At 38.3% G+C, this 288,358-nt stretch overlaps 2 protein-coding genes across 3 annotated transcripts in view; one reads left to right on the forward strand and one right to left on the reverse strand.

Moving 5' to 3' along the window:
* The window catches only part of gpc5a (glypican 5a), a 107,260-nt gene extending 46,940 nt beyond the window's left edge, over positions 1–60,320 (forward strand). The window contains exons 7-9 of the mRNA XM_053476643.1: positions 1,954–2,074; positions 19,910–20,072; positions 59,770–60,320. Of these exons, the coding sequence (XP_053332618.1) occupies positions 1,954–2,074; positions 19,910–20,072; positions 59,770–59,906 (421 nt within the window). The 3' untranslated portion in view covers positions 59,907–60,320. The remainder of the gene's footprint in view (positions 1–1,953; positions 2,075–19,909; positions 20,073–59,769) is intronic.
* Positions 60,321–82,753: 22,433 nt separating this feature from the next.
* Positions 82,754–235,535, reverse strand: gpc6a (glypican 6a). 2 transcript variants are annotated; one of them, XM_053477046.1, is made up of 10 exons: positions 235,088–235,535; positions 204,047–204,205; positions 151,718–152,109; positions 130,887–131,052; positions 109,215–109,345; positions 108,831–108,968; positions 108,645–108,674; positions 90,625–90,755; positions 85,596–85,771; positions 82,754–84,623 (listed from the first exon to the last, which is right to left on the reverse strand). In XM_053477046.1, exons 1-10 carry the CDS (start codon positions 235,308–235,310, stop codon positions 84,295–84,297), a joined length of 1,875 nt encoding a protein of 624 aa, XP_053333021.1. In that variant the 5' UTR covers positions 235,311–235,535; the 3' UTR covers positions 82,754–84,294. The 2 variants fall into 2 exon arrangements, with proteins under 2 accessions (XP_053333021.1, XP_053333022.1); XM_053477047.1 differs by lacking the exon at positions 108,645–108,674 and having other exon boundaries at positions 82,755–84,623.
* Positions 235,536–288,358: the final 52,823 nt, after the last annotated feature.

Raw genomic sequence — 288,358 nt, forward strand, 5'->3', positions numbered from 1 at the left:
ACAGCTGCAGTGTTAGCAGAGGCAAAGCAGCATGCATGGGAGGAGCTAGGAGAAGCCTAGCTCCTCTCACACATGAATCTTGAAACCCATCCGGCACCTCAGGAGGGGGAAAACGGGGAACCGTCCACATTGTGTACAGCAGGGATGGGACACTGCTGACCACAACTGAGAAGGTAAGCAGGTGGTGTAAAGAGCACTTTGAGGAACTCCTGAACCTGATTAATCCACCCTCTACTGCAGTGGCAGAGTTGAAGAATGACACGGGGTTGATGTTGATATCTCTGGGAGAGGTCACTGATGTAGACAGACAGCTTGATGGTGGCAAAGCCCAGGAATTGACAAGATAAAGGCTCTGGGTGTTGAGGGGCTGTCCTGGTTGACACGCCTCTTCAACATTTACTGTGGAAGTCAGGAACAGTGCCTAAGGAGTGATAGACTGAGGTGGTGGTTCCCCTCTTCAAAAAGGGGGAGTAGAGGGTGTGTGCCAACTATAGTGGAAAAGTATACTTCAAGGTGCTGAGAAGGAGGGTTGACCGATTGGCCGATTAATTGAAGAGGAACAATGTGGATTCTGTTCTTGGGGTCCCAAGAGCTTGGGAAAATGCTTATCAAGTCTACATGTGTTTTGTGGATTGGTAGAAGATGTATGATCAGGTTTCTGTGGGAGGTACTGCGGGAGTATGGGGTAAGAAGATCACTTTTCAGGACCATTCAATTCCTTTATGTCCAGCAATCCTAGTGATTTTCGCAGCCAGCGGTAGAGTGCATCCAGTTTGGTGATGATGTTGACCTGATGTCATCATCAGTCTCTGATCTGCAGCTCTCCCTGGATTGGCAGGGATGAGGAGCAGTACCTAGAAATCTGTGGCCATAGTTCTCAGCAGGAAACCAATGGATTGTCTACTCCAGGTAGGGAGCGAGTCTTTGCCCCAAGTAAAGGAGTTCAAGTATCTCTGGGAGTTATTTACTAGTGATGGGATATTGGAGGACGAGTTTGACCGAACAGTCAAAGCAGCAGGGGTGGTATTGCATTATTGTGACAAAAAAGTTGAACCAACCGCAATCTACCGATCGACCTTTGTTCCTACCCTCACCTATGATCATGAGTGTTAGGCCATGGCCGAAAGGACAAAATCGCAAATAGAAGAAGCCACCTTAGTAAGGTGTTATTGATGTGTCCAGCTGGGAGGGTCCATGGAGCAAACCAAGGTGGAGAGTTTATATCTCCAGACTGGCTTACTGGATCCCCCAGTAAAAGTTAGCTGAGGTGGCAGGGGAAAGGGACGTTTGGGGTTCCCTGCTGGAACTGCTAGCCCCACAACCCCATTTTTGGATAAGCGGTTGAAAATGGATAAATGGATGCATAAAATTAGCGGTTGCAACATGAAGACATTGTTTGCTGTTTATAATCACATCATGAGACAGAAATTGGAATTTTTAGTAATAGCAGTATAAAGACATAAACTGTGATTCACAATTATGTGATAAAGTTGAACCAGCTGAGTAAAACATATATTATGATTTATATTTACAATATGAACATTGTGACAGAACTGTAAATTTATGTTAGAGATTATGTAGAGATTTCTAATGTCAAATATTTTTGATTTGCGATTTGACAAAATAAAAGTACAATTGTAAATTATTATTTAAATCTCAGTGGAAAAGAAGATTTTTGTGATTTTTTTATGTAACAAAAATGTCAATTTTTGTTTTGTAATTGCAATAATAACTTTGTAACAATATAAATTATTAGGTCCTAAGATAAAAACAATTGGCTATAAAGCTATACATTACTGTATATAAAAATTCCTAGCTGTAATATGATAAGTATACAATGTCAAACATTAGTTTAATAATTTGTTTGTGTCATTCTATTAAATTATTTTGTTATATATCAGTATATACTGTATAATTCAGCATTGAGTGACTGAAATGTCACTATTCCTACAGTTATACAAAGCGAGTTGTGGGCAGTGGGATACGAGCCCAGGCACAAAACCCAGAAGTTCGGGTAAAGGAGGCTGATCCTGTCATCAACCAGGTGATCGACAAGCTGAAGCACATCAACCAGGTACAAACCAATCAAGTTATCAGGAACTCAACTGAGCGAATCTTATTGTACAAGAGTGATCAATCAGATATGAAATTGATGAATTGGGTAATCAATTAAGGTGATAAATAAAGCAGAATGAATCAATTAGCCAGAAGGCTGTATGAATGAATCAGTTAGGTATAATCTAGTCAGGTGGTCAATGTAAGCGAATCCATTATTTGGATTACTTTGCCAATTCTATCTTGAGAGGTTCCAAGTAATTCAAAGAGGTAACGAACCAACTGAGGGATCAGTCCAGAGAAGTGAATCAATACTGTGCAACATGATCAAATGCTGAGAGAAATCAAGTGATTAAATTGGGCCAGGGGTAGTTCAGTGGTTAAGGCATTGGACTACGGTTCGGAAGATCCCAGGTTCAAACCCCACAACCACCAAGTTGCCACTGTTGGGCCCTTGAGCAAGGCCCTTAACCCTCAACTGCTCAGATGTGTAATAAGATAAAAATGTAAGTCGCTCTGGATAAGAGCGTCTGCCAAATGTCTAAATGTAAATGTAAATTGGGTAAGACCTGAAAATTTTGAGAAGGCATGGTGGTCAGTCTCTATGGTGGCTTAGTGGTTAGCACTCTCGCCTTGCTCCTCCAGGATCCGGGTTTGATTCCTGCCTTGGGTCTTTGTGTTTGGAGTTGGCATGTTCTCCTCCTACTTGGTGGGGTTCTTTCCAGTGCTCCGGGTTCCTCCTACAGTAGGCTAATTGGCTGTAGTATGTGAATGAGCATGTAAGTGTGTCTATGCATGTGTGCACCCTGCGATGGATTGGTACCCTATCCAGGGTTTATCCTGCCTCATTTCCATTAAGCAATCACGTGAATAAGGTATGAAGTGAAAAGTGAGTGACTCAGTTGAATGAATCAAAGCAAAGAAGTGAGTCAGATATGAACTGATCAGAATTCCTGAGAGAACGGGATATCTGTCGGATCACTATACAGTAGTTGATTGAATCACATATAGAAACAAATGAATCAATCATATACTAGCTAATATTACTTTGTATTACTAATTACTATCACTTCATAACATCACTAAGTATTATGTATCATACGTAGTCTAAGCCACAAAAATAACTAGCTAGCTGAATGGTGTATAAAATGATTTAAATGAAACTAGCTGGGCCAGAAGCGCCGTCCTGGACTTTTAACGATTTTTCTGGTTAGAAATTAGCATATGTAATTTGTCTTTAGAGCAGAACAGCCAGCGAGGATGTGTGTGATCGATGAATACATATTTACTAGTCCATCTTTAGTGTTTGTGTTCAGCTTCTGGCTAAATCAATGCTGTTTTAGCCCCATTGTCTCATTGTGGTGTTTGTGCTGATGCGGTTGTGCATAGTGCGCTTAGCCAGAGGATGTGTTGATGCTAATGCTGATTCGGGGGATCATTACGGTCGATTTTAGTTTCTCTCTCTCTCTCTCTCTCTCCCCCCCCCTCTCTCTCTCTCTCTCACACACACACAAACTGTATTTTAGATTAGACTAGGCTTTTATTTTATCCAGGGCAGACTATTTTAGCCTTTGTTCCTTAAGGTCATTTTTGCTGCCAGCCCTTGGTTATTTACTTTCTAACCTGGCAAGTGACTTGATTTTTGGGATCTGACGACATAATCTGGGAGCTAACTCGATATTCTAGAAGCGAACCCTGTGATCTCTCTCTCTCTGGGAGTTAACGCCACATTCTAGGGCCTAACTCATTAACTTTGAAGGTCATTGGGAAATATTAGAGGTGACTCTGCTCATTTTCTACTCTGAGAGGCAAATCTGTAATCTGGGAGTTAACTTCATAAAATAGGAGATGGCAATTCCTAAGGAACAATTTGAAAACATGGGTACTAACTCCATAGTCTGTGACTTAACTCTGTAACCTAGGAGAACTAAATCCTTAACTTTGGATGTTGTCTGATTATCTGGGAACTCATTTTGTATAATGCGAAAATTGATTTTTAGCCGTGCGTTATTAATCTGTGATTAATCTATCTAGATAACTTGTTCTTAAACTATTGTACGTCATAATTTGAGGACTTTAAACTACGTTGCAATTTTTGCAACCTAGGATGCCAGCTCTGTAATTGTTATACCAGTTCCATAATCTGTAAAATAATGCCATATTATGGAAATTTATTTCTGAGGAAATTAAATAATCTGGTTGGTAATGTGCTAATCTGTGGAACCTATGAATTAACTTGTGTGGTTTAACTCTAGGAGGTAATTTCGCTAATCAAGGAGCTACCTCTGTAAAATATAAATGACTTTTATAATCAGTGGCATAAAACATTAATTTGGTGGATGATTTGCTAATCTGGGAGCTAACGGTCACCCATAAATTACTTTTATAATTTGGGCGGCTATTATTAATCTAGGAGGTTCTTGATAATCTGGGAGTTAACTCTGTAATCCATAAATTATGTTTATAATCTGGGAGGTTTTATGCTAATCTGGCAACCCTGTAACCTATGATTTAACTTTATTGGAGGAGGAGGGGTTCAAGTCTGGGAGCTAATTTGGTAATGTGGGAACTAACTCAATACCATTATAATCTAGAGGAGTAAATATTCAATCCAGGAGTCAGATTTCTAATTTGGAATCTTCGGTTTTGATTTCGGGGCTAACTGTGATTTGGGGGTGTAGGGGTAGTGGGGACCTTCCTAATGCTGCAGATATATTACAATATCTAAATATTACATATAAGTGTGTGGTTGATGACGTCATCCTCAGGGTGAAGACACCGAGCTCAGGTGAACTTAGTGGTGCATGCTTCATTTAAGTCACTCATTAGCATAAAGTGTTGTTAATCTGAACCTGGATCGTTCTCTCACTCTCTCTCACATACAATATCAGTGTGCCTGAGATAGCCCTGACCCTCGAGAGAACTTGAAAGATTAATATAATTTACACGTCTGTCCTATATACCAACCTTCTTGTCTACTCCTTAGTGAACACTTCAGAGTGCTGGTATTTGATTTGGGACACAGCTTTTTGGATTTGTTTGTGGACATGAAAGAAAATCAGGATTTCTCCAGTGAGACTGTGTGCTTTTTCTTACTGTGAATTATTTACTGTTCTTTGGCATAGGGACGTCTCGCTTTTTAAATCAGTTATACGTTTATTTTCTGAATCAGCGATGCGTTTCCTGTCTGAGGTCAACAGCGGTAACGTCAGAGAGTGTGTGTGTGTGTGTTTTCATGGTCATCCTTTAGAAGTGCCCTATGCCTACCCCATACTGGATAATTAGCAGGGTCATTTGCAAAGTGACCTCACTGACCTCCGGGAAGTGCTGAGGTCATGGAAGAGCATTCAGTTAGTTCTCAAAAAACAAAAACAAGGAAGAATATTTATTGAATATTTTAGTGGTGTCAGGGGCAAGATTTAAAAGAAAGCCAAAGCGAGACAGAGAGACAGATAAAAAAGGAATAGATGGATAGATTGGTAGCAAACAGGAGAAAGACAAAAGCAGTCTAAGTGTGTAAACGTGTGTGTGCATGAGAGAGAGTATGTCAGTATGACCTTTAACTCAGGACACCAAACACATGGTGTGTGTGTGTGTGTAAATAAGGAGGTGATGGCTCTGCCACGCCCGTCAGTGTCTCAAAGCTTTCCGTTAAACCTAGGTGACACACAACCTTATTCAAAGGTCAGCCTCATCCCATTTATCATATCCTGCACTCCCCTAGTGCCCTAGCTCCTTTACATGCAGTAGGCTGCTCACTCCAGGGAGGTCAATAATTTAGTGCATGGATAATACTTCAGGATATAAAGGCTATACTGTACAGTCAGTAAATTTTGCACTCAGAAGTAAACAGGCAGTGAAGGGGAGGAGCCAGTGAAGATTAGTTTGGCAGGACATATGCTGGATCGTGATGGATTTGGATTCTTAATACCCTGCATGTATAGTAATAAACTAGATAGATAGATAAAAATGCTTTGTTTTTGTTATCTCCCTCTGTTTATCTTTCTTTATTCTTTTCTTTCCATTTTTAATCTAATGGATTTCTTTATTATTTTGTGTTTGTTTTTTATTTTTCTGATTATTTTGTTTTATTCTTTGTTTTTCTTTTTCTTCTAATTATATTTATTGTTTTCTTCTGTCTCCACTCCATTAATTTCTCCATTTTAATGCTTTCTTTTTCATGCTTTGAGCCGCTGATTTTCTTTCTTTCCAATTTCTTTCTTTTCCATGCTTCTTAATAATTTATTCTTTCTTTTTTTCCCTTTCTCCCTCTAGCCCTGCCCCATTGTTTTCCCAATTTTAATGATTTTTTTGATTCTCTGATGCACTTTTTCATTCTTTTTTAGATTTATTTTGTTTCATATCTTTCTTTCTTAACTTTATTCTTATTTTTTTTATAAATTTTTTCAATTTTCATTCCTTTTTCTTTCTTTTTTTTATATATTCTTAATTTATTTTCTTTATTTTGTCTGCTTCTGTCTCATTAATTTCCTAATTTTATTTTTTTTTGTGTTAAGGTGCTTTTTATCTCTGATTAATTTCTCCCATTCTTTTCTCTTTTTTTCATGTTTGCATTTTTGATTGATTTTATTGTTATCCATTTTTTCTTTCTTTCTCTATTCTGCCTCTATTTCATCATTTTTCTGCTTTCTTACTTTTGTTGGTCTCTGAGGCACTTTTTTCAAATTTTCTATCTATTTTCTGCTTTTGCTTTTTAGTTGATTTATTTATATTTTTCTTTTCTTTTATTTCTGATTCATATCTTATTTGTTTTTTTCTCTTTTTATTCTTTCCCTTTGTTTTGCCTCTGCCTCTAACTTTTTACATGTTTTTCTTTGAGACACTGTTTTTCTTTTTACCAATTTCTAATTGATTTCTCAATTTTTTATTGTTTACTTTATTATCTTTACTTAATTTCTTTCTTTTTTTTATTCTTTTTTTTATACTTTATCATTTATTTCCTAACTTTAGTTCAGATACCCATATACTCCCTTCCATTCTAGGTTCTTTCTTTTATCCTTCTTTCATTTGCTCTTGGGGGTGTACAACCCCTCCAGTTTATCAGCAGTAAATTCATCTGTCTCTACGTTTTGCATTTACTTTGGACCAAATTTTACTTTTTACATTTTTTGAATGATTGCATCAGCAGCAGAAAATCATCTGTAAAATGAAAGCAGTGTGTGTAAAGACTTGGATCTTCCTGACTGAACGATATTCAGCCCAAACCTGCTGCGTTGTTGTGTTACAGCGGGTGAATATTTACTCCGAGTGCTGCTCTTCAGTTCCTGCTTAGAGCTGATGGACTGTTTGTTTCCTATCACCAGTTTGCCAACACAGGTTTACACACAAACAGACACAAAAAACACACACATGCAGAGACAGCTCTCGTTAACAGTCAGCAGTTTGTTTTCAGGTCTTTGATGTTAATTAAACACTATTGTTTTTATTTAACTTCTGTTTAATTTATATGATAAACAAGTGTCAAAATGAACTGTACATAAACAGAACACTTAAACAATGTTCAACAAAATGTTTAGTTAAGAATCCTTTCTTTTTTAAGATCCTCAGCAACTGATTGGTTCATTTTAGTTGAGAATCCGCCCACTTAATCACCTAGCAGTCAATAGAATATTCAGAATGTCATAAATACAAGCTGTCAGAGGGATCTATCGTTGGCTGAACCGAAATCGGGACATGGTCTCCTCTAAAGTAGTAGCACTAAATAATTTACTTTCGGATTTGGGACAGAGCCTAAAAACGTCGTAGTCATAAAGAATGAGTTAGGATGAGCCACAAAAGGCCAACTTTCCTCTAGGAACACTAACTAGTTACAAACTATATGGGATGAAGCTTTAAATAGATGGATTGAGTATTATGGGATGAAGTTTTAAAATGGCCTAATTTCTAGTAAAACTTTAAGTAGCCATAACCTCTACTTAGGGATTGCTTTAAATAATACAATATTTTAGTAAGAACACTAACAAGCCATGATCTCTAGCTTTTGGGATGAAGAGGTACAGTGGTTGACTTTGGAATACAGATAGAAGAGTGCCTATGGATAAAACTGTGAAAATTCGGGACCAACATTCTAGTATGAACACAAATTAGGGGAATAGGAGTGTTTTAAGTGTTTATGGAGTCTTGTATTTGTGACAGAGCCTTATTATATCACAGGTTTAATAAGTACGTAAACTAATGAACTCTTTTTTGAGACAGAGCCATTTCAAAATCACATTCAAGTTTTATTTGTCACATACACAACCATACGCAGTATGTTATGCAATAAAATGCTTATACAACTGTCTGTGCCCTAAAATAGATAGATAGAATAAAAAGATTTCACTACACTAAAAGAAAAAACTAGAAAAATAATTAAAAATAAAGATTTTCTAAAAAAATAAAAATAATAATATAAATAAATAAATAAATAAATGCATACAAAAATGAATCAAATTAGAAAAAAAATATTGGGATGGAATACAATGCACAAAGTTTAATTGTAAACTGAGAAGTGTAAAAAAAAAATATATAGATATATATAGAAGGGTAAAGATATGGCCTGTGGGTATGACAGCAGCAGTTTGAGTGAAACATACTGAAGTATGAAATGAAATGGTTTGAGAGGAAGCCTTTGATGTCAGAACAGAAATTGTACTTGTGATAGGGTTCTAGCCTGAATTAACTACATGAGCAGTACGTCGTAATGTTTGGTATAGTGCTTTAATCAATGTTATTTTATCAAACCATTATTTAGGTGAAAATAAATATATTATTCTAGAAAGTAGAATTCATTCCAATTTGGTACAGAGCCATAAAATGCTCAACATTTAAGTGTTAAGACGGAGCCTTAAACCGTTCCTGCTAGCTAGCAATCAATTCCAGCATTAGGCTAATAAACATGAAAGAACAGGTTTATTTATGTAATTGGAAAAGTTGAGAGGGGAAAGAAGGAAAAACAAAACCCCAGAAAATTCACTTGACACACATTAGCTACTTTTCTCAGGATTTATGTTCACAAAAACACACACACACACACACACACAGATTTGGATTTAGCGCTTCCACCGGATGAGGCATTAGCTGACCTAGCCAGCGCTAATCATTTCTCTGACAAATTTAGCAAAAATAACTGACATTAATTTGATAAATGAGGCTGTCAGGGTAGAGCAGCATCTGCCTGAGCGTACGCTAACAAACACACACAAACACACACACACACACACGCTTGTAACACAGTGTAATGAACATTTTATTTTTAACTGTTGATGAATTGGGGCAGTAAACTTGAACGCTGAGCTAAATAACCATCCAGATACACAACCATGCTCTCCTGACATTTTCAAATCCATGTTGACGCTTTACCCAGAATATTTCACACACACACACACACACACACACACACACACACACACGCACGCACAAAAAATGCATGCTAATATTTTCATTAGTGATCTTATTAACATGTGGTTGTACACGTCAAAAAAAAAAAAAGAAAATTAGATGGTTTGAGACTGTTCACTGATCCTTCCAGAGGTATTTCTAGATAATATTCAGAATGTTGTAGACAAGATAAGTATGATACGTTTGTCGAAATGTCTGTTAACCAGTGACGGAAGACACTGGGATGTGACCTGGAGCTGTATTCTAGTACACTTAGTAGTAATAGACTCTATTATTTCTGACAGAACTTTACATTGGGTTCATTGATTAGTCAAGTCAAACATTCTTGTAGCAACGCTATGTAGTTATGAGTTATAGCATTTGGAACAAGGTCTTAAACTAGATTTAAACCAGTTAACTGGGACGTGGCCATATAAAAGGCTAGAACATCATGACATCATGCAAGAACAGGGTTAACTCGGGAGCATTTGGGTAAAAACTCGAATCGAAGTGAACTAGCGATTGTGACGGAGCCATTTTTTCCCCCTGAATGTCTATATAAAATAAAGCGCACTTGGTAGTGCACTCAGCAGTGGTGTGTTAATTAGTGGACGCTTCGTTAAGCTTCAGGCTAAATGAGGCGCATGTTAATGAGGCTTATCAGCATCACACAGCTGCTCTTCTAAAGCCATTTATATCAATCTGTTTTTAATGGCTAATTGCTGACCGTGTGTGTGTGTGTTTATTGTCTTTTTCATTTTTTTATTTTACTCCCTGGTGTTACTTCTTTCCATCTAATCAGGAAGTTGCGCTTGGGATGGGACCGAACGGGATCGATCATTTTGGCAAATATTTTCCTCACATTTTCCTCATATCCAAGTGTTTTTTTTTTTTTTTTTAAACTCTATAAACAGTACTGAACACCAGCAGGAACTATTGGATCTCAGTACCTTATGAGAGCACTCGAGAATTCCTGTCAGTTTTTGATGTTAGCAAACCACTAAGTCAGATTTAGACCTTGATTTAATACGTTAAAATAGTGAAAACTGAGCTCCCTGCTTTGAGGTATGAAGTCTGCGACCTCACCTTTGACCTCCCTGACCTCCTACCAGAAGCTCCTCAGCACAGTTTAACTTTAGTCTAGAACTCAATGTCAGATCAGTAAAGAATTTGCGATTGATCTCTGAGGAGTCTCACTATATCCTTTTAAATCTAGAAGCAGGAAGCCCTGCACTAAACCTGTTAAACTCCATCCCTTTGTAGTGTGCACTGTTCAGATCCCACGACCCATCCCACCCCCCGCCCAACCGCCACCACCGCAGGGCATCTCTTCAGATTTACAGAACCTGAACAGAGCTCTTTAAAATCCCCTGTGACTCTTCATCTCCTCATGCTACAGGAACAGTGGCTCGTGTGGACTCCACGGGTCGCTGCCTTCAAGTTCATCAGCGACTCCATAGTGATGGAATGTTTAAGCTAACCCACAGGCTAGAGTTGTAGTAATTAAAAACAACAATTAAAACATGCCAAACAACAAACTAGCACTATCGTAAACAGGCTAAACAGAAACCTAGCTTTGCGACATAGTAAATAGCAACCTAAAAGTTAAATAAACGTTAAAAAGACTAAACACAAAATAGCATTATAGGAAACAGGATAAACTGCAAACTAGCGATATTGTAAACAGGGTAAACAGATAGCTAGCATAGTAAAAATCTTACTAAATAGCAACCTAACATTAACTTACAAGATATCTGAAGAGGAGACAAGCACTATAACTAAAGAAGAAAAAAAAGCAAACTAGTGTTACAGTAAACAAGTTTAACAGAAAACTAGCATTAAAATAGCATAACAGCAAACTTGTACTTATATACGCTACATAGCAAGCTAACATTATAGTAAACAGGTTTAATAATAATCTCAATAGCAATCTATACAACAAACTAGCTTCATAATAAACTGCCATAAAAGCAAGCTTTTATGATGTTCGCTATAATTTATAGTAAACAGGTTAGTCAACAAACTAGCAGTATAATAAACAATCTAATTAGCAATCTATACAGCAAACTAACTTTATAATAAACATTTATAAGAGCAAGCGTGCATTATAATAAGTGAGCTAAATTGTCAAATTAGCATTATAGTAAACAAGATAATTTTACTATAACAGGCTAAAGACCAAACTAGCATTAAAGTAAACAGTATTCTATAAAATATTTTTATTAAGGTTCTCTATGGGTCTGTTGCAAAGCATATGGTCCGGAATCTCCATAAAAGCATGTGTTCAGGTTCATGTGTCTCTTTTTCCCCCTAGTTAATGGGGTTATTGATCATTCTGACACACTGGGATTTCTCTAACACACACGCACACAAAGAAAACGCCGTCTGAACCTGAACGCATTTAGATTACTTCATTCCAGCCTAGACACACACAAATACAGAGAGAGAGAGAGGGAAAGAGAGTCGTCCATCAGAATATAGCGCCTTCACAAACTCCTCTGTGATAACATTTGGTATCTTATGAAATATTTTGAACACACGCTTGCTCTCCGTCCTACCCGGCTAGCATCTGTACCATTATTCATTGTTTAATAATGACGCAGAAACTAATGTGTAAACACTCAGACACACACACACACACACACACACACACACTTGCGCAAATACATGATCTTTGATCCCAATGCTGCATTCAATACATAAGGCATTTTCCAACATGTAAGGCGTTTACTGTTTGAGATTGCTGTTGCTAGGTAGCTTGACAATATGGCCGCCTAAAACATTTAACTCTCTATTGACTTGAAACGGAAGGGTCAAACATATGTTCCCAAGGTTCCATGACCTTATGATTACTTTAGATTCCCTCTCTGAAAAGGAGCATAGAGGTGAAGGAACATAAAATTCAGGGGGGGGGAAATTATATAGACAACGTAAAGTCAGAATAACAGTGAAAACAGGACAGGATTATCTGTAAAACTAAACATTTACCTTAGATGTGATATAAGAACAAAAATTCTCTCTCCATGACTGAAATGACATTGTACAGTATGTGCATTTGACCTCTGACTTAATCTCCTATAATAGCATAGATTAAATAGGTTGCGCTCTGACTTTTTGTAAACATGGCAAACTCACAACTAATATAGCATAAGACGTTTTTTTGCTTGTAGCTGCAAGAAAAAAAAAGTTTAAATAAATAAATAAATCGCTTAAACGATATCTCGCAATCAAGAATCCAGAGCTTGCTAATAACTTAGTATAACAACTTAGTTGGTAACTAACGCACACCTCAAAACTGCCCCTGTTTATCTCAAATTTTACCAAACCCAACCCTGTACACAGAATCACCTAGCCACAGTAAAAAAGTATGACAAGATGGCATAAATTGCTAGGATATTCGGGTAGAAACGCTAATATAAAGATAGCATACAGGATAGCTGAGCATTCGAGGCTAGCAACATGAGCGGTGACCTAATGATGGAATTGAACGCTTCAGTAGTTAGACCTGAGCTATGACATGCGACGTGATGGTGAAAATGAGACAGAATTACCTGGAGTGAATAGGGTTACCTCCCTTTATTAGCTCGTTGTGCTAATAAAGCACTTTTTCATTAGTTTAGTTCATCCATCTACTTTGTGAAGTGCATGTAATCATAGCACTGTGGTAAACCGGTTCAAAATAAAGCTGTAACAATATCAGTGTGTTTGTGATTGGGAGGGGGTGTTTTGTTTTTTTTCCTTCTCCTGTGACTTGAGATGAACTTCAAGCCGAGTAATGAACAGATCGCTGCACCTGCATTATCATTATGAGCTTAATGAAGCTGTGGTTTATACACAGCACCGGCGCTAATAACACTGTCAAGCCTTACAATAAATCTGTTTTTTCCGCCACCGCAAAGCAGTCAGGCACCGATAGATAACGCTCTGTTCATCCGCTCCGTGGCTCTGCTCACGCTCTGCTTGTGATAGTCAGGTGTGTGGAATGTTGCTAGCGTGAGTTGTTAAAGGCGAGCTCTGGCCTGACAATACATCAGGGTTTGAGCGATCGGAGCGATTCCTCTCAACAAGTCAACTTGAAACTACATTCTAGCACTTTCCACTTTCCTGAGTATTAAGGAGTATAGCACCCCAGGTTGACATAGCCTTCCCCTTGGTGCCCCGCGTGTCGTTTAAAACGTGACCCGATCAGCAGCAGAGCTCCAAAATGGCACGATTGTTTCCCTCTAAACACACAACCCATGAAAAATACAAGAAGATGTGAGCTGAGTGTAGAGACGTAATGCTAGCCTGCTCGGCTCCAAGCTCAGACAGGTACAAGGAGAAACAAACAGACAACCCCAATTAAAAGCAAACAAACAATCAGACAGTGAATTGAATCGCTAGATAGTGGCTAATTGTGAATGAATAAAATAAAAAGAGTGTTTTATAGCTACTGCAGGCTAAAACCTTGAGCCCAAACACTAACGCTAATGACGTTGATGTGCATATAGTGTCCATTTTCCGCAAAACATCAAATGTTCCAGCTCTCGGAGTTTGTATATTAGCATTTAGCTTATGCTGCATTCTTTACACCGCTGTTTGAAATGGGAAACAGCGCTAATAAAAACTGCTAATGGAACGACACGGTTGGTTTAGCGCGTGTGTGTGTTTCAATGGCATTAGAAACAGCTTGGAGTTGCAGGGTCACAGGACCGCTCTCCCAGAACGTCATGTTCATGATCTCAGTCTAAAACTCTGAGCAAACACAAATTCCAAACTGCTAATGTAATGTAAGTGAGGAACATTACAGAGCGCTAGTGTTAATGATACAGCACTCAGCAGAAAAAAAAAAAAAAACTCATTCAGTCCCTCAGTGTTAGCATGAAGCACAAAGGCAGTGTGGGGCCGTTATCACTCCGCGCTCTTCACTCTGGAAATAAACGACAGCGCGAGCGAGGGATAATCAGCGCTATCACTCTTTAGCATCGCCATGCCGTGTTAGCACCAGAAAGGAAAAGAAGTCAGATTTCCAGGAGCAGCAGAGAAAAAAGGCTTTGAGAAAGCGAGACAGGGCTTTTGTTTAATCCCTGATCGATGGCTTCACGCTGTCGCCCTTTAATCTCTGATTCTCGTTCCTCAATTATCTTGCAGTCGCTCTTTCTTTTTTTCTTTCCTACAAGCTGATAACGTTCAACAATGGTGCTCTCAAGAAGTCTTGTGGAGCAGAGAGTTAGCAGTCGTGTGTTGAGGTTATTTATAAAATTGTAATGTCAAAGCTAGACATTTCAGCTATCCTTCTTATTTACGCTATGCCTCGTTTGCTAATTAAACAAATATTAAATTCAGCTATCACAAGGTTATGCTTTCTTTAGACAGGCATATACAGTATACTGTACATACACTCAACAAAAATATAAACGCAACACCTTTGTTTCTGCTCCGATTTTTCATGAGATGGACTTAAAGATCTAAAATTCATTCCAGATACACAATATTACCATTTCTCTCAAACATTGTTCACAAATCAGTCTAAATGTGTGATAGTGAGCACTTCTGCTTTGCTGAGATAATCCATCCCACCTCACAGGTGTGCCACATCAAGATGCTGATCTGACATCATGAGTAGTGCACAGGTGTACCTTATACTGCCCACAATAAAAGGCCACCCTGGAATGTGCAGTTTTGTCTCACAGCAAAATGCCACAGATGCCACAAGCATTGAGGGAGCGTGCAATTGGCATGCTGACAGCAGGAATGTCAACCAGATCTGTTGCTCGTGCATTGAATGTTAATTTCTCCACCATAAGCCGTCTCCAAAGGCGTTTCAGAGAATATGGCAGTACATCCAACCGGCCTCACAACCGCAGACCACTTGTAACCACACCAGCCCAGGACCTCCACATCCAGCAGGTTCACCTCCAAGATCGTCTGAGACCAGCCACTCAGACAGCTGTTGAAACGGTTGGTTTGCATAACCAAACAATTTCTGCACAAACTGGCGAATGCTCACATTCGATGGCGTCTGGCATGTTGGAGAGATGTTCTCTTCAAGGATGAATCTCGGTTTACATTGTTCAGGGCAGATGGCAGACAGCGTGTGTGGCGTCGTGTGGGTGAGCGCTTTGCTGATGTCAATGTTGTGGATCGAGTGGCCCATGGTGGTGGTGGGGTTATGGTATGGGCAGGCATCTGTTATGGACGAAGAACACAGGTACATTTCATTGATGGCATTTTGAATGCACAGAGATACCGTGATGAGATCCTGAGGCCCATTGTTTTGCCATACATCCATGAACATCACCTCATGTTTCAGCAAGATAATGCACGGCCCCATGTTGCAAGGATCTGTACACAGTTCTTGGAAGCTGAAAATGTCCCAGTTCTTGCATGGGCAGCATACTCACCGGACATGTCACCCATTGAGCATGTTTGGGATGTGCTTGACCGGCGTATACGACAGCGTGTACCAGTTCCCACTAATATCCAACAACTTCGCACAGCCATTGAAGAGGAGTGGACCAACATTCCACAGGCCACAATTGACAATCTGATAAACTCTATGTGAAGAAGATGTGTTGCACTGCATGAGGCGAATGGTGGTCACACCAGATACTGACCGGTTCTGAGTCCCCAGACCCCCTATAAAGCAAAAAACTGCACATTCCAGGGTGGCCTTTTATTGTGGGCAGTATAAGGTACACCTGTGCACTACTCATGATGTCAGATCAGCATCTTGATGTGGCACACCTGTGAGGTGGGATGGATTATCTCAGCAAAGCAGAAGTGCTCACTATCACACATTTAGACTGATTTGTGAACAATGTTTGAGAGAAATGGTAATATTGTGTATCTGGAATGAATTTTAGATCTTTAAGTCCATCTCATGAAAAATCGGAGCAGAAGCAAAGGTGTTGCGTTTATATTTTTGTTGTGTGTATATTGTAGCTTCTCAATAAATCATGTTTTTTTGTTTTCTGCTAATTAGCCAGTTAGCTAGCAGACCGTTATTTGAGTAATAAAATAGTTTGTTTTGTATCACCCCTGCAATTTACATAGTTTTTAACAGGTTATTTATTAACAGAAGTTATTTTCCTATAAACTTTTAATTATCAAATTGTAATTATTACCTTTTTTAATTATTACCTGCATTACCTGTATTTTATACCTTGCCACAGAAGTTTGATGTACTTCTCTTGTCAACATTTAGTTTGTTTATACACTAGCTGCTTTAGCTTTTTTTTTTTTTAGCACAAATTATAGTTTATTGTGTCTAGGTTTTAAAATACAAAGGAAGCAGCGAGAGGGGACGTTGTGACTTTATGAAACATGGAGCATATCGAAATCAGTCATCCGCCTGTGAAGTGCGATAAATAAAAGCGATGATTGTACTTTGTTATTCTCTTGGATTTTTACAGCTTTGAGCTTCGAGTACGCAGTGAGTTCAGTTGACTAGATCATTATATTCACTCCCCTTTTATTCCATTCATCTCAGAGTAAAGAGTGGTTCGCGCGCAGTTAATTTGAAATATCCTTTGCAAGGGCCGTAAAGCGTTCAGACCATTTGAAGCATATAGTTTTGTTTAATATTTAATGTCGTATTTAATTAAATTTTTTATTATTATTATTTTTTAAGTTTATGCTGCTCATTTTACAGCTGATCTACACACTTAAACAGTCTTGGCAGCTTGCTTGTTTGCAGTTCTTGCTAATAGCTACGAGCTAACATAGCATCTGCTGGCAGTCAGCTGAGATGAAAAGTGCGATATCGGTTTCAACAGACGAATTTATCACAGACATTTGGATGTTACATGTTAGCATTTACTTCAGAAGTAATCCTTCCATTTTCAGAATGTTAGCCCTCTGGCGCCCCTACTGGCCTGGAACCCCAAGCATTTGTCTGCCTTGCCTGTTGACTAACAGTGCCTTTCAAATTATGTCTTTTTTTTTCTTCTGCTTTTTCTTTTGCATTTGACTTATTGACCAGATACATTATTCTATGCAGTCCGACCAATGTGTTAGCCAAATACGCAAAAGTAATAATTTAAAATATACCTTTGTAATGCTAATTATGACTCAAGAAACTCATGTTTCTCTAAAAGAAGCACCACAGCGGGGATGTTTATGCTAAATTCAATTGATTATATATATTGTGTATCCACTGGAGGGCACTGATTATAATTGTTCTTTTCTTATGTGCAAAGGGTATTTCAATTATTGAAAATTAAAAGTTGACCTTTTCAATAAAAGTATATGAATATTTCTAATTATTAAGTAGGGCAACTGTGACCTCAGGATGTAGCGTGTGTACCTGCCTGAACCGCCTGAAGACGATGAGGCAACGACACTATGACGAGTCACTGATACTGATTGTGATTCGGAGGATGAAGCTAAAATAAATACGCCATTCAGAGGATGAAGTGATGGCCAGAGCAATAAGAAAGAGAGAAGATGGGTCGTTCGTCCAGCAGAGCAGATAAATCCCTGCGTCCCTCCAGGCCTCAGCCGTGCTCAAACACAAACCAATCTGTTTTAAAGTGTGTGTGTGTGTGCGCGCGTGTGCAGGTGTGATTGAGAATAACGTAGGGCGCTCGAGGCCGGAGAGGGATGCTTCATCATGGCCTTTTTCTCATTTTTCTCTTCCGTTCCCCCGGGCGATGAACACTTCAGCTTTATTGTGAAGGACGTGTACAAAGAGAGGGAAATAAACGGATTTGGGATGGAGCCGTAGCCTGAAAGTAACTAGTAGTACTCCCTTTCATACAGTCATGATGGCCAGATCGATTTCTAGATAACAAATTATATATATTTAGCTATTATCTTCCAAATTATTAGATTAGATTGGATTGGATTAGATTAGATTAGATTCAACTTTGTCACTGCATTTTTACAGTGCAGAATAATTTGCATATATAAATCGTATATAGAGAGTATATGGAGAGGTAGATTAGTTACAATGGGTACAAATGAGCAAATGATTACAGGTGGTACAGTAGGAACCACCTACTAGGGTGCAATAGGAAGGTATTATATACAGAGGAATAGTTATGTACAGAGTGCAATGATTTTGGTGTAGCCAGTGTAAAGATATTGTATATGTAACTGTAAACAGAAAGGGGTATATACACTGGGTGCAATGAAAAAGGATATAAGGCAAGATAAGAATCATGTGCATATGAATATACATACAGAGAAGGGTTATGTACATTAACTGCGATGGTTGTGGATGAGGAAACATATTGTACACCGTGGTTATGATATTACAGTACAGAGGGTTATATACATTTGTGCAACTTATTAGTGCAGTGAGGTATGAGGTAGGTCATTTTTATATAATATGTGCAGCAGTTATGAATGGTGCAGTTCTGAGTGTTTAGTTTAGTCCAGTAGTGGACATATTTCTAAAAAACTAAACATCTCGTCCTAACGACTATCGACCAGTGTCACTAACGTCAGTCATCAAGAAGTGCTATGAGCGACTAGTCAAAACACATATTTGCTCCACCCTCCCTGACACCCTAGACCCCCTACTGTACAGTTCGCATACAGACCAAAGAGGGCTACAGACGCACGCAGACTTTTCTCTCTGTTGCCATCTGCCACTAAGAGACTTAAGGACAGTTTCTATCACCAGGCTATTAGGATTCTTAATTCAAATGGATGGCTGAATGGTTTAATAATTACATGACATACCACGTTCCTGGGAACTAAAAACCTTGTTTAAAGGTATAGCTCTAAGGAAGCTTAGATGTTAAAAAATTCTATTTAACAACTTTGCAATAAAAACTTAATGTAAAATCATGTGAAGGTTTAATGTACAGTATGTGACCATGTGCAATAACACACACACACACACACGCATTTATGCATATACAGTTGTCTGGCTCTTCTTGTCCTAAGCATTTCATTGTACTGTTATCCCCGTGTTGACATGCATATGACAAATAAACGGAACTTGAACTTGATAGAATGTATTTTTTGTCCAGTACATTATTTTACAGTTTTATTAGTTAGCTAGATGTTCGCTCTTTTAACCAAACATCATTGTACTAGCTATCTTTCAGCAATCATTTAATGAATTTGACATTATTGTTGAACCATGTGATCCCTCTCAAAATGATCTCATTGCAAGCAAATTATTTTTGTGAGTTTTTATTTATTTATTTATTTATTTATTTATTTATTTTCTCCTGTCCGTCATGCCTCAGATAATCCATCAGCTCTGCTAACACTGAACCTGTGCAGGAACTAATTAATGCTCCACCTGTCTGCTGTATAAACACAGCCTTTGGTGTCTCACCCAGTGTCCTGCTCTTCATTTACAGCTAATTAATGCTGCATTAAAACTAACCAAAGCTAGTCGTTGCATTGGACAAAACATTCCATTTTCAATATTAGCCAAGTTGGCAAAAAAATAAATAAAATTACTTTAATTTATTACACACAAAACAAGCCAGGTGTGATGATTTGGAAAATGAGATTGCCTTTTGTATTCCAGCTCCTACAGGGACATCTTATCCCAAATGTGGACACTGTGGACGAGCCTGAGATGGGCAGCGGGGACAAGGACATGGTGTTTAGTGGAGAATGTGATGATGAAGATGGCTGCTGGGGGTCTGGTGATGGAGCTGGCGAAACCCACACCATTAAATCACCCGGATGTAAGTACTAACATCATCTAAAAATGCGGAAGTTCAGGACAAGTTATTGTTCCTAATATAATGGTTTAATCATCTCACACACAGGCATCTAAGTATCCCATTAACTAACAGTTATTATTAGTTATGATGACTGTTTACCTCCTCTCCAAACCATCCAAACTCATTCAGTTTGGCTTGTGTCAATTTCCAGCCATTCCTACCCCCCACCCCCCTTCACCCACACCCACCCGGTTTGTCTGCACAGAATAATAGGGTAAATATGAATAACTGTGATTAGCATTCAATCAATTTCAAACATTTACAGAGCTGGAATGCTGCCATAATGCAACAGGCCCTTGGGTTCCTTTTCTAGGATAAACTTTTCCATTAGTATTAAAATTCAGATGCCTTAAGAGAGAGAGTGAGAGGGAGAAAGAGATGAAAGGGAATTGAAGTTGTCTATTTCCCCCACTCCATTATGGGACTGATGGTGCAGGGATTTGGAAAGACGAGTTTATTAAAGGGTCTGTCAGTGCAAGCACTGCACGCAAGTTCTCTGCTGATAATTGGTGTAAAATTAACCAGTGCACCATAGAACTGAGCAAGTGGTCTAGTGATGAATAGACAGATGCATGGATTGATGGGCTGATAGATGTACTAGACTGGATGGACACACAAACCAATGCATAGGTTAATGGATTAATGTTTAGTTCATATGAGGGGTGTTTTGATGGACAGAGTGATGATTGGATGGTTGGCTGGCTAGGTGGATAGACACATTATTGGAATGATGGTTGGATAGATGGTTTTACTAATGCATGGATGAATGTTTTTTTTATAGGTGATGAATGATGATAAACGGGTGACTGGATGAATTTATAGATGGCTCTCTGGGTAGATAATTGGGCAGAAGCATGCAGGGATTGCTGAATGGGTGATTGGATGGGTTTTTAGATAGATGGATGGATGAATGGATGGATGGAAGAGTAAATTGATGCATTTTTAGGCTAGATGGCTAGATGGATCATTAATATATGAATAAATGGGCGAATTGGTGAATGGATGGATTTATTGGTGGCCAGTTGAATTGATTTATTGTCAGATGGAAGCACTGATGAAGGAAAGGATATATTGGTGGATAGAGGGATAGGTAAATGAATGGATTGACAGGTGATTGGTAAATTTATTAGTGGATGTAAAATTGGATTATTGTATGAAGGAATTTATGTATTTAGAGGTGGCTGCACTGATGGATGGGTACATGACTGGATTTATGGTTGGCTAGGTGAATGGATAAATGGATGGGTTGTTAAATGCATGCATGGATGGATGGGTTTATGGATGGATGGATGGATGGATGGATGGATGGATGGATGGATGGATGAGCAGATAGATTTATAGGTGGTTGGCTGGATGGATAAATTGGTAGTTGGGTTGAAGAATGGATTAATAGGTGGTTAGCTGGATCTATAAATACTTGTATGTGGATGGACGGCTGAAAGAATAAATACTGTAGATGGATAAATGGCCAAGTCAATGGATGGTTGGTTTTCTGGATTCCGGATGTCACACACCATAACACTATTCTCATATTCCCTAAATATCACAGCAGTGCTGCTATGAAATATGATCACTGAAACAAATCGACTCAAATTCCTCCAGTGGATATAAAAATGCATTTTATTCCAGGTGTTTTTTTTCCTCTAACAGATGAATAAATGTCATGTAAAGTAATGGTGATTATTTATAGATAAAATGACCCGTTTGGTCTTAGCCTCCCCTGTTTTCTGACCCAAGTGACTCAAAATCAATCTCTCCAGCTGCTCTTTTCATCTGGCTTTCATTTATCTCTTGGACACACGTTTTTGATTAATCGCCTTCCCTTCTTCTGATGTCAAGGGTCACCGAAAGGCAACATCATTGTGTTCCACTTACATTCTTCGCACCTTCTTTTGTTCCGCTTTTTTTCATCATCAGACCTTGCCGTGCCCCCTCACTTATACTGTATCAAGCGCATCAGTTCCTCTTGCTCCATGTAGTTTATATAAATTTAGTGCTAATAAATTAGATTTGTGACTTTGCAAGAAACTGAAATCAGGTTTTCTACCAGCTTGTGTCCCACTGAGTCTTGCTAAGCTTAGGCTTAAACCTATATCTTAAACCTTAAATCACTTAAGTGGACTCAAGACCATTTGAAAAGAACTTGGCTTTTAATTAGGAAGCTAACAGTTGATAAGCTAGCAAATTGAAATAATCGACAGCTACATTTCTAGTCCTACGCTTATTTTACGGCTTAAAGGGGCAGATTGTTGCAAAGGTTAAAATTCTGAAAAAAAAAAAAAATTAAATCCTGATTTGCATGTTATCCGTAATCAGGATTTTGGATTTATATTAAGTATGCAGATTCTGAACGCATTAGGCGTATTTACATAAATAAATGTCACTTTTTGAAAAGCTCCCGATGCAACATGTGCTTTTAAGGATATCCTATTGACACCCCTGCCAAAGATTTATTCAAAAGGAAAACACAACATCCTCATAAACAGCAGTTTACTCCGGAGTGATTTAATCAGGAGAATAAACGCTGAATGTTCCCTTTTATTAAACAGCAAAAAGACACCATTTGTATCTTAATCGTTGAGGGCAATGAAGACGGACACGCTTTAATGTGCTTAATATCCGTCGCAGCCCTCCGGCTTTTGTGCGCATTAATTACAGTACACTCCAGGACAAGCTCACGCCCTGTTTATTTATTTATTCTTTCAATTATTTATGCGAGCGACCCAGAGGCCTTGTCGTCAGATCCGCACGAGCAGAGCATAAATATTTTGAATCGGATTTGCATGCCGGTATCTCGTGCATAATTTTAACATGTCTGCATTCAAACGAAGGCGATGACCTTTAATTGACCTCATTCCATTAATACCGCTCATTTTTGCATTTCTTATCTCCAGAAATGAACGCCTTCCCCCAAGTGCCTTGTTTGTTTGAACAGAATAATCTGCTAAATATGATTAGCTTTGATTAGCGGTAATGTGATTTACACTCGCATTCGGTTTCTAAATGAAATAATTATATAAAAATAAATAAAAAAAAAACAGAAGAAAGAAATCCCTGCTAATCCTTTTATTGCATGGGGTTTGTCATTGAAATGTAACCCCAGTTTATGCCTAAAAAGGATGCTAATTTCAGATGAATGAAAGTGCGAGAATTTAAATCAAAGCTACAACTTTAACTTTGTTCCACATGGGGAAAAAAAAAACAAAAAACAAATGGAAAAACTGGATACGTGTTGGCTAAGTGCTTAAATAAGCTATCAAGGGCTAAACTGGATTGCACGAGCAAGTTTTGGGTGTATGGTGAATCCAGGAGTGTATGATGGAGCTAAAGGGCGCCGGCGGGTCGTTGGCAGAAACGTGAGCTATCGATCATAGGAAACAGAGGAGGGTTCTTTAGCAGCGTTAGCGCTAATTAAAAGCCCGTGTCAGGAGATGATGATGATATAATATGACTCTTCAGTTCATCAGCAGAAGGTGTGTAATGACGGCCGAAGGTGATCTCTCTCTCACACGCACCTGATTAGCCGTAATGATCTGCAGGATTGGTATGGATCCCGCTAATGGAGCTGGGAGACTGTCGAAGGGTTTCGATCGGTCCTGTCCTGAGACGACACTTTAACACTTTATTGATCTCCTCTTCATTTTATATGACACATTTCTGACCGCTCTCCCCCTTATTTCCGGTGGATAAATGGTACCTTCCATTACACATTCACTTTCCTTACACCAAGGCACATGGATACATTTAGGCACGGTCTAAAGCTTGTGATTTTTAAGTATTATCTATATCTCTCCACTGTGACTCTATTAACACATGTCCCAATAAGCTTTCACCATAAACCTTAAAGGGGGAATTTAAAAATGCCTCACTTTCCATTCTTTCGCTCTTTTCACTGGTAAATTTGACATGTCCATAGGAGATGGAGACAGTTCTGTTTCAACTACGATATGGACATTTCTTAAAGCCCTTTAGAAAACTGCCAGCTAAAAGACATCAGTTGCAGCTAAGACATCAGAAAACTGTTTACCTTTGATTAATAATAGTTAACTCTCAATACGTCTTCTCACAGTGGAGAGAAGACATCTTGGAAAGTGGCACAGTAGGTGAGTGTCACAGTTAAGAGAAGACTTCCAGGAAATATTGAAAAAATACCATAAGTTAAATTCAATTCAATTTTATTTATATAGAGCTTTTAACAATGGTCATTGTCTCAAAGCAGCTTCACAAAAAAGAAAGAAATTATAATAATAATAATAAATTGTGTGTGTGTGAGAAAAATGTGTCTAGATAATAATTAGATGAATGAATGATGAATGAAAGGTCTCTGATGAGCAAGCCAAGGGTGACGGCGACGGTAGCAAGGAAAAACTCCCTGAGATGGCAATAGGAAGAAACCTTGAGAGGAACCAGACTCAACAGGGAACCCATCCTCATCTGGGTGATAACAGATAGAGATGATATAACATCATGTGTGTTATGCAGCTAAAAGTTCAATATAACAGAATTTTTTAAAATAAACACGAAGTCCAGTTCAACATAGGGATGAGTCAGTAGGTGCAGAGGGCAGGGGGGGTCTGGATCACTGGGAGCACAGGAGCAGGATGTGTAGCTTCAACCATAATAAGGCAGAATCCAGCTGGAGCTGGTCCTTCTCTGGATGCCTTAGGATCCTCGCAGGCTTGGCCTTTGTCTACTGAAGCTGGTACAATCTCAAGATGCCTCGGGATGGGTAAAAAAAGTACAGAACAGATGGAGAGAATTAGCGTAGTTGCCATTCAGGATAGATGTACTAGAGTATGAAGTTATGGGATGAGTTATGCGTATGCCAGATTAAAGAGATGCGTCTTGAGTCTACTTTTAAACTGGGAAACCAGTGTCTGAGCCCCGAACACTGTCTGGAAGGCTGTTCCAAAGCTTTGGAGCTAAATATAAAAAAGCCCTACCCCCTTTTGTAGATTTTGAAATTCTGGGAATTACAAGAAGTCCAGAGTTTTGTGATCTTAAGGAGCGTGGTGGATTATAGCGTATCAGAAGACTGGTTAGGTATGTGGGAGCTAAACCATTTAAAGCCTTGTATGTACAGTAAGTAATACTATTTTGTAATTCATTCTAAACTGAGCTGAACACTTTCTATGCTCGCTTCGGCGCTGCAGCTAAAGACGCTAGCGATGCTAATGGTAACGGCTGCAGGCAGGAAGTCACTGCCAGCACCGGAAACGCGTTCATCATCACCGAGCATGACGTGAGGAGAGCCTTCAAGAGAGTGAACACCAGGAAAGCAGCAGGACCAGACGGCATCTCAGGCCGTATCCTCAGAGCCTGCGCAGACCAGCTAGCACCTGTGTTCACAGAGATATTCAACATCTCTTTATCTCAGTCGGTGATCCCCACATGCTTCAAAGAGTCCATCATTGTTCCTGTCCCAAAGAAACCACATCCTGCTTCTCTCAATGACTATCGCCCTGTAGCCCTCACTTCAGTAGTGATGAAGTGCTTTGAACGCCTGGTCAGAGACTTCATCATCTCTTCACTACCAGACACACTGGACTCACTACAGTTTGCATACCGCCAGAACTGTTCCACAGACGATGCAATCTCTCATCTCCTCCACACATCACTTACTCACCTGGACACTCGGAGGGGGAATTATGTTAAAATGCTCTTCATCGACTACAGCTCTGCATTTAATACCATAATTCCCTCCACACTCACCACCAAGCTGGAGCACCTGGGACTCAGCTCACCCATGTGTCAGTGGATCACTAATTTTCTGACTGGCAGACCACAGGCAGTAAGGATGGGCGGACATGTCTCAGCCTCCCTCACTCTCAGCACTGGAGCCCCCAGGGTTGTGTTCTGAGCCCCCTGCTGTACTCTCTGTACACCTATGACTGCGTGGCCACTACCAACTCCACCGCCATCATCAAGTTTGCTGACGACACTGTCGTGGTGGGCCTGATCACCAATAATGATGAGTCGGCCTACCTAGAGGAGATTGGAAATCTGGAGAACTGGTGCCAGAGAAACAATCTCCTCCTGAACATCAGCAAGACAAAGGAGCTGATAGTGGACTTTAGTACAAAGCAGGAGAGGAACTACCAGACCCCCATCATCAATGAGAACCCAGTGGAAAGAGTGGACAGCTTCCGATACCTCGGTGTTCACATCACGCAGGACCTGTCATGGTCCTGTCACATCAACACTGTGGTAAAAAAGGCCCGGCAGCGTCTGTACCACCTCAGACGCTTGAGAGACTTTAGACTGCCCTCCAAGGTGCTCAGGAATTTCTACTCCTGTACCATAGAGAGCATCCTGACGGGAAACATTACGACCTGGTTTGGAAACAGCACCATGCAGGACAGACGAGCTCTACAGAGGGTGGTGCGATCAGCTGAGCGCATCATCCGCATTGAGCTCCCTGACCTGCACTTGATTTACAGCAAGCGGTGCTGGACCAAGGCCAGGAAGATTGTGAAGGACCTCAGCCATCCCAAAAATGGACTGTTTTCTCTTTCGCGGTCTGGGAAGCGATTCCGCTCCCTGAAGGCCAACACAGAGAGACTGAGGAGGAGCTTCGTCCCGCAAGCGATACGGTCTCTCAATCACATCACACCACACAGGAGTAATATCTTTTAAACATTGACACTGACTGGACAATCATGGACACATTCATGCAATACATATTTACATATCTGAAGCCATTGCACATGTCACTTTATACAATACATGTTTACCTGCCATTGCACATGACACTTTGCCACTCTGACACTTTAAGACATTTCAATGCCACTTTAAAACATTTAAAAAATTTTTTATATATATTCCCCCCCCATATTCCTATATTCTATTTTTGTGATATTTTTACATGCCCTTATTTGTACAGTTGTTAATTTTACTAGTTACATTTATTTTCCTTTGTATTTTATTTCTTTATTAATATTTATTCCTTATATATAGTTTTTTATTTTCTTTTTAAGGTCACCGGCGGTCGTATAAGCATTTCACTGCATATCGTACTGTGTATGACTGTGTATGTGACAAATAAAATTTGAATTTGAATTTGAACTGAACAGGTAGCCAGTGCAGGGATGATAGTATTGGGGTTATATGATCATATTTTCTGGATCTGGTGAGAACCCTGGCGGCTGCATTTTGGACTAACTGTAGCTTGTTTATTGAGGATGCAGGACAACCACCTAGTAATGCATTACAATAGTCCAGTCTGGAGGTCATGAATGCATGAACTAGCTTTTCTGCATCAGATACGGATAGGATACTCCTAAGTTTGGCGATATTTCTAAGATGTAAAAAGGCTGTTTTTGTGATATTGGAAATATGATTTTCAAAGGACAAGTTACTGTCTAATATTACGCCCAGGTCTTTTACTGTTGAGATAGTAGTAACAGTACATCCTTCTAAACGCAGGCTGAATTGTGAAGGCTAAGTACTGCAAACCTTGTTGCACCCAACTAACTCGTACAGTATATTTTAAGTGCATCACCCATATATATATATATATATATATATATATATATATATATATTATACATTATCCCATATTTATCCGTAGGTCTTGTTCTATAGAATTTAACCAGGTCTTGTACTGCGGTGAACAAGGGACTTTCCCCTTACAACTAATTCGAAAAAAATAAAATAAAAATAAAAACAGTTTAATAAAAACAGGATACACAAAATTGCTTAACTTAAGTAAACATTTATTAAATAAATAAACATATGTATATTTTATTCAAGGTATTTATTCTACATTTTATTCTACATTGCTCTGTCTAGACCTGATGAACTGAAGTAACCCCAAATCATAACACTGACTCCAGAAGCTTGAACTGTGGCCACTCTGCATGATGGGTACATTGCTTTATGCACTTCAATTCTTACCCTTACCCACCCATAACTCTCAAATGGGGTCAGTTTGGACTCATCAGAACACATGACCTTTTTGCATTGCTCCAATCTTTATGCTCCCTGGCAAACTGATGCCTTTTTGTGTTCTAATGAGTCTCAATAACAACTCTTCTGGAGACACAGCTGTTTAGTCCTAATTCTGTAAGTTCTCATCACATTGTGTGTGTATGGAAATGTTCTTAGTTTTACTATTAAACATAGCTCTGGTTTTTACTGTTTATTCGTTTTACCATGGAACAAGTTCTGCACTATCCTTTCAGGTTTTCATAATGTATTGAAAGGTTCTTAATACGGTTCCAGTCATTTTAAATCTCCTTAGCTGTTTTCTTTGCTTAATGCAGCCCAATATGTTAACCTTCCTGAATTGGTGAATGTTTTTTGGCCAGGCAGTATACGCTGTTAAAAATAATAAATAAATAAATAAATAAATGGTTAGTTAAAAAAATCGCACAACTTTTACCCAACTTTTTGAGGAATTTGCTGTCCAAACTATATATTTTACACTGCTCTTTAGTTTACACATGTAACCAGTTTAAAATCTTGTGATTCAAATATTTAAATCAGCTTAAATTCGTGTAAGCTCAATTAATTATATTTCTCTTTTCATCTGATCAAAAAAGTAAGTTGTCTCCCATTGTAGCTCATTGACGTTATTGGTTCAAATGATTGTTTTGCTATAAAAACTGGTTAGCCTAACAATACCCCAACAATTAAAGCACACAAACATAACTTAGAAAAACTTTATTCTTCTGAAACTAGTCAAAGTTAAAACAGTAATCTGAATAAAACTGGAGAATACAGGTTCTATTTTGTTTAAAGGTCAATAAAATCACTCCTTAAACTGCTGCATAGTCACTCAGGCCCTTAAGGGCTACAGCACCCTCCAACACCCCAGCAACTTCCAACAGCTTGTTCATGCTCCGTCCAGTAGGTCCAAAAGACCATCCGTCACCCGTCTGACCCGATCCTCCACAGCAGACCTCTGGTTCATGAGAACAAGAGAAGACTTGTAAACATAAAGATAAATACAGTTCACATAATATCTAGTTATGATAAAAAATGAAAGATGTGAACAAGCCTTTATCTACCAGAATGTGTAAAAGAAGTGTGTTTCTGGAATTCTTATGATGGCTTAAAGCTACGTATGTACTGTACAGTACTTAAACCTGTGTGTGCCGGGGGGGAGCAGGAATCTGTTGCTGAGCAAAAGTCAAGGCAAATGGGGGGGGGAGAGATAGATAAGGGTATGAAAGTTTAGCTCGCTGATTTCTGTAGAGTGTGGTTACATGAGGCCTAATGTTAGCTAATCTCACCTCAGTAATGCCAGGGTGCCTCAGTATAACAATAGGCAGAAACACACCAGCCTGACAAATATCTAACAGGTCCCTTCAATAACCTTCCAGGAAACAGAAAGGAGAAATCCAACAGCTAGATTAACTTTTTACTGTCTATGGTTTTGCTTGGCGGTTGGCATCCAGCAAAAGATGCATTATTACCACCTACCGTATTGGAGTGTGGAACTGAAGATGCACAGTTGATCAGCTTAATATGCCCAGGCGTCAGCCATTAAAATGGCAAAAAAAAAGCCTGATTAATCAGTCGACCTCAAGTCAATACAATAGTAAATAAAATTAGCCTGGATATGAAAGACCTGTATAAGCTTGTGAAAGCATCCATGTTTGCCAAATATGAAATTAATCTCTTTGGCTGAAAAGGCAGTGGAGGTCTCTCTCAATTTTGTTAAGTAAAAAACAATGGCAATCCTTTTAGATAGGATCTCAATGGAGGAGGTGCCTATCAGCAGTGTTGGATATCTTTGGAAAGACTGCTGAGAATTTATGTATCAGGTGTCTAGGCACTTTTGGTTTCCCAGCAAACCTGTTTAATCCAGGCAGAATCTGATTATAGGTCAGATTATAGGATTATGTTTCAGAGAAAAATCCCTAATCCACTAACTGCCTGGAAGGGAGAGAACAAAATGCCTAGAAAGTGACCTGGATGAAACATAAATACCAAGAAAGGAGACCCCAACCCGCCAGGAACTGCCATCCTGGTTGTCTGAACTTTCTAGAACAAATTCATAAGGACATCTTCAAAAAAACTCCAAATAGGATGGAAATAAACAAAGCGAAATGGTGATAACTATTGTAATGCAGTAGCATCAGGGATAGACATAGAAACTAGAGGAAGTAAAGGAAGTTAAAAACATCATTGTCCCAGAGGTAAAAGAAGCACTTGGGATCACGACCATCATGTTCAAAGGCTGATGAGATTTCAGGAATGAGATCATTGACCTTATTCTGTAAAAAGCAATCTAAGGAACAACAAAAACTTCTCCATCCACTTGAACTCCCCGGAGATCCTTTAGTAGAAGGACTATATAAGGGAAGGAGAATAATCAATTATTTGTCACATGTACTTTACAGCACAGTGAAACTATTGTTCACATATCTCCATTAGGGACCTGGGGTCAGAGCGCAGGGGGATGCAGTCCACAGCCCCCCTGGAGCTCAACAGTGGCAACTTGGCCATGCTACTGTAGGGCTCGAACCCCCGACCTTCTGATCAGTAACCCAGTAACCCACAGCCCTAACCGACTGAGCCAGCACTGTCCTTAAGGAGAAACGTATAACGACCACATGACCTACCAGGAAAAAAGGAGGCACTAAGTATATGTCATAGAAGAAGCAGAGAGGATCAATAAAGTGTTTTCTGAGGACAGGAACAATCGAACCATTCAGCAAAGTTTCAGCTGGATTCGTGAACAGTTCTGCAGATCGTTAGACCGTCTGCCTGTGCAAGAGATCACCTTTGCCCGTCATTACACACTTATTGCTGATGAACTAAATAATCATATTGCATTGTTTTAGTAAGAGAAATAGTGTACGGTATCCCAGCAGGTCTCTGATGGAAGGACGGAAAGATTTGAGGATGAAGTTCCTGAAGTGAATTTGGTCACCCCACCAAGCAACCCTTTTTTTTCTTTTCTTTTTTTTGTTTGTTTTCAAAACATAACTGCAATATTATCTTCCTTTCCAGCCATGAGTGTCTGCAGGAGGGAGAAAATGATTTTTTGCAGACATTTCCCTGTAGAGAGAGATGTTTGAACCATTCTTTTTGAAATGTCTTTGGTTATTTTCTTTTTTTTTTTTCACTTAAGATGAGACTAGCTAATCTTTCCACTAGGAAAGTAAAACATGTAGGAAATCTTGTTATTTCCTGTATACATGTACATAAGTGTGTACTTAGGCATGAAACTTAACATACTAGACACCCATTGTTAGCCATCGGATTTATTTTTAATTAATGATGATGCAAATAATTCATTGTGTAACCGCACCAGTGGAGATACTCTTGTTTCCTTAGTTAAGTAAATTTTTGCTAGTACTGTATTTCTCAGGGCTCAACATTAGGTCATTTTCTGCCCCGATCACCCCCCCCCCCCCCATCTTAAAAAAAAAAAAAAGCACACTTTTTCTCCCTATACCTGCTCACTGAGTGCTGGCCTACAAGTAACCAGATGGCTCATTTGGCTAATAAAGAATGAAAAGGCCAAGCACACATCATGCTGAAGAGGAATTTTAAGGAAGGACCCAGTGACAGAAATACCTTTCAGACCCACGCCTGAGTCTGGAAATAGTCTATATTTTCATGAAAAGTAGACCTTAATATGCATACTTCTGTTTACATGGTCTGTTAAGGCAAGGGTGTGTGTGTGTGTGTGTGTTTTGCATTTGTCTAAAACTGGCCTTTCCATATAATGAAGACAAAAATGCATACAGTTCTTAATTTGAGATTTCCCAGGATTGTAAATCATACAAATAGGAGGGACATGCACAAGGCTTTACAGGTACGTAGGGCAAGTACAGTATATACAAACATATATATACAGTGTGTACATCTCTATATATCTATCTATATATAGTTCTGTGTAAAAGTCTTAGGCACCATATAATATGCTGTACCAATTTTGTTATATATGTTTATCTGATCGGTAACCCGATCAGTGTGTGTGTGTCTCCATAATTATTAATTATTTATTGGAAACTTTGTCACACTCGCTCCTTTCTATTTTTATGCAAATCCCAGGAGCGTACATTAGATTTTTTGTTTCCATCTGAAAACTGGTCTGTCTTGTACTATATATATTTATTTTTTTACAGCCATGCATATATTCTTCTGTAATGTTATTTATTAATTAATTTTAAGTTATATATGAAAATACTGAATGATTTTGTGCATAATTATGCAGATATAATAAATATATATAACAAAATTGGTCCAGCATATAATATGGTGCCTAAGACTTTTGCACAGTACTGTATATATATATATATATACGTATACGTATTTATATATATATATATTTTTTTTGACTTGTAAAATGAGCAAGTCTTGATTTACGAGTACCTAGTATCATGTATCACGCACACGCTTCCTGTTTTGATGCAGAGCATCACGTGATCACAACTGAGCTAATGTTTTTTCTCTCTCTTGCGCTGTGGAATTGTGGGTAATCGTCTCCCCTGCTGGGTCTTAGTGCTCGTCTCTGTGTACTATTTACTATAACACTGTGACCACGTGTGTGCGCGTAAAACATATTTATTTTGTGTTTGTAAGCGCGTGTGTACTGTTTTTTTTTTTATAACACACGTGTGTGTGTCCATGAAAAGCAAAAGAAAGTCTCTTTAAAGAGGTTAAAGATCCATTTTCTCCCTCTCATTTGTTGTGTGTGTGTGTGTGCGCAGGCATAATTTGACACCGTGCACCTTCACACACACTCTCGCCTTTACACCCCCTCACGCTCTCTTGGCTACACACACACACTCTCTCTCTCTGCTCTACACAATAACACTTCTCTGTCGCAATTCTTTTCACAGGTAATGTGCAGGTTCATTTGTTTGTTTGTTTTACTTTACAGCAGTGATTCCGTTAGCATACGCTCACGCGATTGTCATTTGCGATGTTCCAAAACAGTCTTTGCATTAATGTGTGTGTGTGCGCGCACGTGTGTTTATACAAAATTAAAATGGGATAGGAGAAGGGGGAGGCTGATTCCTTCTCTTACTTTACACACACACACACACACACGCACACACACGCACACACACACACACAGTGCATAAATGGAAACACTTATCTGTCAGGATTTATATTTACTTTTTTAAAACGTGATTTGAAACTTGAAGAAAAATTGTTGATAGTGTTTTTTGTAAATAACTAATCATGCAAAACTTGTACAAATTCTTCATGTGGTTTAATTCCACTGTATAGTATACGTTTTCACTAATTTCAAAACCTTTTTTTTTTTTTTTTTGGTCCTCAAATGGACAGAAGCTGATTAATATACAGACTTCATACTTAATAACTTTCAGCCTCCTTGTGACTGAAAGTCTTGCTTTGCTAATTAGGGCTGAAAAGGCCATGCACACTTTCATTCTGAAGGGCACTTTTAGAGCCAAATTCGGTGACAGTTACACCTTGAGAGGCGCGAGGAAAAACAGTCTCTCTCATTACAAAGGTGAGAGCGAACAGTCAACACCTTTGTCGTCTGTCCTCAGGATCTCTTAATGAACTTATGAACTCCACAGCTCTCTCCACACCATCTTCTGCCTCTCCACTTATAGCAGTGCACTTTAACTGACATGAATGTCCGTCCATCTGGAAATTTGCAAGACCTTATGAATGTACAGTATCTACAAGTGCAGTGGTGCAAAAAAAAACTTTAACTTTAAACACTAAGATGTAACTGACTTTCATGTGGACTGTCCTAGGAAATGAAGACTAAGACTTACTTCTGCTTCACAGGATAAGTTCATTAGGCGATCAACCTCAGAAATTAACAAATGGCCGGTTAACAAATGAGACCTCAGATTCAAGCCTACATGGGTTCTTTAAAGACTCAACAAGCCAGGGGTAGCTCAGTGGTTAAGGCATTGGACTATGGTTCGGAAGATCTCAGGTTCAAACCCCACAACCACCAAGTTCCCACTGTTGGGCCCTTGAGCAAGGCCCTTAACCCTCAACTGCTCAGATGTGTAATAAGATAAAAATGTAAGTCGCTCTGGATAAGAGTGTCTGCCAAATGCCTAAATGTTAATGTCAACAATGTAGAAAAGGACCAACCAGTGAATTGAGGAGGGGTGAAACTTCAATTAAAATATTGCTTTAACTGTTCCAGCTATTTATCTCTTTTTCTATTTTCACAAGCTCAAAAGTAATTAGACAATGCTCTTAAACGCAGCATAATGACCAGCTGTCCAGTTCATTATTACTTCATGAACTATTAAGGACATACAAGGTCTAGAGTTGATTCCAAGTGTTGAATTTGCACTCAATGCCTGCGCATGGGAACTCTAAATATGTCATCCAAATAGGTCTTAATGCAAATAAAAAGAGGCCATCATTAGGTTGAGAAAAAAAAAAAACTAAAAGTAAATTTAGGAGTGGCCTAATCAACATTCTCAAAGAGAAAAAATTAGCCACATTAATGAGCTCAACAACACCAAAAGGCATAGAGGACCGCAAAGACGAGCAAGGTGGACGATCTAGAAATTATTTTCTTGGTGAAGAAAAAACATAAAAAAACCTTGGCAACATCTGGAACCCTTTGGAAAAGGTAGGATTTTTGGATCAAAGTCTACAATCAAGACATGCATTCTTTAATGTAGATACATGTGGTACTGGTAAAACAGGCAGATGAAAGCAAAATTAACTTGAACCAGACTGATGGGAAGAGAAAAGAGAAGGAGAAGAAGGACTCATGTTCCAAAGCACATCACATCATCTGTCAAACATAGTGGAGTGAGTGTTTTGGCTTCCTATGAAACCGGGTCACTGGTGTTTATTGATGATGTGACTGCTGACAGAAGGATGAATTCTGAAGTATATAGAGCACTACTCTCTGCTCAGAGAGTCACATGCTGCTAAACTTGATAGGACCGATAGCACTAAAGAGTATAGACAGATAATGGGTCGAAAATAATAACTTGGCAATAAGCAACCCCGAGAACTTCTTAAGGTAAAGAGATGTAATGTTTATAAAGAGCCGAGTCAGTCACCTGACCTCAAGCCAGTTGAGCTGCTTTTCACAAAAAGACTCAGACGCAAGCAGCAACTAAAGCTGGCTGCAGTAAAAATTGGCAAACAGTCTCAGGAGGGGAAGCTCAGCGTTTCATAAAGTCCATGGTTTCCAGACTAAAAGCATTTTTTTTTACTGTTGAAAGGAAGCATTGTTTGAGAGGTGAAATTTATTTCCCGTACACCCAGAACAAAAGTGCGTGAAGAAGCTAAAATCCTGCACATTTTAATGGGTGTTTAAATGTGCTATGTGTCTGATTTGGGACACAGCCGCCCCTTGCATTAGTGTCTGTGTATGTGCTTGGATGTGAAAATGCCGTTAGCTGAAGTGTGTATGTGAGGACGCGCTGTGGCGGCGTCTCTGTGTGGGTGAAATCGAGTCGGAGTGTAACTTTAGAGCTTTGTCGTTGAGGGATCAATCATTCCCTCTGCTGAAGAGCCATGGGTATTTTCCTGAGAATTGATTTGAAATGGGTCCAAAGGTTTAAGTGAAGGATGGGCAGTGCTCTCTCTCTCTCTCTCTCTCTCTCTCTCGCTCACGATCTCTGAGCGCTCTCTCTTCTCCTTACCCAAGTTTGTCCTTGAATGTGCTGTGACTCAATAGCAGAACCCAAGTGATGTTCATTCGCTGTGGCTTCCCCTTATAAGGAAAATGTGACTTTATTCTCACCAAGTGCCCTCAGTGCTGAAATAGCAGGTGGGGGAGAGGGAGCAAGAACACTGCACTAACAAATTTAAATTAAAACAAATTAACACCCATTCTCCGCACAATCACCAGTCTGCATGCCCAGTGTGCTTATAGCCACAGCTATAAAAAGGATGGATATTCTGGAAGTGGAATCAGCAGAAGAGCTCCAGCCAAACAGTCCATGGCTGTATTCCAAATTCCTATAGTAGGTTGTGTTGGTACACAAATTTTGTACAATTTGTGTGTGGTATATGGTGTTTAAGCAGGGGCACATTTGCATGGGAAAGACATTTATGTTATAGATTGGTATTAATGTGTTGTGAGTGTGTTTTTAAATGGGACAGATGGGTGTGTCTAACAGGTAGGACAGATGGGTGTGCTTAAGACGGTAGGCAGGTAGGTCTTTGGTTGGACAGATGGGTGTGTCTTTAATTGGAAAGATTGATATGTTTTAGATGGGTGTGTCTTTTATGGGGACAGATGGGTGTATCTTTGACAACAGATGAGTATGTCTGAGTAGGTTATTTGGTTGTGTTTTTAAGTGGGAATTATGGGTGTGGTTTGTGTGGGATGGATAGGTGTGCATTTGTCGGGACAGGTGGCTATGTCTTTAGACAGGACAGTTGGACGTGTCTTTGGTTGGACATAGATGGGATAGATGGGTGCATCTTTGATTAGGATGTGTATGTCTGAGTAGGACAGATAAGTATGAGTGACAGATGGGTGACAGATCTTTATATCTTTGTGTCTTTAAATGAGGCAGATGGGTGTTTCTTTTAATAGGACTGATGGGTGTGTCTTTGGATGGGACAGATGATTTTGTCTCTGCTTGGGACAGATGAGTGTCTTTGAATGGAACAGGGATACATGGGAAAAATGTGTGTCTTTAAATGGGACAGACAGTTGTTTCCAACATAGATGTTTCCAACTACACACCCTTCTTTCTTTATAGGACATAAAAAAACGCTTCATCACTTTACTGTTGACACGTCCCAAACCATACACCCTATTCTCATTATGTAGGCCATTTTTAATGCCACACTGCATTGAGTATTCATCATTTAGACACCAACCTGCTGCACGAGTGCTCTTTATTCACAGCACAGCTGTCAAACTCGCAACCCCCCCACCACACACACACACATTGGATGGTAAAACACACTCCTGTGTCACTGTGCAGTCATGTTCCAATAGGTCGAGACATGTGAGCTCACCAGATTTGTCACCCTTTTTGTCACTAAAGTATCATCAGTCCCTTCTGAAACAATTTCTAAATCATCTGCATTTTTTTGGCCCTTCTGATCCAGACTTTTATAGAAGTCTGCTAAACCCTGCAGGGAGGGAGGGAGTGAGGGAGCAGTGATAAGGAGGAGAGATAAAAGAGGAAATGAACAGATTGCTTTGATAGCAGCATCTTGCATGGTGAAACTATACTGTGCTCTCAGTGATGTAATGAGTCATTATAAACATATTTTCACCTTCTGCTCAGCTGTGTACATTAGTCTTAGCATGCTAATTGAGCAAAAATTATAAATAGCAGAATTTCTCAGGTTGTCTGGGGCATTCCCGATACTCACAGCTAAAGCTCACGCTGTGTTCTAAAGGCTCACTATCCCTTAATCTATGTTTGATACAATAAGGTATCAAAAAGATATTTAAAAAATGAGAATGAATTAGACTATAGGACAAGGAATGTGGTATAATAAGAAGTTGAATTGAAAGATAAAACCTAACCTATGACAGAATCAGGATAAAAAAAAAATAGACCTATAAGAAAAACTAAATTGACATAGAATCATGTAAGAACCTCTATTATACAGTAAAACTGCTAAAATCAGAAATGGAACGAGATCCAGAATTTAATCTAATCTATAAAAGTATAAAAAAAAAATCAAATCAAAATCAAGACAAAGTTCAATGCCAAAATAATATCAACAGTTAAGAATCTAGAAGGGAATCTACAACCTAGACCACAATTACCAGAATTAGAAGCAGATCCTGGAAAAGAACTAGATGCAAACTAGAACCTAAACCAGAAAGCAATTAGAAACACAAATGGAACAAGGTCCAAAAATCAATCAAATCTATAACAAGAACTACAAGGGTTATCAGAAATTATTGGCATCCTGCATGCATAATCTATTTCCATTATTTAAAAAAAAAAAAAAAAAAAAGACATACATAGTTTTCACTGTAATCTCCTTGCCTTTCAATACAATTTGTCCATCCATCAACAAGCTTTCATATTACCTCATTAAAATGTTTTAGGCTGTGCTATGAGCCATAAATGCACCACTGTCTTCACTTCCTCATCAGAAGTGAATATTCATCCTTGTAGGGCTGTTTCCAGTGGACGGACCAGGTAAAAGTATAATAGATTTAGATTAAGCGAGATCAGAACTATAGGGAGGATGCTTTAACACTTTAAAACAATGTTATCGTAGAGTGTCGACTGTGTGGGCGCTGTTGATTGACCTTTTTCCTGATAATGTTCCAATACTGGCCCGAATTTTCCAGTATCGATCCCAGTATCAATTTTCCGGATGATGGTTGACTTCTGAACTTTCTGGTTGGAGATTGTGGATGATTCTTTTCCATACTTCATGCAAAATTTCCAATAAATGACAGCACCAGGTATACCCACAGACTCCAAAAAATGAATCACTGCACACTGCTCTTCTTTTGTGCAAATCACAAGTGTGGCCTCTATTTTTGCTCGCTCCACAGTTACAAATGAACTGATATAACACATTGACACCTGCCCATCAGTGACTGGGGAGACAGTAAACGGAAAGCGCAAATTAGATAGTACGGCCAACTGATGTTTTAATATACTGTAACCAGAGTAGGGGTGATTTTTGATTCACTCTCAATTAAGCAAAAGCTTACCTATAACAAGAAGAAACAGAGACAACCAAGGATTAAGAATTAAACCTAGAGCAAGAATCTGAACAGCCAGAACGACAGAACAAAATCTAGAAACAGAATCAAATCTTGATTCGAAGCAAAAGAATCACAACAAGGATGAAATTAAAACGCAGAATACCACACTACTTAGTACTACAGCAAGAACAGGGAATAAGGATCCATACTAGAACAGTCAGAACCAGAATCATGTCAAAAACCATAAGATCCAAACTTGATGCAAAAACAAAACTAAAAAAAACAAAAGAACAGTTAGTATAATTAGAACCAAACTAGAATCAAAACTTAAACAAGCTTCACAAAAAAGGCCACAAAAATTTTTTTTTGCCAACTTCATCTGGACGTGACGCCAGCTCCCTGTCTGTTCATCTGCACTGTTTCCATGGAGACGCTATATCGACGCAGTAAAACGTGGATGCATATTCCCTCGACGGCACCCACACACTCTCCTCGTTCACTGGCTTTGACTCGTCAGAACTGTATGGAACAAAGCCAGACATTTACAGGGTTCTAATAAGGCATAACACGGCGTCTCTCTTACTAAAACGTTCACGTTCCTGTGGATGAGAATGTGTTCAACTCTAAAGCCATGCTATAGCTCCCACTCTGATCGAGGTCAAATAAGTAAATTTATCTGTGATAGAAAGGGGATTCTGGATCCAGATGTGCGTTTATGCTAATACTGAATTCAGTCAGGAATTTAAACACACACAGGAACACAGTGAACCAGTGAAAGATTAAATCTGAACTATAACTGCTAGTAAAAGATTCTGGAACTGGAATCAAAACATGAAAAGAACAAAAGTTTCTAAACCCAAAACAAGAATTGGTAATAAAATAATAATCATAATTGGATATGAAATAGGATCAAGAGAATTTATAACTACTGTGCATAGTAATTTAGACCCTTGAACAGTGGTTACGACATCAGATTCCTGATTGGAACGCCACCATTTCAAACCCGAGGACTACCACCATTTGGCCCTTGAGCTAGGCCCTCAACCTTTATCTGTTCAGATGTACAGTATAATGAGAGAATTTTAAGTCACAGGAGAATGGTGTCTGTCCAATGCTATAAACAGTGGTAAAAGCAAAACCGCAATCAATGATAAATAATAAGAACCAGAACAAAAACTAGAACCTGATCCAGTATCAAAGTAAAATTATAATTTAAGCAATCAAAGTTTGACATTAGAAAAAAAAAAACTGAGAACAGAATCAGAACTAGTAAATCAGAAGAACTAGAATCAGAATCACATCTAGGACAAGAACCAAGAAACATGACCCAAAGTCAGAACTTAAGTTGAGGGAGTATCAGGTGAAACAAGAAGAACCAGAATAAGAACCTGAAATCCAGGAGCCAGTATATAACACACATAACAAGAACCAAGTACAAATTTGCTTAATAAATAAAAGTGTAATAATAACCAAACCAAATCTTGAACTTCACTTAGAACCAGAAGAAGACCTAGAAACAGAATCAGAATTAAATGGGCTCAAGAACAAGACCAAACCCATACATACCTAGAAATATAACGGATAATAGAACTAGAACCTGGAATAGAATCAGGATAAGAGCATAAAGAACCCAGAAACCCAAAAAGAAAACCAGAACCACAAAAAGATCTAGAAACCTAATTAGGTATAGTGCTAGAATCTGGAACTAAAACAAGAAGCACAATCAAAACATAAAGATGAAATGGAATCAATAACAGGAAAATACATCAGAGCAAGAACCAGAATTACAAGCATGAGAAGATAAATTACTAATGTAGAACCATAATTATAACCAGACAAATGACCAGATCCAATAAAATTTCTATGAAAAAAGAATCAATAAAAATAAGGAAACAGGGCAGAATGTCAGAACTTGAGCAACAACCAAACACAGGATCAATTCCTCAAGAAGAACCAGATAGAGAACTATTGTTTTCAGTTCTCTCTATTTTCTCCTCCATTTTTCGTTTCCTCCATTAAAGGCCTGTCAGAAGCTGCAGGTCCAGTGTGTGCTGCAGTGTGCCCTCTAGCTGTCAATCATCCTCCCCCAGGAGCATAGTCCCGCCCCTTTAATCATCACCTACACTGTTTAAATCTGCCCTCGTCTGTAAGGGAACGTCAAGAATGGTTCCATAGCAGCTTTGACATGGAGGAGCAGTGTTAAGTCAGCAAACCCACAGCTTTGGTGTGCTGTTGTGTACAAGTCTTCCCCTGCCTTGACGTTTTTCACATTTTTGTAATGTTGTTATTTTTTTTGTTGGTCGCTATAAATCTTTATTAAAATATAAAAACAAGAAACAAAACCATAATTAGGAAAAGATCTGAAAACAAAAAAAACTAGAAAGAAAAACATATACTTCTATCGTCTATTGCACTCGACGTGAGATCTATACCTTGAACCCCTGAACTACTCCAAAAATACCTGGAATCAGAAACTAGAACAATTACCAGAATCCAGGTCTTAAACACAAAAAGAACCAGAAGCAAAACCCGAAAGCAGAACTGGAAAGGAAATTAGACCAAGAACACAGCTTAAAGGATTAAAACAGAAGAAGTGGAAATAAACTACAGAATGACCCAGATTCAGAGTAAAAGATAACCAAAAGCTGCATACAGACTAGAGTAGAAGGAAACTACAAACATACAAATCATAACCAGATGCTAATTTATAATGAGACCAAAAGAAGAATGAGAACTAAAACTCCATAAGCTCAAGAAGAACCCAAGCTTGAACATCATCCATAAACACAAATATAAATCCTTAAAGGGATTGGAACAAAACCAAAACTACTTAATAAACTAAAATTAACCAAAGTAAAGAATATGCAAGGGAACAAAATCTAGAATGAAAACCCAAATCAGAGCAAGAAAAAAAGAAGTAGAACTGTAATCAAAGCCATATTTTTAATAAGATCAAGATGTAGCAAAACACAATCTAGGACCATGTTGAGTACAGTGGAACCTCAGATTGCGAGTAACGCGGTTAGCAAGCGTTCCGCAGAACAAGCAAAGATTAATACATTTTGACTTGAAAAATGTGCAAGTCTTGGTTTACGAGTACCGAATATCATGTATCACGCCACGCATTTGCTTCTCATTTTGACGCCGAGCGTCACGTGATCACAACTGAGCCAATGTTTTTTCTCTCTCGCTGCAGAACTGTGGGTAATCGTCTTCCCTGCTGGGTCTTAGTGCGCGACTCTCACTGGTATAATAAACATCCGTGCACGTGTGTACTGTTTACTATAACACTGTGACCAAGTGTGCGCGTAAAACATATTTTATTTTTTGTTTGTAAGAGTGTGTACGTATGTGTATGTACTGTTTATTATAACACACGTGTGTGCGCGTGTAAAGCCAAAAAAGTCTCATTAAAGAGGTTAAAGATCCATTTCCCCCCTTTCTGTTTCAGCCTGTCGTGTGTGTGTGTACGCGCGTAGTTTGACACCGTGCCCCTTCACACACACACTTTCACTTTTATACCCCAGGCCCCTCTGCTTCACACACACACACACACACACACACACAGACACACACACACTTTCTCTCTGCTCTGCACAGAAACACTGGTCTGTCGTGATTCTTTTTAAAGGTAAAGTGCAGGTTCATTTGATTTATTTTTACTTTACAGCAGTGATTCCGTGAGTATGGAATCACGCACACGTTATTACGTTATTAGCGACGTTCCTTGCTAATTTTTCAGACAAAACACATTTCCGTTAATGTGTGCGTGTGTTTGTGTGAAATTCAAATAAAAGAGGAGAAAATTTACTGTGTAAGATGAGAGGGGAGTGATGGGAGGGGCTGATTCGTCCTCTCCTTTTACTTTAGATTCACACACGTGCACACCGCCTGCGCGCATAAACAGAAACACTTATCTGTCGGGATTTATTTTGACTTTTTTAAAAAATAAAGTGCAGATTGTTTTATTTTAACTTCACATTTTGAATTAATTATTTTTATGTATTTTTTTTGGGGGGGGGGGGAGCAAATAATTTTTTTTAACAAATAATTTGACTCTCCATTATTTCTTATAAGGAAATTGATTTTACGAGTGTTTTGGAATACGAGCCCACATCTGGAATGAATTATGCTCGTAATCCAAGGTTCCACTAGAAACCAGACCCGGAAAAAGTTTGAGAATATTCCAATCTTCAACAAACTCCATAAGGTAAATTTAAAATTATGTCAAAAATAGGGACTAAAAAGAAATAGATTTCTTAGAAATAAGAATCTGACCTACCAGTGTGACCAGAATGGAAAAAAAAAAGGTTTGAAAGTTAAAACTAGAACACTAACCAAGGACTAGGACAAGAATAGGTAATAGAACTAGTTCAGAACCACAAGAAGAACCAGAAGAACTAAGAATAGGTTAAGAATTAGTGAAAGAAGTAGAGCTTGAATGAGAATAAGGAAAGCCAAGATGGCACTGTGCTAATTAATGCTAGAGTAACAACGTGATGTATGGGTTAATTTATACTAGGGTTGTGTGTGTGTGTGTGTGTTAATTAACAGTAGCAATAGGTAGATACTGTAATTACATGTGCATTTTTAAAAGCATCCAGTGCTGATTCAACTGCACAGGCTGAAAATCCTTTTTTTTTTTTTCCCCTCTTCTAACGTAGGACCCTACCTCTGTAATAAATATGATGTACCACATCCAGTAACTAAGGCAACCGTTTTGTCACACTACAGTATACAGTATAACACAGTACAGCAGTTTGGGACGTGGCCGCGACATTATCTTGTCATAATACACACCCGAATTAATTTTGTGTTTCCTGTGTTGGTGTTATTACTTTTTCCCTCCATTTTTGCTCCATCGGAGTGTGTGACGGGAGCAAGCGTTTACACTGATCCGATTCATCACACATTCCACATCCATCACAGCCTGTCCTCTGATGTTAATTGCCAGTGCTAATTATCTGGCCGCACGCTATTAAGCATCGGATCTGTGGTTCTGCGGGTACGGGGGAATAAATGGCCGTCCATTAGCATCTCGCTTCCTTTCACGGATTAGCTCGCTATTGATTTTAGACAGGCCTTTTTTTCCCCTCTCTCTCCTTCATACCTCCATTCTTCTATTGATCCGTTTCTAATGTGCGGTCACAGTGTGACCATTCGTTATTGGTGATTTCGAGCTCACATCCATTGTGCTGTCAGCGGCAGCCATGTTTACTGGAAAAGATGAAGTTAGTAAAAATGGAGTGTGTGCATGAAAGCACACACCCATATATTTGGGGAGACAATTCTTCATTCAATTTGTTTGTTTACCTCATATCACACAGTGATAGTACCTTACTAGTGAACTAGCTATGATATAGCTATATAGCTATTTAGGTTGCACTTTATAGGCTTGTACTATTTTATTCTAACTGCTTACGTTAACTTATTGTCATTATGTCTATAACCCTTTGTTTTGGCTCATGTCCAATTTTCCAGTAAAAACATGAGTTGAATTCTATATAATTTATCTTTTGACTTAAAATTATAATATGCATTTATTGAACATGTTTAGCAAAGTGCAATAAAGGGTATATACCTAGCCATTTACGTGTAGCTACATTGATCATTTTAGCTATATGTGCTACCTTTTATCTATCTATCTATCTATCTATCTATCTATCTATCTATCTATCTATCCATCCATCCATCCATCCATCCATCCATTCATCTATCCACCCACCCATCTATCTATCTATCTATCTATCTATCTATCCATCCATCTATCCACCCATCCATCCATCCATCCATCCATCCACCCACCCATCCATCCATCCATCCATCCATCCACCCATCTATCCATCCTTCCATCCATCCATCCATCTATCTATCTATCTGGTCCCTTTTACCTGCTTAAATATTTTAGCATTTTGCAATAATTTCAACAATAATATTTTTAAACCCTCATTTCAAGCAGACGTGATTGCGTTTAACTACAGAGCTAGCATCCTAATTGTCCCTTCATTGATAAGTACTAACACTAACTTAATGTTGATATTTTAGTGCACACAACTTTTGCTTCATATTTTAAAGACTAATTTTGTAGAGTTAGCTTTAAATACGTCCTAGCTTTTTACTTCTTTTGCTAACCGAATAATGCTACGTTGTATGTACTGTACTTTAATATGGTTCTTTTAAATACCCCCACCGTTTTGGCTATTGTTCAGCTTTCATTTGAAATGTATGCTTAATTCTGTGTTATTTATCATTTGACTTATTATTATTTGCATTCTTTTAATGTGGTGGGTGTAATTACCTCATGAATGAGCAAATGTTCTTGGCACCAGCGGTCCTGAGCTAGTCCATGCCATATTATTCATTCTAAGATTTTTAAGGTTATTTTTCCCCTCCAAAAACAATAACAATTGCTTGACTGTAGAGGCTTTTCTTTTAAAAATGTGACTTTAAGTTTATCTAATTTACTTCATTAACAACCTCATTTTTTACCACAAGCTAGTTTTAAAAAACTTATGCTTGTGTGACAGTGCGTGACATTCATGATATTTTTTTTTCAGCTATTACTCTCACTCTGAATAGCATAGTTCGGTGTAAAGTAATCTCTTCGGTTCAGTCATAGCGATAGATACCTCCCCGCGTGAGGCGCTTCGTCCTTCACAACACTGCCACATGTTTATTTATCAGCTAACACACGCTGTGTCCATATGTTCAGCTAATTAAATCACAGTGCTCTGATCTCCTCAACGAGAATGCGTTAATTACTGAAACTGCCCCCGTCTGTATTTTTTCATCCGTCCTATTCGTTTATTTACCTTGCTTTTCCTGCCTTTCATTACTTTACTGTTGATTTTCACCTGATCACTTTCAGCTAATTAGCTAATCAGTGATAATGTATACATATAGGTATGTGCCACCATGCCCTGTTTTACAAAACATATCTGACTTAACAAGAAGTCTTTGCCATGGATTGCATTTGGTTTGCTAACAGATGGGTATAATATGTTGCTATCTAACATTAGATAATCTATAAAAATAGATTTTGACTTGGTTGACTAAAATGATCTTCCATTTAATTTAAGATTAAAGGCTCTCAACTAGCTTTATTCAGTTCATTTTATTTATTTTTCCAAGTACTAGGCTTTCTTTAATTCTAGTTATGATCTTAGTTGAATTTTTATATTTACCTTTTAGGGTCATATATTAAATTGTATATACAGTCAAACTTTTGGACACACCTTTTAACTCCATGGTCTTTGTTGATTTTCTAATTTTACTTTTTACCTTTTTACACAATTCTGAAGGCATCCAAAGTATGCAATAATCCACTTTGAACAGTTAATATTGAGATCTGTTTGCTACTTATGCTCCACAAAGCCTTCATAACGGCTGTGATCTGTGCTGCTGTTAATTGATTTCTGTAGCTGGTAACTCTGCAGCAGAAGTAACTTTTGGTCTTCCTTTTCTAGGATGGTCTTCATGAGAACAAGTTTCCTCATGGTGCTTGATGGCTTTTGCAAATGAACTTTACAATAATGTTCCTGCAAGAACTATTCCAGAACGGACTAATATACAGTAGTCATACAGGAAATTATTTTAAATTTCAAGTAATTCCCGCTAAAGGTGGATCTATAAACTATTGTCACTAGGGATGCACCGAAATAAAAATCTTGGCCGAAGCCGAACAATAATGAAATGCTTGGCCGAAGGCCGAATACCGAACGCGGTGTTTCGCTTTTTTTTTTCATTTATTTCGCCAATTTATATTAATTATTTATTAAATAGTAAAAATTTGCTTTTTACTATTTTGTGTTGCTTTTCAGAAAAATAAATCAAATAACAAAAATACAATTTTAATATATTTATTTAACACAAAATTTTTTTTTTTTTAACATTTCAGCAGATATTATACAAACAAAGCACAATATAACTTAAAATAAATAAATTAGTAAAATAAAAAAATATTTTTATTTGGCCATCTTTGAAGCCCCCCTTCTTGAATAGCCTATGTTAGGGCTATAACTGACTGTTGAAATAATGTAACTCTGTATGTCTACAACAAATGTGCATTAAATAGTGCAAAAAATGTGGATTCGCTGCTGCTGTTGCCGTAGCTGCCGCCGTGTCTTTCTCATACTTTGCATGATGTTCGGGGTGTCTTGTTTTTAAGTGATAAATTAAACTTAAAGTGCTGTACGTTTTTGCAGATGCACCCCCTCTGGACAATTCAGCAGAACAGTGTCTGCAAACGGCCGTTTTTGCCTCTTTCTCTGACACTTTAAAGGGCTTCCACACTGCTGACATGTTTGCTGCATAAAGCGCGCGCCTCTCACTCTGCGCGGGTTACTATTTGATCGCGCCATCAAAAACGTCATTGTTCTGCAAAATTTATTCGGCCTTTTTACTTATTCGGTCGAACACCGAAAGTGCTTTTTTGCCTATTTTCGGACGAATAATTTCGGTTGCCAAACAGTTAGTGCATCCCTAATTGTCACACATAAACTATCATTGTGTGCTTGGTATTGCCCGCAAGATTTATATTTTGGCTTCATTTTTTGTTTAAATTAATTATGAGATAAAGAAAATAGTTGTATGTATTATTTTTCTGAAGATGTATTTTCCTAATCCCTAAACCCGCTATGAGCAGATCATTTTAGTATGTTTTTGCACAAAAAAATTATAACATTAAAGGAGGGGACACTAACTTTTAAAAAATAACCATATAAAGAACAGTAAAAAAAAAAACATTGAATAAGTAGGTGTGTTTATAAACAGCTTTTTACACTCTTGCTATTCATTCAGTCAGCCTCATGAGAACATTATCTGGAATAATTTTCAAAAATCTTGAAGGAGTTCCCAGAGGTGTTGAGTACTTGTTGGCTCTGGTCCAACTCATCCCAAACCATCTCAACTGGATTAAGATCAGGTGATTAGCACTCCATTACTCTCCTTTCTTGACAAATATCACTTACATAACCTAGAGGTGTGTTTGGGGTCATTGACCTGTTGGAAAACAGGATCGGATAGCATGTTGCTGCAAAATGCTGTGGTTGCCATGCTGGTTAAGAGTGCCTTCAATTTTGACTAAGTCTCTAACAGTGTCACCCACAAAGCACAGTGGGAGCCACACGTTCGGGAACCGTCTGTACATCCTTTCTATGTCTAACTTAGATATGCCGGTTTAAACCAAATTTGGACTCATCAGACCAAAGGACAGTTTCCCACTGATCTAATGTCCATTCCTTATGTTTCTTTGCCCAAGCAAGTCTCTTATGCTTGTAGTTCTTCTGAACTAATGGCAATTTGCTCCAGTTGACCATGAAGGCCTCTCACATTCTCATCTGAACAGTGGATGTTAACATACTGTATATCTTCTGCATGAACTGTGAGAAGCATTTATGACTGTCTTTTCTTTTACTTAACCGAGTGATTTCTTGCCACAATATGGATTCATACAGTAGTTGTAGTCGCAGTAATTGGGGTTTTTGTCTTTGTCCTCACTTTTCCTCTGCAAGGGCAATTGACCTAAAGTGTAAAGCACATTAAGAAGTGATCGGCAATAAATGTCACAGTTGAACTGTCAACCATTCCAGTTGACTGCTTTGTGAATCTGGTGGGAGAATGCCATGAGTTTGCCATGCTGTCATCCAACCCTTTGAGGGGTAGCTCAGTGGTTAAGGCATTGGACTACGGTTCGGAAGATCCCAGGTTTAAACCCCACAACCACCAAGTTGCCACTGTTGGGCCCTTGAGCAAGGCCCTTAACCCTCATTGCTCAGATGTATAATGCGATAAAAATGTAAGTCGCTCTGGATAAGAGCATCTGCCAAATGCCCAAATGTAAATGTAAATGTAATAAAGGCTGACCCATGTAGATTTGACCCATGTAGACCATTCACAATGTCTCGCTGTTTTGGTTTCAGAACAGGACCTGCTCAATATTAAAGGGTGGTTATTATGTTATGACTAAATGGGAAGAAAAATCCCGGTTTTGACTTTAAACTTCTGTAGGATGTTCAAGTCAAACCAGGACTTTTGGGTTCCCGATAACATATATTATATTCCTTATTGTTACCCTTCAGCATTTTGCTTTTCGTAGCATTATTTACCTTTATACCACCAGATTATTTTTGTCTAGATTTTGGTTCATTCTCTCTTTTCCAATCTTTTTCATTTATTCATCAAGCATTTCACCTTGAAGGTCAGCGTTTGGCCATCTCGCAGGCTACGCTCCGTCACTCTCCTCCTCCTCGGCACCCTTTACAGGGAAAGGAGCCTGAGGCTCTGTATTTGGGCAGCAGCCAGACTCTCTTGTCTTTCTCACGCTGAAAATGTCAGATGATGGAGAACGGCAGCCTCGCTCCAAATATTTTAATAACTCTGTTTAGATCCCATCGTGGCTGGCGACACGTATAAATTACAGCTTGCAAAAAAGGAGAAAAGAAGCCTGGGAACACTACACAGACACACACACAGCTCACTGAAGGCTGTGTTGCTTGTTTTTCTGAAATGGTCTGATAAATCTGACAAGGCCATAGTGATTCATCACGGACACGCCAGTGTGTTTCCTTTAGCAGCCTCATTGTTTGGGTGAATATTGATTTTTATGGCCGCGTCCATAACGGATGGATGAGATTGTCAGAGCGCTAACTAGCAGCAGTTAGGATTCATTAGACAACTTGTAGAGAAAATGCGCATCGCTTGGATATGTGCCTTTGGTTCTCAGTTGACTAATAGAATTGTGTGTTTTATTGTCTTAGTGATGCACACTTTTGTTTCTTTTGTAATGTTAATTCACTTGAAAAACTATGGGATGCCTTCATGTGATATTAAATCCATAAATATGACAATATTAATTATTAAAAGTATCATCCTATTAAAGTTAACAGAAAATGACAGAGGACACAGCGAGTTGATCAGCGAAATATGAGCTTATCTCTGAGAGAATTTATTTATGGTTAACTAATTAATTATGAATAAACTTGGTGGTGAGCTGGAAAAACCTCAAAAACAGCCCTGATCTTACACTGGGGGCCAAAAATATTAAGACATATATGATATTCAGCTTATGAAGCCATGGCCTGGGTCATCTCCAGAAATAAACCGGGTGGAAAACTGTTGGATAGTGGTGAAGAAGGCAGAAGAGCGGTTAAGAAACCGATCTTTGATGCCTTTGCGATCTTTGTGAAGCAATTAAGCAGGCATGGACTGATCGAGTGACACCAGAGTACCACAGACATCTTTTTGATTATTTGGCCAGCCAGATCCAGTTGGATTTGAAGTATAAATTACTTCATATTAAATACTTATTGTAAAAAATTATTTTGTGATTATACTGTATCCACCCTAACAGGGTTACTGACCTCCACCTCCATCCATGCACTGCTCTGTATAACCCTCATTTTTCTTCTTGTTGTTCTACTTCTTCTTTTTGAACTTGTAGCTTTTCAGCTGAAATATTTCTGAGTAAACATTGAAACTTTTCCACCCAAACATGATGATGCAATATTGGACAATTTCATTTGACAGATTATGATGTCATGATGTCCGTTCCAGCAGCCGGCCAGTCAGCAGCTTCGCGTCAAACCTGTACAGTCATTATTACAATTCTAACACAGCCTCTTTTTTTTTTTTTTTTTTTAATTGTCTGTGTGTGTTTCACGCTTCACATATATAGAACCCTGGAGAGTTCTTGAGTTATCCCTCTCACAAATCCCCCCCCCCTCCTTTTTTTGGTGGACACACATCAGGTGCTGAAACATTAACACAGACACCACTTTAACCAAATGTGTTTAAATATTTAACTTGTAAATATTTAAGAAAAACTGGACATGCTCACACAGACAAAACTTAAAAGTATTTAAAGATAAACACAGGATGACATCTGGCCTTCCTTTGCTTTCACACACTCTAGTTTCTTTCATATTAAATGAAGGGTGTGAGTAGTCCACCCCACACACACACACACACACACACACACACACACTTTAATTAAATATCAGAGAGACTCATTTCACGGCACATTCTCACTGCTGCTGAGTGTGTCCACACACACACACACACACACACACACACCTAGGCAGCTGCTCTGTGTGTGTGTGTGTGTGTGTGTGTGTCGCACCATAAACTGAATTCAATGTGTTCTGCTACATTGTCCTAACCAGGTCTTTAATCTCTGCACCAGCTACCTTTTATCAAAATGAAGGGGACAAAGCATCATTAAAGGAGCTGCATAGTGAAAGTGGCCTTGTCTTGTGTTTTGGCTTTAAGGCAGTAGGAAAAAATGTAGTTATGATGAGAAATTCTTCATTATTTACACACAATGACATTCTTTATCTGCATCATACTAGATACAGATACAGATTTGAGGCAATGTCCCTAACTTCATGACATTATTTAGGCTTGTGAGAATCACTTGTTTTATGTTCTGTCTTGAGTAATGAGTCTCCAGTTCTAGAATCCTGGTCAAATGTGGAGTCCTGAGCTTTGCATCCTTGGTCAAGATCCATTTTTTTTTTAGGTTTAGCTCTAGAATCAAGTGTGCCAAGCTATACAGTAGCTTGTATCAAGTCCAAGACCTCTGGTTATATAGTCCTTGTCAGTTCCGTGTTATCTACTTCTAATTCTCTAGTCTCCTAACCCTTATCTAGAGTTCCTAGCTCTAGACTCCTACAGTATACTAAACATGGAATCTAAAGAGACATTGTCAAACCAGGATTTGCATGCTCTAGGGGCAGATTTTATTTCAGAAACCTACACATGAATTTCTAGAGGTCCTAGGCTTAATCAATTTCAACCAAGAGTCTCTGGCTTTGTTAGTATTGAGTCTTGAGTCTCAAGTCCTAGTCCTAGTCCAGAGTTCCCAGGTGTACATTCTTAGTCTGGTGTTTTTTGCTCGAATTACTAAAACAATCCTTGTTGATTTCTGTGTTTTTAAGTCTTATTTGTTTTCAGCTCAAGTATTCAAGTCATATCTAGAGTCCCTAAAACCAAGTTAAGTTTAGGATACCTAGCTCTAGATTTACTAGAGTCCCTACGTCTAGTTTCTGAGGCCTTAGGTGATAGATATGTCTATATTAACTCCGAAGCCTCTAAATCTGTATAATTCAAAGGACTTGGGTCCCACACTATGTCATCATTCAGGAATGTTGCACTTTAATGCGCGGAGATGCTATTCTTATTCAAGATGAACCAAGAGCCACTCACCCTAGTGTCTGATTTGAATCTGGAATCTGGAGTTCTAATGTCCTGGTCCAGAGTTCCCAGCTTTAAAGTTTAGTCCAAATCTGAAAACTGGTTACTTTAGTGTTCTTGTTGAGTCCTGAGTTTCTTGTTGGATCTTAGTTGTACTCAGGAGTCTCGTCTCGAACTAGGTAACATCTTCATTGGTTAAAGCCTACAGGCCATCGTTAAAATAAGCCTGAGGTAAAAAGTCAGGAAGTGCGTGTGTGCGTGCCCACACACACCTGAATATAATACAGGGCAACACCTTAAAGCGGATGGTTCATAATAATAATAATAATAATAAGTCACGATAAAAATACATCGATATAGGATGCTAGAGGGTGTGTGAGTGTGTATGAGAGCACTGTGTGCCTCTGTATGACTCTATTTTTATTACAGTTCATGTTACACCATGCCACCCTGTTATCAGGCTGTAGATGCGTCATGTTCTCGCTAGAGCTGGGTGTGTAATTTCAAAGCGCAACTCTATAATTTGTTCTAATGATTATTTACGATTTGCAATGTAATCACGCCCAACTCGTGCATAATATTACTCTGATTTAATTGCCCCTCAGTGGGAAATTCCTGCTTTTTCTTTTTCCGTTCTGCACTTCATTATTTTGGGGTGGAAATGAAACGAGCTGCTGTTTTGTGCGCTAATTTGAATATTAATCGCCTATATTCCCGCCGCGTTGCTTCTAAATCAGGGGATTGAGAATATCGGCACGTTGTCGGACGAATCTTAAACAAGAGTGCCCGCCAAACCAAAAGTCGCCAATAAAAAATGCTAATGAGAGGTTAATGCTGAAAAGGAACACAAGAACCTTGATTCATTATGCAAATGTGATTTAAGGTGACATGCTTATGAGCACAGGCAGCACTCCCCTTTAGAGATTACCTCTTTTTTATGCAGCATTTAGCATAAAACATAGTTGTTAGCTAGCACTATAGGTGTATTTAATCGTAGCTAACTTCAATCTTTCATTTAATGATCTCGCATAGTACTCTCTACTAACACCTACAGTATGTCAAGCTGTTCAGCTAAAGGGTGAATGGAGATATTGTATTTTAGCAACCTAACTAACAGAATTACAAATCATAGTCTGCTAGTGGAATCATTAGCTATAAGTATTTAGCTAGAGATAATATCTTAATGCTTTAAAATAGGATGGGTGTAACTATAACGGGGTCTGGCGTATGGACAGAACACAAGGGAAGCTGGTGTCACAAGTCTTTAACAGTTCTTTAATAAAAAACCTTATTTAAATCAGCAAAGTATGCAGTTCTTTGTGAACACGCTACGTGCAACAAAAGCTCAGGCTTTATTTGTCGTCTTGGTGAATATCGCAGATCCGTGGGTCTTTCCTCAGCAGGTGCGGTTTCATCAGAGGCACACAGGGTTGTGCCGGACAGGTAAGACCACCGTCGCTGAGCAGGTACCGCGCTGGGGAGCCGGCTAGCTGGCTAGCTGTACTACTTATAGTATACACATATGCACACAATACTTGTTAGCTAGCTAATTTTCATATTAAGGGATTGTACAGTTACATTCCAATATTAGCTATAATACAGCTAGCATGGAAGCAGGTATAAACATAGCTAGCATGGCTGCCATTTTGTCCAACAATTTGGCAACAAGAAGCATCTTCGTACTGATCTTTTCCGCTTCACCTAATATCTAACGATACTTGAATTTAGGAATGTGAATGCTGTCCTGCAACCAGTGCTGGCAGCCATGCTAATTTCATTGCATATTTCTGTTTTTGTGACCAAAAGTACAGAAATTGGTTGTTTAAAAATAACAGATTGCATATTTGAAAATTGAACTAAATAACTGAGTACTTAAATTGCGGACCTGATATGTTATGTTACTCATTACATCAAAAGTTAATCCAAGTACTTACACAACAAAATAAAACAAGTTTTATTTTATTTTATTTGAAATGCTGAAATCAGTTAAATAGCTTGCTAACATAAGCACCTATTTTAATTAAAAAAAATATTTACATACCCAGAGATTTCACTGATTGGTGGAGTTTAACCAAAGGCCCTGCCCCTTTCTCATGTGCCAAATTAGCGTGATAAACAAACAGCCATGATTGAATTGTGTCAAAACACAGGCACATCGTCTCTTCCCCACTTGTCTGTTATTTTAGCCGTGTGTTGTTGATGTGATACTCAGCGTGTAATCACACCTCTCTCCACGCCATTCGTCTTTAATTGTTTTTCCTTTTGTGGGCATGATTCAGACAGCTGCGTTTCAATCCCAAACTGCCTCGAGATCAATTCTGCGGAGCGGAATAAATATCCCACACTCGCTTTGGTCGCAGCGTGCTTTCAAATCTGGCTGTCAGAAGCTCCAAGGTGAGGGCGAGGGATCAATAGTGCTAAATGGAACACACACACGCACCTTTCTGTTTTCAGCATCATGATGAACAGACTCATCGATGTTACCATGAAGTGAACTCGCTAAAAAAAATGAACTAGCATTCTAGTGAACTGCACAAACTAGTACTAGAAGTAATATTCTAACAGAAAAACTAGGGTTGGTCAATATGCTAGCATACAAATTCCAGTTGCATTATAGTTATTACGTTAAAAAAGTATACAGCATTACAGTTCATATGATAACACAAGGTAGCATTATAGTTACTAAGCTAAAAAAAAGAAAACTAGCATTGTGGTTCATATTCTAACACACAAAATAGCCCTAGAGTTAGTATGCTAACACACAAGATAGCATTATAGTTAACATAATAACACAAACCTTAGAGCACTAGACTTAAAATGATATAGCACATAAGCTAGTATTATAGTTCATGATACCACAAACTAGCATTAAAATTAATATGCTAACATAGTGTTATACTACTATAATGTAGTAAAACACTATAATAGTGTTTTTTATAATGCTGAAAATACTAGCATTATGTGCTAAAAAACTAGCATTATAGCTCGTATGATAACACAAACTTGCATTATAGTTATTAAGCTAAAATATCTAGCATTACAGTTCATATGATAACACAACCTAGCATTGTAATTTTTATTCTAACACTCAAATTAGCTTCAGAGTTAATATGCTAACAAATGAAGTAATGTTATAATAAATTTGCTAACACAAACTATCACCAGCTATTATGCTAATACAAACTAGCATTATAGTTCATATGATAGCTTCTATGATAACACAAACTAGCATTATTGTAATTGAGCTAAAAAAAAAAAAACTAGCATTGTAATTATTATGCCAACAATCAAACTGGCATTAGAGTTAAAATGGTAACAAATTAACAAATTTTATGATAAACTTGCTAACACAAACTAACCTCATATTTACTGTAATATGCTAACACAAATGCTAACATACAAACTAGCATTAAAGTTAACATTCCACCACTGAAGCTAGCATTATTTAAGGGCTGTTCAAGTAAATCTGGAACTTGTCATGAAATTACTCTTGAATGAAGGTGTAAAACTGCTTGCTGTTTACAGAAGACTTTAAGCTAAGTATGTGTAGCCTATTCAGGTTGCAGGCTATGGGCTCGCTCCTGCTCACTAAAGCTTTTCACCCAGAACACCAACCATGACCCAAGTACTGATGGACATTTTTTGCAGTAGGTAGTGAAATGCAAAGGAGAAGCAGTAGAACGGCATGATGGCGTCTTTGTGAATATCAACCCCAACAGAGCAACAAATGACACAAAAATGATGATATCAACTCTAAGGGAAAGAAAAGTAGATGCAGAAAATCAACACCTTAACAGCGACTGGACTGAGAAATATGTGTTTCTGAGAAAAAAGCAAATATCTTCTCTAGGCACTGAGTTTAACACCTTCACAAAGGAATATAACCTGCAGAAGCAATTCAAAACAATGCATCCCAAATTTGATGCAATTTATCGCCTGGGTTCAGATAAAATGTGTACCATGCTGCTGTGATATTTGAATTGTAAGCAAACTAAAAGTGCTGAAAATGTAGTGGTATGTTGTGTCAAGTGTACATACCTAATGAGAATAGCAGCTTAGGGAAATGGCCGGCTCCCAAGCACTTAGCCTATAAGCGCCCAGACCCATTTCTCCTTTAAAAGACATTATAGGAAACAACAAAGACCTAATAAAGCACATAGAACACATTTTAAACGTCATCGCATGATTATTTTTCATGACAATTTTATGGTTAAACGCTCAATGTAATATACACTATATAGTGGAACCTTGGATTACGAGCATAGTTCATTTCAGAAGTGGGCTCGTATTTCAAAACACTCGTAAATCACATTCAATTTTCCTCATAAAAAATGATAAAAACTTAAATTTTTCGTTCCACAGCCCCAAAAAATAAATACATAAAAATAATTAATACAAAATATTAGGTAAAAAAAAACTATTTAACCTGCACTTTAACTTTAAAAAAAGGAAAAATAAATCCCAACAGCTGAAGTGTTTCTGTTTATGTGCGCAGGCACTGGTGTGTGTATATGTGTGTGTATATGTGTGTATGTGCATGAATCTAAAGTAAATGAAGAGGATGAATTAGCCGCACCGATCTCCACTTCTTATATTACACAGTAAACTCTTTTTCCTCTCTTATTTGAATTTTACACACACACACACACACACACACACACTTTAACAAAAAGACGGTTTTGTCGGAAAATTAGCAAGGAACATCGCTAATGACACTCGCGTACTAATGGAATCACTGCTGTAAATACAAACAAACAACAGAACCTGCACTTCACCTTTGCGAAGAATCGCGACAGAGCAGTGTTTCTGTGTAGAGCAGAGATTGTGTGTGTGTGTGTGTGTGTGTGTGAAGCCAAAAGGGGCGGGGGTGTATAAAGGCGAGTGTGTGTGTTAACAGGCACATTAAGCGTATGCACACACATAACGACAGGCTGAAACAAAGCGGAAGAAAATGGATCTTTAACCTCTCTTATGAGACTTACACAGTACAGTACACGCACGCTGTACACACACACTTACAAACACAAAATAAAATATTTTTCATGCGCACACACGTGGTCACAGTGTTATAGTAAATAGTACACGTGTGCACGGATGTTGATTATACTGTACCAGTAAGAGACACGCACTAAGACTCAGCAGAGGAGACGATTAACCACAATTCCGCAGTGCAAGAAAGAGAAAAAAAACATTGACTTAGTTGTGATCACGTGACGCTTGGCGTCAAAACAAGAAATGCATGTCTGATACATGACTCTTGCTACTCATAAAACCAAGACTTGCTCGTTTTTCAAGTCAAAATTTATTAAAAATCTACTTGTCTTTCGGAACACTTACAAACCGTGTTACTCACAATCCGAGGTCCTATTGTATTGCCAAAAGTATTCACTCATCTCTTTTCACATGCATGCAACAAACAGTTCAATTCTTAATCCATAGGGTTTTATTATGATGTTGGCCCACCCTTTGCAGCTACAGTATAACAGCTTAAACTCTTCTGGGAAGGTTTTCCACAAGGTTTAGGAGTGTGTTTACAGGAACTTTTGACCAGAAGCGCATTTGTGAGGTCAGACACTGATGTTGGACGAAAAGGCCTGGCTCACAGTCTCCGCTTTAATTCATTTCAAATACGCTAATTAAGTATTTGAAAATTAATTTCTATCTAATTTTGTTCAGGCCAGTCAAGTTCTTCCACAACAAACTCGCTCATTCATGTCTTTATGGACCTTGCTTTGTGCACTGGTGCGCAGTCGTTTTGGAACAGGAAGGGGCCGTCCCCAAACTGCTCCCACAAAGTTGGGAGCATGATATTGTCCAAAATGTCTTGGTATGCTGAAGCATTATGAGTTTCTTTTACTGGAATTAAGGGGCTGAGCCCAACTCCTAAAAAAACAACCGCACATCATAATCCCTGCTTTGCATTGCACTTGGTGATATAAGTGGGAGGGAATTATTTTGTATAAAATAAGTTAATTCTACTATCTTCCTCTACCTCATAGATCTGCCATTAACATTTTAATGAGTTTTAAAAGGTGCTAACACTCTTTTGGTAATTTAGTGTATGTCACAGAAATATTTTCTTCATTTGTTTCATATTAATTTGTTCAGAACAGGTTAAATATGAAATATGAGATGAAATTAGATTAGTTATTAAATCATTAAAACTGTTGAGTAGAATGAAATTTATTTCAGTAACGAAAAACAATCCTCTGAAAATTAACTAGTACCATCACATATATTGAACTACCTAGGCACACCTCCATTTTTGGAAATTAGGCCATGACTGTACCAGGATGTTCATAAGATGTCACTTAGAACCTTTATGAGTTAAAGTTAAGGATAAAGCTATGAATGTTTCAAGAACATTCATAGGGTTTATTACACCATAGCTTCTCATGGGCTACCTTACCTTAAAAAAGTGGCCCCCTGAACAATATAGTGGAATAGACCTCCATTTACATTTAGGCATTTGGCAGACACTCTTATCCAGAGCGACTTACATTTTTATCTCATTACACATCTGAGCAGTTGAGGGTTAAGGGTCTTGCTCAAGGGCCCAACAGTGGCAACTTGGTGGTTGTGGGGTTTGAACCTGGGATCTTCCGAACCGTAGTCCAATGCCTTAACCACTGAGCTACCCCTGGCCCTCCAGTACAGCAAAGAGTCTCTTAGCCTCAGCAAAACATTTGAATGGTGCAAGAAGTCTGTACGTCCATGAATGACTCAGAGCTTCCCGTGAACATTCAGTGAGTGGAACCCTCGATACTGTAAAATCAAAAACAACTTGTCGCCAACTTGTAAAAGAGATTTAGCTTTCTGTGGGAACTGAACACAATCATTCAACACCACTTGCATATTACAGGAACTCGGGTGGAAATTCCTGCCACATTCCCCATACAGTCCTGACCTCGCTCAATGCCATTCCTACATGGGAGTCCGATCATGGCTCCGACATACTGGGAGAGCTTTCTATCTTAATGGTGTCCAAGCATTGTGTAGTGAAACACTGGGATGAGAGCATTAGCGTAGCAGGGGATTATATAGAGAAATAGAGGGAGTTTTTACTTTCAAAACTGAGTTCTGGTATTGTGTATAATTTAAAGTCCCATTTTGACATAAATGCACATTGTAAATAGGTAGTTAAACTCTTATTAATAAGAGTAATCTTATATTATAAAAAATAGAATAATCAGAATGGCAGATGTTTAAGCATAAGGCAGCACTCATTCCAATGTAAAGCTCATCATACCAGTGTCAAATGCTGTGATATTCTCCCAAGGCAGGCTTTTTTTTCAGTAAATTCCAAACCATGAACAGGAACACAAAATAAATCCAAACATCCCGTAGAGGCTGCAATAAATCACCTCAGCCTCTCCATGTCCTAGGAATGTACAGAATCCTCTTGAAGAATAAGAGCATCAAAAAAACATTTAAAATATTTAATACTTTAATGTTTGTTGGCTAAAATAATCCGACATTTGGCAACTGAGATGGGAAACTATGCAGCGGATATTAAGACAGAGGCGCAGTCCCAAATAAACACACCGGCCAGTTATGAATTCCTGCCATATCTTAAATGCTAGAGTTCATCAGTTCGAGTCAGTGTTGTTCTCTGTATGTGGCCTGTTTATTGGCGCCATCCCTAATTCATACCTATGAAGTTCATACAAAGGCTGCATCCCAAATCACAGACTTCAGGATTACAGTGCTGGAGGTTACTAGAATGTTTTAAGGCTTAAATGTGTCCGAAATGACAGATTTCATGAATAGCTAAAGTTATCAGTTGTTAGGCTGTGTCTCAAATCAAGTTTTTTTTCCCTAGAAGCTTTTCCTTTTTAAAGTGTGTTCTTAATATGTACTTATGTCTTATTACAACTCTCTTTTTTTTTCCAGTGAGTAATGAAAACCCACAGCATGGCTCACACACACAAGTTGCTGGACACACAACTCAGGCTTCGGGCTGCAGGATCACACACGGCGCTGTGTTCCTTCTCAGTGCAGTGCACACACTGCTCATGGTATGGACGTAACACCTGAACACACTCCGGCCCCTGAACGTGGATGTAGTAAAGACTTTTGTTCTTCTCTCTTCTTATATTATATATTTCCTCTAACCCATGGCACATTTTCAAGCCAACTCTAACACTTGCTCCGTGCCGATAACTCCTTTGCATTAGGGGCCCTCTGGAGTCAACGAGGGTGGAAAGTAAAGAACCCTGAGATGTTCCTGACATTCCCTTTCAGCCGAGGGCAGATTTAAACGGTGCAGGTGATGATTAAGGGGGCGGGGCTATGCTCCTGAGGGAGGATGATTGACAGGTGGAGGGCACACGGCTGACCCACAGCTTCTGACAGGGATTTAAAAGGAGAATGGAGGAAAGAAAACACAGGGAGTGTTCTGGAACACAGATTTTAACTGATTTCATCTGCTGTTTTTAAATATATTATTATTAATTATTTCTTAAATTAATATTTACAAGAATGAGACTAAACAGTGTAAAGAGTTAATATTTTTACACATCACCTGTATTTACAGAGAAATAGACAAACGGGCAGGGGGGTACTAATAATAATAATATTATTATTATTAATAATAATAATAATAATAATAATAATAATAATAATTATTATTATTATTATTATGCAAACATCAATCAGGTAAGATTTAATGTGAAATAGTGAACAAACGAAATTCAACTAAATAAAACAAAAATTGGGAGAAGGAAAATTTTAATAAATATTTAAATAAGTAATATTTTATTAAATAGTCTAATAAATATTTAAAAGTTATAATTAAGTCTTAATAGCAATTTCAGTGTTTTTTGTTGTTGTATAATGTAATCAAAAAAATTATTTTATTATATAGAAATAAATTCTGAAAAATTTTAGCATGGTACAATATACAAAACAGTAATAACATCATCTATAGTTAACAGGAAATTAAGGAAATTTCATGTAATTTGTTTTAGTTTACGGCACCGAAACCGATCTGTCTTCAAAACTAAGACTAACTTTTGCCGAGGACCCACGTTTGCACTACTTGCTATAGATGATGCTGTTAAAATTTTGCTACAGTTACAATACATGTTTTTCCTTTGTAATGATTTTAACACATACAACCTTGACTTAAACATTGTGAAGGCATGTTAATACATTTACTCCAATGACCAAATGAATCATGTAAATCACCCAGTGCTACAAAAACAAGTCTTTTTTTTTAAGAGTATAAAAAGTTAGAGCAACTCAATTCAGCAATTTTATAACACTCTTCCTTACATAAAACTGTCAGATTGTGAGCACATGACCTGAGCACATGACCTGAGCACAGCCCCCTTCAAGTCTTTGCACCATATCAGTTTTTGATCAAATTTCCATTTGGGCTCTGACTGGGCCTATTTCAAAACATTCATCTCTTCCCACTAAAGTTGCTTCTTCATGGTTTGGGTCTGTGCTTTGGCTTGTTGTCGTGCTGGCAGGTGAAATATTTCTGCACCTTCAGTTGTCTAATAGAGGCCTCCAGGTTATGTGCCTCGAACAGATTGGTATTTGGGGCGATCCGGTGTTCTTGGAGATCCTGAACTCAGTAAGGTCACTCTGGTTTTGGAAATGTATTGAATGCTGAATATATACAGTACAGTGTGTGTGTATATATATATAAAATGGGCAATTCATTGAGCGAAGTAATGGATCTCTACAAGAATATAATACAACTCTAGATGTTAATTTTGTTATAAAGCTTTTAAAAGTCATATTTAAAGTTATCATACAAACTAACCTTATTACTATACAATACATACATTTATATTTATACCTTTATATATTTCTTTTTTTATATAGTCAACATTTTATTCCATAATTCTAGTGTCACATTTGGAATGTGGAATTGTGCAATATTATCAATTTCTTTTTGTTGTTGTTGATTTTTGGTACTATGTACCCAAACTGTATAACATAACATGTACATTATTTTATTTTATTTGAATAGGCTGTAAGCTTGACTTTATTTTTCCCAAAGCACATTTACAAACTAAATTCAATCTCTGTTGAATATTTATTTCGGGTTTTATAATGAAAGGCATTAAACTGATATGTTGACCTCATTTTGTGTATGTCTGTGTGTGTCTCTCTCTCTCTCTCTGTGTGTGTGTGTGTGTGTGTGTGTGTGTGTGTGTGTGTCTCCTCCTGTACCACGCTGATAACGATTCTGTGTAATAACACAAATCATTAATCCCATGAGCAATAGCCTTAAATTAGCCAGTTAGCCACATAAGCCTATTACCATGAAACGTTTCTTTCTTTCTTTTTGCCACCCACACAGAATTTCAAAATACATCCTAAGTCAATTAAATGTGTAAAACAATGTTTTTTTTTGTCCCAGAAGTTTGATATCTGTGTCAGTCAGTAATGAACACTGGGGAAAATTGTGCTAATTAAAAACGTGTAAGGGTTGCCAAGTACAAAAACAACAATAATAATAATAATAATAATAATAATAATAATAATAATAATAATAAATAATAATAATAATAATAATAATAATAATAATAAATGTATAAGTCCAAAATGATGTGCCTTAAATAAGCCAGTTATCTAATAAATGCCAGGCTTTAATGCATTTCGCAATAAGTCTCTAAAAAGAGCAAACCGCTGTCTTTAAGAAGTGTAGAAAATTTGAGAAACAAATGCTGTTCATTTAAAAAAAAAAAAGTACATGCATCACTTAAACAAAGCTTCCATTTTAAAATGCCTTTGTTTGTATGTATACTATTATTCTATTAATGGTGACAATATGAATCAATTAAACTCATAATGAATTGCCGTAAGCCTATTTGCTCTATATGCAGCATTGTTTACCCAGAATACGTTTCTCTCAGCATGTATAATGGAAGCCTGAACAGATTAAGTGAGTCCATTAAACCTGAAAAATGCTGTCTTGTTCTCAGAAATGTAATTTCTACTAGTAAGTAGCAAACGCTGGGAAAATAATGCTAATTGAACGCTTATTAGAACTGTACAAGGATCGCTAACAATGCTAACGAAGCCCTGGGAGAGGGGGAGAAAAAGGGTTCCTTCTGAAAGAGAAAGATAGCAGAAATCAGTCAAACTTGAGGATTTTTTTTATTCAGTTAGTTAGTATTCAGTTTTTTATTCTGTACAAACCAATTAGCATGTGAGTTTTACCCATAATGCTTTTCTAAATCCATTAACACCGTACAAGATACAGTATTCATTAAATGTATGAAGCAAAAGTATTTTTAATTATATTTTATTTATTTATTTTTTTTAGTCTTTATCTCAAACATTCTTTAGCTTTAGCTGGGAGAAGTTCTGCTAATTAGACGTGCATGGGGATGGTAATCCGATCAGTCATCAGAAATGGGTAGTGACAGAAAGAAAAGATTCATAGGTAAGTGCATTTATTTTTTTTATTTTTATAAAAATCAAAACATGAACTCCATTTGGATTAATAGAGTTTATTAAATTATATTTTACCTTATAAATATAATAATTTTAAGTGTAGAACATTACTAATGATTCTAACAAACCTAAAAACAAAGCCAAAAACATTTCTCTATCTTTATTTCATTAGTTAGCTAACATGGTAACTAAGGCTACGTTTACACTGTCGGGTAAATGTGACCCAATTCCGATTTTTTGCTAATACAGTATGTGACACATATCCGATATGTTCTATGTCCGTGTAAACAGGAAAAAAACGCATGCATGCCGATATTTCGAGATCGGTTTCAGGCCTCCTTCATATGTGGAAATAAATCAGATATGTGCTAATGTGATTGTCGTGTAAACAGACAGATCGGATTTCCTGAGTCATTGTGTTCTGTACGTCATTAAAACTGCGACTTTTCCGCGGTTTAATGACGTAATGTTATTCTCTGGTGGAAGCGCGTGTGGAATTATAACATCGCAGGTGACATGGAAAAGAAAAAGCATAAAACTTTGCATATATCGCAGTGCGTTAAGCATACTTCACCTTCGTCTATCTTGGCTAGTGTTTAGCGCAAGAACCTCCCTTTAAGTAGTGTAAACAGACGGTCAAAAAAATCAGATATAGGCAACAAATCAGAATTGGGCATCGAGACCTGCAGTGTAAACGTAGCCCAACTGGCTGTGTGATAAAGCACTGTTATTTTTAGTAGCTCGCATGATTGTGACCTGATTTAGGATACAAAAACTGACATTGAGCCTTAATAAAAATCAGCTTAACATTTAATGTTTTCATTTGGAAAGTGTACGGCGATCTTGTAGAAATCATTTTTACAAGTCTGTTAAATGCTCCTTTTATCATTAGTGATCACCAACATTGCTAACAAATATAAAACATGTACTACACATTTTTTCAGCTTGCTAGCCAGCTAGCTCGTTTAGAAACACAAGAAACAACTAACTGGCTAATTAAACTGCCGACTTGCTAAGTAGCTGGAATGATAATGAATCTAATTTAAATCAGAAAAACAGCTTTATCAGGCAAGTCTTTTAGTTCAGACACACAGCGGATATGTGTAGAAAGCTAAAGTGTTTCTGTGATTTAAAAAAACAAACAATTTAATAAAAAACATTAAAGCTGTTGCTTCACACTTTTAATTAATCTATTTTGTCTTGTAGGGTAATAATGGAGAAATGCATTATGGGTAAAAAAAAACTGACACGCTAATTGGTTTGTTTCTGTAAATGACACATAATTTGAATTGTTTCCAGCTAATAGTTAGTAAAAGATACGTGTTAAACACCTAATATAGAGATTACCTGTTTTTGTTTGCTTCATAGCACCCCCAGTCATCCTCTATTGACAGTCTGAATGAAATCAGATGTTTATTGAAGTAACGGCACTTGATGGCAAGTGTCGGGTGGACCCTCCTTAACTTGGTAGAGAACATTCTCTGATAGAGTCAATGGAGATCTTACATTTGAGGTGCTGTTTATTCATTTTGAAGTCCATGGTACTGTTTTACCCACCAGATACTGTATTGCAAGCTCAGCATCCTGGAAGAGTTTCAAGACTTTGACACGATTTGGTGCCATACAGCGATTTGTATGCAGAGAGAAAGCGCCTTTAGGATAGCATACATCAGTAGGGCCAGGGGGGTAACTAACTAGCAGACTCACCCCGATGTACTGTCTGTATACCATTTAATATTTTATAACCCGCTCAGTGCAGAAGGGTGAGCTAGCACACTCCTGAAGTGTACATTACTAGGCCTCAAGCAGCTTTAAAAGTATAAAAGGTTTTGATAAAGATAAAGTGAAGCAATGAAGCAACTAGAAATTTAGGAACAGATTCAAAACGAATATCTTAAAATGTATGCATTTAACAGATTGTATTAATATAAAAAAAATAATAAAAAATAATAAAAAACAAGGTCACCCGTATTTGGAACACAACCCTTTTGAGCCCCTCCTATGTCGCTGCCATGTTTTTTCTTTTGAAATTCATTAGCGCTGGAACCCATTTAGCGTTGGGACCCTAGTGGGAACGGGGAAAATTGAAAACTCAGATTTAATTTTGCTCCTTTTACTTCCTGGGGAGTTACTTCCCTCTCAGCTATTAGTGCTGAGCCAAAGTTCAATCACAATTAGGCTGTGATGAAGGTTGCTAACAAAAGACTAGTGTGCACTTTAGTAGTGACCTTATTACACTTGAATGTGGGTGTCTTCCATTCACTCTCGCTCACTTCGTTAAATTTAAATAAATTGAGTTTAATGAAAGTGTGGTAATGAGAAGGAATAATCTCCTCTATAGTTTTTTCTTCTTCTTCATTGTCTTTCGGCTGTTCCCTTTCAGGGGTCGCCACAGTGAATCATCTGCCTCCATCTAACCCTATCCTTTGTATCCTCTTCTTTCACACCAACTAACTTCATGTCCTCTCTCACTGCATCCATAAATCTCCTCTTTGGTCTTCCTCTAGACCTCCTGCCTGGCAGTTCCAACCTCAGCATCCTTCTACCGATATATTCACCATCTCTCCTCTGAACATGTCCAAACCACCTCAATCTGTCCTCTCTGACTTTATCTCCAAAACATCTAACATGCCCCTTGATAAACTCATTCTTGATCCTATCCATCTTTGTCACTCCCAAAGAAAATCTCAACATCTTCATCTCTGCTACCTCCAACTCTGCCTCCTGTCTTTTCTTTAGTGCCACTGTCTCTAAGCCGTAAAGCATTGCTGGTCTCACCACCGTCCTGTACACCTTTCCTTTCATTCTCGCTAATACTCTTTTATTGCACAACACACTTGACACTTTTCTCCAACCATTCCAACCTGCCTGTACCTGCCTCTTCACCTCCTTTGAACACTCTCCGTTGCTCTGGACCGTTGACACTAAGTACCTAAAGTCCTGCACCTTCTTTACCTCTGCTTCCTGTAGCCTTACCGTTCCTCTTGGGTCTCTCTCATTTACACACATATATTCCGTCTTGCTGCAGCTAACCTTAATTTCTCTGCTTTCCAGAGCATACCTCCACCTCTCCAAATTTTCCTCCAACTGTTCCCTGCTCTCGCAACAAAGCACAATGTCATCTGCAAACATTATAGTCCATGGGGACTCCTGTCTTTCCTTATCTGTCATCCTGTCCATCACCAGAGCAAAAAAAAAAGGGCTTAGAGCCGATCCTTGATGCAGACCCACCTCCACCTTGAACTGTTCTGTCACACCTACAGCACATCTCACCACTGTCTTACAGCTCTCATACATGTCCTGCACCACTTTAACATACTTCTCTGCAACTCCAGACTTCCTCATACAACACCACAGCTCCTCTCTTGGCACCCTGCCGTACGCTTTCTCTAAATCTACCAAGACACAATGCAACTCTTTATTACCTTCTCTGTACTTCTCCACCAACATCCTCAAAGCAAATACTGCATCTGATATACTGCATCTAATGTACTCTTTCTAGGCATAAAACCATATTGCTGCTCACAAATGCTCACCTCTGCCCTTGACCTAGCTTCCACTACTCTTTCCCACAGCATCATTGTATGGCTCATTAGCTTTATACCTTTGTAATTGCCACAGCTTTGCACATTTCCCTTGTTCTTAAAAATCATCACCAATACACTTCTCCACCATTCTTCTGGAATCCTCTCACTCTCCAAGATCTTGTTAAACAAACTAGTCAGAAACTCTACTGCCACCTCTCTTAAGCACTTCCATACAGTACCTCCACAGGTATGTTATCAGGACCAACAGCCTTTCCACTCTTCATCCTCTTCAACGCCCTTCTCACCTCACTTTTACCAATATTTGCTACTTCCTGTTTCACAACAGTCATCTCTTCTACTCGTTGTTCTCTTTTGTTTTCCTCATTCATTAACTCCTTAAAGTACTCCTTCCATCTTCCATCACCCTCATGGCATCTGTCAGTACATTTCCATCTCTATCTTTAATCACTCTAACCTGCTGCACATCCTTCCTATTTCTATTTCTCTGCCTTGCCAACCTGTACAGATTCACCTCTCCCTCCTTACTGTCCAGCCTAGCATACAAGTCCTCATACTGTATGCTCTTTGTTTGGCCTTTTCCACCTCTACCTTCACCTTACTCTGCATCTCCCTGTACTCCTGTCTACTCTCTTCAGTCCTCTCAGTGTCCCACTTCTTCTTAGCTAGCTTCTTTCCCTGGATACACTCCTGGACTTTCTCATTCCATCACCAAGTCTTCTTGTCCACTTTTCCCTTTCCTGATGATACACCAAGTACCCTCCTACCTGTCTCCCTGATCATATTGGCTCTAGTTGTCCAGTCAACTGAAAGCACCTCCTGACCACCCATAGCCTGTCTCAACTCCTCCCTAAAGACTACACAACATTTTTCCTTTCTCAGCTTCCACCACTTTGTCCTTTGCTCTGCCTTTGTCCTCTTCACCTTCCTCACCACCAGAGTTATTTTACACACCACCATTCTGTGTTGTCTGGCTACACTCTCCCCCCACCAATACTTTGCAGTCACTAATCTCTTTCAGATTACAACGTCGACACAAGATGTAGTCGACCTGGGTGCTTCTGCCTCCACTCTTATATGTCACCCTATGTTCCTGCCTCTTCTGGAAGAAAGTATTTACTACTGCCATTTCCATCCTCTTTGCAAAGTCCACCACCATCTGTCCTTCTACATTCCTGTCCTGAAGACCAAACCTGCCCATCACATTTTCATCACCTCTGTTCCCTTCCCAAACATGACCATTGAAGTCTGCACCAATCACCACTCTCTCACCTCTGAGAATATTTTGCAACACTTCATCTAACTCACTCCAAAATTGCTCCTTCTCTTCTAACTCACATCCTACCTGTGGGGCATAACCACTAACAACATTGAACATTATTCCTTCAATTTCCAGCTTCAGACTTCATCACCCTATCTGATACTCTCTTCACCTCTAGAACATTCCTTACAAACTCCTCTTTCAGAATAACTCCTACTCCATTTCTTTTCCTATCCCCACCGTGGTAAAACAATTTAAACCCTGATCCTAAGCTTCTAGCCTTGCTACCTTTCCACCTGGACACACAGTATATCCACCTTCTTTCTCTGCATCATATCAACCAACTCTCTTCCCTTTCCTGTCATGGTCCCAACATTCAAAGTCCCTACTATCACTCCTAAACTCTTGCCTTTCCTCTTCTCTCTCTGCTTTCGAACATGCCTTTCTCCTCTCCTTTGACCAACAGTAGCCCAATTTTCACCGGCACCCTGTAGGTCAACAACACCAGTGTCGTTGTTAACCCGGGCCGCGACCGATCCGGTATGGGAATTATATTTGCTATTCGCATTATTGATTTGGCAAATGTTTTACTGCGTATGCCCTTCCTGACACAACCCTCTGCATTTATCCAGACTTGGGACTGGCACAAGAAGACACTGGATTGCGCCCCCCGTGGTTGCATTTCCTCTATAGTGTATATATATGTATATATATATATTAGAGGAAATGACTCAGATTAACAATAATGTTGCACACACTTGTGACACTGGTCCAGCTTTCTGTGAAACATATTACTGTGGTCATTATTTACCCCTCAAACAAAAAAAATAAAATAAAATTAAATTAAACAACCTTAACAGCTAGAATGCTTATGATAAGAGTAATGGGGAGAGAAAAAGATGAATGAACAAATACGTAGAAATAGAGCATAAAGGATAAGGTTAAACAGACAGAAAGGAGGATCAATTAAAATTAGCAAATAAAAAGGAAGGAAATAGAAGGACAAAGGTTTGGAAAAAACTTTTTAGGAAAATAAATGGAAGGAGAAGGGAAATAAGGAAGCAAGGAAATGATTGAAAAAAGTTCTTTTACTGACTTTACTTTTCATGTTCTTTCCATTCCTCATTTTGTTTTCCACCTGCTTTAACTTATTTTTTCCTCTCTCTCCCCCTCATTGTCTTCCTTCCTTGCCAAATGTCTTCGTTGTGTTATTTTCTTCTCTGTAAAAGAGAGAAATAAAAAAGTGAAAAAAAAAATGAAAAAAGGTAGTTAGGGCAAGAACTGAAAATGCAAATGAGAGAAAGAAAAACAAGAAGAAATAAAGAATGAAAGAAAAGAAGACATAATGAAAGTGAAAAAGGAAAAGCAGAAGAAAAAAATGATGACAAAAAAGAATTTAATTAAATTCAGTTTTGTTTACAGTAGGTATAGAAAAGAATCACCCTATTTTTGTATTAGGGTAAGCATTTAGCCTGTTGAGATATCTCTCCCCTACCTTTGCACACATAGACATTGCAATATTTGCTTACATCTTTGCTTCATCTTTGTAAAACTGCTCAGGTTCAGTTAAATTTGATGGTGAACGTTTGTGTTTCAGCCTGGGCTCTGACTAGGCCGTGCAGTGACCAATCTTCAAAGTGGGTTTTTTTTTATCCAACCACAAGCCACGATTGAGAAGAATATGTGATATTGTTGTCTCGTGCACACAATGACCACTCCTTGTCATAAATTCCTGCAACTGCTTCAGAGTTGCTGTAGGCCTCTTGGTAACCTCTCTGACTAGTTTCCTCATGGCTCTTTCATCCAGTTTGGAGCAATATCCTGATCCAGGGAAGGTCAGTGTTATGGCAAATACATTCCACTTCTTAATAATAGACTTCACTGCGCTCTTAGGCAGCGATAAAGCCTATTCTTTTATTGTATTTATCTCCTGACTTGTGCCTGTGCACAACTTTATCTCAGGGATGTTTTGACCATGCCTTTCCATTCATAGGTGATTGTTTGCTCCAGTTGCACTACCATGCTTACCTAATCACAATGACCACAGCTGATTACAAGGCTTCGTGTCCCATTGATAAGGTTCACCTGATTAAATTTATGAGTAATTTTTAGGAAGGGTGTGATCCTTTCCCAAATCAGTGATTATGTTTTTTTTGTCTATTTTTATTTCTGACATGGTGGTGTCATATTTTTCATTTACAGTAGATTTTAAAAGCCGTTCTGAGTAAATACAGCCAGATAAAACAAAGAGTGTCTGTCTTTATTTCAGGCTGCAAAGCAAAAATTGATTATTGTAAATTTATATTATATATATATATATATATATATATATATATATATATATATATATTATTGCAATTGACCATTATATATATACCATTTATCACTATATATATATATATATATATATATATATATATATATATATATATATATATATATATTTGAACTTCTTTTTTGTATATATATATATATATATATATATATATATATATATATATATATATATATATATATATATATATTCATATATATATATATATATATATATTTGAAAAGGAGTTCAAAACCTGTGAGGAAATATGTATAAATTATAATTATCAGTTTGTCCATGATGAGCAAGCCGAGGGTGATGATAATAAGTAAAAACTCTATGAGATGATAATCGGAAGAAACCTGGAGAGGAACCAGACTCAACAGGGAACCCATCCTCATTTGGGTGATATCAGATAGCAGGGATTGATTTGCAGTCATACTGTGTGTTAGACGGCTGGAAGTTCAATATAACAGAAGAGGTGCTTAAGTTAATATGGAGTCCACTTTTGTTATCGGAGGCTCAGAAACAAAACTGTTTAAAGGAAATTTTAAGTCCCGAACTATTGAGTGACTGCAGTCACAAATCATAAGATCATTATCTCTTCGAGAACACGCAGGGCATCCATGCAATGACGTCTCCAACAAGATGCGGGGCAGCAGGGTAAGTCAGACAGGTTCGAAAGGTAAAGTCTGGATCACTGGGAGCTCAGGAGCACCATGTGCAGCTTGGCAGAGAGTGAGAAAGAGAACAGTTAGGTACAGTATGCTAACAGTCACATGTATAAGGTGAATGTTTATTTAGTGCACAGTGCAAGCAGGAATAACTATAACAGCATAACTAAAAGGGTGAGCCAGATGGAAACACAGACATGAGGGGGAACTGGGATGTAAAGCAACCAATCAACAAACCTGAGTGATCAATTAGAGTGGGGAAGACAGGATCCAAACATACTATATATATATATGGGTCATTGACGGATAAGACTTTTTTTTTTAAAAAAGCCTTAAAAAAGTCATCTGGGGCGACCGTAATATATCTCAGAATTCACATTTTTATGTATCATTAAGACTAGTTGAACTCATATCAGTAGGTAGATAAACTGATGAAGAAAGATAAACTTTAGTGCCCTTTCATTTTATGAAAACCATTATTTTATTATATGTATAAAATATACAAATAATTATACTTAAACAATTAACTCTATGTATATAATTGATGTATAGAATATGAAAACTACAAATATAGGACCTATATCTATAATTTAAAACATTTAGCAGTGGTCGCCCCACATGATACTCGGTCGCCCCATATGATGTTTTCAAGTTTACTCAAGTATAACAGGCTAACAGTTAGCCTCAGAAACCAAACTAGCTTCTTCTAGTGACAAAGCACTATCAAATTTATCATCGAAATATAGATTTGTGGAAAAAAATTATAATTCACAGTTTTGGGGTGGTCGCCCCACATGATGACCAAAAGTGACTACGACATCACAGCCTTTAAAGAACAGCTTTTTCTTACTCTATGAGAGAGACTGATTTACTATACAGTTGTTTCCAGGGCGTCTTTACTTGTGTCTGGCGGATGCAGTATCCCATCCTTGAGATGTTTTTCAAAATTAAGATCTCAAAATTGTGGTTTGTTGATGGTCGCCCCGGATGAAATGGATAGAATCAACATAATTCGGACAACATTCGTTTGTATATCATGATAGAAATATATGAGCAAATGCTTTATAGTTTTGTCAATGGATGTAAAACATGTTTAAAATTATGCCAACTAGGAAAAGAGATATATTTAAGTTGATTTAAAGTGTTTTTAAACCAGTTGTCCTAACTAAAGTCAAGGCCGGACGGTCGCCCCATATGGTGTTTTTGCACTTCAGATAGCAGAAAAATGATGAAAAACCTAAAAATTTGGAGAAGTTAGAGGGGTTTAGTAGGTAAAGAAGGTATAACAAGTAGATGAAAAATTTTTTTTTTACTTTTTAGTTTTTTCTGCAAAATAACCCATATATAACCCCATATATATATATATATATATATATATATATATATATATATATATATAATCCTGTGAATATTATATTTATAATTATTGACTAAATAAATAGTGTAGACTTAAACACCAAGACTGTGTCAGAGTCCTGAAAGAAGGAAAGAAGATAAAATGAAAGCAAGTATAAAAAAGTAGAATAAAGAGGAAAAGAAAGTCAACAAGAGAAAGGAAAAGTGAAATGAATGAATGGAGCAAGAAAAAAATCCGATATAGTTTTTAAAACCCTAAGCAGAAGCAATTAAGTTCATTGTTGAAGCAGGAAAGGTTGTAAAACTGAACAAGAAAGAAGGTTAAAAAGTGGAACGAATTAACAAATGAAGACAGGTGGTTGAAGACGGGAAGCAAACCAAAATAGAGGTAAAAAAAAAAAAAAAAACATTACTGTCCACTTTGTTAGGTCCATTTATGCAGTTATCTACTGTAGGCAGCCAATCAGGTAATACAGTGTTACGCATGAGATCATACAGATACAGGTCAATTGCTTAATGTTCACAACAGACATCAGAAAAAAATGTGACTGAGGAAAATGTGATTGCTGTGACTTTAAGAGTGGCATGGTAAGTAAGTATGAACGAATTGATGGTTGGAAGCGAGAAAAAAAAATGAAAGAAAAAGAAAGACAGATTGAAAGTCGATTTTTTTTAAACAATGAGTAATCATTTTCCATTTCAGTTCTATACAGAGCACAGTGAGAGCTCTCCCTTGAATTTTGCACATTACCGTTAACCATCCATAATATCTCTGCACACACTCTCTCATTTATCACACACACTTATATGCAATCATACAGACTGAAGCCCACACGGTTTCACTATGCCATATTAGTGTTCAGTCTCACTCACGACTCTAAGCACGGACGTCTTCAGGGAAGCAATGGCAGTCACCGTGACAAACCAGTTTTCTACTAGCTGATATAGATGTTTATGTCAGCGGTTTTGTCCCCGTGGATGAAGAAATGTCAAAATGTCAAGTCGATTTAAAAATATCAGCTTTATTAGAGTAAAAGGACAAACCGCAGTGAAAACCAATTAAAGTAGACAAATTTAATCAGCTCTTATAGTAAAAAAGAAGTGCTAATATTATGTTCCTGGGATAATTAATAAAGTCTTATACCCATGGAAAAAATCTTAAAATATTTTACTATTGTTGTCCCTTAAAACTTCATGTGCTCTATTGGAAAAGAAAATTGTGAGAATTTGTATGTAAGAAATGACAACCAAACTGGAACTTGGTATCTGCCTAATTATTATTGTTATTTATTGTTTTTGAGAAGATTTTCAGTGTTGTTCTTTCTTTTTTTTTTTACTGTTTTTCTTTTTTTAATTAGTTTCCCAGTGTTTTTTCTTTATTTTCTAAAATGTTTTCCCAGCGTTGTCCTATTTTTAAAAAATGTTTTCTACTGTTTTCCTATAAAAAAAAAAAAATGTTGTTCTACAATCCTCTCAAGTCTGCCATCCCAGTGGCTTGAGCATCTTTTCTCCTACATTTCATTAACATGCTTGGATACAACACTCTGTGAACAGCCAACGTCTTTAGCAATGACCTTTTGTGTCTTACCCTTCATGTTCAGAGTGTCAATGATCATCTTCTGGACAACTGTCAAACCAGCAGTCTTTCCCGTGATTGTGTAGCCTACTAAACCAGACTGAGAGACCATTTAAAGGCTCAGGAAACCTTCGTAGCTGTTTTTGATATAATTAGCTGATTAGAGTGGGACACAAATTTTCAGTGTTGAACTTCTTCACAATATTCTAATTTTGTGAGATACTGAATAAACGCATACAAATCACTTGATGAGAGTAGGTCTTGGTATTAGGCAAATACAGCCTCAGATGAATAACAACATACCTTTTTTTTACCATTATTTATCTAACAAAAATGAAAAAAAAAAACATGCATGCAATACTAAATCCCCCCTTACAGCTTACTTACCCTTACAGAGGGAAAGTTGCAGCCAAGTGTTGCTAATCATCATCACCCTTGATTAATTGATTATCGATACGTGTGCAGACGTCTACAAAAGCAGATTTTTTTGGCAGTTTTCTGGTTTACAGCGTTGAGGTGTGTGTTAACACAATGCCAAGAGGGAAAGTCATAAGCAATGGTCTTGGGGAAACAATTATTGCCAAGCACATTCACCGCAAGTCCAGACCAAGCAAATCTTAGCGAAATACAAATAAAACCTATGCGCTACTTAGACTCCAAGGGCCTCACTAGGCATGTTAAATGCTAACATCTATGCCATCACAATTAGAAGAAAACTGAATGAGTATGGTTTGTTTGGAAGGCTTGTCAGGAGAAAGTCTCTTCTGTTTAAAAAGATCATGGAAGCATGTCTTAGGTTTGTTAAAATGCATCTGAACAAACCACAATGATTGTGCAGCAACGTCCTTTCGAAAGATGAGGCCAAAGTGAAATTGTTTGGACTTAATGATGATACCCAAACAGCCTTTTGGCAGAAACACCTTAAACCCACTGTACGTATCACTGCTGGGTGATGATTTGGGCTCAGTATACAGCTACAGGACCTGGGCTCCTTGCAGTCAAGAAGTCAACCATGAACTCCTCTGGATACCAGAGTATTCTAGAGGCAAATGTAAGGCCATGTGTCCAGTAGCTAAAGTTTGGTCAAAATTAGGTCATGCAACAGGACAATGATTTGAAACACACCAGTAAATCTACATCAGAATGGCTAAAAAAAAAAAAAAAAAGATTTAAGGTTTTGGAATGTCTAAAGTCCAGACCTCAATTTAACTGAAATACTGTGGCGGGACAAGAAAGCTGTGCATGAGTGAATTCCGAAAAACCTCAATGAACTGAAGCGATGTTGTGAAGAAGAATGCACCACAATGCGACAGACTGATGAAGTCTTAGAGGAAATGATTACTTCAAATCGTTGCTGCTAAAAGTGGATCTACAAGCTACTGTACTGAATCATTGGGGTACCAAGTTCTACCCACATTTTTTTTTCCTTTTTTGGTTATATTTTTTTGTGAAATAACTAATGGCACAGTGAAAAAAAACAAAAGAACATTATACATTGTTGTTTGTACTGTATGTCTGTGAAGATCCATCCAGGTGAGGGTATCTGGAAGCTGAGTCATATCCACTGGACTTTTCTTCTTGTTCAGTAGATACAGTACATTTCATTACTCATCCAAGTTGTTTCTCCAGGCTAAGGTAACTTTTGCTAACTGACCTTAGAATGAAGAATCTACTCGGATGAGTAATGAAGCGTATCTAGTTGACACGACAAGTTCCAGATTGTTGTTTGTATTGTTGGCTGCGTTGTGTTGACCCAGATGATATTTTATTTAGAACTATATGAGGGGGCACTAACTTTTACACATTACTGTATTCCATTTTAGATTTTATATATCCAATATATATTTAAATTTGTGTCAATATAATTCAGTATCATTCTCATATTGATAGGCTGTTTTTTTAGTTTCGTTTTTTTAACTACACTCTGCAGTGATTTCCCCAAGTGATGGTTGTGTTTTCTCGGGTTTTTTTCCTCCGTTCTTTTTAATGCTTTAGAATTGTTTTCTCAGTGATTTTCTACAGTGTCTTCTTTGGATTTCCTAAGTCTTATGCATCTTTCCCACCATTTTTTTTTTACCACTTCCCCCGTCATCATAGTGCTTGCCAAGTTCCAGTGCTTTTCTCAGTATACATTCCATTGCTTCCAGATACGTTTTCCCACTGGTTTCTCTATCCATCTTTTGTGTAACCCAGAATCTGCACATTCGTTGCTCCTAGTTTAACAAAAAACTGTGGTTTGTGGGAAAAAAAAAGCCTCATTAAAATCACTTCTACATTTGCAGTCGTGCACAAAGCTGATAATAAAGTCTAGTCTGCATCTGCATCTTTGTGTTAAACCCGAACATATCATTAGAGTAATACAACTGTGAACAATAAACACTAACACTGTGTTCTGTTCGGGACAGCTGGGAAATCCAGAGTGAAAACTCGTCTCATTTTTATTGTCTCATTGTCACAGCAGAGATGCCCACAGAGACGCTTTCTCTCAGTTTTCACTGTGTGTGTGTGTGTGCTGGGAATAGAGTCACAAAAGCACACACACACACACACAGATGTCTGTAAAACAGCACAAAAAGTTGAGAGAAAAGAGCTGGTGTGTAAACAGCCGCGAAGTGAAGAGGTGGAGAAAGAAATAGAAAGTGGACAATATATTGTTATTTAATTTCGATTTCAATTTTATTCATGTAGCTGCTACTGATATCTTGTGAGTGCGTATCTTTCTCAATCATTTCCCGTTATATATTCCGATGCTGTTTTAATTTATTTCTAGCAGTTTCCTGTTTTGAGTATTTTAAATGTTTTCTTTCTCATTTACTTTCAATATCCGCTTCATTATCAGGTCGTTGCCCATTTTCCCCACTTTCTTCTTCTCTGCACTTTTTAGGAAGGACGAATTAATAACCATTTCTACATAAGCTTATTCACCTGATCCACATTAGTTAAGGTGAGTCATAGGAAAGGCAATTGCTGGTCTCTAAGGTACCCAGCTAAGCCTATCTACAGCAGTAAGGTTAATCATAGGTGCAGAGCGCTTTGAGATGAAGAAGCAGGAATGGAGAGCAATCAGACTCAATCAGGCAAATCCACAGGTAAGAGAAGCCGTATCCACTGCAGCATCGCGGCAGAAAGAGAAAGAGATCAGGCTAGGTCAGGCTGCGACAGCAGAACTTAAAGAGATGCAGAACGTACAGCGAGAATAAGGGAAGATACAAACACTATAAGGTAAATTCAACCTTAGCAAATCCGAGTGAACATAATGATTTTCCAGTGTTTGCATGTTTCTCAGTGGAACCATGTTTCCTTGAAATTTTCATGTGGATTTTTAAAGCTTTCCCCAAGAGGCAGCGAATGAATAAAATAGGGGTACTCTAGATTCAGAATTTTAAATTAACCAGAACAACCAACGAGGCATTACAGTATCTCCAACCTACATTCAACAAAAACATGACCAGCTTTTTCTGCATTATGTAATCTAATTTTATTACTCTTATTTTCGTAGCATTGTTTTTTTTAAGATGGAAAAAAAAGACTATTCAAGTAATTTTATCTACTGTACAAGTACTTCAAATGATAGACTTAAAGCACTTTAACTACTCGATAGGATGTAACTGAAATGCCATCCAGAGTTAACGCATAATCAGAAAGCTTCCTTTTAGCTCAGGGGAGTCTCAAGTCTTTGTAGAAGTCTTTTCTGTCTTGCTGGGATAATGTAGGATGAAGATACTCTACAGCCATTGTTTAATGTCCTTTACAAATTACTCGACTTTTTAAGCGGGTGTCTTTTTTTTCCTTTTTTTTTTTTTTTTTTTTTTAAACATATAATCATGTGTCATCAGCATAGCAGTGGAAAAATGGCTGAACAATTTGATTACAAATTGTACCCTGAGTTAATATATACAGGGAAACTGATAACGGTCGGCTAAATGGGACCTGAGCCGCCTGGAGAAAGCCATTCCCTTAACTCCAACAACATTTTATACTCTATCTTAAAGATATAGTAGACTTCAATTCAGGCTGCTAATTAGCTGAAGAAATCAAGTGTGCTGGGCACTTTTGATGCACGAAAATATCCAGGGCAAGGGTGTCTTCATGATCATTTAAAAGATACTGGGATCTATAGTACCAGAAGCTGCACTGAGATCATGCAACACAAGCAAATGTTAGGAGATAAAACCATGGTCAGATGCCAGGTTATGCCAGGTTATACTACTTTAACCAGCATTGTCGAAGTAAACTTTAAAATTGATTGCATGCACATTTTTAAGAGACTATGGGGTGGGCGCTGGAGGGGTTGATATATTGATCTGTACCTGGACAATTCTCAGAGCTCAAGACTGACGAGGTAACACTGATGTAATGTAAACATAATGATTTTTCTCCTTTGATATGGATTTAATTTTAATATTTATATATCTGTTTTATATTTAAAAGTTCTAGGGTTCATGCATTTGTTGCTATATCACTACATTGTGCAGTATACAAATACAGAAAGCCGAAAAATTCATGTCATAACCTTTTTAGTTCTTTCCAATCTTACACCATGTAACACACATTATTGATGTTGCTAGTCAGGAAAGTTAAACACTGCTGCTGCCTCATGATTCATGTGATAATGATTAATAACTATGCACAGATTTAGTAAGTGTTTAATGTGAGACTATTTATAACTGTTAAGCTTACTGTGCAGAATTCGATAGAGCACCTTCATGAGCTCCGTTACTGAATTGCTGTAAACAATCAATACGACATCTAAGCACAAAGCACAGCACTTTAAAATGCCATTAAAACGAGTCCGAAATCCAACAGAACACTATTTGAGATATATTTAAACCAAAGCATTTGTGATCGGTGAAATTCCAGAATGATAAAAGAAAAGAAAAAAGAATTCTGAGAACAGTTCTGGAATCAGGTTCTATTTGATTGAAGTGGTTCTGTGATTATAGACCTGTTCCCAGAACTGTCTGCAAATTCAATTTCTAGGACTAAAGTTCCGTCCAGTCTGTTATTTTACTTTCATCTTGATTTCATGCTCGAAAAACCACTCGTACAGACATTTTATTAATACAAATATTGTTTATTCTTTTTTTTTATCTCATCTTTTCATTACTGGTCTGTATACAAGAGAGTGTAACAAAACCCAAATATGCAATCTTTTTTTTATTATTATTATTTTAATTTGTATAGTTTTTTTCTTTTCATTAAAAAAGGTTGTAAGGCATGTCTGCTCTTCACGTCGACTAAAATCTTCCAGAATCCTTTTTTAACACACTTCAACCCGATGTACAGTAAATGCAGATCAAGTCATATACAGCCATAACCATTATTAATGACTAAATCAAAACCAAAGTGGATTGTGGGAAAAAAAAGCAATGAATAATTCATATCATGATAATTAGGCATTTTTTTCTTCCCTTTCTGCATCAGCAAAAATGAATTGAAACAAAGCTGTAAAAATACACAGAAACACGTACTGTAAGTGTGTGTATGTGTCGGAGATTTAGGGAAGATAGTTGAAATGAGTTAATGTCATCACTGGGTATGTAGTATTGCGGTTTGTAACACCGCTATAAGAAAGCTTTTTAATACTTGTGCATTATTACAAATATAGCGCAGTGCTTTGGAAAACAGCCATGGAGGAAGTCGAACACGCACACAACCATGACCTGTGTCTCAAACCAATTACTGCTCTACTACACGGCTTGCTGGTTATATTGGTTGTAAGTGTAGTGGTTTGGGACATGGCCACAAGCAGTGAGCAGGAAAGCTCAGGATTCTATAACTACACTGAGAATTGGGACAGGGCCATGAAGAGTCTAGAGCCACATTAATTATTGTCCAACAATAACATTCTGGAGAGCTTCAGTCATCCCAGACTCACACCAAGGATGTCTAGAACCTGACTTGAGAGTGAAACCGACCGAACCAACAGACTCTAGAAGCACAAGAAACGATTGGAGAACTGCAGAGATGATTCTAGACTCACACATTTCACTCTGGAATCGCTCTGACAATAATCAAATTCCACAATTTTCTAGAAGCGCATCCAGAATTCCAGGTTTTAGAATTGTATTGGAAGCAATCTGCTCTTTCAGCATCATGGAGATCTTAGAAGCACAGCAACTGTTTTATGGTTCACAACCAACAAAAATGTGGTGGAGAACGCACATAGAGGATTCAAGGAATTTCAATGAGCATTCTACAATCACACATTGGACTATAGAAGGAACTGTGCTGACAACACTAGGGATATTCTAGACCCATACTAAAATCTTCAGAAATTATAAGGATTTCAAAACCTCCACAGGTTCTAGAGTCAGGATTAGAAGTAAGCCCCTCCCACGGGATCCCTGCGGATCCCTGATCCACGACAAGCAAGGATTCTAGAACACACAGATGATTTAAAGACACCTTAGACCCAACCTTAGTAATAATCTCTTTCCGGATGATTTTTGCTCGCTAACACGAAGGAATCCAGAACCACAAAATAAGAGAAAAAAAAAGAAATGATGGGAGCGTTGGAACCACAACGAACATCTGAATACTGAAACGGGGATTCTAGAACCCACGTAAAAGATTTAATAAACTGCAGTGAGGATTCTAGAGCCCTCGAATTGCACTATAATGTGTTCTGATGAGTCTAGAATCAGAGAGGAGGATGTATTACTAATGAAAATCGGATGATTTCAGTACCCCGGAAAGGACTTTGTCACAGGTTTTAAGACTTGCATTGAGGACGAATATGCTTTTAAAGCTGAGCACCGGTTCTAGAACACACACCTGGGTAAGAAATTGACAGGATTTTAAGGAATACACAGGCACAAATGAGATAAAAAAACATTCTAGAAGTGTGTAACCTAATAAAGTTCAGCAACTGGCCTGATAAAATTAGAGTCTGGAGAATCACAGAGGCTTCAAGGACTACACTAAAACCAGGTCGCATGCTTAAAGCATTCTGATGGCTCTGGAACGACAGTGAGGGAAACAACTGATCTCTCTCGTCACACTGGTGATTCTGATGGATTCCATAATGACTGCAGTAAGGAGTCTAGAATAACTGCGAGGCTTCTCGGTTTTCAGCATGTGAGCAGAATAACACAAAAAAAATGTCCAATTCATTTCAGCTGAAGAGTTCAATTTAAAGATCCTTTTTTTTTAAAAAAAAGGTCAATTTTTGAGTCTGGATGTTAAAAATGAGCATTCCGACCATTTATACCAGCGCTGCTAGATTAATCAGCGAGAAATGATGCTGAAAATTAGGAGGACTATAAGGTCTGTGATGAAATGCATGTATATGATAATATTTGCGTATGCAACGAATGCAGCATAGGTTTTATATTTCTTTCTTTCTTTCTTTTTTTTTTTTTAAAGAATGTGATTAAGTTGCAGTTGTGGAGAAGTGTGTGTGTGTGTGTGTGTGTGTGTGTGTGAGGGTTTTGCTGTAAGGTCAAATTTTGTGCAAACACAAACTTTTCTTTTTTTGTGGACTCAACGTAGGAAAAGTGCTGAGAACACACACTCAAACACAAACACACACACACACACACACACACACTGACCAGTGGCAATCTGAGTCCCGAATGGAAAGTGCCAGAAGGCCACATGCACACAAGGGAATACACACACACACGCGCGCACGCACACACACACACACACAGATCTCAGACACACAGAGTCGAAAATGAGGTGACCTAGTAAAGTGTGTGATTGACTTTCTCCTTGACTTTCTCATAGTGACATTTCATTTATTTCAAAAAAAGAAGAGTAAATTAAAAAAGTCAAGCGGTGTCGACGAATAAAAAGAAAGAAAATGTTTATTAAAGGTCTTTTAAATCTCTTTCAAAACAGCTTGTGTCAGTATTCACAGCTGAGAAATGTGTTTGCCCTTTCGTCAGAGTCTTAGTTTCTTAAATATTTTTGGCATTTTCCCAATCTGATGTTGCATTATGCGGCAGTTTACAGGTTTCTTAGGGTCATTTTTTGGCCGTATAACCCACGTGCTTGTTTTGTAGCAGATTACTTTAACTGATTTGACTATTAGTTTTTTCCCTTTTTTTTTTTTTTGTATTTTACCATCTTTTTGTATAATGTCTGTCTGTTTATTTGGGTCTTGCTTCCATCATTCTATCTCGGTTCTATCATTTCTGCATGTTTAATTATACTTTCCTTTGTATTACAAGTAGATAATAGACTTTTTGTTACAGTGTTTGTTAGGTACAATTTTTTTTTTTTTTTACTTGCCAATGTGTTACATTTCTTGTTCTGTTTTAACAATAATTTGCCACTTTGTCTATTTTTAAACTGAACATTCCTGTTTATATGTTTCTGTATTTGTATTGCAGTTTAAGCATTTTTTAGGTCTTCTTTGTATTTTTTTTTTATCTTTTTGCAGTTTGTCTCTGACCAATTGGAATTATTAATAACAGCATGTTAAACATTTTGTTTTATTATTTGTCTTATTTTTAAAAAATGACATTTATGCTAATTTTCTTATTTGTTTGTGTTTTTATTTGGTATTTTTTGCAACTTTCTGTTGTTGTTTTTTAATTTGTTAGTTGAGTGAAGTCTAATTTGTCTTAATGGTACTTTGGCAAGGAGTTTTTTAACAGTTGTTAATCATATATATATATATAAAATAATAATAATATATATATATATATATATGAGAAAACATTTAAAAGAAAACATTTATTACAATAAAAAACAACTGAAAAGGACAGTTCATTTTTGTTTTGTGATCAAATCAAACATTTGAAGATATATTTTTTTACCTATTTTTTTTTTTATTTTTTTATTAAACACAGGTAGTTTGACCCAGAAATTTTTACTTGTCTGTGCTAAACTTCCCCACCCTGAAAGCCTAGTGCATCTGATTATCCCAGCTTTCAGACTGTTAAAAGTGTGTTTTCTCAAATGGTTAAAAGTAGGAATAATAATAATAATAATAATAATAATAATAATAATAATAATAATAATAATAAACGCCAGCTCCTGCAACCTCTGTCTGAAAAAAAGTAAGTGCTAAATATGCTTTTTTTAAACACAAAATTAGAAAATAGAAAAATTAGCTGGTATGTATGTATGTATTATTATTATTATTATTATTATTATTATTATTATTATTATGTTTTTTTAACAACGAATTCTGCAAAGAAAAATAAGTTTTCTTTTAGTTTTTATTTTTGGTTTTGTAATAAAAAAACAAATAAACAAATGATGCATGGATTTTTGCCTGTTTTATAGATTACAGATGTATTATTTTTTAACAGTATCTTGTTAATGATACAGTGTGTCTAATATTAGTAGGTTGGTAGGTTTTCAATTTGTTGATATATTATTTGTTGGGATTTTTTTATTGTTAGGGTTGTTTTATAGTTCTCTATCTATGCATAATGTTTTATATAGTAGCACTTTTAGATCATTTTTACACCATAATTTTGCATTTTTCTGTTTTACAATAGTATTTAATTTCAAGCAGTTTCTCACTGATTATTTATTCAGTTATGTACAGGTATTTATTTTCTACCAGCACTGTCCTTTTTTTTTGTGAGTACTGTTATGTTGCACCAATTTGCCATTGTTCAGCTGAGACTGATAGAAGAAATTAGACAGATGTCTAATCTTATACCAATTACTGAATACTGACATTAGCTGTCAAGATTTTGTTGAATGTTTGAGTGTTAAAATGTTAAAATGAGATGTTGTTCATGTAACCTGATAAAATAAAAAATAATAATAATCCCCAAATACTCATTTAAAACATTAATGGACTGGAAGAAGCTCAACTATTTTAATGCTTAACAAAAAAAAAAAAAAAAGTGACAGATGTGAGATATGATGTCATGCATTCACAGTGGCACAGAAGCGAATATGAGTTATACTTTTTATTCATTTATTTACTTTTTAAAATCTTTTTATCGTTCCTCTTGCTCACGCCTCTGCTCCTTTGTGGACGGTTCGGGAAGAGACGACTCCGCATCTTAAATAGATCTCGTCCTTTTCTGAGGTTCTCATCTTGCGCAGTGGATATAAAAAACACAAACAAAAATAGATTCTTCTTCATTTATATATAGATATATTTTTATCCTGGTACTTCACTGAAAGGATCTGAGGAACGTGCTGCAGCATTCCTCTGTCTTTTTTTTTTTGTCTTTTTTTTGTGAAGGAACGAGAGAAAAAGGTGTTCGAGGATGAAGCTGCTCTTTGGAAACAAGCAGGATGCAGAAAATTTTGCTCTCTCTCTTTCTCGCCCTCTCTCTTTATCTGCCCTTTGGGTGTCAATCCTCATGCTTTCCATCGTGAAGCCCCATGAGGGTGGGGCTAACCTTGTGGGAGGAGCTAAGCTGCCTCTCAGCTGTCCATGCCCCTTCCAGCCCATATCTCCACCAGAAGTAAAGCAGCGTGAGCGTCATTAAAGCGATAGGTGAGGCGATAAGGGGCGGTGCCTTGTCAGAAGGAGGTCTGAGAGGTGTGGCTTTATCGGATGCAGGTCGCAGAGGCGTGGCCTGGTCTTGGCGCCCCGCCCCCACCGCTGGCGCTTCCGTGGACGTGAACTCGAACTCTGTGGTGTAGCCGCTTCCGCTGCCCGAACCACTCACCTCATCACCTAAAAATAAATAAATAAATAAATACAATCAGACCTGGGTTTAAGGAGAACGGAGAGTAAAACACAAATTCACATTAAAAAAAAAAGGTGTGAAATTTAGTGTAAGATTTTGGCAGGTCATTTATTTATTTTTAGAGAGAGGTTGAGAGAGAGAATAAACCCGAGTTCAGACTCAGGAAGTCCCCAGTGACAGGCCACTTCATCTTTTGTCCGGTTCACAGAACTGCTGATTAAAGTGCAGGGGTATTTTATGCCTTTCCTTCTCTGCCCACACAAGTACAGAGAAAGAACACGTTCTGGGTCTTTAGATCGGCTCAAGATCAGAGGACTTTCTACCCAGAATCCCCCACTGACATTGCAATTAAGCTCACGTCGAAGTAGCAAAATTGCCTTTGCAAGTCTAAATTAGCGCTCGGACCGAATGCGAATAAAAATGTGCCTGGTGAAAATGTCAGCTCATTTGAATGTGAAAGGACAAGAGATACAAAGAACATTCCGGGCAACTTCAAAGCAAGTCCATCAAACTAGAGGGTAGGAAAACCTTCTTACTCACAGCAAATGTTGTCTCCCTGCTGTTTTATTCAATTAATTTCAGCTAACAGTCCCTGTGAAATTACATCATTCATCATCTAATTTTTTGCTCCATGGGAACGTGTGTTTAATTCCTTGAATTAAATCAGACCTCCAAATCGTGCATGTTAAATTCTGAGCGTTATACTGTACCAGGCTAACACAAAAAGCCATTTTTAGTACTTTCATTATGAAGCCTAAATGTCTGAGAAGTTAAAGCTAAATCAGCAGTCTAGACTTACAATCTGTGCAAAACATGCTAATGCAGGAACTAAAAGTGCTAACTCTACTACTCTAATGAATATAGTATAATGAATGTGCTAGCCGTGGTACCAGCGTTATATCAAACTATATAACTAGCATGTGTTTGTGATGCAGAGGGGAAAAAGCGGGGCAAATTACTGGAGTCCACGAAGGAGAAGTCGTTTCCGTTGTAGGCGCTGCGGAGTTTGTTGGTCATCACTCTCAGCGCCATGATCTGCTGCCGGATGAAGGTGTCTGGGCGAGTGATGTCAATCTCCACCTCTGGATTACTCAGCTGATTGGTCAAGCCATCCTTCACAACCTCTGGGAAATACCTGCATGTGACAGGAAACAATATTATCTAGCATTTAAACACCATTTTATTAACCCTTAATTAATAGGAAACCCTAAGTAAATACATAGACATGGAAAATGCTCCTCCTTAACTCCTAAGCAGCACGAAAATAACTCCACATGATAGGGGACAATGTTAATTAACTCCTAAATACTGAGGTAACTAACTGTATTTAACCCTTAACCACCAACAGAATAGCTACAGATGCAAGGAATCTATGCTTAACCCCTTTAGGTTAGGAATTGAACCAGTTTTGGACTATGATCCAGAAGGTCTCAGGTTCAAATCCCAGCAACACCAAGTTGCCACTTTTGGTCCCTTGAGCCCTTGAGCAAGGCCATTAGCCTTCAGATATATGAGGAGATAAATGTAAGTCGTGCTGGATAAGGATGTGTGCCAAATGCCATAAATGGAAATTTTATTTAACCTTCAACCCCTTTCCACAGCATCTTTAAATAACCCCTAAAAACCATGGCAACAACTCCACTAAGCCCCTAAACCCATAACCTTCATAAAAAGATTTGACACCTCAATCCAAAACCCACAGAATGAATCTTTAGCCTGTAAACAAGGTAGATGCAATTTTATATATTTTCCCCTACGTTCCCTTAACCCCTAAACAGTTGGTCGATAACCACTTCATCTCTTTAGTGCTGTTTTTTTCAGATTTGAGAAGTATCCAGAGAAGGTAAATAAATAGTCCTTAGCAGCTTTGCTAGCTAATTCCGGTTACACCAAAGGCTATCTTAGTCTGTAAACTGGTAATGCGGTGGTTTAAGATGGAACCACAGGAAGCAGTCTGCGGTTATTGTAACCGGAGAAGTGATTAAGTGTTGTAGTAAACAAAAAAAGGAAAGCCAAAAGATAGTACATGACCACTTATTAACATTTCTATAGACTTGGGTCCCAATCCACAAACCGAAATACCAAATTAAGCTGTGGCAGGAGACCAATTTGAGATTTTACAGAGTTTTAGCCACATGCCGTAGCAAGTCGTCATATTATAGCAATCAGCTGCTTTGAGCTTCTTAATGGAGGCTGCCCAATGCACATCTCTTCATCACTCTTCTTTAGAATGTGTAAAATAGCCTCTAGTCTTTAAGCACACACAGGCGTGTTGACATGTCTGTACACTGCCATTTGGCACTGCGTTCGATCCTGTTGTGAAAGGGAGCGACAGATGAAACAGTTTGATTTCTATTTGCTCCATCTGGTGATGAGAGAACAAATGGAGAGATGCCAAGATGGCTGACTGATGGAAAGAGATGGATCACAGGAATACAGGCTGGCAGTGTGATGGAGAGACAGAAGGAGAGAAGGAAAACATAGAAAGGGAAAGGGAACAAGAGGGAGCTGAAAATTAAATTGCGCGAGGTGTTCAAGTCAAACCAGGACTTGACTCTTAGCCGCGGTAAAACATCTGAATTGTGCAAACATTTTAAAGAGCACTGTACGTCCTTGAAAGACTATCCTGGCTAAGGTACTGTAGCTCGGAGTCCTTCCTGTGGACATTTAAGAAGTGGAATGCCTGATGTTTGACAATTGACCCATAGCTTGTCGCCAGCTTGTGGAAGAAATGCATCTGTCTGTGAGAACTGTACACATAATCATTCACCAACACCACTTGCACATTACAGGAATTCGTCTGGGAGTTATTGCCAGATACCCCAGACAGTCCTGACCTCACTCCAAGCCATTTGCACATGTTTAGCCTTTAAAGGAGTTCTTGGGAGGCCAGGGTTTCAAACATGAATCAGACAGGTAGTTTGATTATGGTTCCGGTATACTGAGAAAACTTTCTACCTTAGATAGGATGGATGGATGGATGGATGGATGGATAGATAGATGGATAGATAGATACTTTATTGATCCCCCTAAAAATTCCATTGCATACCTCGATGGTATGTAAACGCTAGTAAAACACTGGAATAAGTGCACTAGTGTAGCAGGGGATTTTATAGAGAAACTAGACGATACCCGTGGCTCCACCCGCATGCATGCTGATCCTAATGCCTGCGTGCGACCATGACCTTGAATGCAGTATGTGGTCAATTTGCTGCCACTCCTCACAATAATCCAAATACTGTTTACTCTCATAACCGTCTTCTGTTATCAAAATCCAGGTTTGACTTAAACACTCCTCGTAAAAACAATTAAAAGCCTAAGCAGAACTTAGTTTGCACTACTTTTGCAATATTGTTCTTAATAGCAATGCCGATAAAATTTTATGGAATCTGAATTGAATTCAATAAAGATAATAAATTTTAACAAAAAAAAAAAAAAAAAAACACTCTAAAACAGCTGTTTTTTTCTATTTCTTTATTATAGTCATAAAACCACAGGATTGTTTGCAATAACACTATCAATAAAGCTTTTGAGAATTGAACTGAGACGGGAGACAATTAAACTCATTATTTCATAGCATTAGAGCGCAAGTTGTTTATCAGTACTGTACACACTCACTATTATGTCAGCAAAGCTATCTAGAGTGTGAGAAAGACAACTGAGAGAGAGAGAGAGAGAGAGAGAGAGAGAGAGAGAGAGAGAATTCGATCCAGTTCATTACAAACAGTTGATTGTCCTTAAATTTCTCTTCTTCTTTTTTTTTGTTGTAAGTATTATTGTTTAAAAAAAGTCATTGAATTGAAAAGGGATTGAAAGTGTTTTACTTTAAACCCTTCTATATTTTCTGGAATTGAACTGAGAGAGATAAAAACAGACATTTCAGGTCAAACACTTGATCATATTTATTTTCTTCTCTATACGTCAGGAATATAGTTTTGGATACTTGTGCCAATAAAGTTATCAGGCATTGGATTGAAAGAGATAAAGAGCTGAAGAGATAAAGAAAGTCGTAGAGACAGTATCAAGGACAAAGACAGGTGATTTGGTGAAATATATATCTGGGGAACAGTTTAAGACCAGGCTTGACGGCTGCAGGGCTAGTTTGGCTAGTAAGCAATGCTAAGTCTAACTGTGATGTAAAGGTAGCTACACTCCTTTTAACCTTTTAACGTAATTTAACAACACATCTGTGCTAAATGTTGGTGTTTCAGACAGTTCTGTCTCATTTATAACATAACTGTGTCAGCAATTTAAGTAAGAACTGATTTGTGTTTAATGAAAAGTTATGCTACGTTCAGGCATGTAATTATTTAAAGATTCCACATGAATTGTCTACTCTTTAGGCATGCCCGGGTCTTAATAGTTTCTTATTACAATATAACACAAGAAGCTGAGCTAGCGGTTAATGCTAAATGCTAAGTCTTGTGTTGCCAAGTCTTTTTAATTTAGCAACACATCTGAGGTACATAGTGTTCTTTTGGCGATATTATCTTGTGTACTTGGTCTGTGCCCTCATGCCCATGGTACGACCGCCTGACAGCCATTGTATATCCAGCAATACAGAATGACCTCGAGTGTGCTGTTGCTTTTATACAACAGTTTTACTTTTAAATTTAGTCCTGTCCAATTCTTTTTTCCCCGATTTTCTCCCCAATCTAGTCGTGGCCAATTACTCCCCGTCACTAGGGGGCTCCCACACACATCAAGGCTACTACAACCACTCAGTCGGGAGGACGAAAGCTATCCCGTGTTTCCTCCGAACCACGTGACGCGAGCCGACCGCATCTTTTCAAACTGCTCGCTCACGCACCGTTAGGGGTGGAGTAACACACTCGGAGGAAAGCGCTAGCCGCTCCTTCCGTGTGCGCGAGCTCACAGACGCCCCTGATTAGCTGTAGAGCCGTGATTAATGTGGGAGCACAAGAACCTCTCATCCCTCCCCCCTGAGAGAGCTCGGCCAATCAGCTCTCTCTGTGCCTCCGGCTGTGAGAGGAAAACAGCATCACCCGGGGTTCAAACCAGCGATCTCCGGATGATAGGGCGAGCGCTTTACCACTGCGCGCACATTAATGCAATGTATTATCAACAAATTACGTTTTTTTTTTTTAGTTTATTTAAACAGTCATTTTGCTTCCCCTGTAAATCTCCTAAGTTTCTCGTTATATTTCCCCGTATTCCGCTTTAGAACATTAAATTCCGGATTCCATAGTTAAAATCCCACATAGCGTTAAATGGGAAGCTAGTACACTTTGTAGGATGTACAATCCATTGTCACACACCACATAGTGCCCTTGATCAGGGGGTTAGAGAGTGATTATGTGTTAGGAACTAGTTAGCTTTGTAGTCATGAATCAAAGGATACAGATAGTTCAGATGCGATTCAAAATGACTTAGAAGCATATATTAATTAATTATTAATTAATTATTATTTTAAAAGGTTTTCTATGATGCCTCAACAGTTCTAACAATAACAACTATGTTCCAGGTATTTTTTTTCCAAACTGTTATACTGCTGAACTAAATAAAGAGACACCATCTTTTACACTTACTATTTAGCAAGTGGGGTTAGCTGCTACTTTAAAATGTATGGTTTGTCTGGTTGCTATTTGGTCCTATTTACTGCTTTACTGAGGTGGTTTGGGATGCAGCCCAAAACTGACAGTAAACACGGTTCACATTCAGAACACGATTCACTTCTCAGACGTTCTGAAGGGACCAAGGTGACCCAAATCTCGTTCCAATAAAAAAAAAACAGAAAAAAAACAAAACAAAAAACAACAACAACAACAACAAAAAAAAAACTCTACACCCAAGACCCTGTCAGATCCATCACACAGACAAGAAAAAGGACCTTTTCACGCTTTTTCTTCTAGTCCAGGTTTACACACAGTCCATATTTTAAATTAGAAAAACCCTCCACAATGTGTTTGCGTGTGTGGGTGTGTGTGTGAGAGAGAGAGAGAGAGAGAGATTCTAAATGTTTCTTGCCTTCCTTTGGTGTGACTGTTCCAGCACTGGTCGCTGTTTGGTTCTATCAGGTTCTCTTTCGAACAGATCACATCAGGCAGTGATGTCCAGAACCTCTTCGCCTGCTTCAATTTCTCCTTGATGTCAATGACCTACAGACAGAGGCACAGACCGACAGACAGAAAGAGAGTTAGACAGTCAGACAGACGGATCCTTATCATGATGAGACACATTTTTAAGAAGCGTATGCATGCAAATTCCTGTCTAGGGCTACACTAGCACTCTAATGTTCCCATCTTCAGTGACGGTTATGTTTCATTCATGAACAAGTCTTTCATTTTAAATGAGTCATTAATGTGAATGAATCAGTTTCAGTACAGCTCCCTAGAATAAGTCTGACTTTAGCACCTTAATATACAAATCATCTATACTGTAGGCACACACACATACACACATACACACAGACACACAAGTAAAACTCTCTGATAGCCCAGAGATTCGTTACATACTGTATATTCCAGTATCTCAGAATATTGGAATATTTCCTAAAATTTCCCCAAAAAAACATAACAAAACAAAAATTTAGGGGGAAAAAAGGTTTGTGCACTCAATACAAACTATTGGTCAGGGATGTTTTTAGAGCAAACTATTGAATTAGTGTGGCATGGCATGGAGAAGATCAGACTGTAACACTGCTGAGTTGTTGGTTGCTTTAATATCAGACTTCAGCTCATCTGTATTGTTTGGTTTGGTGTTTTTTTCTCTTCCTATTGAAAAAAAACTATAGATTCTCTAGGATTGCAGCTGTGTGTTGACTCTTGATGACCTGACTCCAAATTCACGTCACTCCTTGTGAGGTTCTCCCAGGTTTATAAATTGGCTTTGCTTGACAACCTTCTTAAGGCTGCAGTCATCCCTGTTGCTTGTGCTACCCCTAAAACATGTTTCCCTTCCAGTCACCTTTTCATGAATATGCTTCAATACAGCACTCTGTGACCAGCCAGGCCCTTTAGCGTTGACCTTCTCTGGTCGACACTCATGGTTTGGATGGAGCGTGTCAATGATCATCTTCTGGATAGCTGTCAAGTTAGTGGTATTCCCCATACTGTACTGAACTGGACTGAGAGATAAATGGTATTAATACTGTATGAACAATAATTTACTCAAACTTGAAAAGAAATAATCTAATATTTTGCATACTGATTTGTTTTTTTTATCATTTGTATTAGCTACTAGCTGTAATCATTGAAATTAAAACAAAGCAAAAAAGACTTGAAATAATTTTAGTTTCTTCATTTAGACTAATAACAACCAGCAGGGATGTTTATCCCCCCCTGATCCACAATGCCAAAGCAACACACTTTTAACACCCCTCAAAGATGGAAAAGATCATGTGGTCTGATGAGTCCAGTTAGCAATGGGCGCGTCAGGGTAAGGAGTGAAGCGTACACAGGTGTTATGATCTGGGGTTGCTTTAGTTGCTCAGGTTTAGGCTCACAACGTTACTGTATGTGGCAATAAAATGAAGTCAGTCGACAACCAGAATGTATGGAATGACCAGGTTATCACAACTTCTTTCCTGAAGGTATAGCCATAATTTCATTTCATTTCAATTTATTTTATTTGTACAGCTCTTTTAACAATGGTCATTGTCACAAAGCAGCTTTACAGAATCAAAAGAAAATTATGGAAATGTGTATGAAATGGGAAAAAATTGGTACTGTATGAATCAAAGATTTTAGGATTAAAATTATAAAAGTGTGGTTCTGGGAGCATGAGAAATCATTTTCAGACATGAATTCGCCACTACACTGTGCACCATCATTAAAGCTAAAGGCGCTCAAAGAAATCTTGGAGTGTGAGAACTTTTCTTTTGGCTAGCAATGTAGATTACAGTGTTTAATGCTAAGGAATATAAACCAACTTTTTAGATTATAAATTTAGATTATATATTCAAAGCCAACTTTACTCTACTGAACCCCTGCTCATTTATGCACTTATCCAATGAGCCAATCAACAGACAGCAGCAGGATACAGGTGAAGAGCTTCAGCTGATGTTCATATCACATATCAGCCATGGTGGCTGGTGCTAGATGGACTGGTTTGTGTATATCAGAAACTGCTGATGCCTTGGGGGTTTCACATGGGTCTCTAGAGTAATTGTAGGCTATATTTTATTTTAAACTGCTGACTCTATTCATTAAATAATAATGTTTGAATTTTCCTTTGCCCGACGGTTTACTTTAATTAATTGTTATTGTTGTGGTATGCAGAAAAATGCAACTATACTGTACAGTAGTTTCAACAGCAGGTTGGCCGCAGCAGTAATAGTGGACCAAGAAAGGAAAGTTTGTATATCATATTAACTGAAAAAGAGCTTGCAATGTCACTGAAAATTATGGTGGGTCGTTTTGTACGGCAAAACTTGTAAGTTTCACAGCTACACTCCATTACTATATATTGTATATAATATGCTGCATTCAGTGAATCAGTAAATCCTTAACTAATGACTAAGATTTCACTCACTTGGATTTAAATCATTTAGTCATGACCTTGTTGATTTAGGGTTGATTTAGTGGATAAATGTTCATCCAATCTTTCTGTCGTCAATGCGATCAGTTCCTTTGGCACTCAGTAGGTCAGGATTAGAATCAGTCCATCTTTCTATCATGACTAAGAATCATTCTTTTTACCCTCAGCAAGACGATGTTTGAATCACTGAATAATTCTGTCATGACCAAACGATTTGCTGCTTTGTCCTTTTAGCGGGTCACGGGGACAATCAGTTAATCTTTTGATCATGACTGTGATTTGTTCCTTTCTCAAGAGGTGGGACGGCGTTTGGAGCAGTGGATGAAAAATTTGTCCTTCATGAGTTTAGTGGAACTTTCAATCATGAAGGAAATCCATTCAGGTGGTCGGGGTTTGACTCAGCAAAACTTTTAGTTATGATCCATTCAGTGGGGTCAGTGACTTTTGAACTCATGACTAAGATTCAATCACATGCAATCAATGGTCATTTTTTTTTTTTTTTTTGCTAATTAAAGCTAGGTAAATCCTTGTGCTAAGACTTTATAGTAAGTTTGAAATGACCATTTAAAGCTTAAATATGATATTAAAACTTGCTAGTGCACTTTATGTACAGTGACTAAAATTCCTACTTCTATGTGTGTATATATAATGTAATTTATTTATAACCATTTATTTATTTATATATTTATTTATTTATTGCAATGCTACATTTTAATATGCAGTTCTCAAATTCCCACTTTTCTACACTGTTCTTTTATAAATAAAATACATTGGAACCTCGGATTGCGAGTAATTTGGTCTGCGAACATTTTAACTTAATAAACGAACAAGGTCTTGATATACGAGTAGTATGCACGCACTTTGTCTGCCGAGAATCACGTGATGACAACTGAGCCAATAATTCTTCTATCTTGCATGATTGTAGGTACTGTAAGCGTCTCCCATGCTCAGTCGCAGTGCACGTGTGTCACCCCATATAGTCAACATCCGTGCATTGTGACCACGTGTGTGCACGCACGGAAAGCACAAGCAAGTGTCATTAAAGAGGTTCCTTGTTAAAGTGTCTTTCTTCTGACAGAGCAGTGTTTCTATGAGTGTGTATGTTCCTTAACAAGAAACCTCTCTAATGACATTGTGTGCATGCAAATCAGTGCTTTCTGACAGAGGAAAAAAAAAAACGCCAACAGTGTCACCAGTAAAGAACCCCCCACCAATACGCCTCCTTCTCCATGCTTTACTGTGGGAACCACACATTCAGTAACCACACATTTACCCTCTCTACATATTTTTCTAAAAAATACATGGTAATTAGAACCAAATTTGAACAGTTTTTACTGATCTAATGTCCATTCCCAGTGCTTTACTTCTGCTTGTTGTTCTTCCAAATTACTGGTTTCTTTGCCACAATTTAAGCATAAAGGTCTGACTCATGCAGGTTCCTCCAAACAGTGGATGTTAAATCTTATTATGTCTGTTGCTTGAACCCCCCAATAATAATGTGGTCTCCAATCTGAGGTGCTGTAAATGTGCGGTTTTTGAGGCTGATCATTTACTAAACTTATCCTCTGCAGCACAGGTAGCTCTTGGTCTTTTTATCCTGTGTGCAGTCCTCATAAGAGCCAGTTTTATCATAACTTTGGGTATACATGCAAAGTGTAATTCAAAGATTGAGATTTTTTTAGATTTTTTAATGTAATGAACTGTCTTTTCTTTTTACTTAATAGAGTGTTTCTTGCCATAATATGGATTTGAACAGTAGTTGTAGTAGCAGTAATAGGGCTATAGACTCTGTACTTGCCCTTCCTCTGCACAAGACATCTGATGGTATAAAGCACATTAAGGAAGAATGGAATGTTACAGATTACTGCTGGACAAGAAAGACCTGTAAACTGAAAACCATTCCAGGTGACTACCTCGAGACTGTCTGTCTGTCTGTCTGTCTGTCTGTCTGTCTGTCTGTCTGTCTGTCTATCTATCTATCTATCTATCTATCTATCTATCTATCTATCTATGTAATACAGACAGGGGAGCCACTAGGTGCTGCTACTCATCTGAGAGAGAGAGAGATGGGATGAGCGTCAGTGTGAATAAATAAGCACACTCATGTTTCGGACACATATTAAAATACAGACTTTAAATTAGAAGGACACTAAGTGGGAGGGTCATCCGACACACACACACACACACACACAAGGATAAATTACATCAGTGCTGTGTGTGTGCGTGCGTGCGTGTGTGTGTGTGTGTGTGTGTGTGTGTGTGTGTATTCCCTGGGGCTCCAAACCCACTGGCCACATTTAAAAAAAAATCTCCACAACACACAGACACGCAGACACACACACACCTCACATTTGTCCATGTTCTTAATATTCCTCATGCGACTTCTTTATAAATCTGTAACCATAAACAAATCTAAATCCTGAATATACACACTTATAAATAAGACCAAATGAGTACCCTACCTTATTAATGATTTGGGAATCTCAAGCTCTTTCATAAAAAAAGTTCCTAAACTTCCATAGATTCCCATTTTATAAAATACTGGTTTTCATTTTAATACATAAACACTGCAGGGTTATTTTTTTCCAGTTTTATGCACTGTGTCAGTTAACTACTGTTAAATTCTTGCCTTGAAATGTTCCTCTTCATGATCAAAGAAGTTCTACTGACATTTAGTATATAACCATATCACTCTTCTTTAACGTCTGTATTGATGTGCTACATGTTGCCATGGAAACGGAGAGGGATGTGAGGATAAATGGCTCAATAGTGTAATTACTGTAATTCAGAATGCACTATAAACCATAAAGTAGCATTAAAGCAGTGCTTTAGCATCAGGCATCTTCGGTGGTTTGTTTGTGTGTTTGTGTTACATACTCCATGTTGTAACTGTACTTCAAAGCTACATTTTATTCGGTTCCACTTTTGATGAATTTTTTTCTCTTTAACGACACACAGCTGAGTGTGGAAGTCAAAGGTCTTCAGACAACCTGGAGATCGGGTGCTTTATTATCCGCAGAACTGGTAATCCGGTTCACTCCCACTGTCATAGATTAGACAGGAGTGTATCTGGCTAATTGTGGATTTACACAGCGTGATACCGCAGTGTGTGTGTTTAGCGCTGCGGGAAACATTTCACACTCCACCGCTGCACACGTTGAAATATTGCCTAAAAATACTAAATTTTTTGACGACTCATATCTGAACACCGGCTGTGTTCCCAATACTTGAATATTATGAAATTTTTCTTGATTAAAAAAAAGCGATTAAGCTGTTATCTTGTTATCTTATATGACACCAATTAGGCCCTGCGATTACACTCATGAAATAAGCTAATTGGGTCTAACACTGCTATGAAGCTAATAAGTGTCTAAGTTAATATTAAAGTGTTTAAGCTAGACGTGACCTAATAAAGTCCAGCACTCATAAATAAGCGCATCAGATGAAATCATGGTAATGAAGAATTACGCTAATATAATTAAAAATAATTGTGATCTAATATATCTTGAGTTGTGATTAATATAATACATTAAGTAAGGAATATTCAAACATATATTTAAAAAAAAGTTCATATAATTTGTGCAATAAACCCTTTAACTAATATTACAGTAATAATCAACTAATATCTAACTATTAAAGTCTAATCTATGTTTATTTTATAAATGAGGGAGGCTAATATTAGTCTACCCAAAAGTTTCCATCCACAAAAAAAAAAATATTTCTTTTCTTTTATTTATTTATAAGTTTTTTTTTTTTTTTTTTTTTTTAGAAAAATATACTGAAATTATTCTCATGGCTGGATGGGGAAGCTGTCGCATTCAAAAGTGTAGTTTCACGACAAAAATGGATTAAGACTAATTTATGATGAGTGGGAGAGATGAATCTGTGTGTTTACACAGAAATGCTAATCATGTACAGGAGGTTTTGTACAAAAAAGTATTTTTGTTAAAAAAGTGTTTCATTTCCCCAAACTTAATCTGCATGTGTTTAACTAATACAAACTCAATTGAGTAATTACTGTATATACACAGCCATTATATTATAACCTCTGACCAGTGAAGTGGATAACACTGATTATCTCATTACAGCGCCACCTGTCATTGAGGTGTAATGTATAAGGCATCAAGTAAACAGTTTTTTCCTCAAAGTTAATGTGTTGGAAGCAGGAAAAATGGGATGTGAGTGACGTTGACAAGGGCCAAATTGTGATTGTTAGATGTTTGGGTCAGAGCTACTTCAAAACTGCAGATATTGTGAGATGTTCCTTGAATGCAGAGGTTAGTACCTACTAAAAGTGGTCCAAGGAAAGGGAACAAGGGAACCATTAACAGGGTCATGGGTGGCCATTGCTCATGGATGTTCAAGTGACAGAAGAACCATTATAGCACAAATTGCTAACAAAGCTGATGCCGTTTCTGACAAAAAAGTGTCAGAACAAACTTTTTGTTGCATATGGGGCTGCGTAGCTGCTAACTGATCCCATGGAACAATGTCCACCACCGGAAATGCCTATAATGGGCATGTGAATATCACAACCAAACCATGGAGCAATGGAAGAAAGAGGCAATATGGACAATAGGAATAAGGCAAGCTAGTGGAGGCAGTGTGATGCTCTGATGAATTTTCTGCCGGGAAACCTTGGGTCCCGGCATTCATGTAGATGTTACTTCGATATGTACCACTTACCTGACTATGTCACAGACCAAAGAAACACCCTTTCATGGAAATGGTATTCCCTGATGGCATTGATCTCTTAAAAATTGCTCAAGAATGGAATGGAATGGAACATGACAAAGAGGCTAAGGTGTTAAACCCCAATCTGACCAAGCATCTGTGGGATGTGATGGACAAATAATTTCGATCCATTGAAGCCACACCGCTGCTAAAGTCTTGGTGTCAGATACCACAGCACACCTTCAGAAGCCTAGTAGTGTCTCGATGGTTCAGAGCTGTGTTTTTAAGCACAAAGGGACCTACAAGATTTTGGACCAACAAGGCAGGGGGTTATAATGTTATAGCTGATCGGTGTATACAGCTCAAAGGAAAAAAAGCTAAGTCCCAGTGGGAAGTACAGATGCTCTGCTGCTCTCTGTTCATTTTTTATTTACGTCATTATTAATATTTCATTCAGGCATTAATATAAATCCCTTTGTGTGAGGTTGCGGTGAAGGCTTCAGTAAAACACGGCATGTGAAGACATGTTTTTGGGGTTAAATTTAGTGATTATTCTTTAAACAGTGTAAAATATTAAAGACGTGACCACCCACTGAGCAGGAACTGGCGATGAGTTACCGACCATTAGCCGCCTCTCATAACTGTCAGGGTAAAACGGCGTCTCGGCTGCACCGTGATAAATAAAAAAAGATTTACAACGTTGCTACCTTTGAAATCGTAGCCAGGACATTTACGGAGCAGCAACAGCGTGTCCTGGAATAGGGTCATGACTTAGCACATCGCTAACTGGCCCGTCACGCCTGCCTGACATTTTTCTCCAAGTCTCACATTGCACTGTTCCACCATCTATTTTCACGCGACGACACCCATGAACCGGGTGACACTTGTCTCTTCACCTCCGGTCATGAAACTCAAAGCGACCAATGCCTGTAATGTCGTTCCCTCTTTATCCGTCTGTCTCTGAGGGCTCTCGCATCCAGATAAGGGCGTTAACCATGCAATCTTTGGCTCAGGGACTTTCCCTGCATTAATAAGTAAGTAAGGAAAGAAGAGGGCAATCTAACTAACTAATTAATTAACTAAATAAAATAAAGAAGAAAAAAAAGCAAGGACAAATGAAACAGAAAACACGTAAAGGGAGGATTAAATAAAAGTTAAGTTGGGAATGACAAACAAAAAAATCAAAGGAAAGTAAAAAAGAAAATCAATAATGTAATAAATACATGAATTAAAGGTAAAAAAAATAAAGAAAAAAGAAAAGAAACTATCTTAATGAAATATGTATAGGATGTGGGAATGAGTGTTTGGAAAAAAGAAAAAAAATATGAAATAGAAATAGAAGAAAAAGATGAATATAAAAATTTAAACTTGGATAGAATGGGAGTTAAAGGAGAAGAAAAAGATCCATAGATGAAAAACGTTTGATGAATAGTAGTGATGAAAGAGAGAGAGAAAGAGGAAGAGAGAGAGAAAATGGGATAAAAAAGGGAAAAAAAGGGTTACAATGGAGATCTGCAAAGGTAAAGGATGATTAAAGATTAAATAAATAAAAAAAAACAAGAAAGAGAATAGAAATAAATGGTGGTGAAACTGAAAATAAACATGAAGAGAGAAAGTTGAAAGAAATAATTACAAGAAGATGAAGAAAAAAAATGAAAATGACAAACAAAGAATTTAAGAGAAGGAATTAATGGAAGAGAAAAAAGAAATAGAATGTAAAAAGATAGGCTATATAAAAAAAAACAAAAAAAACAAACCAAAACAAAGAAACCTAGAATTGAACAGCAGGGGGTTTAAAAAGAAGACACAAAGAAAACACTGAGACAGTGTGGGTTTATAAAGTGGACATGGATATGTTTGCTCACATTGGTAGCATTAGCATTGTTAGCAATATGCACCTATCTACAATTATGGATATTGAGCTAAATATATCTTAACAAAAACAGATGTTTATAGAAAATATAAAAGAGCTGCGACAATAAAAATTAGACGGAATTATCCATAATATCAACATTTACCTCAGTCGTGTGGTTAAATTGCTGAAAAAAAAAAACAGGCAAAAAAAAAAACCTTAATTACGCTTAGCATCAAGTGCTAAGAGAATACCAGGACCAGAATACTCAATATCAGAGATAATATGTGGTAAGTTTTTACCACATAATAAAGCTGTGCAGTATTTTCTTCCTAACTATTTATTTATTTATTTGTTTGTTTTTGAATGCAGCAAGAAAAAAATGCTAGCAACTGTGTGGTTAGCAGTGTTAGCTTTGCAGGAGGGAGTTTAACTTTCAGCTTTGAAGGCAGCAAGTGATTTATTATTTATGAGGAACAGAACGATCTTGCACTGAAGGGTCAGAAACTTACTAGAGCACACAGACAAACACACACACAATCACTTCCTGTGGTTAGACACCTACATAACATAGTGTGCTTCTGCTCACACACACCTACACACCTACACACACACACACACACACACACACAATATGGCGGCATTTAAAGCAATCAGTGTGGAGTCACCTAACTCTTATACATATATTAGCTATTTAATATTCATATTTGTCCCAATTTATATTTTGTAAAAGTCACACACATTATTCCCTAAAGCTGCTGTTGTGTTTTTGATTAGAACACAGCATTCCTCCTCTTTTGGCACCCTGTGAAGCTAACTGGTTAACTGATTTAAACGTGAGAGATCAGATTTTTGTCTTATTACAGTGTTAATATTAATAATTAGGCAGATACGCATGGAGATACGCATGCGCGTACACACACACACACACACACACACACACACACTGCTCATTTATTAAACACAAGAGAACAAATTGAATTAAATAATTTACCTACAAAAAGTACAAATAAAGAGGCAAAAATGTGCTCAAGTAAAAGTAAAAGTAGCCCACTAATGTTGCTTGAAAAAAAATACTATAAAACTAAAGTATAAGTTTTAAACTTGTCACCCTGATGCAACAGCAATACTATATGTATATTGTTTTAAATACAAAATAAATAAAGATTGCACCATGTACTGTATATATATATATATATATGTGTGTGTGTGTGTGTGTGTGTGTTATAGTTTTATATATATTCTCAAAGAAAAAGAAACTTATTGCATGGGTTACCGTCCTTTGCCACTAGTCCATGGTTGGTCAATTATTTTCTTCTATTTGAGCTACATGCATGCACTCTGTTCTAGTTGCCTGTTGGTAAAAAATACATACACACACATTATGTCCCTTTTTACTTCCATTAAAAACAATAAATGTGTTTTTTTAAGATAATGAAAAATGTTATGATATAACGGTGTGCCATGCAAAAATGAGTAGAAAGTACTGCTATTTGCCATAAGATTTAGTGGAGTAAAAGTCAAAAGAAAACAAAATCACAAATATTTCTACTCAAATAAAAAAGGACCAATGAAATGTAATTCGTTACTTTGAACCACTAATGAGAAAAAAATAGGGAGCGATTAGCGGGGAGCAAGCACTCTTCACAAATATCGTGACAACTAAATTTAGGTAGAAAAATTAAAAAGCCATGTTTATAAAGTAACCCAGTTAGTTTTTAAATATCCACTCACATGTGCATATACCAGATCGATGCTAGATTGCACATTAATGTGAGATTTTCTGAACAATACTGATTTTACATCAAACTTCTTAACTTTCAGACCCATGGAAAGAACCTGGTATTAAACGTGACTTTCAAATTTAGTGTAAACCTATGCCACCAGTTCTAATATAATCTCTGCCTGACCACAAGGTTGGATAAGCGTGCGGTTGCCATTTTGATTACAAATCATACTAGAATATTGATAGATATTGAGGTGCAGACTCTGATGAGTAATTTAATGCCAGCTGAGTGAAGATACTGCATTTCAACTACAATTATGCAAATTGTATTCAATTTGATTGGGCAGCTAAATGGTGCAAAAGGCATATTTTTATAGTGTCGGCCAAAGGGCTTTTCATTTCTTGTATTGTGCATGATGTTGTTTTGAGCAGAAACATGAACAGTGCCTTTTGCGGTAAATTTGTTAGAATTGAGATACAGAATTAAACATCTCAACCAAACCACAGAAACCCCAACTTATCTAAAGCTTTATTTGTGTTTGTAAAATTATCTGAAATCATCTAGCCTACTAGCTGGTTACTATGCTAGCTCAATAACTAGTGGGTTTAAGTAGTTAGTTAGTAAATTAATGACCATACTATATGCCACTGATTGAAAATACATATCTTTCGTATCTGTTGTGTACAAAACAAAATTTGTTTAAAATATACTTTCTGTACCATCCACCATGGTGGAAACATGCACAGACTATAGCAATGCCATCTAGACACGTATCTAGTGAAGAGTGATGCTGCTAACTCAAATCCTTGTAACGCTAATCTAATCTATGGAACGACTACTGGAGCAAACAATCAGATAAACATTAGCATTAGCCTTCAACCAAGTTTTTACTCACATATCATTAGTCGGAAAAATGTGAGAGCGCAGAGATTTCAGAGACATATACCTCACACTGTAAACAGATTTATCTACTTGTTTTTCCGTTGGCATTTTCCTGTCTGCCATCGTTAAAGCCTCGTTAGCCTTCACTGCTAATGTAAATGAGAGCGTTGGATTTAATGGTGTCTCATATAAGCATATAAAGCCATTTACAAATGAACATTAGCATCAGCTAACAGCTAATGGTGGCTTTACCCACATCAGCAAGGACAATAACCACCACAAGAATCAAATGAAACTCTCTAGGCACCCTCAGAAACAAGTTTCCTTTCCTGTTAATGGCTATTGCTCCATGAGAAATGCAAGATTTCACACCTAATTAGTGTTCCTACTAAAATGTGTGCCATTTTGAAGGGTCCGTGACACATTGCGGTTTGTGGGTAGTCAGTGTTTCTACCAAAACCTTAGGACATTTCAAGGCTCCATCCTAAATGCATAAGTTGTCAATGATCTTTTGTGCAACATGCATAGGTGGTGGCGTTTTTTTTTTTTTTTTTTTCTAGTCGTTTAGTATTATTTAATTCTTCAGTGTCTTTTTCGGCTCTCCTTTAATCATTTTCATCCCTGTCTCTTTTAATATTTACTTTCATCCTGAACTTCAGTTCTGCCTGTCCTCCTGTAAAATTCATTGTTTCTCTGTTGTATTCAAGAAATGATTTTTTTTTTTTACTGCAGTCCCTCACTCTTTTTGTTTAGCCCGAAGTAAAAACACAAAAATGAAAGCGCTGAATCCACAGACAAAGACTTATGTGGCAGGTAATAAACCTTGTTTAGTGGGACACATTTGTGGGCAAGAGACCGGCAGCGTGTTAACAGTAAACACTCAGCGATCATTCCAGCTGTAATTATAATTATACAGCATGACTCCACTCGGATAAAAACCACTGACCCAAACACTCAGGCTGTGTGCTCACTGCACTCTGCTTTATAAACCCAGAGTGCTGTTTAACTCCCAAAATAATGAGAGAGCTTTACAAAGTGCACTCAGAGCTACAGGGTTTCAGGAAGTGATCTTTGCACACAGCTAAATGAATCAGCACTCAGACTTGTTATATCTTAAATTTGAAATTGTTGTTGTTGTTGTTGTTTGTCTTTAAATTTGGTCTGTTGGTTTCTTCCTGCTTTTATGGTTTGGTTTATTAAACAGCTATGCTCTTTCTGTTGGTACCCCTAATCAGGTGTGTACAGTCACATTTGGGAGGAAAGATGATTTGGTTTTGGATGAGAGAGCTGCTTTTGTTGAAGGCCAAACTGTAGTTAAGGAAGGGTCAAATCAAGAAATAGATCATGGTTTTGGTGAAAGAAACTTAATCATTTGGGTGGAAGAATGATAAATTTGGGATAAAAAGTCTTAAGTTGGCAAAATAAACCTTATTTTAAATAGAAGATACCTTGGATTGGCCAGATAAGAACCCTACAGTTTGGGGGAAGAAGCATGGTGTTGGGTGTGGAGGAATTCTCCATAAAGCAGAAAGTTATTACGGTCAGGTGGAACACATTTTGTTTTAGGTGAGAGAAGCCTATGACTGGCTAGAAAAGTTTTTAGTTTAGGTCAATGGTTTTCATCACCAGTCCTAGGGGACCACCTGGCCTGCATATTTTAGTGTTTTCTCAAGTCCCAGAAGATTAACATTAATTAACATATTTTCCTTAATTGAAGTGGGTCTAATAGAAAAGGGAAAACTGGGCATGACAGGTGGTCATCTAGGAGGAGGGGAGAACCACGGGATTTGATGAAATAGAATTCTATTTTAGACAAATAATGCTAGGAAAAAATAAACTTGGATTAGACTTTGCATTAAATGTTTTAAAAGTAGAAGAAGCCTCAGTTTGATAAAATAATTCTTGGCTTGAGGTTAATAAACCTTGGGTATGATGGATAAGTAGTAAAAGAAGCTTCAAGTCAATAATACAGCACGGTTAATTTCAACAGAAAAGGCTCAGGTTTTGGTAACCGAAATGTCGACTTGGCCACAGAGGTCTTAGTTTGGCAGACTTGCCTTGGTTTGGGTGACAATTGCAAAAATGACACCTTGATTTAAATGAATAGTTATTTGGTGATGGTTGAAGCTTAAGTTGGGAGAGCAGAAGGTCTATTTTGGCAGATGAAGCCTTTTTTTGGGTAAAAGAAATGTTTTTTTTTTTTATTTGATAGAAGACATCTATGCCCTTATTGTATATGGGAAATATCTTGATTTTGGTGAAGGAAACCCTTTAGAAGTCCTGCAGATATAATATTTGGGTAAAAAGAAGAGGTTGTAGATGGAGCTTTGAGGTAAAGAGAACCTCAGTTGTGGTGGAAATGTTTTGGGAGAAGATCCAAAAGCGAAAGAAGATCATTTTCAATGGTCAGAACCTTGGTTTTTGGCAGAGGCAACCACTGGGTGACTGGAAGTTTGGTGGAAGATGTCATTATTTGTGTAGAAAAACCCTTGTTTAAGCAGGAGAAACTTTAACTATGGTCAACGGAGCAGTGGGTTAAGCCTTTGGCAGAGCAATTCTTAGACTGTGTTGAACAAGTTTATGTTTGAATAGAAGAAGCTTGGGTTTAGGTTGAAGCACCGTCTGGTTGGTTGAAATCACCGTCAATTTGGAGAAATAAAACCTTATGTTTGGGTGAGCAAATTCTGATTTGGGCAATAAAGGTGTTAGCGGTGATGTTTGATTAAGACAAATCTGTATGTACTTTAATCGAATGTGTCTTGTCAAAAAAGTCAAATTTTTTAAAACTTTTTCAATGTTAGATAAGTCTAGTGTTGTTTTCAACAATATACACTACATAAGCAATTCATAATTGTGCAAGCAAGAGTTTTTTTTGTTTGTTTTTGACCCAGCCTGGGGCTTCATATTATCAGTCAGCAGACATTCCTGCTTCTGTGTTTTGGGTGCTAGACACTTCTGAGTCGTTAGGGCAAATCGACAAGGGCCCGTCGAAAACGGTATTGAAATGCAGACATGGTCCCAAATCGACCCCCCTGTTCCTTACGTAGTAAAATAACCATTTTGTGCAGCGTCCCTGTGTAGAAATCACTCTAGGGCACTGGAGGGTTGGTCTCGCAGGATTTGGAACACCTCCATTCAGACTCGGGTCATGCACGGCATGATGAATTGGGTCTGCACTAAAGGCCCGTGAGGACACGCCTGACAAGCCCAGTCCTGGAAGAATCAATAAAACTCTAATGCCGCAGCAGAACGGGTGGAGAATACACACACACGCACACGCACACACTCATCTGTCTTTTTTCTCTTTGCTCTCCTCTGTAGGATTACGTGCTGCACTGCTGCAAACACTGTTGGAGTTTGAGCTGTGCGTGATCCGGGATAAAAACACAATCCGATCTGAAATGAGCTCTCGTCTCAAAGCAGCTGGGATTAAAGAATATTCATAAAAAAAAAATAAATAAATAAAAAAGATTTAGAATTGGAGGTAGAGGAAAAGATTAGAGTGGCCGGGTCAGGGTTTGATATCCCTTGGAAAAAAAAAAAAAAGACCAAGGGCAACATATTGCAAGACAATCCCTGTATGTAGAAGCAGACTCTTCTCGCTTTAATCAGTGAAGAACTCTGAAACTAGAGTTTAAAAAAAAACTAAATGTATACCGTGTCATTACATATGATTACATATAATAATTATAATAATTAAAAATAATCTACACAAGATTAAACTAATCTTATGATGTTTTCTTTAATTAGTTTTACTAATGTAACTAACAAGTATAAAAGCTATATAGCCTCTGGTGTAGTGCTGTGTGTACCTACAGGCTAGAATTTTCCCAGATTTAATTTAATTTGTATGCGTTTTTTAATTTCCCTGATTTAAATGTTTATTTTATAATGTTGGAGGTTTGTTTTTTTTATAAACAATTTTAAGTTTAGTCTTTAATTCCTTTTTTTTAAGTTCTAAAATTTATTAAATCTAATTGTTTTTTCATCTATTTTTTTAATCTAATTTCTGTAGTTTAGTGTTAATTTATTCATTTATGTATTTATTTTTCTGTTTACTTTGGAGATGTTACACAAAGCATTTTACCCTTTGCTGGACAAAATAAAATAATTTACAGTACACCCACGTCTCCAAGCCCCTCTACACCGCTGATTACTGTTATATCACGAGGTGAGCTAACACGCAGAACTCTGTGTTTCTTGGAGAGGTGAGTGCATTAGGCTGTTTCTCTGACATGACTAGGTAGTACCTGAGAATCCCTGTTATTTATCCCTGTGTAGTGTGTACTGTAGGGCACAAGGAAGTAGACTTTTCGTGGAATATGCTTTGGAGAAACTGGCCTACAGACAGCAGGCTGATCATGTTTAGATGATCTACTCCAGGCATACTGCAGGGCTAGTTTATTTATTTAAGGCATGTTTGATTTTTTTTGGTGTTAATAAAATTAACAACAGGTGAACTAACAAACAGGAATGGCTTTACAGGTTAAGGCCACTAGATTTTTTTATTATTATTATTTGGCTAGGGTCAGTGTCACTACCAGTAGCATTAGGCGATACCTGGACAGTACAGAGGTTGCACAGTCCAACTCCTCCAGGATGGCACATCAATATGTGCCATTGCCTTGCTGTGTCTCCCAGCACAGTCTTAGCACAAGCGTATGGAAACATTCCAGGACATAGCCAAGTACTCTGGACTGCACTGTAAAAGGTGCTCAATTGGAGCTCGATTGACATTTGCCAGAGAATACCAGCATAACGCAGGTTCCCCATTAGCAGCCTGCGCTGTTCGCAAATGAGGCCAGGTTCACCCTGAGCACATGTCATGGGTCTGCCTGTAACATGATTCAGCATGACTGGTTTTGTGGTGGATCAGTGATGGTCTAGACCATCAACCTGACTGACACTAGGTATAGGGATGAAATCCTTGGATCCATTGTTAGATCCTATGCTGGTGCAGAGGGTCCTGGGTTCCTCCAGGTGCACGACAATGCCCGGCCTCATGTGGTGAGATGGTATGCAGCCAGTTACTAGAAGGAATTGATACCATTGGCTTGCCTGACCTAACTCCACCAGAACACCTCTGGGACATTATGTTTCAGTCCATCCATCGCCGCTAGTTCGCACCTCAGACTGTCCAGGAGCTCAGTGATGCCATGGTCCAGATCTGGGAGGAGAAACCTCTGGGTACCATACACTGTCTCATTAAGAACATGCCACAGTGTTGTTAGACATGCATTCCAGTGTGTGGGAATCATACAAACTACTGGTACGACTGTACAATTTTGAGCTGCAATGAAATTTCAACAGAATGGATTAACCTGCCGCATCATTTTTAATGATTTTCAAGGTGTCCTTGAATTCAGCCCTCTGTAGGTTGGTATTTTTTATTTCCATCAAATGATGTGGCATCCTTTCATTCCTAACACATTACCCAGTTCATGTCAGTATAGATATCCAGCAAGATTATCTTACCACTGAGATCTGATGTGTGTTTTAAAGTGTTCATTTATTTTTTTATCATTTTTTATAAGAATATAAATCTATCTCTGGGAAGGGAAGAATAAAGGAAGGAAGGACTTAACTGCAGATTGCAGTATGAAAGAGGTAAATAATTAAGAAAGAAGGCAAGAATAAAGGAAAAATAAAAACACAAGGGACAAAACAGTTATTAAGGAAAAATTATGTAAAGTTAAAATTTTAATACTACAAGAGCTTGCCACATCAATTCATGACTATTAAGCAATAATGTACCCAGTTCTCACCTAAAGTGTGGGTAAGGAAGGAAAAAGACAAAATGGAAAAAGATAAAAAAGAAGCCAAAAAAGTTCAAAGAGAAAGCAAAAGAGGAAGAAAAAATACAAATAAAAAAAGAAAGGAAAAAAAGAAAGGAAACAATGGAAGAAATAAGAAAGAGTAAAAGGAAGTGGAAAAAAAAGATGAACAAAAAAAAAGTAAAAGAAAAAAGGAAGGCAGGAGGACAAACAATAAAAATGAAGAAAGAAAATAGAAGAGATAGAAAAAAACAGAAAAGGAGTTAAAAAAGGCAAAAAGGCAAAGTAAAAGACAAAAAGAATTAGAGAAAGAAAAAGAAAATGAAAGTAAAGAAAAAAAATCTAAGAAAGCAAAATAAAAGAAGGAAGAGAAAGTAAAAGAGAAAAAAGGTAAGGAAAGTATGTAGGAATAAGAAAAGAAAAGAAAAGAAAAGAAAAGAAAAGAAAAGGAGAAACAGATACAGTAGGTGAAACTAAAAGCCATAAATACAGGAAACTCAACCTTACAACATAAAGTGGTTTATGTGTGTGACTATCATACGGCTTTGTGTGTGTGTGTGTGTGTGTGTGTGTAAAGGAGTAGGTGGATAGTCAGCTTACGCTGTCCTGCATTGTTCTCCAGACGCTCCTCTGGGAAGCAGCAGTGGAAGAAATAACACATAAAGTGAGACATTTCCTGACAGACAGTAGAGACATAGACAGACGGACACTCGTACATACACACAGAGGAAACGGCAGACAGAAAGACAGACAGTCAGACAGACAGACAGACAGACAGAGACTCACCAGTTTGTCAAGGCCGCTGCTCTCTGACGGAGGAATTTCTTCTGGGTTGTAAGGTTTAAACCGAGCATTAAACACCTCACGGGTGCTCCGACCTGATCCGGATCGAACTGGTTTGAGATGACCACAACCCTGAAACACCTTCACACAACCACAGCAACAACGAGACAAAATATGATGTTTATCAAGGTTGCAAAAAACTTTTAAAAGTCTTTAAATATGTGTGATACAGTGTGTGTCCTGGGTTGTGGGTTATTAGGGAATAACTGGCGTAATAGTGTGGTGGTTTGGGACACAGCAGATGGACAGACTTGCTACACAATCAATATTATTGCTATAAGAAGTCATAGAAAGTCTGAATGTGTGTGAGTGTGTGAGTGTGTGAACCTTCTCAGAGACTTGGATGCTGTTTTCCTGCATGGTCATGATGGCCTCAGAGATCTTCAAGTCGATCGGCTCTATCACGGCCTCGATGTTAAACGGCCCCTTCAATCTGTCAGCTACCAGGAGCATGGAATCTGCACACACACACACACACACACACACTAAATTAGACTTGCATTTACTAAATGAGGTCGACCGCACAGCAAGGATCTAAAAGAGATAAGGAGAGAAAGAGAAATGAGGCAAAACTAGAGAAAGAGACAGTAAGGGCAGCGTGGATCAAATAGTTACTGATCAAAAAAGTCAGAGGTTCAAGCCCCAGCACTGCCAGGTTGCTACTGTTGAGCCCTTAACCCTGTCTGCTCCACGGGGCGCTGTTTCCTGGCTGACCCCGAGCTCTGACCCCAACTTTCTAACTGCAAAAAATGTAATCTAAATCTAAATAATTGAAAGAAAAGTCAAAAAATGAAAAAGTTGTGAAAGCATGGAAGGGAAAAGAGTAAAAAGGATAGGGTGCAAAAAAAAAAAAAGAAAGTTCTGACTGAAGAAATGTGAGGGAGGAAGGAAGGGTACAAAAAGACATGTGGGAAAATTTCGAAAGTAAGTGCCAAAAAGAAAGATAGAAAGTAGAAAGAGATATAGCTGGAACTTGTAGAAAACGGAAAAGAAAAAAGAAAGTAATAAAAGAAAAGTCCAGGCTTTGTGCTTTGTACCGAGAGCAGGGAACTGGTGGAAGAAAATTTGGAGAGGTGGAGGTATGCTCTGGAAAGCAGAAGAATGAAGGTTAGCTGCAATAAGACGGAATACATGTGTGTGAATGAGAGGAACCCAAGAGAAACGGTGAGGATACAGGGAGCAGAGGTAAAGAAGGTGCAGGACTTTAAGTACTTAGGGTCAACGGTCCAGAGCAACGGAGAGTGTTCAAAGGAGGTGAAGAGGCGGGTACAGGCAGGTTGGAATGGGTGGAGAAAAGTGTCAGGTGTGTTGTGCGATGAAAGAGTATCAGCGAGAATGAAAGGAAAGGTGTACAGGACAGTGGTGAGACCAGCGATGCTCTACGGCTTAGAGACAGTGGCGCTGAAGAAAAGACAGGAGGCAGAGTTGGAGGTAGCAGAGCTGAAGATGTTGAGGTTCTCTTTGGGAGTGACAAGGATGGATAGGATTAAGAATGAGTTTATCAGAGGGACAACCCACGTTAGATGTTTTGGAGATAAAGTCAGAGAGGCCAGATTGAGGTGGTTTGGACATGTTCAGAGGAGAGATGGTGAATATATCGCTAGAAGGATGCTGAGGTTGGAACTGCCAGGCAGGAGGTCTAGAGGAAGACCAAAGAGGAGATTTATGGATGCAGTGAGAGAGGACATGAAGTTAGTTGGTGTGAGAGAAGAGGATGCAGAAGATAGGGTTAGATGGAGGCAGATGATTCGCTGTGGCGACCCCTGAAAGGGAACAGCCGAAAGACAAAGAAGAAGAAGAAAAGTCAAAAACAGAGAGTAGAAAAAAGAGATAAAATGTATGAAAAAAAAGAAAAGAAATACATGTTGCTGTTTTTCCATTTGTTATACTGTATCCGAAACTGGATGTTAAAGTTATTGAAGCATAAGTTAGTACACCCTTGACACTCTGATGACTTCCTGTCCAACATGATCAACATCGCGCTCGAGATCGTCTACAAGCCCCGCCCACTCTGTGGCTTAGTCTGTGTCATACAGTAACCTGTTAGTAAGACATCAAAGTGTGTGTGTGTGTGTGTGTGTGTGTGTGTGTGTGTGTGTGTGTCCTCCATACTGGCTGTCTCTGCAGTCGATTGTGTGCATGGACGCCGTGCCGCTCTCACACTTCAGTCGTTAAATCTCTGTTATTAATTTGCACTCGTAGGGAACCTATTACCAGGGCCGGAGTGAGACTATCGATCCAAGTGCACTCTGGATGAACGAGGGCGGCATGAAAGTGTTTGATCTTTTCATTTAGGCCCACTCCTGCACGATGGAGCCGCCTGCAGGTGTCTTGCTCTTTCATTACAGTCGAGAGAGAGAGAAAGGGAGAGAGAGAGAGAGAGAGACAGAGAAAGGGAGAGAGCGAGCAAAGTGAGCGAGAGAGCGGAAGATTTAAGACTTGATTGTCAATTAGGGCTTTGAAAGAGGAAGTGAAAGAGCGAGTGCTGTTGAAAAAATAAAAAGGACGGACGGCTGCAAGGCTTCAGGCGCAAAATGGAAAAATGAAATAACAGCAAACGCAATTAACGTTGAGAGGTCAGAGAGACTCGGGAGATTTAATAACGGAGAAAAACACATTAGGCTCAATAGCGACGTGTCTCCATCTTCAGAGATAAAAAATGTATATATGTAGAACAAACAGCGAACTTCATCAAATCTGCCCCAGGACATGCACTACATCTCCTATTTTTTATTACAATTATAACTCTAGCTCGCCTGAGGTTTTATCAGGTACGCTAACAGAAACGTATTTGTTATTACAGCGTATCATTTAGCATGTGGGTTTCCAGTAGAAATTCTGAATTATTGGCACCCTTAGTAAAACTGATAAGAAAAGGTTATGAAATCGATCTTGTTCATACATGTTAGTATGTGTGAAACATCGACCTTTTAAAGAAAGCAAAACTAAAAGTTTACTTGTATGTATTTTCTCATTAAAGTCAAGTTGATTTATGATAAATCAATAAAAATCGACTGGAACAGTGTTGATGTTAAGATGCATTTACAAAGAACTAAATGCAGGGTGCCAATAATTCTCACTTATTATGAATTCTAAGGTTTTTAAAAAATATTCCTCAAAAAAAAAAACAATGATCAGTAAAACATTAATTTTCTCAACATTATTTTTTCCCTTTTTTGCTTAACTTATTTCTGAGGGTGCCATTAATTCTGGAGCTGCAGTTTTCTGACATTAGCTAGCCGGCTCCACCCAATTTCCCACATCTTAAATGTCTATTGATTGAAAAACCCTTCACTAAACTCTATTTTTGTTTTTTTCCTGATCCAGATCTTCAGACTCCGCCCCTTTATCAACATTTTTTCAAAGAACCAAAAAGGTGGCAAGATCCCACCTACTCGTAAGGCTCCTCCCATCTTCAAAAACACATCATGTTATTCATTCTCCTTGCATAAAGCCGAGCCACACCCATTTTTCCCAAGAACCCTTTTCATTTCCTGTCTTCCTATTTACATTGAAATATTTTCGAGGTGTTTTGGACTACGGGGTCGTCTTTAGGGTTGTGGGTTATAAGTGTTAGGGTTCTCTGACCACCCACCCCAACCCCTCCGTCCTTTAAACTAAATGGATCATTCGTGCTTAATTGCCTTTAGATGGGATTAAGTGTTGCTCTGTAATACACCTGTGTCCGCTCCAGGGTAAATTCCTCTTCTACCCTGCACCCCGTGTTAATGGATTGTCTCTGGTTGCAAATAAAGAGGTAACTGAGGATACATGAATTAATGTTTTTTTTTCTTTCTTCTTCTTTTCCAGAAGCTCTAAGCTCAGAGCTGTCTCGAAAAAGAAGACAAACAGGGCTTTTTTTTTTTTTTTTTTTGTAAATTCTGTGCGGCGGTGCGGAGCGAGCGAATCGCTGACATGCCGCAGGGGGAGAAACCAGGACAGGACAGGATTTATTCATTTTATTCTCAGAATTTGAAACTCGTCAAAGGTTCAGCTTTCACCTTAAACTATTTGCGCTGGAAAGTTTCCTCCTGCTGAGATCTGATCCGAGTTGCAGAGCGAGTATGAGACTTTGCCTTGAAGTGCCGTTTGATATTAGTTCCACTGTGATATTAGTTCCAGTGCACGTCTATATTTACTCACCTCGGGGTTAAGGTATACACTTTTTCAGTTTTCCTTATCTTATAAAAGGAAGAAAATGAACTGAACTAATTAGTAGGGTGGACGGAATCAGCATTCTTAGTCGGTGTGTTGAAACAAATCAGTGCTGTGGGTGGAGCAAGCAGTAACCAGGAAGTAAAGTGGGTGGGGCTTAGTAATTATTATTAAAAGTGGTGTGCGTAACAAGGAGTGGCTGGGATGGGTGAAGTATAATCCATTAAAACTTAATTTATTTCAATTTAAAGTCATAAGTATTGGGAGTGAAGGGGGACTGTTGGGTGTGGTGGGCGGAGTCAGACGTAATTAGCAGATATGGCAATCGCTAGGTTTTATGGGTGGAGATGCGTGCGTCTCTGTAGATCAACGAAGCAACAACCAAAACAATCTCATTTAGTGCTTGGCTCTGTTCCATTCCAAAGTGTGCTCCCTACTCCCTACTCCCTGTGCAGGGAGGATCGGTTAAGCAGACTTCCCATAACAAAATTCCACCATTGGAAACCCCCTGCAACATCTCCAGCACAGAAGTCACTTCCAGGGTGTGTCACCTTGGTAACAAAAACACCTCGCATACCATAAATAATTTAAAACAAATTATTAACAAAAACTGACCATTATAAAACATACACTATTAAATATGCACAACTCATAAATAAATGATTTGATTATTTCACAAGATGTTTGGAGAAATTATTAATATTGTGCACTTTTACTATATAAAGTGTATATATATATATTTCCCTTTTTTATATAAATGCCTTTTCGACCTTTTTTTCTTTCACGCTGCAGTGAGGAGCAGTGACTTATGGGAATTTTGTATGTCCACTTCAGGTGAAGTGAAGACCCATTGTTCACTTGTTCACTTTGAATTGAGCAGGTACTCCATAATGGGATTTGCTCTGTAATAAATAAAAGCTACGTAACTAGGCAAATACAGAAATTCTGATGATGTCATAAAGAGCCTTGACCAATCAGCAACTTTGCTTTATTACACACTTGGATTGCTTTGCTAAGAAACGTTTCTTCATCTTATCCCCAGTCATGCTGTACTTTTCTTTTTTCTTTTTTTAAAAAAAAACAATATTCCTATTTTCCTCCATTCTGTCATTCTTTCTTTGTCTTCTTTTGTATTTTGTTCTGTCTTTTCCCCCCTCATTGTTCCTTTCCATCATGACTTCCAACTCATTTAATCTCTTAAAGGCTTCAAGCACGTTTTTGCTGCTTCACTCGCTATGGTATGGAAGTGAAACCACTAGTTTAATCTGAAACAGACCACACTCTAAATAAGATGATGTAATTTTGACTATTTTCGAGATGCATGAGGTAAAAGTGGCAATGCATGAGGAAGCGGCGTATCCTGCAAGGCTTAGTGTTTAAAATGCCACAGTTGGGTGGTACAGCGAGTGTAACCACGGGCATGAAGCTTGAATGTTTCCTCTGAGTAAACATTCCATTTATATTTATTTCCCCAAAGCAAAAGCAACAGCTGTCACATAGCTAAGAAAGAGATCAGGGACATGTTACAAATGTGTAGCATTTGTTGCCTCCTGCTACAAACTGCAACAATGTGTACGACACAAAAGCAAGGATTATCACCTTAACACCTTTGTACTCACACGTACACAGGGTTTAAGGGATGTGATTATTTAACGAGGAAATAGAGAGATGTTGAATGCTGGAAAGCAGGAAGTGAGCACCAGTGTGAGAGTGAGACAAAGAGAGTGAGACAGTGTGAGAGTAAGACACGGAGGGAGGATGATAAAGAACGATGGATGGTGTGATAGTGTGAATGAAACACTTTATCTGTCTCTGCATCTCTGTCGGGGTTTGTACCTGTCAAATCCATCAATGCCGTCGCACGCTCCATCACTCCGCAGAGAGAGAAAGACAGAAGGAGAGAGACAGACGGCTCTCGGATAACAAGGAAGTGAAAGGTAGCAAAGACATGGGAACGAAGGATAGAGAGATGTGTAGAGATGTGTAGAGATGTGTAGAGTCCTACAATCATAGAGGGGTGGGATGATGAGCTGTGATGTCCCAGATTTGTTTCACCGAATAAAAATGCAAATAAACACATAAAGAATAAAAATGACATTTATTTATGTTACTTTTATATTGATTTGCATGTATAAAGTAAAAATAAAAATGTAAGAAAAAATAAATGTAAAGACAATAAAGAAATAGGAATTAAATGAATACTTTCAAAATTATTTATTTATTCAATTCAAAGTGGAAAAAAAAAGTTTTTATTTCAAAATAACAAGGAAAAAATGAAATAGATAAAAGAAAAATAAACTGCTAAGTAAATAAATATATGAATGAAAAAAAGAAAGAAAGTGAGAAAGAAAGAAAAGCAAAGTAATAAATAAAAATAAAACATGAATGGAGAATGAGAGAATAAGTGGGTAAGGAAAAAAGAAAAATCGTATTAAAAAATAAAACTGAAAGCATGAGGTGAAAAAAGTCAAATTTGTTAATTTGTCAAAGAACGAAATGAAAGAAAAAAATGAAAAAAAAGAAATTAAAGAAAAGAAAGATCAAATGAATAATATGGGTAAACAAAATACAAAAGGAAATAAATATATTAAAAGCAGCGGTGCATGTGGTAAAATAGAATATTACAGTGAATAATACGTTTGTATTTAAAGAAAAAAAGATTAAATAAAGACAGAAAATAAAAATAATTAAATGGAGAAAGAAACAAGGGGAAAAATAAGTATGCATAGAAGACAAAATACAGGATGGCAAATGAAAGATGGTAGAGAGATAACAGAAAAAGTGTAAGTAAATAAGAAAGAAAGAAGGAAAGAAAGAAAAAGAGGAAAAAAGAAAAAGAGGAAGAAAGAAAGAAAGAAAGAAAGAAAGAAAGAAAAACAGAAAGAAAGGTTAAGGAATAATACAATGGGAGAAAAATAAAAGACAAAGGCGAATGCATGAGAAAAGTTATACTTAAATATAGAAAAAAAAAACGAAGAAAAACAAAATAGGGAAAAAAATGAAACAGAAAATAATAGAAGGAAGACAAAAACAATGCAAGGGACAAAAAAAAAAAGAAAAGGCAAGAGAGGTATGTATAAATGGAAAAAGAAAGGATGATAAAGAAAGAAAGAAAGAAAGAAAGAAAGTGTAGAGGAGGAAAAACAGAAATATAATAGAGGAAAAACATAATGTGGCAATGAAAGCGATAAAATGTGTGTGTGTGTGTGTGTGTGTGTGTGTGAGTGCAGTTCGCTGAGAGATTCCCGCCCAACTTTACACAGATGTGGTTATACAGCTCGTGCTCCACCTGCTCCGTCCCCGGTTTCTGCGCTTGTGTTTGTGTGTATTTTTACCCGCTTCTTCACAAGGACAGGAAATATCAGGGAGCTCGCGGTGGGCTCACAGTCGCCTCGGGTTTCTGCTCCACATCAAAACCGCGCGATTAAAAAGAAATGAGTCACTAAAATCAATGCGGATCACTTACACTGCGGTGACAACAGGCTCGCTAACGGCAACGCGAGCTGAAAACTTAATTAGCCATGAAGATAAGCAGAACACAAAGAGAGAGAAAACGAGAAAGCCTGACCTGTACATATGCCCAGTGTTCAATCGTTAAAGAAATGCTCAAGTTTCAACATTTTATATAAATTTAATGTGAAAGCGCAAACTACACATTTAATGAACTTTTAGTTTAAAGGTAGCTTCTTCGCCTCAGTGCTAGTTTGTGCAGTGTAGAGTTACATCCCAGTTTAGCAGGCTAGTTTATGCTATAGACTGAGCAACATGATGCTACTTAGTGTTTAATTTAGTTTAACATAATGCTAGCTTGTGTGTTCGGGCTGTTTACTGTAAAGTCTGGTCTGTTAGCATAATTACTATAATGCGAGTCTGTAAGGGTGTAATAATGTGCATCTTGCTTAATATCATATAACCCACTATCCTTCCTAAGAAGAAAAAAAAATCTGGATATGTTCAAGGCTACTCTGTATGCTAGTTAGCAATCCTGACTAATTTTTATATCTTTCTTTTAATTATTCATGAGTAAACACGCTATTAAGCTACATTTTAGTTTTAAGCCACTTCAGTTAGGTTTAAAAATTCTTCTTCATCTTCAGTTTTTCACAAGCCAAGATGCTTGCATATTAGTGCATTAACTGTTTAGCATATAAGCTAAAGAAAAGCTGAAATAGCTATCAAAAGCCTCAAGCGTGTTAGTTTGTATTCTGTTTACTATACAGCTAATTTTCTTTAACAATATGTTCATTTTAGGATTGTTGATATAAAGCTAGTTCATGTTTTTGCATGTTTACTGTTAGTTCATGTTTTAGCAATTTTAATATAATGCTAGTATATGTTTTAGCATGTTTACTGTTAGTTCATGTTTTAGCATGTTCAAGGTAAAGCTAATTTATGTTTACTGTAAACTAGTTCATGTTTTAGCATTTCTGATATAAAGCCAGTCTATATTTTAGTATGTTTACTATAAAGCTAGCTGGTTTTAACCTGCTGCTAGTAACCTGAAGCGGTTTGTGTTTTAGCATGTTTCATATAAAGCTAGCTTGTATTTTAAACTGTTTACCATAAAGCTAGTTCACACTTGACATATTTGCTATAGTTTGCAGTTTAACTTTATTTACATTATCATGTAAAATTATTATTGATTTAGCAAGAAAAAGGTCAGGGAATTGTGCTTAGTGTGCTGTGATGAATATCAAGAGCTAGAAACCCTAGGACATGCCCACAGCTTTTTTTTATTTTTTTTCCTTTTTTTTTCTCATGTCAAAGCTAGGATAGGATTTAGGTGACAGCTCTCGAGGTGATGTTGAGGATTTTTAAAGTTCATGCCTCCTTCGTAAGTACGAGTCCCTGTCTTAAATCTATCACAATATTTTCACAGTAAAATGTCTCCAGTAAGTCTTCTGTTTCTGGTGTTTGATATTTAAGACAATGTCCAGCTGCCTGATGTCTCGGCCGCTCTGCTGACCCCCGGCACTCTGGGGCACGCTTCCAGTCTGAGCTCTCATCTTAAATTTTTTAAGCACTCAATCTGCCAGTTTGGGATCTGTGACTTTATAGCAAAAGCTTTTCATTTTACTGAAATGGAAAGTCTTGACACGGCCAACTCGCTTAAAATGTTCTTTACTTTTTGGAAAAAAAAAAAATAGACTTAAATAGTGAAGGTCACAGACTCACTCAAGAGATTTTCTCGGAGGACTAGGGGGATGGAGATTGCATGAAACTTTCGATTTGTTAGAATTTCCCACAGATATTTTTTTTTTACTCTTAACTGAGCACGTAAACTCACATTGTATCAGATCAGCGGCCATGCAAACTGTTCAACTGAAGTCTATAATCAGATTGATTATAATAATAATTGAACATTTCCTGAATAAGCTTACCATCTGAAAAAAATGCGTACAGTTCATTTTTTGGAACTTTACTTTATTGCAAGCAAGAGCAGGCAATGGGACAAGCAGCTTAATACACACTTGCTATAAAGAGCAACACTATAAGTGAGCTCTGCTGTTTCTCTAAACTGAAAAGCACACGCAGGGCCGTCCCGTGGCACGGGCGACATAAGCGGTCGCCTAGGGTGCCAGACACCACGGGGGTGCCACATGAGTGGTTGTTGTTGTCCCGCTGAGGAGAACTTTTTTAAAAATAGTACTACTGCACTCCTGCTATGTTATATAGATTTAAAACAGCTTGTCTCTATGACTTTTTAATATTTACATCCCGAGACATCTAACTTTATTTATCAGCTTTGCCAGTGTTTCGGATACGCTGACACCCTGAGTATGTGAACAGTTCACCTCGGTTCTGAATCACGGTTAATAACAGTGTTGTGCAGCTTAAATTTAGTGGCAATCTGGGACATTCCTTTCTTTCTTCCTTTCTTACTTTATCAAAAAATGTATTCAAATTTAATTTCTTTCATTCTTGTCAGTGAAAGTATTTTTTTCTTTCTTTTTTCCCCCACTATCAGGGTTGCAGGGGCCCTAGAGTCGATCCCAGGAGGCTAAGGGCACAAGGTGGGGTACACCCTGGATAGAGTGCCAATCGATCACCGGGCACACACTTACACTTATTTACACACTACAGGCAATTTGGGAACACCAGTTAGCCTAATTTGCATGTCTTTGGATTGTGGGAGGAAACCAGAGTACCCGGAGGAAACCCACCAAGCACGGGGAGAACATGCAAACTGCGTGCAAACAGAGATGGGAATCGAGCCTGGCCGAGAATCGAACCCCGACCCTGGAGGTGCAAGGCGACAGTGCTAACCACTACACCACCTAGTCACTGTTTAATCTATTTTTTTCCCTCATCTTTAATATTTTGGGTATGACTTTGGTTAAAACCCACCAACGACATTGTAGCAACTGTACTGTATGTCAAAATAAAATTCTAGTATAAATTCTGGTCCACTTCCAAACACAACTGTGGAACTGATTCAAAATCTGTTATGTGTTATGAGCTATAAATAATATGTAAATTAAATAAAACCCCATTAAAATACATTACTACTGACAGTAATAAATTCGGCGGTGACACTGTTATGTAATTTGGGCTTGTTACCAGACCAAGAGTTTGATTCCTCCAGCAGAGTGTAACTGCTCCCATGTGTCTTTCACACCACTTCGTTCTTCTAGTGTGTTTGATTTCAGTATTCACACAGAGTTCTCTGGATTTTTACTCTGTGGACCAAAAAAAAAAAAAAAAAGAGAAATGACTTTTCTCAGTGTATCTTTAGTCTGATTTCGGTGTGTGAGTGAAAGAGGACATCCATGTCTCCTTGAGTGTGTCTCCTTGTCCTCTCCTTTCAGGGCCAGAAAAAGAAAGTGATGCGGCGCAGTAATGATGTCACAGAGCTGTTCATCATCCCAATGTAACACACACACACACACACAGAAAATCTCATTATCGCCACAACAGATCAGTACACAGCGTCTGATATCGATCTCCATATCAGTGAGACGAGTGTGTAAACCGTCCTGTGGGGTTTTAATTACTTTGCGGTCCGATGGCATGGACTGATGATGTCACACCATTTTTTTTGTTTTATTGTAGTCTTAAAAGCACACGAGGTTTACGGTGCAAGTCGAGTCCGCTGCATTAACCCGCTATAATGAGAGGATATTTTCGCACTGCTTTAGTCATCTAGGAGATGTTTAAATGGGGATTAGCCAAGGTTTCGTACGGTTCAGTGTTTAAACTACACTTCTGTAGCTCTGCCTCCAAGAACTATGGTGGTCAAAAGGTTGTATATTCCTTCTTTACTTTCTTTCTCCAGTCTTTCTTTTCACTTTCAATATTTTCACATATTATTTATTTATTTTATTTGTTTTCTGTCTTTTCTTTTTCCAATTTTTCCTTTTTTTCAGTTTTTCCTCTTTGTCTTATTTGTCTTTGTACCAACTTTATATCAGTTCTTTTCTTGTATACTTTCTTATGTTTTCTGTTTAAATTTTAATTGTCGTTTTTTTGCTCCTTGTTGTTCTTTTTCCTCTTCTTCTTCTTCTTCTTCTTTTCTTCCTCTTATTCTTAGATGAGTTTGCCATTTAATGCCTATAATTTTTTTCTATCTGTCTTTCTTTTTTTCTAAATTTACCCAATTTTTTTTTACCTACCCAATTTACCTAAATTGTATAGTCTCTAAAATGTCTTTTCACAATTGATCAATCAATCAATCTTTTTACATCCATGGACACTATGGACAATTCCACGCACACCTTCCTTCATATCTACACTACATGTTTACGTTTACATCCTGGACCAGTGCACAAAGACACTTTAATAACCTTTGCACAAAGACACTTTGTTCTATGCATATTTGCACACCATCTTTCTTACAAAATATCAAAATTTCTCAATTTCTGAGAATGCTCTTGTACAGTACAGTATATTTCAATTTGTACAGTATATTTCTATTTTTCATGTACATCATATTTCTATTTTTTATTTTTAGTTCTATTTTTCCTAGTTTAATTTAATTTTTTCTATTTATTTTTTCTATCTTATTTCTTTTATTCATATTTATTTCTATTATAAGCTTTAATTCTCTTTTAGGGTCACTGGCAGTCGTATATGCATTTCACTACATTTCGTACTATGTATGACTGTGTATGTGACAAATAAAATTTGAATTTAAAATGTCCATAATTAGTTTAAAAAGTGTCTGGAAATTGTCTGGAAAGTGTTTGTAAAGTTTCTGGAAAGTGTCTATAAGGGGTCTATAAACTATAAATTGTCTGGAAAGCGTCTGAAAAGATTTTATAATGTGTCTAGAAAGTGTTTGTAAAGTTTCTGGAAAGTGACTATAAGTGGACTATTAACTTTCCAGACACTTTTTAGACACTTTATATACAATTTATAAACACTTAATATACACTTTATATAAAGTGTCTGTAATATGTCTATAAATTTTTTATAAAGTATATATGAAGTTCCTATAAAATGGCTATAAATTGTCTGCGAAGTGTATGGAAAGGTAGTTGTTAAATTATTTATAAAGTTGCTGGAATGTGTTTGGGAAGTGTATATAAAGTGTCTATTAAATGTCTTTAGTGTCTTAAAAAATGATTGGAATTGTGTGTATAAAGTATTTATCAGAAAAACACAAAACCACAAAGAAGCATACCGGGTCAGAGATCAGACTTGTAAAAAGCATTTTCTGTAATGCTTTGGTTCTTTTTTCAAACAGTTTTGAAAAAAAAGTTAGTTTGTCGAAACAGCGCGATCATAGTTCCACCGTTTCAAGGTTGTCTGCCAAAACTTGCATTAACTTTTAAAAACATAGTGTCAGACGTGTCAGTAATGCAGCAATGGCATCAAGATGAAAACATCTTTTGTGTCATTAGTCAATTTTCCATTGACACCGAATGTTTCCTAAACCAGAATGTTGTTTATTTGCTCTGTAGCTAACTGAGCGCTATTGTATATTAAATTTTGTCAGATGATTTGATATGATTTCAAATGTACAGGGTTTTTTGCACCTACATTTCCCAGTAAGTCATTTTAGTTCAGTACAGTACGGTAAACACAAGACTTACACATCACAAAACTGTCCAAAAAAAAATCCATTGCACTGTAACACAGTAACACTATCGCACTATCGCTGCATCCCCCGTCCACCACATCCTGTCGCTCCCGTCCATCTGACCCGAGGTTTTCGCCAGAGTTACACCTGATATTTTCTCTTGCATCCTGCGAGCATCCTATGCAGTGCTCGGCTGTGATGTCATCGCACGCAGCATCCTAAGCAGTTACAGAATTATGCCATAAAAAGGGTAGAATATTCTAGAACTGTTTAACGTATTCATTAGCTTACTGACATTGCGTACTAAATGTGTATATGCCAAGCAATTTGAGCAGATATATAAGGGAAAGTGTGTGATGTGAGGTGTGTTTTTCGTAGCGAGAGCTGATGTTGTGTGTCACCTACACAGAGCGTAGGCTGGTCATTAGAGCCGCTCCATCATTACAACCTGATTACGCATTTATTTTAAGGGACGGAGGTTGTGCAAGTGTGTGTGAGTGAACGCTGCAACCCTTACAGCATAGCTATTATTCCTTTTATTTCCCCTGATTACTCTTCCTTCTCTCTCTCTCTCTCTCTCTCTCTCTCTCTCTCTCTCACACACACACACACACACACACCTTTTTCTCGTTCTGATTCTTCTTCATCCTCACCAGAATATATATTTTTTGTTTTTTCAAATTTCCTTTACAAGTGTTCACCCTCAAATGCGTAATAGTTTCTCTTTCTTTCTTTCTTTCTTTCTTCTACCAACATTATTTATTTCTGTCTTTTAATGTTAATTTTGTCACCTTTTTTCAATCTTAGTCCCTGTTAGTTGTCATCATATTTAGTTAACCTTATCCTATTTTTGTATAGTCTAGTTTTAGTCAGAGGAACCCTTGATTATTTTAGTCTAGTACAGTATTAGTCAATGAAAATGTAACATTTTAGCAATTATAAAGATTAATATTAATTAAACTTTTTATTTTTATTTTTTCAAAAATAATTATCTTAACATTTAAAATGTATCTTTTCATCTGATGTTTTCAGCTAATTATATTTCTTTTTAACCATTACAACAACTGCTGCATGTCCAATACTGTTTTTTTTTTCTTTCTTTTTACTGCAAAATAGTATGGGGACAATATACTGTAGTGTTTTAAAGATTTTTTTTTATCAGTTCTTTTTTTGAACAATAAAACTGAAATACGGTACACACTGACTTGCAAGTACTTGTTCAACCGATGCTAAGATGTACAGCAAAATAAGATGATTCTAAACTATGATTAATTATTTATTTATTTATTTTTTTATTTTTTTATTTCATATAACAATTTAAATGAAATGTTAAAATATAAACAAAAAATATGAATTTACCCACTTGGACTGTTGTAAGGCTATCTATGGGTCAATCATTTGCTTGATGGGTTTAGTGACGATTTAGCTCTAAAATAAAATACACTTTATATAAATCACAGATAACAGAACAAAATTACCACAAAGAAGCTGTAGACCTACCTTGAGATGTTTATGGTATACCTTGATGTGTCTCTTTAGGTTTGTGGTATTTCTCCCAGCAATTGTGTGCCCCCACTGTTTCCCATGCAATATTATTACTTTTTTGTAAAAAAATAATCAATATTAGCTTTTTACTTTGGTTCAATATGGAACAATGGGCCCAAATATCTAATAATACAGTGAAACCTTGGATTATGAGCATAATTCGTTTCGGAAGCGGGCTCGTATTCCAAAACCCTCGTAAACCAAATCGAATTTTCCCATAAGAATTAGTATAAACTCTAATTATTCGTTCCACAACCCAATTAAATAAATACATAAAAATATTAAAAAACACAAAATATATAAAATACATAAGTGTTTCTCTTTGTGTGCGAGAAGGGGGAGAGAGCTCCCCTCTCCCCCTTCTCGTCTTACACAGTGACTTTTCCTCCATTCTTTTCACACACATGCGCGCATGCAGCGGAAACACTGGTTTATCAGATAAAAATAAACAAGAAATCTCTCTAATGACACTCGATTGAGCGAGACACTAACTGTAATTACTGCTGTAAAGTAAAAATAAAACAAATTAACCTGCACTTTACCTTTAAAAAGAATCGTGACAGAGCAGTGTTTCTGTGTAGAGCAGAGAGAAAGAGTATGTCTGTGTCTGTGTCTGAAAAGGTGAAAGTAGGAGGGGTCTGTGTGTGTGTGTGTGTGTGGCACGGTGTCCAATGACGCGTGCACACGCACAGACACGAAGAGCAGCCTTAAGCAGAGAAAGAAAATGGATTTTTAACCTCTCTAATTAGACTTACTTTTGCTTTACACACACAGATACGCACACGCATGTGTTTACAGTGTTATAGTAAACAGTACACGCGTGCACGGATGTTGATTATACCAGTGAGAGACGAGCACTAAGACCCAGCAGGGGAGACGATTACCCACAATTCCGCAGCTCAAAAAAGAGAAAAAACGTTGGCTCAGCTGTGATCATGTGACGCTCGGCTTCAATACGAGAAGATCATGTGTGATACATGATATTCGGTTCTGGTAAACCTTGGACTTGTTCGTTTTCCAAGTCAAAAATTATTAAAAATCTTTGCTCGTCTTGCGGAACACTCGCAATCCAAGGTTGTACTGTACTGCTGTGATGACGAGGAGTTAAAGATGACTGAGCTTGTAACATCCCATCACTGCACACGCAAACTACTCCTGATATGCCGCACGCATATCAGACGCACCCAAGACCTTGGTCCTTATTAAATTAATTCTTTCTGCTTAAAAAAAAAAAAAGATTTATAATTTTTTTGTTTTTTTCCTTCTTGCTTTGGCTTGTGTTTTTGTTTTGTCTGACTTGTTACAGTAATTTACTGCTCGATGAACAGTGCCCCTTTACCCAGCACAAACTATTTCACTTTTACGCTTAACATTCAGAAGCTATAATAAAAGCTTTCCTGGTTACCATGACGACTAGCCTGCGGCTTTGTCCCAAACCACTGCACTACCACAGCAAATAGTTAAGTTAAAATAGAACACCATGCACAGGTGTAATTACCACAAGCGTGTGACATACTTTCAACATGCTATTTAGCACAGAGGTATGGAGGATTGGGACGAAGCCCACAGAGAGGGACGTTCATGTTTAGCCTGAGGCCGCTCACTTTAAAACATGGATGCAGAAATTAGTAGGTCTGTTAATTTAGCGTTGGTCGCATGGGGACGCCTGTCCTTTTAGTTTTAGCCTGGAGATAAAGAAGCCGTCCCACTGCACACAGCGCCCTCTTGAGACTGCGCACTCTCTGTGCAGCCTCATCCGGTTGGCAGAAGTTGATGCGCTGATGATGTCTCTTCGCAGTTTATTATTAGACACTGAATGTCAGACAGGTGACCTCTGTTTTAAGATCGGGATGTAACAGGAAATACCGCTTCATTCCATCCCCATCCTAAATGGATAGATCATTCTCTCTCTCTTTGATTATTAGTCACTTCACATTTCAGTGTGTGTGTGTGTGTGTGTGTCCTGAGAGTGACTAGTCCTCTCCCACAAACTCCGTCTCATTGCTGCTGTTCCGAATGTTGTACAGAAGAGCAACTGAAGAATAGATGTTTTGTCATTTACGCTTCTCAGTTTCCTGATGGCTCGGTTTTAATGGAGTAGGAGTAATTTCCGCCAAGACGCTTTCAGAACGAGCAGCTTTCCGTTTTCTGCTACAGAAATCAATGATCATTTCCGCCGGATTAGACCTACACGCATGTTTTGTCATCTCTTGTTTTGTCAAAAGATAACAAGACATGGGCACTCTTTTCACGGACTCTGTCCCAAACCACATACTAACGTCAACTACAGAAAAACAAAACTACTGAACGACAGTTAAAGTTTAATTTTAATAAGAGGATTAACAAAATCACTTTTTACAGAAGCGCTGGGATTTCAACTGTACATTATAAGATAAAAAAGTTTCATACTTTTTTACATTGTTTTAAAGTACTGACTTTTTTAAAAGCTTAGTTCTGACTTATATATAAGCACTGAGGTTTTTACAGTAAATCATAAAAGTTCTGACTTTTTACTTTTAGACAATAAAAGTGTTGACTTTACTTTGATCATTAGCTACTGATTTTCTACTTGTGGAAAAGTACTGACCCTTTACTCTTATATAATTAGATCTAAAAACGAATCAATATTTAGTGGTTTACTTAAAGGCAATTAAAATGCCATGTATTTATTTATTTTTTAACTAGTGATGTACTTGTAAAAAAAAAAAAGTGCTGACTTTGTAGACAAAGTAATGTTTTTTTTTTTTTACTTGTAGACAATTACATTTTACTTTTTTTTTTATAACACCGGGGTTTTAAATGTACGTAATAAAATACTAACTTTACATACTTTTTAAACTGTCAGCCCCTCCTACGTTAAATACTGACTTTATATTTGCAGATAGTTATAATTTTATAATTGTAGAACAATAAGTACTGATTCATTAAAATAAAAAATAAAAAATGCTGACTCTTTACTTAGATCATTAAATAACATTGGAAAAAAAAAAAACTATAATAATAGCCTATAATAGTTAGAAAAATTAAAGAACTGATCTTTTACTCTTAATTAGATCTAAAAACATTTCAATATTTGATGGTTTACTTAAAGACGATTACAGGCTTATTTCCAACTACCGACATATTTACTTCTGAAAATGTGCTGACATTTAGTTTTAGACAATTACTGTTTGTTTATTTTTTTTTTTAACTTGTAGCCAATAAAAGTTCTGGCCATTTGCTGACAGAAAACCTTTTTTTTTTCTTTTTTTTACTTGCAGGCAATTAAAGTTCTGGCCTTTTATTTGCAGATAATTAACGTATTGGCGGTTTACTTGCAGACAATAAATGTGCTGACTTTTTACTTGTAGAAATTAAAATCATGGCTTTTCCTTTGTAGATATTTAAAGTTCCGACTTTTCCCTTGTACACAATAAAAAGCTGACTTTTTTATTTGTATGTAACAAAGCAATTGAATTTCTACTTGTGTAACATGATGGTGCTAAATTTTTATTTAGAGCAAAAATTAAAGGACTTACTTTATCTTGTAAATCACTAAAGTATTGCTGGTTTGCTTGTAGATAATAAATGTACTGCATTTTCACTTGTAGATGATACAAAATATTTACTTTTTACTTATAGACAAATAAAGTCATGAGTTTTTAACTTGCTAACAATAGACAGGTTTTTTTTATTATTATTATTACGCCATGCCAACAATACGGGCAATTCTTAAAAATCTTGTACCATCCAATATACCCTAAGGCCCACATTCCACTGAGCCAAATTTGCTACCGACCTCTTTTAATGTCTTTCCGGATTTATAATCGTCTCTAAAGTCGTTCCGGTCAGTACCAGTTCGGTTAAATCATGACGTCACATCGAGCTGTTAATGATTTAAATAAATTCATAATGACATGAAAACGACCCCACAGCACATTTTGACAAGAGCAACATAGACGCATTATCGACATAATAACGTTTCAAAAGCTGACCTTAAGGAATTTAACGATGTTCCCGGAGCCCTAAATAATTGATAATGAAACTGTTCTATCACTACTGACATAAAGCGAAATTAGAACGACGCTACTGACTATTACAAACTATTGTGTTAACAATATGGTCATGACCTCATATGGACAATAACAGGTGCCGACCGACAGACAGAGACCTACAGTATATCCCACCTGCACACTCTAACATACACAGGTACTGTATACTGTAGCCGGAGCGGGTCGGCAGGAGGCTCCGCCTCTTTGTGCGCTTCAGGTAAATAAAAATAAATAATATTTGCGTAATCTCGTTGTAATTCACACACTTCCTTAATAGTTTGATCCACAGTGTCACTTTATGTTTGACTGCACAGTCAAATGTATGTATATATTTTTTATCTGTTTATTTGTTAGAATTTTTTTTTACTTGATTCTGAGCTTCAGCAGAACGAGTGTCATCATACATTACACATAATGTGTGTTCTTTTTTTATTGTGTTTTATCCCTTGAATTTTATCGTGAATATAAATAGTGATGCACTGTTTTGTGTGTGATTAAACTCAATGCAGATGATGTAGTAATTTTCTCTGTCCTCTTAAAATAAAACTAAACCTGAGCCATGCAGGGTGCTAATTCCAAGCTTTTCTGAAAAGTTCGCAGCTACAGTATGCCACACATATATATCTTAGGAATAAAAATTATAAAACTTAACTTTGGTAATTTTCTCATTATTTTTATCAACAATTATTAGGAGAATTTTTGGCTGCTGAACAGGTGAGGAGGTGATAAAATCCGATAAGGACTCCATAAATGTGCTTAAAAATCAATAATGACTCGATAACACTTTATAAATCAATACCAAGGCATTAGCGAGGCGTTAATGTTGGGAGGGGGCAGCCAAAATTTTTAAATTTTAATTTTCTTTTCTTCTCGACAATAACGATGACATCAGAATTCATAAAGAGCCCGAAAAAGCCTGTAAACCCTTCTGTACCGAGCTCCCCGGTGGTTGTAACGAATTTGCAATCAGCTTAGTGGAACGGGGGTACAACATTGAGGTGGTTCGTAATGTGGCTACACTGTTATACCAAACACAGCCACAAGGTGACGCTTCCTTTTTTCGTTGCCAAATCGAATAGAAACATGAGCTGACGTCCTCATTCACGTCTTATATGTGAAGCGTGAAAACGTCACATCACTTTGTGTATTAAAAAAAAGAGATGTTTTATTATAATATGTGCTGTCTTGTAGGAGGGAAGTGTAGCGACGTGCAGCCCGTCAGCATGCCAAAATTAAAGCCAGTCAGGTGTCTTAAAAATAAGTCACTCTAATGAATTATAAACAGCAAACATATTTTGTTCTTGCTTGACTTATATTATACATAAGTTTAATTGTTATTAGAATGTTGTTAAATGCTGTCAGTCACGGTCATTTATTATTAGTGCTGCTGAAAATACACTTATTGAATAAAGAGCTGGACTCTGTAGTACACTCATAGAACAGTACGCACTGGCCCTTAGTACAGTTACAGTGAAACAAACCTCCCATGTGGTTCTGAAAATCAATAGAATGCACAAATTGGCATATTTTCAACAACAGTCACGCGACAGACAAGGTGCTGCTGAAATAACAAAGAGCTCGGCCTCGCCAAATCAGCACCGGAAATTACCAACCAGAAGTCTTGTGTCGTGGGAAAAATAAATATACAAAGATTTTAGAGTGCGTGCAGAAAGCCTTAATCATCCTCTTTACAGAAAATACAGTATTTTACCTGTATAAAACTAAAGCGCTGATTTTATTTATTTATTTATTTATTTATTTATTTATTTATTTATTTTAAATGATGTACTTTTGAAACCTTTAGCTCGTTAAAGTATATAATTAAGGCACAGACTTGTTAGCGGAAAATAAATGTACTGACATTTTACTTGTAGACAACGGAGTGCTGATTATTAAATAAGTAATCATTAAAGTACTGACTTTTTAGTTGTAGATTATCAGTCTAATGATTTCCACCTGTAGAAGACGAATGCGCTGACCTTTTACTCGTAGATCATTGTTGTACTAGTGATGTACTCGTCTGCGATTTATAGCGCCGCATCTTTATTTTTTGATCATAAACTTATTGTGGAACTGATTTTTCCGTTAATGAAATGAATTAAAGTGCCTTAATAATTAGAAACTAAAAAGACTTAATAATTGAAGATAATTAAATTGATGAATTTTTCCTTGTAGACAATTAAAGTGTTCACTTTTTTTATTTTTAATTAGATATAAACGGTAGATATATTTTAGAGCACTAACTTCTTGCTAGTTTTACTTTTGAGAGTCCAGAGGAAACAAGGGGGTAAGCTTAGAGGAAATGTCGGACATGAACGCTAAGATGCTTAGATAAAACGCTGTAATTCTCTTGTGTCCAATGAGCAGCTGAGAGTCTCCACTTTGGCTAAAGTCTGTGTGCTAACCAAACAGACAGAGAGGCTGCTGTTCCATTAGGCCGCTCCCTAAATCAGCCCTCCACCCCCCTACACACACACACACACACACACACACACACACACATAGATATGCACACATACACAAGTGAAAAGGTTGAAATCAGAGCATGACCCGATCAATAAGGCCTTATCAACAGATCCTAAAGCTGAATGTCACGATTGGCTTTTAGGAATGACATAACAACACCACACATGCACACACACACACACACACACACACATACGCATAAATATTCAAAAGACAAACGGATTCTCAGCGGTGGCAGCGTGACCAAGCAGCGTCAGGGTCGATGGCTTTTTGTGAACGAGACACACACTGATTGAAAATCAATAGTGAGGAAAATGAAAAATCTGCTGAAATGTCACGGGACAAAGGAGATGAAAAAAAACTGATACGTATACGAGAAAAGTGTTAACGCCTCAGTGTTTTAGCACGACATGACACATGAGACAGTATTACTCATGTATTACTGTAAATGCTGATTTGTGGTTATCCTGGCTTGTAATCTGTTTTTTTTTTTCTTTATTAAACAGTCATGGCGACATCAAGCAAGATAACGAATGAACGCGGGATTAGCTAGCTACTGTAGGGAAGCTGAATACGTTACCCTACTCTGTAGCAACATGACATTAATGTAGATAAACTTCACTGTATCTGCACCAGCTACAGTAAATAGTTAGAATTATTAATATGGATAGGATATTTAGGATTAAAATTGATTTTTATTTTAATTTAGGCAAAAACTAAATAGTTTGCTATAAGTGAGAGAGAGAGAGAGAGAGAGAGAGAGAGAAGGCGTGACAGTACCGATGAAGACGTTCCACTCTGGGTCCAGGTCAGCGTGATTAGCGAGGCAGCCCTTCATAACGTTCTGACAATAACTACTGCACGGCTTCAGGTCCACAAACCCACCGCAGTAGGGACAATAGAGCATCCGCGTCAGAGCCTTACTGCAGCCCGGAGAGACGTTCACCTGGAGACAGGAAGTAGAAAAGACACGGAATAAGACATACAGATGAGATTAGACCGTCAGACTTCTGATTGGGTGGATTTCAGTCTCTTAACATGGACAAGTAAGGGCCAGAATGAAAACAAACACCCATAATTTCAGCGGGGTGTGTGGAGGTTTGGATTAGTTATATTTATTTAATGACATAAAATACAATACAATCAGAGGGATCACCCACAAGCACACACAAACATGGAGCCACACCCACCTGTTATGAAGACTATTAGGTTTACAGTTTGTCCCACAGAATAACAAGTCTGAGACACGTCTATCTGCCAGATTCTAAGAAACCCCGCCTTTTATATTTGAAGACATGTCCTTCTTTTACAGACTAAGACACAACCACCTGTTACATTCTTCTTCTCCTTTTTTTTTCTGAATGATGCATTGGACAAATGAAACAAAAAGAAAAAAGACAGAAAGAAAGAAAGAAAAAAAGAAAGGAAGGAAAGGAGATACCCCCTAAAGAAAAAAAGAAAAGAAAGACAAAGAAAAAAGAAAGAAAGAGAGAGAGAGAAAAAGTAACAATTATGAGATAAAGAAAGGAAGGAAGACACCCGCTAAAGTAAAAAGGAAAGAAAGAAAGAAAGAAAGATGGTTGAATGATGCATTGGTGAAATGAAAGTTACAATCTTCTTCTTTTTCTTTTTTTTTGCTGGTTTGAATCCAGTAAATTACATTACTGCCAACTCTAGGTCTCACTCTCCCTCATCCTCCCGGACTTCTAAAGCCGATCTGGTCTTGTTCTGTGTCTCAAACTCTTCGTCTACTTTCCCCGACACTTCCACACACTCTTTCTTCTCGACATGTTTCCTCCCAGCACCACTCTGTGCCTTTAGTTGGAGTTCTGTAAGTGTGTAAGCATCACCACCACCTATAGAGCTCTTTCTCTTTCTCTCCTCAGCTTCCCTTCTTAGAGCCACTGTATGTCACGACCACCTGTTCATTCTAAGACACACCTATCTGTTAGAATCTAAGACACGCCCACCTGTTATAATCTAAGACACGCTCATCAGTTACATTTTAAGACATGTCCATCTGTTACATTCTAAAACGCACCAATCATTTACAATCTAAGATGTGCCCACCTGTTACACTCTAAGATATGCCAATCTCTTGCATTATAAGACACGCCCACCTGTTACAATCTAAGACACACCCACCTGTTTTAGACTAAGCCATGACCACCCTAATTTTTAGAGCTACAATCTAAGACACGCCCACCTGTTACATTCTAATACACACCCGTTTGTTACATTCTAAGACACGCCCACATGTTACATTCTAATACACACCCGTTTGTTACATTCTAAGACACGCCCACATGTTACATTCTAATACACACCCGTTTGTTACATTCTAAGACACGCCCACATGTTACATTCTAAGACACGCCCATTTCAAATTCAAATTCAAATTTTATTTGTCACATACACAAACATACACAGTACGAAATGTAGTGAAATGCATTTGTTACATTCTAAGACACGCCCACATGTTACATTCTAAGACATGCCTATTTGTTACATTCTAAGACACGCCCATCTGTTACAATCTAAGACACGCCCATTTGTTACATTCTAAGACACGCCCACCTGTTACAATCTAAGACACGCCCACCTGTTACATTCTAAGACACGCCCACCTGTTACATTCTAAGACACGCCCACCTGTTACATTCTAAGACACGCCCACCTGTTACATTCTAAGACATGACCACTTGTTCCAATCTAAGACACGCCCACCTGTTACATTCTAAGACACGCCCACCTGTTACAATCTAAGACACGCCCATTTGTCACATTCTAAGACACGCCCACCTGCTACAATCTAAGACATGACCACCTGTTCCAATCTAAGACACGCCCACCTGTTGCATTGCAAGACACGCCCATGTGTCCTACACTAAGTGGGCTCTGTTTCAGACTCTACAGCTGCGTGTATTTCATTTCTTCATTAATTTTGGTTTAGTGTGTTAGCACAGCCTCCTCCAGAGCTCACTCTAATTTCCAGCTACACATTGTGTGTGTGTGTGTGTGTGTGTGTGTGTGTGTGTGTGTGTGTATGTGTGTGTAAGGGTGTGCGTGTGTGTGTTTGTCCTTCCTGTCATCGTTGCTCGTTCTCTCGTTTACCCGCCACACGCCGTGCTACACGTGTTAGCCTTCGCTGTGTAATTGAAAGTACAAGAAGCGGAGCGTGTTAGCTGGAGCACACCTCGGTGCACAAAGATAAACACGTTCTGTCCCCGGCTGTCTGATCTCTCATCACATCAACATCCACATCCACCCATCTCTCTCTCTCTCTCTCTCTCTCTCTCTGTCTGTCTGTCTGTCTCTCTGTCTCTATTTTGCTCTTGTCTCGTTTTAGAGCTTCAGATGTATTTTATAGCTAACTATGTCTTGCTCCACTTTCAGTCATCACTCCCTTTTTCTTTCTCTTCCTTTTTCCTTTGTCTCTGTCTTACTAGAGGTGAAAGAAATGCTGACATTTCAGGCTTTATTACATCCTTTAAAACCCTGATGTGACACAGTTGAGAAGTAATCGTATTCTATGTACAATATCTTTATTCTAGTTTATAGTGTGAAGAGTTCACTTGTTTATTTGTAGCCCTTTGGCTGTTGGACATCAATGGACATAAAAGAAAAAATAAATAAATAAAAGATGTTCATTGTTTTAAGTCTTTAAAAAAAGAGAGGAAGAAGGGAACAAGGAATTGAGAGGCACACAAAAGAACATGGGTTGAAGGTAAAAATGGAGTGAGGAAGAAAAAAAAAGAAAGATGAAGAAGTGGAGGGAGGAAAAAACAAAGAAAGAAAGAAAGAAAGAAAGAAAGAAAAAGAAACAATTATTAGATAAAGAAAGGAAGGAAGACACCCGCTAAAGAAAAAAGGAAAGAAAGAAAGAAAGAAAGAAACATAGTTGAATGATGCATTGGTCAAATGAAACAAAAAGAAAAAAGAAAGAAAGAAAGAAAGAAAGAAAGAAAGAAAAAAGGAAAGGAAGGATGGGAAATACCCCCCAAAGAAGAAAAGAAAGACAGAAAGAAAAAAAGAAAGAAGGAAAGAAAGAAAAAGAAAAAAAGAAAGAAAGAAAGAAAGAAAATATGTATGGCATTACTAGAATTATATGTGATTACATGACTATATATATATATATGTGAAAGATGCATTACTATCCTCTCAGAACTCCTTTAAGAATTGCTCATTAGCTAGCTTTCTAACAAATCTTTGGAAATAATTGCATAGACTCTGTGATCCCCGCCAACGTAATAACAGCCCACACGCAGAATAAACTACATACCTAATACAAATCTGCATCTTTTAATGTAAAAATCCCACAAACATAAGATTACATTTGTAGGAAGTTATTACAATTTTGAAAGCTGAAGATTTTCACCTTCCCACAGATGTAACAAATCTCTGAAATTCAATAGCTGTTTATTATGTTTGTGGAATTATTACATTAAAAGCTGCACACCTGTATTAGGTTAGTGGTGTTTTTTTTTGTTTTTTTTTTGGTGTGTGTGTTTATCTGGCGCTCAATTGAATACACTTATTAAGTGTTAAAAAAAATAAATAAGAACATGACCCAGCTATCCAGCATCAGATAGGATAAGTTATTGTCTTTTTTACGTAAAAGGTGTATAACAGTACTAATAAGTACACTGTAAAATAAAAAAGACTAATTCTACACATTTTTTATATAATTGTTGAAACTAATTATTGTTGTTTTACCATTATTGCTCTTTAATGTTAATAAAGTAATGTTTATTTAAATTACAGAAGTTACATTGTCACTCATTAGAAAAGCAAGGAGAAAACTGTAAATAATACTTATCTCTAAAGATACAGTATGTTTTTATATCGTTTGACTGGAACATGACAATATTTAATCATATTTAGACACCAAAGATATTATTATTTACAAAACATTAGTTTTTATTTGACATGACACACAATTAATTAGTGAAAACAGTAAATGTTATGTTTTATGCTTAACATAGAATAAAAGCTTAACTCTTAAAAAATGTATTAAGTGGTAAAGTTTGTTTTGCATCTATTTCTCCATAGCTTATATGGCTAATAACGTGTACACCACACTTTAATATCATTTACAGTTTTTTTTTTATGAATTGTGCATTGTTAATTTGCCTTACAATGTGCTGTTCTTAATTAACTGCTATTTTAAGTAATTTAAAAAATTTATAGAAAATACTGAATTGTGCTGCAATAAGTGTTTAAATAAAACTTAAAACATCATTAATGCTTATCATTATTATTTTTTTAATTTTCATTCATTTAAATGTAATGATTGGTAACATGTTCCTCTATTAATTGTACAAATTCAATTTAACATTTTACAAATTTATAGCTTCATATGAATGTTATACTTTTTTATATAAGATTCCCATGAATCTTATATAAAATTATTTATATTTTTGTTATACTTCACAGACAAAAAGATGTACTGTACCAGTGGAGAGTAGCAGTGACCTGTGGCATGTCCAGTAACTGCTCATGGGGCGGACCTTAGGAATGCAGTGTGAATACCGAGAGATGATTATCTATCCTCCAGTAAAAGGCAATGCATTATTATCACAGCAGAGACACAAGTATCGTCAAGTGTGTCATTCATACTGTTTTATCTTTCCAGTACAGACACTGACACTCCTGATAAGAGAACGCTTATCAAGAGTACTTTAAATAAGAGTTTGTTGTAAGACATGTTATAAATGACTTTGATGTGGAGCTTACAGAGGTAATTGATATTTTTTAAACAATAGCCATGTAGCGAAACTATTTACCTGTGACAACCTTACTGCAATGTCTGTAGTACTAGGATGTTACCCTTAATTAATTATTTCCCCCTTAATTTTCAGTATGAATTATCATAAATTAACCATAATTTACATATTATTATTATTATTATTATTATTATTTAGGTAAATTTCTGTATATTTCCGTCACTGGACCTTGGTGCATATTTTTCTTGTTAAATGGCAGCAAATTAAAATCTATTCTTAACTGTAAAATAAAAGTTAAATATTGTAGTTGTGGCAAATTCAATAATTTTTTCTTTTTATGTTTATTTTCCCAACACTAATATTTTCCATAATGTTTCTGGTCCCGTGCTGCCAGATTTTGACCATTTATTACAATGTATGTGAGCTAACTATCAAGCAAAGCATGTTAGGTTATTAGCCTTGCTTGCTGACTTTACTGATATGATAGCTGCATTGCTCCTGAAGAGAAAGCAATGGGTTAGCCTGAGTCTTCACATTTATATTCCCCATAATTATCTCAAAAAAGTGTGTATGTGTGTGTGTGTGTGTGTGTGTGTGTGTGCACTTTGCATATTTCTAATGATTCACTGAACTGAAATGGCCAGCTTTACCTCCAATTGATTTCCATCTTATCGATTTAACTAAACAAATAGGGCTATGACGAAGTGGTGTACAAAACTGACCAATTAGACTAGGTCCCCATCCCCCAACACACACACACACACACACACACATGCAGAAGCTGGTTCTTGCTAAGTGTAATTACAACAACATTTAATTTATATATATATGTAAATTGTAAATATATGTAAATTTTGACGTTCCAGAAAATATTTGCTGAAAAAAAGCGCTAACAAAGATACATGATAGCCTGTGGCTTGCTAGCAAATTAGCTTGCTATTAAGCATGTTTTCAGTCTTTATTTGTGCTTTATTTTATTTTGTTTCATTTTTCTTTATTTTTATGCCACACTGCACTGTTAAGTACTTTCTTACAATTATACCTAGCTTAGCTAGCTTGAGGAAGAATCCCACTACTGGGAGTGTAAGATTGCCCTAGCATGCTAGTTGTTATTATTATTATTGTTATTATTTTTTTTATTACTCTTTCTCAATTTTGGTTTTAGTAAATAATTTTGTTACTCATTAGGGTGTTCAAACAAATTTACTCTTGTTACAAAACTGTCCGCACTCAGAATGGATTATATTAGCACTAGCTGTTGCTAGTAAGATGTTGCTAATGTTGCTAACTGATTAAACTGATTAAGAGCAATAAACAAAAACAAAAATCACTAATCTTTGTGATTGTGGATATTTACACACAGAACTCCCCTCAGAAATCCTGTCAGATTTGTTAGTTAGTTTGGCTAACAAATTCGGTACGTGTTTAGCAGTAGTGTGGCGCAGAGAGATGTACCTCAGCGTTAAACAGATGGACTTAAATCCTCAGACGGCGTGACAGACTCTGAATCCAACCAGGCACAGTAATCCATAATCACACACACATACACACGCACACTTATTTGTGAGATTTGGTGCTGTTTGGCTGTGATATGATCAGCATAAACCCTGCTGTGAATCAGGATGAACTTCATTCATTCTCTCCTGTTTAATATTCATGTGTAATTTATATTATTCAATGTGTGTGTGTGTGTGTGTGTGTGTTGTAGTGTAGAGTTTCTGAGATTAACAGCTCAATCCAAATGTGTGAATGTCATGGTGCATGAATGTAGGTCATGGAATTAGACCATGGAAGAAAGATGTCTTAAATAATATCTTAGTCACTACATAGTGCCAATATGGCAAATAGGATATGTCTTTTGGAACATGTCCACCTTGGACTGATGATGGTTATTATGTGACTGTGTAGTGAATAAGGTGTGGTAGTTTGGGACTTATCCACAGAGGACTGGTGATTTTTAGGGGGTTTGGAACAAATCCATAGTGGACTGATGATAGTGTTTGTGTGGTCTGGGACACACCTACAGTGGACCGACAATGGTGTTTATGTGGTTTGGAACACATCCACAGTAGCCTGACGTGATGTTTTTGGTTGTTTGGGACACATGTACTGCGGACTGACAATCGTGTTCATGCAGTTTAGGCCGCATCCACAGTTGCCTGATTATGGTGTTTATGTGCTTTGGGACACATCCACAGTTTATGGTGTTTATGTGGTTTGGGACACATCCACAGTTTATGGTGTTTATGTGGTTTGGGACACATCCACAGTTTATGGTGTTTATGTGGTTTGGCACACATTCACAGTAGGCTGGTGATGTCATTTGTGTGGTTTGGGACACATCCACCATGGACTGGTGATAGTATGTGTGGTTTGGGACACATCCACCATGGACTGGTGATAGTATGTGTGGTTTGGGACACATCCACCATGGACTGGTGATAGTATGTGTGGTTTGGGACACATCCACCATGGACAGGTGATAGTATGTGTGGTTTGGGACACATGCACCATAGACTGGTGATAGTATGTGTGGTTTGGGACACATCCACCATGGACTGGTGATAGTATGTGTGGTTTGGGACACATCCACCATGGACAGGTAAAAGTATGTGTGGTTTGGGACACATCCACCATAGACTGATGATAGTATGTGTGGTTTGGGACACATCCACCATGGACTGGTGATAGTATGTGTGGTGTGGGACACATCCACCATGGACTAGTGATAGTATGTGTGGTTTGGGACACATCCACCATGGACTAGTGATAGTATGTGTGGTTTGGGACACACGTACAGTGAACTGACAATGTTGATCATGCAATTTTGGCCACATCCATGGATGTTTGATAATGATGTTTACATGGTGTTTGACACATCCAAAAAGGACTGATGGTTTTTTTTTTTTTTTGGTGGTTTGGGACTGTCAATGGTGTTTGTGTGGTTTGGGACACATCCGCAGTGGACTGGTAGGGCTATATGCTTTTATAAATTGTTAGCTATATCACAGTAGACTTTGTTGCAAAGAAGAAGAAGCACATTTAGGCACCAAATGAGCGAGTACTTTTAGGGAATAGGGAATAAATGACATTTAAGACATTGTGATGGTTTGTGCTTCCAGTCTGCTATCCCACAATTCCCCTTTGAGGGGAAAAATGAGAACACCCCCTTCAACACACACACACACACACACACACACACACACGCAGACTCCAAATCCCAGCTAAAGACATTTCTAGCCTTGGGCCAGTGCTTTAGTATTACACAGACAAGTCTTTAAAATTGAGTCCCCAGAAGAAGGAAGTGAAAACATGTTAACGCTAATGCTTAATGTCTTTAGGCATCAGAGAGAAAGTGTTAAACTCCCTGATCCCCTCGTCGGTCAGACATATTGCGGCTGAGCATCATCCCATTTTTTCATCTGCATCCAAATTCAAGCCAGGAGTCAAACAGCCTTCAACTTAGCAGTGTGTTAGCGTGCTTAGCCTCAACACTGCTGGCACTGCTAAAGGAGAGAGTCACCGGTCCATCTGTCAGCCCGAGGCGCAGTTACACATCTCAACCTAAAGCTGAATGTCACACAACTACACGCGAAACATTACAAAATGTTGTTGAGTCACAAACATTGAACCGGTCGCAGCTCTATCACTTGCTCCCTCAGCACATACAAGATAATGAAAAAAAAAAAAAAAGATAGGAAGAAAAAGAACTAAAGGAAAAAAGGAAGGATCTTAGAGGAAATTAAAAGCAATACAATTTGAAAATAGAAAATTAAAATGAAATTAAATGATTAAAGGAAAAAATAATGCAGAGAATCTATATATAAGATAGAAAGAATGAAAAAAGAAAGAAAGAATGGAAGGAAGAAAGAAAAGGAAAAAATTAAGGAAAGAATGGAGTGAAATGAAAAGCATGGTTTGATGTTAAAACTTGAAAGAGACGGAATTTAATATGGACACACTGATATTTTTTAAACAGTTTGTGTAGAATTAAGCTGCAGAATCAAACTGGTGTGTGTGTTTGTGTGTGTGTGTGTGTGTTCCTGTGTTCATGCTTGCTTAATGATTTATTTGCAGATTCTATGCGCGTTAATCTACCTGTTAGCAGCACTAGCCTCGCGGTGCTGAACTGATCGGCGGTTTTTGGCATCAGTGTTTTCAGCCAAACTGTTCCTTTCAATGCTCAGACTCATGGCTCTGTCCAGACACACTCCATCATCCTTTTTTCTACAAATGTGTGTGTGTGTGTGTGTGGGTGTGTGTGTGTTTTATCAGCAGAGCGAATGTGTGCTGAATACAGAGCAGCATGAGGAAATGCTGTGTGTGTTTAAAGAGGCGTGTGTGTGTGTGTGTGTGTGTGTGTGTGTAATGGAGGAGCGGCGATGAGCAGGCCGCCGCTTTTCCATTCAGACCTGCAGTCTCTCTTTTCATCAGCCGCCTCAGAATGAAGTGCTAATTCAGTTTATCTCTCTCTCTCTCTCTTTCTCTCTCTCTCTCCTCTTTTTCTCCCTCTCTTTCTCTCCCTTCCACGCACAGAGCACAAAAAAGACATTCAAGCTGGGGCGTGTCTCATTCTTAGGTCAGAGAATCATAGTGTCCTTTAAAGACTTGAATCAATTCCAATAATTAACATCATCGTTAAAGTGAATCTTATTGGCTGAGAGCAGAAACGTCTAACCAGCCTTTTGCTTACCAATGTTGGTTAATTAAACTCTAATTATGGTTATTAATTTAGCTTTGCCAAACCCAGTACTCTGATTACAAATCTTTCTATCTGAAATAATTCTTCAGGCAGAATTTATTACTGCTCTTTGATTATTAATTTTGTTTGTGCGTGCTAAGACTGGAATCCGGATGCTCAAATTGGATTTCATTTTCTTTTAATTTATGCAAACTACTTTATTCTTTTCCAAATTCATTATGTTTGTTTATATTATAATCATCTTAGAACTGTCAGAAAATTGACCAAAAAAGAAGAAAAAAAGTCTAGAAAGAAAAATAAACAGAAAGTCAACAGGGAAATATTAAATACATACATAATATTGAATTATAATAAAATAAATAATTGCAATATTATTAAACAAAGTGATACCATTTAAATAAATTTTAATAAATAAATTGTAATTGATATATAATGATAACTGTTATTATTATTATTATTAATAATAATAATAATAATAATAATAATAATACAAATTAATAATGAACTATTTAGTATTTTATAATAATAATTATGACCAAATAATATATTTTTATACAATTTATATTTTTATATAATTATTTCTTGTATTTTATTTATTAATGTGAGTAATTAATTTAAGGATGTTACATGACTATCAATTATAAAAGAAACTAAAACATTCATAAACATATATATATATAAACATGACTCTTTTTTTATAATCTAATTTAGACCAGAGTTATTACTTCTCTTTTTTTTTTAGATCATGTTTTGTTTTTTATCTGGGGGAAAGGGGATCGTGATGTACTGTTCGAGGTAATCTGTGCAAGCGACCTAGATTTTATTCTGTGATACAGACAGACAAACAAGAGCGAGAGAGAGGGTGAAAGAGAAAGAAAGGAAAAAACAGAGAGAGAGTAAGAGAGAGAGAGAGAGAGATCATTTTGTTTACAGGAACTTGTTTTCCTGCTCTGTGAGAATTTGGTTTGGCAGGTCGGAGGTGTAAATGGCATCTCCGCGGCTCATTAATGTGCATCTTGAGCTGCATCTGTCTCTGCTGTGTGCACAGACTATTTCACATTTAGTGCCGAGGCCTGTTTTATCTGAGAACGATTAGTGTGTGTGTGTGTGCCAACGCTACGCTAGCGTGTTTCCTGGCACTTGATGCCATGTGATCCAGTGTCGCACGGGTCAAACACCGATAGATGAGACGGCACGCAGCAGCGTGTCTCATCCCTGCGACCCACCCAGTGTCATATTATCACCAGGGAAGGGGGAAGGGGGAAGGGGGCTGGCTGTGTTCCCGAAAATCAAAGCCAATGCAACAAATCGCATGTCAGAATGCTACACCATGCACATACGTACATTAGTTTTTTAGCTTAAAGGCTAATTGTAGATGTCTTCAGCTACATAACAAACTGAAAAAACTAAAAAACAGTACTGGACAGGGTGTAATATTTGGCATATTTTGCTAAACATTTTAGTAAGCTGTTTAGTTAAAACAATACTTTATAGTCTATGTACATAAACACCAATCCAGGAACGCTCTATAGCTTACATAAAGGGCCTGTCCCAAAACACTTACACTATACATTATACACGCCAATAAAATACCATACTCAGTCCAATGTGGACATGTCCCAAACCACACACTGTCGAATCAATAAATACTACACCTCATGTGTTTATTCATGCATTTTCAGCATAATCACAATATGTTGCACTGGTTTGGAGAAACATTAATGTGTTCTAGCTGGTGACAGGTTAGGAAATGTTCTAGTGTGCTTAGACTTTTGGACCCTTGATGCCTAATCAATGATTTTCACAGGAGAGGATGTGGGACTTCTGAATGTGTGTATGAGAGAGAGAGAGAGAGAGAGAGAGATTTGAGTAGGTAGCTCTTCTATGCCTGTAGGCCTCCTAAAGCACTGACACTCACTGAAGATGTCCCCCATAAAATAATATCACACTAATGCTGTTCTTGCTCCAGACTAAATTATTTCTGCTGAAGGACATCTGGAGATTTTTTTTTTTTTCCTGAGCAGCATAAACGATGTGATATATTTTAACTGTAATAATTGTCCAGCTCCTGTAAACTGAACTTGCCTTGATCTTTAATGCAAGCAGCTTTCAGTTGTAATGCATAATAATCCTCCCTGAGGGGTTTACTGCTGAATCTAGGAAGTTCTTGTCCAATATTCTGTCCTTCTTCAGGATACCTTTCTTGTTTGGGAATACCATCCTTGTCCCAGATACATTTCTGTCTATATTCAAGGATACATTCCTTGTCAAACATAGTACCCTTCTTTGGGATATCATCCGTTTTATACATGATATCTTTCTTACAATTCATGTATACTGTAGGATACTACTCTTGTCAAAGTATCATCCTACACTCTTTGACGAGGATACCATCCTTTGGCATGATATGTTCTTCATCTCATCATTCATTTCCTGGATACATCCTTGTCCTGGATATCATCCTTACCCAAAATACCATGCTTCTCTATCAGTCAAGGTAGTAAGCAACAAAAGAGCTCCACAAGGCATAGTACTCTTTTCCTTTCTGTTTACATTGAACACCTTAGAATTTTATGTTTAAAGTTTAGCACTTGGCATCTACAAAAATTTTCTGATGACTTTGGTCTAGTGGAGCATGGTACAGTAGGAAGACCTGTGACCTGCTTCACTCAGTGATCTCCACAGACCCCTGGGCAGAATGTCAAAGTGGTGGAATTCTGCAGGTACCTTGTAGTCAATTTAAAACAATAGACTAGTTTAGAAACTCTAAGTCAAGGTCTAGGATGGGTCACACTGGAAACAGATTTTCAGGACACAGTGCTTGTTTAACTTCACTTTCAGCTCTGGATATTTCATGATCTGCTAGAGGCTGTTATGGCAACCAAGAGGGGAACCTTGTCTGGAATAGCCCTTGTCCAGAATACCTTCTTTACTCAAGATAATATCCTTGACCAGAATGCCAGTGTACTGTATTTGTCCCAATACCTTCCTTAGTCAATGGCATTGTTATTGAAGAAGGGTCCTAGTCTATGATCCTAATATTTTTCTAAACATGGTACTTGTCCTTATTCAAAACATGGTACTTGTCCTTGTTCAAGACATTGTCCTTGTCCAGAATACTTTCCTTATTCAAGGTACTATGCTTTCGCACTACAGTATGCCGACCTATTTGTTCCACTTACCATCCTTGCTGCTATATTTATTCGAGATACCATCTTCACCTGCAATACTATATCTGTACAGAAAACCAGTATTGCTGTCTTAGATAACTGGTGTACCAATTTAATAGCATACAGTATGTTTACCTAAACAGCATACTGCATATCTTAACTTGCTTCGCTGTCAGTTTGATGGTACTGGTTGAGTAACTCATTGCTTTACTTCCAAAGGGAGCCCTTATGTATTTCTTTCCTTTTGGCTCTTTCTTTTAGTTACGCTGTCAGAGTTAGTCCTGCCGGAGTCCCTGGTTGCACTCTGCACTATATATACAGTGCATTATCTGAGTATAAGCATACCTAACTGTTCTCTCTAGTTCTATTCTCATCCTGTCTGTCTGTCTGTCTGTCTGTCTGTCTGTCTGTCTCTCTCTGTCGAGCTACACATCCTGAGCTGCTAGTGATCCAGACCCCCTCTGTCCTCTGGACCTGTCTGACTCCTTGTGCCGGACTTTTGGTTGGAGATCCCATCTCATGGAGGCCCACTGGGGAACTGTTCCACTTAAACATGAAGGCGGTCCTGGCTTCATCTGATTAAAAAAGATGCTTTCTAATGCTTGTGACTGCAGTTGCTCAATAGTTCAGAACTAAAATTCCTCCAAACTGTTTTGTAAATGAGCCCCCAATAACCAAAGTGGACTCCATATTAACTTGGACCCATCCTGTTATACAGTACATTATGAGTGCAGATCAATCCCTGCTATCCGTTTCACCCAAATGAGGATGGTTTACCTGTTGAGTCTGGTTCCTCCCCAGGTTTCTTTCTATTGCCATCTCAGGGACTTTTTCCAGGGACTACAGTATCTAATCATTTTGATTGATACATATTTCTTTAAACATTTAAAACTAATTTCCCTATTTTTTATTTATTTTTTATTCTGTAAAGCTGGTTCGCGAGAATGGCCATTGTTAAAAGCGCTGTACTGTATAAATAAAACTGAATTGAATGTTACGTAAGACGTCTGAAAAAAATAGCTTTACAGGTAGCAGGAATTGAGGTCTGAGATAACGAAAAAAGAAAGAGTTTATTTCCACTCTTTATGCCTGAACAGCTAAACAAACAACATTTAATCCCTGTAAATCGCCACATTACTGTTCAGTAGACTAAAGCTTTTAAGTGCACTACAGCGTCATGAAGCATAAATCCTCCAAACTGCCTCTTAATCCACCACACAGAGTCTTCAGTCTCAGCGTGTCTGATTTAAAAGCAGGAGCCGGGGATTAATCCCACTGTAATTCCTCCGCTAAAACCACATCAGTCTCATACTGTCATATACGACATTTATTTACCCTAATTTATTTGCAAATACTTTAAACTCAGGATAAGACAAAGAAGGAAGGAAAGAAAGAAAGATACTTTAATTGTTCTCATTTTGTCATGTGATGAACAACATCTCCGCATTCTGTTGCTCTGGCACACATCATGTTTAGCACCACTGATTTCTCGAACTCACGGATCTATTCACTGCAGGACGCTTTACTAATGCTGTAAACATAGCAAAACTGAGCACGAATTTGTAATCTCTTTTGTATGTGTTTGCTTCTGATTAGGATGGAGTATTCTAATGACACACACATCAGTTCTCATGCTGGGTTTATCCTCTGGTGTGCAAACTCTAACACCGCACACTCTCAGAATGGCAGGGCGCAAGCGTGTGATTGATAGACACGGCGATGGTCTCGCACTCCAATTACGGCCAATCTCATCTGTCAAAATCTCCTGCTGCGGCCATATTTCCTCGCCGCGCTTATTTCCCAATGCTTTGTAACAGCTTTGTGTGTGTGAGTGTATGTATGTGTGAGTGCGCATGTTTGTGCGAGTGCGTATGTGTGTGCGTTAAAATGATGTAGTGAAAAGTTCAACTAGGCAGAAAAAAAAGATGAAATCCAATTTTTTTTATACCATCAGTATAAGGTAATAATTATATTCCTTTCTATCTAAGCTTGTATTGATAATTAGATTCTATCTCTCTAAATCCCCCCCAGTCTAACCACACCCCTCCTCTAATCACACCCCTCCTTTAACTACACCCCCCCTTTAACTACACCCCTCCTCTATCCACACCCCTCCTCTATCCACACCCCTCCTCTATTCACACCCCTCCTTTAACTACACCCCCCCTTTAACTACACCCCTCCTCTATTCACACCTCTCCTCTATACACACCCCTCCTCTATACACACCCCTCCTCTATACACACCCCTCCTTTTACTACACCTGTCCTCTATACACCCCCCCTCTTTTACTACACCTGTCCTCTATACACCCCCCCCCCTTTTACTACACCTGTCCTCTATACACCCCCCCCCTTTTACTACACCTGTCCTCTATACACCCCCTCCCTTTTACTACACCTGTCCTCTATACACCCTCCCCCTTTACTACACCAGTCCTCTATCCACACCCCCTCCTTTAACTACACCTATCTCCAATTAACACTCCTCCTCTATCCACACCCCTCCTCTATCCACACCCCTACTTTAACTACACCCCCCCCTTTAACTACACCCCTCCTCTATCCGCACCCCTCCTTTATTTCACACCCCCGCTTTAACTACACCCCCCCCCCCCTTAACTACATCTATCCTCTATCCACGCCACCCTTTATCCACACCCCTACTTTAACTACACCAGTCCTCTATCCACACCCCTCCTTTATTACACACCCCTCCTTTAACTACACCTATCTCCAGTTAACACTCCTCCTCTATCCACACCCCCACTTTAACTACACCCCCCCCTTAAACTACTCCTGTCCTCTATCCACCCCCCCCCCCTTTATCCACACCCCTACTTTAACTACACCTGTCCTCTATCCACACCCCTCCTTTATTTCACACCCGTCCTTTAACTACACCTATCCCCAATTAACACTCCTCCTCTATCCCCCCCCCCCCTTTAACCACACCCCTCCTTTAACTACACCTGTCCTCTATCCACCCCCCCCCCTTTATCCACACCCCTCCTTTAACTACACCTGTCCTCTATCCACGCATCTTCTCTAACTACACCTGTCCCGGTTACTCTAAGCCCAGCCCTTTCTCTTCCTACACCTGACCCTTCTTTTCTCTCTTACTGCGTGTTACTCTAACCCCACACCTTATTATCGTGGCACATATTACTCTAACCACACCCCTTAGTCTTAATGCCCATAACACTAACACCCCTTTTTTTTTTTACTGTCCCTGTGACTCTAACCCCAACTCTTATTTTTCATTGCACCTTTTACTCCAAATTTTCTCTTACTGCCCTTTACTATACCTTCACCCCTTTCTCTCACGACTGTATGTGTTACTTTTACCCCACCTCGTTCTCCTAATGTTCATTTCGCAAACCCCACACCTTTCCCCTACTGCCCCTGTTACACCAACCCCACGCATTATTACAGTATAAGGCCATCTGCTACTCTAACCCAACTCCTTAATCCAGTTTTGAAATGCAATGTTACAGTTTGTAAAACTATTCCAAGCATTAATACAATTAATAATTATAAAACAACGTCCACAGTAATTTCGTATGATTTCTGTCTTTTATGTGTTTATACTGATCTCAGTGAGTTTGAGAAATAAATACCGCACCCCATGATCATTCCATAAGACCCACATATACTGCATGTCCTATAATTCCTTGCCTGTTTCTCACATTAATGACATCCCAGGCTGATTGATGGGCTTTCTTTCAGCTTCTGTTTCAGCTGAAGAATCACCGGCGTAGTAAAAAGGTGAAATGATAAATGATGTGCATATGGGGTGTGACAGCTCATTACAACGTGAGGCTTGCATGTACTTTAATAAACTTTAATAATAAAAAACCCATTAATGAAAATCCACTTGAATAAAATGCAGCGGACTGCTGCGACCATGAAGCTTGTATTGTTAGTCATTTTTTTTTATTAAACAGTCATGTAGGTGTTTATATTTGGCACTGATGCTAAATTTAGGTGCTTCGACCCGATCAGATATGGATTGTCCTGCACTGAATAAAGAAATGTCTGCACCATACTGTATATTCACATGGCCTTCATTTTTTTTTTCTTTTCGACTTTCAAATTCCCACTACACTAAAATATTTACATCCCCAGGACTCAATGTTCCCACACACATACTGTATGTTCCAAGGGTGGCTCTTATATTCCCAAAGCCCTACGTTTTCAAAGTCTCCACTACCAGGTGAGTATTACACTACCAGGGCCTGATGCCACACTGGACAATATTCCTATGGTCCAAGTGTCCTAAATAGCCATCTTTCCAATATCTTAAACTTCATGGACCATATATTCTCATGGTTCTATAGTTTAACACTCTGCCTTTTTCGTCCTTTGTCTTCTGGTCCCCAGGTCTTACAGTATGTCTCCTGGTGCCCAGAACTCTATACTCCCAAGGCTGTATTTCTCAGAGCCCTGTGTTCCCACAGCACTAATGTTCAATTCTTATTCTTATTCCCAGAACTCACGCTGCATGTTCCTAGGGCTTTAAATTCCCAAAGAACCATTGTTCTCAGGGCTCTTAATTCTAACGTCGCTATGTTTCTCAAGGTATTGCTCTGTTCTCCCAGAATACAATTTTTTTTATAATCCTAGATCCATATAATTCAACCCTGAATTACTCTCAAGAAGAGCGGTCTCACCTATCAAGTGACAGCTACCAGCCAGGGAGGTCGTAGGCTATCATGAGCATCCTTCAAGACCCATGAAGCCGACCGACCACATGGCTCTGACCTTCTGAATTGCTCTTCATGCAATAAAAGAGGGCGGCGGAACACGCTCGGAGAAAATCGCTATCCGCCTTTTCCTGCTTCAGTGGGCTCGAAGTGGCGCTGTGAGTGATACGGGAAAGTAAGTACCGTGTCTCATGCCTTCCCCTTGGGAGCACGGCATGGTTTTGCTCTCGGTCACATCAGGGCATGATCGGGATTCGATCTCAAAATCTGTTGTTCAGGACTTCAGGGAACCTGTTCTTAAGGATCTACTTGTGTTCTTTATCTTCCATTCAGAGGGTCCTGTTTCCCCAGGGGCCAGAAATTCCCACAACGCTGTAGTCTCAAGGCTCTATGCTCCATACGCCTCATGTTCCTGGGGATTTATACCCCCAACATTCTACGTTGTTTAGGCTTCACCTTCTGAGAGTAACATTTACGTTTTTGAACACAGCGCTCTGAGAACACAGAACTCATTTCGGTGTTTGCCTTACGTGAGTGTTGGTTCATTGTAGACATCCTGTGATATATATTTTTTTCTATTCTGAATAATACCATGCTGCAGTGAGTCAGCTTCACTGCCTCATCCCAGAATTTAGTATTACACAGACAGAGGCATTGCTGGGATTTGTGATTGTCTTCTGGACTCTTGCACAGGACCCTAAACAGTAAACATGAAGATTTATAATGCTATATCTGTAGCTATATCTATAACTGTGTGTGTGTGTGTGTGTGTGTGTGTGTGTGTGCGAGCGAATGATTGAACTGCAGAGTTTAAATATTGCATAGACATTATTAAGCACTTTATCAGGCGGGCAGACTACCTCGTACACACACACACACAAACATTCAAAACACACTTTGGAAAGGACATGAAAGCAATTACTTCTCTCTCTCTTTCTCTCTCTCTATCCTTCTCTCTATCCTTCTCTCTCTCTTTCTCAGCAGTGTTCCAATAAACGCCGCTCCTCAAGGACACTTCTCTTAATGGACATTATCCTCGCTTTCCAAAGAGACAGATAAAAGACGCCTGCCATTACTGTCGCCATTACAGGCGCTGTGCCGCGATTGGCTCATCCAGCAATGGGATGTGCGCGGTCTCTTTCGCTCTGCTACCGTTACTTTCAAATTCCTGTTCACGACATCGGCGCCGCGTCTTAATAAGAGCGTTAATCACTTCCTGACTTCTTCTTCTTCTTCTTCTTTTTTTTAATGACTTTTCCATCTTTTTTCATCTTTTTCTATCTTTTTCCAAAAGAGCACCAGCCAATCACACACACACACACACACAGCCATGAAACACACACTCGCGGTCAGACCCTCCTGGGTCATGTCCCAAACTACCATTAATGTACTACATAGGATGTCGAAATAGCTCCGAACCACAGATAATAGTCACAGCACGTAAGTGGCAATTCGGGACACAGCCACAGGCAGTGTCCAGTTGCCATGGTAACTTTGGCTTACCTAGATCACGAAGACCCCCTTGCTAAATTGTACGCACGGAAAGTGGAGCTACAGTCTCAAGTACAGCTCGGTGAGGGTTTTGGGGGACGGGGACTATGTGACACATGTTTTCTGACATTCCACAGGGTGGGTGAAAATTTACTAGGCGATATTTAATGGCTTGTAAAACTTGTAATATCGCTGGAGTCATGAAGAAAACGGTCTCTAAATAGACGATAGTAAATAGTTTCATATTTAGACCAGCATTTTCCAGGAAATTTTCTGGGACGACGCTGACCTCCAAGAAGTCCAGATCTCACTCCATGCGATTTTTCTTTTTCTCTGTGGGGTTACGCAAAGGAAACAACGCCGTGCACACTGGAGGACTTGGAGGCCCAGATTAAGGAGGTTCTCAGCAATGTCACAATGTTGACTTCCTTTAAAAGAACTGACATTTTAATATTTGCTTTATGTAATAAAGTACATGCACAGTACATTTGTATTAAAAATATGAACTTTATCATCAATTTTTGTTGGTTGGTCAGCTGCTCCTGGCAAGGGGTCACCACTTCGGGTTATCCGATCTGCACACATGCTTGGCACAGGTTTTATGCCGAATGCCCTTCCTGACGTAAGCCTCCTATTTTATCCAGGCTTGGGACCAGCACTGCATCCAGTGGCTGGGAATCGAACCCGGGCCTTCTGCATGGCAGACGAGAAACCCCCCACTGTGCCACCAGTGCCTTATACCTGTATGTCTGATACCTGAGCAATAAACTCAGGCCTACAGCATGCTTACAGTAAATCATACCCTCACTCATGTGCTTATTTAAAAGAGCCACTCAAAAAGCCTCTGGCTTATTACCGCTTCCAGACTTTATTGCCTAATTACTTTTCACCCACCACGTACAGCATATTGTTGATAATATTGTTATTAATAATTAATCAATTGATGATTAGTGCATTCCAAACATCTAAAACACATTATTAAAATAGTGCATGGTGTGGGACACATCACTATGTACTCATTGTATTGTCGTACCATCTGCAGACTGTATTACAGTAAATGGTACCATCTGGATCTGATATTTAATAAACTAGTATGTGATTTCATCCACCGCATATAGTCTGCATATCCATTTTAATAAATATTCAGTCATTAACGGAGCCCCCAAACCACTAATACCGCACTGAATATCCCACCTGAATAGGTCATCATGGGCTACGGTGCCGTTTAATGGTTTGGAACGCAGCTCATGCGGAGATGAAAGCGGCACTCCTTAAAAGGCACAGGCTGTGTCTCAAATCATTATTAGTGCAGGTAATGATATATTAAACTATTACACAAGTAGTGTCATAAACAGAGTCGAACACACCCTTCGTACAGTGTGTATAGTGTGTGTGTGTGTGTGTGTGTGCCTGTTTCCTCTAATGGTGTGATTTATCGCGTATGTGTGTGCTTTGTGATAAAGTAGAGCTCTGATCCATCCCCCCTGCCTCTGCACTAATAAACACCACACTAAAGGTCAGCCTGATAAACAGCAACCTGATGAAATCCCCCTGTGCCCTATTCCCTACTCCCTTCTCCATTGAGAAGACAGGAAGTTCAGATCAACCTGAAAACATCCCTCGATCTCACACACAAGGTTCTCTAGGGAAAAGTGTCGTGTAAAACACACCCGATTCCGAAGGTAAGATATCCGCTACCTTTTTGTTTCTCTCCCTGTCTTCCTGTCTGAATCGCTATCTGTCTGTCCATCTGTCCGATCAGCTAGCTAAGATTTTCAGCCAGCAATAAGCAGATGCTGCAATAAACTCTGCCTCACCTTGGCCACACGATTGGCCACCTCCCGTCCCACCATGAGTCCCTGGACGAAGGTCCGTGCGGCAGCGAGGGCGCGTGTGATCTGGACCTTGAGTTTGCGCGGGTTGTCTCCAAATGGCTTCAATTGGTCCGTGTACTTGCTCACACATTCTAGATACTCGTCTGTGAACGTGAACTGAGAGTTCAGTAGTTGGAACATCTTCTCCAGTAGCCTGGCCCAGAAGTCGCCCAGCATCTCCTCCAGGTTTACGTTTCCTCCTGTGTAGTAGCGCCGTAGCTCTGAGAACAGGTCCTCAAAGATCTCAGAGTTTTGCATGAACAGGTTTCCGTAGGTACGGATGAACATGTGGTTCAGAGATTTCTCTGAGTTTTCCAGCAGTTTGAGGAAGAACTCTAGAAGACAAAGAGGAAACTGAATGAATCACATGGAGAAAAAAAAAATAAGTATAACATCACATAACTGAAACATAATGCTGAGGGAATTTAATCAGCAAATTAACTCATGAATAAATGGGAGAAATCAAAATCTGAAAATGAAACAATTAAACAGTATCATGGATTTTAGGTAGAACACTCAATGGAACAAAACTCAATCGTCTCAAGCCTTGGGAACCGAGCGAACGAGAAAAAAAGAAAATTTAGCAAAACTAAACTCAAGTAATCAAATTCACGAAACTAAATTTAAAGGATCAAATTCAGGTAACTAAACTTAAGAAATAAAACTTTCGAAATTAAATACAAGGAATCAAACTTAGCAAAGAATATTCTCAAGAAATCCAACTTCAATACATAAATACTGATAACTAAACTCAAGGAATTCAATTTAGGAAATCGACCTCAGAAACCTAACCTCAACAAATAAAAGCGCACAAAATTACCTCTTGGAATAGAATTTAAACTAAAGTTTAGGAATTACATTTAAATTTAAATTTAAAGAATTCAACCTAAAAAACTAAACAAATCAAATGTAGATACTCAAAAGTCAACCTCAAGGAATCAAAATCACAAAACTTTAATAAAGGATTCAATAACATTAGGGACAAAACGTATCATCTTTATACAGTATATATATATATATATATATATCTTAGACCTGCACAAGGCTGGAATGGGCTACAAGACCATCAGCTAGAAGCTTGGTGAGAAGGAGACCAAGAACTGCTGGAGCGATTATTTACAAACGGAAGTAATACAAAGTAACCATTAATGGCCCTACAGTATATGATATACAGTATGATATATGATAAAGATTTCACCTCATGGACTAAGAATAATCATGAGAAAAATGAGGGACCAGCCCAGGACTACACGAGAGGAGCTTGTGGATGATCTCAAGGCAGTTGGGAGCACAGTCACCAAACAAACCATTGGTAACACAATAAACCTACATGGATTGAAATCCTTCAGCACAGCAAGGCTTCCCCTCCTTGAGAAGACACATGTACAGACCCGTCTGAGGTTTGCCAATGTACAGAGAAAGATTGTGATAAACTGCTGTGGTCAGATGAGACCAAAATGGAGCTCTTTGTCATCAACTCGACTTGCTGTTTTCGGGGGAAGAAAAATGCTGACTATGACACTAAGAACATCACAGTCCCTACAGTCAAGCACGGAGGTGGAAACATTATGCTTTGGGGCTGTTTCTCTGCTAAAGGTACAGATTGACTTTGCGGCACTGAGGGGTCGATGAATGAGGCCATGTGTTGTAAAACTTTGGATGAAAACCTCCTGAAGATGGGTTGTGGTTGGGTCTTCCAGCATGAAAATGACCCCAAACATACTGCCAAGGCAACTAAGGAGTGGCTCAAGAATAAGCACATTGAGGTCATGGAGTGGTCTAGCCAGTCTTCAGACCTTAATCTAATAGAAAATTCACGGAGAAAGCTGTAACTTCGAGTTGCCAAGCAACAGGCAAGAAACCTTTACCATAAACCTATAATAATAATTATAAACTAGGTGATCGAATACTTATTTTACCTATATATATATATATATATATATATATATATATGAAAAGAAGGAACTAAAAGAATCAACTTAAGGAATTAGGAATTGAACTCAAAATCAGTGGTACTGTAGCTCAGAGGGCTAAGGCACTGGAAGGTTGGTGGTTTGAGCCCCAGCTCCATCAGTTTTTCATCGCAAGTGCCTTAAGCCTATGGCTTTGACCCCAATTATACTAGGGTATTCAAAGAAAGAATTTTACTGTGCAGTACTATTTATGTAATAAACAACAGCTTAAAACTAACTTAAAATTCTTATCAAATGCAGAAAAACAAAATTTAAGGAATCCAAATTAAGATCTTATTGTCAGAAAAATTTATCTTAAAAAATCAACATTCATGTATTTCAGAAAACTGACTTCAAGGAATAAATCCTAAAAAGCAAAAAAAGCAAAACCACGGTTAAAGGTAACTGAGTACATTTACCTTCATACTGTACTTACTGTAAGTACATTTTTCATGTATCTATACTTTACTTACCGTGGATCCTCGTTTCACGAAACATTTGTCTAAAATTAGTGTCTGTTCACAAACTCCTCCTCGGGACACGACCCATCCCAAGCTGCAGCTATTAAGTGAACAAAGGCATGAGTGCATCTCAGTTTTGCTCAGTTTGCAGTAGGATGAAATCATTTTGTGCAAAGTGGAGTGACGTCCAAGCCTTCGCCAAGAAGCATCATACAAACAGAAGTTAAATATACTGTAGCTTAGAGGGATGTACAGTAGAACGGATTAATCCGATTTGCATGTATTGCTATGGAAAAAAATGAATTAATGTACAACCTAATCTGGTTACAACCAGAACGTAGGGATGAAATGACAGGTGAACCGAGGTTTACATTGTAGTTGCATCAGAGAATATTTTTTACTTTGTTTTACTATGTCTGCATCTGTTAACTATATCTGTACTGATACATTCCTTACTGATAACTACAGTAGTACATACAATACTATTTGAAGCAGGAATTTTGTCCTCTGATGATTGCTTTACGCAATTGTTTGACTTGCCTTTTCTTCAAGACATCCCTAATAATACAACAAGTGGTTGATATCAGGTTAGGGTTAGGGTTTACCTACCAAAGTAGGTTTGAAGGTACTTTTGTTGTTTTTCTTCAGTGGAGAACTTCTACTTGAGTTATATTCACCCTAAGGAAACTCTACTTTTACTCAAGTACGGTACTCAAGTATACTTTGCCAATCTCTGTTTAGAAGATTAGCAAATTTGGCCTGAAGGCAATCCCAGGCACAAGGCAGGGGACACCCCGAATGTAGGCACAAATATACACCATCTCCAACAGTACAGTATGAGCACTCTGAGAACAGCCTACAGGGCATGTCTTTAGAATGCAAAAGGAAAACTGGAGTACCCGGAGAAAAACCCACAAAGCAGGGGGAAAATATGCAAACTCAGTGCACACAGACTACAGGCGAGATTCGATCCAGAGAACCAAGCTACACCAGGTCTACATCAAGTACAGAAGTTTTACTGCAGTACTCATACAGACTGTAAAACACACTGAGTTTCATGTGTGTATGTGTATGTGTGTGTGTGTGTGTGTGTGTGTGTGTGTGTGTGTGAGAGATGCCACAAAGTACAGCATAGTACGTTAATTAAAACCGTTATTAATGAGTCGGTGCTCCAAGATACAAAGAGACAACTCTACCCTGATTACTGATCCTGTTTGTCAAATTATAATTTTATTACATCTTCATTCATATTCATATCCTTTCATCCATTTATGAAAGAAAATATAACAAACAGGAAGTGCAGTACAAATAAAGGGATTAATTATCAGAAGCTGCTGTATGTGTCAGTGAATGCTCTCATTACACACAATGAAGACACAATTTCCCCTTCAGCTAATTACACACACACACACACACACACACACAAAGAGAGAGAGAGAGAGAGAGTTCCTTAAACACCCCACGGAGCATACTATTCTATTTCTATCTCATTACATGTATGCTAGTGTGTGTGACAGCAGGACAAGGTGAAGCATCTCCGCCTTAATTTCGTCTTTCACACCAATCGCTTGTCTTCACCCCTGGCATTCCATGTTGAATGTGCTAGAAACACATGCATACCCAAGTGGCAGCTCATCAGATCATGACTTGTTGCCCCCCCCCCAAATCCACAACAATGTGAGAACAGAGGAAACTAAACAAAAAAACACAGCACTACTAATGCATTAACTCTACAGTGTATGTATAATTAAACCTGGACAATCAAATTTACAAAACCAAACTCTCACTCACTCATAGTCTATACTGCTTTATTGTGTACAAGGTCATGGGGGGCCGGTAGTCTATCACAGGAGAATTAGGGCAGGTTACACCCCGGACGGATCGGGGTGCCAATCCATCTCAGGGCACACAACTTTTTCTCACACTCACATGCGCATTTACACAATACAGGACATTTGTGAATGCCAATTAACCTAATGTGCATGTCTTTGGATCTGTGGGAGGAAACTGGAGTACCTGGAGGAAACCCACCAAGTATGGGAAGAACATGCAAACTCCATGCACACAACCCGGGGCGGTAATCTCTACGCTACCATGCTACATCGAAACCAAACTCATATATTGAAGTTCTGGAAACTTAACATATGGAATCTGACTAAGAGAGACATATTCTAAGAATCAAATTTAAAGATTCAAATCCAGGGAATCACTCTTCAACCCTCATTGCTACTTATTGATACCAGTCAGGGTCCAAGTGGATCCGCGGGCGATCCCAAAACACTGGGCATGAGTAGGGAATAGGAGGAAATTCTAGAAATCAACTAAGGAGATTCAAATTCTTACCCAGCCTCTGACAATTCAGGAATCAAACTAGGACACAGGAAAATCAAGTCTCAGAAATTGTGAAATCAAAGGCAAAGAAAGAAAGCGAATCGATTTCAGGAAACTCAAAGAATCAAGCTTGCAGAATCAATCCCAGTGATTATATCTCTGAAAAACCATCCTTAAAGTCATTTCTACACACACACACACACAGTGTGAAGGACAAATATCACAATCTGTATTAAGGGAGATAAAAATACACAACTGTGCACACACACACACACACACACACACACACACTAGTGTGAGTAAATAACAAATAATTTGCATATGCATTATTAATATACCGAATCACAGTGAGTTGATGTAAATGTGAAATGGTGTCGTGTCAGCAATATGGAGCTTAATAGCCGATCGGTTACTCAAACACTCCAGAACTTCCTGTTCCTTGCTTTTCCCAGCATGCACTGCATCACTGGAGTTTTTTCTAATCAGGAATACAGCTGTAGTAATCTACCTCACATGTCTATTACTAAATACCCTTTGTATGCACTTTATTTGTACTGTGTGTGTGTGTGTGTGTGTGTGTGTAATTAATAGGCCCTGTGTGGGCTAATTGAGAGTGGGGAAAAGTCATTATCTACATGTCACATACACTCATATCAGTTGTCAAGACTTTAGCAGACACAGCAGACACAAATCCAGTAGCAAATCCTCTCTCTATACTCAGTCCACTTATCCACCCTCAAATCAAACTCAGTAGACAACCAAACTAACCTCAAATTCACATGGAAATCAACCCCAAACCACCTTTAATGTTCCATAAATTCACCTTTAAATTAACCCCAAAGCTAGCTTTAAATAAATCACATAATGGGCCTACGGTTCGGAGGGTCCCAGGTTCAAACCCCATAACCACAATTCAATTCAATTTTATTTCAATTCAATTTTATTTATATAGCTCTTTTAACAATGGTCATTGTCTCAAAGCAGCTTCACAAAAATTAAAGAAAATTTTAGAGAAGAAAATAAAATATTTGGAAGTGTGTATGTGTGAGAAAAATGTGTCTAGATAATAATTAGGTGAATGAATGATGAATGAAATGTCTCTGATGAGCAAGCCAAGGGTGACGGCGACGGTGGCAAGGAAAAACTCCCTGAGATGGCAATAGGAAGAAACCTTGAGAGGAACCAGACTCAATCAGGGAACCCATCCTCCACCAAGTTGCCACTGTTGGGCCCTTGAGCGCGGCCCTTAACCCTCAACTGCTCAGATGTGTAATGAGATAAAAATGTAAGTCGCTCTGGATAAGAGCGTCTGCCAAATGCCCAAATGTAAATGTAATCTACCTCAAAAGTAACCTGAGACTACCTCTAAATTAACCCTTAATCAGGCTATAAACTAACCCCAAATTCGCCTCCAAATGAACCCCTAATCCACTTTTAACATAACCATAATTCCACCCATAAATTTACCCTACAGTATAAACACATCTAGAGTAACCCAAATCCACCCGCAGTTCATGTTAAACCTACCCCAGGGCAGGTCTACAACCAAATCCAAGTCCAAATAATCCCAAAGTTAGCCCTAATTAACTCCTAATACACTTTCAACTTAACCCACATCATTGCCAAAGTAACCCCAAAATCTACTTCCAAATAAATCCCAAATTCACATTCAAATTAATCTCAAAATCCCCTGTAGGGTAACTACAAATCCACCCCTGAATTAATACCAAATCTTCGCCCAGAGCAACTGCAAAGTAACACCCAAATCCAAGTCCAAATTAATCCCCAACCTTACCAGAATTAACCCCAAATTCACCTTTAAATTAACCCCAAAGTCACCCCCAATTAATCTGAAAGCCACCACTACAGTGTCCCTAATTCCACCCCCAAACAACCCCACTTCTAAAATACCCCAAATCACATTAAAATGTATCCCAAATCCAGTCCTGGATTGTTCCCAAAATGCACCACAAACCTAACCCCAAACCACATATAAAGTACTCTAAATCGACCTTTCAATGAACCTTAAATCACCTTAAAAATAAACCCCAAATTACCCTAAAATTAGCCTCAAATCCACTACAATCCATCCTTTAAGCAAGCCCGAATTTACCCCCTAGTTCGGTACCAAATTTAATTCTAATCCATCCTCAAATTAACCCTAATCCACTTACAAATGAAACCAAAATTCCCTACAAATCCCTCTGCTTATGTCAAATTACATACCAGTCATTAACATTTGCCAGATGCTAAATGCTATTTTCCAAATCCTTTTAACAAAACTCAATGCTAAATTCTACAGTAATTCACACTATTGACCAAAGAATTTCTTAACCCTTGTTTAGGATTAATTAAAGTCATATTAAATGTTTATTTATGGTATATCGCAGATAAACTTGATAGTGTGGGAGATCTTGGGAAGATTGACAAGTTATGCAGCTGCATTCTGGATAAGTCTCAGAAATCAGTGTGAAACTTGCCAGGAGCAAGTTGTATTAATTCAGTCTCAAAATGACAAGAAACTGAATAAGAACCTGAGTGGCCTCTGTGGATAGTCTGAAGGGCCTCAGTGGATAAAAGAGCTTTATCCTCCTGATGTTCTATCTATATGAGAAATCTGCATGAGTGAGTCAGTTCAGCCAGGAGGAGCAAGATGGACAGTTGGTTGTCCATGGTTACACCAAAGTTTCATGCAGTGACAGATGGTGAAATCTGAAAGTTTTCCAGAAATATGACAAACACTTATCATGAGGATGCATTACCTAGGATAAAATGGTTGATTTCGCTCAGATTAATTTACAGCTGCTATCCATGAAGAGCTAAGATGGATGTAGAAGAAAGGTTGAGGAAGAAGGATAAAGGTGAGTTGAGTGTCATCAGCATAGCGGTGGTGTAAAAATCCATGTGAGGACATGACCTTACAAAGCAGCAGATTCAAAGAAAAAAAACAGAAAAAAAACAGAAGAAGACCAAGCACTGAGCCTTGAGGAACACAGCTGAAGAATCTGTGTGGAGCAGAATGTTGATATGACCTTTGCTTCTGGAAAGAAACAAGCTAGTACCTACTGTAGTTGTGCCAGAAAGTCCATGTCTTACTCATGCGAACAGATCCAAGACAAGAGAGTGGTCTTGTGGTACATTGGGAACAAAGCTGCTGAAAGGTTGAGGATGGATAAGAATTGATAGCAGCTTGGCTCATTTAACAGGGTGAAGCTTCTCACTGCCAGCCACAAGAAGAATTTATGGATAAGATGATTTCGATTAAATAATTGCCTGCAATTAAACTATAATGAAACCAAAACTAAAACCCCAAAATGAATTCTAACTCATTTGAAACGGATTTATTTGGGATTTATTAGATTATCTTAATCAAAGATTTAGTCTGGTCTGAAGCAAGAGTGCCCCCTTATACTGTATAATTATGATTTGTTACAGACTCAACACTGTAGTGGAGTCTCCATGAACACACGCATACACATATACACACATTCCCCGTGTTAGCATGATTAACAGCAGCCCTGTGTATGTGTAATGGGAACGGAGGGTCGACATCTGGTCATGCTGCGGAGTCATGAATCAGAGCTTCGTGTTTGTGTGTGAGAGAGAGAGAAAGAGAATGCAACAGCCAGTGAAAGACAGAGGCAGATTGTAAAAGAGGAAAAGGAATCAATAGAGTTGGATTTCAGATGGGAAACAATGTGATGGAAAGATTATTCAAAACCACTAAATGAGAGAAAAATTCTGTCTGGTGGAAGCAGTGCTGAGTTAAACTCTAGTGAGTTAGTGTTATCAAAAGAAAAAAAAAAGAAAAAAAACTAAAACCCTGGTTTGTTTTAAAGGTCTGCTGTCAGCTAGGATTATCTCCATGGCTTCATCTCCATTTTTTGGATGCTTTACTCGACACAGGGAATTGCGAGAGTGTCATCTTTCCATGTCCTATTTCTCCAACATTTATGGACGTTTTGACAGCATTAACTATTTCCGTCTTTTGAAACAAAAAGACACTCTGTCACTGTGTGGCTAGCTCAGGAGTGTGACAGGGAAACGACATTAGTGCAGCATTAGCATGAATCAGAGTATAGTAACTGGATATGACTCATGACGCATCAGCCGTTAGTGCCTCTCCATCCAGGGTTTAAACGTCTTTCTAAACTCATTCACGCCATTTACGGAATTCACAATCGATTCGGTCCATCTCTCTCTCCTTCTCTCTCACACACACACACACACACACACACACACTCGCGCATACACACATACACTCAAAAAGCCAAAGAGGAAAGACTTTATAGCAATAATGCATGTGGTTATTACGGCCATGACCTTTCTGCTGTCCTTACTGTGTAGGGTGTAGGTTGTAGGATGCACACTAGTATGCAGTAGATAGGGTAGAAAAGAAAGCATGCCCTACAGAATGATGGATCTAAGGCTTTATCCACACCCATTGATCCGAAACTAATGTGAAAGCTGACACGCTACAGCGCTAATCAGAGCTAGCGTTATGAGCTAATGATCACCGGAGCTCATGACAGATGAATGTGCGTGCATGTGTGTGTGTGTGTGTGTGTGTGTGTGTGTGTGCGCATGTGTGAATATAAAACCATCTTTTGATAGGATTACATAATGAGAGAGAGAGTGAGAGTATACCGAGTGTAATGGAGCATTCATATGAAACGTGCAAATTTCCTCATGGGAAGATGAACACTTGTTGCTGGGCAACTAGGAAAATATTTAAGCCAAGCAGAAGCTACTTGTTGACCGAGGTTACAGAATCACCTAGCTAACACGCACGTACGGTGTAAAGTCAGTGAATGAATTGAGAGAAAATCATCAGAATCATTAAGCTTTATTATAGGCGTGTTAGCATACCGCTAAGGAATGATATACTGTAATTATATTTTGACTGCTGAAGTACCATAAAAAGATTTTAGTCATAACAAATAGAATCAGTTTAGCTTTACCTCTAAAGTTCTACCACTAGAGGGAGCCACTGTAGGTGAAAACAATTCGTAAACACAGTGAATTTGAATGTAGCTTAAGATAGCAGACAAAGTTGTTTGCTAATGCTTAGCAGGTAGCAATCTAGCACAAAAAAAACAGGCCGCATGATCAGCATAACATATGGTGAGGCGAATCAAGGAACAAGAGTCGAGTTTAACAATTTAGAAGCTAATGCACAGCCTTTAAGCGTTACATACAGTAGACATTGTAAAAAAAACTAAACAAAACAAAAAAAAAAAGATTTTTCAGGATATAATATTAGCAAGGATGGTAGCAATAAAGAAATAAAACCACTTTCAGTTTTTTTAATTATTATTTTTTATGGCAGCTGATGCCAGAAGAAATAATACATTAAAAATTTAATTAAAAAGGTTAAGTGAGGTTTATTATCTATATATTTCATATTTGACTTTATTTACATGTCTTTTTTAAATGTTTAAATTCTTTTTATACATAAAAATACAATTATAGTGTTGGAAATTGGTAATATTTTGAGTGGCTGGAACAGATTATCTGTATTTACATTATTTTCTATGGAAAAATGTGTTTTGCAATATAACTACGATTTGCGGAAATCAGGGAGCTGTTATGAATACGCAGGCATTCCCTATCTCAGTAGATGTGGATCGTTTGTAAATCAATTCAGGACTCAAGCTGTTTCCACTACAGAACAGGTTTTAGTCTTCAGGTGTGCATTTCTATAAACTTTAAAGTACGTCACACTAGCTGGATAACCATTATGATCTGGCATGGTGGTACAGTTTTCTTACATTTTCTTGATCTTGACCAAGAGCTGCTGAAACATTGCTTTAATTACATCTTACATCATATAGAGGCTTTTGTTTTTGAATAATTTTCTCATATCTGGATTCCACATAGACCATTTATACTTTCTTTACTGATTACAGCTTTTCTTAGTCTTCCAACCCTTACTGAGAAAAAAAAGGCTTGTTGGCTTCAAATGTCTAGTGCTTTATTAAATAACCACAGAGCTTTGAAGCCAGAAAGCACATTCCTGGAAGAAGTTGTTTAATTTCCATTGATGAAGTCAATAAACTGTTTTATATAAAGTGTCACGTTGCTAAAGTAAAGAAAAAATAAAAAAGTCCATGATATAGAAGTATTGCTTGTAAAGCATTCTAAATAAGAATATATTGAATGATGAAACATTCTCATATTCTTGGTGTAACGTAGCTGGGGCAAAAATAAACATAGTGTTACTATCATTGTAAAACTTTATCATATTCTTGGTTGGACCCATTAGCAGCGTATCCTCTCTAACAATGAAATGAAGTTACGTCCAGACAGGCATGAAGACGAGACAGAGCTATTCACAGCACAGTCATTTAGCTCAGATGTGCTGGTAAATTTTATTTAAAAAATACTTATACTTAAAAAAATATATCATTTACAGAAAAAAAAGAAAAAAAACATTCAATTAACTTGAAACAAAGTGTTTAGATTAGATCGGAAAATGCAGGCTTCCAAGAGACCTGAATCAGGTTCTTTATGTGGACAAAACAATAAAACAACAATTTTATTTCAGTGATGACTACAGTATTTGAGAAAAAAAGCAAAAGACAAAAGGCAACGGTGGCGGGCGGAAAACAAAAATAAGGCAGGTGGTGTAGTGGTTAGCACTGTCGTCTTGCACCTCCAGGGTCCAGGCTTAATTCCCATCCCTGTGCGCATGGAGTTTGCATGTTCTCCGCGTGCTTGGTGAGCTTTCTCCGGGTACTCCGGTTTCCTCCCACAGTCCAAAGATATGCAGGTTAGGCTAATTGGCATTCCCAAACTGCCCGTAGTGTGTGAATGAGAGTGTGAGTGTGTGTGTATGTGTGTGTGCCCAGCAATGGATAGGCGCTCTGTCCAAGGTGTACCCTGCCTCATGCCCTAAGTCTCCTGTAATAAGCTCCAGTCTCCCGTGACCCTGAATACAAGATAAAGTGGTATAGAAGATAAGTGAGTGAGTGAGAAATTAAACAATTCAAGAAATAAAAAAAATAAAGTTATATAAATAAAAGAGGAACAAAAGAAGCAAAAAAAAAGGACATATAAAAAGTAAGACAGAGGAAAAAGAAAGAAAGAAAGAAAGAAAGAAAGAAAGAACGAAAGAATAGGAGGAAATGGGAAAAAAGAAATCCAACAATTTCCAAAAAAGCAAAAAAAAAAAAAAAGGAATCATATAAAAAAAAGGAGAAAAGAAAGAAACAAAGAAGGAACTGAAAACATGGTGTGTCTGAGACTGAATGTGTCGATGGGAAGGGAAGCATGTGATAGAATGTATCTATAGCACAGCATGAAATTAGTGTGTGTGTGTTTGTGTGTGTGTGTGGAGGAGAGCCTGGCTTTAAAATGGCCTCCATTTACTCTAATTAAATCAGTGTGACACCAGATCTGCTTTCCTCCCTCTAATGTGTGTGTGTGTGTGTGTGTGTGTGTGTGTTGTGAGGCTGGTTAGAAGGTTTTATATAGCATATCTACTTCAAGAGCTCTGTACATACACTACCGTTCAAAAGTTTTAGAACACTTGCAAATTTCTTTGTTTTTGTTTAGTGATTTATTTTCTACATTCTACAACAATACTGGGGATTTCAAAACCATAAAATAACACATATGGGATTAGGTAATTACGTAACAACAAGAAAAACAACAGTTAGTTGTTATTATAAGACACAGAGGTCAGCCTTTCTGTAATAGTTCTTGCAAGAACATTATCGTCAAGTGCATTTGCAAAATCCGTCAAGCACCATAATGAAACTGGCTCTCATGAAGGCCGTCCCAGGAGGGCGAGACCAAAACCTACCTCTGCTGCAGACGAGAAGTTCATTTAGAGTTATCAGCCTGAAAAATGACCAATTAACAAGCAGCACCTCAGATTAGAGGCGTTATGAAGTCTTTACAGAGCAGAAGTAGCAGAAACATCTCACCATTAACTGTTCAAAGGAGATTAATGCATTTTTTGGACGCCTTCAGCCTTTACAATGTAGAAAGAAATAAAAATCAGGAACCATCATGGACCTAGAAAGTGATCTCAAACTTTTGGACGGTAGTGTAAGACTTAAGGCTAAGCTAAAGTCTTAAAATAGAGTTGACTAAAAAGGGAAAAAGGGAAATCCGCACAGAAATCATGTTAATTCTTCTCCTCTGAATCCTGTTAATTTACCATATGTTCATATTACATTTATGAACATGGTTTTAATTGTTTTATAGGAGTCCTGCCAGTTTAGTGTATGCTTACTATATAGCTACTACTAGCTAGCAGAGTTAATAAACATTTATAGGCATGACTGTACCATACTCTCAGTAATCCTGTCAGCTTAGCCCTTGTTAGCTACTAGAAATCATTTGGGGTGAATATAATAACATTTAGTAACTTGACTTTAAAAATCTCTCAGGAATCCTGTGAGTTTAGCTAGCTAAAATTTTAAGAAAAGCTAACGAACAATCATTAACATAAGTTTAAAAGTGTCTCAGGAATCCTGTCAGTTTAGTGTATGCGAATTAGTTAGCTAAAACTAGGCGGAAGCTAATAAACACTTATGAGAATCTTAAAAATTCTCTAAATAATCAGTTTCTGCTTTGTTAGTTTGTAGCTAACATTAGGAATGGAGTTAATTAACATAATCTTTTCAAAAGTTAGTGCCCCCTCTTTAAATTCAGTTTTTTTTATTTTTTTTTTATTTTAATTTATTAATATTTTTTGTGTGTGTTTTAAAAAATCTAATTATAGCTTAGAATCAGGCAAATAGAATCTTAGATAAACAACATATGTTTATATATATATATATATATATATATATATATATATAATTTATTTTTTTATTTTTTTATTATTATTACTTTTGCTTTAACTGTGCTCTTATTTAAGTAACAAAAATTGTGTTAACACAAAGCACAAGCAAGATTATTTACAAGTGGAAAACATCCAAGACAGTTGCTAGGCTTTATTATTATTATTATTATTACTATTATTATTATTAGTTATTTTGCAGCCACACAACCTGGGCACCTTGCAGTCATTGAATCAACCATGAACTCCTCTGTACAACAGAGTATGCTAGAAGCAAATGTAAGGTCACCTGTCCGACAGCTAAAGCTTGGTAAAAAAAAAAGTAGGTCATGTAACTGGACAATGATCCGGAGCACACCAGTAAAACTAAATCAGAATGGGTGAAAAAGGAAAGAATCAACGTTTTGGAATACCAAAGTCCAGACCTGAAGCCAAAAATGCAGTGTCAAGACCTTACGCGAGCTGTGCATAAGCGAATGCCCAAAAACCTTAAAGAACTGAAGCAGTGTTGTAAAGAAGAATGGGGAAAAGCAATGGGAGAGACTGATAAACACAATCTTTTGATTGTGTAAATCAAAGGCTTTGCAACAATGACAATTGTTAAAAGCGCTCTACAAATAAAATTGAATTGAATTGAATTAAATAAAGTCATACAGAAGGTTATGGCCGCTAAAATTGGATCATGAAGGGTATTTAGTATTCGAGGGTTTTCTTTTGGCATGGAGGAAAAGTTATACAGTATGTTGTTCTTTGTCTAAGGTTGTATTTGTCTAATATTGAGACCAACTCCAATCAGATGATTTATATAAGGTTTTTACACAAAAACATAAAATAAAAGAGGGGGTACTTACTTTTGAACATGACTTTATGAGCATGACATCATAATTCTTTCAGAAATCCTATCAGATTAGTGCATTCTGACTATCTAGCTAACAGTAAGACCAGTCCATGGTTGCGCTTTGTAGAAGTTCGATGGGTCTCGTCCAAAACCGCCATCGCTGTCTGTGGGGTTGGAGTTTTGTATGTAGCAGCAGGGAGCTTCGTAGTACATTCAGGTACCTCAAAAGCTCAGTTTTCAATGACCAAAACTGCATTTACATGTGGAAGAAAATCCGAAACCGCAAATAAAAACCTCAGTTTTTAAAAATACCCGACTATGTGTGGACATGGCCTAAGACTGACGCTAATGAACATTCATGAACATTAGCTCAAAAGAAATCCTGTCGTGTTAGCTCAAGTCAGAAAATTAGTAACTAACAGCATTCTTTTCTCTATGACAGGTGTTAGTCACTTCTGCTAACTGTGGAAGTTAAAAGATTGGCTAAAGGGCAAAGAGTCTTGCAGGCTCATGTCACACCCACTCTTATTTCCATGTACGTGTTAATGTCACATTAAAGACATGGCACATTTTTATTATACTGTACCTAATAGACTGAAATGGGGTGGTATTGATATAGCTTCAATTATACCTTCATCCTAGCTACAGCGCTACCTCTGTAAAGTTTGTGTGTGAGTGTGTGTGTGCATTTTTTTTCGACCCAAGGCTCAGTAAGAAAAAGACTTGTGTATAAGATACAGTCTACAGCTCATGGCGTCTGTGAATTTCTCCTCTCTTTTTGCTAATTGCTAGCTGCTGTGTGATCTCTTCATCACTCTCAAACTCATTAAGCTCTGAAGGCCCCGAGCTGGCGGTTGCCAAATCCTTGCGTCTCGCCCCTGTTGTTGTTTACACGCAGGCAGTGATTCATTACCTGAGGAGGAAGTGACAGCTGTGTGCGCACAGACGCGCGCCAATTATGCAGATTCTGTTTTGCTCGTTACAGATTGCAGGGCCGGACGGACGGGTGGTCTTCAGAGACCACCACACTCTTTTCATTCTCCGTGTTCTCCACGGTGGCTGTTAGTCGCCGGCCGGCAGAGTGCGAACTTCAAAAGATCAACTAATGGACAAAGACTCTCGTAAGACTAAAGACGCAAAGGAGTGAAGACAAACCCGCGGTCAAACTACGAGTCAGAGCAGGGCACGAGCTGCTCCATATTCAACAGAGCAGAAAAAACAAATAGAGAACGATTAATGAGGAAGAAAGAAAAGAGAAAAAAAGATAACTCGATGGATAAAAAAGTGACATATAAGGAAACATAGAAAGAATGAGGGAAAGTAAAGCAGGAAAGCAAAATGAGAAAAAAAAAAGTAATAAAGAAGGAGAAAGAAATAAAAGGAAAAGAAGAAAAAAAGAAATAAATGGGGATAAAATGTAAGAAATGAGGAAAAGATGAAAAAAGATAAGAAATCAAACGATTCAAAAGAAAAGAGGGATAAGAAAGGAAAAAGAAGCAAATGAGAAAATTTAAAAACCAAGGGGAGAAGAAAGCAGACAAAAAGTATGAAGAAAGAAAATGAAAGAATTAATGAAAAGAAAACAGGAAAGCATGGTAAAAGAAAATAAAGAGAGTAAGGTTGAGGGATAAAATTGGGCAAAAAGCAGGGCTTAAGAATAGAAAGAAAAAGAAGGCACGAGTAAGTAAGGGAGGAAACTCTTAAAGGAAAAAATAAAATTCCAAAAAAAACCAAGAAAGAAAGAAGTGTGAAAAGGAGGACGTGTAAAACAGCATGGATGAATTGACAGAATTGACGAAACTAAGAAAAATGAAAGAAAGAAAGATTTAGGACTGTGTGACGGAGGCCAGTCTGTGGAGAGGTATTGCACTAGACTGTTCCTGGTTTACAAGCGCTGTGCTAAAATGCTAACAGTGCTAACCCAGCGCCGTAATGATTTCTGCCCCTGACAAAGGGGAACGCTCTCGGTTACGCTGACGGAGAAACGTGCGGTCACTCAGCGGAAACGTGACACTCATGTGATTTATAGTTGACCTCAGAGCCGTCCATCACTGAGCGACAGCACGTCTTCCAGATCTCACTCACAGCACCCTCGCTTCACCAACAACAACATCAGGCTTCTGAGCCAGGAGAAGAAGATGACCTTCCTTCATGTTTATCGTAGTGTAATAATGTGTGTGTGTGTGTGTGTGTATGTGTGTTAACGTAATCTATCACTGCACTGAAAATATATATATATATATAAATAAATAAATAACGAACAGTATCAGAACACATCCGTAAGTGAAAATTACAGAGTGCAAAGGTGAAAACGATTTTCCCGCCCCAGAGCGAGCGACCTCTCTCACCCGGTTAGTGCTAATCAGCTCGTGTCTAATAGCCCCAGTGCAAAACTACAACCCCTGTACTCCAGCGCCATTTCACACTGTGACTCAGCTGCATTTCACTCCATCATCTCATCAACCAGATTAAGCAGGCAGTATGTTAGCAATTAGCAACAGCGCTAATAGCGGTGTCACAGGATTGCTGTCGGATACAAACGATTATAGAAAAAAAAAACTCATTTTAAACAGAAGAAAATAAAACAACAGGTGTTTTGGTAGCAACTGTTACCATGGTAACATTGGCTACGATGTACCTGTTGGATAATGAAGAGAGGAGCGAAGCTAAGAGCGTAAAACGCTTTAACACCAGTCTGAAAAATGTCTTCACACGTACTCATTCCATTCCTTTTGAGCAAAATAGGTAACAAGGACGACAAATGAAAAACTGATACAACAATGAAATGAAACAGGATGGAGGAATGAAAAAATAAAATTGAATAGCATTTATAAAATGGGGGGTAGAAAGAAGTAAGTAAAAATATGGCAAAAAAATAAAAATCAAGAATATAAATTAAAAAAAAAGTTAAAAGTGAAAGTTAATAAAAATAAAAGGGGCCAGAATAAATGAATGTAAAAGAAAGCAAAGAAGGAAAAAAAGGAAGAAATTAATTAATGAAATAATTCTTATATATTAATGAATAAATATAAAAAAAGTTAAAGTAAAAAAAGTAAAAAAAAATAGACAAAGTAGGATTTTAACTTTTACAAAAAAGTAAACTGATGAAAACAAAAGAAAAGTATAAAAAAAAGCAAGGGTGTATCTGTTTAAAAACAGTGAGAGAGGGGAACTAGAGTGAAAAGCCATAGAATTTAAAAGAAAGAAAAAAAGAAAGAAAGAGACAATAATATACAGCAAATAAATAAATGAGATAAAGAAGTTTAAGCTTAAAAAAGTGGGATTTTTATTTTTTAGATAAAAAGGAACAAATAATGTAAGATTAAAAAAATTCTAAAGAAAAAATAAGAGAAATGGATGAAATACGGTAGTACGGAATATACGGAATACGGAAGCAGCCGTTCGAGTGAGACGCAGAAGTGTGGAAGTGTTTGGCAGAAGTGTAGAAGTGAATTTGGTGACTTCTTGTCCCTTGGCCGAGGTCCTCGCTCTGGGGCGGTGAGTAATGGGATCAGGCAGCTTGTCTTTGTGGAAGATCCTGTTTAAAAAGTTGAGCCGCAGATGCCGTCCCAAGCTCCATCCAGACCGGCGTGTGAATCATGTGACCTCAGAGCTAAGCCTGCTGGGAAATGAGAGGGGGGTAAAGTGGTGCACTCTCCAGCATGGCTCTGACTCAACCTGGCCCGCTCCGTCCTCTGTCCTGGCCGCGGTCTCTCGGTCTCTCGGCCAATCTGGTCGATCCTGCAGCCTCTCTAATTAACAGCCTCTCTGTGGGAGGGGACCGAGGGCTACGTCTGTGCCAAGACATGAGGGCGGGTGCCAAGAATAAACACTCGTAGGAACGCGACATCTCATCAAGGTTTATGATATTAGTCTGAGGCTGTACATAAAAAAAAGAGAAGAAAATAAAACTGAAGCATCGTTCAGTTTAAAGCTTTTCAGACTTGAAGCTCAGTTGTGTATCATTTCGGATGCAGCTTCAGTCTAAAAAAACCTATTCATGAACATTTCATAGAGAAGGTAGAGAAAAAGAAGAAAAGGAAAAAAAAACTTTAAAACACCTCCAGTGATAAATTACAATCTGTGGTAAAATAAAAGTAATGAAATACCCTTAGAATTAACATAGTGTCTTATCCTCAGGGGGAAAAAAAACTCTCTAAAGTATAACTCACATTCCACCTTCAAGGATAAAATACCTTAAATTTTCTCATACATAAAATACCCTCACTGTTTAAATACCCTCAGACCATTTGAGGTATAATACACTCAGAGATGAAACTTCCTTAGAGGTAAAATACCCTTGAACTTCCAATAGAGATAAAGTCGTCTTAGACATGAAATACCCTCAGAGATAAAATGCCAACAAGATCCACGGTTAAGTGTTTGAAATGCACCTCTTGTGCATGTGAGTGTGTATGCATGCTTGTGCCCTGCAATAGCTTGGCACCCCGTCCTGGGTGTACCCCACTACTTCTCTGTAAAAGAATCCAAGACCTGATAGCGCTACATATACTGGATGGGTAGATAAAATGCCAATACAGATAGAGGGGTGAAAGCCCCTTAGAGGTAAAATACCCTTAAACTGCCATGGGAGATAAAGTGTCCCTCCAGAGAAAATGGCACTAGAGATAAAATACCCTGAGAGAGAAAAAGCCACTAGACGTACAATACCCTCAGAGATAAAATACCCTTAAACTGGCAGTGGAAGTAAACTACCCTCAGGGATGAAATACCCCCAGAGATGAAATACCATCAAAGACAAAATGCAACGAGAGATAAAATACACAAGATGGAATACCCAAACAGACAAATGCCACTAAAGGTACAATACCCTTAAACTGCCAGTGGAGGTAAAATACCCACACAAATGAAATACGCCCAGAGATAAAATACCCGCAGAAACAAAATGTGACTAGATGTAAAATTCCCTTTGAGACAAAATATACTCAAAGACAAAGATCCACTGGAGATAAAATACCACTAAGATGAAACACTTTAAAGACAAGCAGAGATTAAATGACGCTAGACACAAAACAACCCCCAGAGATTATAATAAATACCCTCGAATACAATATGCTTTCTTGGATTAAAGGCCCTCGGAGATGAAATATGCTTCATGCCAAAGCTAAAACACCTTTAAAGACTTACAAACCTCCCCAAAAGTATTGGAACAACGAACCTAACTATTGTTTCTTCTCCACAATGAAAAAAAAAAAAACTGATTTCTGCTTATCTTTTTTTCATGCTTGTCAATCTTTCCTACTCTATATCTCTCTCGTTCAGCTCTTTTCATTAGTTTCCACTTTATTCTGTTTCTTTCTCTCTTTTTGTGCATATGTGACCTTTTCTCTGTCTTCCTTCACCCCATCCTTTTCTTTTCTTTTCTCTCGAACCCAGAGCAGGAAGCCCTTCCAGAAAGTCTCTGAGATCAAATCCCCAATTAATCATATATATTGATCAGTCCGGAGTAATAATCGATAGTGCGTTAGACGGAGAGATCCCCCAGCCCCGATGCTGCGAGTGATTGATTAGTAAAGCAGGGCGACGCAGCAGCAGGTCTCCACCGGGTTTTTTTTCCCCTCTGAGAGAAATACGACGACGTGTCTGAAGCGCAGCTGCTGCCGGAGTGTTCGTAATGAGAGCCACATCAAATATGGACACGGCGGCCATTAATGAGCAACGGAGTATAAATATTGCAGGGAAAACCTGGCTCTGAGTGCTGAGGCAGGAGGGAGGGCGAGCGAGGCTTCGTGTTCATCTCCTTTCCAGCGTGTCAGCGCATGCACTCTAACATGGCCTCGATCTCAACACAACTTTCACCACCGCGACCTTTAACTCCCGACAAAGGTCATGGTGGAAGGTGTGCTTTCCTTTCTCTCCACACAATCTTCTGCTTAATCAGGTGTTTCAGTTCTCTTTTTTAAAAATATATAAATAAATAAATATTTTTCTATTTTTTATTATCTTTTTTTCTGTTTATGTATCTTTATTTTATCTACATTTAAACTTTAACATTTTTAAATATTTCCTTCATTCGTACATCTGTTGTTTATTGATATTGTTTTATCATTTCTTTTTTATTTATTTATTTATTTTCTGTTTTATAGGTTAGGGATGATTTCCTTTTTCTCACTTTTTTCTAACATTTTTTTTATGATTCTATCATGCTGTGCCCTCTATCTTTTTCACTTTCGTTCTGTATCTTTTTTCTTTTTTATTCATTTATTCATCTGTTTGTTTAAAAAAAAACATTTTATTTCAACAATTTTTAGTTTCTTTTATTTTACTGGCTTACTTTTTTGTTCCTTTTATCTTTTTTAAATTTTAGAATTACTCTTTATTTATTTATTATTTCTCGTTTCTTTTTTTTCTTTCTTTCTTTCTTTCTTTCATGAATTAATTTTTTTTTTACTTTTTGTTATTTCATACTGTTTTAGTGCTTTTCTTTTTCCTTTACTTATCTTCTTTTATTTTATTAATTGTGTTCTTAGTTGCTATTTTTTATCCCTCATATATCCATCTATCTAAAGTAGTTTTTTTGTTTCTCCACCTTTCTTCACCCCTTTCTTTTTGATTCTTGTTTATTTTTTTCTTACTTCAAACATCTATCTGTTTGTCTATAGTAGTTTCATTACAATTTTTTATATGTTCTTAGCTTGATCTTTTTCATATAACATCTTTTTTTATTTTTTTTTTACTTTATTTCTTGCTATTTCTAGCTACTTGCAACTTGCTAAAAGGAAGAAACGTTTTTTTATATTAAATTTGTAGTTAATGTTGGGCAAATAAGTGTGCATGTGCATGTCTGTGTGAATGTATGTGTGTGTGTGTGTGTGTGTGTGTGTGTGTGTCACTGCCCTGTGTCCAGCAAACATGATGTGACATCTGCTTCAGAACACACATCAATAAAAAAAAAACAGCTCCCTGTGGATGAGCGTCCCTGAGCGCACACACACACACACACACACACACAGACACACTTTTCTTCACAGCGCACTCAAGCACACTGCATTCAGAACTGAAAGGTGCTCCCTCTGGTTCCCTGCATGTCGAGGAGAACCAGGACAAGCTTCCGGCTGTGTGTGAGTGTGTGTGTGTGTGTTTGTGTGTGTGTGTGTGTGATTGGATGTTTTTGCTTTCATTTTAATTGGTTTTGTGTGTGTGTGTTTATCACAAACAGGTGTGCCCCCCCACACACACACATACACACATTCAATGCCTAAGGCATGTACCTGTCTCACATTCATATTTCACGAGTGTCCAGTGTGTGTGTGTGTGTGTGAAAGAGAGTGAGAGAAAGATTGAAATGCAATCAGTCATGAGAGTCTGTGTATAAGATGCACTGCCGCATGCCACAACGTGGATCTATCTCTCTCTCTCTCTCTCTGTCTCACACACACACACACACACACACACATGTGCACACAAACATAAACAAAAAAACAATCGAAGACAGAGACATACTGTATGTGTTGACAGGAATATGCAGAGCAGAGAGTTTCTATATAGAAACTGGACAGAGAAACAGGTAGGGCAGTCAGACAAATAAGATAGAAAGACAAGAGGACAGTGAGACAGATATGGCAGAGAGACAGGTGGGGCAGAGAAACAAGTAGAGAGAGACAGGTAAAATGTTTACGACTACTTCCTGCTATGAGCACTAGACTGACACTTGTTCCTCATGAGTTAGCATCTTACTGTGGCTGCGTGATGCTGATCATAGATCAGGTCCAACACATCATACAGGACACTGTACGTGTCCAAACCGAACCTGAAACCATCAATCACACACCGCTACGCTCGTTAACTACATGTCCCATCGCATGTCGGGTATTTTTAGCCGTTTATCTCCGCGCTTTGCGAGCGTGAAATTGAACAGCCAGCAGCCGACAGACGCAATTCCAGCATGGAAGTGAGCGTGGAAATGACTTCCTGTGATGACGTTGCGCTCTGTTCGGCCAGCGTGAATCTTCTGGCGCTCCACACACACTTCACTGACATTCTGGAGTGAGCAGTGAAAAAAAAACAATTGAACCAAAAAAACAAGACGCAAGTTACTTTCAAACAGGATGGTCAGCAATGCTCAAATAAAAAGACAAAGTGCGCACGCAAAACTTCATAAACTTATCAATAAAACAGCTTGTTAGCAGCTAGCTGTTAGTAAGACCATTTGCATTTAATATAGCACGCACAAAGGCAGGATTACAAACAATGAATAGAATGCTAGCTAAGAAATGCACTAGCCAAGACATGCAATAGCTAGGAAATGTGTTAACTAAAATTGTATTAGCTACTGTAAGAAATGTGCTCACTGAAAAACATTAGCCTAAAATGTACTAGCTAAGAAATGTCCATATTAAAACATGCATCATGTAAAAAATGTGCTAGCTTAGGATAGTAGGAATAGTGTTAGCTAAAGACGGTACTAGCTAGGAAATGCTCTTACTAAGACATGTATTAGCTAAAAAATTCCCTATCTAGAGATAGCGTTTGTTAAGAAATATGATAGCTAAATATGGTAACTAGAAAATGTGCTAGCTACATTTTAGCTAGGAATAGCATTAGCTAAGAAATCTGATAGGTAAGACAAATTAGATAGGAAATGTGTTAGAAATGTGCTACATGGAAAAACGCCATATAAACGCTTTATTTATTTGATCATTTCTGCTTTAAAAAAATGAATAATGTCTCCTGCCTTATTGTGACAGTGGAATAGAGTGAAATTATATATGCTAGAATATTAGTATGCCACTGTTTTGTAGAACAACTTGTTTTTATTATTGTAATTGCAATTATAAACCATGCCATCAGACGGCAAGTGAGAGAGAGGGACAAAGGGACAGGTAGAGACAGAGAGAGAGAGAGAGATGGAAAGAAAGTGAAGAGATAACTTTGCATTAGCATGTGCTGCGATTAACTTGTCTCTCTCAGTTTTCCCCAGTTTTCTCTCAGCAGATGCTGCTACATTTCGCCTCTCAATCTCAGTCTCTCTCTCTCTCTCTCTCCCTTTCCCTTCTCTGTCTCTTCCCTTTCTCAGATCCCTCCATCATCATCCCGAGTCGTGCTGTCAGTCAGTGTAGCACTTTATCAGACGCTGAACTGCAGCGAGCGCAGGGCACAGATGCCTTTCTGACAGGCTAGCACATGGCAAACCTGGCTGCGTTACCCAAGCAAAAAGCTTCTGGAACATTCTGGTAAATTTATACAAGAGTGACTGTGACTGGAAATGACAAATTCTATTTTTTATTTTTTTTTTAGATGACATCTTTACCTATGTGCTAGGATTATAGGGAATCCTGTATTTCATGGTTATTATCTAAAATAAAGCTAACAAAGTGCATTAAACATTTAGCTAAGATAATGCTTTTAGCTAGCTTTATTTTAGTCAATGACCATTAACAGCGTAATATATTTAGTAAACTATTAAGTTACACAACAAACTAAATAGCCTCATTAAAAAATCACCTTATTATGTTACTGTAATTATTCAGCAATATATTTTTGTTAGCTACATTAGCTAAGCCAGACAACCTATTTAACACTTCTTTGTTTGACTATTAACACAGCTAACACACTATGTATATAATTCAGTTAGCTACTGAACACTTTGTGTATTGAGGGAACACCCAAACTACAGTAGGTAATCAGGAAGCTAGCTCCTCTTTGTGTAAACGCTAGCATTACCCGCGCCATTGCGAGCCCCTGTGTGAGTGCAGACAGTGTGTTTTGGTGAATTTCCTCCTTCCGAAAGAAGCTAATTGATGACGACTGTGCGATATTCCTTCAGAGAATTAGCCAATCGATGCGTGGACACGCAGGTAACCCGAGCTCAGCGTCCTCATGCGCAGAGATGTTCCATCGATTTTAATAACACGGCCATATTCCAGCTCAAATAAAAATACCGTCTAATTTGTCAAGCCAAACTGAAGTATGAGGCCCTTTTTTTTCATCTAACTGGGCATTATGGTGCATTATGGGATTGATTTACACGCTGTTCTGTGTTCACAGTCAGAACAGTAACGCTATCCTGCTGAAATGGTAAATATAGAAATGCACTTTAATACACACATCAGAAGGGGAGGGTGGGGGTGGGATAGTGGGTTGGCAGCGAAGAGGAGATATAAAACCGAAACTGTGCTTTCTGAATAAAACACTGAAATGTCAACGATGATGGGAGATCAAAGGTACATTAAAAAGACATATTGATAACATTTCAAGAGATACAGAAAAAGATATTCAGTGCTGTGAAAAAGTGCTGTTTATAATTTTATTGCTAATTTGTCATATGTAAATTTACAAAGGGAAATAGGAAATGCAATTTTTGAATGATGAGTTTGTTTACTAAGGGAAAAAGCTGCCCAAACCTACCCGACCCTATGAGTAAAAGTAACCCCCCCCCCCCCACCTTGCTAAATCAGTTTTTTTTTAAGCTGAGTTTAAATTTCACCTGCCACACCTAAGATTGATTACTGTTGAATCAAAAAAACACCTAAGTAGAGCCAGAAAGAGCGAAGCATGCTAAGAGATGATAAACATCATGCCGTGATCCAAAAAAATTCAAGAACAAATGAGAAAAAAGTAATTGACATCTGTCTGGAAAGGGTTATAAAGCCATTTCTAAGGCCATTATCTACAAATAAAGAACACTTGAAACAGTGATAAACCTTCCCCGGAGTGAGTTCCGTGCTCTACCAGAACATCCTGAAGAAGAACATCCAACCATCAGGTTGTTACCTCAAGCATTTGGTGCATTTGGGTTGTACAACAGGACAATGATCTGAAGATGAACATCAGCAAGTCCACCTCTGAATGATTAAAAACGAACAATATGAAGGTTTTGGAGTGGCTTAATCAAAGTTTGGGCTTAAATCTGTTTGAGATACTGTGGGATGACCCAAACAGTCTGTCTATTCTCGAAGACCCTCCTGTGTGGCTAAATAAAAACAATTCTGAAAAGATGCATAGGCCAAAATTCCTCCACAGTGATGTGATAGACTTATTGCCAGTTATCACAAACGCTTAATTGCAGTTGTTGTCGCCAATAGTGGCACAACCAGTTATTAGGTTTAGGGGGAAATTACCTTTACACATAGAGCCAGGTAGGTTTGGACCGCTTTTTTCCCTTAATAAATTAATTCATCATTTAAAAACTGCATTTTGTATTTACTCTGGTTATCTTTGTATAACATTAAAATGTGTTTGATGATCCTAATCAAAAACTAAGGGTGAATATAAGCAAGGAAGGAAGCAAGAACCAAGTTGGTGAGAAAACGAAGAATAAAACCAAGACAAGTAGGGAAAGAAATAACAAAAGTAAGAAAGAATTATATGAATAAATGAGAAATTAAATGAGAAATAATTGAAATAAAGGACAAGGATTTTTGGAATGGTTTAAGGAAAGAAAGAAAAATAATAAACAAACCAAAAAAAAAAAAGAGAAGTAAAAAAAAAAAGAAAAAAAGAAACAAAGGAAAAAGCAAAAAAGGAGAAGAGGAATAAAAAGGAATAAAAGGGAATAAAAGAAAGCAAAAATGAAATTATAAAGAGGTGATACATGCAAGGGTAAAAATGCAAAGAGGAGCAAACTAAAAAAAAAAAAAAGACTAAAATAAATAAAAGAAAAATAAATAAAAATGAATTAAAAAAGTAAAAGAACAAAACAAAGAAGAAAGAAAAAAAATATGAATAGATAAATTAAATGAAACAATTGAATATTAATAAATATTTTAATTTAAAAATTACAAATTAAAAAAAATATAGAAAAAGAAAGAAAGATGAAATGTGAAGAGAAACAGAAAATAAATAGAAGCAAAAACTAAAAAGAAAGAAAAAAGGAAAGAAAGAAAGAGAAATGTTTGAATAAATAAAAATTTAATGTGGAACAATTGAGGCAAATAAAAAAAACTTAATTTAAGAAAAATTTAAGATTTTTTTTTTTTTAAAGAAGGAATGTAGGATGGAAGGAAGGAAAGCGATTAATGTGTGATTATTAATGACGCTGTTGATTGGTCAAGCTGCTCTTACACAATGACATCATCAGCTGTCAGTGGAAATGACAAATCTTTACTTTAGCTTTATTGGATCTGTTTAGAAAAACATTCAGAGCACATAGAGAAGTGTGTGCATGAGTTGCACCTCACCTCACCACAGACGAGAGAGCATGAGGTAATGATCAATCATGTGTTCGTTGGCTTGCATACAGTATGGTTAACATGGGTGTAGAAAAGCCCCGCCCCCCCGCAGCAGGCGTGGTGAGCTCAGATCCTCAGAGACACTGCATGGATACCGCATGCCATCATATGATTTTAAAGTAATTGACCTTGAAAAATTAATTACCTGTGTCCCACGGTGCTCTTTCTCTTTTTATCTCTCTCGTGCACACACACACACACACACACACACACGCTACCCTGAGTGAAAGATCCATGTGAAGCTGAGTCATTTTTCACACTTTTATCAGCTCCCGTGTTCTTGTTGTGCTTGCCCTCTGCGGTACTTAAATATCATTAAAGATTATTTTATGCTCACTCTAATGCCTAATCATGCGATTTGGGACACCTCCACAGTGGAACAACAATGATGTTTATTTGGTCAATATAGTGAACATGGTATATGATTTGGGACACTGTGAATTGATAAAGGTATTTATGGAGCTTATATAGGGATTAGGGTGTGTGTGTGCTTTTGGTAAACAGCCACATTGGACTGATTATGGCGCTAATGTGGCCTGGGAATGTTGTTTGGGACACATGGACTAATTTCACTGTTTATTCAGCCTACATAGTGAAAAGTGTGTGTAGGCTAAAAAACACCAAAGTGGACTGATGAAGTTGTTTATGTGAATTACATAGTGAATAGGGAAGTGTGGTTTGGGACACGCCCACACTGGACGTGTCAATGTGGACTAGATAGTGAATAGTGTGTGTGGTTTTGGAACACGCCCACACTGGAGCGATTATAATGTCAATGTGGACTAGATAGTGAATAGAGTGTGCGGTTTGAAACACGCCCACACTGGACTGATTTATAATATCAATGTGGACTAGATAGTGAATAGGGTGTGTGGTTTGGAAAGCACCCAGAGTGGACTGAATATGTGTATGTGGACTACATAATGCATAGGGTGTGTAGTTTGGAACACAGCCACATTGACTGAAGATGAGGTTTATGTGACACTATATAGTGAATAGGGTGAGTGGTTTGGAACATGTCCACAGTAGTGTTTAGGTAGCCTATATCATAAATTAGGAGTGCATGTTATAAGTTAACAGTACATCCACATTGGACAGCTGATGGTGTTTATGTGGATAAATAGTTTACAAGGTTTGTGGTTTGGAACACGTCCACAGTGGACTGATGGTGTTTACTTGTATGTGTACATAGTGTGTGGTTTGGGACACGCCTAAAGTGGAGTGATGATGTTAACATAGACTACACTGTGGATAAAGTTTGTGGTTTGGGATACATCCATGGTGGGTGGATGAGTGTGTTTATGTAGACGACATAGTTTACAGGGTTTGTGGTTTGGAACACGTCCACAGTGGACTGATGATGCCGTTTATGTGTGTACAGGGTGTGAAGTTCAGGACGTGCCTAAAGTGGACTGATGTGTTTATGTGGAGTACACAGTGTATAGGGTGAGTAGTTCGATACATAGCCACATTGGCCTGAAGACAGGGTTTAGGTGGCCTACATAATGTATAGGGTGTGTGGTTTGAGATACTGTATGTCTACATTGGACAGATTGGATTGTCTTGATGTGATTTACAGGGTTTGTGGTTTGAAACATGTCCACAGTGAATTTATGATGATGTTTACTGTATGTGTGTATAAGGTGTGTGGTTTGGGACATGCATAAAGTCATCATCATCATCATCATCATCATCGACTAATGATGATGTTTAGGCAGCCTACTGTATATAATTTATACAGTGTGTGGTTTGGAACACAGCTACGCCGGACTGATGATGGTGTCAATGTGGACTAGATAGTGAATAGTGTGTGTGGTTGGAACACACCCACACTCGACTGATGATGACATTTAAGTAGGTCATATAGTGTATATGGTGTGTGGTTTGGAACTCACCCACACTCGACTGATGATGATGATGATGTTTAGGCAGCCTATATAGTTTATACAGTGTGTGGTTTGGAACACAGCTACACTGGACTGATGATAGATAGTGTCAATGTGGAGTATATAGTGAATAGGGTGTGTGGTTTGGAACACCCCCACACCCGACTGATGATGATGATGATGTTTAAGCAGCCTATATAGTTTATATAGTGTATGGTTTGGAACACAGCTACGCCGGACTGATGATGGTGTCAATGTGGACTAGATAGTGAATAGTGTGTGTGGTTTGGAACACACCCACACTCGAATGATGATGACATTTAAGTTGACCATATAGTGTATATGGTGTGTGGTTTGGAACACACCCACACTCGAGTGATGATGATGTTTAGGCAGCCTATATAGTGTATACAGTGTGTGGTTTGGAACACAGCTACACCGGACTGATGATGGTGTCAATGTGGACTAGGTAGTGAATAGTGTGTGTGGTCTGAAACACACCCACACTCGACTGATGATGACATTTAAGTAGACCATATAGTGTATATGGTATGTGGTTTGGAACACAGCCATGCTGGTCTGATGACGTTTAAGTGGCCTATATACAGTGGTGTATACGGTATGTGGTTTGGGATGCAACCATACTGCACTGATGATAACACTTAAGTAGCCTATTAGTGTATATGATGTGTGGCTTGGAACGAAGCCATACTGGACTGATAAAGATGATGTTTAAGTAGGCTATTAGTGTGAATGTGTGCTTTAAGTTTTGCAATAGTTTCTTTTCAGGCTTCTTTTCATCCTCATGTTTCTCAACCAAACTTTTTTAGTTTCGCCTTGTTCGGGCTCTATGATTTCACTCAAGGGTCTTTTGTTTTTAGCTCCTATCTTTCTTAGTGACAGTGTAGAGTCTTCTCTCCTTGTTTCTTTAAATCTATGTTTTCTTAGTCCAGATGTTTCCTGCTCATCTAGTCCCCTTGTTACTGAGCCACCTTGTTTCCCGGCCTCTTTGATTCTCGCCTCTCTCCCTTCTTCTCTACTTTATTAACAGGTAGGAAGACAGTAACAGGTTGTGGAGTGAACCCCTGAGTCAGCGCCAACTCTAATCTACGGACTGAAAAAAAAAAAAGACATCAGAAAGCATTTTGGCAGAGGAATTAGATTTCGGTGCGCGTTTCAGCTGGACGAGGCCGCGGAGTGCACTTCCCCACATCGCAGCTGTGATAAACATGCTGGAAATGATTTCATCCGATACACGATCTGCTGCTCAAGGGGAGGGTAACAGTGTAGCACATAAAAACTAATAGCTGATGTGTTTTTATTTTTTATAAAATATACAGTATAATCTATAAAAAATCTAATCCTTTCTTCCTAAAATTGTTATTAATCAATTTACTGCCTTGTCCATTAATTTTATTGGAATTCTTGTCTCTTCACTTGTTTATAATAATAATTAATATAAAAAAATCTGCATTAAAAAGAAAAAAGCTAATTCTTCATTAAAAAAAAATCATATTATTTCATGTTGCTATAGACATACAGTAGCTAAGGCAATAGAGCGGTTAGAGACCGTCGCTGCAGGGCTCATTAAATCCCGTCTGACACGGATGTGTTTGGGGTGGGGCCACACGTTGACTCCCTGTTCTGACACCCGGTGTTACGTTATTCAAAACAGAACCCATTTCTGGACAAATTTCAATCGTGACTCATTACGTGAAAGCTTTAAAAGCTTTTTATTTCTTGAAAATTAAATTGCATTAAAGTGAAATTGAATGGACATGAACCGATGTTTTTATTCCCAGCTTGCGTGTATTAAAATGGTTTTATTTGAAGAACTAAAAAGGAAAGATTTGTAAAATTAATAAAGAATAAACACGCTAAATTATGAAAGAAAGTGGATTATAAACATCATATTTCCCCCCTACAGGGAAAAGACCTTTTTTAGAAGTTTAAAATTGCGAGAGAAACAATACACATGAGAAATTACCCGACTGACCTGCGATGGAATGTTTATTTTAATAAATAACTTTTCGCGATCGCGGGGCTTAAGCTAAACACTCAATCACTCTGACCTGATTAGCATAAAACCTGACAGCAGGAAGTGGAGTTTGTGGCTCGTGGAGTGGCCGCAGATGGATAATGGACGTCAGGATGGGGAGTAATGGACGGATAAAGATCCTAAAACATTAAAATGATCAAACTGCGGCTTCCTGATGATCCGCTAATTCATTGTGGTTCGCATTAGTGCTAGTGTTTAGCATCTGAGCTGTACAGCAGCCAAACCTCTGCTTTACCCTTTCCAGGAAGGCGGATCTGTCTCGCTGCACCCTGTCTGTCTCGCTACATGCTGCCTGCTATGTTGCTGCCTGTCTCACTTAACACTGATGCTCGCACCGAACACCACACCCTGTCCAACTCCATTTCGCCTGTCTCACAACCTGCTGTCTCTAATCCGTCTGTCTCCCTGAACATTGACTGAACAGCATCTGTCTCACTACATGTTGTCTGCTTTTTGTCTTCCTTTATGTGTCAGTAAATATTGCCTGTTTCACTACATTACTACTTGTCTTGTTGCATGTTACCCTGGTCTCACTGCCTCACTGCCTCACTGTCTCACTATCTTCTTCCTATCGCCTGACTTGCTGTATTACAGTACACACTTACTTTATGTCTCCCTAAGCACTTCTTGTCTCACCGAGGCCTGTCTTTCTCACCTGTCACTGTGAAATCTGCCTGCTGACCTGCAAACTAACACTTTTCCTACTCAGCACCGCCCGTCTCGCAGAACGCCGCCTGTCTCACCTAACAGCGTGCTTAAGAAAAGCACGCACAACTGGGACGAATTCTCTCGACATCCTGAATGGCATTTTATTTATTTTATTTTTACTCGCTTCAATTATGCACTTAGGTCTGGGGGGAAATGATGACGAGACGAAGAATACGAAGGAGGGAAAGAAATTGAATGTAAACCCAAGGTTGCTCGGCCTCAAGGGACATTGGAGGAACGAGCTCTCATAGCCGACGCCAGATAACCATAATGTGCAAACACACTGGCCTGTTTTTACAGCTCTCTTTGGGTGTGGGTTTATGGAGCACATCCATAATGTTTTACTCTTTGTGTGTGTGTGTGTGTGTGTGTGCGTGTGCGTGAAGGTTGCAATCTATCCAAGTCGCTTTGAAATATCTAGTCAAAGTGCCTGGTGTTATAGTCCTAAAGGCATTACTGTCAATGCTGCAAGGTGCCATCTATCTCCGTGTAATTATCTTCATGTATCTTTTTATCCATCCATCCATCCAATCACCCATATGTGCATCTTTCCATCCATCAGACCATCTATTCATTGGCTCATTCCTCCACTTATCCTATGCATGTCTTCATCTGCCTATCCATTTGTTTCCAATTATCCATTTGACCAATCCATCAATCCTATCTTCCAATTTCACCCTGTTTATCGATCTACTGCCACGTCTCCATCTGTTGGCCTTCCATCCATCTTCCATCCATCAACTCATTTGCTCCCATTCATCCATTCATCCATCTATCAATCTATCTACTAATTTCGTTCCAATTATTTATTTGCTATGTATCCAAATGTATATGTTCATATGTCAATTTTCTCTTCCATCCATCTGCATGTTTATAGAGCCATCCATTAGTCTGCCACCCATGTGGAATGATCTAATCCATCTATCCATTCAATTGCTGGTGCATCTATTCATCTATCTTCTTAACAATCAATCCATCCACATGTTTATTAACCTGACTATTCATTCATTCATTCATTTATTTATTTATCTATAGACTGCATATCAACTCATCCATCCATTTGTCCATTCATCTATCTATCCACTGCCTGTATATCAAATAACCTGTCCAACTATCTATCCATTCATCCATCCACCCATCAATGCATCCATCAGAACATTAATTTGCCTATATTCTATCCATTTTCATTAAACTACATTTTCCCCATCCCTCACTCCATACTTTTATTCCATTGCCTGTTTATCTCTCTGCCTGTCTTTTAACCAATCCATCCATCTATCCATCTATTCATATATTTATTTGCTTGTTCAACTGTATTCATCCATTTACCTCCATTCATCCATCTTTATATCCAATTACTTATATACATATTTCTCCAATTATCCATTTCTAATCTATCCATATTTTCATTTAAAACCTTTTCATCTATTCATCTGCATGTCAATTCCCTGCATATTCATCTGTCTGTCTTTTCAACGATCCTTTCAATTCCAACAATCCATCCAATGTTTTATTTACCTCCCTCTTCCTTCATTCATCTAACCACTGCATATCAATCGGTTCATCCACCCATGCATCTGTTTGTCCATTCATCTATCTATCTACTGCCCTATAATCCAGCATATAATCCACCCATCCACCAATCATTTCATTTCCAACTATATACACATTCATCCAATAAATCCACAGTGTCCCTCTATCCATCTACTTGCCCATCCATCATCTATCTGCCAATCCATACCTCCAACTATGCATCTGTCCATCCTTCCTTTTTTAATTTACTCACCCATTTGCCCAGTCTATCTATCTCTTGAATCCATTGTCCATTCAACTGTCCAACCAACCATCTATCCATTCATTCATTGATACGTGTTACTCCACCTATATGTGGTTCTTCGTCAGAGAGATATACCTTGAGAATCACCCACTGAGTGTTTTTCCTAGCCATAATGTTGTTCAGTGATATGATGAACACCGCCTGAGTCAGTGGGAGGTCTGCACCACATTCAGCACAGCTTCAATAAATGTTTTTCCCCCTATTTTCTCCAGCATCTGTATGGCGGAATCACCCCAGGAAATGTAGAACATGATGGACAAGTGTAAAGTACACAGGTATAATGTACTGACATCGTGCACTTGAATTATTTTGTGCCTTTCAGCGCTTTCATATCGCCCCTGTTGTTGGCGTGAGACAGCGCTGCTGCTGTATGCTGCAGAAGAGCAAACACCATCGCACCAGACTTGAGAATATACAGTAACTGAGAGTTTTCACAAACACCGCACACCACATTGTTGATCTTAACTGACATGTTGCAAGCATTTTATTTTCTTCATAGTATATTATTTACCAACAGACACTGACTATAGAAATTGATTGATATTTGAATTGAATTCAATCGGCTAGCAATCATATCTTTATATCGAGACCGGCAGGGTGCAAGTATAGAAACAACAGAAAAGTGTGAAAGAAGGGAAAAACATCAGAGAAGCCTGGGTGCGCAATAAGCTCTTGGAGGAAGTGTTAAATCTGTTCATCACCAGAGGCTCAGCAGGAACAGCAGCTCATGAGAACTCAGCTTTGAACTGATGAGAGGAAGATCAAAAAGTGAACCGCATCTACAGCTTTTCAATCAGGAGACTTTTTCTGTTTATCAAAAATCACACACAGCTGAGGCTTTCACTGTTACATTGATAACAGCAATGCTTCCACTTCATTCAGCCAGCATTCATCCATCTCTCGGTCGATCCATTCAGTCATTCACCGGTAAAGTCTGTTTATCGCCCCATCTACTCAAATAGCAGTCCTTTCAGCTGTTCATCCACTCATCCATCTGTCCATCTTTTAATCCACTTATCCATAGACCTACTGTATGCATCATTTCATTTATTAATCTGCCTCCATTTAAATAAGTAGTCATAGCTACAGTATATTTAATTCAGTTGATTTAAATTCAGGTTTATTTATATAGCATTTATAATAGACACAGCAGCTTTACAGAAAAAAGGACTAAAGGACTAAACATAAGTAAAAATAAATGCATAGTTTTATTAATTTCATATTTGGTGCCAGCTCATTCATACATTCATCTATGCATCCATTCATCCTTATAACTATTCATTTGCTCATCCATTCATCATCCATACATCTACCCAACATCCATATAACTACACACCCACCCATCCACTCCTCCATATAATTATTTATTTGCACATCAATTTATTCATCCATACATCCATCCATCATCCATCCATCCATCCATCCATCCATCCATCCATCCATCCATCCACCTACCCACTTATTAATACTGTATAACTGTTTATTTGTCCATCTATCCATCCAACCATCCATCCAATTATTCATGCATCCAGCTGTCCACTCATCTATATAATTTTTATTTAACCTTTTATTTACTGTATTCATTATACATCCACCCAACTGCCAACCCATCCATCCATTCAACCAACCATCTGTCTGTTTTTTCAATTATCCATCCTTTTATTCATACATTTATGTTTCTGCTCATTTATCATTACAGTATAACAATTAATCTGGCTACAAATCTACCAATATATCCATTCATCTATCCATATATCTCTTTATTAATCTAACTATTAACTCATCTATCCCCATGCCTTCTTATTCATAAATCTATCTATTCCAGCCATCCAATGGTCCACTCAACTGCAAACCCAACCAACCATAAATTGGCCTATTAGTCATCCTTTCATATTCATTATTTACTGACTGATCCTATCCAATCCATCAAACAATTATTTATATATATATATATATATATATTGTTTTAACATAAAATATTCATCCATCTACTGCTTATTGATGCCCTCGTCCATCCGTCTGTCCATCTGCCCAGTCATCCATCTATCCATCCATGAATCATTTTTTATAAAGACAGATGCCAAAAGAGATTCTGATTCCTTTGAGGGTTATACACAAATCAGAGCTGGTAATGAACCTAATGAATTAAAACCAGCAAGGTACAAAAGGAGCAATTTCTAAAGAGAGTCATTGGGAATCAAACCACGCCAAGTTCAGTTCACACAGATATTTTAAAGACAAGCTGTTAATGTGTTCCCCAGTTTCGCATGTCATAAAAATGTGAGATCCTGCAGAAAGTACAAAATGGCAACTTCATTAATTGTATTAAGTTGCGATCATTTGGGCTTCTAGTCTCTCTCTCTCTCTCCCTCTCTCACTCTCTCTCTTTTCCCTAAGCGCTCACTATAAGAGTACATGAGCATTGGGAAAGCATGACATGATGGTATTTGCTTTTCTGCAGGGTACAGCTGTAGCGTTGTCTTCCTCCAACAATAGCGGAGTTATGAAAGTGCTAGAAGGCACAAAATAATCAGAGTACATGATGTCAGGACATTACACCCATATGGTTTACATTCCTCTGACAGCTCTAACAAATAGGTTTAAATCTGAGATGGTGCAGGATGAACTCGGGTTATTCTCTAGGTCAGCAGTGGGGGAGATGTGTTACAGGAAGCTCAACCAGGGTGTTGGGTGGAAATGCATTATGGAGGACCTGAGATTACAGTCTGTGTCTAAAACTGTAGTACTGTAGGTGTAGGTTTTTTTTAAACACTTTTTGTACAAGTTTCTTAAGATTTCTGTTAGTTTGCATTAAAATGCAATGCAGTGAGTACAAGGAAAATCTATATTGCGTTTTAGTTAATTTTCCTGTAAACAAAAATTTTTCTTTGTTAGCAATAAGTACCCATTAAACGATTTTTGAAAATATGTTAACATGTTCTCGATTATTTTTTAAATGAGATGCTGAACACATCTTTAAAAGGAAAGTTTTCTAGAGCCTGTAAAAGTTATAATAACTGGACTGAATTAGCTAGCTGGACTACTAAGCATTCTACGTTTTTTAGATACCTACCTAGTATCTAGCTTAAGATTTCAAAAAAGGTTAAAAACGAACAGTCGTGCAATGCTCTACTGGACTAGACTAGAGCACTGCTCATGTGGTAGAAACATTTCAGAAGGTTCAATTTAATTGAATTCAATTTAGACATATACAGTGCATCGTGGAAAAATCAGAATATCAAGAAAAAGGTAGTGTATTATATATACACCTTCATATATCATGAAAAGGTAAGTTTTTCCCCCCAATGATTACAGCTAAGAGTTCATGAGAATCTCTGTATATTCAGAGTTTGAGTAAATTACTATTCATACAGTATAAATACAGTGTCTCTCAGTCTGGTTCAATACATGCATGGGGAATACTGCTGACTTGACAGCTGTCAAGAAGACAATCATCGACACCATCCACCAGGAGGGATACCGACAGAAGGTCATCACTGAAAGGGCTGTTCACAGAGAGCTGCATCGAAGCATATTCATGACAATTTGACTAGAAGGGAACAGTGCAGTAGTAAAAAGGTTAACAAGCCACAAGGATGAGCGCAGCCTTAAAAAGATTTTTAAGCAAAGACCTGAGAAAGGGCTTGAAGAGGACTGGAGTGAGGCTGGAGTCAGTACATCAAGGGCCAACACGCGCAAGTAACATTATGGAATTCTTAGCAGTAATGGTAATGAGCCCACAAGTAAAAATGTTGCTTTAATGTAATAGGCATGTTTATGATATAGGGAAGTTATGATTTTTAGTGTAGTACTCTGAGCTCCCAAATCATTTTACATAACGTTCATCATCATTCTTTTTTTATCACAAACAAACAAGGCATCTGTAAAAAAAAAAAAAAAAAAAAAAAAAGTGGATCGAATGATGTAATCCGAATGACGTTTTAGCAATCTCGAGTTTAAATGTGGAAATCTGTGATTATCGGCATATAAACTACTAGTGCTTGGTCCCCTTAATTGCTGCTTTCAGCGTGATAGAATGCTGCTATTAAAGATGGTGGAAATGCTGTTAGGGCAGGAATCATGGTTAAAGATCTCAACTCAGAAATGCCATGGGGCCGAAGGAGGGGATTGAAACATTTGAATAATCCAATGCGTGCTCTCACACGCTCACACACACACACACACACACGCTTTCTTCCTTTCTCCCTCTCGTTAATATGAACTTCATGTCCTCTCATCTCCGTGATCGATACATGAGTTGAACTGACAGCCACACGCTAATTGAAGGCGACATGTTTTTAAAAGGGATGAACACCCACGGATGATAGAGGGAGCAAAAGAGAAAAGGAGAGAGAGAGGGAGAGACGGAGGACAGGATGACAGATCTGCGTGTAGACGCTTGGGTTATCGGTTCAGACGCGTCAGCCAGACCTCTCTGACCATCAGCGAGGGAAAGAAATGGCGCCCGGGTGGCTCGCTTTGTAACAACTGACAGGAAATATTACAGAGATAAAATTACAAGGCTGCGACTGTGACTGTGTGACATTGCGGGCTTGAGGACAACGTGAAGGTTTGAGTCTTAAAAAAAAAAATAAAATAAATGGCCGCTGTTTCTGCAGATTGAATCTATTCCTAGCAGAACAGATTAGCCCGAAGGTTTCCATTATGCTTCTACATAAAGAAATGTAACAGCCTTTTCTTATTATCAGACAAAACTCTTTCATCCAGCAGACTGAAACCAAAATGGCTACCGGTTCCTCAAACAAAAATGATTTCGTAATTAGGCTAGAATTCCTTTTAGCTTCTGAACAAACAAAATTACAATTACACTCAAAGCCATTCATCTTACTTCTACTCCCCGCCCACCAAAAACATTTTAACTAATATAAAAATTTAATTGTGTCATTTGTCTTTTAATAGTGGATCCAAAACGGCAGACACTTCACGATTTCTCTAATCCGGTCATAATAGTCAAACCGCTAACGTAAAATTGTGTTGCTTTGCTTTATTCTTATTCTAAAGCCACCCTGTCTTTTCTTTCTTTTATTCTTTCCTTGGATAACATACATGTTATAATTACACACACATCCTTTTCACTGATTCCTTCATCCTTGCTCCATTCGTTTCTTGCTAACACGTCAAGCTGCTTTTAGTGTCTTCTTGGCTTCATGCTTGACAAGAAAATAAGAGCGAGGCTGATGTTTAAAGCTTCACCCCACCCTGTCGCTCATCATTGTATTCATGCTAAAAGCTAGGCATGCTAAGCTAGTGTTGCTAATTTTAAATATGAGCAATTAGCGGAAAATTAAGAGATTGCATTTTTCTTTTTGACGACTAAACTAAACTCCTACATCCGCCAATTTGGATTCAAAAAAGCCTGCTGTTTCCAAGATTCCAATTATTTCCAAAAGATTATGTGATTAAAGTCAAGCGACCAGTTGTGAGCCGTTGTGAAGCTTTTCTATTTAGCGTTTAGCCTTTACTGATTGGCTGCCCGCATTTGAGTAAATAAGCTAAGGATTTATTGTTCTCATTGTTAGCCATGCTAATTTAGCAGGAAAGGCTTGTGTGCCATACTTCCATTTTGAAATCTAGGTAATTAGGCTTTCTGATTTGGATTAATGCTCTCCTGCTTGTAGGAGAGGACAAAAACTCCTGCCTTCACAGCGAACCCCTTTCTCCCAGCACTTAACCGAAGCCGTAATTAACAATCCTCTCAACTCTGATACTTTGATTCTATCCTTGTTAACGAACAGAGCGTGTTCCTAAATTAGCGCGCTGCCGGGGCGCGGGCGTGCGGGGCTCCTGCGGGATGGTAGTGGCTGCGTTCTGCGCTAATGAATCCAGCGGGTTTTAATGAGCTGAGATTAGCTTTGATTCTTAAGGGGCTGGCGGTGAAGTCAGCATTCATCACGCCGAACATGACGCCGTTCAAGCGTGCACTAATGACAAAGGGTCACCCGGACATCGGGAGGCTACGGTTCACTTTGCATTTATATTAGTGTCTCGTGGGGAAGCAAACAACTTGTTTGTACGCTAATTTAACATTCATTTTGTCCTTTCATCCAGCTTCCGTACACGGAGGCTGACGCGGATGTCCTTATTTCCTTGTTTTTGTCCTTTAGCTAAGCTAAAACATCCAAACCCCAAATCCCAAGTCTGCTAAAGAAGTATTCTATTTCTTCACACTTTTCCTTTCCTCTCACTCTCTCTTTCTCTCCAAGTTCCACTGAGACCTGAACTTTAGGTTTTTCTGTTTTTAGAAATATTCTACTAAATTTTTTGAGTTTATGAGCCAATTGTGAAACTTTCCAATTGAAACCCACTGATGCTTTGTTAAACAATGACATCACAACGGTCGCCACAGCAACCGACCAATCAGCATCTTTGATTCAACTCAGCCCCAGGGAAAGTCAAGAAACATTTATAATGTTACCGAAAAATATTATAATTTAAACGCTTACACATCTTGTCTTGTTTTTCTATCCATTCATATTTAATTATTATTTAACTGTCATTAATTATATTATTCTCTTTTTTGTTTGTTTGCTTCTTTCTTTCTTTTTGCCTTTTACCTTTCTTTACATCCCTTGTTCCTTCTTTCTCCTTTCTTTTTTTCCCATCATTCCCTTTCATCTAACTTTTCTGTAGAAAAGATACCATATAATTATACATTTTTTAATTTTTTTTTTATTGCTTAATTTTTTTCTTTTTTTCTCCTTCGTATTCCTTCATTCTCATTCTTTGTTTTTTAATTATCCAAACATCTTTCTTTTTTCTTTCTTTCTGTCTTTCTTTTTTTCTTTCTTTAATCCTTTATTTCTCCATCTCCATTGTGTATATATATTTTTTTCCCAAACTTTTTTCCTTCACCTACAGTCTTTTCAATTTCCCTTCACGTTTCCTATTTATCTGTTTCTAGACAGTCTAGTTCAGGATGCAGAGCTGCGAATAGTCTAATCTCTGTGGATGACTGACAGCTGCCCAGACAGTCAGACATTAACACAAAACATCCTGCCTATGTGTGTAAAAGAAAAGAGAGAGCGAGAGAGAGAGAGAGAGCATGAAAAAAATGAATGAAATGTATGATATAATGAGCAGTTTGTTTACTCTAATTACCGTTAGTGTTTTAACATGATTACAATAACATCTCTTACTGTAGCGCTAGTTCGTATTTAGCTGTTTACTATAATGTTAGCTCATGCTTAGCTTCTTTACTATAATGCTAGCTCGTATTTAGCCTGTTTACTATAACGCTAGTTAGTATTTAGCTCATTTACCCTAACGCTAGTTTGTATTTGGCCTATTTATTGTAACGCTAGTTAGTACTGTATTCCGCCCATTTACTATAACGCTAGTTTTGTATGTAGCCCGTTTACTATAATGCTAGTTTGTAATAGCAGTGTTAACTCTTTGTGAGAATAACGTTATGTACATAGTAAAATATATGAGTGCAAAGCTTATGTTAACTCACATTTCTTTGTCACTAGCTTACATAACATAATTTATTATTTTATAGTTTCATACCTTGGGTTTCATGACATAACTTTAGCAAGGTTAAGGGAAAATGTCTTTTTAAAAAGCACTAAAGGGGAGTTCACCCAGGTCACCAAGGGGGGAATTGAGGTGGCACAGCACCCGAGTAAAAATTACAGCAAATGCAGAACAGAACTTACCTCTGTGCAATCAGACAATCAGTCTGCTATAAGTGATAGATACACTAGTTATTTTTTACTACAGAACCTAATGGAAACTAACTGAGTAGCACTGATAATAATAATAACGAATATCAGCATGGCTGTGATGTGGTCATAGGCATGAGCTATATTCAGCAATACAGCACGACCTATACGTTGCATATTTCTTCTTTTCACACCGCGCATTTGCACATAAATGACTTACACTGTCACACACACTTCTATGCTTTTTTCTATACTTTCCAATTTACACTTTCGGTTCATACTGTACATTCTGTTCCTGCGTAATTTATATATTTCTATTTTTATTCTAATTTAGCAGCTTAAGATATAGTACAATATTTTCAGTTACTTTAGGTCACGGATAGTTGTGGAACCATTTCACTGCATATCATAGTAGAATTGAACTCTTGTGTGATGTTGCCTTTATACAACATTTCCGCCAACAGCATTTATTATCAACAGATTATGATTTGTTCGTTTATTTAATCAATCATTTTGCTTCGTCAAATCATATCTTTGGCAGAACTGGTGACCGATACAGTATGTAGTGTAAGTAACAGGGGAGAAAGTACCCGGATAGCACAGGTACGTCGCGGAGACGTCTGCTAAAAAGCGTATCATCTGGTTAACCATAGGTTTTTATAGTCGTATTTTGATCGTCTGTAGATCGCCTGTTTGAGCTGTTAAATGATACATCGTCTTTACATCTATACGACGTCTATACGATGTATCTTTATCATCCGAAATTTGCTGGTATGTGGACGGGAAATATATATATATATGGAAATAGAGTGGAGAAACACCAAAGTAGAATCAACCAGAAGGTGGCGGTAGTGCAACACTTACGGATGCTAAACTCCAAAGAAGAAGAAGAAGAAGGACAGTTTGTTGAGAAGATAAACGTTTGGCGGGCATTCCTGAGAAGATATTTACTTTATATTTCCACTTTAGAATATCAGTACAATCCCTTGTTCCACACACCAAGTAGTGCCTTCGATCATCAGGGGTTAGAGAGGGATTTGGGATTCAGATGTGTGTGTTAGTTTTGTTTAAAGAACTCGAGCAGTTCAGATGAGATTCAGAAGGACTTACTGCAGAGACGGCGTGTTGTTTAAGACGACTTAACGTTATCAGATGTGTGTTCTCGCTGAACGTGCTGCTGTGACTGGTCGTGCATAAGGGTTTTGTCAGGCAGCTGATCTCTCCTCAGTACTGCGGTGCGCTTTCACAGCCACTTTCACTTATTCTTCAAACTACAGTTAGTGTAATTAACAATTATTACGACTGGGACACAGAGTCAAACATAGAACCGTCCCACTGCTGTTACTGTCTAATATCCCCACTCATGGAACCCCTCTCGTCCAATTAGATTGTGGTACAGCGCTGGTTTTTATTACGCCTGTTAAATACACATCTAGTTTGGATCTGGAGATCAAGGCTAAGCACTGAATACACACAGAAGGAGCTTTACAGTGAGACGTGCCATGTGTGTGTGTGTGTGTGTGTGTGTGGTCTCCGCATCTCAGAGTGAGCATTATTATCCATTAGCGTAACTGGCTTAGCTGCTGTTTAATTAAACCTTGCTCTTGAAGACACACACTCTGTGTGTGTGTGTGTGTGTGTGTGTGAAGTAAGCAGTGTACACAGACGTATTTGCAGGCAGTGAATTTAACAAAGATGAACTTTTTATTACATTTTTACTTTACTTTCTTTTTTAATGAAAAATGTTTTTACTCCATTATTCTTTATTATTTTTACCTTTTTGATATACTTCTTTCTTTTTCTGTGATACTCTTTCTTCCATCCCTTTTCCTTCCAGACACACACATGTAAACTAAATTTGTTAGTTCTTGTTTTTTATGTTGTTTTTTTCTTTCTATGTGATCCTTTGTTTTCTTTCTTTCTTTCTTTCTTTCTTTCTTTCTTTCTTATTTTTTTCCCTTTTAATATTTTTCTTTCTTTCTACTTTTTATTTCATCAATCTTCCTTACTTTGTATTGTAAATTGTCTCATACACACACACACACACACACACACACACACATACACACACGTGTGAGTCGGAGCTGAGCCTAACCCCGTGTCCACAGCACACATCTGCAGTGAAGAAGCACAGAGCAATCAGGTTCAGTGAGAGATGGAGGATGAGGATGAATGGAAAGGGCTTAAATAAATAAAATGCCAGTGGAGGCTCTACACACTGATCTGTGGAGATTATCTGTGTGCTAGAGCTGGAGAGAGACAGACGGACATACGGAGAGAGAGAGAGAGAGAGATGTGATGGAGGTGAAGTCTCCGCTGAGATCGTCCTCTATCACTCCACTCACTTTAGCTCACATCACTCCATCACAACAAAGCTTAATAATTCATCACTGCTTCCAGGAAATACACTGTGTGTGTGTGTGTGTGTGTGTGTGTGTGTGTGTGTGTGTGTGTGTTTGTTTCAGGTTTCCAAAAAAAAAAAAAACAGACTCACAACAAACTGCTGATGTGCTAATTTCTTGTGTGTTTCACTTTTTCATCGGTTGCTATGGTGACAGTGGGCGTGTCCAGCAGCATCTTCATGCCGTGATGTTCTCTTCATGCTGGTTTGTACCAAACGATTTGTTTGTTTGTTTTCTAAAAGCACACACTTTCCACACAAAACTCTATGTTTAATGCACATTCCCTTTTACATCTCTAGCATTTCCATTTCATTCATTTCTCTTTTCCTTTTAGTCCTTTTTTTACTTTTCCATCTCATATCCTTTCTTTATGATTATGTCATATTTCCCTCTTTATTTCCATCTTCATTAGGTTCCTTTGATCTTCTTTTTTTAAATACATTATTTAATCTTTAATGTTTTTTTTAATTCGTTTTGCTTATGTCTTTAATCCAACTTCCTTCCTTCCCTACTTCCTTCCTTCCTTTTCTTTTCTGCAATACGTGGCCTTTTCTCCAACTTTCCTTCTTTTTTTATTATTTCTTTCTGTGATTATTAAACTCATTTAATTATTTTATTCCTTCTTTCTCTTTTTCGATTCTTGATCTCACTTCATCTTTCATTCTTTCTTTCTCTTTAATGATTCTTGATCTCACTCCATCTTTTTTTCTTTCTCTCTGTGATTCTTGATCTTATTTTTTTTCTTCATGATTCTTGATCCACTTCTTTCTTTCTTTCTTTCTTTCTTTCTTTCTTTTATGATTATTGATCCACTTCTTTCTTTCTTTCTTTCTTTCTTTCTTTCTTTCTTTCTTTTATGATTCTTGATCCACTTCTGTCTTTCTTTCTTTCTTTCTTTCTTTCTTTTATGATTCTTGATCCACTTCTTTCTTTCTTTCTTTCTTTCTTTCTTTCTTTCTTTTATGATTCTTGATCTCACTTTTTCATTCTTTCTTTCTTTCTTTCTTTCTTTCTTTTATGATTCTTGATATTACTTTTTCATTCTTTCTTTCTTTCTTTCTTTTATGATTCTTGATCTCACTTTTTCATTCTTTCTTTCTTTCTTTCTTTTATGATTCTTGATCTCACTTTTTCATTCTTTCTTTCTTTCTTTTATGATTCCTGATCTCACTTTTTCATTCTTTCTTTCTTTCTTTCTTTTATGATTCTTGATCTCACTTTTTCATTCTTTCTTTCTTTCTTTCTTTTATGATTCTTGATCTCACTTTTTCATTCTTTCTTTCTTTCTTTCTTTCTTTTATGATTCTTGATCTCACTTTTTCATTCTTTCTTTCTTTTTTTCTTTTATGATTCTTGATCTTATTTTTTTTCATCTTCCTTCCTTTCTTCCTTCCTTCATTCATTCATTCGTTCTTTGTTTTTCAGGTGTGACTCCATCACCAAAACCTGAGGAACTTCTAAAGGAACTAGAAAAGATTTTTCAGAATGCAAGGTTCTCTCCTTTAGGAATCCATACAGTAAGTAAAGAACCTCATCACTGATTTTAAAGAGTTCTTCAGGAACATGCAGCAATTCAAGACTTTCAAACTGATCAACACTACCAGGAACAATCTTTTTTGAAAAACCATTCCTTTTTTTTTTAGGTACAATTTAAGCTCTAAACCTTTTACAAACTTACAAAAAAACTGGCAGAAACTTCAAATAGTCACATGGAATCCCAGAACTTTTTTCTGACCTTAGGAACCCAGACTCATTTTCAGTAACTTATTATTAAAACTGACGGTTGAAAAGTTACACTGACGGTAACTTTTTCAACCAGGAACGTTTCATCAGTTCTTATAAAACATGCATTTTATAAAAAGTCACAGAGTTTTTCAAGGACTGTGACTCTTTCAAATTTCTCAGGAACGTTATTATATTCGGAAAGCTTAGAAAAAAAAGCTGTGTTTATTCTTCTTCTCGACAATCTCGCCCAAGAATCCCCGCAGGACCTTCACAGACCCTGCCGTTGAAATCCGAGGTTATTAAATCGTCTGTAAGGCTGCTAAAGTCCTTGTCTTGTGTTCCTACGCCTGGAAGTGCATTTTAGGTGAAATTAACTGTGCCTCTGTCGCACTCTGAGGAGATGCGCTCGTAAAATTGAACACAGATGGCAGCGACATGAACTGGAACACCTGAAAGTGACGCTCCAGCCAAACAATCTCCCACTAGCCCCAAACAAAGCCGCTCAGCCAAGACGTGTCGGGCGTCTAGAGCTTATTGCTTCAGTTTATCACCCGCGATAAGAGGCGACTACAGCTTGTGACCTGGTTTGAGTGGGACAGAGTGTGGGTGTGGTCATACTAAGGGCGGGGCTGAAGTGAGGGGTATGGTTCGGGTACGAGAAGGGTTCGAGTGTGGGTTTGAGTGAGGCGTAGCAAGCTAAACAAGCTGCTATTCACCAATTTGCACGAGTCCAGTTACCTGATGTTTACCGCTGGCCTTCATTTTCAAATTCTAACCTTCTCCTTTAGTACGAGTGTAGAGTGCGAGCTGAGCACCCACTCATATGACCGAGAGGATTGTGATGTCAACAGTCTTGTGATTCAGCACGGCTCCCACACATACACACACACACACACACACACACACGCACACTATGCTCAGAATGTGTGGGACTCTCATGTCTTATGGAATCAAAAGCATGGCCAAAGCGCTAGGAAAGGCCAGAGTTATCTAATGCATAGACGACCAGGCTGAAGTGGGTCATGTGACCAGTTACTTCTATCTAGACACTTCAGTATACGTAAATAGATACCCGAGTAAATACAAAATCCCATTTTTTAAAATGATGATTTCTATTATTAAGGGAAAAAAAAAGCTCAAACTTACCTGGCCCTGTGTGAAAATAGACTTTTTATGTGAAAATACACTATTTGGCAACCGTAAACCTTATAACCTTATAACCAGCCTTGATGGCACCTTACCACCCTTGATGGCAACGGCTGCATTTAAGCATTTGTGATAACTGGCAGTGAGTCCTTCACATCACTAAGGACCACGCTTCCATGCAGAATTGTTTTGAAGCATCTTAATCAGATTTAAATCTGGACTTCAGTCATTAGTCTTTAGTCATTCAGAAGTGGATGGTGTGTTTCGGATCATTGTCCTGCTGCATAACCCAAGAGCACTTGATCTTGAAGTCATGAACTGATGGTTGGATATTCTCCTACAGGATTTTCATGGTTTCATCAATTATGGAAGCTGCAAAGCCCCAGACCATGACACTACCACCACCATGTGTGACTGCTGGTATGATGTTTTCCTTTTTATAAAACGCTGTGTTAGTCTTACGTCAGATGCAACATGACGCACACCTTCCAAAAAGTTCAACCTTATTTGAACAAATGTCTCTGGAACAATCAAGATGTTTTTTTGTTTTTTTTCGCCAAATGTGAGACGAGCGTTTGTGTTCTTTTTGGTCAACAGTTGCTTTCGCCTTGGAACTCTCCTATAGATGCCGTTTGTGTCCAGTCTCTCCTTCTTATTGTTGAATCATGAACACTGACACTAACTTAGACAAGTGAGGCCTTGCAGTTCTTTAGATGTTGTTCTGGGTTCTTTTATGAGCTCCTGAATGGGTCGTCGTTGTGCTCTTGGAGTAATTTCGCTGGGCCGGCCACTCCTGGGAAGGTTTATCACTGTTCCAAGTTTTCTCCATTTGTAGATAATGGCTCTCACCGTGGTTTAATGGAGTCGCAAAGCCTTGGAAATGGCTTTTCAGACTGATACATGTCTCTTACTTCATTTCTCAACTGTTCTTGAATTTCTTTAGATCGTGGCATGATGTGTTTCTTTCTGAGATCTTTTAGCGCAAATGAAATCATATATATATATATATATAGCTATATATGAGAGAGAGAGAAGTGTAAAGTGAGAGTGTAAAGAGCCTTAAAATAAGAGCAGAGTGAGTCAGAAATCATCCATGAACACACCAGACACTCACACATAACACTGATTATCCTTCTTTCTTTTTTCTTTCTTTCGTGTCTTCTTTTTTCTCACGTCTATAGCTTATTACACCTCATTATATCTCCCAACTCGTATTGTTCTGCAGTGAGTAACACCATTACAGACGTGATTGTCGTGTTGCTTGTTGACCCCACACTTGTCTCCATCATCTTCATCATATAAAGCACTTATATAAACATGCTAAACATGTAGCGACACTCCACAGCCTTCTCGTGATGAAGTGAGGGTGCGGTGGTAGAGAGAGGCATCATCACCGGCCCAGAGTGCTCTCCTCTCGAAGCTCACTCAGACAATTAACGCACACACACTTACACACACACACACATACACACTCTTACAGCGCTGGGAAGCTTAGTGCCACTTAACATGCATGGTCTCTCTAGCTTTCATATGCTAAAATGAGGGGATTTATTTAAAAAAAGAATACATTCATCTACTCGAAAATTGTTTCGCACTCTTACAGAGGTGTACGTATAAAATCACCCTGTGCTAAAGGGCTTCTGTAGAAAAGTGGCATCTGGTGACTTTTCCTAAAAAAAAAAAAAAAAAAAAAAATTGCATAACATTTTTGCCCTGTGCAGAGAGATCCTGGAATAAGTGAAATAAATCAATAATGTTGCTTTAAAACCTGTTTATTCTCTCACACCATCCAATAATCTCTACCTACACTCGTTTACCGTCTCACACCATCCAATAATCTCTACCTACACTCGTTTACCGTCTCACAACATCCAATAATCTCTACCTACACTCGTTTACCATCTCACAACATCCAATAATCTCTACCTACACTCGTTTACCATCTCACACCATCCAATAATCTCTACCTACACTCGTTTACCATCTCACACCATCCAATAATCTCTACCTACACTCGTTTACCATCTCACACCATCCAATAATCTCTACCTACACTCGTTTACCCTCTCACACCATCCAATAATCTCTACCTACACTCGTTTACCCTCTCACACCATCCAATAATCTCTACCTACACTCGTTTACCCTCTCACATCATTCAATAATCTCTGCCTACACTCGTTTACCATCTCACACCATCCAATAATTTCTACTTACACTCATTTACCATCTCACACCATCCAAAGTCTCTACCAACACTCGTTTACCATCTCACACCATCTAATAATCTCTACCTACACTCGGTTACCATCTCACACTATCCAGTAATCTCTACCTACACTCGGTTACCGTCTCACACCATCTAATAATCTCTACCTACACTCAGTTACCGTCTCACACCATCCAATAATCTCTACTTACACTCGTTTATCATCTCACACCATCCAATAATCTCTACCTAACCTCGATTACCATCTCACAACATCCAATAATCTCTACCTACACTCGTTTACCATGTCACAACATTCAATAATCTCTACCTACACTCGTTTACCATGTCACACCATCCAATAATATCTACCTACACTCGGTTACCATCTCACACCATGCAATAATCTCTACTTACACTCATTTACCATCTCACACCATCCAAAGTCTCTACCAACACTCGTTTACCCTCTCACACCATCCAAAATCTCTACCTTCACTCATTTACTATGTCACAACATCCAATAATCTCTACCCACAGTAAACTCGGTTACCATCTCACACCATCCAAAGTCTCTACCAACACTCGTTTACTATCTCACACCATCCAAAGTCTCTACCTACACTCGTTTACCATCTCACACCATCCAATAATCTCTACTTACACTCGTTTACCATCTCATACCATCCAATAATCTCTACCTGCACTCGTTTACCATCTCATACCATCCAATAATCTCTACCTGCACTCAGTTACCATCTCACACCATCCAAAGTCTCTACCAACACTTGTTTACCATCTCACACCATCCAATAATCTCTACCTACACTCATTTACCATCTCACACCATCCAAAGTCTCTACCAACACTTGTTTACCATTTCACACCATCCAATAATCTCTACCTCCACTCGTTTACCATCTCACACCATCCAAAATCTCTACCTACACTCGTTTACCCTCTCACACCATCCAAAGTCTCTACCTCCACTCATTTACCATCTTACACCATCCAATAATCTCTACCTACACTCGGTTACCGTCGCACACCATCCAATAATCTCTACCTACAGTACACTCGTTTACCATCTCACACCATCCAATAATCTCCACCTACACTCGTTTACCGTTCCACAACATCCAATAATCTCTACCAAAACTCATTTACCATATCACACCATTCAATAATCTCCACCTACACTCATTTACCCAGTCACACAATTAAATAATATCTACCTACACTTGTTTTAACTCTCACAACATCAAATAATCTTCACCTACACTCGTTTACCTGGTCATACCATCCAATAATCCTTACCTACACTCGTTTACCATCCCACACCATTAAATAATATCTACCTACACTTGTTTATCCTGCTCACTCCACCCAATAATCTTTACCTACACTCCTTTAAGCCGTTACACCATCCAATAAACTTTACCTACACACGTTTACCCTGAGATAACCATGGACCATCATCACTTATCTTCTGTGGGTAAATCAGCTATAAAAATCAGGCTGAACATTTATTTTAGTTTCTGCCCAACTTCAGTAAGTATACGAATGGTTGGTTTGTCAGAGAAAAGATGGAGTTCATGTGTTCATCCTTCCTTCATCCGCAGAGCGAGAAATCCATCATTGACGCTGCTCTGGCTGAGAGAGCACAAACCGCCCAATCGATACTCACCTGCTGAGCTGAAGGGCTTTCCGAGGATTAGATGTCAAACCTGCTGGGCCAATCGCTATGATAAACTCTGTGTTGCATGAACCTACATGTGTCTGTGTGTGTGTGTGTGTGTGTGTGTGTGTGTGTGTGTGTGTTTGTGTGTATTTCAAGCAACAAGACTGTGATATGATTCCGCTAGCAATCATATTAACGCTGATTAATTATGAATTTTAGGTGTGAATATTTAAAATGCACACTATGGGTATAATTAATAACGTATGTTATTAATCGAAACGATGAGAACAATATTTTTTTCTTAATTAACAGGACCCACTAAGTGTCACATATGTGAAGGCATGTACAGTACATTTGTCTTGCGAAAAAAAAAAAAAAAGTGGGGTTCGAGCTAAGAGTAGATTTAAAATTTAAGGTAAGGTTAGGGTGTGGGTGGGGTCAACGCTGATGGAATAATGCCAAGAGTGGAAGAGCTGGACTAAGTGCATGGGGTGGTGCTAGTGTGATGGGCGGTGTTAGATGCTCAGGGTTCGAGTAAGGCGGGGGAGGGGCATTTAAGGCAAGGTAGAATTGTTGGGGTTTAAGAGCAGGGGGTGGTGAGCTTTGGGACACAGAATTAGTGTAAGAGGTGCGTAGCAGTGGGTGAATTTGGAGTAAGATTAGTAAGATAATTAAGGATGCGCGGGGTTAGAGTGGGCGATGTCAAACTCCCTCAGGAAGGTGATGGCAGATTTGATCCAGTTAAAGTCTCACCCTTCTAATGAGAGGCAATGGTTTGCTCAAACAATAGTGTGTCACAAAATGGCCACCTTGACCCTTCCTAAACAAACCACCCGCATATCATCTGCAATAAAGCTAAATAATAAGATCCACATAGCTGTTGTGCATTAGCGCCATCAACGCTTTAGCGAGCAGTCTCTTCACATTAGCGGGATGTTCTAGGCTAGTGCTCAACCGCGTCGAGTCCGCCAACGCCTCGCCGCACCATTAACACTTGTCATTTTCAATTCCACAGGATTTTAATCAAACCCCGTCCTCTGAGGAGTTCGCATGTCCCCCGTGTGAGTTTTTAGCCTGGATCCCCATGCTAGCTGCTAACACAAAGCGCTTTATGGAAGCCGAAAGGTTTTATGTGCACGTCACACTTCACAGCCTCGGGTTGAGGTTGTCACTGGAATTAGGGTGCCCTTATCTCTCTCTCTCTCTCTCTCTCTCTTTCTCTCTCTTACACAAGCACACATAAACAGTTAAACACCCATGTACAAGTACACACACACACACACAGCTGCAGGATTAGCTCTTAGGTGTGTAAGCCGAGTCTGACGTTAAGTACTCAGGGGTTTTAAAAGAAACACATTGCCTGTGGTTTCCAGCTGTGATGTCAGGAAAAGCTACACACACACACACACACACACACACAGACACACAGCTACTATTTTCCCATTCAGTGATTCTGCTTTTCCTACTCTTCAGCTTCTTTTACTCTAGTTAGGTGATGAGGACATTAGAAGGTTGGGCAGAGTCCACTAATAAAGAGAATGGATGGAGTCAGGTCATGGGTAGAATAGAAAGTGGGAGGAGTCAGGTCATGGGCTGAATAGGATATGGGTGGAGTCAGATAATGGGCAGAATAGGAGGTGGGAGGAGCAAGGTAATGGGGAATATAGTGGGATGGGCAGAGTTGTAGAAGGTGCGTATTGGAGAATGAAGAAGGTGGGCTGAGTGAATGTTGGACAATTAAAGGCGGGAAAACTCAGGTAATGGGGTACTAAAAGGTGGGTGGAGTCAGGTAATGGTGAATGGAAGATGGGCAGTGTCAGGTGCTGGGGAGAATAGAAAGTGTGTGGTGTCAGGTCACGTGGATAAAAGTTGGATGGAGTCAGATTATGGAATCGGAGGTGGGCGGAGTCACAAGATGGGGAGAATAGAAGGTACGTAGGAGGAGTCAGGTGATAGTGAGGATAGAATCTGGGCAGAGTCAAGTAATGGGGGAATACAAGGTGTGGCGTCAAGTCATCGAGGTAGTAGAAGATGGGCGGAGTCAGGTGATGAGTGAAGGAGAAGGTTAAATTTAGGGGTGGAGTAAAAATATTAACACACTAACACTCCCTTACACACCTTATTATAAGTGCTAACACACTGTAGCAACCCAACTACATTTACCGGGACACTTTAATTGAAATTCCAACACGTACTAATATTTCCTGTTCTTGACACCAACATAGCATAATGCACCATGACACACTCTAACAAAAGCTCAGACAATGCTAAAATCTAAAATGAATATATGCAAACACATTGTAAAACACACCGACTCCCACATTTAGGCATGCTAACAGGAAGACAGAAGCATGACTTCCTGCGTCTCACCGTCAAACTTCTTGTGTTTGGTGGTGAAGACGGTTCTCAGGGCGCTGCTGCTGTCCTCCATCAGGCGTTCGAGATCGACTTTACTGCGATGTGTGATCGCGTCCTCCATCTCCGCACTGCAACACGTGTACCCCTGAGAACACACGCGCAGGTGCTCACCTGTGGAGAACACACACATAGACACACGTTTTATTACTCCCTCAGCTTTTGCCCAGAACTCTCAGCTGCCGGGAGGAACACCAACTGGATCTAACGACGCGTTTCAGCTCGCTGTGACATCATTAATTAGTGACGCCCCATATCAGTCACCCAAAAATAAATATGCATTCATTTGCATAATTTTGCATCCCAAGGCTATGTACCAAACTGACAACAATGATCTGTGTGTGGGTGTATGTACTTTCTTTAGCGCTCTGTATTTAATACTATTTCTTCCCCTGTGCATGTTACGGCAATGTGAAAACAAAATGAAAAACAATGCTGCTAGCATATAAACTAGCTCAGCCAGCAATGCTGCGTTAGCTTTTCAGGTTCTAAAGTTAAATAGTTTAGGTCGTAAAAAAGCTAACTTATTAGCTGGCTATATAAAGGCTATGTGCAAAATGTTAAAGCTTATATCTAAAGTAGTGTTTTTACAATGATATCTGTTTAAAATTTTACAGTTAGTCTTTCTAGTGCTGGGGTTCATCGCAAGTGCTAGCTTTCCCCAATTAGCGTGCTTAGGAAAACATCAGCCATTTTTCATTTCATAAATCTTAGCATAGCGTTCCTTGGTAAAATGTTGGATATTTAAAGGTTTTTTCCAAATATATAAAGTTTACAGCTAACTGGTGTTTTTCTTTCACAATTTATGACTAGCTTGCTACTGATAAATGGGCTAAACTACATTAGCTAGCTAATGTGCCGCCCCAGACCCCTCTTATATTTATATGTATATTGGCTAATCAATGAGACATGCTCAAACTGTTGTGCTGGGTTTTTGAGAGAAAGTGCACAGGAGCCATGTTTATTCATTAAGACAGCGATTATGCACCTCGTTCTGTGTGCCGCGCGTGTGAAATGAAATGTGAATTAAAATGTGCGGTGACATTAAAATGTGCTGAGTGGGTGAGTTTAAATCCGTGTTTGTTCCTCGTCGCCCCGAAACAGCGCAGTGCTGCAGCTAGAAGTAAATATCACAGTGATTAGCACGCTAAACTCAGGTCTGTGGGGAAAGTCTAGCTTCTGCGTTAACACCTCAAACCCTTTTAGACTGACGGGAAGCTAGAGAAACTACCAAGATATGCCTCAGAGGTATATTTATGCTACCAATATGTAGTAATGCTAGATAGCAAAGGTTGATGGTATGGAGCTAATTCCATCACGCTAATGCTAAAAAAAGTTTAGGAAGTTTGAGTGGGTGTGTCTTAAGGAATATGGAAACGTAACTCTGTATTGGTGTGGCATGAAAAGCCTCTCTCTGAGGCCATATATGAAGGTTAGGGTGTGTCTTTACCTTTATACACGAAAAAATGATAGCCTTATATGTCAATGTTTTTGTGTCCATAATGTATATATAAAAATATTCCATATATAGTAATAAAGACACAGCTGAGAAGGTGTGGCTATTGGAATATAAGTTTGTACATGGATGGAATTGATGTCAGTTCTACCATATATGGCAATGTTGGCACTGGTGGCACAGTGGTAGGTGTTTCACCTGCCATGCAGAAGGCCCGGGTTCGATTCCAAGCCAGTGTCCAAACCCCAGCCACTGGATGCAGTGCCGGTCCCAAGCCCGGATAAAATGAAAGGGGTTGCATCAGGAAGGGCATCCGGCGTAATACCTGTGCCAAGTTGTAGTACGGACTGGGTATTCCGCTGTGGCGACTCCTTGCCGGGAGCAGCCGAAAGACCAACAACAACCATATATGGCAATGTTGTCCCTCTATGTGTCCATATATGTAATTGTTTCTTTTAGTGCACTAAGCATCAGAAGGAATGTGGGCGAATGTGGGTCACTAAACGAGTATGCCTTAAATCCATAAATGAAATTGTGGGTGTGTCTCTGTTTTCGTTTGTGTAAATGAAATAATGTGACTGTGTGGCTGGTTTTTAATTGGTCCGTCAATTTTTAACAAATCATAAATGTAAGTATTTGTGGTGGGGAAAAAACAACACAGTGGTGCAGAGTGTGTGTGTGAATATAGAGCTGATGAAGCATTCATCATGAGGCAGATGGAGTGATGGATCATTCAGGAACCGCACAGGAACAGAAACCTGATCTCTCCGTTAATTCACTAATAAACTCTCACACACACACACTCATCTCTTTTCACAGTCACCGCAAATACATCACCATCGATCCTGAAGAGCTAACGATGTTGGAGTGGAACCATCTTCCTCGTCTTCTTTACAGCTGCCCTGTATAGTTTATATATGTTTGGTTTTTCTAACCTATCTTACTGCGCAATTATTTCTCAAACATAGAGACAAATTCTTTTTGAGGACGCTAGTTTACCTTTCCATGTCCTTGTGTATTGTTATTGTTATTTTTTTCTCTCTCCCTATAAAATTGTAACACGGACCGTTCTGACCTGAACAGATGTGAAGGATATTTCCACTCCAGGCTCAGTGTGATGAAGCGGAAACGCGGACTGATGATGTGTCTGCCATCTGGATGTCCTCGCTACAGTCCCACATCCCCTTACTCACTTCCCGCCGAGCATGAGACCTGAATGAAACTCATCCAAATGAGACCTAGGGAGAATTCCCAGAGTCCAGCAACACCATATGCTACTGTGGCGCTAAGCTTACTTCCATAAAACTTCAAAGATCCTAAATCAGTGTTCCATTTTTTTTTTTTTTTTTCACATTTAACACTTCAAACTGGGCCACTTCCTTTAGTTCAAGTCCATGTTTTAGTTCCTTAATGATGATGTACCTACAATCAAATATTCTCTTACTAGTCACTTAGCAATTCTTAGCATCATAATGAGTCCACAAAAAACTTTATGTAAAATATCCACTTACTCACTTACCAAAGTCGCTACGTAGGGAAATCTGCTACTAGCATGCAATGCGGCTTTAGGCAGCTAAGTCGTTAGGATGTTAAATGTTAACTAGCGGTTGTTTTACGTTCCAAGTGGACTAGATAGTGAAATATGCAGATTTGTTAAAGGCTAATGTGAAAACTAACCGCTGCTTTAAGTACAGGTGTACCTCGGCATACGTAACACAAAAAGAGCTGTAATTTAGCAAGAATTTGCAATTTCCCGCATACGAGCGACCGAACCGCTAGCCCTTTAAAACTTGCTTGCATCATTGGAAAGCGGAGCAAAGCTAGTTAACATAATTTTAAGGTTTTTTTTCTTTTGCATTTTTTGCAGCATTTAGTGAAGACATAGCACCATGGGTGCCAAGAATGTTAGCAATTTTACCTGATTAAATTTTCATGCCGAGGTACCACTGTGTGTATCTCTCTATTCAATAAGACGTTAATGTGATCACAATGCTAAACTAATTAACCAGTTAATTAGTGCACTAGTCAATTAGCAAAGCTTTAACTTATCACCCCACTTCCTTTCCTCTAAGCCATGACGTTACAGCCACTGTAGCTCCGCTGTGCGCTAGACCCTATAAAACAACAGCTAGCTGCTGAGATATAGTGAGATTTCTAGGACATTTTAGTCATTTCTTTAGCATTTTGGGACAAACTATTAAACCTATTTATTGCGCTGCATAAATTATTTTTATTGGTTTAAAATTACATGTTAAGCGGAACTGTAAAGTCTCTGAAAGCGGTTATAAAAAATAGGGAGTTTCTGGTGTTGCAACAGTAGAGTGAAATACTTGTTGGAGCTGTTGGTTATGTTTCTCCACATTGCATCAGATGAAAATATTGTATGTTATGGCCACAATAACCGACTCAGAATGTTAATCTACTTTCCTCCGCAAGCTAGTTCTAGCTCTATTTAACCGGATTTATTAAACTGGATTTTTCTCTCCCTCACAGCTAAGCTGTGTTTACGCTACGCTCATTTAAGCTGCATCGATTTGGAGATAAACTCATCCTTTCGCTTCCTCACATGAAGCTGCGGGTTCGAGCTGAAACCGAGAGTCAGAGTCGCAAATCTGCCAGTCGCACTTATGAACACCACAGAAAGACAAGTGTACAGCTCCAGCATGATGCACACTACATAGGGAGACTACATGGGGAGACAACTGTACTGTTGTACAGCAGCACTATAATATATAATTCATAGGAAGACTACACAGGAACAGTGCTGTACAGCAACAACCAAATGCACACTACATACTGTAGACTATACATACTGTAGAGACACTACACAGACAGCTGACTGTACACTACATTACACTACATTAAGACACTACAGTCGGTTAATTGTACGACACCACTACACAGGGAGACTACTTAGAAAGCTGTCTATTCATAAACACTACTTAGAGAGACTATGTAGACAGCTCACTGTACAGTGCATCACACTTCATAAACACTACATAGTGACACTGTATAGACAGCTAATTTTACAGCAGCCTACATACACACTACGCAGGGAGACTACACAGATAGCAGACTGTCTGTCACTGTACATAAACACTACATAAAGACACTACAAAGAAAACTGACTGTACTTCACACTTCATAAACACTACATAGGGAGACTACACGGAAAGCAGACTGTCTGTCACTGTACATAAACACTACATAAAGACACTACAAAGAAAACTGACTGTACATCAGTGGCGGCTGGAGCTAAATTTTTCTTTGGGGGCGTAAACAGTAAACAAAATTGTAAATAGCCATAAGAATTGCTGGAACAGCACCGGATGTAAGCTTAGCCGCGATCACTTGACTGCTGCTTAATTAGAAGATCAGGTCGATCTGGTCGAAGCTCTTTAACTTTTTTTCTTCTTCGTCCGCTCGCTTTGCGAAGGGGTATTTTAGCAAAGAAATTATAGAATTTCTTCTCATATTTAGCTGCTTTCACGTCAATCACTATTCAGTACATTAACTACCAATCTGCTGAGCGTTAATAAGACTCATTGAGAATGGTCCAATCACATAAACCCAAATATTTAAAAACAATATTGATTCGCTAAGAACAAAAGTGGGAGGGTTTGGGGCGCACAGTGCTGCACCCCAAGGATGATTTGTAAAATTTTCAATTAGAGCTTAGTCACATGCTTTTCAAAAATGTACGTGCCCACTTAGACACTCGTTTGCCCGGCGCCTCGCGTACAATATTTTTTTAAAAATTGTAAATAAATAATATTAATAAATACAGCAGAATATTGTCACTTAATGACTTTATTTCATTATTAAAATAAATAATTCTTGAACATTACATGTTAAAATAGCATTCTTCCCTGTCTAACTTTAAGGGGGCGGTGTCCCAGCGCCGCTTATTGTCCGGCCGTCACTGCTGTACATCATAAAAACTACATCGACGCACCACACAAAAAGCCAACTCTATATCCCAGTACATAAACACTACATAGTGACACTACATAGACAGTTAATTGGACATCACACTGCATAAACACTACATAGTGACACTATCTAGACAGCTGATTGGACATCACACTACATAAACACTACATAGGGAGACTACAGAGACAGCTGATTGTACATCACACTTCATAAACACTACATAGTGACACTATCTAGACAGCTAATTGGACATCACACTTCATAAAGACTACATAGTGACACTATCTAGACAGCTGATTGTACATCACACTTTATAAACACTACAAAGGGAGACTACACAGAAAGCAGACTATCACCCTACATAAGCACTATATAGAGAGACTACAAAGAAAACTGATTGTACATCACACGTCATAAACACTACATAGTGACACTATCTAGACAGCTGATTGGACATTACACTACATAAACACTACATAGTGACACTATCTAGACAGCTGATTGGACATTACACTACATAAACACTACAAAGGGAGACTACACAGAAAGCAGACTATCACCCTACATACGCACCATATAGAGACACTACAAAGAAAACTGATTGTACATTACACTACATAAACACTACATAGTGACACTATCTAGACAGCTGATTGTACATTACACTACATAAACACTACATAGTGACACTAGCTAGACAGCTGATTTTACATCACATTTCATAAACACTACATAGTGACACTATCTAGACAGCTATTCGTACATTACACTTCATAAACACTACATAGTGACACTATCTAGACAGGTGATTGTACATCACACTTCATAAACACTACATAGGGACACTATCTAGACAGGTGATTTTACATCACATTTCATAAACACTACATAGGGACACTATCTAGACAGCTGATTGTACATCACACTTCATAAACACTACATAGTGACACTATCTAGACAGCTGATTTTACATCACATTTCATAAACACTACATAGTGACACTATCTAGACAGCTGATTGTACATCACACTACATAAACACTACATAGTGACACTATCTAGACAGCTGATTGTACATCACACTACATAAACACTACATAGTGACACTATCTAGACAGCTGATTGTACATCACACTACATAAACACTACATAGTGACACTATCTAGACAGCTGATTTTACATCACATTTCATAAACACTACATAGTGACACTATCTAGACAGCTGATTGTACACCACCCTACATAAACACTACAAAGGGAGACTACACAGAAAGCAGACTATCACCCTACATAAGCACTTTATAGAGACACTACACAGAAAACTGATTGTACATCACACGTCATAAACACTACATAGTGACACTATCTAGACAGCTGATTGGACATTACACTACATAAACACTACATAGTGACACTATCTAGACAGCTGATTGGACATCACACTTCATAAACACTACAAAGGGAGACTACACAGAAAGCAGACTATCACCCTACATACGCACCATATAGAGACACTACAAAGAAAACTGATTGTACATTACACTACATAAACACTACATAGTGACACTAGCTAGACAGCTGATTTTACATCACATTTCATAAACACTACATAGTGACACTATCTAGACAGCTATTCGTACATTACACTTCATAAACACTACATAGTGACACTATCTAGACAGGTGATTGTACATCACACTTCATAAACACTACATAGGGACACTATCTAGACAGGTGATTTTACATCACATTTCATAAACACTACATAGGGACACTATCTAGACAGCTGATTGTACATCACACTTCATAAACACTACATAGGGACAATATCTAGACAGCTGATTTTACATCACATTTCATAAACACTACATAGTGACACTATCTAGACAGCTGATTGTACATTACACTACATAAACACTACATAGTGACACTAGCTAGACAGCTGATTTTACATCACATTTCATAAACACTACATAGTGACACTATCTAGACAGCTGATTGTACATCACACTACATAAACACTACATAGTGACACTATCTAGACAGCTGATTTTACATCACATTTCATAAACACTACATAGTGACACTATCTAGACAGCTGATTGTACACCACCCTACATAAACACTACAAAGGGAGACTACACAGAAAGCAGACTATCACCCTACATAAGCACTTTATAGAGACACTACACAGAAAACTGATTGTACATCACACTTCATAAACACTACATAGTGACACTACACACGGAGCTGACTGCACAACACCCTCTCTGTATATGTTTCATCCCTCTCATCTACCTCTCTGTATTTTAAAGGTGTCCGTCTCATCCCTGCCTCTCTGTCTCTCTCTGTCTCTCTGTATGAATCTCTCTCATTCCTTCATGTCTGGCTCTCACTCAGTTCCTCGGCTTGCCATGTCTGTGTCTTTTATTCTTGTCCATCGGTCTCTCTTCATCTCTCTTTCTCATCCTTGGCTCTCTCCCTCTCTCCGCTCTGGGAATCTGTCCTTCTCATCCTTGGCTGTCTGTCTATTAGCTCTCCTCCTGCGTATGTGTAATGGTGTGTACACTCCCTGTCTGTCTGCTCCGTCTCCATCTATTTCATGGACAATAAGCTTTATATTTAATGATTAACATTGCACGGTGTATGCTGATGGACTACACACACACACACACACACACACACACAAATAAAACTCCTCAGTGCACAAAGCAGAAATAAAAATATAAAATAGGACTTGTGTAAAAAAAATGTAAACAGGAGTGATCACGGGCTCCGTCTCAAATCACACCAATCCCTCTATCAGTTTATGACCTGTCCTATTTCTAGCCAGCTGCCTGTCTCTCTTCACTCTAATCAATCCGTGATCTGTTATTCATCTTAACTGTCTGTTTCTCTAGCTGTCTTCAACTCATTTGTCCTAGGCGTCAGTCTGTTATCTCTCTTCATCTCTCACTTATCGATCCTGTTTTTTTTTTCCTCTATGACCCGTTTGTTCTGTCCATCTCTCTATCTGATTCCTATCACTCCCATGCCTGCCTTTTCCCAGTATCTCTCTCTTATTTGTCCCAGTCTTGTCTCTCTGCTCGTTTTATTTGTCTCTTTCAACACTGTCTGTCTCTCCTGTCCCTTTCTGTCTTTTATCTTCACACTTTTATCCGTCACATACATTCCTGCCTGTCTCTCTCAGATGTTTACACAATTCTTTCCTCTCTGTCCAACTGTCTGTGTCTTTCTGCCTCTTCTGCTTTCTAGGTTTCTTTTATCCGACTCATTTTGTCTGAGCTCTCTAGCCGATTTTATTCCTTTTATTCTCTTTTATCCAACTCCCCTTTTTCGGCCGAGCTGTCTGTCGGCGCTTTCTGTCTTTATCTGACGCTTTTGTCCTAAGCTGTCTGTCTCTGCCGTCTTTATCTGTCCCCTTTATCCAGAGCTGTCTGTCTTTCTGAGTTTTAATCAATTTGTTTCTTCCAGCTGTCTGTCTCTCAGAGACGTTTATCTTTTATCTGACAGTTTGGTCCCCAGCTGTCTGTCTCTCTCAGAGATCTCGCTTTTATCTCCCATATATTCAAAACTGTCCATTTTCTATTACTTTTATTTAACTTTTATTGTCCATCTCACTTTTTTTTTCCTCCCAGCTCTATCTGTCTCTTATCAATCTTTAGTCCAGCACTGTCTGTCTCTTTCTGTATTGCCTGTCTTTCCTCCCGCTCGCTGTCTGTCTCTTTTTTACGAACATCTGTCTGCCGAAGTGCGCACTTGCTTAAAGGAAGCTAGTTTAGCGCTCCTCCCAATGGGAACTTCATTTATTCGTCTATTTCATTTCTAACGGATTTTAAATTCCCTTTATCCATCTTTGAAGCTCCTAATGGCTTTAACACCTTTATCTCCCGCCCAGTGTCTGACCGGGTGCGTCTCAGAATCAGGCTTTAACCTCATCAGCCGCTGGCTTTCTGAGCACGAGAGTTCAGGGAGTCTTCAGCATTATCCGCATAAAGGTCAAAGAGGCTGCGGGGTTTTATTTCAGCCAAGCTTGAGTCACGAAGCTTCCTCGGGTTTAATCACTTTAGCAATGAGCTTCCAGATCAGTATGAGCGCTTGGGAGGGACGTAAACTTTCACTAATATTTGAACAAAGTGTTCAAACGTAGCAGTACTTTTGTCATGAATAGGAAATCCAACTATGAAGACCAAAACCGCTGATTTTGTCCCAGGATGCAAATATGTTTTCTTCTTTTGGACATTTTAATACGGGGCTCTAATGGGAACTGACTCGTTTTTGGACAGAGGTTGGAGGTAAATGAGTACATTCACTTTGCTACTGTACGTACAGTAAGTACATATTTCACATATATGTACTTTACGTGAGTATACTTTTTACTTTTACTCCACTCAAAAGTACAGCAAAAACCTTTAAAGAATCAAACTTAACTACATTTAAGCATGATGGCGTTACCTAACGACACTGCTAAGAAGTATTGGCACCACCTGCTGACTTTCAAGACATGCCTAATAACATAACATTTTCGTCTAGACTGCTTTATCCTGTATACAGGGCTGCGGGAGAGGGTGGGGGGGGGGGGGGGCGTTTTGGGGGTCGGGGCCTATCCCAGGAGACTTAGGGCACGAGGCAAAGTACACCCTGGATGGAGTGCCAATCCATACACACATATACACACTCACTTGCTCATTCACACACGACGGGTGGTTTGGGAACACCAAATTGCATATCTTTGGACTTCAGGAAACAGAAGAACAAGGAGGAATCCCATCAAGCACTGGGAGAGCACACCTTTCGACACTAATACCAGTCTGCCCATTTGATTTTTAAGTGGGTTTGAAGGTGAGTAATTCTGTACTTCTACTCAAGTACACAAGTCAATGAGGGACTCCTACTTTTACTTGAGTACTGTTTGCCCTAAGGAATCTCTTCTTTCACTTAAGATCAGGATTTGTGTAGGCGGCCCAGTGGTGTAGTGGTTAGTACAGTCACCTCGCACCTCCAGGGTCTGGGTTCGAGTCCCGGCCAGGTTTGATTCCCGTCACTGTGTGCATGTTCTCCCCATGCTTGGTGGGTTTCCTCCCAAAGACCTGTAGGCTAGGCTAACTGATGTTCCCAAATTGCCCTAGTGTGTGTGTCCTGTGATGGATTGGCACGCTATGCCCTAAGTCTCCTGGAATAGGCTCCAAGCCCCCGCGAGATGTTAAGGATTTACAGTATGTACTTTCCCAACTCTGCTTTTGTAGCCAGCGTTCTGCATTGGATTTATTTATCAGAAGTGGAAGTTACCCCTTAATCTGTAAGTATTTCTTCCCAAATGATTTCCTTCCTCATTCTACATAATTACATGGTGTCACGCAGGAAAAAACCTTTTTCACTGTACAATACTTCTAGATTTGTGTGATATATTTAGTCCACACTCCCTACCTCGCGCACTCCTCTACCGCAGTGAGCAGCGGGCTACTGATTGCTCCGGACAACGAGACAGTAAAGCGGCGTTGATGGATTTCTGCCCGAATTAGACTGTGATATTCGCATTGGGAAATCTGCAGGAGGAAATCGGAAACGGGGGTGGGGGTGTGGGGGGCGGAGGGAGTAAAATAATAATGAAGCGGCTCCTGCTCACGTCTGGCTGCGTCTCAAACGGAGTGTGTGCGCACGCTTCTTTATTTAATCCTCTTTTTCAGTTTGTTTCAGTCGGATGTCATTTCACTTCCTGATAAAATGAACATCAGTTCTCTAATCCTACACACACACACACACACACATACACACGAGCACACACAGTATCAGCGCTCTAATCCCTTAAAGCGTGTGCTGAAGCACTCTTACTCCGACCCCTTTCTCCTGCTCTCAGCGCCTGTCTCAGATGGATTACTGCTCCAACCCCAGGAGTGTTCACGTCTCGAACCGACTCCCAGCCTCTCACACGCACAGCAGGGTGAAAGGTCGCTGTGACGCCCCAACAATGAGGATGAACACCGTTCACTTTTATTTTTACTGACTGACTGACTGACTGTTGTCACACTTGTTTCTGGTATTCGGTAGACCCCATGCTGGACGTCACCAGGGTCACCACGTGGCGACGTGTCCGTGCCCTCACACACTGCGGCTGATGACTCTGGTCCATGGAGACCAGCTCTGTGGAAGCCGCACTGCAGAACGTTGCTCCAACACTCCTCTGACATACTGGGCTTTTCCGTTTACCCCAGCACACACGCAGGTCTGCCCTGTATGCCAAAGGTGTTGCCATGACAACCGCAGTTCCCTTTAAATGATTTAATTAACGCCTTCACCCGCTTCATCTGCACCAGTTCACTTCTTTTCATTTTCTCAGTCAGCTGTTCGGAAGAGTCCACGGACACTGAGGTTCCTTTCTCTTTCTTTCTTTCTTTCTTTCTTTCTTTCTTTTCTCCTTGCCGGTTTCTGATTATGTGCTTTCCTCTTTCGCTTTCTTCCTTTTGTCGGAGCCCCAGACCGCTCATCCCATATAGTTTTCTTGTTCTTTTACTCATTTTATTAAACTGTGTGCCTGAGTTCACCCAAATAATTCAGTACAACAGTGAACAAACTGGGGACAAATATGAAGTGACCACCCTCTGTATGCTTTCTTTCTTCTGCTTGTACTGTAGCTTTCTTTCTTTCTTTCCTTTTTTCTTTCTACGTATATAAAATTGTTTAGTAGATTTCTTAATTTTTTTCCTTTGTCAGTGTTTTCTTTCTTTTCACATTTAACCTTTTAGAAGCTTTCTTTCTTTCCTTTCTTTTTTTTGCCTATAGCATTTTATGTCCTCTCTTTATTTTTCTTTCTTTCTTTCTTTATCTTTCTGTATTTTTTCTTTTTAATTTATTTTATTTATTTTCATATTTTACTTTTTGTAGCTTTCTTTGTTTTTTCTTTTTGTTTATAGGTTGTTGTTCTCTTTCTCTTTCATTCTTTCTACGTATATAAAATTGTTTAGGAGATTTTTTTCTTTTTTTTCTTTTCCTTTCTTTTTCTATTATTCCTTTGTTTCTTTTTTTTCCCAATGTTTCTTTCTTTTCACATTTAGCCTTTTAGAAGCTTTCTTTTTTTCCTTTCTTTTTTTTGTCTATAGCATTTTATGTCCTCTCTTCATCTTTCTTTCTTTTTTTCTTTATCTTTCTGTATTTTGTCTTTTGAATGTATTTAATTATTTTTTTTTAATATTTTACTTTTTGTAGCTTTCTTTCTTTTTTCTTTTTGTTTATAGATTGTTGTTTTCTTTTTTCCTTCTATATTTTGTCTCTGCACTTTTAACATTTAGTTTTATTTCTTTCCTTTCTTCTCTCTCTGCGCATGCACTGGGTGTGAGGCGAGCATGTACTGTAGAAGGCTGTTTGGCGTCTTGCCAAAAAAACCCCCTTTTTTTTTTTTTTTTTTTTTTATTAGTGAATGGTGTTTAAAATATATTAGTTACAACATAATAATGAGAAAAAGAGAGAGTAAGCAGGACACCATGAACTCTGAGGCCGGTGGGGAAGTTTGTCTCTCCGGAATGGCAATCTCCCGGAGAATGGTGTACTGGTTGTTAGCGGTGGGAGAGCAGGTCGGGTGTGAAAACAACTACTCAGCCTCCCGGATAAACGAGGCGATGGTGGTGTTTTTTTTTTTTTTTAAATATCGGTGATATCTAACGTCCCTCCGTTCATACAGGACAAAGAAATCATGAGGGAGCCCAAGATTGGGCGGTTTGTCAGCCCCATGAGAGGCGTCCCGCTCGGGTGTAAGAGCTTAAGCGTTAAACATGTACTGTCCTTCTGCAGACAGGTTTTAATAGTTTTAATTAACCAGGAAGGATCACTCAATGGTAATTTTAAGTGTAAAGTGGGGGACAGCAGTTACACTGGGCCTCAGTGATACACCCGAGCCAGCACTCAGGAGTTCAGTCCTACACACACCTATATATTTTATTGTTATATATATATATATATATATAAATATATATATAAAACAATAAAATGTCAAATTAATTTGTTACAATAAAGTGAGTTTAAAATGTCTTACTCTCTCTGCTTTCTTTGTTTCTTTGTTTCTTTCTTTCTTTCCATGTATACTCGTTTAGTAGGTTTTTGTATTTTTTTCATTTCCTTTCTTTTTTCTGCTCATAACTTTTTCATTCTCCTTGTTTGTTTGTTTCCTTCTATTTTTCTTTTTGCCCTATGGCATTTTATGTCTTCTTTCTTTCTTTCTTTCTTATTTTTTTAATCTTTTATACATTTTTACTTTATTCTTTACTTTCTACTGCAGCATTTCAGTCATCTTTCTTTCTTCCATTCTTTCATTTCATGTGTAATTGTTTAGTAGGTTTCTTTAATTTATTTATTTTTTTTTACTTTATTGTCCTCTTTGTTAATTTATTTCTTTTTACTTTTTACATTTAGCCTTTTAGAATCTTTCTTTCTTCACTTTCTTTCCTTATTTTGCTTAAAGTAAAAATCTTCTCACTGGACATGGCCTGAGGAAGGAGGCAGTTCATGAGGTTAAAGTGTGATTTGGAACACAGCCGGTCGGACACCGGCGGAGACACGGAGGTGCTGGAACGGTTAGACGAATAAAGAGAATTTAAAATCCATTAGAAATGAAATCGAGAAATAAATAGAGTTTCCTTTGGGTCGAACTCACTTCCCCTAAACTAGCATGCACTTCACTTTCACACTACCTGTTCAGTTCATGTCACAGCCCACAAAAGTGTGTGTGTGTATGCTGTGTGTGTGTGTGTGTGTGTGTGTGTAAGTGTGTTTGGAGAATAGAATGTGAAAAGTCCTGATTCTGAATTACACACTCATTTCATGTCTGATGAAAAACAAATTGTCTCGGTGTTGCTCCGAGACCGAGTACAGCTAACGGGCATACACACACACACACACACACACACACACACACACACACACACACACACATAGACACAACAGATATTGCCTGGAGACCCCCTTGTCCCAGACCACTCAACTGCAGCGCGAGTGTTTGTCTGTGTGTCTGTGTGTGTGTGTGTGTGTGTGTGTGTGTTCCTTCAACACGCTGTGTTTCCTCTCACAGAAAGACGTGCTCATCCCAAGCAGTGCGGCTCCTACTCCACCAAGACAGAGCCCTCGCGACCGTTTTCAAACGAGCAATAATCTGTAGACGGGCCGACACATTCTTCTAAAGCGCTCTCTGGGCATCACGAGATCTGGACACAAATTGTTCTGGTCTCTGTTCAGAGAAACGTCCTGCGGGCGCGCCATCGAGCGCGGACCCAGAGTGATCACATGACAAACCGCGCACCTCAGGCCCTTTCGTCTTCTATATAATGTACACAGCTCTCCCGCCTTCTCTTATCACTTCTGGATAACTCCATCGGTCTTCCTCTACAGAGCATACCTAGGTCTCAGCACACACACACACACACACACACACACACACAGTAGAGATGTATAGGGGCTCTGGTCTCTTCTACACGAGGCATCTCTATTGTTTTTTGTTCTTTTTTCAATTTATGCTGACTTTCTAATATATATATATATATATATATATATATGTGTGTGTGTGTGTGTGTGTGTGTGTAATGAATTCTCGTGTGTGTGAGCCTGATCTCTTTTTATTCTCTCAACTCCTGCCGGATTACTAAACACAGCAACACCTTACATTCCCTCTTGCCTAATTAACCCCTGTACACACACACACACATGTATATATAGACACACACACACACACACACAGGGTTTAAACAGCCCCTTGTTTTCATGACACGTAATACCGCAGGTGCACAGGTGACTTATTATAATTAGAGTTTGTGTCGCTATGGGAGAACCCGAGGAGGACTGTGGGGCCTGTACGTGTGTGTGTGTGTGTGTGTGTGTGTGTGTGTGTGGGTGAGTGGGTGGGTGGGTGAGTGCATGATCCTCAGTAAAGAAGGCAACAAATCTATATTGCACTGAAAGAAAAAAGAAATGCAGCTATAACCGAACAACGCCATAATTACGCTGATTCTGCTGAACCGATTAAAAGACTCATCAATCGTCCAGACGACACCAACGTGGATCACACTGATGATTAGATCTGATAGGATTCATACAGTTTCTTACGCTGACAAATCAATTCACCTGCATCATATGAATGATTCGTTCCTATTGAACGTGTTGTTCACGAATCATGTTGCTGGTGTTTGATATCGAGGTCATTATTATTATTTTTTTTAAGGTTTTTGGTTAAGCATGAACATTTGGACATCCTTTCCAAAAGTATTGGAACAGCAAAGTCTATTACTGTCCTTTCACTACACACTAAAGACATTCGGGGCCTGAGATCAGAAGATGATTATATGATCCGTAAGTGTTAAAAAGATCAGAACCCGGCACATTTAGTCTATACACACCCAGCGTTGGAGTGCTCAAAAATATTGGAACATTCGACTTCCAGGTGTTTCTTGTTGCCCAGATGTGTCCAATCGATTGTTGAAAAAAACCTTATAATGTCTTCTCTCAGTTTGAGCCTCTGCTTCGCTGTAATTTAAGACACATGAGCTGATCACACAAGCATGGTGGAGATAGCGTCCAAAAATTCCATAATATTTAGCCGCTGATTTAATTTGTATTGCGATCCTTTTTAAAATTAAAATTTTCTAAATATACACTATTATTTGTTCAAGTTATTTGTTCCTACTTACACAGGATACTGTACTACCTGGCAAAGTGTGAATAGTTTAGAGTGCACCACCTGTAGGATTATAAAGGAACTGCAGAATTTTACAACAAAAAGAAGTACTGTATTCACGACACATCCTTTAACTGAATTGTCTTCTTCCACCTTTTACAACCAAATGTAAAGCACTTTTGTGGGACTTTTGTGTGGTAAAGGTGGACTTCACAAAGAAATACAGACATGAGCCAGAAAAGTTCTGAACCCAAGATGTACCTTTAAGGCAAAGATCCACTCATGATCCAAGACACATGAGCTGATCACTCAAGCATGGTGGAGATAGCGTCATGACTTGGGCTTGAGCTTGGGCACATGTCTAGTCATCTTTACTGATGGTGGACTTCATGATGGTGGCAGCAAAATGAATTCAGTCAAGTCACACAATTATTTAGAGAGAAATGCATCCATCGAATTAGGAGGAACGTCATCATGTGGCAAAACTTCGACCCAAGAAACACCACCAACAAGCCAATCGATTTTATTCATCCTGGGTAAAGTGGATGGTTTTTCACTGGACAAGTTAATCACTAGACAACAAACTGAGCAGCATTTTACCTCCTAAAAAGAAGCCTCAGGAACCAAGCAGAAAGAAAGCTAAGGTACAAATCTAAAAAAGCCTTACATAAGAAGGGGGCAACAGATGTCAGTGGGTCAATAGCTTGATGCACTTGTTGAAATATAATCATTATTTACTTTTATCTGTTCTGATACTTCACCAAAAATGACAAATTTGGTGGTCTGCCGATAAAGGTGGCGAATTTCTTTGACGCATCCAGATGTAAATGTAACAAAACAACAAGCTGAAAATATTGATCTATTAATGTTTTTGATCTCAAACCCAAATGGCTTTCGGTGCACTTAAGATACTACGGGGCTGCCCTTGCTGTTCCAATACTTTTAAATGGGAACATATATGTACAGCTAGTGAGTGGGGAATGATAACTGGAAATTCTTATACATGCAGGCATATAATATCATTAGGATATCCTCCATCTTATGTATATTAAAAATATATTCCACACTAACACACACACACACATTTGAACAGAATGAAGGAGTTTATTAAGACGTTTGAAGGCTGTCGTTGTCACTGATGCTGCTAGTTTGCTAGACAAGATGGGTAATGTGAGAAACAGAAGCGCTTACAGAAGATGATACACATGACGCTTCGTGCTGCACCGATCCTTCTGTTTTTGCATTTCTTGAAATCAGAGAGATAAAAACAAGCACAGGACGGCACTGTGGTGTAGCGGTTAGCACTGTGGCCTTGCACCTCCACGGTTGAGTGTTTGATTGCCGTCTCTGGTCTGTAATTGCGTTTGCATGTTATCCCTGTGCTTGGTGGGTTAGCTCAAGGGACTCTGGTTTCTTCTAACAGTCCAAAGAGATCCATATTAGACTAATTGCTGTTCCCAAATTGCCTGTAGTGTGCATGCGCGCCCTGCCATGGAATGGCACCCTGTACAGGATGTACCCCGCCTTGTGCCTGGAGATTCAGGGCGACATTGCTAATCACTACGTTTTATTTATGTTGGTTTATTACACTGTGTGTCTTTATTAAATGAGCTAATTTAACTGACTAAAAACTGAAAACATGAGTCAGAATCAATAAATCCCATCATTTTCAAGTGAATCGGGATGGCCAGTTGCCACCGAGGTGGGCGGCTTGTTTAACCGGCTTGTGTAATTCGTTTTGCTGAATATTCTTTTCCTTTTCCCAGGGGGCTGTACACAATTAGCGCTAATTACACAGCAATGTTAACACACACATGGTGAGTGTGTATGTGTGTTTGTGTTATTAAGTTATTAAGGTGTGTGCGCTCAGATCAGAGATGAGTTTATTGTGTTGTGGGCGCTGTTTTGATCACTTTGGTGAACATTAATAAATCACTAAACACCTAGCTCTGTATGCCAATCACTGGTATGCTAATCATTCGGGTGCTAATCACTCAGATGCGGAGATTCCAGGATGAGCGCTGTGTGTGTATGTTGTTTGTTTTGTCTCACAAACCCATCCACACACCCACACACACACGCAGAGAAAGGAGCAGTGCTATACGAGTTTGTCTAACTGCTAATAATGGAGCTATCAGAGCTGCTGTGCATGCTGGGAAATTTGGTTGCTGTATAATAATAGGACTTCCAACTGATTATGAACATGACACGAGCCAGTTGACCACACACACACACACACAAAACACTGAGCTCAAACACAGTAATACTATTCCTCCAGACAGCATAACAACACACCCACAGAGTGAGAAAAAAAAATCATGCAAAGCAAACCAGGAAAATGAGACATTAAATATAAGTGAACGAGAGAACGAGTGGACGAATGAACTAAAGAATAAGTGAAAGAGTGGTAAATTGTGCAAGGGAACAAGTGAAAGAGTGGTAAAAAGAGCAAGCGGATATGTGTGGGCGTTTGGCCAGGTTCTGTATAAAAGGATAATGAACACACAAACAAGCCTGTCTCTTCAAGCAGGGACAGAACTAGAAAGTGTTAATTGGGGTGGAAAAGGTCATGGCAAAGGCACAGCCAAGGACTGGGTGAAAGGGGTGGCGGGGGGGGGTCAAATGTCAAGGGCACACTAAAGGAGGGACAAAAGAGGTTAAAGGTTTGACCATGAAAGGGGCAAATATCTGGAACAGGTGGTAAAATAGAGGTGAGTCTGGTGGGTCAAGACATGAAAAGAGTAAATATAAGGGTAGGGGAGTCAAATAAAATGCCTGTAGCATGGCGATGGGCAAAAACAACCACCAATGAAGGGACAAAGTGGTGGCACAAGTCTGAACCAGCGAGGATTGCAGGGGATGATCAGGAAAATGGCTCAGGGATAAAAAGGAGAGCCAAAAGATTGTCAATTGACCAACAAGAAAGCTGTAAAGAAGGGGCAGAAAAAAGACTGACCAGTGTGGGGCAAGGAGATAACAATGAAATACCTGAAGGGAGAAAATTGTGACAAAGTTCTACCCAAGATTAGGGATAAGAAGTGGAAATTGGTGACCAAGAGGTGACAATAGTGGCAAGGACAGACATGTGAGGTGAAGGAGCATCAAATAGGTGGGGCCAACAAAGGACCACCAAGGGAGGAACAAGTGGGTGGCACAAGTGTGACCCAAGGGGGACAAAATGGTAGCATTGGATGGGGATAATCAGAAAAGTAGGGCAGAAAAAAAAGTTGACCAACATAGGGAAAGCGGCCAAAAAAGAAGTCACTAATGGAAAGCACCCAGAAGGGAAAAATGGTAGGAAGTGGTGGCCATGATTGGGGAAGATAGTTGAAAAGCAGTAACCAAGGGTTTACAACAATGTGGCAAAGGAAGGCAGGTGAGGAGAAGGATCACCAAATAAATGAGGGGAAAAAAAGAATCGAAAGAAGACTGACAAACGCTTGACCAAGGGGGACAAAGAGATGACCATATTAGGACTAAGTTGGTAAAGGGGTCACAAGGAGGAGAAAGGGATAAAAATTTCAAATGTACAATCAAAAATACTCAAACCAACAACCCGACAAAAACAGCTGAAAGGCATGACTGGCTGATTGGATAATTGTCTGAACGAGAAAGGGTACAGGTGTTTCTAATAACGTGTACAACACTAAGGACAGCTGTACCTTTGAAACAAGGCAGCTGAATATACTTAGCTGGAAACCAATTATCGTTCCAGAATACGTGTTCTGACCTTGTGAATGCGAGATTTCTACATCCAAGCTTTTAGTTAAATCTGCAAATAGTTTTTTTTTTTTTTTTTTTTTTTTTAAACCCGTGCATACAGAGTAAAAATGGCATCCAGTGGGCGTTTAGAGATGCCTGTTAAAGTAAAGTGCACTTCTTCTCTTTGCGATAAAAGCGACTCTGTTTGCTGTCAGCAGCATTTGATCTCCTGAAAAGAAGAAAACTGGTGCGGTGTAAAGCGTGACGTCTCTGTTAAGTCTCGGTGTTTGACACGGTGCTAGATTTCAAACCTTATTTTAAGGATGTCATTTAAAAAAAATAAATAAATAAATAAAAGTGTCAAATAAGAACAAAGTTGATTTTTTTTTTAAGAAATGAAGACTACACTTAGCTTAAGAGCACTTTTCTCTATGTAAGAAATGACTTGCATGTAGGTTAATGGCTTTCTTATTATGCTAATAAGAAAAGACTTCAGGTTAGCTGTTGATGTTAGTTTGTGGTTATTGATATTGCGCTAATACAACTGATAACACTAGCACATTGCTATGTGAATTGCTAACTGCAGTAGTTTGTGTTTGTCATAGTTACAACACAAATGAGATTTTAAATTTTACAAAATATGACTTTTCCCATTACGTTATCTGTTTATTTGCACTGTTCACTATTAGCATGACTTGCATGTTTTTTTTTCTGTTTTCCTCTTCCTGTTTTTTGCTCTTCTCCTCTTTGCCTTAACTTCTACTCTCACCCTTTGACTTTCATCCCCTTCCTCCCTCTATCTGCCCTGTCCCAACCCTGTCTTCACCTTTTAGTCTTTATCCCTCATTTTCTTCTTTTAGCCCACTTAGTGTATCTTTCTTATCTCTTTCTTTATACCTCCATCTGTCTTCATCCTGCTTTTATCCATGCCTCTTATCATTCTTCTTTGCATGCATCCTTTACATCCTTTGTCCCTTACCTTCCATCTCACCCTTTATCTTCCTTTATCCTTATTCCTTCTTTTCTTTATCTCACCTGTCATTTGTCTCTTTCTTCATCCCCTACTTTCTTCTTTGAGCCCTCACAGTCTGTCTTCTCATCCCATCTTCATCCCTCTTTATCCTTTCCTCACTTCATCCCTTTAGTTTTTTCCATCTTTTTTGCTGTTCTTTTCTCCACGGCCTCTCCATCTTCCATTTTTTTTGTCTGCATCCTTCTTGTCTGTTCCCATCTGCTGCCTTTTGTCTTATCATCCTTCGTGACCCTCCTATCAGCGGTGTGATGTGACAGAGTGCTGTGTGTTCATGGAAGAACTAGCAAACACAAATGAACATCTTTCAATCACACACACAGACCTAGTCTGATCAAAGCTTTCTCTGAAGATCCTGACATTTTCGGACCTCTGCCTTCATTTCATATATTCTCTCTTTCTCTCACACACACATGCACACACACACACACACACACACAGAGCTGGATGTTGCATAAAAGAATTGCTTTATTTTAGATCTTTGTTAAGTATCAGTAGGTATGATCTACTGTCCACATGGCTTAATGCTGACTAATGAGTCCGCTTTGATTCTTCAAATCTTTTGATTTCGATGCACACAGTTATAACTGGGTTTTATTTGAATGTTTTAATTTGAATAAATCACTCAATTAGCGCTAACATGACCAAACTACCCAGAGTTGTATTGATTCTACATCATGTGTTTGACGTCCTGCAACGACTTTGTTAACACTGTGCTAAATCCTAAAATCATCGCAGCGGAAAAATCAAGCAGCAGTATTATTGGGAGCCAAAAGTCCAAAGTCTCTCCAAAAGCGAGGCAAAATGAGTGACAATGCTGTAACAAACTTAGTTAGACCAAAACAAAGTAGTTTGACTAATCCCACCGGTCCACAGTGACTCAAGAAAAGTTCGGATTTCGTCAGGAATCCCTACAATAACTCAAAGCATGTGACAATTCTGCCAGGAACCTCTGACTAAACCCCTTCCTACAGTGTTTCAAGCAAAGCGAAGATGCTGAGAAAAATCTATAATTAAACTGAGTTATAAACTAATTACAGATGCCGTCAGGAATCTCTGACTAATCCCCCTCCTACAGGGTTTCAATCAAAGTAAAGATACTGTCAGGAATCTCTGACTACACTTCATCTGACTGTTTCATGCAGAGTGAAGATGCTGACAAAAATCTATAACTTTACAACATAATACAACGTTTCAAGCTGAGTAAAGATCCTGTTAGGAACTTCTGACTAATCCCTCTCCTATATTGTTTCAGGCTAAATGAAGAAACGGTCAGGAACCTCCGACTTATTCACCTCCTACAGTCAGTTAAGCTGAGTAAAGATGCTGTTAGGAACATTCGACTAATCCCCAGTCATGATTTTGTCAGGAATCCCTACAATGATTTGAGCAATTGAAGATTCTGCCAGAAATCTCTAACTAAACCCCCTTGTGATTCAAGCTGAGTCAAGATATTGTCAGCAAGTTCTGACTAAACCCCCTCATTCAGAGTTTAAAGTTGAGTGAAGATTTTTCCAGGAATCTCTAACTAAACCCCCTCCCAAAGTGAGGTACCATATTATAATTCTGTCAGAAATCTCCAACAGAATCCTCTACCACAGTGACAGAAAGGAAGTGATTATGCTGTGGGGACTTTCTGACCAAACCATCCTGGACAATGTTTTAAGCAGAGTGAAGATGCTGTGGGGAATTTCTGACCAAACCACCTCCCAAACTGAATCAAGAAAAGTGAGAAGTGATGATTCTCGGTAATCGCTGACTAAATCCTCTGCCATAGTGACTCGAGACAAGTGATAATGCTGTCGGGGATCTCCACTAAATCCCTTCCCACCGTGACTCAAGAAAAGTGTTGATGCTGTTGGGCATCTCCAGTTAACACCTCTTCCTCAGTGTTTCAAGGTGAGTGATGATGCTGTCGAAATTTTCTTATAAACCCTCTCCATCAGTTCCTCAAGAAAAATAATAACATTCATAAGAAAAACAGACTAAACAGACTTTGCAAGATAACCATTTACTTCAGGGACAAATAGAGCACCTGGGAGAGGGTTTATTTCCTATAAGATTGTTTTACTACCTTAAACCATAGTACAAACCATAATTTCACCTTGGTACTTTCTGACTTACCATGGTAGACACCGTAGGAACTAAAAGAGTGCCTGGCTAGGTACTATAGCATTTATCCAGTTAGAAGTAGCTCATTGGTTAGGGCATTGGACTACTGATCAGAATGTTTGATTTTCAAACCCAAGCACCACCAAATTACCACTGTTAGGCCTTTAAACCTCAATGTACATGAAATGTAAGTCTCTCTGGATAAGGGTGTCTGCCAAATGCCATAAATCTAGGTACTATGGCAGTGTGGTACTGTAGTAACATGGCATGTACTGTTCCACCATGCTTTGATAAATACCATGGAAAGTACTGTTGGTATGTTCCACAAGACTTTGATGAAAGCCATTGGGTACCACAGTGGCTACGAAAGTTCAGCAGGTATCTATGGTACAGTATGTTTTACCTATATCCTCATTTGTCAGACAACTGACAATAGCCTTAGTTTGGCAACATTTAACCTGCTTCACACAATATTACCTCCTCTGCTGTCAAATTCACAGAAGAATATGGCATTGTTAACCAGCAATATATAAATTAACTGACTATTTATGGATTTTTATGTTTTTGCCACAGCATAATTAACTTCCTCATAGCGAACTCCTTTATTCATCTTATAATAAAAATCTTGTACAAAGTTTATACTTCATAATATTTTTCCTTTTATTTATTAATTTTTTCTACCACCAGCACATAGCTTATTAATGGTCATTTAATACAGTGAAACTGTCAAAGTTTGCTATATTTAGATCAGGTAATCATACCCTGAAACTTACGATACTGCTCGCCCTGGATAGCAAAGCTGTCAGAGTATTACTGACTAAAACCCCTTACCAACAGGGCTAAACCCAATAAAGAACCCTTTCAGGAACCTCCAAATATCTCCCTGTTCTGGGGCAGCTCAAGGTAAAATGAGTAAACTCCACTTAAAGAACTATGGTGCTCGTTAATGTACTGTATACACCAAATATGCTAATCAAGCACTACGTTCCACTCTTCTGGGAAGGCTTTGCCCCACTGCTTGTGGAGATTTGTACATTCCATCCACAAGAGCACAAAAGAAGAAGCTCCTGGAGTGAAACTGGTGTTCAGATTCATTTCCATAGAGGTTGAGTCCAGTCCACTCCACCATACCAACCTTGCTAAACCATATCTTTATGGATCGCACTTTGTTCGCAGACGTGCTGTCACGGATTTTGTTTCCCCCTGGAAATGAAAGTATTGGCACCCTTGATTTACACAAGGGTGACGAGATGAGGGCCTTCAATAAGAAAACTGTGTGTGTTGGCAGTAATAATCTCTGATGCCCGACTGCTGTGATTTGAGTGGGAAAGTGTGAGAAGTAACACACACAGTCAGTGTGAATCACACTGACAGTTAAAGATTGATCCATACAACAGGAATGGTGAGCAGAAACACTTCATGTGTGTCTGAGTGCAAGACTCTTTCTTTTTTTTTGGCTTTAAAACATACTTTTATTGCTCTTTTTTTTTTAATCGGACAAGTGACCTAAATAAAACTGAGAGTGCCAAAACATTTACCCTGGTGATTATATAGACAATGGTCCCGCTAAGAATTTGAGGCACATTCCCGAAAATGCCAAAACTTTTAACTGCTATAGCATTTTTCAGGGCCCCAGGCACTCAGGGGCCTTTGGAGTATCCCTCTCATCCCCCAATTTACAGCAACCTTCAATATGGAGCAAAATTTGGCCACCAATGTTAAAATATAACAAAAATATGAGTCAAACGATACAAGACACACACACACACACATTTTTTTTTTCTGAGCATCACTTCCAGCATGTTGTTTGTTTCAGTTCCTGCTCTGTGTCTGTTCTCCAAACTGTCATTCTTTGATATTTCACACTAAATCTGTTGGTTAATAATATAATAACAGCTCTCATCATTTCTGCAGCGCTCCAGCAAAACTGTGACTAAATCCAGTCATGCTAAATAAAGCTCACTGAGAGACAAACACAAAGAGAAGACGCTCGGAAATAAAACAATATATGTTTTTTTTTTATATTAATAGATAATCATGTATAATAAATGAATACTGTATGCCAATACTTGGATGTGCGCACACAGGTCTGTTCAACATACAGTACTAGGCTTTGGCTCGCCAAGCAAAATGAAATAATTAAAGCATTTTGTGTGCAGAAATAATCTTGTGTATGGCAGCCATCTCAATGCTGACATTCTAAACAGATTAAAATGCGTTTAAGGTCTTTTTTCCCCTTGTTTGGCTAGCTTTCCTCATAGCTACGCTCTTTTTGGCGACGACTTCGGCATTTCCACACAGCCTAATAATCTTTTTTGTTCAAACTAAGAGCTCGATCGGAAATGAAAAACGCTCGCATGTATATCTGTCAAAAACGATCTGTTGTTTTTTAAAACCGTGGTTTTATTTGCATACGAATTGTATTTTATCTCTCACGAATTATTAAAAATCATAGTAATATACTGTATATTCTGTCTGAATTGAAACCCTGGCGGAGACTGTATTTTATCTTGAGTATAAAGACAATAAAATATACATGACCTTTAAAACGTTGTGTGCTTACTGGCCACTTTATTAGAAACACCACAGGTATATCCGCCTCAGTTATTAAGAACATGATTTCGGAAAAACGTTCCTTTGAGATCACGGCCCGTGATCGTCTTCACATGACTGCCTCGGGTACGCCCCCATTCTACCACGAAATCACTATTCCACCCTCAGAGCCAGCCTGAAATGAACTGCTCACACAAGACTGTCTGGGTCCATGGATTAATGCTGTTTATTTCTTGAGTCTGATGTAGGAGTTGAACAATGCTGATTTTCTGCATGTAACAGGGTTTATTTGACCAGTCTGGCCATTTTCATCTGACCTCTGTCATCAGCAAGGCTTTTCCACCTGCGGAACTGCCACTAAATCGAAGCTTTTGGGTTTTTTTTTTCAATGTAGTCGGACAGCACGACGGCTTAGTGTTGGTACTTGCTGGGTTTCTTTCGCGTACTCCAATGACAAAAAATATAGGCCCCTGACTCCTGTGACTCTACATGTGATAAATGATGGACTGACAGACAACATAGTAGGAAAAACAAGCATATAAAAATAGAGCTTATATAATAAACTTACCGCTACTGCTAATAAAATATATACAAAGTACGTTCACAAGACTTTGCTCTTGTCCTAGGACAAAACTGAATTACTTAATAAAAAAAATTTAAAAAACGCTTTCGCATACAGTATTTATTAGATTAGAATTTTAGATTCTGAACTTTATCGCTAAGTAATGTCACCAAAGAGTACGTTTAAGAAAGCGTTTAAGAAATCCTTTAAGAAACAGCTAAGAAGTTTAGCTTTGTTACACATGACATAGCTATGCATTCTTATCTTCTTTTTCATGCTCTAAACTTGCTTTGGTGTTCGTGTGTCTCAGTAAACGTCTAGAGCAGGGACGTTATGATCACTTTTTCAAACGAATATATTGCTTTTGCCACTAAAGTGGGCGTGGCTATATGTCACAACAGAGCCAATCAATGTGCCAGTTTACAAAGTGCCCAAATCCTCAACAAACACAAAAAAACTATGAGATAAAATACAGGTCAAGCAAACGAAGCAGTCCGACGTGAGGGCGTGTAAAATACCTGAACTGAGAGCCCGGTGTTATGCGCTAAAATTTTAATATTGGGAAAACAATGTTATGAATAGAGTTATGCGATGTATTTAACAATCTACTTTAATTTAGAGTATTTGGCTGTCAATGAAAGAAGTACAACTTTGGCATAAACAAGGCAGAAGATACTCATTCAATTAATTTTTTTGTATTAATAAGTTGGAAAAAGAGTTCTGCCAGACAAGAAGGTTAGGCATATGTGTACATGGGCCTGAACCTGGAATAATAATATCACTGATTACATTAAAACTGATCAGATTATTTTTAGCTTTAACCTTTTAACTATTTCTAAAAACTCTTTACTTATCAATGATGTGTACAGTAATTATGCTAGTAATAATGTTAATAATAATTACTATAATAAACAATACAACAAATCATGCAAAATTTGATAAAAAAAGAAACATGCAATGAGAAAGTAAACAAAATAAAATGAGCAATATATAAAAAGCACAACCTAAACTTAGATTTCATTTGAGTGTGGCTTGATATGAATGAGTCATTAAACAGGTTGAATAAAAGTTGTCACATCGTTAACCATGATAACGTAACCTGTGATAAAACATCAGGAGAATGACAGACAGGCAGAAAGACAACATCGTCTCACAACACACACTGCGATCTGTGATCAGTTTCCCTCTCCTTAGGCGAACTCTCCAATGTGATTACTGCACTATACATAATGACACCCTCTGTGTTTTGTGTGTGTGTGTGTGTGTGTGTGAGGGAGAGAGAGAGAGTGTATGTTAATGCTAAACTCAAGCCTGAAGGACTTAATGAATTCAACACGCCAGCGTGAGAGTGGAGCCCCCTACTGACGTGTCTTACTCTCACCGTCTGTCTGTCGGCGCAGGATTTACACTCGTCTGCACATAAGGTATGCCGCTGAGCTCCGCTCCGTGAGAAACAATGATGCAGGAATCAAATAGTCGATGCAAAAATAACTCCTTATGCGGAAATGTGCGTGGGGTTAGAGTAAGCAAAATGGGCAGAATTTAATAGTGCAATCAATTAATCATCTAAACAATCAATAACAGCAAAGGTAATATTAAAACATGCAAAAATAAATGTTGCAAAGAATTAATGAAGAAGGTATTTTTTAAATGCCAAAAAAGGGAAAAAAAGGAGAAAAAAAAACTTAAAACTGGCCAGAAATGGGAACAGCACAAAATCTAACTACAATAAAAAAAACTGCATATTAAACAACAAAAATGCATATTCATGCAAAAATAAGCAATGGCAAATAAACAGCCATAAACAATCCAAAATATAACCAAAACTGAAAGAAAAATACAATATTTTGTATTTTTTATAAATATTTAAAAACATAATAATTAAACTATGCATTTTTTTAATGAGGAAAAAAATGGATAAATATAATTATGCATTAAACAATAATCACTAAAACAAGTTTAATCAAATAATACAAGGAAAATGGCAAATATAAGCAAAGTCATGAAAGCAATACCAAGAATAAGCAGTGGATAAAGCAGGGATAAATGCAGCAAGTAAGAAAGCAGTGGGCCTTTTCACACTTCACAGCACTCCGCTGTATTTGTGTACACTCGTGCTTATCCAATACCTCGAGTCTTAAACTTGAGGTTTAAATCTGTGCTTTAGACTCGCTGTCTCCGTCCCTTCGGCTCCTGTATATCAGTCTCTACTCGCGCACTTAATCCTTACAGGACAACTTCCTAATCTCGCGCTGTCGACTTCAGCACCTGTAATGAAATCTAAATCATTCAGTACTTACTGAAGACTAACCTTTCACCTCATTGTCTGCTGTACATTTCTATTATTTTGTGTACTGTATCATGTAATCATGAATTTGAATTTTGTGTAATCATTTACTAGAATTTTCATTTAAAATGCAACATTGCATTTTGATTACTAGTTTTTTGTTTCGTTCTAGAAATTAGAATTTGTCTGTAATTATACATTTGTAAAATTGCTTTTTAAAAAAAATAATTATTACTTACTGTAAATTCTTGTTACTACATAATTATTCTACTGTACTGTACATTACAATCTGCCCGTCACTGCAGACTTTTTCTATTGCATTTTATGTTTGTTTGTTTGTTTGTTTGTTTTTTACACAAAAGTATAGTATACTTGTTATTTTAATTATATTATGGATTATGCACTTATGGCGTTAATTGTTGAAATAGCATTTAATCATGGGATTTACTTTGAAGTAGCATTATTTTTGTTAAAATCTGCGGTGAATTGTAAACGCTTCTGTTTTATTGTTTACTTTAAATTAGCATTCGATTTTACTATTGACTGAAAATTAGTGTTCCAGGAATTTACGTGTATGTCAGTATTTGCCTTCTCCACCCACTCACCTCTATCATCTCCTGTTAATGAGCATCACTGCAAAATTATGCTAGATTAAATGACAATTAGTATTTCATTGTTCACCTATAAATCAGTAAATTAGCCTTTTTGTGTCGTTTTATCATCATTTATTGTAAATTAATATTCTTATGCTATTGCTAAGTTTATCATCACGTTCCCTAAATCAGCAACTCTGTCATATAAACTGGAGGGAAAAAAAGCTGGAAGCTTCAGTTCAGAATTTGATGTGTTCACAGAACTGAGCGTTTCCCTCGTTTATTTTCTATTAAAGGCCGAGCGCTCATGAGTAATTAATTTCACCTCGGGGTGCTGTCACCAACACCCGTCTTCATCTGAACACACACACACACACTAAATAAATAAATACCCGACCACTGCAGCCTTCAAGCGGCAAAACAGTTAAAGTACATAAATATGGAGCTTGTGATTTAATGTACCGGAGTCAAGAAATCAATATGCAGCGTTAGCCAATTATCTAACTTTAGCAAGGCTCATCAATATTGCAAATGATTTGGTAGGGAAATGGAAGTGAGCTCGAACTTTCTTTACACACACACACGCACACAAACACAAAGACCCACGCTGTAAAGACCACCGCTGTATTGTGTCCCTTCTAATCCTGTCTTCCACCAAATAGGAAAACCCGACCTTGTTAAAGTGGAGAAGCTTTATAAAGCTGACAGTCTGTTCCGATCGAGTGAACGCACCTCGGTGAGCGTTCAACAAACCGACGCCTTAACGCTTGTTTTCCTAAAGTACATTTCAGAATGATAAGGTGACCTCATCTAGGTGTTCAGCTCTGAAGAACACACACATAGTTCCCAAGTTACAGCCAATTGAAAGCAAAAAAAAACTTTTATCAATCAATTCACACCAAATAAAAAAGGTGCAAAACAATCCAGGATTAAAAACCAGCACTGATTCGATCTTACTTCCGTGCTATAATCCCGACTACCGGGCATAAGATAAAGGATTTAAAACAACTTATTCAACCGTAAACTCTAAACCTTACAGCCTAAACCCTTAAGTAGAGGTACGGAGCTGGGTTTAGTAACGGGACAACCTACATCAACATTTGCAAACCGATCTACTGATCCAGAATCTGGATTCTGACCGATCAGAAGGTGCCGATTCATTTCTTTAATCTGCAGGTCTGACTGTGCCAGGTTAAAACGCCGTTCTGACACGTTGTCGTTTCTATAGTAACAGCTCATTCACTGGGACTTGTTTGGCCAATGTCCCAAACAAGCACATGCGATCTCAGAAAATCGTGACAACTTTCAGCAAGGAGGTATCTGTGGAAGGAGTCCCCAGGGGATGAAGCTGGAACAAGGTATGCTTCACGGTTTATTGTCAAGAATGCATCAAGCTAACATTCCTTCAAGACAGAGAGAGAGAGAGAGAGAGACAGAGAGAACACTCACTCACTACTGTCTACACTGCTTTATTCTGTATACAGGGCTGTGGGGGGTCTGGAGCCTATCCCAGGAAACTTAGACCATGAGGTGGGGTACACCCTGGATGGGGTGCCAATCCATCACAGGGTACATACTCATTCAAACACCACGGGGTAATTTGGGAACGCCAATCAGTCTAAACTGCATAACCCACCAAGCAACAGGGAGAACATGGTGGGAATCGAACCCCGACCCCGGAGGTGCAAGGTGCTAACCACCAGAGAGGACACCTAAACTCTAGTTGTCGGTGAACAACTAATTTGGTGTCAAGCAGTGCAGAGGTTCGAGCTTTTTTTTTTTCAGCAAGAGTTGATCTCAGAGAGAAAGGAGTAAAGTTTAAGCCCTTACAGGTTACAGCGTCTTACCATCCTGGGTTGAGGTAAGATAAAGTAGGTTGGAGAAAAAGAAAACATTTTATGTGTGACATCCTAAAACATGACAGACAGACAGACAGACAGACAGACAGACAAGCAGGAGGATGTTCTCCCGGCGCCTGAGGAGAGCCATCAGAGTTGGATCACAGTTCTGGTATCTCCCCATCATTCTTGTCCATCCCCAACCCCTGCACCTCAAAGCGTGTTAGAAAGCGCTCTAACAGGTCGCTTCGGGGTGAGACCAGACCCAGGGGTTTACCTGCGGTCTGGTGCTGGTTAATCCTGACGCTGGTGAATCCCTTCCCCATGAGAGCCTGCTTGACATCCCTGCAGCTCCGAGAGACTCCATCATCATCCTCACCACCACCACCTCCACCTCCATCCTCCTCGTGCTCCATGCGCTCGGCTCCTCGTCCTCCCGAGCAGACGCAGAGCGCCGCGGACAGAGCCAGCACACACACCTGCAGCCTCACCATGCTCATCACCACAGCCCCGAACACAGCTTCAAAGGAAAATTTAAACACTCCAGATCAAAGCCCCAACCGTCTCGTCTCGCCTCGCCTCGCCTCGCGCTCTGATCAGAGTTTCCTCCTCGCGCTCTTCATAGCGCAGCGCGCGTGCGAAACCGGCAGCGCGCGCGGGAAGGAAATAAAAAAAAGGAGGGAAAAAAAAAATCCGCACCGACCAACAGCGGCTCAGTAACTTCTGCTCCGTATACTGAGCTGCGCTGTGTGTGTATGTGTGTGTGTGTGAGCAAGAGAGAGAGAGAGACAGCACGCGGAGAAGCAACACACACACACACACACGCTCGTGCGCCGAGAAAATCCCGGAGTGGAGTCGCCGGAGCGCGTGAGGAGGATATTTTTATTTAGCCTACATGATGATTAATATGGTTGCTCAAGTACCAGATGGGAAAGTGCTGCTGGCTCGCCTCATGTCGAGTTAAGTTAGTGCCAGAAGCAGTAAACAACAACAACAACAATATCTATCTATCTATCTATCTATCTATCTATCTATCTATCTATCTAAATTAATTAATTAATTAAATTAATTAATTAATTAATTAATTAAAAAAATTCTGAACAACTCAAAAAAGTGATATCTTTACATTTCATGTATGTCTGCCTGTATTTATGTCTGTATGTCCGTATGTCTGTCCAGCATCACACAAAACTGTCTGTACAGCATTTAATGAAACTTTGGAAGTACTTAGGTATGTGCCTGAAGTTAAACTTGTGCCATGAATGAATCAAAATCAAAATGTCGAGTAAAAGTGAAGTTACTGTATGAGCCGTTATGTGCCAAATTACATCACGGCATTTACCGCTTGTTCGGACAAATATATCGAGGTGACAGTGCGAACCACTATGCCCAGAGTACCACCCAGAGAGGACACCTACACTGTAAACCCTAATGTTGTCTTTACTTATACAATCAAGTAATGTTGACTAAACATTACTTAAAATTTTGCATTTTAGACCCATCACTTAAAAATATAAGTTCATTTAACTTATTTACCATCAAAATGCATAAACTTAAGATTTCAAGTGTTGTGAACTCAAAATCATGATTAATCCTTTGGGGGAAAAAGCATTTTCAAAAGGTCAATTTTCACAAATGTGAATGTGGCATGGGCGGGGCGGCGGCTGACGACCAGCATGCTTTGCGGGGATGTCGGTGTGTTCACCATGTTGGGGAAGGGTGTTTGGGTTAGTGGCTTCGGCCCTGTTTGTGTGTGTGGGTAAGGGGTGACGGGTGAAATGTGCTCCGGTTCATGCTGAGGTTGAATTGGATGGTGGTTCCTGTGTGAATGTGCTGCTCATGCCGTACATGCTGTGTGCCTAATAAAATACTCTCCAACATTCTTTCCGGTGGAAAATTGTGGCATTTTGTCAATAAAAAAAATCTAAGCTTAAAAATGCTGTTCATTGTTTTATTTCAGTTCGGTGTGCACAAAGCTTGCAGTCAAATATAAGAACATTGTTTAACAGGTTTAAGTTACATTTTCATGTTGAGTTGAGTTAACTTAAATAGATAAGTACACTTAAAAAAAATGTATACCAAGTGAACACAATTTTTTAAGTACATTAAATAAGTGCTAAGTTTGTTGAACTAAATGATTTAAGTACAGTCTACAAAACCGCCAAGTTAAATAAACTTAAATATGCAAGTTTTGGAAGATTCCATTACTCAATTAAATTGAGGCAACGAGTTTACTCAATCAATTTAGTCCAATTAACTTATTAGGGTTTTCAGTGTAAACCCTGAATCCTGTTGTGTAAAGGTAAGATAAAGTAGGCTGGAGAAAAAAAAAGACAATTAAAAATAATAATAATAATATCCTAAACATGACAGACAGAACAGATGGGAAAGTGCTGCTAGCTCGCCTCATTTCGAGTTACATTAGTGCCAAAAGCATTAAACAACAACAACAACAACAACAATTAAAATAAAAAAGATCTATCTATCTATCAAAAGAAAAAAGAGGATTTCTCTTTACATTGGTGAAAACCCACTCTTTTAATGATCTTTACTTTTCATACATTGGAGGGCCCGAAATCAGCCTTAGAAAAAAAAAATCCATTTGTATGTCTTTTTCCCTCGAGGTGGGCATGGCTATAACCGTCATTCAACAGAGCTGATCAACACAATAGTTTACCATATACAGTACACAGAGTATGCGAAATACACAGAAACGACTGTTATGCATCTATAAGTTGATATCATTCTTACCAAATACAAACGAACGCTTTTACAGCATGGCTTACTCAAAAAAAAAGAAAAAAAGGCTATGAAAACTAAACCTTTAAAGCTTAAATGGACAAATCTATGTATGTTTGTGCTTATTTGCTGAAACTTTTGTCTGTTGAAACTGTAACTTTGAACAAGCAGTAATATAAAGCAATACTACAAGATAAACCACGTGTCATTAGCACAAACATCCGCAGCATCCGAAGTAAGCACATGTAAAATACCCAAACTGAGAGCCCAGTGTTATCAATTAATCAATCAATCAATCAATCAATCAATCTAGCTAGCTAGCTAGCTAGCCATTTATCTATCTATTAACATATTTGGCCAAACCTGCAATTTTATTGTATGCAGATACATACAGTATACCACAGTACCATGGCATACCATTTAATCCATTCTAAAGTGAAATTTGGTATTTTCCCCTGGGAAATAATGTAACTGCAGATAATCTATTCCATAGTTTTTTTCCATAGTGTATAGTTTTGCCAAAAGGTTGCTAAAAGTTTTGAAAATGACACAAATATAAATTTTCACAAAGTCTTTTGTGTTTTTTTTTTTATCTTTTTGTCAGATGTTACAGGGGAATGCTCACATATAATTACAGGCATTTCATAGGTTTCAAAGACTTTTATTGACAATTATATCAAGTTTATGCATAAAGTCAAGCTTTGGGGTGTTGACCCCTTTTTCAAGACCCTTTAAAAAGGTGATGATTTTTTTATTTTTTTATGTTCAACATACAGTATGAAAATGTGTGAGCCAAAGAAGCCACTTCTGAAGTTCATGCAACATGGTCAAATCACCAATCTTGTTTTCAATCAATTTCACATTGCTAACTTCAGCTGTTTTGGAGAGACTTTATATATGTCCCAAAAAAAGGACATTACCAGACATTTGCTGTCTCACTTTAAACAATAATAAATTGAAATGCGAATTATTTATATTTCTTTATAAATAAAATTGTTGTAATCGTCTAGAAACATATGACTTGTAAAAATGGTTGCCTAAATAGTTTTTTAGTAAAAGCTTCAAAAGCAAAAAATATGTAATGTCTGTAATCATGTCAAATTCATGTTGCAGGATCTTAACAATTTAGCATTTATAATAATACTCTTTTTCATATTCATGTCTTTTCATGTGACTTTCATCTGAATGACAATTAAGATAATTGATTTGAATTGAAAAGAATCATATTCCTTTTTTATTTTATAAAAATAGAAATGAAGCTTGAATTGGGATATAAGAAGCATTAAGTTTAATAAAAAAAAAATGTGTTATATTATTCTACCTGAAAACCTAGGTGAAACAGTTTTTAGCATGAATACCATGCCTTTGCCAGCTGCAATTCACCCTGGCAAGCTGTCAATCAACTTCTGGACCACATTCTGACTGATGGCAGCCCATTCTTGCTTAATCAATGAGGACTGAGGACTAACCACAAGTTCCTAAGTGGGATTATGGTCTGAGGAATTCCCTGGCCATGGACCCAAAATTTCGATGTTTTGTTTCCTGAGCCACTTTTGCCTTATGGCAACGTGCTCCATAATGCTGGAAAAGACATTAGTAATCACCAAACTGTTTTTGAATGGTTGGGAGAAGTTTCTCTAGTAGAGTGTTTTGTACTATTCTTTATTCTTGGCTGTGTTCTTAGGCAAAATTGAGAGTAAACCCACTGGCTTCGGTGGGCAACCCCACACATCAGCGACAGACTGATACTCTGAAAAACGTGGAAGTAACTGGAGGCAGTGTGATGCTTTGGGCAATGTTCCGCTGGGAAATCCTGGATCCTACCATTTATGTGGATGTAACTTTAATACGTACCATCTTACTAACATGCACTTATTCATGGAACTGGTATTCCCAGTTTCTTCTTTCAGCAGGATAATGCATCCTGACACATTGCAAACCAAATTCCCCAGATTGTCTGTTTAACAATCTTTGGGACATGCTGGATAAATAAGTCTGATCCATGGATGCCCCACTTTACAAGTTAAAGAACTTAAAAGATCTGCTAGTTGTTTGCAACAGATCAGAAATGTTTTGATGGCACCAGACTGACATCCACTGTAAATAAACAAAGACAGTAGAGTGCTTAAAGCTTCTCCAGGTACACAGAGGGACAATGAAATCTCCTTCAGGTACAGAGACAGAGGAAGAGGGAAATATCCTCTGGGTACAAAGACAGAGGGACACTGAAATGTTTTCCAGGTACAATGTCAGAGGAAGAGAGAAATCTTTTCCAGTAATAGAGACACAGGGACACTGAAATGTCCTCCAGCTACAGAGACAGAGGGACACAAAAATCTCCTCTAGGTACAGAAACTGAGAGACTTGGAAATACCCTCCACATGCAGAGACAGATAGACATTGAAATCCCCTGCAGGTACAGATGAACACTCAAATCTCCCCCAGGTACAGGGAAAGATGGACACTGAAATCTCCTCCCAGTACAGAGACAGATGGATATCCAAATCCCCTCCAGGTACAGAGACAAATGGACACTGAAATATCCAGGTACAGAGACACAGGGACAAAGAAATCTTCTCCGGGTGCAGAGACAGATGGACACTGAAATCTCCTTCAGTTACAGAGACAGATGGACACTGAAATATCCAAGTAAAGAGACAGATGGACACTGAAATCTCCTTGTGGTACAGACTCACAGGGACACTGAAATCTCCTCCAGATAAAATTTAGGTGGATATCTGAGGCTCCAATATAGGTACAAAGACAGAGGGACACCTGTTGATTTGCTGCTGTGTACAGAGCCAGATGGACAACTGAAGCTCCTTCAGGTACAGACACTAAAAGACATCTGCAGGTCTTCTACTGTAGATATAGCAGTGGGGAAACACCTGCAGTTCCTACAGGTAAAGAGAATGGAGGGATGCCAGAACCTCCTCCAGGCTGGAATTTTGATTTTATTCTAGAGATAGTGGAATTAATTCAGTGTGTGTGTGTGTGTGTGTGTGTGTGTGTGTGAAGCAATGAAACCATTAACCTGGATAGACATCCACGCCTGTTGTCCTCCAAGATCAAAGCCTTGTGAATTTGGTGTAAAATCACCTGGCTGGGTGGGAATCTCCTTTAGCCAAAGGGGAAGACATGCTCCACTTCACCTGGATCAAACCCCACAACTTAATTAATATGCCATTACAATAATTAACACACTCGTCATCATAAGATCCTGCAACATGAATTACACGACATTTATTGTACTTAACACAGAATAACAGGTAGTGGAAATAACCCACCATCGTTTGCATTAACTCCAGGCAACATCTTAACATTAGGCACAACATTAACCCCGGGACCCGTTTTGACATTAAACCTTAACACCAAGCATTACATTACATTAACGCAGAGTTGCAGCACTATAGTTGCTGCATTAATATTAGGAGCAGTATCACACTAAGAGCTGCATTAACTTTAGGAGCGCAGCATCACTGATTATGACTGCATTAACACTGAACCCCACTTTAATAGAGAATGCTGCATTAACACCAGGCAATACATTAACAGCAAGAGCTGCATTAGTACTATTAAGCTGAATTGGCATTAATACCAGATGCTGCAATAACACTAAAAGCTGTGTTAACACTAAGCACTGGTTTTATATAGCAGGAGCTGCATCGACACTGAAAGCTGCACTAACATCTGGATCTGCATTAAAACAGTGTATTGAATTAACTCTGGGAGCTGCATTAATATAAAATACTATATTATCTCCAGGTAATGCATTAATAAAGGAAGACCTACATTAACACCAGGCATGGAGTTAACAGCGAACACCGCACTGACACAAGGCACAGCATTAAAACCAAACACTTTATTAACACTTGGCACAGCGGCACAGCATTAATGCCAAACATTTCATTAACACACAGCACAGCATTAATTTCAAACACTGCAATAACGGCAAACACTGCATTCGCACCAGGCGCAGCAATAGTACCAAACATTGCATTACCACTCCGCACAGCATTGATACCAAGAACTGCATTAATAGCAAACACTACATAAACATCAGACCCAGCATTAATAAAACACTGCATTAAGACCAGGCACTGCACTAATGCCAAACACTGCATTAACACCAGACACAGCATTAACACAAAGCACAGAATTAACACCAAATGCTGCAATAAAACCTAACACTGCATTAATACCAAACTTTGCATTAACACAAGACACAGCATAAATACCAATCACTGTTAATACCAAACATTGCATTAACACGCAGAATGGTAATAACACCAGACACTGTATTAACACCGGACACAGCATCAACACAAAACACTGCATAAACACCAGACACATCATTAATACCAAACACAGCATTAATACTAAACACTGCATTAACAGAAGGCACGGCAAAATACCAATCACTGTTAATACCAAACACTGCATTAATACCAAACACTACATAAATACCAATCACTGTTAATACCAAACACTGCATTAACACAAAGCACAGCATTTATACCAAACCCTGTATTAACACCAGGCACATCATTAATACCAAACACAGCATTAATACCAAACACAGCATTAATACTAAACACTGCATTAACACAAGGCACGGCATAAATACCAATCACTGTTAATACCAAACACAGCATTAATACCAAACACTACATAAATACCAATCACTGTTAATACCAAACACTGCATTAACACAAACCACAGCATTTATACCAAACACTGTATTAACACCAGGCACATCATTAATACCAAACACAGCATTAATACCAAACACTACATGAACACCTAACACCACATTAACACCAGATACAGTGTTAACAACAAACACTGCATTGGCATCCAACACTGCATTAATACCAAGCACTACATAAATACCAATCACTGTTAATACCAAACACAGCATTAATACCAAACACTGCATTAATACCAAGCACTACATAAATACCAATCACCGCATTAACACCAGATACAGTGTTAACAACAAACACTGCATTGACACCTAACACTGCATTAACACCAGAAACAACATTAACACCAGACACAACATCAATACCAAACACTGCATAAACACCATACACTGAGATAACACCCAACACAGCATTAACACCATGCACAGTAATAATACCAAACACTGCATTAACACCAGGCACTTCATTAATAGACACCACGGCGGTGATACCAGACACCATTACATTAAGAGCAGTATTAACACTAGCAGCTGCTTTATTAACATGAACCACAGTACATTAATACTGTGAACTGCATTAACACCAAGCAGTGCATCTCAGTGAAAGCTGTATAACCATGCAAAGCTTCATTAACACTGAAACTGCATCAACACCTGGCACTGCATTAGGAACAAGTGCTGCATCTTATAATGCACAATTTTCATTTTTATATTCAGTCCACGTTCTGTTCTCAGTGTGTGTGTGTGTTTGTGTGTGTGTATATATATATATATGTGTGTGAGAAGACTCATCATAAACGTGACATTCTCCTGAACTCAGTGCTCATCAGCTGTTTCTCCTGAACGCTTTCTGCTGACCAACAGAGGCACACGTCTCAGCACCTGGGCACAAGGTATCACATTACAAGGCATCCACAAGCTCGGAAGCACACACACATACATAGACTCCTTCTGCGCATAACAGCGTGGACAACGTGAGAGTGTAATATATTATTGAATCAGTCATTAACATTTTAATCAGCATATTTGAACGAATGTTAAATCGCAGTGGATTGTGGGATACGTTGTGTAATGAATGGCCCAACCAGACACGCTTTGGTGTGTCAAGATTTCTTTGTCTTATACCCGCTATCTCTCTCTGTGTATCCACTGCACACGAACGGTTTTCCTTCATGTTTTATCCACTGAGTAAGATGAAGTGAGACACTTTAACTCCCGTGAGATACAATCTGTCTCTCTGACACACACACACATGCGCGCACATGCTCAATACCATCCTCACGTACATTAGACAATATGTTATTCTTTCACTTTATCCTGACGTAGCAATGCTACCTTCGCCGGTTTACAAAGCTGATAAGCACACACACACACACACACACACACACACAGATGCCGTCAGCATTACTGAAGGAAACACCATGCCCTGAAGGAGACAGAGAGAGTGCTCTTTCTTCTGCAGCGAGACAAATCAGGAGTCAGTGGATACAGAAGCTCCGCCCAATGGCTTCAAGCACAAACCCACACTCATCGATATATATTCCAGCATAGTCTAAGAAAAAAAAAAACACATTCTGAGACACGGGGACACAGAGAGACATTGCTGTCCTGCACTTTGAAGTGCTGAAGAAGTGTTTGCTGATACACACTGCTGTGTCTTATTCATCTCATAAACACACACACATTCGCTTTCTTTCCACCTGGCACGAGATAATAAACCATCACAGACAAAGCACAGCGTGACCTGTCTCGCAGCTTTAACATGCACACATGATCATTTCGTATTTATTTCTAATGAGGATGTAGATCGACCATTCCAAAGAATGATGTCTTTCATTTGTGATAAATAAAACACATGGCGATGTGATCAAACGGACAGTTAGCCCAGTGAAGTTGATTACGCTCTTATAGAAGCTGATCCAACAGCACGTCCCTGAAGCAAGACTTATTTCTTTTTCACCCTAGAAATATACAAACAAAGCAATGATACGCAATGTTCTTGCTCATCGGCTTTCCCTCAACAAGCCCTAAACACTTAGAGTTGAAAAAGAAAGCTAAGCACTTGCATTGGATCCATCCATCCATCCATCCATCCATCTGGGAACCCCTGTAGTCCAACTAGTGACCGTGAAGGCCAATGGTGACCAATGTATTTATTCCCATTTTTACAACCCGTGGTAGGACCTCTGGTCAATATTAACATTCACTACAGGCAATTTGGAATGGCAATTGGCCTCATCTGCATGTCTTTGGATTGTGGGAGGAAACTGGAGCACCTGGAGGAAACCCAACATGTACACAGACCCTGAGGTGGGAATTAAACCCAGACCCTGGAGGTGCAAGGTGACAGTGCTAACCACTAAGCCACCAAATCAAAAACATTGGATCAACAACAGTATTATGTTGTTTTTTAAAGTGTAAGTACCTTTTGAGGCAGTGGGGGCTCAGCGGGTTAAAAGCATGAGCTCCAGCTGGCTTCTCCAGGGGTGCCGTATCATGGCTGACCATGAGCTCTAACCCCAACTTCCTAAACCGGGATATGAAAAGTAAGGAATTTCACTGTGCAGTTTCAATGTACAGTACACTGATCAGCCATAACGCTAAAATTCTAAACCAAATATTGTGTAGGTTCCCTTTGTGCAGCCAGAGCAGCTCTGCACCTTGGGTCACAACTCCAGAAGTGTGCTGTGGTGTCTGGCACCATTGGGTCCTGTGGGTACTGTGGATTGTAAGGTAGCACCAAGGCCATCTTTGATGCACAGGCTTTCCTTGACTGAAGCCCAAAGACCATGAGCCAATAAAAACCATCACACAGTTTTTTTTTGTTCATCACTACTCATGATATTCCTGCTTGTGTCTAATTATAAGTAGCCCACATGGGCACCCTGACACAGCAGCCTATCAGAATGTAGAGGAATAGTTATGATGTGACGTATTCGAATGCGAGTGACAGGTAAAGCTTCTGTCTAGTTAAGTCAAAATTTCGGACAAGAAGTTGTTCAAGAGTGATGGTTATAAAGAAAGTCGTTACGAGAGAAACAGCTTTGCGTTATTATTATTTTTTTTAAAAGATTACAAACTGAGAAGTGAAAAAGAGTAAAGTTCATTAACGACCAGAGGCAGAGCGATAAATAGCGGTGTCAACTAGAGGTGGACAGCAGGGGGACCGTTACCAGAGTGTGTGTGTGTGTGTGTGTGTGTGTATGATTTATAGGGCTTGCTGAGGCCAAAGAAGAAGCTATTACTTTGATTTGTTGTTTATATGTTGTAATTATTAGTGTTTCTGCAGACAGCATCTCTTTACAAAAAGAAAATACAGAGTGAAATCAAACTTTCACGCATCGTGGTCTTTATTCTTTTGTTTATAAGTTACTGTGTGTGAGTGTATGTGTGTTATTAAAAGTGATTAGACTGACTTTAGTCTTCATGCTCAAGTACGCTTAAGAGATTTGGTCATCTGTTCATATCAATGTTGTGTTTTTGGCTCAGAGAGGGACAGGACGTTATTGTTTCTCCTGAGAGAAGTTAATGTGTTTAGATTTCAGACAAACATACTGGTAGCTATTACATACTGTGTTTATAGTGTTAGACCCTTTTGGTGCATAAGGGAGTGGAAGGGGGGGGGGTGCTGGGGCTGGGGGCCTACAAAACCTCTCATCCCCAGGGGCGGTGGTTAAGGGTGCACTAGGTAGCGCCTCGTACCAAGGATTCTCAGTCGGATTGAATTCTGGTTAATCTGGATGCCGGATCAACACCTTCGAAATCTATGTCTGTTTGGTCCCATACTAAACTGTGATGCACTTTTAGTGTTTTGATACCTTTCCTACCTATCACAGTTAGCATTGTCTTTTTTTTTTAGCAATTTGAGCTGGATTGGAGCTTTTTTGGTATCGGTCTGGACATGCTATTTTTCGGTCCCCACAGGTATAGATGAGCCTTGGGTGCCCATGCTGTGACCATTTTACTGGCGTATAAATGATCATTTAATCATTATTTCTGTAATAATAGTCAGTGGTGTTAGTTTTGGTAGCTGTCAGGGTTGTTGTTAGTCTTTTTTCCGTCTAAGGGGTCACCACAGCTTGGTTTTACACCAGATGCCCTTCCTGATGCAACCCTTCCCATTTATTTGGGCTTGGGACTACTGTAGCACTGCATCCAGTGGCTGGGGTTTGAGCATTGGCTGGGAATTGAACCCGGGCCTTATGCATGCTGGGTGAGAAACCTACCACTGAGCCACCAATGCTCTTATGAAGGCTTACTGTAACTGTATAATTTTGATAAAATAATACTGGAACAATGTTAAATGAATGGTACTGACACAATGTTGCAAATACAACCTTAAAACAAACAAATATAAACATCAATTTAAAGCAATTATGCCTCTTATTATGCGTCTGCACAGCGTCCATTGCACTCATTGTCTATACCGCTTTATCCTATATTCAGGGACGCAGGGGGCTTGGAGCCTATTCTAGGAGAGTTAGGACACAAGGCGGGCTACACTCTGGAAAGGGTGCCAATCCAGCGCAGGGCACACACACATATAGACATTTACACACTCATTCACACACTACGGGCAATTTGGGAACACCAATGATCCTAATCTGCATGTCTTTGGACTGTGGGAGGAAACCGGAGTACCCAGAGAAAACCCACCAAGCATGAGGAGAACATGCAAGATCCATGCACACAGAGACTGGCCAGGAATCGAACCCGGAACAACATCCATCTGTGGTCAATCTTGAACAGAGTCCAGGAGGTAGCTTTCAGGGATGCCTTCCATAACATAACTGCTTCCACATGAAGATGGATCATTGAATGATATTGCTCAATATTTAGGCTTGTCGCACTGGTACACTGCCGTATTCCAACAACATCCAAATTCATAGTGTTCAGTTTACCAGGTCATACCTTAGATATTAATCGAGGTTAATCCTCTACATCCTTGACATGCTCATACTGCCACTGCAGGTTTTATTTATTTTTATCTTCTTTTGGCTGCTTCTTGATTTTAAGTGTCGACTCTGAGAAGTTATTTTGCGGCACTCGTTGTTTAACAAAGTAATGTGCATTTACTAGCCTCAATAGGCGAATCCCTGGTGGCTAGGCCGGCCATGACCCAACTCCGAGTCCGGGCCAGGAAATTGAGTTATGAGCATTTCAAGGATGTTTTCTATCAAGAGATAATAATAAACATTGTTTTGAAGCTTTTTTTTGTGTTGGGGTCATTGGTTTCATGTCATTTTAACAAGATTTAAGCAAAGCAATTCTAACTTTTAAAAACTATTTAATACAAAGGTGTTTTAATAACCAGCCAGAACCCTGCCAGAAAGTAACTTCTTTAAATGATCTTATAATGTAAAAAAAAAAAAAAAGGTAAAGTAACAAGGGTGAGTCAAAAATTATCCACACTGCTGTCCAAGCACCTGATGCCCGGTTTGTGATTTGCACAAAGAACAGGGAAGAACAGTGTTCAGTGACTCATTCTGTATATGGAAGACTTCATGCATAGTGTGGATAAAGTATCTGGGTATCTGCAAACCAAATTTGTAGTGATACTCTAAGGAAGGTAAAAGTTTTTCAAAAGAGTCCTTACTGGTGACCAGACACGGGTTCATCACTACGTATAAACAGCAGAGTATAGAATGGAAACATTCTCAATCGCCAACCACAAAAAAGTTTAAAAGTCAACCATCAACTGGAAAATGTATGCTTTTTCTGGGATTCTCAAGGGGCCAGTATTGGAACATTATCAGAAAAACAGTACAACAGTCAACAGTGCTCGTTACAGTGAGACGCTTACTGAAGAGCCGAGGCCTAAATTTCGGATTAAACACAGAGGACTGTTATCCAAGGGCATTGTGATTGCGCATGACAATGCACGTCCGCGCATTTCTGTTTACACTTTCAACATGCTGCAAAAACTTTGTTTTGAAGTTTTAAAGCATCCCCCCTATAGTCCTGATCTCGCTCCATTGGACTTTCAATTGTTTGGTCCCCTGAAAGAAGTCGTACGAGGACGAGGATTCATCTGATGAAAAAGTCAAGACAGTGGTGCATTTGTGGCTCGCAGCTCAGCCTTAAACTTCTTTAATGAGGGAATACGAAAGCTTGTTGACAGATGAATGTAAGTGTATTGAGATTATGATGAAAAATGATGTATTTGTCTTTTTAAAATTTAAATTAAAATACGTTCTACAGCCAGAGTGTGGATAATTTTTGACTCATATTCATAAAAGTTTTGTGCAGTTTTGCACGTTTTGTTTCGGGAACAGAGAGCGCCCTCACCTACAAGCCTTAAAAATTTTCCAGGAGCGTCAGATGAGATTGTGATAAACTCGGTGAGGCAGCTGAGGTTGAGGAATTGTCAAACTTTTAAAAGTGGATGAGGTTACTTTTCTAAAATTGTTATTTGATGTTGATATCAGAAAGTGAAAAACTTTTTTTTGTAACTGTAAATTTTTTGTTGTTACCAACTGTTTCCAAAGAACACAGGAGTTCGCATTTACTTAAAAAAATAATAAAAAAATAATAAAAATCCATGTTTTGTTCTGGTAGCAATGGCGGATGGTGGACACTTGTTCGTTTCTCTCCTGCGGTTTCATTTGTCAGATGTGATTCATCGTATTGTGGTCACACATTGCACGGCAGTAGCTTCTTCCCTACTGAGAGACTCCATAATCATGCTATAAATTCCCCTCGTACAGAGGATCCAATCCACTGCTATTAATTGCCGTTGCTTTCAGCCAATCAGAAGACACCATATCCGTTACTTGACCTTATATTAATGAAGAAAATGACATAAAAATAAATGAATGTTTAATAAGGTAGTGCATTTAAACTTGTTGTTGTTGTTGCTTTATATTTCCTTCTTTTATCTTCTTCATAAGTGTGCACTTGAGCTTGATTCCCTGCTCGTGTTGTTTCCAGTGTGCACTCATTACAGACCGGAGAAAGTGCCTGTTTCCTCTCACGGCGCTGCTCAGTGTGTGCGCGTGATGCGTAGAGTGATAGAAACTCACATTAACGCCGAAACCGAGCCTCTGAATTATTAACGAGCTCCTCATAATTTATGAATCGTATAGACAAATATGGGCAATTATTGTAAACCTGTGAGAATAGAAGGGCGGCTCGTAATTACGCAGCCGCCGAGCGCCATGTGCTTTCCGTCTCTAATGGAGACAGAGAACGAGAGCATGATGGAATGGAGACATTACTGCTGGAAACACGGCCGCCTTTACTTCTGAAGGGAATTGGAGGCTTTTAATACACTGAGATGAAGCAGAAATTATTATGGGGAAAAAATAATAATAATAAAACAGATAATAAAAACATTTCTCATGGCATGATAGCTGCTGAATTGAAGATTTTTGCACTAGGGTTAGCAAGATCCTATATTATTACTATAAAATTATTATCGTTAAGGCTCTTAAGTGTGCCGTTTCGCTTCGGATAGGAGCATTTGTAAATGTTTTGGCACTAAATACAAGCTACTTGAGGTGAAGTGAAGTGAAGCAATGTGTCTGGTTTAATAAAAAAATATACACAAGCTGTGCAAAAAAAAAATGTATTAAATATAAAGTTAATGCATTTTTTCCTATTATTTTAAATGGATTTTTAGTGAAGCATCGACTATTCTCATAATCGTTATAACCCGTTCTGAAAAATATTAATATTATCTTGATGATGACAAATAACAGCAATAACATCCTCTCTGTGGATCAATAATCATTTATAAACCCTAGTTTATGCAAGTCATGGTTTTAAAAATGGAGATCCCCTCAAACCCCTTCAAATCACCTCACAACTTCTCACAGCCTCCCAGAACCCCTCACAACCTTTTGGACACACCTTTCCTAAAACACTTCACAACCTCAGGACCCTGCACAAACGTGCTGAGCAGAAAAGCATCTCAGGGAATCACAACACCGTAGCACTTTCCTGAATCTTTGAGATGTTTGCCTATTCGCTCTTTAACTGTAATAAGTCTGCAAGTCTTCAATGTTTCAATTTTACCGTGGGGAAGGTTGGTAAACAACTCATGAATACACGAGTAAGGTAGCTGTTAGAGATAATTCAGCATTATGTCTACAGAAACAATTAAATATTAAACTGATAAAAAATTCAAGAATCAGTGAAAAAGGCATTTCGCTCCCCTAAAGAACCACTGGAGACCCTTGAGCCACCAATGAGGGTGTGATCACCAACTAGTGTGTTCCTAGTTTCATGCAAATTTGTTCTTACCTTGCAGTACATAGTGCTGCACTATTATACTATTATAGTGCACATTATAGCAGTACATAGATTGCACTTTTGCATGTTCATAAATGTTTTTTTAATTTAAAATATATATGTCATATATAAATCTTATTGTGTGTCCACTTATGCATTTTGATCAACGCGGTGTCCTTCATGATGCATCTGCAGTCGGTGTGTTAAATTGTCCTCATTAGCCTTTGTTTTTCCTCAGTATGTATGTGTGTGGAAAAGAAAGAGCGATGAATTAAGCACCGCTGATTAAAAATGCATTGCACAGATTAATGGCAGCGCGCGTGGTTTTACACTTCACTTCCCAGACAGTTTTACTGGGAAGTGTGTGAGCGTTATTAATGTGACCGAGGCTCTTTCAGACTCCACAGTGCCTCCTGAGACCAATAGCAGAACTGCAGGAATTTCATCCTCAACAGGTAAATGACTTCAGTATGTGTAACCATTGTGTGGTGTATGATAAGGTATCGAAATCATTCTAGAAAATACTTTTTCAATTAAATAAATAATTATATCTGTAATAGGATCTACAGTGGGGCGAAAAAGTATTTCAGGCACCAATTCTGCAAGTTCTCCCACTTAAAAAGATGAAAGAGGCCTGTACTTTTCATCATAGGTATACCTCAACTATGCGAGACAAAATAAATAAATACATTTTTTTTTTTTTAATCACATTGTAGGATTTTTTTATGAATTAATTGGTAAATTTCTCGTTAAAGTAAGTATTTGGTCACCTACAAAACACCTTCGTTAAGAAGCTCCCTCTCGTTACCTGTATTAATGGCATCTGTTATCATTATGAAAGACACCTGCCCACAACCTCAAACAGTCACACTCCAAACTACAAGACCAAAAAACTGTCAAAGGACACCAGAAACAAAATTGTAGACCTGCACCATGTCGGGAAGACTGAATCTGCAGTAGGTAAGCAGCTTGGTGTGAAGAAATTAACTGTGGGAGCAATTATTAGAAAATAAAAGACCTACAAGACAACTGATCATCTCCCTGGATCTGGGGCTCCATGCAAGATCTCACCCAATGGAGTCAAAAAGATTATAAGAACTGTGAGCAAATCCCAGAACCACACGGGGGGACCTACTGTAGTGAATGACCTGCAGAGAGCTGGGACCAAAGTAACAAAGGCTACCATCAGTAACACACTGCGCCGCCAGAGACTCAAATCCCTGCAGTGCCAGACGTGTCCCCCTGCTTAAGCCAGTACATGTCCAGGCCTGTCTGAAGTTTGCTAGAGAGCATTTGGTTGATTCAGAAGAGGATTGGGAGAATGTCATATGGTCAGATGAAACCAAAATAGAACTTTTTGGTAAAAACTCAACTTGTCATGTTTGGAGGAGAAATAATGCTGAGTTGCATTCAAAGAACACCATACCTACTGTGAAGCAGGTGGGTGGGTAACATCACTTATCCATGTAAGAGAACGAAAGAATAGCGCCATGTATCGTGAGATTTTGAGTGAAAACCTCCTTCCATCAGCAAGATGAAACGTGGCTGGGTCTTTCAGCATGGCAATGATCCCAAACACACCGCCTGAGCAACAAAGAAGTGGCTTCGTAAGAAGCATTTCAAGGTCCTGGAGTGGCTTAGCCAGTCTCCAGATCTCAACCCCATAGAAAATCTTTGGAGGGAGTTCGTGTTGCCCAGGGACAGCGCCAAAACATCACTGTTCTAGAGGATCTGCATGGAGGAATGGCCCGAAATACCAGCAACAGTGTGTGAAAACGTTGTGAAGACCTTGTGAAGATGAAATTTTTTTATTGACTAAATACTTATTTTCCACCATAATTAAATAAATTCTTGAAGAATTCTACAATGTGTCAAATCCTACAGTTTTGTCTCTCATAGTTGAGGTATACCTATAATGAAAACTACAGGCCTATTTTTTAAGGTGGGAGAACTTGCACAATTGGTGGCTGACTAAATTTGCCGCACTGTATCTTTCAGGCGGCACTGTGGTGTAATGGTTAGAACTATCGCCTTGCATCTCCGGGTCCAGGTTCAATTTCTGGCCAGGGTCGATTCCCATCCCTGTTTGCATGGGGTTTGTACTGTATGTTCTCCCATGCTTGGTGGGTTTCCTCCCACAGTCCAAAGACATGCAGGTTAGGCTAATTCACGTTCCGAGATCCGTAGTGTGTGAATAAGTGTGTGTATGTGTGTGTGTGACCTGTGATAGATTGTCACCCTGTCCATGGTGTACACCAGTCTCCTGGAAACGGCTTCAGGTACCCTGTGTCCCTGAATACAAGATAAAGCAGTATAGATAGTAAGTGAGAATTTATTTTTCGCCAGGTTAGTTGACTAAAACGTCTAAAACTGTTGAATAGTAGCGTAATTAGTCTCATGCAAATTGAAGTGCATTGTTCTGCATTTTAAATCACTCATTTTAAAGTTGGAAGAGGCTAAAAGAACTTTTTGCAGGACTGAGCTGAATCCTTAAACACACTTTTAATTATACTCTTACCACACATTTTGACCTCAGATAGTCTTACCCCACAGCAAGTGCTTTAACCTTTTCGTTTTGCCACCATGTGAATTGTTTCTGTTTTTTTTTTTTTTTTTTAATTCCCGTCATGCCCCAAGGTGACAGACACACGACACACTCTGAGCTACAATTAAAACTCAAATGTGTTTACAAAACCCTGTTCTTCTGTGAACAATCGATATTTCTTGGCATGTGGAGGAGCCATGAGGCAAAGCATGGCAATAGCACAAACATACACACACACACAAACACACACACACACATATACACGGAGGTACAGAAGCCTCCAGCCAATCAGAGTGCCAGAGGTGAAACTATTCATTTTTCTTTGTTCTCGTTGGCTATTTTTCCATGCCAGCTGGTGTAACGGTTGTGACATGTTCTACCCCGCAGTTTAAATGATTAAACACGTAAAGTGATGGCCAGAATCTCAGCGGGATGAATTAGTGCTCACATCAAAGTGGAGATTAGATCAAGCAGAGTTCTTCCTCTGGTTCTCCCTCAGGAAAGGAGCTTCGCCCCCATAACGTTACAACACAATGTTGAGGTTTTTATAACTCTCTTCTTTTAACTGCAGCCCTCCCGGTTCCCTGCGGAACGCTCCAAGCTGCATACGTGATCATAGTTCTAGTTTATAGAGGATATGTGCTGCTGAGAGCTGTTTAAACTGCTGACAGCTATTTTACACTAGGTCTAGAGTTCCATGACTGGAACAGAAAAATGAAGAAATTCAGCAGGTCATGCTAAAACTGCCCAGAACCCACCTGAACTAATCAAAACCTCCAGAACATCTTAACCTGCGCTCCTCAATCCTTAGAACTCCTCACAACCTCTTAGAACTCCTCAGAACCCATCACAAACACAAGGAACCCCTTACAATTTTAAAGATCTCATTACAACCTTTTAGAACTCCCCTCAACCTCCAGAACTACTGACAACCCACAAGAACCCCTCACAACCCTACATAACCCATCACAATCCCCAAAATCCGTTAGAAATTCCCAAAAACCACCAGAACACCATAAAATCTCTTACTTCCTCCAAGAACCTATCCCTCTCAACTCCTCACAACCACCCAAAACCTCCCAGAATCGCTCACAACACACTACAAGCAAGACAAACATCCTAACCATCACAAATAATCTGTAATAATGATAATAGGTAAAAATAAATGTCCCAAAAAAGGAACAGAGAAGCTATCAAAAGGTAGTTGATAGCTTAGAAACTATAATATAATGCAAGACGACAAGCTAACCTAGCAAGCTGGCACTTTTTTTTTTACATGTTTTATAAATCTAGCTAATATACTACAGTAGCTAGTGATGTATAAAAAAAAAAAAGCTATGTGGCTAGCTAAGACTAGCAGCTAGCTGCTGTAAGACTAGCTAAAATGAAGGTAAGCTAGCTTTCAAGAGTTTACCTCAGTGACTGGTTTGATTTTGATTTCTCAAGCTTACAAGCTTCCACAGTCACTTTAAGCTTTTAGCTTAACTATTTTCTTGTTCTGATCAGACACCATCTTGTCAAACATTTTAAGTAAACATGGTAGCAGTTAGCTGACGTGAGGAGGATGTCAATAAACTGCACTTTTTTGATTGTTACTCTGTGGCTAGTTGAAGTTTTAGCTAGCATGAACACAACTTACAACTCTGTGATGTATTAAGTGACATTTGCATGTCCCTTAAATTACGATGATTTCCATGAAAAATTCCGTATAATTTCCAAATGTTTCAAACATAACATAGTAAATCTGTATCGCAATACACTGAGGCAGGATAAACGATGCCCCACAGGGGTGCGCTTATTTATTTCCACACATTTTCTTTCCCTTCTCTCCTCGTGTTATTTTCTCCAGTTGTGTGATCGATTGCTCTAGTCTGACGAACCAGCGGATCTCCTGCAGCAGAAGGTGAATCTCGGGGTTATCATGATTCCAGATGAGTGATGTGACATCACTTCCTGTCTGATTTATTAAAAGTCCGTGCGAGCAGGCAGATTCACATTGAGATGAAAAATAATTCCAGCCCTCCGTCTCAGGAAGTGACCCGAATACGATGGCACTTCAGTCGGAATTGTGACGAGCGTCCGGGTCAGGAGCGCACACGCTGATTATTATTCAGGTAGAGATGTTTCATCTCACCCAGGCACACATGCACACACACACACACACACACACGCATGCACACACACACACACCATCCTGAGAAAATGATCATCTTGGACTGGGGATATTCTCGCCTATTATTGGACCAGTGTGTGCGTGTTTGTGTGGTGTGTGTGTGTGTGTGTGTGTGTGTGTGTTGCAGAGCCAGACAGACATTATCAGGAATGAGAATTCTATGCTCATGCATACAGGACTCATTTCACATGCGCAGTGTGTGGTGTGTTCGGAAAGAGTGTCTCGTCCATTGTTATGCTTTTCGTTTTCCGTTTACGAGCTCAGCAGGGACGCAAAACTGAATATTACACGATTTTTATTCCGAACGTTTTTATCTGCCGACGATAAAGTCGCGGCGTGTGAAGGGGGAAAAGCAAAGAAGCACACTGGAGAGAGAGAGAGAGAGAGAGAGAGAGATACATAATTAATATCCGACTACAGTTAATACATAATAATTATCTCATTGCTGTTGAAGTGTGAATTCTGCTCGGTCGGGCAAAACAGCATTTCTGACAGTAGTGTAGAGTAATACACTTGTTCGAACACGCTAGCGTTTCTATAGTGACAACTTGTTCAGACTTAGCATCGATGGAAGGAGTCTCCAGTGTTAACGCTTAGTAATGAGATTTCTGAGACGTTTATGACTGAAAGCTTCACACATTTCCTGTCATTTTATGTCTTTATAAATTCAAAAAAGGAAATAATTAAGTTTAATGTAACTTAATTAAGAAATGAATTAAAAAAGTGCAACTCATGGCAAATTGCTGTAATATAAAAGTAATAAAACACACAGGGTGCAACCTTTTTATTATTTTCCTGTAATTATCACCACAGTGATTTTTTTTTTCAAAATAAAAAAACTAACATAAAATTATTTTAAAAAATTAAATCAGCTCAAAGGTTTGTACCCCCCCCTTTTGCATATGATACAAAATGCCTCTTAATTTGAAGATTTATTGTTCAATTCTTTAGTTGATTCATTCTTCATTAACAAATTATATTGTCAGCCCCAATCATTTCTTTCAGATTCCTTTTTTTATTGTCACCCATGTAAGTAAAATCCTTTCTTTTGTGGATTCTGAAATTATATTTGAATATTTTATTTCTTTTTTGGGGGCACAAACTTTCGCACTGGATCCGCCTTAATTAAATGGGTTAATTGGTTTGTAGCATACACAGAAAATTAACGCACAGACAAAACACACATGCACACACATGATTCACGCTTCAGACAATCAAACTTCTCTGGGGGCACAAACAAACACAAACACACAAACACACACACACAAACACACAAACACAAACACACAAACACACACTTTTGTTACTTCGCAAAATAAAAAAAAAACTTTATATTAAATAAATTTCACACTCATTACTGTGAAGATTTCTGAGATTATCTCTACACATGCGCACACACACACACACACACACACACACACTCCTCATTAAGAGCCACTTTAATAATTAGTAAGAGGATACACATAGACACACACACTCAAACAACCTCACACATACACGGAAAACAGAAATGATCAATTTTGTAACAAAATTATTTTGTGTGTGTGTGTGTGTGTGTGTGTGTGTGTGTGCGTGCCTGTTGTACCTTATTCAGCCTGCAGCTGCTCATATTTAATTCACACACATAAATAATAGTACAAACAGAAATGAAGATTTTTGATGAATAATTCTGTGTGTAAAAAAAAAAAAAAAACTCACCAAGTATCAGCACAGACTCTAAATACAACTCGGTTCCGTTTAGGTTCTGCAGATTAGAACAGCACCACACCTACATCAACACACACCAATCACTCGAGCTCCTTCAACGTCTCGAGGTGCCAGATAACAATAACATCGTTGGAATATTGTGAGAAGGTTCTCAAAGGAACGCTTAAGCAACGTTCTTCAGTAACGTTAAACCTCCGCTGGTATAACACTGTGGTTTGGGATCATATTAGACCATTCCTAATTAATAATAATAATTAAAAAAAACACATTAACATGCAGAAAGAAGGAGCCACATACAAACACACACATACACACACACACAGGGTACTGAGAGGGTGTTAACATGCACATATTTGATTATTGTTCTTGCACATGTTTCCCTTATTTACATGCTTTCTGATTTTTCATCTAGTTTTTTTTACTATATATATTTTTTTGCATCCGTTTTATGTATTTCTCAATGATTTCTGTACTTGTACACAGGTGTTTTTCTGTTTTTCAGATTTTGCATGTATTTTTGGATTTTGCATGTTTTCAGATTTTTGTTGTTGTTGTTGTAATTACAGACATAGTGAAGAGTTTTGTAAATGACATAAATAAATTTTCCTAAAGACTGCTGCTTCAGTAATTTTAGATCTTTTTTTGTCAGATGTTACTATGATATACTGTATAATTACAAGCATTTCAAAAGTGTCAAAGGCTTTTATTGACAATTACATCAAGTTCATGCAAACAGGCAATATTTACAGTGCTGATAATTCTTTTTAAAGACCTCTGCAAATCTTGGCATGCTGTCAATCAACTTCTGGGCCTATTCTCGCATAATCAGTGCGTAAAGTTTTTAATGGGATTAGGGTCCGGAGAGTTTCCTGGCCATCGACCCAAACTTTCGATGATTTGTTCTCTGTGACACTTAGTTAACACTTTTGCCCTATAGCGAGGGGATCCATCATGTTGGAAAAGGCATTGCTTTTCACCAAACTGTTCTTGGATGGTTGAGAGAAGTTTGTATAATGTTCTTCACTACTGGGAAAAAAATGTACTTTCACAGCTAAGAGTTCTTTAACATATATATATAAGTTAAATAAGAACAAAAATACACCAAAACAGTGTTTTTGGGATAGGTAAATATCCTTGATATGACAAAAAAGGGGGGGGGGGGGGTTCACATGCATCCTTTAAGTAGTTAAAAGTTATTGGTTATTTGAACTAAAATGACTTTCTAATGGTTCTTTTGAATATTCTCTTTTAAATGTGCAATTGAAAGTTTTTTTTTTTTTAGCCTTGGCACTAAAATATAATTGAAATATCATTCTTTAGGTACAGTAGTTCAGGATTTCTTGTTCTTGGATGGCTAGTCCTGCAAGTACTTTAGCCAGTTAAAAGTTAATGGCTCTTTTCTGGTAGTTTATTTGTTGGATAATGCTTGTACCCATTTTGCCAAGATACTGACAGCGGAACCGACATTGTACATTTGTTTTGGTGCAAAATTAATGCACTGCATGCAAATAATCATGATGTCTGAACAGTCCCAGTGTGCAGCAGACACAAATTAAATAAACATACCCGTCTCAGCTCATTAACCTGAGCTCTAAATCTTAGCTAGGTCTTTCTTATAATGAAATAGGGTTCTTCTGCTATTGGTTTTCAGGAAAAAAATACTTGCTTTTTTTTATATATATATATATATATATATAAAGAGTTCTACATTGGTCCTTCAAAAAAAATTTTTTTTTTTAATGTAAGAAAAAGCCAGGTCTTGTTTGTATACTTGCTTATATACTGTACTGTACATAGTAATGTGTTCCTGGCACTAAGAAAAATAGTTCCACATGGGGAAAATGAAGCGTTTTTCATTTTTATATAAATAACCACTAAGGTTTCACTGGACACATTGTACAGTACTATGCAAAAGTCGTGAGTCCCCCTCATTTTTTCATATCTGGCTTCTAAAAAGTCAGACTTTCTTGTATTTTTAATGTAGTCTTGAGGAATGGTTCTTCAGGCTTGCTGAAGGAAATAAATAAGGTGTCTCTCATTTGCAATCCAGTCCCTGTACCTGAGCAGTTTCAGAGAAATGTGTTTTGTTTGTTAAGCCACACAGCTAAGCAAAAAAAAAAAAAAAAAAACATAGTTAATGCATGAACCAGTATGTAGATATAGAACAGGTGTAGATGATGACAGATGATCGTACTGGTTATAAATGCTGAGTTGCTGGAACCGACGAGAGGGGAAATAAGGTTGCTGCTTTTCATTTTTTTAGAGTTTGCATGTTCTCCTAGTGCTAAGTGTGTTTCCTTAAGGTACTCCGGTTTCCTCCCACAGTCCAAAGATATGCAGGTTAGGCTAATTGGCGTTCCCAAATTGCCCGTAGTGTGTGATTGAGTGTGTGTGTGTGTGTGTGTATGTGTGTGTGCCCTGCGATAGATTGGCACCTTGTCCAGGGTGTACCCCACCTCATACCCTAAGCGTTCTGAGATAGTCTCCAGGTCCCCATGACCCTTAATACAGGATAAAGTGGTATAGAAGATGAGTGAGAATTAAGTGATGACACAAGGCCTTTGCATAGTTCTCTAACTATAGTTCATTAAAACCTAGTTTCGTAGTTAAGGGTTCTAGAAAAAAGGGCTATGCATGTGTACTTTTGTACTATGAGAGAAAATCGTTTCTTTCAAAATTATTCAAAGTCAAATTTATTAATAAAGAAAATTTAACACAACACAGTTAACCAAAGTGCTGGAGAATCCTAAAATAGGTAAAGACCTAATAACAACCTATAAAAACAAATTTATTATATGAAAAATATAATAATAATAATAATAATAATAATAATAATAATAAATACAAAAAAAATCTTAAAGCATCACCAGAACTGCTAAACGTGTGATTAAAAGGGATAAGGGGTAGTACATGAGATCTTGGCCCTTAGTTTAGCAGCAGTTAAGAGAAAGGGGGTTCTTTAAGCATTCTTTGAACGTAGAAACATTCTAACTCTAAGAAAGATTCCTCAAAGGTAATTATGGGTAATTCTGTAGAGACAAAAGGGTAATTTGGTGTTCCTTACTATTAGGGTTGTACTATTTCTTTAGGTAAGGGTTGTTTAAATAGTTCTTGGCTCTTAAGTCAAATGGGTTTCACAAATCCCATCAATGGCTCACCACAGCGCATCATCAGGTCTGTAAACAATTTGTTAGAGGTTTTACACCGGATACCCTTCTTGATGCGAGCTTCTTATTTGTTTCAGGGCTTGGGGACCGGCACTGCATCCAAGGGCTGTGAATCGAACCTCGACCCTCTTCATGGCATGCAGAAAACCAACTACTGAGCAACCAACTCCCTAAATATTGAATGATTATTTAATATTCACTATTGTTGGCTCCAAGAAATATTTTTCTTCCTGGGTTTCTTCACGAAAAAAGTTTCTGCAGATTTTTCTATGGGGTTCTTTCAATAGCTGAACTATTCTAAAACCCCCTAATATCTATCTACTGAAAGATGTTGTTGTTGTTGTTAGTCTTCCAGCTGTTCCCTTTGAGGGCTCGCAACAGCGGACCATCAATCCACACAACAACTTGGCACAGGTTTAACGCCAGATGCCCTTCCTGATGCAACCCTCACATTTTATCGGGGCTTGGGACTGGCACTACATCTAGTGGCTGGGTAGTACAGTATGGGCTGTGGCAACCCACTGGGCTTGAACGGTGGCGCCAACAACCTACTGTAGAGCCTTAGCTCTCCGAGCTACCATTTCCCCATGTGTGGATTGATGGTCTGCTGTGGCAACCCCTCGACAGGAGCAGCCGAAAGACTAACAACCACATCATCATTCAATTTTTTGAGATTAAGAATAGTTTTGAGAATAGTTAAGGGGTCTTGACATTGAGAATAAATGTGTTCCACAGGGCTTCTTTGGACAGATATGGTTCCTTTGGAGTTTGTTTAACAGTTAAAGGTTCTAGACTTGATAAAAAGAGGTTTCTTTGGATGGTTGGAGATTTCTGGCGATGGGTTTCTCAAGGCCTTTTTATAGGTTGTTTAAGCCGTCTCTGTGTCCTAACAAAGCCTCTGATAGAGAGAGCTACTCTCAACTCGCTATGCTGACATCCTCGTGTTCTGTGCTAATTGAACACGGCAGCAGTTTGAGCTGACACTGTTTATAATTGGAGTGTAACTACCAATTAAACACATTCTTTGAAAAAGTGCCAAATGTTCAAGAAATGTTGGGAATATTACACTGCGAGAGGGATGCTGATTTGCTGTGTGTGTGAGAGAGAGATGTTATAGATGGTGTCGGGTGTAAAATCCTGCAGCTGAATAATGCCCCGCTCATTAAGTGTGAATGGGACTCGGAGGCACAGTTATACAGAAGTGTGTGTTAATGTCACCGTGTAGCTGTGCCTGATGTTCTACACGGTTAAACATGGAGCACATGTTCGCCTGTGAGTTCGTGTTTTTATTTAAGAGTTAAGTTTATCCGCTGCTACGTTCCCAACGGGGTGACAATCAAGAGGAGTGCACAGCGGTGCTACTCTTACCAGCCTGATGTTGATTGCTTTCCAACAACAGCATGTTTTTCAATCCTTTTACCCCACAGCAGTTTGCCAAAGACTGCATTAAAAAAAGTTTTGTCAAGACAAATGGCTAAATGTTTTTACTTTTTATAGGTACCATAAAGGTTACCCAGGTCTTAGTGTGTGTGTGTTAATGCTCGAGCTGAAATATTCCTCAGATAATGCACTTTTTTGAAATACCTCAAGCTCCAAGCTCACATGGTTTTGCGCCTCCTATGAACCCATTGTGTCCACTGCTGAGCCACGCCCCCTCCAGCAAACAGCAGAGCTAAGCAACAAGGCAGGAGGAGGAATATCTTCTTATATGAGGTCACAATAGGGAAAAAAAAACTTATTGGCTTGTTAAATCCCTGGCCAATACCAAAATTTTAAAAGCAGTGTTTTTGTTCCTCACCTTTTTTGTTCCTCACACACACACTCCCACACACACATCGATTGCCCATCTGAACATGAATAAAAAGTGAAAAATAGTTCCTTTTATGTTTCATAATGACGAGAGCATGTCATGTTACCGAAAGTGTACTTCAAGCTTGCTTTTGAAGAGTCACTGTTCCCTATTCCAAAGCACAGACTCTGGAGACTAGATGTTACTTATATAAGCAATGCCTCAAATAATATAATGAAGAAAACAGTTTCAATTTACAATGCCGAAAATCTGCCGTAGACGCTCCCACTTGAATTTCTCATAAACAAATCGTCCAGGCGAAGATTCACAACAAACCCCAAGGAGGGTAATTTAAAAATCAATGCTCGCAGAAGGTGGCTTTTCAGAAAAGATTTTGTAAGATGTATGATTTTGTACTTTGCTATGCTTCGTTTTTTCCACAGATGCGCCATGTGTGTGTGTGTGTTGTTAAGAAATGTGTTTCGAATGTGAAATAGAAAAGTAATAATTCACAGCTCTGTTTTGGAATTTTAATGGTGCTGCAGCGTGGAGGAGGGTTAGAATAAATAACTGGGCTGAGCTTCTCTGGTCCTTTAAACTGATATCCATTTAAGAAATATTTTGCACTGAAAAAAATAAATCTGAGATGTTCTAAATGTAGCATTATTAAATCTGTGTAATCAAAAATAAATAATCAAGTTTGTACATTTACATAAATATATCTAAGTTAGAAATTAATCTGCATTTCTTCAGAACACAAGACAATGTGCATTTTTTTTTACCTAATCCCTATATACAATATTTTTAAGTGCACACACACAACAAGCAATAATCTTGTTCATTTTACTCTGTTTAAATAAAACTGCCTCCCCATGGAAAAAGCATAGGGAACTCTGTCTCAAATTAAAAGTGAACCCAAACCTCATTGTGGTGGGAAACAATTTTTTGGAGCATCCTGTTCACCTCGCGCGCGAAAAGTTTTAACAAGCAGAAGACGACCTGTGGATTCACTTGTATGACTTAAGGTAAGAATAAATTTAGTGAAATAATTGATTAAATGGTTAGTCAAATAGTTGTTGTTGTCCCAGAAGGTGACATCCAAGTAGAAGCACGTTTTATGAAATCAGCCTGTAATATTCGAGCTTTTCTATGTAATATAATATATTACTACAATAGTTATTACTTTACAATATAATAGCATAGTGGTTTAAATTTGTTGGAAAACAGTGAAGTAATTAATTAAATCGCAACATCAGATGTGCAACGTCAGAGCCTAACTCCACTACTGATTAATTTTGAAAAATAGAGGGGGCAGGTTATCTCCATCAGATTTGAAAATAAGCGCAAATTTTACAGAGTGGGCGGAGTAAGTGGGCTGCCGTCTCTGAGCAGACGACATTAATTTCATGACATGGAGAAACAATCCAAACGGTCAGCAAGGCTCGGCATGCGAAGCATTTTGGCATAGAAGCGACTGACCCGAGCCGAACTGAACGCCGGTGTTATGTGCTAAAATGCCCCCTGCTATGAATTGCCCCCACAATAATCTCTATTAAATATTATATTACAACATGAATTTGTATATTTATAAAAAAGCCATCGAGACCATTATGAAAATTATTACAAAAAATACTTTGTGGCACATACGTTTTGCAGATGTTTGTAATGTAATACATTTTTTAACTAAAATATTAAAATAAAAGTTAATTGGCATTTTTATGCAATATGGCAATTTTTCATTTCAACTTTATTATAAACCATATAAAATTATTCATGTTGTATATCAAATCGATTGCATAAACACCTACTCATTTAAAAAGCATGCATGTTTAGTTATTTCACCTACCTGTAAGGAAAATGCATTAACGTTAAGGCATTTGGCCGATGCTTTATCGAGAGCACATGTTGTAAATAAAGCCAATTCCCTATACTTGCATCCAAGAAAATTATTTTACTTAATCTTTTTTTTAAGATATGCTTAGCTTTATTACAATGACATTTTGAATTTAATTTATTATTTAAAAGTTTTTAGTCATAAAATTAATAACATGATATTGTTAAGATTTGTATTAGTACTTAAGAAGATTTTATTCTTTGGTTTACTGTTAATGGTTTTTGAGGATGACGATGCTTCAGCCATCCAAGAGGCCATTTCTACATTTGTCCTCTAAATCTTTGTGGTCACCAAAGCCAGGGATGGAGGACGCAAGCTGGAATAGCCATTGAGGGAACAGAGGTGCTCGTTGATATTCCTGATGTGGCACATGTTTGTGCGTACTTGATGGGCCTTACCTATGCCCTAGAATTGAGCTACACTAAGAAACTGAAATACACTGTTGAGGTTTTTCAGCAGATCTTCTTGGAGCTTGAGGATACTCCAGGAAATTCTCCAAGGTACATAATCTCAAGGTCACCCTGCATCTGTAAAATTCACATAGATGCCACGGAAGGTGGAGGGTTTAAGTGAGCTCCCTCTTAAACATTTTACAGTATTACAGTTTGTTTTAAACTGTACTCAAGTTCTCCAAACGCACTTGTTCAAGTAGTTTTACTGTTTTTACAGTATATGTAATGTTGGTATTTGCAATGTTTTCTTGTTCCATGAGAATCCTCATCCAGTTGCTAATATGAGGATATGGAGCAAAAATGTCCTCCAAGGTGATAAAAGGTCTCCAGATGCTGTTGATGGCACGTGTTATTATTTATTTATTGCTGGTATTTACCAGCACTTTTCAATGTTGTGAATTCAGCACCAAGTGCACTTTTAAGGAACTGTGGATGTTCAGGATTGAATGAATGTTTTGTGCTGAATGAAGTTGCATTTCAAAGTACAAAATTGCTCAACTTAATATGTACGAAATGCTAACTAGATAATGTAACTAGTATATGTAATTTTAAAATGAGACTAGAACATTTAATAAATGAAGTAGGCCCCACTCCAAATAATATGAAAACTTAACAAAATAGTTTCTTTTCAATTAAAGTTAAGTAGAGCATGGACACAAAGCAATGACTAGGGAAATTATTAAAATACGTAGGGTTTACTTGCGAAATTAAATTGACTCAACTAGCAAAATTAAGTAGACTTTACTAGCAAAAATATTTTTTACATAAAGAAATGTAAGTAGTAAATACGAAGAATAGTTTTGCTTGAAATACAGAACAATTCAATGCAAAAAGTTACCTTTATTTTTTTAAGTAGATCAGGCTGGATATTTTTATCAGCGTGTGTTACTATGAAACACAGTCAAATGCCGAAAGTTGAATGCTTATAAAGGGCTGAATGCTAACTAGCTAAATTGAGCTTCAATTCTAGTAAGGGGTATTTCAGGATTAGCATTATATATATGTGCATTTAGGGTTAAAAAGGTGGTGGTGGTGGGTATTTATTCATTTATTGATTAATTGATTTGTTTTGCAATAATTGGTACCAGTATAAAAAAAATAGAAACTTTACAAAACTTCGCTATAAATGTTAGCATCAAGCTTTTGGTTGATGCACGTGACCTGTAAGCTGTTTAATAAAATGGGGCTATAAGAGGTGGTGCAACAGGTATGTGTGTGTAAGAGAGAGAGAGAGAGAGAGAGAGAAAGAGAGAGAGGGATGCGATTGTGGGGTCAGAAGGAGGTTAGCCTTCCTGTGGCGCTTCAGTGCAGTGGATCAATACAGAGTTATTTCACTTTTCCAAATGCACACACGCACACGCATAGAGACACACACACACACACACACACACACTGCAAACTGCTGGTGATGATCAGGGACTTTCCCTCAGGAACACATGCTTCTGGGTTGCGACAACAAAAATCATTTGCCGTGACGTTTCACAGCGCGGCAGATTTCCGTTGCCAGATTTACGCTAAAAATTATGTATTTTAATGTTGCATGAGATTTTCTTACTAGTTTTCCAACACATCTGATGGTTTTGTCTTTTATTATCCTTACAAACAATCTAAACAATATAACACTAGCTGGACTAATAAGGTTTAAGGTCTAAGGTTGCCTTCACTCAGCATTGCCTTTTTAAACTGTGACTAAAAATACTGTATCATCTGCTTGTTTTCCCCATCTGAAAAGCCGACAATGATGCGTTGAACACACCTGAGCCCTATGTTTTCTCGGCTAGTCCCTTTTCTGTTAAGTGGTAACTACGATTTTATGGTGTTAATCCATCCATCGTCCATACTGCTTATCACAGGAGGCCTGGAGGTTATTCCAGGGAACTCATGGCACACATGAAATGCCGACACAACAACATGTCTTTGGACTAAAAAAGCAAACCTTGTTAGAGAAAAACCCACCAGGAAGAGAACATGCAAATTCCAGGGACGCAGATCGGAGGAGAGATTTGAACCCCCAACCCAGGAGGTCAGTGGCAACACCCCTAAAGTCAGATTTAGATTTTTATGTCAAGTCTGTGCCATGAACCCTACAACAAGCCTGACATGCACCTCCCTAAAATGTACCTAAATGTTGTGGGAATGCAGACTTTAAAACCTAGAAATCTCTGGATCTCTGGAAATGTTGGTAGCCTTCACATTAGGGACTTGGCACCATTTTTGAGAACCTTAAGTCCTTTACATATTAATCAGTGGGAACTAAAGTGGTGCCCTGCGAAGGATTGGCACCCTGTCCAGGGTGTATCTCTCGCGATGGGCGCCAGACCCCCCGAGACCCTAAATACAGGATAAAGCGATAGAGACGATGAGTAAGTGAGTGGAAGAAAAAGTGTTCTGGACTCAGAAATTGTGTCCTCTTGATAATGTTGTCTTGAGTAAGGTATGGCATACTCTGGCATGGATCAAACTGGATATAGAAGCCAATGGTTCCTGAAGACAGAAGTGGACTGCTGTTTAGAATACGACTTTAAGAATGTGCTGTTTATCATCAATGTCGTTTGTCTTATTCGTATTCTGTGTACTCGTAGCACACGCCAATCTCATCCTCTGAACTGCACAACCATAGCTGATAAGGTAGGAAGGCATACGAGAGAATTGTTTTCAATAATATTACTGTAGGCATAGTCCAAAGATTATACGATTAAAGGAATATACAGTCCTGGGAACGTAGGAATTTAATGGGAATATAATAACAAAGGAACAGAAGGATACTCCTGGTATTTTGGGAATTTGCACCAGACACTGAGGATACACTGCCACACATGACATTCACCTGAGGCTGTGCAGTGCTGCCACTCTGCATAGGGGACTAGGACAATGCAATACTGTGTAACAGAAAAGATATTGCCTTGTGCCAAGGATTTTACAGTCTTAAAAATATGTGAGACCGTTTGAGCATGAGAATTCGAGTCCCTGGTAATTTGTGTTCTGATGTTGTAGAACCCTAGGAACATGACCCAGGTATTGTGGCACCATGAGACATGAAGCATGGAACACTGATAGTACAGTACTGTATATGACCTTGGGGACATATGACTATGGTATGCACGTATGCATACCCAGGACTTGAAGGAATATAAGTCCCTGGCTTTAAAGGAACCCTTGGAACATAGGACTATGAGAACATATAACCCTGAGAGCATTAGGCTCTGGGAATATATGGGCCTTGGGAACATATGATTGCTTCCCTGGTAAACACATTTCTTTAAAAATTATAGCGCAGCGCTTCTTGTCACAGATTTACGATATTATTAAGAATGCTGGGCTGAAGTGCCACTAAAAGTAATGACGCTATTGGTTTACCAGCATTTTCATATGGTGAACGATCACTACTTTGAAGCATGCATCACAGATCCATGACAGTGTCTGATCAAGGAGCGGTTTCTGATAGAGGAGCTCCTCGGGACAGGTCCAAAGTCAGAACACCAGCCAGCCAGTGCGAAATAATAATTAGAATTTGCCGAAAAACTGTAGAGAATTGTTGTAAAATATTTATTACCTGGCAATATTTGAGTTGGCAATATATATTGTTTCTTTTTTGTCTTTTTATTTTTATCCTTCTCAGCCTTTCTGCCTCCTCTGGGATTAAAACACAGACTGTGTGTCGCTAAAGCTGTAGCAGATCAATCTTCGCATTCCCGTCCTGGTTTCTATGACACACACACACTATATATATATATATATATATATATATATATTTTTTTTTTTTTTTTTTCCCGTTAAGCCATCTTTGAATTTCGGTAAAGCATATCCATCACTTTCACACAGAGAGAGAGAGAGAGAGAGAGAGAGAGAGAGTACATATTATTGCAAAAAGACACAGCTGGATGGAAAAAGATGGAGAGATGGCAAACTGAATCCTTTATAAAGAGAAAACTCTGTTTGCTTTTCCGTCTCTCGGTTGTTATCTGTTTCTGGTGGTCTTGAAAGCTTTTATCTTACAGACAGGGTGAAGCCGCGGTTTCCTGCATGCCTCGCAATCAGGAAATGAAGCTCCCATTTCTACACATGTGAATATGAACTTCTTACTAGAACTCACTGACATCTACACAGGATCATCTTCCATAACCTCAGGTGTGGCATTTATTCTCAGGAAGGAGACAGACGGCAACATATTAAGCGCAACAGTTTAAGCTGTACTCATGTAATGACTTTATACAGTGAATAATTCAGAGACACTTGTGCCTCACAGGAGAAAGTGTGCGCCGGAGCAATACTTTGGAATTGAGTTTAAAAAATATATAAATATGTAGGTTTTCTCATTCAAGGAAAAGACTAATTATCTCATGTCTATCCCCAGGCTTGGTTGAGCAGCACTTGGTTATTACACTTCTTCTGAAGTCCCAAGCTGACACCTTTTAGTCACACCATTATAGCTTGCCTTTTTAGATACAATAACGCTTTGCTTTCATCCCTTTACATCTTCATTTTAATTTAGTAGATAAAGTGCCATCAAGGGTGGACAAATCCGAACTTTATTAGCAATTAATGGTGCAATTCATAGTGCCTCTTGAGGTTATGCACCCCTCTGCACATTTCAGTTCCTCAGTACCAGACTTTTGTCTAATATTTGTCTGGCCATGTGGAAGATGGTTGACTGCATCAATTTATTCGGGGTTTACTCTCGAGTCTCCCGCTGCAGTTGTGCTTGCTCAGCCCACCTCTTGATAGCAAGATTGAGCCACAGCTGAGAGCGATTCAGAAGCCATTCAGCTCACAAAGAACACAACAAACAGTGCAAACGTTATTCACAAATGTGGTGCAAGCTATGAAATGGAAGTTATATCCCAAGATCTGCCATCAGAACATTGAATTCATTTAGTTGAACTTTATGCAAAAGAGTAGTATGATTATGGATTGCTCAAATTCTGTATCTAGTGATGTAGCTTGTACAGTAAGGCACTGACAGAGAAATTGTTGCAACAAATTACGACTAAAATACTGAATACCAGTAATAAATAAATATATATATATATATGCATCAGGATGCTATGAGATATCGTGTTTATCCGAATATCACTTTTTCAAAATTTTGCTGTCATTGCCTGTCATTGCCTTTTACTGAGGAATGGCTTTGGTCTGGCCACTCTACCACACAGGCCTGATGAGTGGAATGCCGCAGAGATGGTCGTTCTTTTGGAAGGTTCTCCTCTCTACCCAAAGAAATGCTGGAGATCTTTCAGAGTGACCATCAGGTTCTTGGTCACCTCCCCTCCTCTGATTGCTCAGTGGAAACAGGATGCACCTTTGCTCAATTTAAAGTGTCTACTTATGTACTTATGTAATTTAATCAATTTTGAAATAAGACTAATATAACAAAAAGTGGAAAAAGTGAAGTGTTGTGAGTACTTTCTGGATGCACTAATTAGTTATCTGGGGCACCAATAATTTTGGAAGTTGTCTTCAAATTGAAGATTTGGTAATCTACTCCATTTTGTCCAGCCAGCAATCCATAGTACATGTGTATCTGTCATGGATTTTTTAAAGGAATGCTTAAAGGGGCTGCTGTTATGACTTCTGGCCTGAGATAGATACCCACTTAATCTAATGTTTTTTTTTTTTTTTTTTTGTTAAAATAGTCTCTTTGGGATGAATGTTTTGACCTCCTTACTGCCTTCACTGGATGCAGGAGTTGACTTGTAGGGTCTTTCATACCTGGTTGAACAGAAGGAAGATTGTGATGAGTCCAACCATAGCCTGCTACCAATATGGACACAACATTGACACCACAGATACCATGACCATGTTGTAGGGCTTTTTAAGTATCTAAAGATACAGTACTTGATGGAGCTGTTCTGGGATAAATAGAATTATATCATAGCGGGGCATCTGAAAATTCAAGGTTACTCCAAATGTAAAATAAAAAAAAAAAAAAAAAAATCTAAAAATAAAAAGACAAAACAAACATCAAAAGACAGAGCCTCTCCACTACCCCAAACAAACAGGTTTAGTTCTAAAGAATGTTGAATCATATTCTCAAAAGATCACCTAGTTGTTTATAAAGTACACACCAAAAAAACTTTAAACTCAATGTATTTTGTGTTCATTCAAGGTTGTAGGTAAGAATTTTTGCTTGTTGAAGAATATAAGGCTCATGTAAAACTTCAGCGGTTTCAATCATTTCAGGTAAGTGTTTGAGAAAAGATTCAGGCTCTGCATTCCTTTCTTTATAACCTGAGGGGAAGAAAACGGTTTTATTACTGTCATTGTGGATCATAAATATCAATATCCTGTTTTATTTGCTGTGGCAGCAGCAATAGTAAAGCAGGAAATTAGGGTTCCTAAAAAAAAGCAATACATGTATTGGTTTTAATTAGAGAAAAGAAACTGCAAGAAAACTGTTAAGCAGTGAAACCTGCTTAAAGACTTTATTTCTTTCTTTTTACATCTTTAAAAAGTGAAAATTAGATATTTAGTGAATGCTCATATATTATAAAAGCTACCAAGCCCCATAAGGGATATAGAAGGGAAAAGTATTAAATAAACCTCAAAGAAAAAAAAGCATATTGAAATGAGACTGTATCTGTATGTATCAGTTCTGTTTATTTCTTTGCAAATAAATTGAAAAATAATTGAAACAAAACTTGATTGCAAAACTGTTAGCAAGGTAAAGAGATTTTACCTTCCTAGGTATGATTGGTTAGAAACCATTGTGCGTTACAATAATAATAATAATAAATTCGGAGAACTACTACTACTAATAATAATAATTCTGAATGAAAATGAAGAATAAATACATATCAGTTTGAGCTTGACACGTTTATGAGCTCTGTCGCTTGCCGTCAATGGGCGCCTAAGAGACATAACATTTTTCGGCTTCAGTAGACACACAATACTTTAGACTGAAACACGACTGCCCCCTACAGGTATTGAAGGGCATTTTCACAGCTTGCCGCGCGCACTCGCGGCAAGTCGTGGGATCCCTTTTCCGAAAACGTGCGTTTTTAAAGGCCAGATCTGTAGATCACAAAGATGGGAGTCAAATAGTTGAGGTTTAGCCTTTAGCCTTTATTTAATCTCGGTGTCAGCCTAAATCATATTCATGCACTTTTATTTTTAAAATCCCCTATTTGAATAATGTTAAATAAATTAATACCTTTTGTGTACTTGAAAACTTGTGTACTGAATAGACTAATATATTCAGGTTAAGATGCAATAATAACATTTTATAAAACATAAAAATCAAGAAAAAGAAAAGAAGTTAGATTTTGGTAGGTCAATATCACAGAATGTTTCAGTATTTTGAAATGCCTTTTAACTTTAATGTTAACAATACCAGCATTGTCATTGATTTAGGAAATGCGGCAGGTGATTTAAAAAAAAACTGCACTACCCAATTTTTTTTTAATTATGCCATTTTAGTGCTTCTTACCAGATTTTTTTTTACTCCAGATAGTTAGAAGTGTGTATGTCTCTTCTGGAAATGCCTTTAGGATTAGGCTGTGTTGGAACATTTAGAAACATTCAACATGTACAGTATTGATATTTAGGGTAACAGTGCTTTATTTCTGTGACTGTAATATACTGTACCATAAGGCAGTACGGAAGAGGCACATGCTGAGGCTAGATTTCCAGAAGCTACAGTAGGTAAGTAAACTTATTTAACCATAATTATCTTTTTTTTTTTAGTTGTTGCTGCCATAAATTTTTCCAAGGTACAGCGAGTGTTGCCTAGCAATGCCCCAGGGGGACCCGCACCACACACGGCTGCGCAAACACTTAGCTTATGAAAGTTTGAGAAAAACACGAAAGTACTTGAACAATTAACGAGTAGAAGCAGTACTTAAAGTAAGAGATATTATCGATGATAATTGCTGTTTGAGTTTGTCTTCAGAGTTGCACTAATGATTATCCATGAATGTTATATCGCTTAACTTAAAAACCATGTTGAGCAGATGACGTTTATTTAAGTAAAACGTTTATATAGACAGCAGCTACGGCTGGCATCAAATTGAAAGGTTGACGTTATCTTAAGCCATTTCCATTTATGGCATATGACAGTATCCAAATGACTTTTAATGAGATTTTTATCTCGTTATACATAAGTGATATTTTTATACATAGAGGGTTAAGGGCCCAGCTGTCGTAGCTCAGTGGTGTTGGGGTTTGAACCTGTGACCCATAGACCCATAGAAATCTTGTTTTAGAGAGATTGTGGTGAGACAATGGCCATTGCTTAACCTAGAAAAGGTGTTACTCCTGCCAAGTAGGAAACATATTGGGCTTTTTTATTACTCCTCGATCTAGGAGAGCCCTGCGACTTTTTAATAATTGACATCTGATACCTCAGTAGCATTTTGCTGAGATCAGTAAGAAGGAAGAGAATGTTGGGGAGTTTGAAGAGAGCTCTATTAGAGCTGAGGAGTACCAGGATTACGCCAATTTTCTCAGCAAAATCACTCTCTATGAGATTCCTCACAAGACTCCTGTATGTATGAAAGGGGCTTTAATGTCTAGGTAAATACTTCTAACAACAGACCTTCACGGCAAAACTCACCCTCCACCCCTTCCTCCAATACAATACCATCAGTTTCTGTCAAGCAGTAAAGGTAAAAGAAAATAGGGGTTGTGTAAGTTACACTGTGCATTTTGTTTAAATGTAAGTAAATTTTACGATGTCATGCTAACTACCTCATCATTATTTTATAAGGCTGTTGCTGTTTCAGAGAATTTTGTTTATTAAATTGTTTTGTTCTTAATTCATGTTTCTCCTACTGTACATACTGATAAACAGGAATAAGTAAAGAAGTATATACTCAGTATATATATATATATATATATATATATATATATATATATATATATATATATATATATATATATACTCACCTAAAGGAATATTAGGAACACCTGTTCAATTTCTCATTAGTGCAATTATCTAATCAACCAATCACATGGGAGTTGCTTTAATGCATTTAGGGGTGTGGTCCTGGTCAAGACAATCTCCTGAACTCCAAATTGAATGTCAGAAAGGGAAAGAATAATGATTTAAGCAATTTTGAGAGTGGCATGGTTGTTGGTGCCAGACGGGCCGGTCTGAGTATTTCACAATCTGCTAAGGTACTGGGATTTTCACGCACAACCATTTCTAGGGTTTACAAAGAATGGTGTGAAAAGGGAAAAACATCCAGGATGCGGCAGTCCTGTGGGCGAAAATGCCTTGTTGATGCTAGAGGTCAGAGGAGAATGGGTCGACTGATTCAAGCTGATAGAAGTAAAATAATATGACTGAAATAACCACTCGTTACAACCGAGGTATGCAGCAAAGCATTTGTGAAGCCACAACATGCACAACCTTGAGGCGGATGGGCTACAACAGCAGAAGACCCCACCAGGTACCACTCATCTCCACTACAAATAGGAAAAAAGAAGCTACAATTTGCACAAGCTCGCCAAACTTAGACTGTTGAAGACTGGAAAAATGTTGCCTGGTCTGATGAGTCTCAATTTCTGTTGAGACATTCAAATGTTAGAGTCAGAATTTGGCGTAAACAGAATGAGAACATGGATCCATCATGCCTTGTTACCACTGTGCAGGCTGGTGGTGGTGGTGTAATGGTGTGGGGGATGTTTTCTTGGTACACTTTAGGCTCCTTAGTGCCAATTGGGCATCGTTTAAATGCCACGGGCTACCTGAACATTGTCTCTGACCATGTCCATCCCTTTATGACCACCATGTACCCATCCGATCCATCTGATGGCTACTTCCAGCAGGATAATGCACCATGTCACAAAGCTCGAATCATTTCAAACTGGTTTCTTGAACATGACAATGAGTCCACTGTACTAAAATGGCCCCCACAGTCACCAGATCTTAACCCAATAGAGCATCTTTGGGATGTAGTGGAACGGGAGCTTCGTGCCCTGGATGTGCATCCCACAAATCTCCATCAACTGCAAGATGCTATCCTATCAATATGGACCCACAATTTTAAAGAATGCTTTCAGCACCTTGTTGAATCAATTCCACGTAAAATTAAGGCACTTCCCTTTCAAAAGCTACACTCGATGGGAACATCTTTCTGTGTTTCCGGTTGTGAAGCATGTGTGTATTAAACACGCCAAATTTTGGCATATAAAATCTCAACATCATCGGGATGTCGTCTTAGCTCATCTTTGTTTCTTAGGCTATTTTCTGTTCAGTGGACATTCCATTTTCAACACCCTAAAGGAAATCAAGCTAGACCAGAAAGTGACTGTTCATCACTTTCAGAGATCTTTAGCTCTCATGGCAGCTGAATCCATGGTGATACCTTTGGGCCTTCTGCACATGAGAGCATTTCAGTTGTGGGTATGAACCAAGGGATTTCACTCGAGGGCCAATCCCTAATAAGGGTTACGCGCCAGGGACTTCGTACCCTTTCTATGTGGTTTAGACCCCGGTTTCTGACTCTGGGTCTCATTCAAGTCCATCTTGTCGTCGCAAAATGCCAACAACAGACGCTTCCCTCACAGGCTGGGGTGCAGTCTTGGATAGCTGTCCAGCCCAAGGGAGCTGGAGAGGTCATCTTCCTTGCGTGGCACATCAATTGCCTCGAAATGATGGCTCTATTTCTGGCTCTGCAGCACTTCCTCCAGAAGTTAAGAGGCTACCATGTCCTAGTGTGGGTGGACAACACAACAGTAGTCTAATATATAAATCGCCAGGGCGGACTGTGCTTGCGCCACTTGAATAAGCTAGCGCACCAGGTTCTGCTTTGAGTACAGGACAAGTCCTTTTCCCTCAGGGCGATTTACATTCCAGGGCATATGAATGTGGGGGCAGATTTGCTCTTTAATCAAGCTCTAACACACGGGGAATGGAAATCCCACCCCGAAGTAGTCAGTTAATCTGGGAGAGATTTCTTGTAGCAAAGGTGGACTTCTTTGCCTTGCAAAAAACAGCAAATGTCCCCTTTACTACTCTCTGACTCTTCCAGCTCCCCTGGGTCTGGACGCCTTGGCCCGTACATGTCCCAGATTACGCCTATATGCATTTTTCCCGATAGCTTTGCTCCCGGGAGTCTTGGCGAGGGTCGTCAACAGGATTTGCACCTCTTACTGATACTGTAGCACTCCGTTAGCCGACCAGAGTGTGGTTCTTAGATCTAATATTTTTCCTCGACTGCTCACTGTCAGTGATAACAGTGAGGAGGGATCTTCTGTCTCAGGCACAGGGGACAATATTTCATCCCTGGTCTGAGCTCTGGAACCCTCAGGTCTGGCCCCTGATCGGGACCAATTAAGAGGTACTGGACTTAACCAGCCAGTATAATTGAAACTATTTTAAGTGCTAGGGCTCCCTCCTCTAAAACAACTTATGCCCTCAAATGGAGTGTATTTGAAAGTTGGTGCATGGCAAAAGTTTCTAGAAGAAAAGTTGTCCTCTGGCTTATGCCCTACTTCTCTCAGAACGTACATAGCCGCTATTTTGACTTGTCATGTTCTGACTGACAGGGTTTCTGTGGGAAAGTTGCCTGTTTTATTTATGAAGCTAAATGGTTGAGGCCGCCCACTAGAGCCACATTCCCTTCCGGGTACTTATCTATGGTGCCCAAAGGTTGCAGTGCGGCGGCGTTGGTGTTCTCATTCCCACAGCGTTTTCGCGCAGCATCGAGTGTAGCTTTTGAAAGGGAACGTCTCGGGTTACTTTGCTGTAACCCTGTTCCCTGAAAATGCCGCACTGCTTGCGTAACTGGACGTCCTTTTAGACAAAATTGATCTGAGGAATGTTTCTGGTTCACTCCTATTTATAACCTGCAGGTGCGCTTCATCAGATGACGTCACCTGACCGAGGTTATATATGGCAAAATTTGCCGTGTTTAATACACACATGCTTCACAACTGGCAACACAGAAAGATGTCCCCATAGCGTTTTCGCGCAGCATCTCGTTTCCGCTTGTATAGTGTGTGTGTGTATATATATATATATATATATATATATATATATATATATATATATATATATATAAAATCGTCGGTTTTAAATGCTATAAATATTGCTTCTTTGTTTTTAGGGTTTTTTTTTTTTCACCTTTTACGCTTTTTCATACAGTAACCGGACTGTGTTGCCAATGTAACTGTGTTGCCAATGTAACAATGTAAAATGAAACTTCTCTCATGTAAGCATATTATTGAAGCATTACCGCCTGAAGCACTGGCATCATTCAGCAAGACCGATATTACATTTCATACAGTATACAGTAAATTGACTGTGTGCACACCTTCAAGACTCCATTTAAAGCTCATGGGAGTTGAGAAACATACTGGAAATTCCTTGTCACCTGTCTATGGAAATGTTTGGGACATATACGTATGACAGACATCTGACAGTGAGACTGATAGGTTAAATAATGGTGCCCTTGAAGATTTTGATGCTTAAATAAAGGAAAGGAGGCTTTTTTGTTGCTGTGTATGCAGACAATTTTTCATGTTCCTAGAAATGCAATTTAACATACAGTATAGTTGGACATTTTAATGTCTTAATGTTGATAAGTGGTGACCTTATGAACTTCTCACATATTCTAAAATATAAAATAAATTGCAGGGGCAATACATAATGCAGATACATTTTAAAAGTATTTGGCAGGGACCCCTAGCTACACATCATAAAATAAGATCATATTTTAACACCAGCTGTTCTGTAACCAAATCTGTTGAGTATGTGTTTTCTAGAAGAAATACAAGGTGTTTTATGTATGATCCTTTCCCAGAACAGTAACAAGCTTTAATAAGTCGAAAGGAAAAAACTTTCCTTCTTCAGCTCGGTAATATAATTAGATTGGATTTACCAGATGGCTGTCCTTTTGAATGGCAGTCTAAGTACAGTAGAGTTACACTTGCATCTAAACCCTTGAATGTGAAATGTTATTTTTTTTGTGTCTTACAAAAGATAAAAACAGTTAATCTTTTAAAAAAACATTTTTTATACACAAGTATCAGTAAAAGACTGATAATCATCCGTTGTCATTCAGGTATTTTACTAACCTTTAAGCAAAACACAATCTAAACTGATTGGCCAAAACATTAAAACCACCTAGGTTTGGGTTGTTCTTCTGCCACTGTAGGGCCTCTGGGGATGTGATGTCTGGCACTGGGACATGTTGACGGATGCTTTGGGTGCCTTGGTTTGTGACTGGCATCTGGATAAGTTTGGAGGCCAGGTCAGCAGTATTGGGCTTTTTGCTTTTTGCTGGGCATTTTGCATGGTGGACTGGGTGTTCTGGGTGTTCTGGTGCATTTCAATTGTTGCAGCAATTAACTTTTTTGCCATCTTGTGCTGCATTGGCCTTTATGTGAGATCGGACTGCACGTCTGGCCTTTGTTTCCCTTTAACATGAGTGAGCCTTGTGTGTCCATGAATCCGTCTATTGCTACTGCATAGTTGATGCAGTCGCAGTAGATCAGTGCTATTTATTTCACCTGGCAGTGGTGTGGATGTTATGTCTGGTTGGTGTATGTTCTGTGTTTTTATGCGAGTGTCTCTTTTGATTTTAACCAGTTTTGAATGACTAAAGATTTTTTTTAAGTAAAGTAACTTGTTTCATATATAAGATGCCTTTATATGGACCAACAACATCAATAGGCTGAGTTAACTAATTGTTTTGACTAACAGAAATGCTTGAGTAATGAGCAAGCCAGAGGGGACAATGGCAAGAAAAAAACTCTCAGAGATGACATCAAGAAGAACCTTGAAAGGAACCAGACACAAAAGGGAACAGATTCCCTAGCTGGCTGATACCAGACAGTACGACCATAAATAAATTTGTTCTATAATTTTGTGTTCTGAGGACAAAAGTGCAATTGTATAACAGGATATATGTTCAAGTTTATATAAGTCCACGTTGTTAACATTTCCAGCTGTTCACTGATTGAGACTTAAATACAAATCTTTTGCAATTCCTGTCCTTAAAGCTATTAAACCAGTTTCTGCCATAGGCTAATAAGCATTGACAAATACTATACTGTATGTGTCACCGCTATCTAAGTCATCTTTATGGTTATCATGTACATCCTACCTCAGTTATCATATAAATATTTAACCAGACCATATGGGGACATGTTCAGCAGCAGCCAGTGGTCTCCATGTGATGAGACCTCCAGAAGTGGGGCACCAGGATGCATTAGACAGGTCCAGAGGGCAGAAGGTGTCAGGATCACTGATAACTCAGGAGTGCCACGTGCAGCTTGACAGAGAGAGAGAGAGAGAAAGAGAGAGAGAAACAAAGAGAGAGTTAGGTATACTCACTATCATGTAATGGATAAGGTCAGTTTATATCAGGGGCTATGACAACTTATCTAAAAGGGAGAGCCAGAAGGGATCACAGACATGTAGGCTCCCTAGGAAGTAAAGCAACCAGTCACTCGACTGTCAAAAAACCTGAGTGATCAATGTAAGTGGGGAGGACACCACCTAAACATACCAGTTCCCCACAATACTCTACATCTATGAGTCCTCCAGATCTGCTCATTTACTGTACCTAATACAAATCTATTCAAAACTTTGGATTTGTAAGAAAAACAGCTTTGCTGGCTGCTGTGGGTTTCATTACACAAGGCACCAAAAAATAAGCTAAACCTTAGTTAAAAGAACTCACTCTTGTTTATTATTAATTAGATACCAAGAGCATAAAGGCAGGACTTAAATCATGCATGTAAGTGCATTTTAAACAACCCATAAGTATACTGTGTAGGGTCACTTGAGGGTTTTGTGTGGTCTCAAAAACATATTTCAAATGCATTTAAAACACAAGAATAGAATACAATAGAAGTGTATAAAAGCTATGATAATTTATTTAGACATGTCAGAACAAACTATTTATTGATGAAAAGGTAAAGTTTTACAGTAAATTTATAGAAGGAGTCTCCTGTGTCTGTGCTTTTAGCTTTATGGTTTTAAATTAAGTAAAACTCTGAGCTACATTATTTTGCCGAAAGCTTTTTGCTCCTCTGCTGTTACAGTACATGCATATAAACTTCAGGATTCTGTAGAGGCCAGTCAAGTTCTTTCACACCAAACTTGCTCATCCATGTCTTTATAGACCTTACTTTGGGCACTGGTACGCAGTCGTGTTGGAACTGGTGTGAGGTTGATTTTTAACCCTTTGACTCGGCCCCTTACTTCCGGTGAAAGGAGCTCTTGATGCTTCAGCATGTCAAGACATTTTGGATATTCCATTCTCCCAACCTTCCTGTTCCAACATGACTGCCCAGTGCACAAAGCAAGGTCTATGAAGACATGGATGAGCGAGTTTGATGTGGAAGAACTTGACTGGCCTGCACAAAGGGTGGGCCAACATCATATTAAACCCGATTAGAAATTAGATGTTACTCAAGTTCATATACATGTGAAGGAAGGCAGGCGAAAACATTTGGCAATATAGGTTATGTTCAAAGCTGCTATAGCATAAGTGATAACAGGAACTAATGTTTTGTGGGCATTTTATCCACCTTACATATCGTTCTAGGTTATAAATAAACAGCATTTCATGTTTGGGAAAAAAAAAAATAATCACAGCTCTGGTGTATCTACTCTAAAAGAAAAAAAAACTTAATGAGTATTCCTTATGTCAGCTTGGCCTGATTCAGATGTTAGCATGGGATGTGTCGTGTTTAACACCAGGTTTAAACAAACATTTATCTTCTCAAGCCCGAAAGCTCATAGTGATTTTTCTACATAAAATTTTCTATCACTTTTTAACACTGGCACCTAATTAATTTTTAACAGGCACAGATAACAGCGCACTCACGTACACCTCTTTGATGTAAAGTACAAGATAAAAAGTGTGATTTTGTTATTATATGTGAAAGTCGATGACAGCAGCATGGGAGCGTTTTTAGTTTGGGCCATCAGCTGTGTGTCTTTGCATCTTTTATTCATGCTTTATTCGAGCTGTTCACAGGCACTAAAACAGAAGCTGAGTTTAGAGTGTGAAAAGAGAATTTGTTACTGCTGACCGCATGCTGAGTCTCCTAACTTGACATATAAATAAGGCAACTGCCTTTAATTAGCTGCAGCCAGTCTGCAGGTTTCTGAATGTCTGAGAAGACGAGCTCGTTCAGAAATATCTTCTCTAAATGTTTGCTCAAAGTCAGTATATTGTATTTTTATTTATTTTTATTCATTACAATAGTAGATCATTGAAAGTTCACTGCAGTTCCTTTTTAACATTTAAAGGAATAAAATGAACATTTAATTGTGTGACACGACTCCGGCGAGAAATGTGAGAATGACATAAAGTGTGATGCCACTTCCTTCTAAATAAGGTGTTATTTTATTACCTTGGAAAGAAAATGAGTAAGCAATAAAAACATCTATGTGAAGTAGAGTTACTGCTTGTGATTCTAAGTTGGTTATATTGCTATAATGTACAATAAATGCCATACAATTAATACATGAATGAAAGAATGAATAAATAATGAATGAATACAGATTGACTATAAATTATAACTGTTCCTTTGCATGCTTGTTGGGTTTTCTCCTGGTTCTCCTGGTACCTTTCACAATCCAGAAGACAGATTAGGCTTTGGCATCCCAAATTGCCCAAAGTGTGTGGATGTATGTGTGTCCTCTGCAATGGATTGGTACCCAACCTTGTCTTTCCTGGGATAGGCTCCAGGCCCTCCGTGCCCCTGTACCAGATAAACAGTATAGAAAATGATAGAAAAAATTTAAGTATAAATGCATGAAAGAAAATTTAAAAATATACAGACTGAAATAAAGAAATGAGAAGGCATAAAGAGGCTGATTTCTTTTTAGCCCAGATTGTGCCTCATTCAGCCTACCAAATATTAGAATTATCCAGCAAGGTAACCTCTCCAATCTCCAACGCATTATTAAAACCTGGAAGGTTATTGCTGAACTATAAACTAAACCGATAGATTTAGTTTGATAGGGAGCATAAAGATTAGACTTTGGAGCGATGTACAAATGTCATATGGTTTCATGAGTCCAGATTCAGCTTATTCCAGAGCGATGGGCGCGTCAGGGTAAGCAGGGAGGAACATAAAGCGATGCACCCATCATGCCATGCATAGAGTCCACTGTACAAGCCTCTGGAGGCAGTGTTCTGATCTGGGGGGGCTTCAGTTGCTCAGGTCTAGGCTCAGCAACGTTATGTGGCAATAAAATGAAATCAGCTGACAGCCTGAATGTACTGAATGAGCAGGTTATCACATCTATGGAGTTTTTCTTCTCTGATGGCACGGCCATATTCCAGGACTCAAATTGTAAAAGAGTGCTTCTGGAAGCATGAGGAATCTTTTTCACACCACATTGTGTAATCACATCTAAAGACAGTCAAATGAAATCTGAGTGTGCACCTTTTTTTTTTCTTTTTTTTAGTTGCTGTTGGTCTTGAAGAGCATAATAAAATGCAAATGCTAAATGCACATGAGGTCACACGAGGACCACGCTTTTTGCAGCACATTTTGTCAGGTTTTCTGATATGCAGCTATACCATTCAGATACAGACACGAGTCACATGAGGTCTGTTTTTCTGAGGCCACTAAGGGCACTTTAATTAAACCAAGAGATGTGTGGGTATTCAGAGGATCATTGAAAGTGGCAATGAATCCAGTCATGACTGTTAAGTGGCTTCCTGTATCTGGTCAGGCTTAACAATCGAGTGGCCTTGAACACCTGGTGATATTTTTTGAATTCCTGTTTTTTCAGTAACTTAAAAGCCATCTGACACCAACGCAAATGCTGACTCTTGCTGGCATAAGCATGGGTTTTTATTAAATACAATAAGTATGAATGTTAAAGAAACATGTTGTACTGTAAACGAGTGATGTTTTTAATCGCTCAACACAGATCATCTCACAGAACATCACCATAACACTTCTGCCATTTCACGAATGGAATGAGTGTCTCAGCTTGTTTGCTGAAAGGTATCAGTAACAGCGGCATTATTAATGTCGTACCATGATGTTAAAAATAAAAATATAAACAACAATATATATATATATATATATATATATATATATATATATATATATATATATATATATTTCTTAAATATACTGTATTATTATTATATATACTGTATTATTATTATTAAACTGTATATATATATATATATATATATATTTCTTAAATATACTGTATATATATATATATATATATATATACAGTATATTTAAGAAATTTACATTTTTATTGTTTTAATTAGCATGGAAATAATAGTAGTAAATAGAAAAAACAAGTTAAAGGCCAAACATTAAAGTTTACCCAAACAAGAATACTTTAAATGTTTAGAGATTATGTACACTATCTTTTAATTGATTTTATATGGAATGTAACAAAAATTAAAACCAATAATTTGAACTTTAAAAAGTTAATTTAAAAAGCAAATCTTAAACACTAAAAATCTTCCTTGCTGATAAATTATGTTTAAGATAAGACAGACACTTCATGGTTTTGCGTTCTGCATGTCATTGGAAGGAAACTTCCCTGAAGTTTTCCTTAAAAACTTCACATACACAGACCAGAGAAAGGAAAAAAATCAAACCCTCAAATCAAACCCAAGCAGTGTGAGGCTACAGTGCTAACCACTTCTCAATCATGCCGCTGCAGCTGATCTGTTTTTTAAGAATAAAAGGAACTGATCATTTCTATTCTAAACCTCCCACAGTTTATTATTTTTTTTTTTTTTATCATATCCCTTTATGCTTTATTTTCATCCAGTTGAGTGTTTATCTATTCATCTGGGAGAATGTCCATTTGTCTGTGCATTTGTTTAATATTCTGTTTAGTACTTTAGCAGTTTGGATTTTTATATGATTTTAATTAAATTATCAGGTCAGATTTAAAGTCAAATGTCTGAAATAGTTTTTCTCTAATAGCTTTATTTGTCTTTGAAGCATGTTACGCAGTATATGAGTCTAGCCTTGCTGGCGTGAGAGGCGTCCCTGAATGCTTTTAGTTTCAAATGTCTTTAACCAAAACAATTAAACAAACAAACAAAAAAAAAAAACATTACATTATTTAACTGAATTGTCAACTGTTTTACTTAAATTTTTTTTTTTACCTGAAATGCCTACTGTTTTGCTTTTTCCTTTTAATTATAGAATATGAAATAATAGAAAATGTCTTCTTAGCAAGTTAAAGCAATCAGATGAGTTAGATTTGTCAAAGATTTCTTAATGTAAGATTACAGCTAACCAAATTTAAGTTTATTAAGCCTTTATTATACAAACTAATTATAAATGTAAATGTTTTTTTTAGATTGGCAGATATTTTTGTTTCTTTCAAGAAATAAATATGATTTTTTTTATATTTATTGTCAGCTAGCTATTATTTGATTTGCTGTCAAGAAAAATGGGACTGTGTTCTCCAGTTTCCTCCACAGTCCAAACGCTATGGCTAATTGCTATTCTCTAAGTGACTGTGATGTACCTAAGACGCACTTAATGTACACAAATGTATTTCCTTCACTAATTTCCTTCATTAACTAAAATCAGCAGCTCAGCTAAACATCATTGCTGAAATAGAGCGAAGGTAAACTTTCTGCCCCTGTGCTGTTTAATAGAGGTGACTCTGGCTCTGAGGTGTTCGCCCTTGAAGTGTTTGATGAACACGCATGAGAGAAAAAAAACATGTTTTTCTTTTCAACTCCAGGGGCAAAAACCCTGTTACAAAAAAACAAGCAAAAAAAATGGCATTTTAACTATAAATTCTATTATAATTCTAAATCTTTTCTTCTATTTTATATACAGTGAAAACTTGGATTAGCATAATTCGTTCCAGAAGTGTGCTTGTATATCAAAACACGTGCTTTTATATCAAACTTCTTTAACATGGAACCTCTCTAATGGCACACACACACACACACACACACACACACACACACACACACACACACACACACCTACACACACACACACACACACACACACACAAAAATGGAATCAGTGCCTTCTACCAATAAGAACCTCTGAATCTTTCACAAGAAACTTCTCTAACGACACTTGCTTTGGCTGGTAAGACTTGGTTTAACATTAATTATATAAAAAAAATTTCATGTAGGGATTTAACTGCATATGATACTGTGCATAGTTGTGCATATGAGAAGTTACATTTTAATATATAATTTTTAAGCATATAACTCAAAGTGTTCAAAGGAGGTGAAGAGGCGGGTACAGGCAGGTTGGAATGGGTGGAGAAAAGTGAAAGGGGGGGTTGTGCGATGAAAGAGTATCAGCGAGAATGAAAGGAAAGGTGTACAGGACAGTGGTGAGACCAACAATGCTCTACGGCTTAGAGACAGTGGCACTGAGGAAAAGACAGGAGGCAGAGTTGGAGGTAGCAGAATTGAAGATGTTGAGGTTCTCTTTGGGAGTGACAAGGATGGATAGGATTAAGAATGAGTTCATCAGAGGCACAACCCACGTTAGATGTTTTGGAGAGAAAGTCAGCGAGGCCAGATTGAGATGGTTTGGACATGTTCAGAGGAGAGATTGTGAATATATCGGTAGAAGGATGCTGAGGTTGGAACTGCCAGGCAGGAGATCTAGAGGAAGGCCAAAGAGGAGATTTATGGATGCAGTGAGAGAGGACATGAAGTTAGTTGGTGAGAGAGAAGAGGATGCAGAGGATAGGGTTAGATGGAGGCAGATGATTCGCTGTGGCGACCCCTGAAAGGGAACAGCCGAAAGACAATGAAGAAGAAGAAGATAACTCACACGTGTCTACACTGTTTTTGACTTTTGGTATGGACAGTCTGCATCATATGTATATGCTTATATGGTTAAAATTTGTGTTGTGTTTTTTTTTTCTAAACAAATTTTGGAAACCAAATGACCCCCTTAACTTAATAATAAAATATTAAAATGTACAATATTGTTCAATTTGTGTTAAAATAGAATTCAACGAATTGTCCATTTTTCCTTTTTTTGTGTGTGGGGAGTTTTATATATTTTAATGAAGGTTTTTATATTATTATATTATTCATTATTATTATTAAAGTAGTAAATTATCACATTAATAAATAATGTAAAGGATTTTATTACATGGTTTATTCTATTTTTGATTTCAATTCATTTAAATGATTATTCTGATTCTTATCTTTACATGGAAACAGGTTTTCATGTACAAAACCTGGGAAATTGTACTAATTAAAAAGTCGAATGTTTAAAAGTTTTCTCCCTATTTACTGTTTTTTACTTGCAGTGTTTTTTTTTATTTAAAAACTGTAAATTTAAAACAAATTCCAAAAACCTTCTCTCTACTCTCTACTCCCTCAATCTCATCTCATCTTACTGTACGAAAAAAAAAAAAAATAAGGCTCAGAAGTAAGTGATTTAAGTACCCAGTGCTTGCTTCAGCATGAAAAATCGTCTCGGGCTGAACCTATTAGCATCTCTAATAGCCCCTGATATTGTGGTGCTCGCTTAGAGAGGATGCGATGAGGTGGCCTTAGATGATTATGATTATAACCTGACAGAAAGGATGTGAGGAGGCGGTGGGACCGTTTCCACTCTGTCATGTTTCGCAGCTACGCTTCTTAATGCTCCTGCCGGAGAAAAATGTTTTGAGCTATCAGCTTTGAAAAAGGGAGCACGGGGTGAAAACTAGAGTTGCTGCAGAGATCTAAGACTCCTGCTAGGCTTTGCGCTAGCTTCACGGTCTCATTAGAGAAGCAAGATATGGGGTCTGTGAGTTGTCAAGAGCTACTGTGGTTTCTCACCTGTTAGTCACCTGGATACACACATTTTGGATAACTGAGAATCAGCAAAATTCTCCGTTTTGAATTAACACCCTACAGTGTTTAGAGAGGTTCAGTTGGAATAATAAAGTATTACAATGTTAAACTAGCAATGAAGTTTTGTGCTGTGTATGAATCTGCATTGTGCTTCAGTAAAACTAACCTTTTTCTACATTTTCTACAATTTATATCCAGATTTTTTTTTTCCTGTAAACTTGCTCTGTGACAATGTCCACTGTGGCTTAGCACCTCCAGGATGCGGGTTCAATTCCCGCCTTGGGTCTGTGTGCATGTTCTCCCCATGCTTCGTGGGATTCCTTTGGGTGCTTTAGTTTTCTGCCACTGTCTGAAGACATGCAGACATAAAGACATTCTAGTAAAAACACTTTTTGGCCAGCTAGGATTTCTCCTCAATGATGATGCTCCATACTGACCTGAAGGGTCTTCCTATGACTTTCTACAACCTCAAAGATTGCTTCAATAAGAAATAAAATTCTATACAAAGGCCCCCCCTGACTGTATTAGCTTTATACATTACAAAGAGGCAATACTAAATCGCCAGGACGTGCCAGGACGTTCACTCCTGGGAAGATTAGCAACTGTGTTGAATGCATTTCACTTATAAATAATTGTTTCTCTAAGACCATTACTTACTGTATGCCTTTACCTCTGATTTTTATTGTGTTATTATACAAAAACCCACAGCACAGAATTAAGAGTACTAACTTTTGGATGTAAGTGTAAGAGGATAAGATGAAACCACTGTTAAGTGTTTCATGTCATTTGGGATTAGAAAGGTAAATCCATGTCAAACAAGATGTGCAATAGGTACAAGAAGTACAAGAGATTATTTGAGGCATTTGTTACAATTTGATGCATCAATTTCATTTCGTCCATGTTGCATATGTACACTGGAAACCAATCACCATCTGATGCTTGCTAGTGGGAATTTATTCTTCTTTTGCTTTAAAAACAAAAAACAAAAAAACATAATGAATCTAAATCCTAGTGTAAGGAGGCATGAAATGAGACAGCACCCTAGACAAGTTGCACATCCATCATCATTTTTTAGAAAGTGGAAGGAAACTGGAGCACTTTGACAAAACCCACGCAGACACAGGGAGAACATTGGGAAAGTTGTGTAGACAGTAATCGGAGCTCAGGATCAAATCTTGTACCCGAGAGCTGAAGAAAGAACAATGCTGAAATTCCATCCCTGTTTAAGGCTGCCAAGCAGACTGATCACTGAATTACTGCTTTTTTTTTTTTTGGTCTTGTTTGAAACAACCTTAAGCTTATTATTATTATTATTATTATTATTATTATTATTATTATTATATGTGGCATAGTGTTGCCGAATTCTTGAATCTAATTAGTCCAAATATTTCAATTGATATTTTTGTAACATTAACTCTAGAAATAGGGCAGAAGTTTTGAAAGGTTTGTTTAGCATCATACTTTTTTAAAACACATTATTTACAGTATTTAGGCTTAATAATAATAATAATAATAATAATAATAATAATAATAATAATAATAATTCAAACTAAGATCCATTATTTTGCACCATACAACCACATGGTTACATAAACATGGAGATCTTATCGACCATATAACTGTGTTTGGAATTATACAATCATCTTTTAACTCGCGCTTAATACTAATTATAATATTTCTGTCACCGTTTTAGTAATCTGATTATACCTATTTATCTGATTGCTGACTGATGGTCCGGACAAAGCCTAAAAAGCATGCGCATGATCTCATTGCTAAAAGATATCAATCAGGAGAGAGGTAGAAAAAAAAATCCAGACCATTAAATGTCGCATGGCAGACTGTGAAGGCCATCATTAAGAGGAGGGGACAATAGGGCAGTATAGTGACATTACTAAGAACAGGGTGTCTCTGAAATAGAAATGAAAGAACAATGTTTGAAAAAAAAAAAAAAAGCTGCCAAAAGACCTTGAGCAACATTAAGGGACCTGCAGGAAAATCTGTCAGGTACTGGTTCCTCCCGGTGTGTGAGAACAATCTCTCATCCTCTTCAAATCTGTTGTGTGGTGTAGTTTGACTAAACACAAGCCCAACAAAATCACACCTAAACTATTGCATGTGAAAAAATGTGTTGCAGTCTAATAAAATCACAGGAGAACATTATTGGTATGATTCTAATATATACTGTAGCTTATCACCCAACGATTACTACAGCCACAGGGATTTTATGGAACGTTCTAAATCAGGGGTGTCAAACTGGATCTAGAAAGGACGTCTGTTGTCTTAACTGCTTATGGTGTCTTTATGTGGGTTTCTGACGTGCTTCTCATTAGTCCTCTTAGAGTTCTTGGCATTGGCCTTAGCATTAGCATTATTTTCTAGCCTTGCAGTACGCATACCGTGTGTCTCAA

This window comes from Clarias gariepinus, chromosome 18 (assembly GCF_024256425.1).
Source record: "Clarias gariepinus isolate MV-2021 ecotype Netherlands chromosome 18, CGAR_prim_01v2, whole genome shotgun sequence".
In the NCBI taxonomy this organism is placed as follows: domain Eukaryota; kingdom Metazoa; phylum Chordata; class Actinopteri; order Siluriformes; family Clariidae; genus Clarias; species Clarias gariepinus.

Excerpts from the sequence above, each read along its gene's own strand:
- gpc6a (XM_053477046.1), bottom strand. The coding sequence starts at position 235,310 with ATGAGCATGGTGAGGCTGCAGGTGTGTGTGCTGGCTCTGTCCGCGGCG. Across the intron at positions 152,110-204,046 it reads CAAACACAAGAAGTTTGACG|AGTTCTTCCTCAAACTGCTG; the intron begins GTGAGACGCAGG and ends TTTGTCTTCTAG. Across the intron at positions 131,053-151,717 it reads TGGCCAATCGTGTGGCCAAG|GTGAACGTCTCTCCGGGCTG; the intron begins GTGAGGCAGAGT and ends TCCTGTCTCCAG.